Below are 288,358 nucleotides of genomic sequence, written 5' to 3' on the forward strand. Positions count from 1 at the left end.
TCCAGGACTGGTCCTGCTCTGCTGTGTTGTATTTCCAGCAGGTGTCTGGGCAGTTAAAGTCTCTCACAAGAACAAGGGCAAGCAATCGTGAGATTTCTCCTAGGTGCCCTTAGAATAGTTCATCCCCCTCTCTGTCCTGGTTGGGTGGCCTATAGTAGACTCCTACTACAACATAGACACTGTTAATAGGAAAGAGAGTATTTAGGATGTCTCTGTAATTATCTGTCCTAGGTAATACACTTAATGATATTTCCTTTGCGAAAAATGCCTATATATATCTATATCTATATCTATATCTATCTGGCATCTATAACTGAAAATTTATTTACAGCCAGGATGTCTCTGAGTCAGATAATTGTTATCTCTGAGTTTTCTCTCTGTTTCTCCTGGGCAAAGAAAAGATTACATCACCTCCCAAAGTTGCTGTTACTGTGTGATATTAACCAGCTCATATTCCTGCCTGTCTCTGGCTCTCCTGGTCACCAGAGAGGGGATTTTCTTTACTTTGGGGGTGGGGGGTCTAATTGCTCTTGGGCTGCAGTACACTGCAGACTAGCAGGCAATTTCTACAGTGCGCAGATAGCGGTACCCTTGAAATCATATTCTCTGATCACCCTCACCCCTCACCCTTCTGGCAGGCTTCAAGAGGCATCTCAGGAGGACACAACACCCTCCCTGGCATTCCCTGCTGAATTTCTCACATGATGTGCATCCCTATACAAAAGTACTGTATGACAATCTTGCTCAGGGAAGACGAGAGCACTGGCACCTCCATCAGCCCGTCAACAAAGGGATAAACAGTATCTGGAGGCCCCAAGCCCCGTTAACTATGCACGATACTAATACAGAGTAAAAAGACTGCTTCCAAAATAAACAATCAATAAAAAACTTTCAGAGAGGGGATTATTACTAATCCACAGTGAAGTGCAAATGGATATTTGAACAGAATGCTGCATAAGGGAGGCTTGTAACCTGTGATATACCTAAAGGAGATGTCTGAAGAAGAAGGCCTTAACACCATGGCTATAACTAAGAGGTGAATTTTTTCTCTGTTTGGTTAGAAAAGGCTGCAGAACAAGTTCAGGCATGTTTGGGTAACCACAAAATATAAAACTTCAGCTTAAGTTGTGATTTTGTCTATCCAGAAACATGGTGGTGATTACACATTAACTACTTATCTTATTCTGTACTAATTGTTGCATTGCTGATTAGATGGCAGGTTCTTCAGAAAATTTTCCTGGGGTGGATTACTCACACTGTCTTGGCTCTTAGCTTGTCACCAAAACAGGATAAAAGATCTTATCCACAGCAATGGGATGTAGATAAACAGACACTCCTTTTTTAACGGCTGGGTGTGCAGGGCAGTCGTCTCGCCAACAACGCACACCTAACTTGCGTAACGTGCGGATTATATAGGATACAGTAATATATATTAATCAAGTTCTCACACATAAACATGTTAACTCACATAACTCATTTTCTTATTCCCACCTCTTTCCAGTCATGTGTACTGGAGTCCTGAAATGAGTCGGGGGCTGCTTTTGCGACCACCATGGACTGCTGACCTAAAAGAAAGACCCTCCAATGCCCTTGACCCAAGGATTTTTGGCTCACACTGCAATTTTAACATGCTTTGAGGCCCTTTCACAATGTAACTTCTAGAACACCTGGTCTACAGGGCAATAAATCGTCCTTACTGAACAGTCTAACAATTGTATGTCATTATGAGTCTTATTCTTTATATAGATAATCATTAACTAATGATTATCAGTAGTCTACATGGCCTCAGCCTGGGACTTTACAAAGAACTTTGTATCAGCATAACTGGTTGTATAGTTACTCTAAATCATTCCTTATTTACATCCAAATCACCAAAAATCATTAAAATAATCTCAAATTAATGACAATTCAGTAACAAGCTCATGGCTGGGCTTGATGCACTGATGAGTCATGACTCTTGACTGACAGAACCCCAAGTGACTGTCCCTCAGTCCACAGTGTTTAAAGTAAGAATTACATTTGGCATGACTTATAGACTCTAGATCCAAATATCCTTCAGAAAACATTGCACAGAACCTGAAATCTTTAAAACCCTGTGTACAATCATTAACTGCAAAAATATATTCCTCCTCTCTTCAGAATTGTGTAGCACACACATCACATCTTCCCATTTTTTTTTCCCACTTCCTGGGTTTTTTCCCCTTACAGCAGAAGTTACAGTTGGACATATGAGAATTGCTTGCACAGGAACCTATACTCAGATCACCCCACAGGAGCAATTAGCTCTCAGAAGCGTACAGAGCTTAAGGCGGCACAAACTTTAACTTCCACTGGAAGTTCAGAGGCAGTCTGAGGAGAAACTCCACAGAGCTTCAGCAGCTGCACATACAGCAATACAATTTTTGGCTGCCCCATTGTCCAGAGGAGAAGGATCCTGCCGAAGGACTTCAACTCAGGTTAAAGAATGACATTTTGAACTAAAACAATTATTCACAGACAATCTGTTGCCTTTTCCTTTATTGGGGAAGGGGAGACTTTGGGAAGGAAATAATGGATAGAAAAGCTCTTCCCTTTCCTTTCTGGCTCCTGTGTCTTGTCAAGTGGGACTTAGAACGCTTTTGTCAGTCTGTATTTGCTGTGCCACTCTTTCCAGCATATCTTTGTGGAACTCACTGTCAGTGGATATGCAGAACTCACCCCAATAGGCTGCTATCATCCCTCTTTCAGTCTTTGAAAAAGCAGTGTTGTTCAGTCCAATTGACTGAGCACTGGCAACTGGGGAGTGAAGCAAACACAGTGGCAATCAGAGAGAGAACAGAAAAAAAAGGGGAGTTTGTAAGAGATACATGCTTGGCAAAAAAGGAGGCATCTTTTTTCCTTCAAGGGTTTGGCAGTGGATACATTTATCGGTGGGTGGGCTGTTCACATCTTGGGGTTCTGTGGTCCAGTTGCATGTTCCTACGCTGCATTTCTGGGAGCTGTTTTGTTTGAGAATCAGAAGTCTTAGAGCCAAAAGTGAGAAAGACTCCATCTTTGTGATGAAGAATTACTTTACCAGCCCTCACAACTGCTAAGAGAGTAAAAGCCAAAACCCACCCCTGCCCAAAATAAACCGGTCCATGCTGACTTGAGTCCACAACTACCAGACAAAACAGCAGTCAGAAACGCGGGGGATGTAACTCATGTGTAATTTTTTTTTTTAACCCCCTTAAAGTAAGGAATAAAAAGAGGTGAGTAATTATTGAGACAGAAACTAAGGGATCCACTGTGGTGGAGAAGGGTGGGAACCCAAGAGGATGTGGAGGGGGAAGGAGATTGTTGTTAATTTGATTTTTCTACCATTTTACCTTTTCCAGCACTGTGAGGTGGGTGCACATGTGACACCCACAGCTTTAAGTGAATTTGTTTTATCAGCCTGCAATCTCGTGGAAAATAAACTTTGACAGTGCAATGATGAAGTCAACTAAAGAGGAAATAAAAGTAAATACATAAGAGTCTTGATGTATTTGGAAATGAGTCTACGGGAGAACAAAAAAATAAGCTCACTATTAAGCCTTGTCAGAAAAACCCAAGAAAGTAAGTTTTGTGAAGAAGATAAAAATCTTCTAGTAGTTTCTGCTCCAACTCCGAAAAAGTCTTCATTTGTTCAAGGGTTTTTTGCATAATGCAGTTCTGCATGTTTTCAAAGACTGCATGTTTGTCATTGATCTTGCTTGCTCTTCTGCTTTTTTTTCTACTGAGGGCAATAGAGGAAGAGAGGTTTCTCCTTTTCCTCTTTGAGTTTTCTTCTTTTTCTTTCTACTTTTGTCACACACTTTCTGTTCCAGGTTTTGAGAAACTGCTACTTCCACTGGAGGGGAGTGGGGTTGTGTTTTCGGGGAACATAATTTCCCATAAGAAAAACGAAACAAAACACAAAAAATCCCCCCAAGCTGTAGATACTTCCAGACCCAAACTGCTAGGCCCACTCTGTGGCATTCCGCTTTGTTCAGTGGCTTACTTCCTTGGGCATAAAGCACCATGTCAATGAGATAAGCAACACTGAAACCCATTTAGTTTTCAAGCCCAATAGCACTAGGGAAGAGGGTCATTAGAAGCAGGAGCGCCTTTCTTTCTGTGCACTTGAGCGTGTTTATACAGAGATCTTTGCCAGGCTTTTGTGTCAACACATCCCGTCATAGATCACGTTTTGATTTTCCTCGGTGCCATGAAAAGCCCCACTGCCAGCTTTGGTGCTCTGCAGAGAGGATGGGGGGCACTTAGGAGTTCACTGCTGCCTGTATCGCTCCGTGACGCTGTTGAGACACACTCAGACTCATTCTTTGTGTTGTCTTTAGGGCTCTTACGTTTGTCCAAAGGGCTTTTCTGAGACTGTGGGTGCTGAGGAAGATGGGAACGTTTAGTTTGTGATGAATCATTTCATTATATATTAAAAAAAAAAATAATCCAGAAACATAACTAAATATTTAATCAGTAACATATACTAGCAAGATACGCAGAATGAATGTTGTTCAGTGGCAGCATAAATCCACCCTGTTCTAGTCTGTTTTAGCCCCTCTTCCAGTCATTCTTCCCATCCGCGTGCTCCTTCTCCCTTCTCTTGCCAGATGGTGGAAACCGTGGTTCCGGAGGGGAATGCGGCCTTCCCCCTTCCAGCAGCACCAAGCTGCAGGCTGAGCTCCCTGCCACACACGAATTCACACTGTAACGGTGCGATTTGCCAGTAGAGCAGAGCTGATTTCACATCCAACTGCTGCTGGAAACCGAGGTCCTGCTTCTCTTCTCCAAAGCCCAGAATGCAAATTTCAATTGCTCTGCTTCCAGCCTCTGCAGAGCAGCAGCAGAATGAACCATGGGGAAAAAAGCCCGTGGACTTTTGTGCTAGCTTAGTTCTGTGATCTGCCACACCATGAGCTCAGCCAAGCACCCGTGAAAGAGATGCAGCAGGAGGATTTGGCTGGAGCTCGTGCGCAGGCTGCCTGTTCTGGCAGGAGTGAGCTCTCTCCCTTCCCAGCTCCCCGTCTTCTCCAGCAACCCCGTCCCTGACAGAGCAGGGGTCCCTGAAGCATTCTACAGGGGGGGGGGGTCACTGTAACCGTGACCTTGAAAGAAGCTCTGCTGGTCCGAGTTTGCCCCTTGAGGTCATTATGTTTAATGACAGCACCGAGCAGCACCTGCACTGTAGCTCTAAGCACAACTCTGTATTTTCTTTCTCAGGAGTTCTGGTGTATGAAAACTGCCTCATATCGCTGCCTCCTTGGTCCCTCTCAGAAGATTGCACGCAGTGCCCGGCCAGCCTGCCCACACCCAAGGTATATTTGAGATCTACCGCTGGTGAGCTTGCGGGTGTTTCATCTGCTTTCCCCAGTAACCACTACACCTCCGAGTCACTGTTGGGAGCTCTCTCACGTCTGGTGGTAAGGGAGGGAACGCTCTTGTCCGAGGGTGTTTTAGCACGCAGTGACGTCGGGCAATTTCCAGCCTTGGAGATGTTCAGGAGTCTCCTGGGCAAGGCGCTGAGCAGCCCCAGGTAGGTTGAGGATGAGGAGGGGGGTTGGACTCCAGACCTCCAGAGGTGCCTTCCCACCTATTATCTTTCTGTGATGCCACACAGTCGCTCACCTGCTTTCACTGGCAGTGCAGCTCGTTCATTCTTTTGCACAGTTGTTACCATTCATTAGACTGTTGCTTAATTTCAAAAGTCAGAGATGGCTAAGGCCAAATCAGCTTTTAAAGGAAGTCTCTTCTTTTTACTGCTGTGGGTATTTGGATTGCTCTGGAACTAACAAAAGTCCCGTTGTTTTCTCCCACTGTAGCAAAGCTGGCCAGCATGCTAGCCAATTAACATGTCTGAAAATATATTACAGAGCAAACCCGCCATATGAAAATAAGCAAAAATATTGCCACTGCAGCTCTGCCAGAGCCTCCTTGCCCTGCTTTACCAGCTCTGCATCCCTGTGGCTGCTCAAATGGCTACGTAGGTGACAAGGGGCATTTTAAAAGAAGCTACTTAAATGCCACCTTTGTCACCTGGATATCTCACATCGAAACCCTTTGGAAAACTAACATTGTGTATTAGATGTGCTTCACAGGTAAGCAAAAATGTAGACTGCAGCAAGTACAAGAGTTCTACAGCCCATGTGTCTCAAAATACTCCAATGTGGTTTTCTTGCTGTGGTTCAGCTGGCTTCTGGAAAATAAGGACAAAAAGAATCAAAGCTCTAAGCTTTATCAACATACTCACTCTTCAATGGACTTTTGAACCAGAGCAACGAGGTGGCTGGTTGCAGGAAGATCAAAACCAAAATAAAATAATGATCTTTGACCCCTGAGTTTAATACCTGGCACTTCTCAGTTCTGTTGAATGGGGCGTTTCACAAGACTTCAGTGCAAGCTATAAATGTAGGCAATGAGCTGCCTCTCCCAGACAGCAGCACCGGACGGAGGAAGTGCTGTCGGCTCTCCCCATCCAAGAAGCTGACACCCAGGTGAGACGCACACTTTTTACAGGAAAACTTTCAGTGGCTTCCTGGGCAGCTACTGTGAAATGCCATTGAAGAGAAAGAGGTTTAAGTGTTGGGATGAAAGCTGCAACATGTATGTGAGGATCTGATGTCTGTGTTTGCAGAAACTTACCTCATCCTTCAGGTGGTAAGAAGACCTCTGCAGGATAAACATACCTTCCACAGCGAGAGGGTGGAGAGAGCCATTGCTGCACAATTCCAGGAGGTGACAGTGAGACTATTTCACCAATTAATCTTGGGCATAGGATCTTTATGTTGTGTCAGCACAATTAACTGGCTGCTGCTGCTTCTTCTTCTTCCTTTTTCTAGAGGCAGAAGGTCATTATACTAGTGCTCAATCAATCAATAAATTAAAGTTCAGGTAGCCACAGCCTCCATAAAGTAATTAATTATAGCTGTGAAAAAATGCTTAAATATTTTTAATCACATAGTGAGATTTTTTAAAAATGTTGATTATGTTGCTGAGGTCTTGCAATTTGAGTCTGACTTTTAATCTTACTTGGGCAGATCTGATCTCCTCCCATCCCTTCCCAGAATCAACTAGAGTAACTGCTGCTTTCCCTCAGGTATATTTGCCCTGACATCTAAAACTTTGCTTCGATGACTGTTCTGTGATTTAGAAAGGGAGTTGTTCTATTAACTGGCCGCTTGTTTCTGTTCCTGTAGCTGTTACTAATAAATACTGTGGTTCTTTGTCTGATTCCCAACGAGTCTGTGCGGAATTAGATATGTAGCAGTGCTAAAAAAGACTTTTTCTACCTGAAATTTAGTCTGACTCAAAGAGCTGATGCTTTGAACTTGATGGCTTCTCAGCTTATGTCAAGAACAAGAATCTCTTGATTTCAATAGAAGTTCATGTAAAAAGGGAAATAAGGTGTTTCAGTGAGTCTAAAAGTTCAGTTCTGGCCTTAACAGGATAGTTTTCTTCCTATTTACAGTACAAAATGCACTTTCATTTCAATATTAATTGACTGTCTCACTACTTCTTTACTTGTAACACTATGTGGATCACGAAGTCTAGTCCAAACAGCGAATGCCAGTTTCCAAAATAATTCTCAAATGCGGTGTCAATTATCAGCAGAAAGATTTATCACCAGTTATATGGTTTTTTATTATTCAGGATATACCAATAAGATGTTAAACTAAACGCTCAGATGTCCCTCGCACGTATACACATAAACCAAGATACACAACTAAATAAAACTGGACCGTTTAGATGTACATATCTCATTATACTTTTTTCTTCCAAATACAGATTTCTATGTCATGCCCTCAAATATTTATAGTTGCTGCTATATTTATCCTTTGCTAAAGATGTTTTACTTTTCCTTTTTTATCCCCCCCTCTCCAGCATTTTGTGTCTGGTGCAAAAGGCTTCTCAGAGGCATTGATTGTTTTCTGTTTTCCTTCTCTGCAGGCTGTCATCCAGCTCCTACAGCAAGACAAGAAACCCAAACTACTGAAGTCCTACTGAGATGGGAAAAATCATCATTTATGAGCATGCCAACTTCCAGGGTTACTCCAAAGAATTCACCAGGGACATTTCCAATCTAAAAGGTGTAGATTGGAATGATTGCATCTCCTCAGTGAAAGTATTTGGCCAGCCTTGGGTGGCTTATGAGCACCACAACTACACAGGCCGGTTACTGGTATTTGAGGAGGGAGAACATAGCTTTGTTGGTAAAGAGATGAATGATAAGATCACTTCTCTGCAGGTGATCACTGAAAATCTGCACAATCCTCAGATCACTCTCTATGAACATGCCCATTATCAAGGGAGGGCCAGGGTGATAAGAGAAGCAACCAATCTGGCTAGGGGATATGACAATGACACCATATCTTCTCACAAAGTCCAGAGAGGTGTCTGGCTGTTGTGTGAACACAGTGATGGAAGTGGGTTTCGTTACATTGCACGAGAGCATGAACACCTTCCAGCTTACAGTGCAATCAATTTCAATGACAAGCTTTCATTTCTGCGTCCCCTTCTCCCTGGCAAATGCTCTTAGGCTGCAAATCCTGCAACGCTGAGGGAAGATGCAGCCCCAGCACGAAATGTGAGACCTAGATCTCTGTCTATGCTTGTATGTCTTTTTCCCCCTGTGTTTTTTCCACAGAAACACTGGGGAGAGCTCTCTTTCATGCTGCTCTGCAGACCTTGCCTTTCACTGTCCTCCCTCCCCATAATCCCCACGAACGCAAGAACTATCATATTGGGTCTGATGAAAGAGTCTCAAAGATACGAGTGTGTAACCCACTGCACCTGCAGTGGGCATTCGAATATCCTGCACTACGTAACGTAAAAGCATGGCATGTTGCTTCTGTTACTAGATGCATCAACAAAATGTGCGTATAGAAGCAGCACCGCTTACTTTGTAATTTGTTGTACAATGCTCTTGCTTTACCATGGCCTCTGCCATCTTCTGTATTCCATTTTGTGTTATTGCCATTAAAGAAGCTATTGAAAGCAACAATGGGTCTATTTTATGTATTGTTTGTGGTTTAATATAGATAAATATTGCCCTTTCATGATGAGATATCTCTATGCATTCAAAGAATGGTTCACGAAGTCCCTTGCAAACATTTTTCATGGATCTCTCCTGAAAGGTTTTATCTCCTTCCATTCTCCCTTGTCAGTAACATTGGGCTCAGGCTTGGCTCAACCGTACTTAGAGTCTTGGTTACCATGCCAAGTGTTGCTGTGGTCCTGGCCAAACTCTCACCTGGAGACTTTACCTAATTGTCACAAGATTGATTGTATCTCAAGGCATTGATCATACTAATGTCTTCTACTGCCCTAAATTATGTAATCAATCAGAGAGTTTTGATAAACTTGAATTGATTGATTGGTTGATCACAACAGGAAAACCTGTCTGATTTTTTTAAACCTCTGTTATCTTGATAGGAGATGAGGTATCATTTTGAAATCAGTGTGTTTCAATCAGAATGGAAAAAACCCTTCCTCTAGAGTTACCTCCATTGTAATTCTACATTATAACGGTGTTTTACCGTTATAACAGTCTCAAAGAGTCACCACGTGGTATGTTCTACCACAGACCAGACTTAAGTTCTAGCTCAGGCTTCTCAGGGTCCCCCAACACACCGAGCAGTGCCAGGGGTTATCACCACTACAAGCATGTGAGGAATCCCAGCGGACCCTTCTTTGTCCTTTATCAAATCCATGGGCATCACAGGCCACACACTAGATCCTTCATAGGGCGAAGAGGGAAATGGAGGATGAGGATGGAAGCTGCAAGAAGCGGCAAGGGTTGCAGCTTGGGTTGCTGGAGCTTCTGTAGTTCAGTGTTCTGCAAGCCACAGAGCAGCCTGGAGAATGACCCGCTGTTCAGCGTTCCTGCAGGATTGCGACGCTGTATATTTGCTCTTTACCTCCAAAGCAGCGCATCAAAAGCTACACGACAGAGTCAGTTTCAAAATAATAGCTCTTGGAATAGGAGACATGCAAGGCCTCTCACACTTGTGGGATACCTGGCTGTTTCAAGAGCTGTTTTGCCACGTACAAGTTTTCCTGGAGAGTGCAGAGTTGCAGCTCCGCGTTACCGCTCTCTAACGGCACCTGCACTCTCTGAGCCGTGTCACGCAGCCCCACATTGCAACTTTCTCTAGCTCTGTGCTGAGCTCGTGTTTGCCATGATTTTCTTGTATTTATAGCTAAAAATGAAGCCCAGAAGACGCTGCACTCTCCTCTGCTGGGCTTTGTTCCCATTTTGAAACAAACACCGCAGGCTGTGCCGACATGTCAACCGCTTGTGCTTGTCTGCGAGGCTCGTGTGGTCAGATGCAACGGTGACAGCTCAGGCTCCATGTGTTTTGGGACACTTCTTACTGCTTTGCAGCCAATTTCAGGTTTCCTTGCTCTTTTTTTAACTGGATTTCAAAATTCAGTTCAAAGAACACAGAGCATTCTCCCTACTCTAGGCCAAAATAACTTGGAAACGCTGAGTACACTCCCGATAAAGCCAGCTGTGCCCAAAGGGAGGAGACAGCGTATTGGGAGGGGGAAGGCAGACACTGGCATGTTCTAAAGTGGGCTGTAGCTGTGGTGTCAGTGGGTATGTGATACGCATGTTCTCAGCCTTCTCAGGAAGGTTGCAGAGCTCTGTATTGTCACCATTAGAGTTCTTCCAGACGGTCCGAGCACAGTGTTTTGCTCAATATATAACAAAGCTGCAAAACACCAATGCACATTATGTTTTTGTTCTCCATATTAATGCAGCTCTCCAATATGAATACCTTTTGGAGAGGCAAATCAAGGAGCAAATGTTGTCTCCTGCCCACACCAATTTGTGGAAGAAATGATTTGGGAAGTCTTACTGATTTGCCTTGTCACGTCTGAAGGATCCCTTTCAGCATCTCATCATGATAAAGATGTTACATAGAGTCACAGAATCATCTCAGTTGGAAAAGACCTTGATGATCATCCAGTCCAACCATGAACCTCACACTGACCGTTCCCAACTCCACCAGATCCCTCAGCGCTGGGTCAACCTGAATCTTAAACCCCTCCAGGGATGGGGACTCCACCCCTGCGCTGGGCAGCCCATTCCAACGCCCAACAACCCCTTCTGCAAAGAAATACTTCCTAAGAGCCAGTCTGACCCTGCCCTGGCGCAGCTTGAGGCCATTCCCTCTTGTCCTGGTGCTTGTTCCTTGGTTCAAGAGACTCATCCCCCCTCTCTGCACCCTCCTTTCAGGGAGTTGTAGAGGGCGATGAGGTCTCCCCTCAGCCTCCTCTTCTCCAGACTAAACAACCCCATTTCCCTCAGTCGTTCCTTGTACGACATGTTCTCCAGACCCTTCACCAGCTTCGTTGCCCTTCTCTGGACACACTCGAGTCATTCAATGGCCTTTTTGGAGTGAGGGGCCCAAAACTGAACACAGTAATAGAAGTGCGGCCTCACCAGTGCCGAGTACAGGGGTAAGATCCCTTCCCTGTCCCTGCTGGCCATGGTATTTCTGACACAAGCCAGGATGCCATTGGCCTTCTTGGCCACCTGGGCACACTGCTGGCTCCTGTTTAGCCGGCTGTCAGTCAACACCCCCAGGTCCCTCTCTGACTGGCAGCTCTCCAGCCACTCCTCCCCAAGCCTGTAGCGCTGCTGGGGGTTGTTGTGGCCCAAGTGCAGCACCCGGCATTTGGCCTTATTGAAGCTCATGCAGTTGGCCTCAGCCCATCGCTCCAGCCTGCCCAGGTCTCTCTGCAGAGCCTCCCTACCCTCGAGCAGATCAACACTCCCACCCAACTTGGTGTCATCTGCAAACTGACTGAGGGTGCACTCGATCCCCTCGTCTAGATCATCAATAAAGATGTTAAACAGGAGTGGCCCCAAAACCGAGCCCTGGGGGACACCACTCGTGACCGGCCGCCAACTGGATTTAACTCTGTGCACCACAACTCTTTGGGCCCGGCCATCCAGACAGTTTCTTACCCAGCGATGTGTATGACCATCCAAGCCACAAGCAGCCAGTTTTGCCAGGAGAATGCTGTGGGAAATGGTGTCAAAGACCTTACTAAAGTCAAGGTAGACAACATCCACAGCCTTTCCCTCATCTGATAAGCAGGTCACCCTGTCATAGAAGGAGATCAGGTTTGTCAAGCAGGACCTGCCTTTCATAAACCCATGCTGACTGGGCCTGACCATCTGGTTGTCCCGCATGTGTTGTGTGATGGTACTCAGGATGAGCTGCTCCATCAGCTTCCCGGGCACCGGAGTCAAGCTGACAGGCCTGTAATTTCCCGGATCATCCTTCCGACCCTTCTTATAGATGGGCGTCACATTGGCCAGTTTCCAATCTGTCGGGATCCCCCTGGTCAGCCAGGACTGCTGGTAAATGATGGAAAGCAGCTTGGCGAGCACCCCAGCCATCTCCTTCAGCACCCTTGGGTGTATCCCATCCGGTCCCATAGACTTGTGTATGTCTATGTGATGCAGTAGGTCACTGACTATCTCCTCCTGGATTGCGGGGGGGTCGTTCTCCCAGTCTCTGTCCTCTGGCTGAGGAGGCTGGATTCCCTCAATACAACTAGTCTTGTTATTAAAGACTGAGGCAAAGAAGGCATTGAGGACCTCAGCCTTCTCCTCATCACTTGTTACCATGTTTCCTCCTGCATCTAGCAGGGGATGGAGCCTCTCCCTGGTCTTTCTCTTGCTGTTGACATACTTACAGAAACCATTTCTTGTTATCCTTGATGGATGAAGCCAGATTAATTTCCAGCTGGGCTTTAGACCTCCACCCTGCATAGCCTCACAGCCTCTTTGTAATCATTGTGACTAGCCCCTTCTTCCAAAGGCCGTAAACTCTCCTTTTCTCCCTGAGTTCCAGCCAAAGCTCCCTGTTCAGCCAGGGTGGTCTTCTCTGTTGCTGGCTTCTCTTACAGCACCTGGAGACAGCCTGCTCCTGAGCCATTAAGACTTCCTTCTTAAAGAGTGCCCAGCCTTCCTGGACCCCTATACCCTTCAGAACCATCTCCCAAGGGATCTTGTCAAGCAGTTGCCTAAATAAGTCAAAGTCAGCCCTTTGGAAGTCCAGGATGTCAGTTCTGCTGCTCCCTCTCCTGGCCTCTCTAAGAATAGAGAACTCTCTTATTTCATGATCGCTGTGCCCAAGTCGGCATCCAGCTGCCACATCCTCCACCAGTCCTTCTCTGCTCAGAAAGAGGAGGTCCAGCAGGACACCTTCTCTGGTCGGTTCACTCACCAGCTGCGTCGGGAAGTTATCATCTCCCACACATTCCAGGAATCTCCAGGACTGGTCCTGCTCTGCTGTGTTGTATTTCCAGCAGGTGTCTGGGCAGTTAAAGTCTCTCACAAGAACAAGGGCAAGCAATCGTGAGATTTCTCCTAGGTGCCCTTAGAATAGTTCATCCCCCTCTCTGTCCTGGTTGGGTGGCCTATAGTAGACTCCTACTACAACATAGACACTGTTAATAGGAAAGAGAGTATTTAGGATGTCTCTGTAATTATCTGTCCTAGGTAATACACTTAATGATATTTCCTTTGCGAAAAATGCCTATATATATCTATATCTATATCTATATCTATCTGGCATCTATAACTGAAAATTTATTTACAGCCAGGATGTCTCTGAGTCAGATAATTGTTATCTCTGAGTTTTCTCTCTGTTTCTCCTGGGCAAAGAAAAGATTACATCACCTCCCAAAGTTGCTGTTACTGTGTGATATTAACCAGCTCATATTCCTGCCTGTCTCTGGCTCTCCTGGTCACCAGAGAGGGGATTTTCTTTACTTTGGGGGTGGGGGGTCTAATTGCTCTTGGGCTGCAGTACACTGCAGACTAGCAGGCAATTTCTACAGTGCGCAGATAGCGGTACCCTTGAAATCATATTCTCTGATCACCCTCACCCCTCACCCTTCTGGCAGGCTTCAAGAGGCATCTCAGGAGGACACAACACCCTCCCTGGCATTCCCTGCTGAATTTCTCACATGATGTGCATCCCTATACAAAAGTACTGTATGACAATCTTGCTCAGGGAAGACGAGAGCACTGGCACCTCCATCAGCCCGTCAACAAAGGGATAAACAGTATCTGGAGGCCCCAAGCCCCGTTAACTATGCACGATACTAATACAGAGTAAAAAGACTGCTTCCAAAATAAACAATCAATAAAAAACTTTCAGAGAGGGGATTATTACTAATCCACAGTGAAGTGCAAATGGATATTTGAACAGAATGCTGCATAAGGGAGGCTTGTAACCTGTGATATACCTAAAGGAGATGTCTGAAGAAGAAGGCCTTAACACCATGACTATAACTAAGAGGTGAATTTTTTCTCTGTTTGGTTAGAAAAGGCTGCAGAACAAGTTCAGGCATGTTTGGGTAACCACAAAATATAAAACTTCAGCTTAAGTTGTGATGTTGTCTACCCAGAAACAGGGTGGTGATTACAGTTTTGCCACACACATTCTGTTCCAGCTTTTGAGGTACTGCTATATCTACGGGGTGTGTGTGTGTGTATGTGATTTTGGGGAACATAATTTCCCGTAAGAAAAAATGAAACAAATCACAAAAAATCCCCCCAAGCTGTAGATACTTCCAGACCCAAACTGCTAGGCCCACTCTGTGGCATTCCGCTTTGTTCAGTGGCTTACTTCCTTGGGCATAAAGCACCATGTCAATGAGATGAGCAACACTGAAACCCATTTAGTTTTCAAGCCCAATAGCACTAGGGAAGAGGGTCATTAGAAGCAGGAGCGCCTTTCTTTCTGTGCACTTGAGCGTGTTTATACAGAGATCTTTGCCAGGCTTTTGTGTCAACACATCCCGTCATAGATCACGTTTTGATTTTCCTCGGTGCCATGAAAAGCCCCACTGCCAGCTTTGGTGCTCTGCAGAGAGGATGGGGGGCACTTAGGAGTTCACTGCTGCCTGTATCGCTCCGTGACGCTGTTGAGACACACTCAGACTCATTCTTTGTGTTGTCTTTAGGGCTCTTACGTTTGTCCAAAGGGCTTTTCTGAGACTGTGGGTGCTGAGGAAGATGGGAACGTTTAGTTTGTGATGAATCATTTCATTATATATTAAAAAAAAAAAAAATTCCAGAAACATAACTAAATATTTAATCAGTAACATATACTAGCAAGATACGCAGAATGAATGTTGTTCAGTGGCAGCATAAATCCACCCTGTTCTAGTCTGTTTTAGCCCCTCTTCCAGTCATTCTTCCCATCCGCGTGCTCCTTCTCCCTTCTCTTGCCAGATGGTGGAAACCGTGGTTCCGGAGGGGAATGCGGCCTTCCCCCTTCCAGCAGCACCAAGCTGCAGGCTGAGCTCCCTGCCACACACGAATTCACGCTGTAATGGTGCGATTTGCCAGTAGAGCAGAGCTGATTTCACATCCAACTGCTGCTGGAAACCGAGGTCCTGCTTCTCTTCTCAAAGCCCAGAATGCAAATTTCAATTGCTCTGCTTCCAGCCTCTGCAGAGCAGCAGCAGAATGAACCATGGGGAAAAAAGCCCGTGGACTTTTGTGCTAGCTTAGTTCTGTGATCTGCCACACCATGAGCTCAGCCAAGCACCCGTGAAAGAGATGCAGCAGGAGGATTTGGCTGGAGCTCGTGCGCAGGCTGCCTGTTCTGGCAGGAGTGAGCTCTCTCCCTTCCCAGCTCCCCGTCTTCTCCAGCAACCCCGTCCCTGACAGAGCAGGGGTCCCTGAAGCATTCTACAGGGGGGGGGGGTCACTGTAACCGTGACCTTGAAAGAAGCTCTGCTGGTCCGAGTTTGCCCCTTGAGGTCATTATGTTTAATGACAGCACCGAGCAGCACCTGCACTGTAGCTCTAAGCACAACTCTGTATTTTCTTTCTCAGGAGTTCTGGTGTATGAAAACTGCCTCATATCGCTGCCTCCTTGGTCCCTCTCAGAAGATTGCACGCAGTGCCCGGCCAGCCTGCCCACACCCAAGGTATATTTGAGATCTACCGCTGGTGAGCTTGCGGGTGTTTCATCTGCTTTCCCCAGTAACCACTACACCTCCGAGTCACTGTTGGGAGCTCTCTCACGTCTGGTGGTAAGGGAGGGAACGCTCTTGTCCGAGGGTGTTTTAGCACGCAGTGACGTCGGGCAATTTCCAGCCTTGGAGATGTTCAGGAGTCTCCTGGGCAAGGCGCTGAGCAGCCCCAGGTAGGTTGAGGATGAGGAGGGGGGTTGGACTCCAGACCTCCAGAGGTGCCTTCCCACCTATTATCTTTCTGTGACGCCACACAGTCGCTCACCTGCTTTCACTGGCAGTGCAGCTCGTTCATTCTTTTGCACAGTTGTTACCATTCATTAGACTGTTGCTTAATTTCAAAAGTCAGAGATGGCTAAGGCCAAATCAGCTTTTAAAGGAAGTCTCTTCTTTTTACTGCTGTGGGTATTTGGATTGCTCTGGAACTAACAAAAGTCCCGTTGTTTTCTCCCACTGTAGCAAAGCTGGCCAGCATGCTAGCCAATTAACATGTCTGAAAATATATTACAGAGCAAACCCGCCATATGAAAATAAGCAAAAATATTGCCACTGCAGCTCTGCCAGAGCCTCCTTGCCCTGCTTTACCAGCTCTGCATCCCTGTGGCTGCTCAAATGGCTACGTAGGTGACAAGGGGCATTTTAAAAGAAGCTACTTAAATGCCACCTTTGTCACCTGGATATCTCACATCGAAACCCTTTGGAAAACTAACATTGTGTATTAGATGTGCTTCACAGGTAAGCAAAAATGTAGACTGCAGCAAGTACAAGAGTTCTACAGCCCATGTGTCTCAAAATACTCCAATGTGGTTTTCTTGCTGTGGTTCAGCTGGCTTCTGGAAAATAAGGACAAAAAGAATCAAAGCTCTAAGCTTTATCAACATACTCGCTCTTCAATGGACTTTTGAACCAGAGCAACGAGGTGGCTGGTTGCAGGAAGACCAAAACCAAACTAAAATAATGGTTTTTGATCTCTGAGTGTAATATCTGCCACTTCTCAGTTCTGTTGAATGGGGCGTTTCACAAGACTTCAGTGCAAGCTATAAATGTAGGCAATGAGCTGCCTCTCCCAGACAGCAGCACCGGACGGAGGAAGTGCTGTCGGCTCTCCCCATCCAAGAAGCTGACACCCAGGTGAGACGCACACTTTTTACAGGAAAACTTTCAGTGGCTTCCTGGGCAGCTGCTGTGAAATGCCATTGAAGAGAAAGAGGTTTAAGTGTTGGGATGAAAGCTGCAACATGTATGTGAGGATCTGATGTCTGTGTTTGCAGAAACTTACCTCATCCTTCAGGTGATAAGAAGACCTCTGCAGGATAAACATACCTTCCACAGCGAGAGGGTGGAGAGAGCCATTGCTGCACAATTCCAGGAGGTGACAGTGAGACTATTTCACCAATTAATCTTGGGCATAGGATCTTTATGTTGTGTCAGCACAATTAACTGGCTGCTGCTGCTTCTTCTTCTTCCTTTTTCTAGAGGCAGAAGGTCATTATACTAGTGCTCAATCAATCAATAAATTAAAGTTCAGGTAGCCACAGCCTCCATAAAGTAATTAATTATAGCTGTGAAAAAATGCTTAAATATTTTTAATCACATAGTGAGATTTTTTAAAAATGTTGATTATGTTGCTGAGGTCTTGCAATTTGAGTCTGACTTTTAATCTTACTTGGGCAGATCTGATCTCCTCCCATCCCTTCCCAGAATCAACTAGAGTAACTGCTGCTTTCCCTCAGGTATATTTGCCCTGACATCTAAAACTTTGCTTCGATGACTGTTCTGTGATTTAGAAAGGGAGTTGTTCTATTAACTGGCCGCTTGTTTCTGTTCCTGTAGCTGTTACTAATAAATACTGTGGTTCTTTGTCTGATTCCCAACGAGTCTGTGCGGAATTAGATATGTAGCAGTGCTAAAAAAGACTTTTTCTACCTGAAATTTAGTCTGACTCAAAGAGCTGATGCTTTGAACTTGATGGCTTCTCAGCTTATGTCAAGAACAAGAATCTCTTGATTTCAATAGAAGTTCATGTAAAAAGGGAAATAAGGTGTTTCAGTGAGTCTAAAAGTTCAGTTCTGGCCTTAACAGGATAGTTTTTTTTCTATTTACAATACAAAATGCACTTTCATTTCAATATTAATTGACTGTCTCACTACTTCTTTACTTGTAACACTATGTGGATCACGAAGTCTAGTCCAAACAGCGAATGCCAGTTTCCAAAATAATTCTCAAATGCGGTGTCAATTATCAGCAGAAAGATTTATCACCAGTTATATGGTTTTTTATTATTCAGGATATACCAATAAGATGTTAAACTAAACGCTCAGATGTCCCTCGCACGTATACACATAAACCAAGATACACAACTAAATAAAACTGGACCGTTTAGATGTACATATCTCATTATACTTTTTTCTTCCAAATACAGATTTCTATGTCATGCCCTCAACTCTTTTATAGTTGCTGCTATATTTATCCTTTGCTAAAGATGTTTTACTTTTCCTTTTTTATCCCCCCCTCTCCAGCATTTTGTGTCTGGTGCAAAAGGCTTCTCAGAGGCATTGATTGTTTCCTGTTTTCCTTCTCTGCAGGCTGTCATCCAGCTCCTACAGCAAGACAAGAAACCCAAACTACTGAAGTCCTACTGAGATGGGAAAAATCATCATTTATGAGCATGCCAACTTCCAGGGTTACTCCAGAGAATTCACCAGTGACATTGCCAATCTAAAAACTGTAGATTGGAATGATTGCATCTCCTCAGTGAAAGTATTTGGCCAGCCTTGGGTGGCTTATGAGCACCACAACTACACAGGCCAGTTACTGGTATTTGAGGAGGGAGAACATAGCTTTGTTGGTGAAGAGATGAATGATAAGATCACTTCTCTGCAGGTGATCACTGAAAATCTGCACAATCCTCAGATCACTCTCTACGAACACCCCCATTATCAACAGAAGAGCATGGTGATAACAGAACCAACTGAGCTGGCTAGGGGATATGACAATGACGCCATATCTTCTCACAAAGTCCAGAGAGGTGTCTGGCTGTTGTGTGAACACAGTGATGGAAGTGGGTTTCGTTACATTGCACGAGAGCATGAACACCTTCCAGCTTACAGTGCAATCAATTTCAATGACAAGCTTTCATTTCTGCGTCCCCTTCTCCCTGGCAAATGCTCTTAGGCTGCAAATCCTGCAACGCTGAGGGAAGATGCAGCCCCAGCACGAAATGTGAGACCTAGATCTCTGTCTATGCTTGTATGTCTTTTTCCCCCTGTGTTTTTTCCACAGAAACACTGGGGAGAGCTCTCTTTCATGCTGCTCTGCAGACCTTGCCTTTCACTGTCCTCCCTCCCCATAATCCCCACGAACGCAAGAACTATCATATTGGGTCTGATGAAAGAGTCTCAAAGATACGAGTGTGTAACCCACTGCACCTGCAGTGGGCATTCGAATATCCTGCACTACGTAACGTAAAAGCATGGCATGTTGCTTCTGTTACTAGATGCATCAACAAAATGTGCGTATAGAAGCAGCACCGCTTACTTTGTAATTTGTTGTACAATGCTCTTGCTTTACCATGGCCTCTGCCATCTTCTGTATTCCATTTTGTGTTATTGCCATTAAAGAAGCTATTGAAAGCAACAATGGGTCTATTTTATGTATTGTTTGTGGTTTAATATAGATAAATATTGCCCTTTCATGATGAGATATCTCTATGCATTCAAAGAATGGTTCACGAAGTCCCTTGCAAACATTTTTCATGGATCTCTCCTGAAAGGTTTTATCTCCTTCCATTCTCCCTTGTCAGTAACATTGGGCTCAGGCTTGGCTCAACCGTACTTAGAGTCTTGGTTACCATGCCAAGTGTTGCTGTGGTCCTGGCCAAACTCTCACCTGGAGACTTTACCTAATTGTCACAAGATTGATTGTATCTCAAGGCATTGATCATACTAATGTCTTCTACTGCCCTAAATTATGTAATCAATCAGAGAGTTTTGATAAACTTGAATTGATTGATTGGTTGATCACAACAGGAAAACCTGTCTGATTTTTTTAAACCTCTGTTATCTTGATAGGAGATGAGGTATCATTTTGAAATCAGTGTGTTTCAATCAGAATGGAAAAAACCCTTCCTCTAGAGTTACCTCCATTGTAATTCTACATTATAACGGTGTTTTACCGTTATAACAGTCTCAAAGAGTCACCACGTGGTATGTTCTACCACAGACCAGACTTAAGTTCTAGCTCAGGCTTCTCAGGGTCCCCCAACACACCGAGCAGTGCCAGGGGTTATCACCACTACAAGCATGTGAGGAATCCCAGCGGACCCTTCTTTGTCCTTTATCAAATCCATGGGCATCACAGGCCACACACTAGATCCTTCATAGGGCGAAGAGGGAAATGGAGGATGAGGATGGAAGCTGCAAGAAGCGGCAAGGGTTGCAGCTTGGGTTGCTGGAGCTTCTGTAGTTCAGTGTTCTGCAAGCCACAGAGCAGCCTGGAGAATGACCCGCTGTTCAGCGTTCCTGCAGGATTGCGACGCTGTATATTTGCTCTTTACCTCCAAAGCAGCGCATCAAAAGCTACACGACAGAGTCAGTTTCAAAATAATAGCTCTTGGAATAGGAGACATGCAAGGCCTCTCACACTTGTGGGATACCTGGCTGTTTCAAGAGCTGTTTTGCCACGTACAAGTTTTCCTGGAGAGTGCAGAGTTGCAGCTCCGCGTTACCGCTCTCTAACGGCACCTGCACTCTCTGAGCCGTGTCACGCAGCCCCACATTGCAACTTTCTCTAGCTCTGTGCTGAGCTCGTGTTTGCCATGATTTTCTTGTATTTATAGCTAAAAATGAAGCCCAGAAGACGCTGCACTCTCCTCTGCTGGGCTTTGTTCCCATTTTGAAACAAACACCGCAGGCTGTGCCGACATGTCAACCGCTTGTGCTTGTCTGCGAGGCTCGTGTGGTCAGATGCAACGGTGACAGCTCAGGCTCCATGTGTTTTGGGACACTTCTTACTGCTTTGCAGCCAATTTCAGGTTTCCTTGCTCTTTTTTAAACTGGATTTCAAAATTCAGTTCAAAGAACACAGAGCATTCTCCCTACTCTAGGCCAAAATAACTTGGAAACGCTGAGTACACTCCCGATAAAGCCAGCTGTGCCCAAAGGGAGGAGACAGCGTATTGGGAGGGGGAAGGCAGACACTGGCATGTTCTAAAGTGGGCTGTAGCTGTGGTGTCAGTGGGTATGTCAAAATCCTGGTTAAAACTTTTAGAGGCACACAGAACAGTAATACCAGTTAGGAGTCAGTCACCTGTAGCCTGTATCTTATAATGGAAGAAACTACAGGGCCATAACTCCAGCCAGATGATCGACACCCTTTGTTCCACTCTTTCAGGGCTGTGATGCAGCTCCTTTGGATCAGCTGTGCAGATGAGCTGCTCTAACTCTTAACCTGTAGTGGCAGCTCTATCGCCCAGGCAGCCCACAATCAGAGGAGTGGAAGAAAACAAGAAGACAGGATCTTCTGCTGCACATCTTGATCTCTTTTCTTGGATGAATGATTTAACATTCACTTGGGGAAACTCAAGCTTCTTTTTCAGATACATAGTTCTCAAACTTGCTGTTTGCAAACTTGCAAGCTTTCAGTGTTGCTTTCTGTCCTGCTCATTTCATCCAGTGCTGGTACTCTCCCAGCTTGACATTACAGCAGCTTTTACTCTACCTATCCATCACTGAAAACCCATTGTAGGAAGCAGGGCTTTAGCAACTTCTTTTTTTTCACATGCATCTTGAAACACATCTTCTCTTTACGCAGCAACACAGATACCGCACATTCAATTTAGTTTGCTGATCCTTCCTGTAATTTCTTCTTGGTTTTCTTTGTCAGGACATTCCCTCCTCTTGTGCTACTGTGGTTTCTTGGCAGTGCCTTATTTGGCTTTGGTTTAATCATAGCAATTCCATCATTTACCAGCAGTCCTGGCTGACTGGGGAGGTCCCAACAGTATGGAAACTGGCCAATGTGACGCCCATCTATAAGAAGGGTCGGAAGGATGATCCAGGAAATTACAGGCCTGTCAGCTTGACTCCGGTGCCCGGGAAGCTGATGGAGCAGCTCATCCTGAGTACCATCACACAACACATGCGGGACAACCAGATGGTCAGGCCCAGTCAGCATGGGTTTATGAAAGGCAGGTCCTGCTTGACAAACCTGATCTCCTTCTATGACAGGGTGACCTGCTTATTGGATGAGGGAAAGGCTGTGGATGTTGTCTACCTTGACTTCAGTAAGGTCTTTGACACCATTCCCACAGCATTCTCCTGGCAAAACTGGCTGCTTGTGGCTTGGATGGGCACACGCTTCGCTGGGTAAAAACTGTCTGGATGGCCGGGCCCAAAGAGTTGTGGTGAACGGAGTTAAATCCAGTTGGCGGCCGGTCACGAGTGGTGTCCCCCAGGGCTCGGTTTTGGGGCCACTCCCGTTTAACATCTTTATTGATGATCTAGACGAGGGGATCGAGTGCACCCTCAGTAAGTTTGCAGATGACACCAAGTTGGGTGGGAGTGTTGATCTGCTCGAGGGTAGGAAGGCTCTGCAGAGAGACCTGGGCAGGCTGGAGCGATGGGCTAAGGCCAACTGTAGGAGGCCAACAGCACTACAGGATTGGGGAGGAGTGGCTGGAGAGCTGCCAGTCAGAGAGGGACCTGGGGGTGTTGACTGACAGCCAGCTGAACAGGAGCCAGCAGTGTGCCCAGGTGGCCAAGAAGGCCAATGGTAATCTGACTTGTATCAGCACTAGCGTGGCCAGCAGGGACAGGGAAGGGATCTTGCCCCTGTACTTGGCACTGGTGAGGCTGCCCCTCGATTACTGTGTTCAGTTTTGGGCCTCTCACTACAAAAAGGCCATTGAATGACTCGAGCGTGTCCAGAGAAGGGCAACGAAGCTGGTGCAGGGTCTGGAGCACAGGTCTGATGGGGAGCAGCTGAGAGAACTGGGGGGGTTTAGTCTGGAGAAGAGGAGGCTGAGGGGAGACCTCATCGCCCTCTACAACTCCCTGAAAGGAGGGTGCAGAGATGGAGGGATGAGTCTCTTGAACCAAGGAACAAGCGACAGGACAAGAGGGAATGGCCTCAAGCTGTGCCAGGGCAGGGTTAGACTGGCTCTTAGGAAGTATTTCTTTGCAGAAGGGGTTGTTGGGCGTTGGAATGGGCTGCCCAGGGCAGTGGTGGAGTCCCCATCCCTGGAGGTGTTTAAGAGGTGGGTTGACATAGCACTTAGGAATATGGTGTAGTTGGGATGTTTCAGTGCTAGGTTAACAGTTGGACTAGATGATCTTCAAGGTCCTTTCCAACCTAGATGATTCTGTGAAATTCTGTGAAATACTATTGCAAAGCTTAAATGAGATTCTCCATCCTTGTAAATCAAATCTCAAAAAATACAAAGTGTGAAGCTGACAAAAACAGTAGTGAGTGACCTTTCTTCAGAGATCTGTAGAGATCACAATGAGAATAATAGTGACATAGTGAAATGAGCACACCTGCAGCAGGTTATTCCTCTAAGGAATTCTCCTTCTCGGAGCACACTTGTCTTTGTCTTTCGTACAGTCCCAAAGCCCTATTCCTGTTTACACAGTCCCACAGATTCCTTAGTTGCAGTTCACCTAGCTAAACACTGTCAGCCCTGAGCTCAGCACGGACTCATCCTGAACCCCCCAAACTCCTGACATGTGTATGATGTCTGCGCCCCATGGGCAGAGGCACTCACACAGCTAAAGCTGCTAAGTGGTGGCTGCTGGGAGCTGCCCTCCCAGAGCAACGGGATCGGTGGGGAATAAAGCCGCTTACCAATCTAGAGCTGCTGCATGTCAGTTCCCATTGCAGTGATACTCAGGTCCAAGGAGAATGCAGCACAGGGTGTCCTTATGAGCATCATGACATGGAATGAACTGCTGTTTACGTGCACTATCAGACCTCATAAATCGGACAGAGTAATAAATGAGGCAGCAAAACCAAGTCAAATGCCTTTGCAAAGGCTGGGAACAAACTCCCTGTTGGTGTCAGTGAAGGCACAGCCTACCAGCCAGGCTCTTCCCCACAGGGAATCACAACAAACAGATATACCAGAGGAAAATCTCCTGCATGTTTAAGAGATGACCACTGACAGCAAGGCAGATGTCTACTTGTCATTTTATGCTCCCTCTCCTCCTGTAGTGACTCGGGAACTGACAGCAGGAGATGCTAACAGTGTTAGGGACCAACAAGTGTACAGAGCAGACGGGAGGCTGATGAACTTCAGCAGGGAACCCTGTATACAGCACATCTGCTCGTGGAAATGCCCATGATGCATAAGATGGACTCACAGCCTTGCAACCATCCACAGCATCATCTTTCAGGAGGTACAAGTGACAGGAATACACTGGAAATTCACTGTTGCCTGGGAACAAGTGCTGAATGTTGAAGTACCACAGTGGGAGCTGTTTCCTTCGGAGATCAAGACGACTGGAGGACAGAGGCAAGGGTATCGTGGCTAAGTTAGCATGTAATGCACACAAATACAGAAAGACGTAACAAGCAGGAAGTAGTTTGATATCTTTAATTGTTAACACACCCGCCTGCTGAAACACCCTAACTGAACAAGTCATGGTTAAGTACAGTTCTACCATAAAAGATAAGAAATCTTGATAGATCTGTTCTCCCTTGAGGGAACACCTTCTTTTACAACATTAGTGTTATGCTACTGACATGTTAACTCTCTTGCTGCCATGTACATGGTGAATACATGATAGGCCTTATCAGGATCAATGGAAACCAGTAATGAATGGCATCCCTCAAGGATCCATACTGGGGCCAATACTATTTAATATATTCATCAGTAACACAGACAGTCAGGGATCGAGTGCACCCTCATCAAGTTTGCGGATGACACCAAGCTGAGTGGTGCAGCTGATACACTTGAGGGAAGGGACCATCCAGAGGGACTTTGGCAAGCTTCATGGGTGGGTCCATATGAACCTCATCAAGTTCAACAAGGCCAAGTGTAAGGTCCTGCACCTGGGTCGGGACAATCACCAGCATCAATACAGGCTGGGGGATGAATGGGCTGAGAGCAGCCCTGCAGAGAAGGACTTGGGGATACTGGTGGATGAAAAATTGGGCATGAGATGGCACTGTGCGCTTGCAGCTCAGAAAGCCAACTGTACCCTGGGCTGCACAAGGTGTTGTCAACAGGTCTAGGGAAGTGATTCTGCTCGTCCACTCTGCTCTCGTAAGACCCAACCTGGAGTAGTGCATCCATCTCCTGGGTCCACAGTACAAGAAATGGACCTATTAGAGCAGGTCCAGAGGAGGCCACAAAATGGTCACAGGGCTGGAACACCTCTCCTGTGAAGAAAGGCTGAGAGAGTTGGTGTTGTTCAGCCTGGGGAAGAGAAGGTCCCAGGGATACCTTATTGTGGCCTTTCAGTCCATAAAGGGGGCTTACAAGAAAGATGGAGACAGACTTTTTACTAGGGTCTTTTAAACTAAAAGAGGGTAGATTCAGATATGGAATAATTTTTTTAAGATAAGGGTGGTGAGACACTGGAGCAGGTTGCCCTAGAAGTTTTCAAGGCCAGGTTGGATGGGTCTTTGAGCAACCTGATTTATTGAAAGATGTCCCTGCCCATGGCAGTGCGGTTGGACTAGATGATCTTTAAAGGTTCCTTCCAGCCCAAACCATTCTGTGATTCTATGATGTGTAAATTTCGCAATACAGTGAACTTTGCTCTGGTTTCAGGTCAGGTTATCTTAGTTTCATATTGCTCTTTTCACTTCTACAGTAGTTCCATTGTAGCAAGCTAGCAATACACTTAGAAATTCTGTATATCAGCAAGAAGAGTCTCTACAGTTCCAAGTATCAGCAAAATGGACATTTAACATTTTATGCTCTCCATGGGTGACTGAGGAGGAAATCTACCATATACTAAGGTGTAGGGCTGTGTAGACCCAAGTATGCTCTGGTAAAGCATTGTTACAGCTAAAGCTGGACGGCTTATGGTTGTGGTATTAAAGGATACAAGAATAATGCTTTTATAGCTGCTTATTATGCATAGAGTGGACAGCACCTGAGGAAGGAATAGAAGATTATGGAATGGCTTCATATGTACAATAGAAAGAAATAAAGATGCAAGAACATCCTTGTTGATTTAATTTCCTAGTTTCTGACACTATGACCTGAAGTTTCTTGTAATATAGCATTTTAGGGTGTAACATATAAGCATTCAGTCAATCTTTTGGCTTTTAATGGGAATAGAAAGTACTCAGTTTGGTCCTTTGGGCTTATTTCTCCTTTTAGTAGGAGAAGATACAAATGGCCAAATGATTTACGTACTATTAACCTGGCAAAACTCAGTTGAAGGGATTTATTTTTCTTCAGGGATATCAGAAACTGACTATATTTAAGTTCAGAAAGGTTTAATTTACTTGCAAAAACTGCTATAACTACTCTCACCGTGTCTAAGCAAGTGTTGAAAACATTTAGTGAAGGAGGGAGGGGCAGAGGGAGGGTGATAGGGATTTCTGTCACTTGCATTTATTCTATATAATTATCCACTGTATTTATACCTATTGGATAAAGACAGGAGACAGTCACATATATTCAAATTAAAAAAAGTCTGCAAATACCTGTTTGTTGGCTTGTTATGTATAGCTTCAGCTGTTTCTTGTAATCTTGGGCTCTGTTACATGTTTTGTTTCCTTCTCATGCCACTTGTAAACATAACCCTTCTGCCAAGACCAGCAAGGCCCAGGTAAAATTTTGAAGGAGTTACTGCGGGCACAAGACCTTACCCAGAAACCTGGAAAAAGTCAACAAAGCTTTCTGGTAGTCAAGTAGCTTATTTCCTGTGCTTACAGGCATGAAATGTTTGACTTAGTGAACCGTATTATTATCAAAGGAAGAAAAGAGAAGTGCAAAATGGTAGATAAATAAGGTAACACACAATACTTAATTCCCAAATACCTGGGACTGCCCCTGGAGAGGCAGCTGCTAGGCCCCCTGGTTGCACCTCCTCTCTTGCATTACCACATCATGCATCTGAGAATGGTTCTGTCTTCCTGTGGCTGCGGTGCCCAGCTGAAGTTGTGTTATCTGTGGTGAGGCTTGCTGCCTCTGTCAGCTCCCCATGGCTTCCCGCAGCCACTCTTTTCTCACCCACTGACACAGTGGTGGCCACTTTCCCAACACTTCCTGTTACCTCAGTCCCTTGCAGAAAACATTTTCATAGTTCTACAGTAACAAACTTTCCTCTTCAACACTGCTTTCTCTCCCCTAGCTTTATAACCAGCACTTGCACAATCTCTAGTTTTAGGTACTAACTTCTGTATATCAAAGCTTGTGAATTAAGATGGATCATGACTTCTCCCAATCCCATTTAGACATAATTATTCATTCCAGTCTTCTATCAAGCATTTTAGCTTATAAGAAATTTGCTCCCAGACATCACTGGGCTCCCTTTTCAACACAAATGCCTTTCCAACTCATGTAAAAACCCCATGTCCATTGTTCCTCTTAATTTCTTTCCTGTTTAAGCTACCAAATGCCAGTCTAGTGCATCTCCTCTTCCTTTGGGAATTCTTGTTTTCACATTTATTGATGATCTAGACAAGGGGATCGAGTGCACCCTCAGTAAGTTTGCAGATGACACCAAGTTGGGTGGGAGTGTTGATCTGCTCGAGGGTAGGGAGGCTCTGCAGAGAGACCTGGGCAGGCTGGAGCGATGGGCTAAGGCCAACTGGAGGAGTTTCAATAAGGCCAAATGCCGGGTGCTGCACTTGGGCCACAACAACCCCCAGCAGCGCTACAGGCTTGGGGAGGAGTGGCTGGAGAGCTGCCAGTCAGAGAGGGACCTGGGGGTGTTGATTGACAGCCAGCTGAACATGAGCCAGCAGTGTGCCCAGGTGGCCAAGAAGGCCAATGGCATCCTGGCTTGTATCAGCAATAGCGTGGCCAGCAGGGACAGGGAAGGGATCTTACCCCTGTACTCGGCACTGGTGAGGCTGCACCTCGATGACTGTGTTCAGTTTTGGGCCCCTCACTACAAAAAGGCCATTGAATGACTTGAGTGTGTCCAGAGAAGGGCAACGGAGCTGGTGCAGGGTCTGGAGCACAGGTCTGATGGGGAGCGGCTGAAGGAACTGGGGGGCTTTAGTCTGGAGAAGAGGAGGCTGAGGGGAGACCTCATGGCCCTCTACAACTACCGATCAAACTAAACTAAAGGAGGTTGCAGAGAACTGGGGATGAGTCTCTTTAACCAAGTAATAAGCAATAGGACAAGAGGTAATGGCCTCAAGTTGCACCAGGGAAGGTTTAGACTGGATATTAGGAAGCATTTCTTTCCAGAAGGGGTTGTTAAGCATTGGAATGGGCTGCCCAGGGCAGTGGTGGAGTCCCCATCCCTGGAGGTGTTCAAGAGTAGGGTCAACATAGTGCTTAGGGATATGGTGTAGTTGGGAACTGTCAAGGTTAGGTTAATGGTTGGAGTGGATGATCTTCAAGGTCTTTTCCAACCTAGACGATTCTGTGATTCTGTGATTATTTTTGCTTTCTAAAGAGGATGCATATGTCTGAAGAACACCACAGCAAAAATATTGAGGCGTTTTAAAAAATATGAACATGTTTTTAAGGAATGGTTGACCAAGCTAAATCTATTTAGCCTGAAGGAGTTAATAAGAAAATTAATGTGAAAGTGTCAGGTCAAAAAATCTAGCAAAGGATTCTTGAAGGGTTTTTCAGTAATAGGAGGAGAAAGGAAAGGTGGAGATGAACTTTGACCCTTAAATGGAACCTTGTGGATTACATTTGATAAGATAACAAGTGAGAGCCTGTGGAACAACTCGGAGGGAAGACTGACAATGGGGAAATGGACTTTATAAAGGTGAAAACAGTAATCCCCAAGTTACTGTACTTGAAATGGTGGTGAAACTTTTTTATTAAAATTGAACAAAGGATCAAATTTGCCACAGAGTGACTACAGCTTTTTAATCTTTATTAGAATTACTGACAGATAGATTTAGGCTAGAAGGGACCTCTCTAGTCCAAGTCTTTGTTCACGGCAGAGCTACCTCCATACATGATCAGGTTACTCAGAGCCTTCTCCCGGTGATTTCTGAACAACTCTAAGGGTGGATATTCTCCAGCTTCTCTGGCCCCTCTGCCAGGGCTGAACAACCCTTGAGGTGAGATTTTTTTCCTTATTTTCAGTCTGAGTTTCCCTGTTGCCAGTTAAGACCATTGCCAGTTGTCCTTTTGCTGTGCACTTCTGAGAACAATTAGCCTTGTTTTCTCCAGGCAGAACAGAACCAGGTTCCCTCAGCCTCTCCCAGTACATGGCATGTCCCAGTGCCGTGCAGTGGCCTGTGTGGGGCTCTTGCCACTTTGTTCAGATTTCTTTTGTAATGGGGCATCTGAAATAGATGCAGTATTCCAGATGTGGCCTCACCAGTGGAGAGAAGATGGGAATACACTCTTCTCTTACTCTGCTGGCTACTCCTGTCCTCATGCTGTGCAGTATGCAGCTGGCCTTCTCCAATACACAATTGCATGATTAGAGCATGTTCAACTTCTTTTCCACCACCAGGTTGCAGTGAGAAAGACACAACTCAGAGACAACTAGAATTATTTAATTTCTCTGTGGTTGCATATACTAAATGCCATAAGCTTGGGATAGGGTAAAACCTTTACAGCAATAATGAGTGCAACAGCTGATCTTCAAACTGAGTCTAAAAAAGGAGTAAGTTGGGTGGAAAAGAGCTGAAGCAAGAGAATCCTCTGCTCAGAGACTACATAAAAGTTGGAGTTAGGTGGTCAGGATGCTTTTCTGTTTCCTCACAGTACACTCTGAAGAATTTAGATGTGTGACTCAACTCTGCTAGTGTGAGAGGGCAAGTGGTTGAAATCATTATGAAACCGAGGATGGCTGAGCAACCTCAATGTTGAGAGAAGTACATGAGATAACATCACTGAAATACTAGACCCCTCTTGCAATTTCACCTCCTAACAGAACCAATCTGCAATCTTCTTTATGTTTTCCTTTCGTTAGCAGCAGACTGTTCTCCTGACTGGTGACCCTACAGTGAAATTTCACTTAGAAGTTGCAATCATTGATGATAAGGAAAGGGAAACAAAGGAAAGAAACAGTGCACGCCTGTTAGATCTCAAATACTTTAAACAATTAATTGTTCTATGCAGTCAAATATCAATAAAGTTACTGTATGCAAATAAAAATGTGGTAACTTTTCAGGCGAGGCAGAAAAATTTGTTATGAGCTGATGCAACTACTATTTTCTCTGATCTTTTCACAACACTCAGGGTACATTTTCTTTCCCTGATAGACAATTTTTCAGGAATTCTGAAAGTAGGGCTTGACCAGGAATTAAATTGTGGATAGCACCTGTGATATGTCCCAGACATATTTCTTGCCCTAAATGGGTCAGAAATTCAGAAGACATTTGGGGGGTGGGGTGTGACACTTGGATGTTTTTCCTGTGAAGCTATGAAGAAAGGGGGAGGGGGAGAGAGAGATATTTCTGTAACAGAGTAGCCAATAAATCTGCTGTAAGCATGCACATCTGTCAGGTGAGATAAACAGCCAAGAACCTGGTTTGCCCGAGGCAGGTTCAAGTACATGAGTATTCAGCTTCTCCCATTGAGGTGTAGACAATCATGCATTTGACATCAAGTATGTGCTTCCCCAAGGGAAGGTTTTCCTGGACAGTGTGGTATACAATCAGTTCCTGTCGTAGCCTCCTCCCTTAAATCCCAGGAATATGCTCATATTTAATATCAAGCTAAGGAGGTCATTTGGAGCAACTGGCACATTCTACATTTGCCTCTGACCTATTGCATGCTAACTTTTCCATGTAACCAGCTGCCTTTTAGCTGTTCCTCCAGAATCTCTGGATTGAAAATCTCATTGAGAAGATTAAAAAAAAATGTCTGTGGAATGTCTTTTAGCTTTTCTAGTTGTAACTGCAGATGGTGCTCCCCCTCTAAGGAAAAATTTCTACAAAGAACAATCCGGGGAGCTTCTACCCAGGCCATCAGTGTCCCACAAAACTGCCTTAGCTTCTGTGTAACGCTGCCAGTTCACCTAACTGAAGAAATCCTCAGGTTTTGGAAGCATCTGTCATATACATTTTGGGTGCCCCGCTGTTCGGTCCATTAACCAGATCACCATGGCTGCAACTTGCAGTCAGGTGCAAGTCTTTTACAAAGTACTGGGCTTCATTCACATACTTCCCTCAAAGTCTTCGCTTTCTAAAGCTGTGGTTCCCAATCAGGGTTTAGCTGACGACTTCCAGAAGCAGGCTTACATATTCCAGTGCTGGGATCCTTGTGCTGTAATGTCAGTCCACTTCATGTGCAAGCTACAGTGCTTTGCAATAATTTTGGATCAGGAAATAGCAACAACCTTTAAATGCATCTCATGCAAGACTTCTACGCCCCCAGATGGTCCAGACTTCAGATGTTCACAGAAGAGGGGCACTATAGGTATTTTTCCAGCAAGATACCTACTTCATACCAGTATAGCCCCTATACCTCATCCGTAAAGAAATTAACATTGTTAGGGACCGATGACAGGGCAACTCTCTATAGTCCACATGTGATCTGCAGTCTCCTCAAGGAGGGGTCAAAATCATTCCCTGTTTGCTCAAACAATGTGTGATACAGTGATATGGTTCATCTTACAAAAACCTGTTAAACAAAAGAATTGTTTGAACTGGACTATCTTTTGCACAACCTGAGGACCATTCAGATTAATTTACCTAGGGCATCAAAGCTTTGAGAGACCTGAGCTATAAAAAAGATGAAACCACATGCCAAATGCTGACAAAACCCTTCATGAGCTTTCTTTGTTCATTCCTGTACAGACTGTTGCACAAGTCTTCCTCCCTGAGGAAATGGTAGAATGACAGGTACAGTACAGATGTAGCTATCTGTTGATAACTAAATCCATTGAATTTCCAAATTCAGAACTACAGCCTAGTTACAAAAAAACCCTATTATTCCTGGAAAAAAACTGAGGAAAACCTAGCATTTCCTAAGCAAAATGATTGGAAAAATCTTGAAAGATAGGAAACATTATTTTTAGAAGATAATCTTGAACTAGCAGAGGAGCCATTTCAGACTTTCCTGTTGTTAATATCTGTAAAAACAGCTTCTATAAAACAGCTTTTGTAAAATAACCATTTAATAAAAAAGCATGAATGCTTTCTAATCTGTTTCTCTCAGTAACTTTGAGTACTATATAAAACTACAGGCATGTAGTCTTACATGCCTTAAAGACTACAAAAAAAGTACAAAAATACAAATGTACAAAAATTTAACAGAATAATCAAAATTTTTTATATTAAGAAATTAGGACACACTGAGGATTTATCACACATGGAGTGTGGTATGAAGGTTTACACAATGGTATTTCTTTAGGCAGCAGGTAGTGCCCACAAAATTCCATATGGTCTAATTCAAATAGAATTTCTGCTGCTGTGTGGTTAGACTGCTACTGAGAGTAAAGAGAGCTCATTTGAAGTTTGTTTTGATGTCACTACAATGGTGCTGTGCAAAACCCTGAATTGAGGGGAAAGAATTAAAAAGAGAGGAGGAATTATTTTTAACCTCTACCTTTTATATTTGTCACATCCTCCTAGGGACTATTTGTGGATTCAAGATATAATTAGTATAAGTTCATTTATCATTTCTGCATGTTTGCAGGAGGAGATGCAGAGTAATCATTGCTCTGAAAGTATCTGAGCTCTGCTAAGATATGATGAAGGTTTTTGTTATGGTTTGCTGTGACCTTTATAACTGCCATCTCACTTCTGAATCTGTGTGGCTCAGGATGAAGGAAGATGTATCTAGCTGTTTCATCCAGAGATGAAGAGATCCAGTACAGATGAAGATCAGTGAAGATGAAGTCTTATCAAGAACTGGATGGAACTTCTTTAGAGTCTTAATACGTGAATGGTTTGGGGAAAATTTGTATTATAGGTGGCCAGTATAATAGGATAAACTTTAAAGACAACAAAAATGATAATCTATATAGTTCAGTCTAAGTCTTGCCATGGTAAATGACAAAACTATAAATAAAAGTAAAGTTGTGCAAATTCCTCCACTTGCCTATCACCTATTTGTAAGTCTCATTTGTAGAATGAGTACTGACTTATTTTGGTCCTTAATGAGAAAGTAACCTTGAAACAGCAAAAGTAGGATGAGGCTGTGAAAGCAGTTGTAAAGAAAACATCTGCCAAGAGGTCGTCCTTACATTTTGACAATGTTGTTGAGTCATGAATGAAAACTTTCTGTATTATGAGCTGTTCAGCACATTTCTAAGTGTTTCAGGAAAAAAAAAAAAGTAATAAATCTAGTTCCAGGTGATCAAATATACCTTTACAATCCATTGCACAAGCTTTTTATTTCTCTCAACTTTATATTTCTACATGACAACCTACAGAGACAGTAAAGGATTTTACGAAAGGGTTCTAGTTTATTTGTCAAAACCCATTGTGTAATTCACAATGTAATCCACTGTAATTCAAGATGAAATATCTGACTGCCTGAAGATCAGTACAAACATGGAATAACTGAATCCAGTCACCTCTACCTTGCTCATGTCACTTACCACAGGATTCCACATGGAAGGAATTGCAGTTGAGTTTGAGAGCAAAACTAAGGAAAGGCTCTAAGGAAAGGCCAAAAGTTGTTTGGGGAAGGGGACAAAACAGATGTGTATCAAACATTAGTCTACATTCCTCATTTACTATTCCAGTTGCATGCCCATGGGGACCTGTGGAGCCAACTGTCAGTAGGTGTTGGTGAACAACCACCCCCACTTGCTTCAGATTACCTCTTTTGTCCTAACTACAGGCTCCCTTCTTGCTTAACTGTGTTGTAATATAAATACCAAAGACATTTCAGGTTATAGTACATAATGAGAGACGAGGTTTGGCTACCTGTTGGCTCCATCTTAGCTGGAGAACCTGTTCTGCAGGGAACAGGCCTGTGAGACCACTACAGTTCCCATGGGCATGCCAGCAGGACTGAATGTTTTTCAAGCTCTGGCCATCCCCTTCTGTGTTTTCAACAAAAAACACGTAATTTGCTTCTGAAGGCAGATAATTTTGTGAGCACTTAATTTAATCTCAATATGGATGTTCTGCACATTTTTTCCCCATTTTTGCTATCACTTGAACTTGACAGCAACACCTGCCTGCAAATCAAGAGAATAGCTACTGTGCTGGTGTCTGTGGTGTTAACACCTCGGAGAATGAGATCAGAGGTGTCCCCCCAAAAAAGCTGGGGCAAAGAAGGGGTTTCCAGGAGAAATCAGTGCATGGATTTGTGTATTTCTCCCTGTGTGGAAGGATTCGATTACTAGGATATTGTTTGGCCAGCTTGCTGGACACAAATAGAGGCAGGATGTTCTCATGGGCTTCTGTACCATTATATCTGTGCCCTTCTACACTGGGTATACAGGTAATTATGCATTTATTTCTGTCTATATACTCTTACACTACAACTTTTAGATTCAGTATTGTGTCCCAGGCTGTGGTGTCTTCTGTACTCACACTCTGAGCCTTCTCAGGCATCCTGAGCACCACTGGGATGGTCACACTGCCAACAGAAGAGGCCAGAAATGCCACATGTGCCATTAGGCTTTGCCATTAGGCTTTACCATCCATTGGTTCTTCTAGCAACTTCAGCAGAAACAACCTTATGCACCTTGTAAAAATATGGGCCACATGTTGCCTTGTAGAAATACCACATTTCAGTCAGTCTTTCAGCCTGCTTAGTTTCCTATCCATTGTGCAGGGAGAGGCTGGGGGAAGGGAGCCAGCCAAAGCCCATGCTCATCCTTCACCCATTTCTAAGCCAATGGGTCAGTTCTGCTCTGACGTTCACACCTAATACCAACATTTCTGAGGCCCCATTACCACAGTTCACAATAGGCAGTGCACCCTGCTGTGAACGGTTTGAATAATATAATATATAACAGATAATAGATAACATATATCTCATATATCATGATTTATTGTATATACAATATGCAATGTATATACTACACCATATGCAATGTGCAATATGTAATATATCATGTATATATCATATAATATCATATAACATCATATCTTATGATCCTGGTCCTCTGCAATCTTTCTTCCTTCAAGAGAGTGATGCCTGGGAAACCTGAGTTCTTTTAAGATAGAATGAAGCTTTGGTGTGAATGTTGCTCCTCTCAAGACCAGCTCCTCTGTCTTGTGATCCCTCTAGCTTATCAATATTTGTCCAAACCTGTTGTGGAAAAATGTAGTTTCATTCCAACTTCACAACACTCTCGTAACTAACAGGATCATTCAAATTGTCAAATCTGACCTTGTTGCCAAAAATGTATTGGAGATACTATTGCTTCAGTTATCATGCATCATGTATGCACCTGTTCAGCTGGGAACTACTATTGTCTGAGGAACCAGCTCCAGAAAACAAAATATTCCAAAGAAGAGGCTTTTTGACAATATAATTTGTTCAGCAAATGAATAAAAAAAAAAAGGTACAAATATTTCACAAATGAATTTTTCAGCTTAACAAGAAGAAAAGAATCTAAATACTGGAACTAAATTTTAAGGTCCTAGGGAACAGTAACATGTGACCAACCATTTCAGTGCTGTGTTCTGTCCGTGCTTTAGTCATCAAATGGGGAGTGTGTGAAGACCTCATTATGTCTGCAAGTGGAACCTTGGCATTAAAATCAACTCAATGGCAAGGGACCACTGCTTTTGATAAATCCTATCTTTAAGTAGCCAGTTATTAGCATCCTGCACATATATTGCAACATTACATACATTACAAAATAAGGTAAGCAGGTACGCCTACTTGTCATCTGGTCTCCTGGCAGACAAGATCTGACCTTGAGCCTAATTTTTACATTTGGTGGTGAGCTAAACCAGCCTGATCTTGTTCTGTGGTTGGTTCTACCCGTGAAATATTAATTCTTTTTACAACCTTTCTGAGGACAGGTTATCTGCAGGGTGCTTTACAGGCTTTACGGGCCAGACATGTTAAAGCGTTCCCCTGCTAAGATACCAACAGAGACACTTATAACTCACCCAAGGGAGCCCTGCAGGCTAGTGAGCACACACAATTTGGCAATCTGGCCTCAGCGGTTCTGATAAGTTTGCTTCTACATGGCAGTGCAACATGGCGTAAAAAAACTGCTCTGGAGCCTAAATTGATGTAACGTGCCAGCATAAGGCTGCACCCGAGTTCATCAGCCCCTCCTGGCACAGCGACTGTACTGTACTAACACGTACATGCAACTTTGGGACCCAAGCTCATATCTTTAGCACAGTGCCATGCCCTGTAGACACAGCAGCTCATGATGGCCCCTTGCCAGATGAACATAACAGTGGGCACAGAGACTGGCCTTTGAGTGGGCAGGTGAACGGGTCACTGGGGTGTCCAATTCTGGTTGGACTGAGGCAACAGACTGCACCTAAATCTTGTGCTAGACCTCTTAACCTCTTTTGGATGTAGATCAAAGTGGCATGGGACCTTACTTGTACAATGCTGTCACTTTTCAACAGTTGGATTTTTCAAATGCTAGTCTTAGTAAATCTTAGTTTTCATTACCTTTAGTGTTAAAATCTTTGAAAGTTTAACACATATGCTGCATAAGACAGGAACCTTTATCCTAGAAGAAGAAGGTGTTGAGAGAAGGCATCTGAAAAAATTTCCTTCTGAACTTCATGACTGAGATATCTTTCCCCTGGTGGATTATTATTAATGTTTCTGAGAGTTTGAGGAACTCCCTACATGTTCCTGATAACTATGGATGAATGACAGGTTTGAAGAGTATAAAGTGGTGTTCTTCCACCAGGCTAGTATATTGCCACCTGGATCTTCATGTTTGTTACTCCATAGACCAGCAGGATCTCACCTGCTGCTAAAATAGCTCAGATATTTTAATTAAGATTCTTTAGCATAAAAAGGATAGGTCACCCATGGGCCAGAACAACAGAGCGCTGACACTGTTCCTTGCAGATTCTCCCCCCTCTCTTGGTATACAGGATGATTACCCTTTTTCAGCTCCATGGCTATTGCATTTTTGTTGCTTATTCACTAAGACACTTCTCATGACCCTCAGATGGAGACTTGCAGCCCCCATATATTTATGCCTGAAAGACAGCCTGGAGGGGGTGATATTAAGCAAGTTCACCTATGACACCACTCCACAACAGGGCTGCCATCCAAAGGGATCTAGGCAGGCTGGTGGAATGGGCTGACAGAATCCTTATGAAATTTTACATGAACAAATACAGAGTCCTGCACCTGGGAAGGAAGAACCCCTTGCAATGACACATGATAGGGACTGACTCTCTGGAGAGCATCTCTGCTGAAAAAGATGGTGGCCTTTGTAGGCAGCTAGCTGAACATGAACCAAGAGTCTGCCCTGGCAGCAAAGGCGACCAACAGCATCCTGGGCTCTAGTAATGGGAGGCTAGCTAGTAGATTAAGGGAAAGTATTATCCCCCTCTACTCAGTGCTTCTTAAACAGCACCTAGAACGCTGCATCCAGTTTCAGGTCACAAAAAGATGTTGATAAACTGGGGTGAGTTCAACAGAGAGCTATGGAGAAGGTCTGGGGACTGCACTTGCCCTGAGAGGAGATGCTGGGGAACTGGGCTTGTTCAGCCTGGAGAAAAGGATTTTGTGGGACCTAATAGCACCTTTTCAATACCTACAAGGAGGATATCAAGAAGATAGACCCAGGCTCTTCAGAGTGGCGCATGGTAGGAGGATGAGAAAGTGACAGGCATACATAAACTGAAACAAGAGAGTTTCCAGCTGCTATAATGAGAAACTTTTTCATGATGAGGTCAGTAAAAGCTTAGATCACATTACCCAGAGATGTTGGGTAGTCTCCATACGCAGGGAGTTTTCAAGACCTGACTGGATAAAGCCCTGAGCAACCATATCTGACCTCATTATTTGTCCCTGTTTTGAGGAGCAGATTGGACCTGATGGTATCCAGAAGTCACTGCTAACCTCAGTTATCCTATGATCCCATCATCCGTCTGGCTAGCAGGATCATTCAGGCTTATTACTTAAGTCCCAAGACTGGCAAATCCTAATATTTCCTTCCCATATTATTCCTCAGAAATCTCGCTATAAAGAAAGATGATCCGTGTCCCTTATCCATCCCTCCTATTCAGCCATGTCAGTCTGCCGCTGTCCTGATCTGCATTTATGTACACTGACATTGACTCAAGTGGGTCTAGTGAGCCTTGCTGCTTTGTTCCAGCACTCAGCAATTGATTTGGCCCTTCAATTTCTCTCTCCTCAGTTTGGTGTTTTGGGCTTTTTGTTGCTTTTTTTTTTTTTTTTTTTTTGTGAAAGGAATTTTTCAGGTTGCTGTTTTACTGTTTTTGACAGAGCAGAGGTAGAACATCCTACAACAACTGCAAGAAAGAGAACTCAGATAGTATCTGCTGATGTGTAGGATTTCAACATGCAAGGTGCTCTTCTATGAAAGCCCGTGATAGTTTCTGTAAGCAATTAATCAACAACAATGAAGAAAAGGGTAAAAAGTTACCACAGAACAAGGACATAAAGTAAAAGGAAAGAACAATGAAGTTGTACAAGCTAGTTTTTCTGTGGGAAAACACCAGTTCCAGAGTTTCTTTTTGGTCAACTCACTTTTCAAGTTTAGTGTACAAGTATAGTTAAGGGATGTCCAATGGGCTTCAACCCCGGTCACTCCTCCTGCTCGGCTGCTGGAGCCCAGCCGGGGTCTCTCTGTCAAAGGCTGGTGGACACAACTGCTTCTTCCCAGCTTCCAGGTTCAGCCAGTAGTGAGGTTGGACATGGAACCCAGACACACACACACACACATGTCCATGCAAAGGACACTGACATGGCCAACTGGTGCTGCCTTCAACAGCCCCACATATAACACTACAAGGACTCACATAAATCAAGTGTAGACAGCCAAGACCCCTTCCTCTTCTCCAGATGGTCAAGATTGAAGTCCACCAGTGAAAACATACACACTCCCACTCTCTAGATCCACAAGCATATTCACAGGTCCCCCAAATATCACTGTGAGCCCTCAGCCTGTCCAATACCCTGCCTGGATTTTGGCTCTCTGACCAAGAGATATGTGTCTCCTACTCACTGTAGTCCAGCTTGATGCTTGCTAGCCAACCAATGCACACACTCACACACTTGTCTTGTAGGCATCCTCACACTCATGGATGCATTGAATATCAGCAAGACCTTCTGCTTGTCTAATATCCCTGTCCGGATCCTGGGCCTCCTACTCGCTGGCTAGTCCAGCTTGAAGTTTGTTAGCCAATTAAACCATTATGACTCATTTTGAACCCAAAAGTTCTTGGTCTGATAAAGTTAATGAAGCAGACATTCTGATATTCCACATACCCTTTCAAGTATGACTTCCCATACTTTAAAATTCAGAAGTGTTACAAGTCTACAGACAGAGCAAGATGGGTCTTAGCAGGACACTTAGGAGACACTTGTAGAGCTGGTGACTGAAAGAGAAGAGACAGCAAGTCTCAACAGAATAATTCAATTAGATTTAGACCTGTGCAGGATCCATGACTCTTAAATATATCCTAGCAGATCCCATGTCCTGTAGCAGCTATAGGTCAACATCATGTCACTGCCTCTGTTATATCCGAGGTTTTAATGCAAGTCTGGCCATGGCTTCCCTGTCAAAGCACCGCACACCGCTCTGTCCCACATAGTATTCAAAGTTTGATGAAGACAGTCTTAGACAGGTCTCTCTAACTTTTCCCTACCTTATATTTCTGACAGTGGTTGGGCTAGTGCAGAGAGTTTCCTCTGGGTGGACATTAGTAGTGTCTCACATTCTTTCAACAAAAAAGGCAAGCAGAAATTAAAAAACTCTACTATCATTCTTGTTGCTTTTGTGCTGAAAATTCATTTTATGCCAACGCAGATTTTCAAGAAAATGTGGAAACATAAACCAGAAAGATTTTAAACAGCTGATAAAACAATGGAGACTGGAAGCTGACTCTGGGAATGGTAAAAGACAGATAATATTTATGAGGAAAAACAATGTTTGCATAGCTAATTTTGCAATTCACTGTATGATGAATTCAATTAAATAATTCATTAGATGATCCTTCTGGCGCTTGGTATTTGGTCAGGTACACCAGAGAAGAACGAGTGAAGCCAAAGCCCCTGGAAAGATGCTGGCCAGGAGGAACATGGAATGAGTCCTGAGCACCCATACTACAGATTAATCTCCAGCAGAGTTCATGGGACGTTGTTTTCCGCAAAGAAGAGTTCTAGTATGACCCAAACCATGTGATCAAGTAATGACATTCATCACACCCCAATAAACTGCTTTCCCTTGGTGTTCATTGTCAGTTGTTCACCATGTCCAGCAGTTTTTGGAGAAGCACCGTTGAAGATAGCATTCACAGAAGGGTGTAGTTGTTTCACAGTCACAGATTACAGCGATCATGTACAGAGAGTTCTCAAGAGCACACCTAAGGTACAGTCTCTTGTGTGACCACAGAAGAAATACTTTGCTTCAAGACCTCTGTGTCAGTATCAATTTTAATTCTATGGTCATGAGATCTTTCAAAAAGTTCCCTGCTAACAGCTTTTTTTGTTGAGAGCAAAGTCTGGCATTTGGGAGAACCCATAACTTGATGCAGAAGATAATTTGTACCCATGCGTTGTGGTTTAGACCCATGCGGCTGCCAAGCACCAAAACAGCCACTTGCTCACACTCCCCCACCCCGGGGATGGGGGAGTGAATTGGAGAGGTAAGGGTAAGGAGATTCACAGATTGAGATAAAAACTGTTTAATAATTGAAATAAAATAAAATTAAAATGATGATATTGATGATGATAATAATAATAGAAAATACAAACGAGCGATGCACAATGCGATTGCTCACCACCCACCAACTGATGCTCAGCCCGCTTCTGGCCAGCAATCCCAGAGAAGTGAAAATCCCAAAACCAAAATCCGGGAAGTGAGAGTGAGCTTCCTGGTCAACTATATACCCTCATCTATATACTGAGCATGATGTTGTATGATATGGAATATTTCATTGGTCAGTTTGGGTCCGGTGCTCTGGCTGTGCTCCCTCAGAGCTTCTGGTGTACCTGCACATTAGCAGGACACGGAAAGTTGAAAAATCTTTCATTTCTTAGCAACAGCTAAAAACATCAGTGTATTATCAATATTCTTCCCATACCAAATTCCATGCTGAATCCAAAACACAGCACTACTCTAGTTACTAAGAAGAAAAATTAGCTCTATCCCAACTGAAACCAGGACACCATGTAGAGAAGAAAGTAAAGGAGGATGGGGAAATGAGGAGAAACAAGATCTGTAGTTCAGGAATTTAAAAATACACCAGGGAAGGATAATCTCTGTTTTCATGTTCCATTGGACAGAAATGAAAATAGTTGATACAGGAAAAATATTAAAAATAAATACTATATGAAGTATTTACTTCAGAATGAATGGGGAAAATGTTTGGAATCATGTTTAGTGCAATAATATTGCTGCTTGTCAATGGTGTGAAACACCATCTCTAACCAAATTCAATTATTTAATTTCAAAACAGCACAATTTGTAATATTTGCTACTTACTGCAAATTAAAATGTTTGCAAGGATGCATGTTTGTTTTCCCATGTTTCTGCTTTAAAATTTTGACTTTTAATCTGTTTTTACACCATACTAATAGGTTTCTATTTACACACTGTTTCTGGCTTCTACACTGTCACCTTCCTGTTTTAAAAACAAAAATGTTGGTGCTTTTGTTTCTCATCTACAATAGTACCATCTACATCTATTCCTATACATATATATATATGATTACATATGTCGATATAGACATATTTGTTTATACACATAGTCTTTTCATTTTACTCTGGAAATATTTCACTATGTGAGAGAGAGCTTTAAGAAAAACAACCTAGAGGTAGTACAAGGTATGTTCACCGTTACTCAACACTGAAAATTACTTATCTCGCAAATTTGCACAGTCCCTGTTGGACGCTGGCTGAATCATAAAACACTTTTCATTGATTGCTGAAATAAATTTTATTTTCAACAGGCAATCCGGTGCTGTGGTAGGTCAGTCTTTCCCAACCCTTGAAATCCCAGGTTTTTCTGAGAAAAGTGGGGAAGCAGCATTCCTTGCACAGCACTCCCCCTCGGGAGGGACCCCCATCCCCTCGGGAGGGACCCCCACCCCCAGGGCAGCCCCCAGGACCTCTCCGGGCACGGCGGGAGGGGCCGTGTGCCCGGGGGGTGGCTCCTCTCCTCTTACACCACTCACTGTATTTTCTCTTGTCATTACCTGGGACTGCTGGCCAGGTTTTGTTGCTACCGAGCAATAAAGACTTAAAAAAAAAAAAAACAAACAACAAAAACCGAGTTCCTGCTGTGCCTGGAGCCCTTGGAAGGCTTGCTGAGCTCAAGCCTGGAAATCGTGGGAAGCTCAGTGGGGTCTGAAGCAGGGTGGGAGGATCCTTGCTTAACCCGATTGAAGGAGTTGGAACTGTTTAGTTTGAGGAAGAGAAGGCTGAGGGGAGACCTCATCACTCTCTACAACTACCTGAAAGGACATTGTAGAGAGGTTGGTGCTGGTCTCTTCTCACAGGGAATTAGTGACAGAACAAGAGGGAATGGCTTTAAACTGCAACAGGGGAGCTTCAGACTGGACATTAGGAAAAAATTTTTCACAGAAAGAGTGGTCAGAGAGTGGAATAGGCTGCCCAGGGAGGGGGTGGAGTCACCACCCCTGGATGTGTTTAAGGGTCGTTTAGATGAGATGTTGGGGGATATGGTGTAGGGGAGAACTTTGTAGAGTCGGGCTGATGGCTGGACTCGATGATCCCAAGGGTCTTTTCCAACCTGAATGATTCTGTGATTCTGTGACCTCTGCTGCCATCCTCTGGAGAGAGGCAGGATGGAGCTGCAGCCCTCTGGCCCTCAACGGGGGTGTGGGGGGGGTGTCGCTGCGTAGCGACAAAGCTTGGCTTTCATTTCATGTGTGTGTGGAACTTGCTGTGATGGCCCTGATTGGAAAGAGGTGGGCAGTGAATCTGGGACCAATATGCCCTGGGGAACTGGTTGCCATCTTCTGGCTTTGGCCCTGGGGCCAGCAGCTTGCCAGTGGCAAGAGGGTTTTAGAGAGAGGGGAAAGGCTTAATACAGGAAACTCCTTTTTACTCTCTCTCGTAGTCCTTGTTAGAGAAGTTAAAATGTAAACCAAACATTTCAGGAATATCCTTATTCGCATAGTTGATATAATTAATCCATAGCTGGACTATTAATTGCAGACTACAGTAGCCAGTATCAGATGATTGTGGTGACTATAGCCTGAATATCTGCTTCATAAAAAAATAAGTAATAGCAGTCACTACCTATATGTTTGCTTTTGGTTTTGGTTGGTTTTTTTTTTTCACTGCACTTCTGGGCAGCCAAAAAAGAATGGGGAGGAGTGGGGATGATTGTCTCTTTATCAGTATTTTTAATTCATCCATCACTGCAGTATTTGAAGAAAATTCTGCTATACTTGACTGGGATTTCTGCAGAACTCTCTATTGCACTGTCATTACAATTAAAAATATGTCAAGCCTTGATGTTAAGCAAAGATGAGATGGTCTGAATTTCAATATACCATTGGATAAAGCTATCACCTGATGGTGAATGAATATGACAGGAATATAAAATATTGGTAATGGAAACAGCTCTCAGTCAAGCTGGAAAGGGAAGCACATTAAGATCACCCTCTGTGTGAGAAGCTGGAGCTGTCAGCTCAACTAAGAATTCATTTGTCATTTATCAGTTCATGGTTCCATCCCATCAAATCAGTAGAGCATTGTTCAGAAATTCTGCTTTAAGTGGGACTATTCCCAACACCATGTCAGGTCACTGTGACTTTATCTAGACAAGTGTTGAAAATATTGATGAAGAAGTCCACTATCTTGTACCTGGTCCAGTGCTGCACCAACTCCTAGTGAAACAGTTTTTCTTAATGTCCTGTCTAAACCTTCCAAATCACAGCTCGTGTCAAGGCAATTATTATTATGAGTGGATGAAGACTTGTTGCAAACACCAGAAGGGTACGACTGTTGAGTGACACACACTGACATTATGGTTAGTGCAGTCCGTGGAAGCCCATGTGTAAACACTGACTTGGTGTGAGGGTTGTCCACACCACAGCACGGCATTATTTTGGTTAAGGACTTCCCTACACTACTAAAGACTAGGTAGATGTAGCTTTTTCTCTTCCCCAAGGAGAGGTAGCAAAGTGATAAGAGGAGTGTAGTAAAAATATCTTCCTCAGGAACTCGAGGAGACAGAAGTCCTTCCCTGTGTGAGGTACAACTATGCTAAGCAGGGATGGAGGGAGTTTTTTCGTGTTCCTAACTGATGTAACTATGCCCCAAACACAAGGGGATGGGATCAGGAAAGCCAAGGCATAGCTGGAGCTGAATTTGGCAAGAATAATAATAAAGGTTTCTCTGGGTATGTTGGCCAGAAAAGGAATATTTGCCCTGATAATTAAGACAGGAGAATTGGTGACAACTGACATGGAGAAGTCTGAGGTGCTCAACAATTTTTTTGCCTTATTGTCTCTTCCCACATCTCTCAAACCCCTGAAACTCAAGACTGGGGGAATGAAGTCTCTCCCATCATAGGAGAAGATCAGAGTAAAGACCATCTGAGGAAACTGAACATACACAAGTTCAGGACCTGATGAGATACATCCCAGGGTACTGAGGGAATTGGCTCATGTAGTTGCCAAGACACTCTCCATTATATTTGAAAAGTCATGGCATCCAGAGGAAATCACTAGTGACTGGAAAAAGAGAAACATCACTCCCATTTTTAAAAGGGTGAAAAGGACCCTGGGAACTACCAGTCAGCCTCACCTCCACGCCCAGTAAGATCATGGAGCAGATCCTCCTGGAAGACATGTCAAAACATATGGGAGACAAGGATGTGATTAGAGACGGCCAGCATGGCTTCACCAAGGGCAAGTTGTGCCTGACCAATCTAGTGGCCTTCTATGATGGAGTAGCTGCATCAGTAGATGAGGGAAAACTACTGATGTCATCTACCTGGACTTCTGTAAGGCTTTTGACACAACATTCTTACCCCTAAATTGGAGAGCTATGGGTTTGATGGATGGACTGTTAGGTGCATAAGAAACTGGCTGGATGGCTACTTCCAAAGAATTTTAGTCAATGGCTCAATGTCCAAGTGGAAACCAGTAACAAATGGTGTCCCTCAAGGGTCTGTACTGGGACTAGTACTGTTTTATATCTTCATCAATGACACAGACAGGTAGGGATCGAGTGCACCCCTCAGCAAGTTTGCAGATGACACCAAGCTGGGTGGTGCAACTGATACACTTGAGGGAAGGGACCATCTAGAGGGACCTTGAAGGGTTTGAGGAGTGGCCCAGTGTGAACCCTGTGAAGTTCAACAAGGCCAAGTACAAGGTCCTGCGCCTGGGTTGGGGCAATCTGCAGGAACAGTACAGACTGAAGAATGAATGGACTGAGAGCAGATCTGCAGAGAAGGATTTGGGGATACTGGTGGATGAAATGAGCTGGCCATGTGTGCTTGTAGCCCAGACAGCCAACCATACCCTGGGCTGCATAAAAAGAAGTGTGGCCAGCAAGTTGAGGGAGGTGATTCTGTCCCTCTACTCCACCCTGGTGAGACCTCACCTGGAGTAGTGCATCCAGCTCTCGGGTGCTCAGTACAAGAGAGACATGGACCTGTTAGAGCGGGTCCAGAGGAGGGCCATGAAAATGGTCAGAGTGCTCAAACACCTGTGCTAATGAAGGAAGGCTGAGAGAGTTGGGGTTGTTCAGCCTGGAGAAGAGAAGGCTCTGGAGAGATCTTACTGGGGCCTTTCGATATATAAAGAAGGTTTATAAGAAAGACAGAGAGACTTTTTAACCATGGCCTGTAGTGACATGACAACGGGCAATAGTTTTAAACTAAAGAGGGTAGATTTAGATGGGACATACAGAAGACATTTTTTTACGATAGAGGTGTGTGTGAGTGAGACACTGGAACAGGTTGCCCAGAGAAGCTGAGGCTGTCCCCTCCCTGGAAGTGTTCAAGGTCAGATTGGACAAGGCTTTGAGCAACCTGTTTTAGTGGAAGGTGTCCCTGCCCATGGCAGGGGGGTTGTACTAGATGATCTTTAAAGGTCCCTTCCAACCCAAACCATTCTGTGATTCTGTGATTCAATGTTCAGAACTCACCTAGACAAGGCCTTGCAGAACCTCATCTAACTTTGGAGTCAGCCCTGTTGTCAGCAGAAGATTGGATTAGAGGCCTCCAGTGGTCCTTTTCCACCTTATCTTTTTCTGTAAATCTGTGATTCTGGCCTTAGGCCTCAACTTAGTGTTTTACTCCTTTTTGGTGATAATTTTCTTTTTTTTTTTTTTTTGTGAAAGGAATTTTCCAGGATTTTTTTCATTGCTTTTGACAGAGCAGAAGTAGAAGAACATCCTACAACAACTGCAAGAAAAAGAGAATTCGGATAGAATCTGCTGATGTGTAGGATTTCAAAATGCAAGATGTTGTTCTGTGAAAGCCCATGATAGTTCCTATAAGCAGTTAATCAACAATAATGAAGCAAAGGATGAAAAGTTACCACAGAACAAGGACATAAAGTAAAATGAAAGGACAATGAAGTTGTACAAGTTAGTTTTTCTGTGGGAAAACACCAGTTCCAGAGTTTCTTTTTGGTCAACTCACTTTTCAAGTTTAGTATACAAGTATAGTTAAGGGATGTCCAATGGGCTTCAACCCCCGTCACTCCTCCTGCTCGGCTGCTGGAGCCCAGCCGGGGTCTCTCTGTCAAAGGCTGGTGGACACAACTGCTTCTTCCCAGCTTCCAGGTTCAGTCAGTAGCGAGGTTGGACATGGAACCCAGACACACACACACACACATGTCCATGCAAAGGACACTGACATGGACAGCTGGTGCTGCCTTCAACAGCCCCACATATAACACTACAAGGACTCACATAAATCAAGTGTAGACAGCCAAGTCCTCCATCTAAATGCAGTGATATCTGCAACACTGCAAAGTTGTGACATCAAGAACATACCACATATTTTCTACAGTGGTGGCCAAGTTACTCAGCAGTTCTATTGTTGTCGTTCTCAGTTTGGAGAGAAAAAAATTGTGTTTACAGTTTTAAGTATCATACTCTTTTGAGGTCATTCTTGGTCTGAGATGAATCTCAAAAAAATTCAGCCTAACAGGGGAGATTGTTTCTAGGTAGAGTTGTGAATGCCTGCCTAATGCTGCCAACACATCAAACATCACAGACTCCATTGACTGCAGGGAAAGATTTCTATTGCTGCCTTATCATCTGAATTTTCAGACTTTGGGTTTTTGTTCCTCAATGTAGTGGAAAAATGATGTTGGCTCATTTATCTGCCTGGGTGTCAGCACACTATTTTGACTATTCCTCTGCAACAGATTTTTCAAAATTCATGTTTTTCCCTAGGTTTTCTCCTTTAAAGAGATACCCCATGAAAGAAGTAGCAGTGCTCAGGCTTGGTGCGCGTCCAGTTTTATCACTCTTGTTTTGACTAGAGCCTGATGTTGTGAAACATTTACAAATCTCTATTACCAGCAACTTAACTGTTTTCAGGATGGCCTTGTGCCCTTTTTCCAAGGCATGCATAGCTAATTGACAAGTAGAGCCATAATTTGCATCTTGTGTTCTACGCACCATGCAGCTGTTCCATTGCTCCACAGTCCTCAGCTTCTGACACAAAATGTTAAGTCTAATATGAACAACACCTCCTGAAATGAAAAATTTGTAGGAAGGCTGTTCACTGGGAAAGCAATGGTGCTTCTGGGAATAGTCATCAAGCTTCCAAAATCAGACAGGGAAAGTAGTGATTTGAGAAAGTATGGATGTTGTTGCTCCATCTCGGGTAAAAGTTAAAGCCTTGGTTTGGAGCACCTTGAAAAAAAAAATTGTTTAATTGTCAATTATATGCATTACTTAATTCCAATGAAGTTGATCTTCTCATTTGAGTGTCCAGCAGAATTGTTGAGAGCCACAGATCAAGACTCCCATCTCTGTGACCTAACTTCTGTGGCATTAACACTATTCTAAATTTCAGGCAACAAAAGGCTGCTCTATCCATCAAAGCCCATAACAAATAAAATCAGTTTTTAATAACATGCAAACTTTGAAGAGTTTCATCTCTGATATTTGCAGCTGGCGTTTAACAGATTTCTGTAATTTCATATCATTCAAAGCCATGGGCTGCCCATCCTCATCATAACTAAAGTTATATTCAAGTGCGTGACGTGGGTAAGTATGGCTGTATCTGTTACAGTGTAAATTAGGATCATCTTTCCCAGTTGACTACTTACCTCTTGAGACTGTAAGAGCTGTTGTAGGATGATTTTAATTCGTCCAGATCCTCAGCAGAGAGAAAGAGTCTCTACATTAGTGCACTTCTAATGAGAGAAAAAAATAGATTCACAACTTTCATTTATCTCATTGACAAAATTTCATATCTGCAGCCCCTTTGAACTGTCTGCTCTGTTATTCTGAAGACTTAAACCACTGTGAACTGAAAGCAGTGAATGAGAGAGATATGATGATTCATGAGGGGAAAAAAAGCAAACAGAAAAGAAAAATTATAAACAGAGCTTTGCTATCAGTGTGCCCGAGGAGTACAAGATACTTGTCATGCACAGACTCAGTGGCAGTAGGCCCTCCATCCCTCTGTATGGGAATCAAAATGGAAGTGAGGATACACTGGAGGCTGAGCTCAGTTTCGCTACATGGCTACCTACAGTGAGCTCATCTCAAGCCATTACCAATGCAATAGCCAACAGGCTCTGCCTGCCAAGCTCTTACCCCCCACCACAGCAGACAGTAGATTTCATGCTTTTCATTTCAAGTATCAGTTCAAATACAGTTGCTTAGCACAGAAAGACTGCTGGCTAATGAGCACATCAGTTCAAAGGAAGGATTGCATCTACGTGGTGCTTTCTGCAAAGAGGGTCTAGACTTCACTGCCTCTCTGCTCCTTCAACCCTTTCACCTGGTGACTTCATGCAAAAAAGAATAAAAAAGGCTACTCCTTCTTTATGCTGTTCTAACAGGCTGTTTTCCAACATGGTCTTGATGTACTCATCTTATTTTTCCTCCTTCCTGTCCTGTCCCCCTCTTCCACCCACCTTCCAGTCCCAAACAGCACTGGTTTATGACAGCTCCATTAAATCAACAGTAATGGTCAATAGCTGTAAATCACAGATTGGGAGGTTCTGGTTGGACATTAGGAAAAACTTTCACCAAGAAGCAGAACAGCACTGGAACTGGTATCCAGAGCGGTGAAGGAGTTTTTCAACTTTGGAGGCTTTCAAAGCTCAGTTAGACAGGGCCATGAAGATGTGATGTGACGTTAGTGATCACAGAATTGTTCAGGTTGGAAAAGACCCTTGGGATCATCGAGTCCAACCATCAGCCTTACTCTTCAAAGTTCTCCCCTACACCATATCCCCCAACATCTCATCTAAACGACACTTAAACACATCCAGGGATGGTGACTCCACCACCTCCCTGGGCAGCTGATACTTCAGCTCTGAGCAGGAGGCTGGATCTTCCAGTCTAGTTTCTTGTTTCTGTGATTCAGTGAAGAGCTTCCATAGAGCCTGGAGAGCGTTTTGGTATCACATTCACTTGATGCAGTGTCATTACATTTCCCATTCATCAGCCTGAAAGAACATCTGAGTACTTATCTTGGTTCGTTGCTCAGGCTGTCACAAGATTTTCAGCCTATGTCCCCTAATTAGGGAAAATTAGGTTTTGCTAATAAAAGAAAGTTGCTAAAACTGAATGTGGAGGAAGCTTTTCTCAGTGTTTGAATATAAAGGAATAGGCATAGATATGCTTCTCAGCTAGCATGTGTCCTAACAAGCAGTTTATTTCTAAATACAAGTCTGCACCAAATAGATCCATGAAAATATGGCTTCAAAAACATTAGGGGCATCAGAGGTATCAGGCTTTTGGTCACCCATCCAAGGCCTAGCTCTGCTGTACTGGTCAGCAAGCATGTAAACATGAGCATGGTCTCTCGCTAAACGTCAGTGTGCCCACAGGTCCCCTGCCCAGGGCAGGGTTCAGGACTCTGGTAGCTGAAGGCTGTTTGTCAGTGCTCTAATGCAAGGTGACACACAAGGCTCCAAAGACCCCGGCCAAGCACAAGTCCTCTGTTACAGCCACATCTTCACTGAGACTCCCAGAAGGTGATCAGGGCCTAATCTTTTTGTTCTTTGTTTACAGTGAAAGTTCAATGTCACCTCACCTGCCAAGTATTTGTCCTAGGAGAGTCCCAATAACAAAACTGGATAGAAATGGGCAGTGAAGCTGACTGGTATAGCTTGCTTGCTCAGCAGAAGAATAATAGGGCTATTGTCCCCTTCTTCCGCCTGTTCCTCCATACAGCTCATGATTTCATTGTGCCATGCGATGTCTCCTTTCAGATAAGGGCTTTGGTCACCCACAGAGCACAATGAAGAAATTAAATATATGACACATCTGTAGACAAGGATCCCTGCAGGCTGATATGTATTTCCCATATCTCTAACAGGACCTCATGCAGAAAAGCTATTAAAAATCTGTCTCTCATGCATCCACTTATCCTGAAACTATTTCCTTTAAGTCTGTGTTCAGGGACACTTGCACTAGTATCATTTTACTGCCTCTCACCCTGTATTCTGCAGTGGTGCTGCAATGCTTGGCTTTGTATTAAGGATAGTTTGCTGAATTCTCACTGAGTTGTTTTAGTTTTTGCTCTTGTGCTAGGTAAGAGATGTTGTGAACATAATAAACAGAATAATAGAAGTAGATAATTGTGTGAGACAACAAGCAGAAATGATGCTAAAGAATGCTGAAGGCAAGAGCTGGATGGCTCTTCAATTGAGCATCTGCTCCCTTGCTATCCAGTCCAACAAGCAGCTATATATGGTTTCTAAAACACACATTGTGTCCACCATTAGTGACAGATTGCTCTTGTCTTTCACCTCCTACTAACTTGCTTGAAACGTAGCTTGAAACAACCTCAAGAGTTCAGTGCTAGAAGGGATTCTGCAGCCCACCTGCTTTCTCTGACCACACATACAGTGACTGTCTACCACAGTTCCTCTGTCTAATTGAGCTCCAGTTCATGTGGAGTTTGTTCATTCAGTCTGGGATGCTGATTGCCAGAGTTTACTTTCTGCAGTAAGCTTCTTTGGAAAAACATGTTGGTCTAATAGTTACTTGCCTTGCTACCCTGAAAATGAGCCTTGGGTTTCTAAGTGACATAGGTGCAAAACGTTAACCTAGATGGCCAAACATGAGATGGGAGGAGGAGGAAATGAGTGGCAGCCTGGGTACGTTGGGGATGGAGCATGTGCAGCATCAGCTTGGGATGGTGTCTCCTGTGAAAACTTCATACGAGAATGAGCTTTTCTACCATTCCTCCCAGGAGCTGCAGTTGCATCAGATCAAACTAAACAAAAACAAACAATGTCCCCAGGTGGAGTGTCTCAGCCCACTGCCACCCTAAGGAAGAACTCAGGTGGGACAATGCCTCATTTACCATTGCACAGGGAACAAAAGGAGGCAATAAATGCATGATTTTCAGATGTCAACACCAGTGGTTCTCAGCAAGGCCCCACAGTGCTGTGATTCCAGTCCCAAGAGGGGCTGAGCACTGCTGAGCTCCTTCAAGGACTGTGAGAGATGCAGCTACTCCGTTCCTTTCCAGATGAGCCCCTCTGGCTGCAGGTTATAAACTGACAGTTAAAAGACAAACTTTTAATTAGATCCTCAGAGACATCCACAAAGTTGTCCAAATGACTCTGAAACTAACTTCCAATAACATTAAGAGTTTCATTCTCTAGATATCTCCTCTGGCCAGCAGCAGCTCATTTTGAACAACTAGGAAGAGCTTCCAGGGTAAAGGTGAAGGGGATTGCAGCCTCCATTAACATCACCTGGTGTCATGTATGTACTCCTTTCACATGACTGGGGTGGACTTTCTCAGTCTCACAGTGGTCCAGCTCCACCTTTCTCTTCCCCATCCCAATATTTCTAAGGCCCTTATTATTCCACTGGCATTTTTTTCACTCTTGTATGTTTTTAGTTACTGATACGCGACTATGTCATGCTCCTTCTCTTGCGCGACAGCAATATGAGGCCATCTCATTTTGTGTCATCAAGGCCTGCCATTTTAGGCTCATGGGATTATCTTGTTGAGAACTTGACTGATGTTGTGGATAAGGTTAAGGGGTCACAGTGTGAGACCTAATATGATGGGCTGTCACAGGGCGAGAGGAAGAGCTGAAAAGGGCAACGAACAGGCATCTCAGGTTTTTCAGAATTAGTGAAGGGTGATGCCCATAAGGGCTGTTAAGGGCTGAGGACATTTGTACTGATTACTTCACAGAAACAACCAGGTGCCCAGGAAAGGGGAAATCCCAGAATAACTATGAGGGAAGTTCTTAATCAGGTAAGAACACTTAGATCTGTCTTCAGAATGTCAGCCTTCCTTACTACCTTCACCTTCTTTCTTGTCTTAACTACAGGATTTCAAGCTAATCTTTTCCAGAGCCTGTAGCTTAATTTTCAGTTTGTCTGCCTTTTCAATTTTCACCTGCTGTTTTCAGTTTAAATCTTCTCATCCTCTCTTTCATGAGTTCCCTTTTTAGATTCATCCTTTCTCTCTCTCTAGTTCTAAACCAGTTTTCCTTCAGTAACTTCATTTTTTTTCTGAATAGGAAATGCTTGCATGTTTATGATAGTATTAACTGAGGTATGCAACCATTTTCTTAACAGAGATGCAAGACAATGCTTTTGGCTCGGTTAGAGTATAAGTACAATGAGGTGAAAGAAATGCCCCACCTTTAACAAACCATGAGGAGAAATCAGCTGCCAGACTGCCTACCCTTTTCTTACAAAACTCTGTTTTATATGGTTTATGGTTCAGCATCTTTCCCAGAGTGAGTTCCCAGCCAGTGTTCATCAAGCCAAACAACAGAAACTGAATGAGAACAGGGTCATGCTTTTTTCTCACCAAGTCAAACTGAGGCCAGTCATCCTGCTGTTACCACCTCAGCCAGTTTCAGTTCCCGGTTTCCAGAAAGCTCTGAACATTACAGGAATAAGGAAACACTGCTTCTCCTAAAGGCTATGCACAATTTTTTCAGTGTCTTACCTCTCTGGGAGGCAGTACTTCTTGACTCCTGTTGACTCCTAAATGGGAATCCAGTCTCTGTCAAGATGCTGCAATTTCCAGCCTCTGGCCCAGCTACATCCTGATCATAACCAGACTTACTGGAGTCACAAATGCACTTTCTCAAATGATATTAACATTTATTTTCATATTGCCACTGTTACATTTTCATTAGAGTGAATCTTACATTTAATCAATCACCAAAACCAATTCAAGCAATCTACCTTAAAATTGCCTTAATTTCTGTAACTAGATAAGTCACCATAACGTTTCTGAATAATGAAGTATCTTCTGCTTGTGAACATACCTGCAGCAGAACATCCGTGGAACTGCTAAAGCCAAAATCTTTGCTTTCTACAAGAGTATGATACCCCCCGAAGATCAATATTGGCATGCTTTTGCATGCAAAGAAGATCCACAATCTCTTTTATCCCCTTTATTCTCTTTTTACCACTGGCTAGTTACTTCATGTTGCTCGAACATTATTTTTGGCCACAGGTTGAGTGGAGAGACTTGAAATTCGCATAAGCCAGCAACGAGGCACTGTTCTGTGCCCATCTGCACAGGTCAAGGGCACTCATCCTACCTGACCCCCAAGGCAGGATGGTGGGCACTCATCCTAGAGCAAAGGCTGCAGTTCCGGCGGGGGTGTCTGCACCATCTACCCCAGAGGTAGCAGATGCCTCCCCCCGGATGGAGCTGCTGAAGGGAGAGGCTGCGGTGCAGCCTCAAAGTGCGGGAAATGCCTGGACCTTTCTCCCAGGGTGAGCAAAAGGTGTGCCTGGTGGGGGACCTCCTGCAGCAGGTGGCTGAGTTGCAGGAGGTGGTGGGAAGGCTGCATAGCATCAGGGAGGCTGAGAAGGAGTTAGATAGCTGGTTCCAAGTGCAGCCTGCAGTGGACACACAGCCCGTGGACACACAGCCCATGGACACACTGCCAAAAACTCCCCCACTGGCACACAGGGAAGGCAGGGGGGCCAATAAAGCAGAAGAATGGAAGCTTGCAATGGCAAGGACCTGCAGGAGGAAGAGACTTCCCCCGAAGCCTGAAGTGGCCTTGTGGAACTGCTTCACTGCTCTGCAGACTGAAGAGGAAAGACCTGTCACATCAGGAGAGATGCTGGAGCTGAGTAAGGCAGCCCGGTCTGCTCCCCGTGTAACAATCAGCACAACTAGGAAAAGGCGATGAGTGATAGGGGTAGGTGACTCTCTTCTGAGAGGCACAGAGACACCCATCTGCCAACCTGATGCACTCTAGAGACACGTGCTGCTTACTGGGGGCTTGTGTCAGGGATGTCACCAAGAGACTGCCGAGCCTCGTACAGTCCACTATTATCTGCTGCTGTTGTTTCATGTAGGCACCAGTGATACAGCTAGGAGCAGTCTGAGGAGTGACAAGAAGGACTAAAGAGCCCTGAGAGTGGTGGTAAGGGAATCTGGAGTGCAGGTTGTTTTTTCATCAATCCTTCTGGTCCAAAGGAAAGGGTCTGAAAGGACCAGTTGAATCTGGCAAATCAACAATTGGTTACGGGACTGGTGTCACAGACCAGGGTTTGGCTACTTTGGGGTTCACTTTGAGAAACCTGGTCTACTGGGGGCTGATGGGGTCCATCTGTCAGAGAAGGGGAAGAGTATCTTTGGCCATAGGCTTGCCAAGCTGGTGAAGAGGGCTTTAAACTAAAGTTGCCAGGGGAGGGGAACCTCAATCCATCCCACTCCTAACAGCTTGATGCCAGTGGCAGCAATAGATGCCCAGAGCCTGGAGAGGGATCACAGGTCAGCAGGAGAGCATCTGAAGAGCAGCACAAGGAAATTCCATCCAGACAGTCAGCTTCACCGGGGGCCCAACTTAAATGCCTATATGCAAATGCACGTAGCATGGGGAATAAACAAGATGAGCTAGAAAGATGCGCACGCCTGTATGGCTACGATCTTGACATCATGGACACGTGGTGGGATGGTTCCTATGACTGGAGTGTTGGAATGGAAGGACAGACAGGGGAGACAAGGAGGGGGTGTCACCCTTTATGTCAATGACCAGGTGGAGTGCACAAGAAGCTGACCAAGACCTTATGGGACAGGATTAAAGGGAGGGCAGGGACAGGAGACATTATAGTGGGGGTCCGCTACAGGCCACCTGACCAGGTAGACCGAGTGGATGAGGCACTCTATAGAAGTATAGGAGCAGCCTCATGTTCACAAGTCAACATCCTCATGGGGGACTTCAACCACCTGATAGCTGTTGGAGGGACAACACTGCAGCACATAAGCAGTCCTGGAAAACGTTGATAACTTCTTTCTCCAAGTGATAGAGGATCCAACAAGGGGAGGTGCTATGCTGGACCTTGTTCTCACCAACAAGGAGAGGCTGGTGGGGAGTGTGAAGCTCAAGGACAGTCTTGGCTGCAGTGACCATGAAATGGTGGAGTTCAAGATCCTTAGGGCAGTGAGGAGGGAGAACAGCAAGCTCACTGCCCTGGACTTCAGGAGAGCAGACTTTGGCCTCTTCAGGGATCTGCTTTGCAGAGTAACATGGGATAAGGTCTTAGAGGGAAGGGGGACCCAAGGAAGCTTGTTAATATTCAAGGATCACCTACTTCAAGCTCAGGAGCAATGCATCCTGGCAAAGAGGAAGTCAGGTCAGATCATCAGGAGGCCTGCATGGATGAACAATGAGCTCCTGGACAAGCTCAAACATAAAATGAAGCCTACAGAGGGTGGAAGCAAGAAGATAGCCTGGGAGGAATACAGAGAGACTGTCTGGGTAGTCAGGGATCATCTTAGGAAGGCGAAAGCCCTGATAGAATTAAATCTGGCCAGGGACATGAAGGATAATAAAAGCTTTTGCAGATCTGTTGGTGATAAAAGGAAGACCAGGGAAAATGTGGGCCCTCTCCAGAATGAAAGGGGAGACTTGGTTACCTGGGATATGGAGAAGGCTGAGGTACTCAGTGACTTTTTTGCCTCAGGCTTCATCAGCGAGGGCTCCAGCCACACTGTCCAAGATACAGAAAGTAAAGATGGGGACTGGGAGAAGGGAGAACTGCCCATTGTAGGAGAAGATCAGGTTTGAGACCATCTAAGGAACCTGAAGGTGCCCAAGTACATGCACTTTCAGGTCCTGAGGGAACTGGTGGATGAAGTGGCTAAGCCGCTGTCCATCCTATTTGAGAAGTTGTGGCAGCCGATCAAGTTCCCATTGGTTGGAAAAGGGGAAATATAACCCCCATTTTTAAAAAGGGAAATAAAGAAGACCCAGGGAGCCACAGGCCAGTCAGTCTTACCTCTGTGCCAGGCAAGATCATGGGGCGGATCCTCCTGGATCACGGCACATGGAAAATGAGGAAGTGATTTGTGACAGCCAACATGGCTTCACTAACAGCAAATCATGCCTGACAAATTTGGTGGCCTTCTACAATGGGGTTACAGCACTGGTGGATAAGGAAAGAGCAACTGAAGTCATGTACCTGGACTTGTGCAAATCATTTGACACTGTCCCACATGACATCCTTGTCTCTAAATTGGAGAGACATGGATTTGACAGATAGCCCCCTCGGCGGATAAGGAATTGGCTGGATGGTCACACTCAGAGTTGTGGTCAATGGCTCAATGTCCAAGTGGAGAGCAGTGACGAGTGGTGTTCATCAGGGGTTTGTGTTGGGGTCAGTGTTGTTTAACATCTTTGCTGGAGACACGGACAGTGGGATTGAGGCACCCTCAGCAGTTTGCCGATGACACCAAGCTGTGTGGTGCGGTCGACATGCTGGAGGGAAAGGATGTGCCATCCAGAGGGACCTGGACAGGCTGGAGAGGTTGGAACTAGATGATCTTTAAGGTCCCTTCCAACCCAAGCCATTCCAAGAGGAAAAGTTTTGCATCTCTCCGTCATGTCAAAGCCGCAGGGCAGTCTGGGCTGAGAGCACCATTTCCCCAGCTGTTGCTAGGACTGGCCATCCCTGTCCTTCAGCCTTCCTGGTACATGTCTCAGCCATTTCCATTTTTGTCCAGATTGCTCCAGATTATACTGAGCTTCCCAGTAATGCTTCCCGGGCAACATTACTGTTTCTTTTGCCTTCTTTAGAGCAGGGTGGTGATTTATGTGTGTGGATAGGCAAGCACAGTGCTGGTTCTTTTTCTGAAGATCAAGGGGAACATCCTCTGAAGTATGTTGCAATTGCTGATAGAAACTGATATGATGTGATTCATTAACTGCAGCTGAATTCCAAGAAACTCTTTATACAAATTCAGGCTAAGGCAGGCCAGTCCCAAAGCCTTGCAGGTGTGTACTGAAAAAAAATCACACACTTAAGAGTGCGGGGGAGGAGAGCAGAGCTGAACTCTGCAGCAAAGAAAAAGGTACATCTCTCTAACATGCTGCAGACTCAAGACATGCAAACACTAATGCTATTGTGCAGCTTTTATTAATCTATTATGAATTTGGCTGTAAGCTGATGCAATGAAAATGCTGGGAACCTGAAAGGTGTGGGCTAGAGGAGGAAGTATGGAGTCACTTTGACATGCATATTCTCATCCTTTCCTGCTCGCTGTTTGTCTTGTTGCTGTGTGTTCTGGCACTGGGACACATATCTCACTCCAGCTAACACTCCCCTGTTCGGTGAGCCATGTTTTGGAGTTAATGTGTAGGCGTGTGTTGAAACGTTGCGGGGAGGGGTAAGTTGCATGTTAATAAATGACAGCTTATCTACACACACACAAACTGAAACAATAATTTGCCTTACTTATTTCAGTATAAGGCTGGGCACTATGGTAAAAAAAAAATAGTGCATAGTACTGCTGACTGTGTGGTATTGGTTACTGTGTATGTGCTGACTCACCTATGTTCACCTCCAGTCCAGTGGCAGAAAAGGACCATCTGAAGATGAGAAAGTTGGAACAGACTTGTCAAAATAGTTCCTTGTAATTATTTTTGCATTCTTACTGAGGTAGCAGATTTCATCCTGTGGTTTGGATTAGAGAAGAGGATAAATATAAATTAAAGAAAGAAATGGCGCTTAAGCCCCTGAGTTTTACAACACAAAGAGAAACTATACATCAGTTAATCAGCTGGTGTTCTGAATTTCTCACAGAATTTGCTAGAGGGAGCAATCTTACTCTGCAAAGCATTTGACTAAAATAGACTCTTCACTGTAAAGATTTACTTCCACTTATATTCTGCCCAATTTGCTAGGTGGAATTATAAAATAACCAGCTCCTCAATTTTAGTCCTGTTACAGCCGCAGAGACAACATGCCACAGAAAGAGGCATCAGGGTTGTTGTTTTATTCATTTTTATACAACAGTATCTAGAAATTCCAGCCAGATTCAGAATTCAGTTTTGTAAATGCTTTAAGGACATTCTGTGCCCTGAATTGTTTGCAGCATCTCAAACAAAAAAAGTGTAGGGGAAAAAAGTTTAAATAAAAAAAAGTTTTAAAAGTTGAAAGTTAAGGAAGTGAATTGAGAAACTAAAGAGAATAGACTCTACTGTCATAGCTTTAATTCCAAGAAGTTACATGACAGGTTTAAAAAAGAGTAAACCCAGATAAATACAACTTTGATATTTAAATTCTGCCTAATTTCAAAACTGTGTGACAATACAGAATCCCAGTTAGGGGTCCTGGGGCAGCCAAAACTCCACATGTATTTCAGCTTGTGACAGTGAACTCCTCAGGTTCACACAGTTATGGTCCTGTCCATACTGGACATCTGACCAAGGCTGAACAGAATCAAAAACTCAAAGATTTAGATGGGAGGGAACCTATGGAGGTGCCTAGTCCAACACCCTGTCCCTAGCACAGCTAGCTCCAGAGCTAGATCAGGATGCTCACGGCCTTGTCCAGGCAACATGTGAACATCTCCAAGGAGGAAGACCTCCCAGCCTCTCAGAACACCTGTTCCAGTGCTGAACCACCCTTGTGAGAAGAAGCGTTAGGTTATTTTTATGGCCAATCAGAATATTCTTTGATGTAAATGTTGTGACTGTTTCACTGTGCACCTGTGAGAGGACTCTGGCTCTGCTGTCTTGGTAGTCCCCCAATAGCTACCTAAAGTCATCAGTTAGATCCCCTGTTGGCCTCCTCTTCACAGGTTGAACAAACTTAACTCCCTCAGCCTCTCCTTGGACATCATGTGCTCCTCTTGAGCTTGTTGTCATCTCTCATATGGGGGACTGCAACAGTGGACACAGTGTTCCAGATGTGGCTTCATGTATGACAAATAAAGGGGAATAATTGCTTCCCTTCACCTTATGGCCACATTCTTGCTATTGCAGCCCAGTATGTGGTTGGTCTTCGTTGCCTATTCCTGGTTCATGTTCATCTTGCTGTCCACTGGAAGCCCAGGTTCTTTTCTACAGAGCTGCTCCCAACACAATTAGTCCCCAGACTGTACTGATACATGGGGTAGTTTTGTCCCAAAATGACTATGCCATATAGATAAAATATTATAGAAGAATATTTTGAAAGGTAGAATTCCTCTAAACCATGACCTGGGAAAAATCTTAAGGTACCATATTTACATGTTTCTGTCAAGTTCCATTTTAGCGGTCAAAAATCTTTACTGTGCCTCTTTTTTCTACTTACAGATCTCCTTAATGATTTCAGTATAAGTAAGGCCAGAAATGAATGTAACAATGGTAATAAAAATAAATTGTCCCCAAATAATTTCAGTCCTATCCCCTGCTGAACAGCAATTTCATCTGAGTCAGTAAGAAATAATGGATTATCTGATCTGGTGAAAACTCCACATATGGGTTTAAAGTTTTTATATCTGTTTTGTTTTGCCTTTAAGTGAGAGTTTGGTTTAAACTTGCTTAAAGACCACAGATATATTTTTATGTAAGAAGAGCACCAGTGCATTCTGTTAATTAAATTGTTGACATTTCAGGTACAAACCAGCCCAATAAAGAATCAGCTCCTTTCAACTGCTTCAGTGAAAGGAGCAAGAGCCCCCTAGGAGGATGTTACAACACTGCCTTCCTCTGAAGGTGCAATTACATCCTGTTGCTTGATTTACAGAAAAAGTGCAAACCCCCTCTTCTTGGGAGGAATGGAACTGCCTGACATTCATGCAGGGAGGGCAGAGGCAGTGGAGAAGAGGAAAGACCTCTGTGTCATACTGTATATAAGGAACTGGGTCCTGTGGAAGAGAAGAGAGGATGATTATGAAATGCTGAAAGAAAACATTTGCTCTAGGGACACTCACAGCAGAGGGATCCCGGACTGGGCAAGAAACAGAATCTCAGCCCAGACTGAACTGCGGACATCGTCAAGAGGAAGAAGTCTCTATTTCCTTACCTTCTAACCCAGAGACGGTATGTTGTCACTGAAGTGATCAGCTCCAAATGAAAGGAAGGGAAACCCCTGTTTCTTCCCCATTCTAGCTTTGTTATGTTTAGTGGAATCCCCTTAAAGTCTCAGTACTTGGAGAGACGACACCCCCAGCTGGTGCCCAGTGATTGAGTCCGCAGTCTTGAGACCCATTACTCCTGCTTTCTGTGAAGACCTACTACTTACATACAGTGTCAAGAAAGCTTTATAGCCAGACTGTTCAGAATAGATGTCAGGGAGGTCCTGCAGCAGCAAAAGGTGGATGTAGGAGTTAGTCATGGCTTTATAACCACTAGGAACTGTGTCTAGCAGTAGTCCTTGCTGAGTTACTTGCTTTTGCAGGCTTACTGCTCCCTCTACGTTCTCTAAAGAGCTCCTTCTTGGTCTTCACTGACTGTCCATTTTTTTGTCTTGGAGCTTATGGTAAGGTTTCTCCCTAACTTAGTCACTTAGACCTATGCTCTGAAGCACAGAGGTTTAATTCCTAGTTTTGCACCTGAGGTAATATAATTGTGGATATTTTCATTATTCGCCTGAGTCTCCAGATGTTTTGAATCCTGCTGAGATACCGTATCACAAGGAAACCTTGAGGCAGCAAGTTTCAGTGATTACAAAGGAAACGTAAAGGTAAAGGTGTGTAGGCTTATCAGATGCACCTCCTCAACTTTATTGGTTATTTCTTTCTGGAGCTTTTTTGAGATGTCTTCTTTCCAGAAATATCCCTGTCTCCACTAATAATTTTTTCCATCAACTTCCCATTCCTTCTATTTGCTCTTGATGGCATTGGACTATTTAATGTAGTTTTCCAGCTTCTTTCATACTTAAAATATTGCTGGTTTTTTGATGTGAGCAGAAGTCTTTAAGGAATCTCTGCTTTTTTTCCTGGTTTACAGTAAAGTGTAGACAGAGTTGGAATTATTCCCTGTAGTAAATATTGCATTACATGATGAACACACGAGCAATGAGCACTGTTCACCTATGGTGAATATATGTAATTTATTACTGTACATCTCTTTACGTCCTTATCTTTTCTAGATCTTTACAACTTAAACACCTTTGCATCACTCTACATCCCTAGGAACTTTCCATTCTTCCTGTGACAAGAAAGATGTCATTCCCTCCAAGTCCAAGATATTAGCTTTGTATTTTCTTTAAAAAATTGTTATGCAGAGTACATTGCTGTGGACATCATTGGTTTTGAGTTTGGAAATTTGTTTACTTTAACTCTGATGCCATAGGGCTGAGCCAGGCATAAAGATGTCAGCAGCCAAAATGTCAGCTCTGATTTTGGAATTCTCATGTCTAATCACTGACCCCTTCCATTTGAAATCCTGTTTCAATATGAACTTTGAGTCAGATCCATTGTGGGGAGGGGAGAAGCCAGTCAGTGAATACCTCAAATTGCCATTAATTGGAGTCAGATTGTAGCTGGGAAGCTCCAGCTCACTGTGTTGTTGTCCTTGTACATCTCTAGCACAGATGTAGAGAACTGCAGCATTGATGTGAATAGAGAATGAATGGGTCTGCCTGGGAGTAGAAGCACCAGAAGGAGCAGTAGCAGAATGTCTGCAAGATCTAGGTGTTGATGGTCATCAAGATCCTAACACATCCATTTTTAGCTTCTTAGGACACTCAGATCAGGAGGGAAGAGTCCAATATGACTCTCAAAAGCAGGGCAGGACAGAGAGACTAATCAGTGTCAACTCCTAAAGGTTACCTAATGCATTTTCAAAACTCCGCATGGTCACCAACCTAAGAACAACTCAGAAGAAGTGATGAAGACCCAACAGATGAAATTCCTTGTCATCAATGTCATGGCAAAGAATCCTAGGCAGATCATTTGGGCACAAGAACCTTTGTGGCTGTGAGAATATGGGTCTGAGAGTGTGTCGAATGTGACTGAGTGAGATCAGTTTTGTTTTTAAATAAAATCACCTTCCTGCCCCCACAATGAGCTTTACTACACTGGTTCTTACAGTACTGCAACATTATTTCCTATATAGAATAGATTGCCAGGCATCAGGTCAAAGTCAACTGTCTCCCTTCTGTTTCTCTCCCTGTAGATGCCATGTGAAGGCTGCATGGAGAGGGACAATAAGAGCACTGGTGCAACCATGGAGTTCCTCCTGCTCGGCTTCTCTGAGCTTCTCTGTCTGCGGGTCCTCCTCTTCCTTATCTTTCTCATTATCCATTTGGTCACACTGGCAGGGAATGTGATGATCTTCATGGCAGTAGTTATGGAACCTTCCCGTCCTCCCATGCTTTTCTTCCTCTGTCAGCTCTCTGTCATCGAGCTCTGCTATACCTTAGTCATTGTCCCTAAGGCACTCTTCAGCCTGATAGTGGTGGATGGCAGCACCATCTCTTTCATAGGCTGTGCTGCACAGATGCACCTTTTCGTGGCACTCGGTGGGGCTGAATGCTTCCTCCTGGTAGCCATGTCGTATGACCGCTACGTTGCCATCTGTCAGCCACTTCACTACATAGCTGTGATGAGTGAGGAGTTCTGCCTCAGGCTGGCTGTGGCATGCTGTCTGGGAGGCTTTGCTGTTGCCCTGGGGTTGACAGTGGCTGTTTTCCGCTTACCTTTCTGCCAGTCGCGTCATATCAACCATTTCTTCTGTGATGTCCCTGCTGTGCTACACCTGGCCTGTACACAGAGTTACACCCCTGAGCTGCCCTTGCTGGCTGCCTGTGTGCTCCTCCTGCTGCTTCCCTTCCTCCTAATCCTGACCTCATATGTTTGCATTGCTGCTGCTTTGTTACATGTCACCTCCTCCGTGGGAAGGTGCAAGGCCTTTTCCACCTGCATTTCACACTTGGCCATCACCTCACTACACTATGGATGTGCCACCTTCATGTACATTCGTCCTAAGACCAGTTACTCACCAGATCGAGACAAGATGGTGTCTCTGGTCTACACCAACATCACTCCATTACTGTATCCCCTCATTTACAGCTTGAGGAACAAGGAAATCAGAGGGGTCCTCAGGAAAATGTTGAGGAGGAAGAAAACAGCTCAGCTGAACTGGGGTACTACCAGAGCTGTGATGTGTGTGTGTGGTAAATTTTAGTAGAACAAATGTGTGCTTGTTGGAAAATAGCCCCATAACCATGTTAGGACCAGATTCTCTGTAGACTTCACTACAGCAAATATGCAGGCAGAATTCAACATGCATCAATACATTATCACAAAAATAATCTCTGCTAAAACAAACAAACAAACAAACAAAAAGTCTCTAACATAACACTTTACCTAAAGGGAAATGCTTTAATGACTTGTGAGGAAGAAGAGCTTTGATCAATTCGTGGTCTCACTTCTGTGATCACATACACATGCTTACATTCATGGTCACCTCAGCATAACCAAAAGATCAACACAAAATTATTTAAAGCTGCTGTATTGCTTTCATTATTTTTCTAACAAGATAAAAGTAGCAACTGGAAACTGGGAAGTCAATAAAATATTTTAGACTGGTAAGTTTATCCACACAAAAAACCTGAAGAGGGTTATTGGAAGGCCCATGCCTAGAAAGAAATGGAAATTAAGCTGTGGTCTTCTCCAAATTCAGTGGAAGGCTGCGCTCCAGCATCCCATCACAAGTGGAAAGATCATTAGTGTAAACTCATCTTACTTTGAATTATTCTAGATAATGAAAATGAAAATGCCATCAATTTGACAAGAGTAAGACTTTCCTACACCTGTTTTGCAGGAAGCAATCTTTCCTTTTATAGGGAGATGCTTTAGGTTTAGATTGTTCCTATGGCAACATAAAGGCTAAGATACTGGTCTCATCATGTGACTTTTATCAGGGAAGACTGTATCATATAAATAGGGATGCCTGAGGAGTGCTGAAATCTATCATTGTAAGATTAATAATACCACTGCTACAGTTCTTGTAATTTCTTTAGCAAAACCAGTGAGAGTTACAGCACATGCTGGACTGCAGCAGACATAAGAGTCCGAAAGGTGCAAAGCAGTGTTATTCTGTGTGTTTCCTACATGAAGGTGGAACAGGATGATTCAGACAAATTAGGGAAGATCAGTTTTGGACAGGAACAGGGGGGAAAGAAGCAACTTCATTATTTTATTTAATGCTTCCATCCCCCATGGCTCCTTAAAGCTCCAAACAGACCTTATGATTCAGAACCCACCTCTTACATATCAAATTGTTGAGAAAAAATCAAAAGGCTTGCTTCTGTTTCTCTGTCTAATGCAAAGGAATTTCAGCACCCCAGCTGTCCTCAGCTTTCTCCCTTGGCAGATTGAGAGAGCAGAGTGATATTTACTTTCTCTGGGCTACAGTCATTAAAAATTATGCTAAGTGGATTTGACTAATATAAAAAATTGACACTGTCACTAAGGAAGTTAACTTGGAGCCATCTGACAAAAGAGAAATGTGGAATTTAAAACTCACATTAAAAGCTGTCTTCAAGTTGACAGTCTAGCCAGCCTAAAACATTAACGCAGAATATTGGCTCTCATGTCAATGAATACCTAATTACTGCTGTCAGCAAAGGTTTAGCTGCATTATTTAAAATGATCAAAGTTGTAGTGAACATTTTAATCACCTGCCAGGTCTTCCAAAAATGAGGAGGGGAGGGTCTCAATGAAAGCACATTACTTACTAATAGAGAAGTACTTTAGAAGTACAGTAGAGAAGTACTTTGAATCAAATACTATTAAATAACTGTAATGAGCATAGGACAAAACTGAAGCATCAATTCCAAATCCTGTCAAGACAAATCAAGCTTTGAAGTTAATCCTACTGCAAGCAATGGGCTGGACTAGAGACCAACAGATGTCCCTTCTGAGATCAGTAGGATTCTACAGCAGAGGTTTCTAACCTGCCTTCTAGGAGGTATTGATATGCTCAAATACCTTGCAATAAAACTAAGGGACAGAAAGACACTGAGGTTTATAATACTGATCAAAACCTTGGTAGAGGCCCTTACGTGTTTCTGGCAGCTGTGGGCGTGGGATAGCACAGATATAACTATCATCTGCTGCTAGCTGTGAGAAGATAGCAGGGCTGTGTCCTGAACTAAAGACGTTCCTCATGAACAGCTGCTGATCAGAGGCACCTTGGCAGACTTCTCCTCACAGTAGGGATATGGATGATGCCTTTTGGAGGGATAACATGACTGAAACAACAGCCAGGCTAGACTCCTAGCTCTTTAGTCCTGAGATACATGTGGGAAGCACAACAAGCAGTGTAGGCTTTCTGCGAAGACACTGTCTCCACCAATGTCCTTGCAGAGTGAGGAGATATCCCAGAGCCCAAGACTATCTGCCATCCTATCTCCACCAGGATTCCCACATCCATTCACAGCACCCTCAGCCTCTCTCCTATGCCCAGCTGTGTTGAGTGAAGGGCTTTGCTGTATAGATCTGTAGAGCAGACTCAGGGATGAGAATGGCAAGATGGATGCTTATGAGGTAAGAGCAGCAACAATAAGTAAGAGATGTCAGAACCACTTTCTTTTTAAATGTTATCTTTCAAATTACCAGGAGCGGTCTGAGGTCTCTTTTCTACCTACCCCCCCTCAACTTTACAAGTGGCTGTTTCAGACCTGTTGACACAGCAACATCCCTGATGTAGGGCATGAGCATGGGAAAAAAAAAGAGAATTTATAAGTCCTTTTCAGAACTTTACAGGGAACAGCAGGATCCAGACAAGCCATGCTGTTAAACAAGTGCATATTACACCTCCAACAAAAGATGGATAGGGCAAAGTTCTTTTCATGGGCTTCATAACTGTTTGGGTTGGGTAGGGTCTCAAGACCCCTCAGTGTATGAATACAGCTGGGGACCTGCATTCCACAAATGGTCCTGTCCTTTCTTGGAAGAAGAATGCCTTCATTCCCAAATTTCCAGAGGCCTCAGATGTTATGAAGTTTTCCAGTTAAACCAGCTAAGACATCTCTAAGAATCTCTTCATGGTTTACACAGCCACAAAACCAGAGTATTCATCCTTGTAATTACTTTTGTAAAGGCTGCCCTGAGCTAGGCACTAGATAAGAACACAGATCTTATCAGTGGTTGAGCACTAGAGATCAACCTGTAAGATCTCAACCTGTAAGGCCTGTAAGATCACATCAGTGCTGTTCACATGCTCAAAAATGAAGAGGGTTTGGAGCATGATGGCAGAGATGTTGAATAACATTCAGGGTACTTGAGGTCCAGTATCTTGAATGGTACATACTGTTCAAAGAGGTACCTTCACTCAAGGAGATACTTCAAGGCGGTATCTTGAGTGCTACCTACCAGTACCAATTAAGTCTCCTTTACAGTGTAGAGAAACCAATAAAAGCTCCTTTTTTTTTTTTTTTTTTCCCACACTGTCATGCTTTTTCTGTCAATCCAGGTAAGACATTTCCTAAAAATTGTTCCTATAAATAATCAATCTCCTAAAAGAATTAAATGCGCTTGCATTAAAAGTATTTCCTTACTTTTCTAGGAGTCTAAATACAAGGTTACTATGAGGATGTGTTCCTGTTATAGGTTAGGGAAGTGGAAATTCTCCTGGAAGTCCAATTTTAAGAGCATGGAAGATGTTTCAATGTATTCACCTACTCTTAACAAAGTCATGTTATCACAGCCTGTTTTGGCTTACATGGAAAGTGAGTTCACCAGTCTCCTTTCTTTTGGATTCTTTAAAATCTTAGAAAACCTGCAGAAAGTCCTATATTTACCCAAATAGCTTCTTTTGTCCTTTGATCTGAAGCAGAACAAAAGCATCAAGGGGAAATTAATACAGCTGTTTACAACAATGGAGTTGTAGCCAGTGAAAATGGATGTGGGGATAGGATTAAACCTAGAAAGTGGACTTTAATTTCATGAGGGTGAAAAGCTGTCAAAGATGGTGATTTGCTTTATTGAGAAAAGGTGCCTGTTTTCCTTATGTTTATCATTCAACATGCCAAGGGCAATAGCCATATTGACTTTACTATGATAAAAACTAGAATGTTATAGGAGTTTCTCTTGGAGATATTTATAGATAGAAGATTTACAGAAGAAGAGAGATGAGTTCTTTCTGAGATTGTTTTGTGCCATTATATGAAATTACTTATCCAGCATAAAAAATCTGATAGGATCCTATATGATATGAAAACTGAAATCCACACCACTATAAACAGACTAATGGGGAACAAATATGCTTAAATATTCTGCACTTTCCCCCAGAATCAAAAATTTTTAGACTCTATAAGCCTTTTATTTTCCAACTGGGTTGTGCAAAGCCTTAAGTCCCCTTTAATAGACTGCCTCAGGAGGCAACCAGGAACGCAGGACAAGAAATAATCAGGAGACCAAAGTAGAGCTGAGGAATGAGGTGAAGCTTCATGCCAGCTGCTCAGTCTCAGAGTCACTTTCAGTTCACCCTGCAATCATCTCCACATCAAAAAGCTGACTGAAGGCACTATTAATAATTCCAGCATTTTATCCCTAACCTAAAGCGCTTGGCTCTAAAGATCCTGCCATGCTCAGTTATATTCTAGACAAGTCCAGGAAAAAGTGAGAATAGGAAGGTCAATACCCACCCGGTGTGTACCCTTGGTTTTACCTGCATAAGTGCACAGTCTGGTTTTACATTGGTATGTAAATATATAAGACCATCTGGTTCTACAAATTGGTATGTAAAGCTGAGGGAAGACCAGGTGGCTCAGCAGCGTATGTCCTCTAGCCTAGTCACTGCTGAAAATCAGGTCTCCTAAAATCTGTGTCATGTTTTATTGTGGTTTTTGTCTACAGTTGCTCTCAGCATTCACTTTAGTTTTCATGTTTTGATTAATTAAGAGTTCAGGTTTCAAAAATCAAGTGGGAAGTCGAACTGGGAATAGAGTTGACAGTGAGTTGGGAAGATGTTACCACAATCAATGCCCTCTTTCTACCTGCAAGACAGCAAGGTGTCTGTTTCAAACATCCTCTCTTGATGCCAACATTGAAACCACCTAGGATGAACACAGGTTGTTAATGCAGTGACCAGTAGCAACTACTTCATTTCTGCACAGGATAGCAACACTACAACACCACGATTAAGCTACAACAGCAAGAAATAATGGCAAGTTTATTGTGTTTAGGTTGTGGAGGCAACTGGAATTTGTCAATAAGAGGACCATAAAAATAACTGCAGATTTGAAAGAGACATAAAAGCTTTAAAATTTCTATTTAAAAACCCAGAAATTAAAAGATTGACTAACTCACACATTCAAGTGGCAGTGTAGAAAAAAGAAATTTAAAATCACGCTATCAAAGTGACTAGCAATATGGCTGCTTACTGCACGTTATTAATGCTAATGATTTTTTTCATTGTTGGTGAGGTATTTTCACACTTAAGCATAATTAATCCAAGAGTGGGAAAGAACAGCTAGAAAATATGAATGAATTACAAATTACAGAGTATAAATTAATTACAAATTACAGAGAGGTATGTATTTGTCATACAGAGACTACTATTGCTATATTTTGAGATGTGTTTCAATTACTAAAAATATTATAATCCTATTTTTCTACAACCTAGTTGTAGAGCATCTCTACTAGAAATCAAATTTCTCTGGGACAAATTTTATGTTTATCGTACATATGCTGTTGTGTTAGTAATGCTCATGGAGAAATTGAATTCTGCTTTTTTTTTTTTTTTATTTCCTGCAGTCAGTAATAGAAATAAGAAAAAAGTGAAAATAATGCCACCAAGATAAATAAATATGTTCAAATCTCTCTAGGAAGCATGCGCTCTCGAAGAGGAGTGGTAAATGTAGAACTGCACTTTTTGGATTTATAAGTACAAAATGTGCTGTAATAGCTATTCAGAAGTAACTAAATTGTGACCCAAACTTGTACCACTTAGGGTAGTTTTATGAATAGGAATATGAATCAGATTATATTATGGCTGGGTTTGCATTGCTTTCCATTTGTCTATCAAAAATATTGTATTTTAACATAAATAAAGCCCTGTTTTGCTTAGATATTTTTTCTTTTTGCAATCGGTCCTTCAGTGTCTCCATGGCTTCACTGTTGACCAAAAGTGTTAACTTGGAAAGAAACAAAATCCCAGCCATCACCAGACAAAACTGATTGCATCACCCTTAAAATTCGTGTGGTCCTGATGGGTGGGGTGGGCTGCTCTCTGCTCCTGCCACACCACCCTGAGGCAGCAGGGACCTCGGGCTCCACACCCACTGGACCACCACGGGGAGCAGAGCTGGGATATGAAGGCAAGAGAATTTTTCCAGGTAATTTTTGGGGAAAAGAAAGGTCGTCCTCCTCATTTTCAGTTTGGTACAGTAATTTAATTTACTCCTGTCTTGCAAGCACAATAAAAGCATGGCAGACCACATGCAGGATAGATTATCAAGAGACAGAAGCCAGAAAGCCTGCAGTTCAGCCAACAGTAGAAATACTCTTCTGTGCCTAACTAAGTGTCCAGCTAGGGCATTAGTAGGTAGAGAAATACCTATGAGTACATTGCTGATGAACAAGTAAGTGAAGTTTTATGTGGGGATACTGGACTTCTAGTCCGTGTCTGTGTCCTTCCCACTGCTATGCCATCTCTGTTAGGTGGAAAGTACATATGGGAAGCTGCCCTCTTGTTTTGACTGAAGCCTAAGTAAGGAGCTGTCTCTATTCCTGCTGGCAAGACGACATGATTGTTCATCTATTGGTGATGAACAGAATCAGAAAAAGATTAAGGTGGGAAGGGACTACTAGAGGTCTTTAGCCCAAATACCTACTCACTGCAGGGTTAACACCAAAGCTGTGTCAGGTTGCTCAGGGCCTTGTTCAGGCAAATCCTGTACATGTCCAAGGGTGTTTCTCTCTGAATATGTGAGGAAGAGTGATGGAGTGTCTCCTGCTTCTACTGGGAATAAAAATCCAGATCTATACCATCTCTCTATCAGCTTCATCCATGCTCTCGCCTTTGTTATTCTTCTCAGGGGACAAAGATAACCAGCTTAACTACTTGTGCAGTGAAGTCCTCAAGTCCCTAAGCTAGGGGTGAGCACTTTGTGATTAAGAGGAGTCACTTGTGCTCCTTTGTAGGAGTTTAAAATATCTGTTTAAAATAAAGTCTGAGTTTCTGAATGAAAAAAGTCCATGTACAGAACTAATTTAACAGCTTAAACCACTAGATGGTAGGAGTCTATTTTCTGCAGGAAGACTGTCTGAAGTTAGTTGTTTGCAGTACTCTAAGATAATTGCTGGTGGAGTAGAGCCAGGAAACGTTCCAAGATAAAAAAGAAAACACTAGAATATTAGACTGTTGTTGTGGAGGTGAGAATAAGAGAGAGAGCATGAATGCTCTACAGGGAATGAAACATCGAAACACAGCATCCCCTATGCTCTACAGAGCTGCCATAGATTTTGCTTAGATTTGTAGAGATAGTGGATAAAAGGAGTGACTCAGAGGCCACAGAATAAGAGCAAGTTCCTCCTTTAGACTGAAGTGGGTCTTGTTGCACTGGGACTTGTGATTGGAGCCCCTGGGAGCTCTATACATCTATGTTACTATAACACCTTACTGAAAGGCAGTTCAAGATGCACAGATTCAAGTTATCAATACCAAAGGGATGCTTTGATAGTTTGGGAAGTAATAAGAAGTGCAGAACTCCAGAGATTGTTCTAGGTTCAGTTTCATTCAGTTTCATTCATCATCCAGAATGACATTTAACAGTGGTGAAACTTCTAAAACAAACGCAGTAAACAATTTATAAGAAACATATTAAGAGTTCTGTCTGAACTCCAGTTCAAAAGAAGCACAGCCCAAATCAGTCTTGGGAGTGCCTTTTGACTGTCCCAACAGTAGATCAAGACCTGGTGCATACCATTCCTCCTCACTTTCCTTACCACAAGCCCACATATCTGTAGGAGGAATGCCCAGGTGTGTTGTGTAGTGATATTTTCCAGCTAGATACCTAATCTCGGCGATACATAAAACAGGATACTGGGAAATGGAAGGAAAAAATATGCCCTGTGATTCAGAAATACTCAGAGGGATTAGAAACACGGAATGAGATTCAACCCAAAGACATGCTGAGAGTGAATTTAAAAGATGCAATTACCTTATTACCATCAAAATGCATGCCAGAGATGGGAAGCTCACTGGGAAGCCATAACAGTGAAAAGGTTGTTTAGGTGTAAATCATACAATATGATTGTAAAGACAAAGATTTTTTGAAATTAAGTTATTTCCGATTTTTTTTTATTAGATACTCAGGGAATTGGTTTTGTCCAACGGTTTACAAAGACAAAATCCAACCTTATGATGCACAAGCAAAAGGATCCTGTCAATGAAATACTCAGCAGAGTTGTATGAATAATTCACACGTAGCACTCCACTGTACTGGGTACAACATCTGTGTAGATACCCTCTTTTTCCCTTTGGATCTGCATGTCAGTGCAGAGGACACATGGCCAAGCAATGCAGCAGAGCTTTTACAGGTATCAGTAAAGTTCCAGGCATTTGGGGTTTCTACTTTTTTTGCTTCCACTTGCTTATAGATTTGCTGCAGATCTTGATCTTGCTGTAACATTAGATTGTATTTTGTTTGACTACCATTGTACACATTCTGACTGGGAGCTACAGTAGGTGAACTCCAATCTACAAAATAACAAAGCAGAACATACAATTTCTGATTGTATGTCATCTGGAATACCCCAATTTCTGATGGCCATCAGCCAACACTAACAAGGGGGAGAAAAAGAAAGTAAATATTTTGTAGGCCATTTTCTCCAATAAGCCCTAGTAAATCTGTTCCTGCCTATTCCTAATAGCTTAAATCAAATGTCCTGAGTATCTGCCCACTAATGAAACGGAGACAGAGCATCCCCAGGTTCTTCATCCCAGAGCTTTGGCACTTCTGAGATTCTATAGATGCAAACTTGGTGAGTCCTGAGGAACCAAATGTAAGGCTGCAGCACTGATGTTTTTTGCCTCAGGAAGGATGTGAGCTCCCGAGCTGCCCTAGAGCCTTACCCTCCAGTTGCAAATGGTTCTTTCCCATTTCATGTCTATGAAGGCCTTGCCTATGTTTTTCCATCACAAAGGAGAAGTTAGCCGTGGGTCCATATGACTGAAGAAGGCACAGTATTGTACAAATGAAGACTGAAGTGGATACATTCCACTAGTGCAAACTCAAGGTATGGGATGTAGACAAGGAAACCTTATACTGGTGCTCCGGTGGGAGTCATTCAAATGTGTGGGAAAGGTGGGCATGAAAATTTGAGACTTAGCACCATAGACTGAGAAAGAGCACTTTAGATAGGATTAAACTTGAATAAATTTAAGATGCAACTATTCTTAATGACGTTAACATGAATTATTTGTACTGATATTTTACTTCATGGGCTATGTACAAGGTAAAGCTCAGTATTTTAACCATTTGTTCTCAGATTTCTCTTGCCTGTGTTCAAACTTCTTGGGATAGATTTTAGTTTTCCAGGATGTATGGTTAGAGTCTCACAGAACTCACTGGAAGATTTAGGTGCAAGGGAACTCAGGAGGTCTATAGTCCCAACTCCTGCTCACAGCAGGGCTGACTCCAGAGGTAGATAAGTTGCTCACGGCTGTGTTCCGGTGAGCCTGGAACATCTCCAAGGGTGGAGATTCCCCAACTTCTCTAGGCAACCTGACAAAGTCCTTTATTTATTCTTCCTTGGGAAGAAGGAGGAAGAGAGCAGGAGGAATGCAGCCTTACAGCAAGTGGAGGAATAATGCCATCTGTAATTTAGGGAGAGGGGTGTAATAGCTGTGTATGGGTAGGAGTAATGTCCTTGATGAATGGCAGAAGAGATATAACAAAAGCAAGTTCTTTCATATTTATGTCCCTCAAGGAGACTAAAAGTCCTGTGAGTTCTTCCTACACAGAGAGAGACTCCTCCAGGCTCAGTTCCTCTCCCATGATTTTTTAATTGAAAAGCAGGCACATTTCATCGATGCTGAGGAGCTTGCTAAAAGAAAAACAGCAATTCTGCCAGATAAAGTGGCATGGCTATTGCTCTGTGACACGCTATCAAGCTTGGGGAACAAAATGGGCCGCTGCCACTGTGTACGGATGGATTTGCTAAATACCTACTGCAAGGACGGCTCAGCCACATTATCACAGGGAGAAGCGGACCGAGCATCCTCTTAACGCAGTGTCTGGGCTGTTTTAATCTCTAAAAGTTACAAGTGCACCTCGGGGGGACGCGGGGGGGGTGGGTCGGGGGTCTGGGGCAGAAATCGGGAGCCGGTACGGTGGCGAGGGCTGCCCGGGAGGTGGCAATGGGGAGCGGGGACGGTGGCGAGGGCTGCCCAGGAGGTGGCAACCGGGAGCCTCTTCCAGGAGTGGAGCAAAGGTGGAGGGAGGCTCCCAGGAAAAAGGTGTCTGCCTTTAAGGTGGGTTTATTTGCCTGCCAGATGGGAAGTCTGTGACCAGCCCCTTTAAAACAGGTAAAGGCAGTAAGGCTTCTCCACCCACTCGCCTTCCTTGATCTTTCATCATAAGTGTGGGCCAGGCAGGGAGGTTGTGCAATGTGTGCGCTCCAGCCAGGAGGCTGCGGGAGAGGTTCATGCACTGCGAGCCTGAGCCTGAGCCTGAGCCTGAGCCTGAGCCGAGGCGCGGAGGCCTGAGCCCGGGCGCGGAGGCCCGAGCTGGGAGCCGGCCCCGCTCTCCGGCCAGCATGGAGCTGAGGACCCGGGGCACCAGCGGGATGGATCTCTCGCTCGGGCTCCTTCTCTTTTGGGCTCTTCTTCCTCCCGAGGTGCCTGGGAAAGAAGGTAAGCGTGACCCGCTGGTCCCTCTGCTTGGAGGGTTGGGCTCGGGGGGGGGGGGGGGCAGGCCGAGGAGGACCTCTTCAAGGGGCTGGGAACCGGGCCAGCCCAACACACGTGGGGCCCCGGGGACACACCACAGCCCGCCCCCAGGGAGCTGGAGAGGGACTGGGGTGTCTGGGGAGGGCAGGTGGCTGTGGGGGGATGAAGGCCAGGAGCAAATCCCATCCAGATCTTGGTGGCTCAATGAACTGAGTCCAGGTATGTTCTCTCCCTCCCTCTCCACCTGATACAGGGAACAGTTCCCTGTATCACACCCCCTCTCAGTTGAAGCGCAAATGCCTCGACATATCCAGTGATCCAAGAGAATTCTGCCTCTGTTTCCCTTAAACACAAGCCTTGCAGATAACAAGTTTAAACAAACTCAGAAAGTTCCCCCCCCCCCCCCCCCCCCCCCCCCCCCCCCGCCTACACACCTGCAGTTTCCTCGGGGAGTCCTCTTGGGGGTTAACCCTTGTGAGCAAGAGGACAGTCAGTTTTTTTAGAGGCTTGGAAGGTGAGAGTCTCCTTCACCTGCCACAGTGTTGGAAGGTCGAGCTGGGCTTTACAGCTTCCTCTTCCACCTCTTCTCTTAAGACTTCCTTGCTTGCCTTCTCTGTTCCACTTAGTCCCTTTTATTAGATGTAGTGAACTTTTTTTCTTCCATCTTGGCAGTTTCACAGGAGTTATGAAACATCTGGGGAATGGGAACTTTATTAATAGAGAGGTGAGGAAGAGTGTTCTGTGTTCTGTTCCCTACTTCCTCCTGCAGTTAATTCCTGCCAGAGACTTCTAGTCTCAGTTTTGCACAGTGAGAGGTGTTGGGGCTTTTCCATCCTAAGGACAGCCCTCTCCTTTGCTGCTCCAGGCTTTCGATCAAGAGGACTTAGTCATAACTGGCAGTTCAGCCATGGGCTTCTCTTGGACTCTGCGAGTTCTGAGTGCTCTTCTAGAGCATTCTTGACAGGCACATTTGTATTAAGGATCCAGCTGCATGGATGCAGCTAGCAGACCTTGTGGAGAAGGCCAGCCTAGGTGAGAAGTAATTTAAGGTAGTGCCACACAGGCTCTGATTTCCGTAAGTGTGTGACCAGTAGTTGGCAGTAACACGCAGGGACTTCTCTGCCAGCTTCTCCCCTATCTCAACCATCTCATTTGAGCTGCGTCTGTGATCTGACTCTTTCTTACCGTGTCTATCTGGGAACAGCTCATTTCCCTGTTGTCCTCTCTTATCTGAAGTCTTTCTTCTTTTTGGGGAGACCTCCTCCCCTGTGGCTTGACAGCCATGTGAGATTCCTAGCAGTGAGGCTGTGGACCAAAGAGCTAGTAGCCTCTGAGTACTTGTATTCCCTGTGCTCTTGTAGCCTTGCAGACTCATTCTTCCTTTCCTTGGAGAATCCCTGTTCTGGGTTTCACTTTGAGAGGTACTTCTTGAGAACGGACTTTGCCCCTCCAGTGGGCAGTCAGCGGCTGAAGGAGCCGCGGCCGATAGTTCAGTGGCACAGCACATGGGCTTTGGAAGGTTCCCATCCCAGCCACTTCTGAGTTCCTTTTCCCTTGCTCTGCTAGAACTTGCCATGCAGCCTTTCTCACTTCCACATCACTGCTTCAGGCCTGAAGTGTGTGGGATAGATATTATCTGGGCGATGGTTCTGGAAGGACAGGCTACCTCACCCTGGGAGTTTTTGGAGCCAATAACAAAATAGTATCTCAAATAGAGAGATTGAGAACAGAAGGGAAGCGAGTGAGGAGCCTTGTCTGGACAGGGAGTCTGTGGCTAGGAAGGTTTTGCCATATGACCACGCTGTGAACGTTGCGAACTTGCAAAACCTGGATTCCTGCTTTTCCCTTCTCCCAATCCTGAAAGGATGTTTCAGAGGTGAGAACACAGTGCAATCCCTCTTATCTCTGTTTCTGGGCCCACAGCCTGCTTCCTCATTCCACAGGACTCTTGCTGATCTGCACTTTACACTCTATTACTTATAGTTGGCAGACTATTTCTAAAGCAGTCAGATGAGGGGGAGGAAATCTGGTTATTTAAATGTTATTTAAATATTTCCCCCCTCCTATCTTTCACCCCCAAATTCTTTTCTGAGATGTTTAGAAATGATCCCTCTGAATACACCCACAGGAATCTAAAAGAGAATCCAAGGAATTTTTCCTGTTTCCTATGTTCCCAAGCTGGGGCTGTGATAGGTGTACCGAAACCAGTAGTATAGTCTGGCAGCACTGGCAGACCCAAAGGCAGGCACGAAGCTGCACATCCAGCAGTACAGTTATTCCAACTCCTCTTTCTTCTCCCTGTTTGTCTATGAAGTGATACATTTTTAACTTCTCTTCAGATCAAGATGTGATGGCAAACTCTGATCACACTTTCAAATTTCTTTGAGGGCTAAAAATGAACATACTGCTGAATTTCTCCTTTGTCATGTGACTCCAGGAGCCAAAGCTTAACACAGTCATGCAGGGCAGTTCTGCAAGAGGTGGCAATGCTGTGCCCGGGATCCATTATTCTCTTGCTGTCGTGGCTAAAACAATCGTGGGGGGGAGAAAGTGAAACGATTTCTAGGCCACCATCAGATCGTGGGCAGCCTGGGTCAGAGGTAGAGGGTTGAAGCCGTTTGAGCAACTGATGCATGGCTTTTGGGAACTGTGACAGTGGAAAGTCCCTTCTGCAACTTCACACTGCCTCTGTACTTTCCTCCTGTGTTTCAAGCACTATATAGTACCTCTAGGCGACACTGATTGGTCTTTTGTGTTAGTAATTTATTTGATTGCCTGCCTTTTCATCCATTTTGTCTGCTGCCTTCCTGTTTCAAGGAAAGATATGTTCAGCTGCTGATGCTGGGTTCCCCTTTCAATAGGCTTCAGCCTCCTGTTTTCATTTTGGGGCAGCTTTAGGAAGTGGAAAAATTTGTCAGGGTTGCATTTTTCGGATGTGTGTCGGTATTACTTGAGAGGAGGGTGAAAGGGAAGGGGGTCTCATATATGAGGAAAACCTTCTGACTAGCTGAACTGTCTTATATCTTCCCATCCTTACTCTGGCCATGCTTTGCGAAGGTAAAAGCTCACAAAGGATGTGGGGTTGAGAGAGGAAGCACAGGCTTTGTCTTCTGTGACAAAATGAGAGGATGAAGCCATTCCATGTGCCATATGAATTGAGTCACTGATTATTTTCTCTCCCTTCTGATTTTCAGTGGATCTACTTGACACAAGCACTGCACAGGGTGAACTGGGCTGGCTTCCAGACCCTCCAGAAGTAGGGGTGAGTACACACATTCAAGGAAGGGAAGCCACTGGAAGTACTAAATGATGGAAAAGCATTATCCAAGTTGAAATTTCACCCTGCTTCCCAAAATCGGGCTTCTGCAGCTCCACCCTCTCCTGGACATTGTATGCTTTGCAAGTCTCTGTCCCTTGCAGCCCCTTCAACTCTGCAGCCTCATCTGCTAGCCAGCTGTTTGGGGACTGACACGTCATTGACTTCCAGTAGCTCTCAGTGATTAAACAGGTCCTTGAAATATATTGTTTCCATGAAGTAATAAAATCTAATGGAGAAAAAGGAAAAAATCAAATCATCCCCCAGTTTTTCATTCTAACATGTTGCAAATACATCTGTGTGTCGTTTTGGGGGCAAATAGCCATGGCAGAAGCGTTTTTGTGTCCAAGTCTCTCAAGAATTTAGAATCTTTGTCTAAGATTGTTCTGTCTTTTTTCCTCTTGAGTACTAAACTAAATGATTCAGTTACACATTTTTTAACTCAGCAGCTGACAGAAGAAATAACTGTTAACTCATGAGTCAGCAGTCTCGCTTACTGGGTGGGCTACAAGGTTCTAGGGCTTTACGCCCAGCCCTAATGCTGTGTTTGGCCCACACACCTGATAATGAGAGAGATGTTTTCCTTTGTTTCATGACTGTAAAATTAAATCGATGGAAGTGCTTCAGAATCTCCTCCTGAAACTACTGCAAAATTGGACCCAAAAAGACAGCTGGGCTCTCAGCTACTTTTGTACTAGCACAGCTGTTTTGTATGAAGTACAGTTGAGCAGTCCCTCTAGCATCACAACCTACGTTATCAAAGATGGTTTCCTTTGTAACAGCAGGACTGTGGAAGTGGTGGAAGGAAGGCGCAAAGAAAAGGGAATTCAGGCACTATGTTGCAGTAGTTAGAAGGATGTATGTTAATGCATAGTTCCAGTTCCTCATCCATGCTCTGTCTTTCCAGCAAGCCCCAAGCTCTCCTGTGGAGAATGAATCTTCTCCCTTGCTGCTTATAGACTAGACCTGGGTTCAGCCTGTTCCTAATTCAGTTTCATAACTTTCCTCTGTAATGTGCTGTGGCTGGTTTGAATTCACCCCAGCCTCCTCCTCCTCCTCCTGGTAGTCTTGCTGGGTGAACTAGAGTCAGACAGTGAGGTTCTCCTGTACTGGCATAACTGCATTTGTTTCATTAGTACAGCTGGTTTGGTTATTATTATTATTATTATTATACCTTACTCAAAACAGGTGCCCTAGTGAGACATACATGTAGATCATGTTTTGCCCATTGTTCCCTTTGTTGTCCCTATCAACTGTGTGGTAATTTTAACCCAATACTAGGCTCTAGGCATGTTCAGGATGAAGTCTGCCTCTTGGAGAGATTGGAAAAAAACACTGAAAAGTGCATTGTGAAAATAATCTGATAGAAAGAAGACAAAACCTTTGTTACAGAACACCTGATTTTTGCACAATAGGTTCACAGAGCTGCTAGGAGTTGACATACCCTTCTGCTTGTGCTACATCTGCTTTTAAAAATATGTATATTTAAAATATAGTAGTTGTAACTGGGAATTGTAGAAGATGCTGGAATACATGGCCTGAGAGCCATAGATCAGGATACTGATGACTGATACAACAGAGGATGAAGAATAGATTCGTTGACTTCTGATGAGCAACTCTTTTGCAGCGATTTGTCTAATTATGTCATTTCCCAATAACTGTTAGGTGGAAGGCTGGCAGATTGCCACAAGCAGAAACGGAACAATGGGCAATATCTTGGAATCAGAACTTTGAACAGCTGTTTCTGAAACCATTCTTCCAAAATGAAGAAGTAAATATGTTCAAAAGAGAACTGAGATTAATTCAGAACATTTTTTGACACAAAAGAGCTAAGATTAATACTGAATCATCTGACTAACTTGATAGTAACAGACTGAAACATCTGAGCTGTATTACATAGAGTTGAAGGGTATTTTTCATGTCGCACTGCTACTTGCACCTAACTTCAGATGCCAGACATCTCTCACCTGTGAGCTGGATTTGTGTCAATATGCTCATCATAGAATCATAGAATGGTTTGGGTTGGAAGGGACCTTAGAGGTCATCTAGTTCCATCCCCCCTGCCACGGGCAGGGACACCTTCCACTAGACCAGGTTGCCCAAAGCCCCGTCCAACCTGACCTTGAACACTTCCAGGGAGGGGGCAGCCACAGCTTCTCTGGGAAACCTATTCCAGTGCTTCACTATCCTCACAGGGAAGAATTTCTTCCTTATGTCTAATCTAAACCTCCCCTCTTTCAGTTTAAAACTGACACCCCTCATCCTAGCACTACCGTCCCTGATCAAGAGTCCCTCCCCACCTTTCCTGTAGTCCTTTAAGTATTGGGAGGCCGCTCTAAGGTCTCCCCGGAGCCTTCTCTTCTCCAGCTGAACACCCCCAACTCTCTCAGCCTGTCCTCACAGGGGAGGTGCTCCAGCCCCCTGATCATCTTTGTGGCCTCCTCTGGACCTGCTTGAGCAGGTCCGTGTCCTGATGTTGGTGCCCCCAGAGCTGGACACAGCACTGCAGGGAGGGTCTCCCAAGAGCAGAGCAGAGGGGGAGAATCCCCTCCCTCGCCCTGCTGGCCACACTTCTCTTGATGCAGTCCAGGACACGGTTGGCTTTCTGGGCTACGAGCACACGTTGCTGGCTCATGGTCAGTTTTCCATCCAATAATACCCCCAAGTCCTTCTCCTCAGGGCTGCTCTCAATCCACTCCTCACCCAGTCTGTATTTGTGCTTGGGATTGCTCTGACCCACGTGCAGGACCTTGCACTTGGCCTTGTTGAACTCCATGAGGTTTGCATGTCCCACCACTCCAGCCTGTCCAGGTCCCTCTGGATGGCACGTCCCTTCCCTCCAGCGTGTGACTGCACCACACAGCTTGGTGTCGTTGGTGAACTTGCTGTTTTGTCCTTACTTTTAGCCAGTGACAGTGGATAAAGTGGCTTGTCATGTGTGATTGTTTCATGGTCAGACTTGGTCTGTATCTACAGATGATGCTTCTGTTAACACATTCTCAGCCTAAGAACACCGAGCTGAATACCAGTCAGTTTTGGACAGCATGGGTCATTTTACTGGTCCTCTAGAGTACATTAACTGGGAGTGAAATCTTGCCTAAGCTTAAAGGTAGTCTTAAAGTGTGTGTATTTTAAGTAAAGTGTCTGTAGAGGTTTGATGAAATGTTTGTGCTAGCTTGCTTTGTAGTAGCTGTTTAGAAAGGGTTTCACTCATTTTAGGCTACTATTGGAAACTAAGCCCTTAAAAAGGCAGACTGTAGTTCCTGTAATCACTTTCTTATCTACTTTACCAACCCCACCACCCATCATCTAACAAATTTCTTGATAAATTTTTTGTCTTTGAAGTTTTGAGACAGCAATACAAGTTGGGCATGGGGAGATGTATTACAGTACTAGTGGTAGATTCCCATCTTTTAACATATAGTGGAGAGCTAATGATGATGACTTCGAAGGTGTCAGGAGTCCAGAATTTACCTGCTCTGACATTTCTTTTAAGGCTCCCCATGCTGCACAAACAGCCTGGCTACTTGAACTGATTTCAAAAATCACCAAAACTGTCCAAAAAGGACTTCTCGTATCCTATCATGAACAGTTACTGGGCATAGTAGCATTGCTTCTTGGCAGCTTGTAAAAGAACTGTATAAAAAGTTATTTATCTCTATTTTGCTTTCAAGTATAATTGCATCAACTTTGAACAGGTGGTGATGAGGAATCATGTTATCCTCTTGCATTTTGCTTTTAATAGACAAGGCCCTGAGCAACCCAACCTCGCTTTGAAGTTAGCCTCACTGTGAGCAAGGGATTGGAGTAGAGACCCAAAGGTCCCTTCCTACCTAAATCTTTCTGTGTGTACGTGATAAGTTTTGCATTGTTTGTTCATTAACATTCTGAGCTTGAATTTTTAGCCCAGACCCAAAAGGTCCTTCCAGTTTTACTTGATTCAGTGTTTTGAACTCTGTAATATTTATTCCTATGGATCTGCTGTATCAGTTTATGTAATCCTATGATACAACGTATTGGGCAATCCAATATTTGTCTTTAGTTGCTATGATTGTTTCACCCCCAGCTTGTGGGCCTATCTTGAAGTTTTCCTTTTATCCACTGTTTCCAATTTCCTTTTTGTGTATGTGAATAGTATTTGCATAATCCAGTCATACTTTCATGAATATATATGACTACATAAGTTCCTAGGCATTTGTATTGTAGGATGCTGCATACAGGGCTGCTCAGTATGACTTTCTGTCTCCATGCTGTCGTAACTTAAACACACTTTATTCTTTTTCAGCTGGTATGTTTTCTTAGGAGGCATGCTTTCACCAATTCTACAGCTGTCTTTGCTTGTAGAAGTGTCCTTTCTCACAGTTACTATGTTTTTAAATTGAATATCTGTTATTTCAGAAATCAGTTGAGTTCTGCGGCTGTCACTAATTGCCAAATCGTGTCATATTTATTACTATTAAAGGTTCAGCAATGCTCAGTTCTCACCTGATAGCTGGTTTGTGGAGCTTGTTTTTCCCAAATTATATTCCTGCATGAATCATAGTATTCTTAAAGCATCCAGATGATTTTCTTAGTCTCTTTTCTAGGCTGCCATTGTTCTCAATCTCCTATGTCTGGAGGGGTGGAGGACATAATTTTTTTCCTACCCATACTCTTGCTTGCTTCCTTCCACACATACTTCAAAGGGTTGCTATCAGTGTTAAACTTTATACTAGGTCTCCCAGTGTGCATGGCACCTGATCTGCTCAACTTTTCTGAAGTCTACCTTCACACAGGACTGAGGCTGTGCATTTAATCCCAGTGATTTAATGTATCCCAGAGGCTATTCATAAATAGCCACTAACTGCCACTATTGTGGCTCCAAAGGCACCTGAAAAACTTTGGAAATGATGCAGTTCTTGTGCAGTTCTGCACCCCATGTTTTGCAGGAGGTCTGATTACGAACATAGCAGCTGCCAAAGCTGTGTGAAGTGCAATTTGAGTAAGGTATTGCTCAGTTTTTTGATGCTGTTATTTTCCTCTTAAATCCCAGTCACAGTACAAATTCTACACTGCTCAATTATTTCTTTTAGCTAATAGACTAGATCAAGTACCTGTGACCTGTCAAGCAACTTTTATATCACTGACCACATGATAATGTTTACATGCCTTCAGGTTCTAGCAAGATGAGGTTGGGTTCCACCAGACTAAGAGCGTCCCGGATGTTATTAACAGCTGATGACTGGTTTCTGTTTCCACCACTTCTGCTCAGACAGATAGGCCTGTTTGTGAAGGAAATAGTGTTGAGGGCCACACAGCCCTGCAAGTGATTCCAGCACAGCACTCCTATTTCATTAAACCTGGCCAGTCCACTTAATCAGACTTCTTGGTATCTTACTCGGATAGTCTTACCCAGAATGAGTCTTGGCCAGTCTGCTTTTTGTAGCATCCAAAGGTGGTGTGAAAAATAACCATCAGAAATGCTATTATGTGCATCTATTCCAACTGTTGGCAATGCATGTCCTTTAAGAACTAACTCAAAGGGATGTCATCACCTCTGAACCTAGAATAGAGTAGCAGTATGTACCTCAGGCTGCTCTCAGCTTAAGTATCAGGCACAGGGGATTAGCTCTTCCAAGTGAACAGGATCTGTATAGAAATATGGGACAAATGCTTAGTAAAGTCAACAACTACTGGAAATGGGAACAGCTCTGCCTTCAGGGTCATATCCTGACATGCCCTGCTGCTGTTGATATGCAGGCTGGTGGAGATATATCTTTATGGTTGTCTGTTAAGTGAAAATTAGTTATTTTGTGTGCATTTGGGAGAGAAGGAAAAAAAATAAGCTATGCATATCCACATACTTTACTGAGAAGGGGGAGAAAAAAAGTGAGATGAGAGGAAGTAAAGTGTAAATTAATATCTGCACCTTAGGCCTGACTGCATGAGCCACCAACTAGGTGGCTTAGGATGCAATCACTGCCACAGACCCAAGTAGCAATCTCAACTAGTGCACTCAGTGTTGTGGCCTGAAGGGCAGAAAAGACCATGTTCTGAGCCAAAGCAAAGGTGCTTTACAACCATGACATTCATCACCATGGCTGCTCAGGCACTACAGTGATGACAGTGCTGTTGCCTAGCAGCTTCAGGAAGCTGATTCACCCTTTTATAGCTGTTGAATGAAAGTGGACAAGCTTCACTCAACTTCCTCATGTCAACACAAAAGTCAGCTGGAGCTTTGAAATGAATCTGACTATAGCATGATCCTCCAAGAAGACTTAACAGACTATTTAAAATTAAAAAAACCCCCAACTTTTATTATAATACCAACCAAAATACTGGTGAGTTTGCAGGCAGTCAGATTAGAAGGGAAAGGCTTTATATTGTTTGCTGCCTGCTGTGTCCTTGCTGGATGGACCTATGCTTTGAAATCTGATTCTTACCATCTCAGAGGCAGAGTTGCAGAAAAATGTGCCCATTCTCTCTGATTTCTTTGAAAGTTATTTCCATTGCTTCTAAGACCTAGTTTCTGGCTTCTCTATGCTTGACCTGGAGCCTGGCAGCTCTGCACTGTGACTTTCATGCTGCCATCTCCAGGCAGCTTTGATCATCTCAAAGAAAAGGCACAATTACTCTGTCTCTGTGTGGGATTCCACCTGATCCATCTTTAAAAGGAACCTATGCCAACAGAGCAAGTATTGCCCATCACCATCAGACTCATTTCCCATGCTCTCTGTAAATACTGGGAGTATACTTGACACACCATACAAACCCCTTTGCCTCGAAGACATTAGGAAAAAATTTTTCACAGAAAGAGTGGTTAGACAGTGGAATAGGCTGCCCAGGGAGGTGGTGGAGTCACCACCCCTGGATGTGTTTAAGGGTCGTTTAGATGAGGTGCTGGGGGATATGGTGTAGGGGAGAACTTTGTAGAGTAGGGCTGATGGCTGGACTCGATGATCCCAAGGGTCTTTTCCAACCTGAATGATTCTATGAAGAGAAAAAAATCACTTCCATTTACAATGGATCCTATGCAATGTACAATGTAGTGCAAAACTAACATGAGAGCTAACATTTGCTTTATTGGTAATATGATTTTAGCCATGAATTATGAGCTCTTAAGATGCACCATCTGATTTTCCACTCCTGTCCTTTTTGTAGTTATTGATATTGTTAGTGGGTGTTAGCAAAATATGTATATACAAAACAAGTGTTCCAAAACAGCTAGGTAAAATGTTGGACTAGAGTATCATCATCCCTTACCTAGCAGCATCTGTTGTGACCAGAAATGTTTTCATGCAAGACCTTAATGTGGCCAGACAGTTCAGAGAATGAGCAGGCAGCAGAACCTGGGTTTGATAAACAGGTTCTGTAATCAATGCACTGGAGCTCTGTGGCTCACATTAGCACCTTATCTTCTTGTAAGAACCTGTGTACCAGTTAAATTGGAAGGAGATGGGTGGGATGGAGACCTATGTGCTAGTGCCCTAAAGGTCAAGTAATTACATAATGCAGTTGCTCCTCCCTGAAAATAATCAATGGATCATTGTGGGGAAAAAATATATCATCCCACCCAGAAAGATTCTGGGTTAAGTTAACCAAGTTACTGGTTTTTGGTGTATGAACTCCTAACTTTTCCATGGAGACATGCATCTTAGTTTAGTAACTTTAAGCCTATTGGCAAGATGCTTGCCTTGTTGTTGCCTTCTGTAAGTCTCTTAAAAGTATCACTGTGCCTTTCCCCAGGAGTCTGCAGGCCACAGACTGGAAGCCACTGTGCTAGGCTAATGTGAAAGCAAATGAAGTACAGGTCACAGCAGGCAGGCTCTTACCTGAGAGGAGACAGGGCAAGTCCCTGGCAAGCTGGAACTGGAGATGGCATTACTGTTGCGAGCCACAAGCTCTTTTGATGACCATCTGAGCCTAAGCATTTGCAATACTGTCACAGTCTGCTGCCTCTCTCACTGGTAGCCTACCTCTTTAGTAGCAGGGATGAAATTTGTATTTGTCATCATCAAAAGTTTGTTGGTTTTTTTTTCCACATAAAAACCAAGAGACCACTTCACTGATGCCTGCAGAGCCTGAGACAGTAGATCCGAGAAGATAAATGAACTGTCTCTGTTTCCATCTTATACCTTATGGCAGATCCTAGGAAGAGTAGCCCACAGATGGATGGAGGAATCACAGATTGTCCTAGATGGGCTCCTTGACACAGACCTTACCTAGAGAAGTCTCACTTATAGAAAAAGCAGAGTAAGCCTTCCTTAGGCTTCGGAGCTTCAAACTGTATAATCAATTCAGAGTCGATCCAGGCAGATATTAAAAGGTTCCTTATTTTATCTTTAGATTTTTATTCATATGGCAGACCAAACCCATACTGTTTACTAAAATATCTACAGGTGCCCTTCCAGATTGTCATTCACTAATTCTGAACTGCCTTCATAAAGATAGCTCATTTCCACAACTGCTTTCTTTATATTGAATCCAACCTAGTAATGGGAGGAAGGTTGCCTTCCTTTTTCCTAAACTCGCAGTGATTTGAGGTTATTGAGATAGTACTTCTGCTTTGAGGTTGTCATTCACTTAACACCAATTGCTGTGCTGGAATTATTTTGCTCTGTATTATACCACCACACCAAGACTAGCAAGAACAAATCTCTGGAACTAAGTGCCTGTGTTAGTGTATGGGTTCCTGATAAGTACAGAACGCCCTTTTGTTCTCAAATCTGATGGCTACATCCTTACACTTTTTTAGAAAAATTTACTAATTTATGGCCCTCTCCTTAATGCATTGGCTTTTGTTTTCTTAGCAACATTTTAAGAATTCTAAAAGGTTTTAAAAGTTTGACTAGTTTAAAGACAGTTTAAACTTAAAAAAAGAATTTAAATTTAAAAGAGTTGAAAAGGAGTTTTAAAAAATAAAATCTAAAGAGTTTACAAACTCTTTCGCTTGCTTGGAGTGGGGAATTGGACTAGATGATCTCCGAGGGTCCTTTCCAACCTGTCTTTCTATGATTCTGAATCTCATGAGAAAGTTTTTTGTAGCATTGTAAAACCACAGTTCACTCACTGCTGAAATGAAGAAGTCTGACTTGCACTGTCCTTCACTTCTCCTAGAAGAATGATCCCCATCCTGTGGCCAAACTGATGACTGGAGTATGGATACAGTGTCTGGAATGAAATAGGTAGAAAGTTATGTTATCGAGGGAAGTTGATTCAATGTTATTGGCAGACAAACTGGAGAGCCAAGTAATTAATATTGATTGAGCCAGACTTTACCACACATGTTTATTAAGAACATTATATTAAAAATCAGAGGCATACATTTTGATTTTGCAGCAGATTCTTTGAGGATGTGAGACAGTTGCCTAGCAACGTCTGGACTACTCACCCTTTCATTAAGTGTTGCATGTTAACAGTTTTCCTCTACTACTTTGAATTTAAAAGCTTCACTGAATAATGAAAAGAAGGCACAAGCATATTTAACAATAGTTCTGTATTGTTAGCATAAATAATATCCTCATTTTACTTCCTTTACCCATCAGCAGTAGAGTCTAGAAAAAACAAATCTGACTCCCTTCTTGTTTCTTTGCACCACACTGCATGTTGCCCTGAAGAGCTCAGTCTGGAAGAAGCTGGGCTGAGATGAGCTAAGAAATACACGAGTTAGCAGTTGGATTTTTTTCTAGCAGTAGAGTTTAAGGGAAATTTTTCTGCTAGAGTTGTCACTATTGAAAATAAAACTTTGGTCCTGTATCACTTAGGTTTTGAAAATAGTATATTCAGGACAGCTCATATCTTTTGGCGAGACATCTGAAAATCGCTTTCTAGTGACACTTGTCTGTGGTACTGCCTTAGGATAAACTGCTAATGGAAACTTGTCTAACTCTGGGCCTTCAAATACAATTATGCCTTTCCCATCAGCTTGGTGGAGGCAGACACCCATGGAAAAACACTTCTAAAAGCCAGTCCTAACACTGTCAGTTTCTTGCAAAAGCTACTTTGCTCTTATTCTCCTTTCTAACTTCTTTTCTTCTATTCCTATATACTTCACGATGTGTTGTAAATTCAGTTCTGTAGCATTTTCCAGAAGATTTTCAATGAAATAGTGCAAGAGGTGATTAAGTGATTGCCTCTTCTGGTTGATCAATTGAGATTGATCAGTCTGTTTCTCTCTCTTGCTATCCCAAGTCCTTTGATCTCCAGTAAGTGAAATAAGTGCAAATCCTGTGTGGTGCAGGTATATGCCAGCTGGATCAGATTAAGAGGGCGGGGTAACACTGGATATTAATTACATAGGGAAAAAGGAAACAAGAAGGGACACATAGATACCATCCGCAGAACTTCCTGGGAGGAGACTGCTAGCATGCATTTAAGTAGATTGCTGAAATCAGCCAGAGAGGAGGTTGTACTATCAGCAGGGCTTGGAGGAAGCACTCGGGCAGTTTTCAGAATGGGGCTGCATAGGAGGTATGCTCTAAGTCGTGGCATAAAAGCAGAGCCTCCTTTGGCACTCCGTGGGTCCATCTCTTGTGTTCCACTAGCAGAGTGACCTGGTCTGTGGGATCAGAACCTAGGAGAGAGGCTGCAGGATTGTGCTGTGAATCCAGGAGGTGGTGGTGCTGGAGAAGTGTGTGATCTCATGCTCAGCCCATGAGACTTGAGAAGTCTAGAGTAACATAGAGACTGAGGCCTTGTTTAAATTGTGTCTTAACCTGAGGTGTGATTTAAAACCAAGATGCTTAAACTTGTGCCAGTACCTATGTGGGCACTTGTTTCAATTTAATTTGATTAAACATTTAAAGCATAATGAGAAAGGCAGTCTTAGCATGGGGGGAAGAAGGATCTAAGTTATTTTCCCTGTGGACAAATCCTTGCTTTCCAAGTTTTCAGTTCTTATGTGTGACTTACTCCAAAGTGAATATTCTTTGCATTTTATATCTGACCTGTGGTGAGGAAACAAAACTAGAACCACATAAAATTCAGCAAAAGTGTACGTTAAAATACGTATCAAACCCTACTGGATTCATACGACTAGTATCAACGAGGTCATATAACCGGCTGGGCCCATGTCCTCCTCTCTGTCATTATTTGCCTAGGGAAGAAGCAGAACCTAGTATGAAGTCAGGAAAATCAACTGAGTTTTAATAGTTAAATTAAGGTTTGCAAAATATCACACTTAAAGAAGTGTGAACTCCAAATTAATGAGTGCTTGCTCTAGCACAGTCCTTCTGCAATTGACCTTCCCATTGTGTTGGGCCATCTTTTCTCTTATCCCAGAGTGCTGTGCATTATTTTCAGGGGCAGATAATAGTCCTGATCTGGTGTGCCCTACTGTACACTTTGAATATAAATGGTGGCAGAGAGAAGTGGCCAGTACATGGGAGTAGTGGGTCTTTTTCTCAATCTAATGTAAGGCAGTGTATGAAAGAAAGAAATTGGAACCAAGCTAGGATGAAGGGGCTGTGCAGGGGTCCATGCACAGTGGTTCCCTTCAGTTTGGCGTTAAGTCAGATCCTAATTACAGTGTCCTCTCTGCTCCCTGTGTAAAGAGTTGACACAGATATGGGGCTCTAGACCCATAGATGCAGGATGCTCAGTGTAAGAGACCTTTGAGCTAGCCAGGCTTTGAGCCCTGAATGCTTTATAGAAATTGATCTTTTAGGCAAGATTTTGTCATATTTGAAACGAAACTTGTTTCTCACATCTTTCTAACAATGTGTGTTTTCTTCTACCCTGGGAGCAGTGGAGTGAAGTGCAGCAGATGATCAATGGCACCCCGGTCTATATGTACCAGGACTGCAGTGTGCTTTCTGAGGGTGACACTGATCACTGGCTTCGTACCAACTGGATTTACCGAGGTGACGCAGCCTCCCGCATTTATGTGGAGCTAAAGTTTACTGTGAGGGACTGCAAGAGCTTCAGAGGTGAAGTGGTGACCTGCAAAGAGACCTTCAATCTCTATTACATGGAGTCTGAACAAGATGTTGGGATCCAGTTCCGCCGCCCGTTGTTCATCAAGGTCCGTAGTTCTGGGGGTGAAGACTGAGTCATATCTTTCAGGTTAAACTACTCATATCTTTCAGCTTAAACTAGGTGTGTCTTGCTGTCTGGGGGAGGCCAGGAGAACCAGCATCTGGGGAGGGACATGGATAGTAGGCGTTGTCCTTAGAATAAACTTTGCCCCCAATGCCCTCAGTGATGCTCTGAGCAGTCTTTGCCACAGGAGGCATTGGAGTTTTCATATGAGATCAGACCTCCATTCTGCGTAACCGCTTATTTAACTGGGCACCATGTAGGTAAGGATTCTGAAGGGCTGTAACTGTGCTGGGTGGTTACACCAATTTTTAGAAAGAGTAAAGCAGAGACCAAAGGAATTTGACTCACCTTAGGTAATAAAGCAAGATTAGTCCAAGCGAAGAACAAAATTCAGTTCAGGTCTCTGTGCTCCTGATTATTTACCCTGATTGTTATGAGATATAGGGTCTTATTTTCTAAAACTGGAGGTGATGGCTTGCAATAATGACATTCTCCTTTGTGTGAAAGTATTTAGCACCTCTGTATTTTAACTGTTATTTTCCCCAGCGTAGTGTCCTCTTGCCATAGAAAGATTTGAATTGCAGAACAGGGAACCTCAGTGTTTTTGTAGAGGAAATTCGATAACCCAGTTCTGTCCTAAAAGAAGCCACAGACCTAAATTATTTGACTGCCCTTTTCTCTGCAGTTTAAATGGCATGTGATGAAAACAGAGAGCATTATAGGCCACCATGGGCAGAGCAGGACTCTGGTAACTGATTCCCTTCCCTCCCCAGTGCTCCTCCACCTCCCCTGAAGTCTACTACCTGAATTTGTGCGATACCTCCACAACTCCTAAACCTGCCTTATGATCCCACTGCCAGATGCAGCTCCTGTGCAGATCCTTTCATGTCATCCAACTAGACGGAGCGGGTGGTGTCATGCAATGGGGAGGGGCCTGTGGTGGAGATCAGTTATCAGGCTCTCCGTCTGAGAAGAAGGGCCACCCCACCTGCAGTCCAGCTTTTCCATTTCACACCATGTCACAGAGGCCTTTCCTGTATGTCCAAGCACTGAAAGCATCTCTCAGTCACCCTCATCCTATGTTTGCTGAGAGCAGTGGGAATGTAAGAGCGTGGGAGCATTTTTCACCAAAGTATCTACAGTGCTGAAATATGTTGAGTGCTGCATGACAAGCACCTTGCAGTAGATTACAGCCTAGAAACAGGTAGCTGTAATTCACTGGTCAATTAAAAAACCAACTCTAAGCGGTGTTGTGATTTTACTGCATACAATTTGCAAACAAAGAAAAACAGCACAGAAGAGAGATTTGCTCCTTTAGGGGCAGTTCCTAAAGACCTCTGAGATCAGAGACCCAGAACATAGGGTACTGTGTAAGACTAGTGAATGACTGCAAAGGAGTTGAAAGGAGATGATGGAAAGTATGGAGGCAAGAAAGGATGTGGACCCCATTGTTAACACCTCTTCCAAGTGCAAAGAAAGCATTCAGTGCACTGGCATTAGAAGTCATACAGCCTCTAAAAGGCCTTAGTGTAAAAGAAATTTGAGAGGCATGGGTATCTCATCTGCTGCTGCTTGCTCAGATGTTAAAGCTGTTGTCTTTTTCTCTTTCACTTAGCTCAACACTGTGGCAGCAGACCGAAGTTTCACAAGCAGAGACATCGAGTCGGGTGCCATGCAGCTGAACACAGAAGTATGCCCCATTGGGAAGCTGTCTCGCCGGGGCTTCTACTTGGCTTTCCAGAACTCCGGGGCTTGCGTAGCGATGGTGTCTGTCCGAGTGTATTACAAGACTTGCCCGGAGGCAGTGCGGGGCCTGGCCCGCTTTCCAGAGACGATAGCCAGTTCAGAGGGGCTGACAGAAGTGCCCGGGGTCTGTGTGGAGTATGCAGCTGAAGAAGTGGGCTCTCCCCCGAGGATGCATTGCAGCACTGACGGCGAGTGGCTGGTACCCGTGGGCCGATGCCTTTGTGCTGTGGGGTTTGAGGAAGCCGATGGGAGCTGCGTAGGTGAGTATGCAGACAGACACTGGCTGTAGGCCATGGGAGAGGTTCCAGGGAGCTAGAGATCAGAGCATCTGTAAGCATAAAGTAGGATCAGGGGTGTTAGTGTGGTCTACCTCTCTCTTGCCTGCCTCTGTGCCTGCCAGGTGTGTCTTATACCTTCCCTCCCCCCTTAGCTTCTCTTTTTCAATGGTGATCTTTTTCCTCATGTGTCAGGTGTAAGACCTGCACACACCTCTCCACTCCCTCTTGGGCTTCATCCAGGAGCCTTCAGCTCTGGAGCTAGTTTCTGCGATCTGTAACTGTGTGATTGACACTGACTCAACAACTGGTTCCCAACCCTTAAATGGCAGCCTTGTTCTCTCAGGGCAGACAGGATAGATGCATAGAACAGTGTATTTGCCCCATGAGTAGAAAGCTGAGAGCCAGAGGGGGGCAAGTTTCTCCTCTGTCCCCTTCTACTTGGACTGGGATGGCTCTTCTGCCATGGGAAGCCATGTAAAGCACATTGCACAACACCATCGGTGCCTGGCTCATTGCTGAGAAAGAGCAATTAGCAAGCATAGGAGTCACCGGGGTACTGGAGACAGAGCAAGCCAGGGTTGTTGGAGCAAGCAGTGCAGGCCTCTCCCTTTGCCACTGAGGGGACAAGATTCACCTTCTTAGGGCAACTTTATCAGGGGAGAGGATATGTGTCGTGTTTTGGGGGATAGGTATTACTGCAGAGAGGGAGGTAAAAGACAGCACCTCTCTGCGCTTGTTGTCAGAGCCACATGGTACAAGGCTAGAGCATATAGAAAAAGGAATCCATGCACTGCTGTCAGGGTCTGCAGATGCCCTGTCTCTCTGCTTTGTTCTGCCTTTGCTCTGCTACAAGGATCTGGTGCCTCTGTGAATCCTCACCGCTTGCTGCTTCTTTCATCTGGGGAGCTAGTGAAGGTTGAAGCACAAGATCCTTGCCCTCCTCCAGCAATCCCCTCTCCTTGCACAGCCCAGCCAGTTTTTCCACTTAGGTGCTACAGAGCTCTCCCCGCCCTCCTGAGAGCACTCCCCTGGGAAGGGGCAGGGAAGCTGTCCTGTCTGGACAAGCCCTGACTGCTATCACAGCATAGGTTCATTCTACATCTGTGCTTTTATCCCACTCCGCCCAAGTACAGCGGCAGCCAAAAGTGTGTTTTTTAGGATCAGTAGGGACTAGGGAGGTCTCACAGGAGAGGAAGGGAAGAGAGGAGAACGTAGCAGGGGTAGGGAGAGGTCCAGAGCAGTGTCTTACTGGAGGATCAGAGAAGGTGAATGTAGGTTGCCTACTGGGGGATATCTTGGGGTCCTCTCCCTCGATGGAAGAGACCAGGCATTGTGCACGGGACAGGGAACAATCCAGGTCAGGGTAAATACTGAGGGTCACAGCTTTTACTTTGTCCTCAGAAGATGGAAGGACTTATCCTTCAAACGTGTAAAGGGGGACAGGATGGAGGAAGACCTTCTGGCATGTTCTGAGTTTTGCCCTAAGTAGGAACAGGAAAAAAAAAAGGAAAGCTGAACCCTTGCCTCATAGCAGGAAGGAGAACCTGACCTCTGTTACAGGACAGGAGGCAACAGAAAGCCAGAAGTCGAGGTTCTTAACTAGTTCACTCAACCTCCTGGTGAATTCCCAGCCGTATAAACCTCTGCTGGGTACATAGTGGCTCTGCCATCCCCCGATCCCAGAGAAACCGTGCCTGCCCACAGCATTACATCTCAGCCTCTCACAGCGTGGGAGACTTTGCTGCCGATAAACCCAGAGCTCTGTGATTAAGCCCCTCACGTATGTGCGGAGAACACGAAGGCTGGCTGGTGGCCCTGGCCTGTGCTCCGGTTCGTTGAAGGGCTCTGCAGCGTGGCAGGCGAGCCCAGCTCCCAGTCAGCTCAGGTCTGGCGTCCGCAGGCTGCCCGGTGCTTGCTGGCGCTCTCCCGCTGAGGAATAAGGAGTGAAGGGAGCGCCCCAGCCATCCTCTGTGCCCGCCGGTGCCTGAGGAGCAGAGACCAGCAGGCCCTTTCCCAGACCTGATTCCCCCATCGCGTCGCCGGGAGCCGGTGCCCAGAGGCCAGAGGGGCTGGGCGGGAGCTGAGGCTGCAGGCGGTCGCTCGTCTGCTCCTGCCCAGGGAGCCCCAGGCCCGCAGGGGAGGGAGGGAGGCAGCCCCAGGAACCGGGCTCCCCCACCCCGGGACCCGCCGGCCGCTCCTGGGGGGAGGCTTCGCACCACCTCCGGGGCGCGCCCGGGCACCGCGGGGCCGCTGCCGCCGCCGCCCCGCCCCGAACGGGGCCTGCGGGGCCGCGGGGCGCCTCCTCGCCGGTGCTGGGCAGCCACCTGCCGGCTGCTGCCGGCACGGCACAGCGGGGACGCGGAACGAGCCCGGGCGGGGGAGCCGAGGCAAGGCGCCGGGCCCCGCCACCGCAACGCTGCCTGCGGTCAGGCGCCGGCTGGGCCCCGGGGGCGGCGGCTCCTCCTTGAGGCGCCGGGGCAGGTCCCTCTCGGGCCGCGGAGGCTCTCCCCGACTGCGGGGCTGGCCCGGCTGGCCGGGGCCTGCGTGGCCTGCTGGCCCCAGCCTGGGTGGCCTCAAGCCTGCTGCCCGCGGGAGCTGCCCCCACGCCGCGCCCCGGCCCTCCTAATAGAGCACACTTCACGTTGGCTAGTAGCCGTGGCTAGTAACTGTGCTAGTAGCCACAGGTACCGCACATATGGGGGGAATCACGAGGTTTTTGAAGCTTGGCCAAATGAGACTTTGAAGTGTGGTCAAGATGACCTTGATTACTGATAAGAAATTCATAAAGGATAGATTTTGATGTCCAAACCCTAGAAAACAAGTAGAATGTCCTGGACCTTAAACAGAATGTCTGGGACTGTGTTGAGGATGAGTTATTTGACAACCTGGCAAAGTGACTCTTCAATTAATGAACTTGGCAATGAAACTAACTTCTGAGTGTCCTGAAAGTGAACTACCTGCATTATCATACTGAGAAACACACCCACAGGTCGAGAAGACCCCAGCCCAGGTTAAGACCCTTCCCCTGAGCATGTGTAGTAGTAGGAGCATTATGTGAGCTGGATTGTAACTGTATGTTAATCTCTAACCAACCAGTATCTATCTATCTATATATATTTTATATATATATATATATAACCAACCAGGCATGTTTGGAAAAGTGCTAACCCCTGATTTTTGTGTATAAAAGGAGATGGAAACCTGCTGTTGTGGTGCTTGATTTGTGGAAAAGTCCACCAAGCACCCAGGCCTGAATAAATACAGTATCTCTCCTGAGTGTGTTAAGATTGGGTTATTGCATGACAGTCACGAATCCACTTTTTGGGTAACACCCCCAGCATGCCCGGACCCAGGGCTGGGGCTGTGCTGGGCAGCTGGGTGCTTCTGTCCTGCCTGCACCTCTGGCTCCCTGTTAGTTTACTGATCTAGACACAGCCTCAGGTGATGTGACCCGGTCTGGCCGGCCAGTGCCTGCCCAGTTACCTCCTGGGTTTGTCCATTCGCCCAGATGTCCCCCGTGCAGTTCCCTCCCTGTGCTCCTTCTTCCTACGAGGCGTGCTGTTTCCCTGCAAGGCAGCTGTCCTGCTTGAAGGGCCCCAGCAGCACTTGTGGACTGGGGGCTGAAGCAGCACCAGAGCTTAGGCCTAGAGGTACAGAGGCCTAAGAGAGGCTCTCTTGGGGTTGGAGCTAACTTCTTCTTGCAAAGGTCCACAAACCCAAATTTCCCTAATTTACGTGTTGACTGTCTCAGCCTGATAATAAGAGGATGTGTAAGTCATCCCATCTTTACGGCAGGTAGTATTATCCAGGGCAAATCAGAACCTCTGTGTTATACAAGTCTGTGGCCCCGTGCTTCGTTTGTTTTTCATGTTGCTGCCAAAGCTCTCCTGACCCAAACTGATCCAGTGTCAGGAATTTCGAAATCTTACGCTGGAGCAAAGTGGCAGGAGGCCACAAAGCTTTCGTCTTCACTCCAGCACCTAGAAGTGTTCTCAGTCATGAGCAACTAGAGGTTAAATTAACTTTTCTTCTTGTGTCTTTCTCAAGGAGATGATTTGATCTGGAATATAAATGGAATGTCTTTGGTCTGGTGACAATCAATGTTTGAGCCTTTTAATTCTTTCAACAGCCTTTGCTATCATTGACCACACAGTTGCATGATTGTAGCTCAGAATGATAGACTTTCATAAGTGGTTCTGTTATTCCCAAAGGTGCTGGTTTCTCCTACTCCTTGTGATTATTTCTCCTTTCTGTGCTCTTTAGGCTTCACTGCTGCAAATCCTTTTGGCCCATGTACTGTCACAGTATTGCCAAATGGTTGTGTGATGATATTACTATGCAGCTGGTAGGCCAGCTGTCATCATCCAGTGTTAATGGGACAGTGCCTGCCATCCTAGGGCAAGAAGAGGGACCAGTAGGAATGAGATGAAGCCACTTCTCTGATGACAATCTAGAGAGAGATATGAAGTTACAGTGAGGATAATGACTCTTCCTGAGACTGATGGTGAGGAGTCTTGTTTGGCCTTTTTTAGTGGAAATTTTTTTAGGTCCCTCAGGTGTTCTTCTGTGTCACATAGTAGGAATGGCTGGATTGGTTTTTGTCTTCTGGATAAAGGATCATTTCCTATGCTATGCTCCACCACAGTATGCCATTTGTGTCAGGCTTCTGAGCAAATGGCTTTCTCCATTGGGATCTCCTGAGGGATTACACGGGAGATTGTTGCTTTTATAGTGCAATATGAAAAGGGTTGTTCCGGTCGTTCCCTTGGTGCTCAAGTTACATGCAAGGTGGTAGCTGTGGCAGAAAATTAGCGTACGCGTTCCTCAACCATCTGATTAGTGATAGGTTGTTTGTTTCTTTAGTTTAAGAACATTTGATAGATTCATTTAGCACAGGCTGGTAGCCATTAAATTCACAGGTTACTTCAACCTCCCTCACTCATTTTCTTCTTGCTAAACACCTATAGAGGTGAAGCATTGACCTTGAGATAACTGGTAGACAGACCAGTGCTGCTGTAGATCAAGTTAATAGTAATGCAGCAAAAACAATGTCAGATGTTATACTTGGAGAAAGATGTGGCTGATTATTTTTGTAGGACTGGAAGTAGAAAGCACGTGACACCTGTTCTCTTGTAGACTGTGTTGGCTCCATAGCCAGTTACACTCAATGCTGTTAGGCAAACTGATAAGTTATTTCCCCAGGGCCCTTCTAGGTGATGCTCTGGTACGACACTTGAAATCAGAAAAGATGCTTCTGCTAAAAAGCCCACTGGCTATCCTCTGTGAAATCAGCAAGCAGGGGACCCTAAAGAGTACAAAGACTTGGAGCTAGTATTTACAGCTTATTTATGGTGTGGAAAGCTTGAAGTGCATGGTGGGGACCACTCTGGGTTTATGTTGAAAGAAGTCTCTGAGGTTGACCAGCTTCTGTTTTCATACAGCATCCATGAAGAATGAGATCCCCCTTCTTCAGTCTACAAGTCCTGTCATAACATTGAACCTACCTTGAGTTTGCATCTCCTCTCTGTCTGCTTTCAGAAGATGGTTGGTCTAAGTGACCTCCAGGAGTCCCTTCCAACCTAAATATTTCTGTGAGCTAAGAAAATGGAAGAAAAGCAAGCAGACGAGTGTTGAAGAAGCTGAACAAAACTGGCAGGTGGTTTCTTGTTAATCTTGGCTTATTGTTGATCTTATGTTGACTTGTTTTTCTCTTCACAGCCTGCCAGCGAGGATTCTACCGTCACTCCCTGGAGACTAAACACTGCCTGAAGTGCCCCCCCAACAGCTTGTCCAACGAGTCAGGGGCTACGTCTTGTTCCTGCAATGCAGGCTTCTACCGAGCACCTTCGGAGGGCCAGAACATTGCCTGCACTCGTGAGTCACAAATAGAAAGAAAGAACAATATCTATACTGACTGGGGGATGAACTTATTAAGAGCAGCCCTACAGAGAACTTAAGGATACTGGTGGGTGAAAACTGGACATGAGCTGGCCATGTGCGCTTACAGCCCAGAAAGCCAACTGTATCCTAGGCTGCGTAAAAAGAAGCATGGCCAGCAGGTTGAGGGAGGTGATGCTCCCCCTGTGCTCTCGTGAGACCCCACTTGGAGCACTGCATCCAGCTCTGGGGTCCCCAGTACAAGAGACACGGTCCTGTTAAAATGAGTCCAGAAGAGGGCCACAAAAATGGTCACAGGGCTGGAACACCTCTCCTAACGAAGGAAGGCTGAGAGAGTTCGGGTTGTTCAGGCTGGAGAAGAGAAGGCTCTGAAGAGATCTTACTGCAGCCTTTCAGTTCTTAAAGAGGGCATGTAAGAAAGGTGGAAAAAGACTTTTTGCCAGGGCCTGTAGTGACAGGACAAGGGGCAACGGTTTTAAACTGAAAGATGGTAGATTTAGATGGGACATATGGAAGAATTTTTTTATGATGAAGGTGGTGAGACACTGGAGCAGGTTGCCCAGAGAAGTTGTGGATGCCCTGTGTTTGGAAATGGTCAAGGCCAGGTTGGACGGGGCTTTGAGCAACCAGATCTAGTGGAAGGTGTCCCTGCCCATGGCAGGGGGGTTGCATTAGATGATCTTTAAAGGTCCCTTCCAACCCAAACCATTCTGTGTTTCTACGAACAAGGAGATAGGAGGAAACAAAATGTTGGGAAATGGGGATGAGAGATCAGAGAGGGAGAGGCTGGGGGGACAGAGGGCTCCATTCAAAATGCATCAGCAGATGGGAAACTGCCACAGTGCTTTGGGTATTAACAGCTGGATCTAATACTTTCTTTCATGCTTCTTGTAGGCCCCCCCTCAGCTCCCCGCAATGTCAGCTTCTCCCTTATTGGCACGCAGTTGAGTCTGTGGTGGCAGCCACCCAGCGACCACGGTGGGCGGAAGGACCTGACTTACACAGTCTTCTGTCAGCGCTGCCATTTCCTGTCGTGTGAGCCCTGTGAGGCTGGTGTAGTATTCTCCCCCGGTGCTTCTGGTCTCACTAAACCTGCTGTGGACGTGGATGGCCTAGAAGCTTACACCAACTACACCTTTGCTGTGGAAGCCCATAATGGTGTCTCGGGAATGGGACCTGCTCCACAGAGAACTGCTCCAGCTGTCTGGGTCGCAGTTGGACATGCAGGTTAGCAGAAGTAGAGAGAAGTTCTTCCTGCTCATCAGGAAAAGGATCTTTGTGAATGTTTAAGGTTTCTCCATCTTCTCCTTCTGTCTGCTACATGTATTGGTATGGTATGATAAGGACTCTAAGGTACCTCTGCCTCTGGCATGTAAAGTCCATCAGTCATCTTCTTTTCAAGTCAAAGCAGCAGTAATCATTACCCACCAAGTGCTGTGAATCCACCAAGGACTTAACAGAGATAAAGCCCTCCCTGTCATACACTAGCATACTTCAGCCTAAGTATTGTTACCTGTGTGACAGGAAGAACAGGAAATGTGGCGTGAAATATTTCCCATGACTCGGATATTGAAAAAAATTCAACCAAACACAACAGAAACCCTGCTGTAACTGAAAAAAAGAAAAAAGCTTTGAAAGCATGGAGAAATGAAGGTATCAAAAACATGCAAGTTCTTACACATTTCTGTAGTTTAGCTTCAAGCTGGCTAGTTTGACTGTCCTGTGAATACTTTCCAGAGTGCTGTGAAACTTGATTATAGAAAAGTGATATCACAGTGCTCAGCAGCCCTCGGTGCTTTCCCCAAGTTCTGACTGAGTGACAAAATACTACTTCTCTTGATGATGCTATGCGGGGGCAGCACAACTCTGAACTAGAAAAGCAGAGCTACTTTTGGCTCACCTTATCACTTCCTCATGATGATGAAGGACGAGAGAACCAGGCTTGACTCTTCAGTTGTTGCAGACTGTTGAGAATTATCTTTTTATTCATGAACAGTTTTGCACTTGCAGTCAGCTGAGAGATTTTAAGCACTGTATTTCACTGCACCCTTATGAAATGAAGCTGCATTCGTAAATCACATGGGATAGTGGTGTTACTGCTGCTGTAACAGCATAAAATTCCAATGTTTTTATTTCAAATTGAGCACTTTCAGTGCAGTACTGGATTAAATGTAATTCTTTGGAACACTGATTTTGTTTTGATGGCCAAACAGAGTTATGCTTCCACTGTTGGGTAGAAGCCTACATGGAAAGCAATTAATTACAGACGGAGACCTCATTTCCCTTTCACCACAGAAGAGCAAGATGAGGGAGTGGCAGTGGCAATGAGAGTCAGTTCCAGTTGCATGGTATGACTAGAGAAGGAAAGAGAGAGCTTCTGGTGGAGAGAGGGCCTAGTCTGCATTATATTTGTATTTCTTCCTGATATTCTCTGTTCTCTCCCCTGCAGCTCCGGTGACAGTATCCCAGTTTATCCTGACACAAAGAGATGACAGTAGTCTTTCTGTTTCTTGGCTTGCCCCACGGCAGCGCAGCCGGGCCTCTGTGGAGTATGAGGTCATGTTCTTTGAGAAGGTGAGACCTGCCTTATTAGTTCTTCGCCTTCCACCCAAATGGTTGGAAGCGTCCTCTTTGTCAGTATGTGTTTGTGACTTGAACCTGTTTGATTTCTGCAGGGAGAGGAGGCACGTTACACCGTGAAGCACCTTGTTGAGCCAAATGTCACTCTGAGAGACCTGCAGCCCGACACAGCCTACCTGCTTCGTGTGAGATCCATCACACCCCTCGGGCCTGGGCCCTACTCCCCAGAGCAGGAATTCCGCACCCTTCCACCAGGTAAAGGACAACCACTGGAATCTCATTTGGGAGAAACTCACTTCTCCATCAGATTGTATATTCACATGGTATGTGGATCTTTTCTTGCATTCTGCTAGCTGTAAGGCAGAGACACCACACTCCTGAGTTCCTTGTCACAAGGGCCAAGCCTCTTGGTTTGTAAAAAGGGGACATTTATCCTGTTTCCTTGCTGTCGTATAAAATCCACTTGTACTTTCCCATTCAGAACTGATCAGAACCAGCTCTTCATCTAGTTCTCCTGAAATACATTTTTTTTCTGGCTAATGTTTCTAAGTTTGAAAGTTAGCAAAATGACTACCATATGCCTGCTTTTGTGTGAAAGTCAGTAGTGAAAAGGAGAACTCAGAGGACCTCACCACTACTTTTTTCCAGCTTTATAATTTCCACTATTTGTAGTCCAGCCCCTGAATGTAACTCTGCCCAAAAAGATGGTATGTGCCACTGAAAAAAGTTCTCACCAAAGCACAAAGTGTAGAAGGCCAAGCCGTTGAGATCACAAAGAAGACCTTTCTCCTGTGTCAAAGAACATCTCATACAGGCCTCACATCCAACCTCCTGTTTCCCTGGGTTACCCAGAGCCTTCCCCTTTATCAAAAGTTTTCTGTAATGGAGATTGCTCTCTCCTCATCCCACACATTCACAGATCCTCCTATTGACCCTATGGATAATTTTAGAAATACATCTGTTGAAATGATGCCTTTGAAAGGCTAGTTTTATTGTAATGAAATAAGGACATGGAAGAAAGCAAAGGCATACCTTAATGTAACTAAATAGTTAAGTTAACTGTATAAAAGCTGATAAGGAGTTGTGATACCATGATTGGAATAGTTTAAAGATTGGGGTTTTTTTGGCACCAGGAGCTTTTGGTAAAATTGTCATGAAGTCACAAGTGCCAAATGTGATAATATAAACGATCTTTAACCATTAGAATAATGTACCACAAAGAAAAATATGTAAGTTAACATGTGCCTTAGATCGTTTTGATAATAAAAGAATATGTTACAAAATACTTTTGTCAAGGTTATGCTTTTTTTAAAATAGAAGTTCATCACTTCATCATGCCAAGACAAAGGTATTTTGAATATGAAAGGGATTAAGAAGAAGTGCCAGCGAGATTTCATTTGGTGAGAGTTCTTTGGTAATACTAGAAGCACTGTTTAGCTGTAATGGTCTAGGGATATTGGTGGAACAAGATTTGCAGGAGAAGGCAATTTTTTTTCATCTAAATTTGAGAATTTAGATCCCTTAATTTTCTGCAGAAATACTATGTACCTAAAATCTTGTCCATTTTGCTAGAGATACTATTTCACCTTCCAAATCTTGCCTTTGTGATTTTCAAAAATAACGTTAGATCTGCCTCTTGATTTCTGCTTAACTAAGCTGGTGATTTTTAATAATTTTAGTGGGATGAGTCAGCATTAAATTGAGCAAGAATAACAAGTGCTAATTAGGCTTTATGGATGCTGACCATTGCGCTGGATGTTAGGAAACACTTCCAGACACAGTTGTCTGTGTCACACAAACTGTTCCTTGCTTTAAAATCTATTAATTTATTGAAACAATTTCTTTAGGAAATTCTCTTTCTTCTGGATATTTTCCTAAATCTCTTTAGGGAAGATACTAAAAAATGTAGATTCTCATTAGGTATATATGAACACTTCACATTAATATATTTTAAAGTTTTTAAAATAGGTTTTTAAGTTATGGGAAATAATAAAGTTTCAAAACACGTATTTCACCAACAGATGTCATTTATCATTTCCTGTGATGAATTCAAATGTACTGAATGGGGATGGATGGTTTTAGCTTTTAAATGTAAGAAGACAACCTGTGTTACATGAATGCTATCTGAATGCTATTCAATTACAAAATGAAACCACCTGATGCTTAGTTTTGAGAAAGCAGGAATTATGATGTTAGACTGCAAGTTCTTAAGCCAGCACTTGCTTGTTTCAAAAGTCCTAAGCAAACAGTGGCGTCTGTCCATGTAATTGGGCAAAGGAACAACCCCAGATATTGATAGAAGGGGAGGGGGAAATTAATTTCATAAGCAAGAAGAGAGTCAAGTTAGACTGCTGGGGAAAATCATGTCCTTGCTGTGCCATAGTCTGTATCAGCTACTGAGCAGGAAGAAGGGTCTGATCTGAAAGAGTGGTTGGAGAGGAGTGGAAGGAAAGGAAAGGAACAGCTGTTCTTCATTTTTGAAAGTGTCATGGAATTTATGTGGGAAATTGGGCATAGGTATAAATTGCTCAACTAGAAGACCAAGACTGAAAATAAGAGTTAACAACATACCCACCAGAAGGTGCTCCATGCACGTGAATAACAGCATGATAGGACTCAAATCTGGTGGCTCTGCTATCTGGAGGACAAAATGGCTGTAGCTTACCTAATACCATTGGCTGGTGGCAGCTGGTTGCTACATTCCAGACAAATAGTTCTCGGTCTTTTAAATGATATGGCCTTTCTCTTTGTTTCTGCAGACACAGGAGCTCTGTCTGGTGGAGTCATAGTCTCTATTATCTTCGGAGTTCTACTATTTATTGGGCTGCTTCTGGGACTTCTCATCTTTCGGCGAAAGTAAGTGTTGGGTTTTGGTATTGAAAAAAGTGTATATGTAGGAATAGCTGAGCTATGGGAGCTTGAGAAAGGGAGGGAAGCCCTGATTTTTCACAGGATATTGGATAGGTAGAGAATAGTTAGAGAATAAAGAGTTAAGACTGGTGTGCTGTGGCAAAGTGGAATGAGTCTCAGTAAGTAATTTCGATTAGCAGGATTGGAGGTATTGATATGTCTGTAAGATACTGCTTGCTGCTGAGGACAGACGAAAATGTGGTGATTCCTCAGTTTTGTTATAATCCAGCACTAACATACTGTTATCATGACAGATGAATAAAAATATTGTTGCGGTACAATCATTTCTATAGCCACTGATCATTTAAGTGGGCAATACATGTATCCAGTCATTTCAAACCATTTTCCGTATACCATTACTTTAGTGGTCCTCTACCCAGATACAAAATTATTCTCTTTCTAAATGTCTATAAGGCTGCTATTTGGTTTTAAGAAGATCTGGTATTGTACTGAAAGTGTACAGAAAACATAAAATAAATTGGAATTCATCTATAATTCAGCAAGCAGAAGGATGAACAGAACTACCTGCATGGAAACAAAGCTCCATTTCTAAATGTCAATGAAGCATCTCATTTTCTTGCTAGCCGTACTCTACCAAGTAGGTGCAATGTCTGGTTCCACTTTGCTCTGCGCTACTCTGAACTCTGTCCTTCACCAACTAGGGCAGACACCCTGGAAGTCTTGCTTTTCTCTTTGCTATCTGCTGACCATTTTATTTTCATGACTGCTTCTTATGTTCCAGGCAGGCTCGTCGGAGACAAGCACGGCCAGATTACAATACCTCAGGCTTTGATCGAGGTGAGCTTCAAAGAGGTAGTAGAACCAGGGAGAAGCCTGAAATGGGTTGGGAGGAGTGAAAAGAAACAGTAGTTTCAAACCAGAAGCTGACATGGATTTTCTGATGTAATTTGCCTCTTCCCATAACAGCTCTAGTCTTCCACGTATGTTTGGTAGATTTGCTTACCGCCATTGTCAGAATCCCATGGATTCACCTCTGTGTCTGTACCTTTGTCCTACAAAGCTTGTCCAAAGAGTTGACAGGTTAGTTTTCTGTTTTGTTTCCCTTTACCATAGAGAAGGTCTGGTTGAAGCCCTATGTAGACTTGCAACCATATGATGACCCCAGCAGAGGGGTACTGGAATTCACTAAGGAACTGGACGTCTCTTGTGTCACTATGGAGAATGTGATTGGAGAGGGTGAGTTACTTGTTGCTCCCCCCATCTTACAGTTCCCCTACACTGTTATTTTGCTGCCTATTCCTGAGTTCATCTGTGACCTTTTGCCTCTGGTTGTCCTCAGGGGAGTTTGGGGAGGTCTATCGTGGGTCCTTGCGGCTCCCAGGGAAAGAACGTATCGTGGTGGCCATCAAGACCCTAAAGTCAACATATTCAGACTCACAGTGGTGGAACTTTCTGCGTGAGGCAACAATTATGGGGCAATTCAATCACCCAAACATTGTACGTCTGGAAGGAGTTGTCACCAAAAGTAAGTGTGTGGGAGAGAGTCCTGGAATGAGAGCAGAAACTGGCACATTTCTCGGTCCTTTCTTAGAGAGGGTGCTGTCAGAGAGGCCGTGCTGGGAGAAGACAGGCGTTGTCATGCTATGGCAGAGAAGGAGGAAGGGAGGAGCGGTATGGATTTCCAACAGTCATGAGGCAGTGTTAGGAGAGGTCTTCTTGAGTTGGTGAGTGGATGAGAAGTTGGGATAGTGTAAGGAATGCTGTGAAGTTGTATATGTGACATAAGGAGGAATACAAAATCATTGAGGGAGGCCTAAGGAGAAGAGTGAGCCCGTTGTGCCAGCAGAGCAGGGATGTTGGCTGGGGTTGGATATGGTTCTCTGCGTTGGGGCAGTGTGGAGAACATTGAAAGGTAAGAGTGGGAGAATTGCAAAAAGGCTGACACCTTCTTGTCTTCCTCAAGGGAGGCCAATGATGATCATCACTGAGTATATGGAGAATGGAGCGCTGGATACCTTCCTCCGGGTGAGAGACTCCAATCTGTAATAGGCTTGTATACTGCCGGAACTTGCACTTGACCTGGATTTAGGACCCTAAGAGAAGACTAGATATAAGATCCAGACATCCACTTACTTTCTGCTCACTAACGTTTCCAGTCTCAGCAGTTGAAGCTTGATGCCATCCGGTTTGCTCAGTGTCCAGAGTGCTGTAGTTGAAGTGCAGGTGCCTAATGATGACTCTGGAGACCACCACCAGTCCCTTAATGAGAAGCTGTTGGGTCCTTTGGGCTGCAGCATTGCCTTTTCGCTTGTTCGCCAATGCCCACTTTGGCCAGTAACTAGAAACCAAGCAGATTGATGTCACTTGACCAGGATCTTCTCTCACTTCTTCCATGCAGGAGAATGAGGAAAAATTTAGCCCTGTGCAGCTTGTGAGCATGCTGCAGGGAATAGCCTCTGGCATGACCTACCTTTCAGAACACAACTACGTGCACCGGGATCTGGCTGCTCGCAACATCCTGGTGACACGCAGTCTTCAGTGCAAGGTGTCTGACTTCGGACTCTCTCGAATATTGGAGAACGATGCAGAGGGGACCTATGAAACCAAGGTAATGCAAAAACAATCTCTCAGTCTTGTAAATGAACTGTAGTCTCAAGGGGATTGGGATTCTGCCAGATAAGAATGGCAGAATTTCTTCCCAGTAGGAAATGCCAGGCCGGGGGAAGATTTGGATGGAAAATCTCTGAGGAAAACCCATAGTAAAACTGCAACTCACAGTGTGGATAATTCAGAAGGTGGTACTTTTCTGTCTGGAGTCCCTGTTGATTTTTTTGCCAAGAGATTCAGAGAGATTGTGGTTTTGAAATGAGAAGCAAAGTAAGAGGTCTGATCTTTTGGACTCCCTTAACTAAATCTAGCTTTGAAGATAGCCCTGCTGTGATCAAGGATTTCGACTACAGACATCTACAGGTCTCTTTCAATGAAAGTTCCAGTGATTCTAATGCCTGGTGTCATTCAAAGTAGGGCTATGATTGGTGTCAGGCTCTTATGCCCACAGCAGTGGTTTTGGGTAGCATTCAACTGAACAGAGGACTTGAACTCATTCACTTTTCAAGAATGTTTCTGTCCTTTTGAGAAATTTCCCCAGGGCTGGTTATATATCTCTTCAAGTGAAGTGGGTCTGATCTTTGATCAACTTTATAAGCTCCTTGCATGAAAGCACTGGAGAAATACAACTCAATGATACATGCTGGATACACTATGTCTCTGCTCTTCCACAGGGTGGTAAGATTCCCATCCGATGGACAGCCCCAGAAGCCATTGCTCATCGGATTTTCACATCAGCCAGTGATGTCTGGAGCTTTGGAATTGTCATGTGGGAAGTGCTGTCATTTGGTGACAAGCCATATGGGAACATGAGCAATCAAGAGGTAATAGACAATAAGCTCAAGCTTTTAAAAAATCATAGAATCATAGAATCATTGGAAGAGACCTTAAAGATCATCTAGTTCCAACCCCCCTCCCGTGGGCAGGGACACCTTCCACTAGACCAGGTTGCCCAAAGCCCTGTCCAACCTGACCTTGAACACTTCCAGGGAGGGGGCAGCCACAGCTTCTCTGGGAAACCTTCTCCAGTGTCTCACCACCCTCACAGTAAAGAATTTCTTCCTTGTGTCTAATCTAAATATACCCTCTTTCAGTTTAAAACTGCTACCCCTCATCCTATCCCTACACTCCCTGATCAAGAGTCCCTCCCACCTTTCCTGTAGCCCTTTAAGTACTGGGAGGCCGCTCTGAGGTCTCCCCAGAGCCTTCTCTTCTCCAGGCTGAACAATCCCAACTCTCTCAGCCTTATCCTCACAGGGGAGGTGCTCCAGCCCCCCGATCATCTTTGTGGCCTCCTCTGGACCCACTCGAGCAGGACCATGTCCTTCTGATGTTGGTGCCCCAGAGCCGGACACAGCACTGCAGGGGGGGTCTCCCGAGAGCGGAGTAGAGGGGGAGCATCCCTTCCCTTGCCCTGCTGGCCACACTTCTCTTGATGCAGCCCAGGGCACGGTTGGCTTTCTGGGCTACGAGCGCACGTTGCTGGCTCATAGTCAGTTTTCCATCCACTAATACCCTTCTCCTCAGGGCTGCTCTCAGTCCACTCCTCACCCAGTCTGTATTTGTGCTTGGGATTGCTCTGACCCACGTGCAGGACCCTGCACTTGGCCTTGTTGAACTCCATGAGGTTTGCACGGTCCCACCTCTCCAGCCTGTCCAGGTTCCTCTGGATGGCACGTCCCTTCCCTCCAGCGTGTGACTGCACCACACAGCTTGGTGTTGTCAGCTAACTGCTGAGGGTGCCTCGATCCCACTGTCCATTTCACCAACAGATGTTAAACAGCACCGGTCCCAACACCCACCCCTGAGAACGCCACTTGTCACTGCTCTCCACTTGGACATTGAGCCCTTGACCACAACTCTTGAGTGTGACCATCCAGCCAATTCCTTACCCATTGAGTGGTCCATCTGTCAAATCCATGTCTCTCCAATTTAGAGACAAGGATGTTGTGTGGGACAGTGTCAAATGCTTTGCCCAAGTCCAGGTAGATGACATCAGTTGCTCAAAAAAACCCACCGCAAGGCATGTAGGCCCAACTTTTGTAGACCTCTTTCAGCCTCCAGTCTTGACATTATTTTGAGCACATAACTACTGTCTCCCTCCCTGCTAAAAATCAGTGCAACTAAGTGTCATGATTTGAGCCCAGAGGGAAACTGAGCACCATGCAGCTGCTCACTCACCCCTTCCCGCTCAGGACTGGGAAGGTGTAAAATAAAGCAAAAGGCTCCCGAATCGAGATAAGGACAGAGAGGGATGACTCACCCATTACGGCCACGGGCAAAAGACAGACTCATTAGGGGAAGAAAAAGAACATAAACTTAATTCAGACACTAACAACAACACCACTTAACAGACAGAGCAGGACAGTGAGGAGCATTACCACATCTTAAAAACACCTTCCCCCCACCCCTCCCTTCTTCCTGGTCTCAGCTTTGCTCCTGATTTCTCTACCTCCTCCCTCAGTGGCAGCACAGGAGCAGAGAATGAGGGATGCTGTCAGTCCTGCCGCTTCTTCCTCCTCAGGGTGGGGGGGAACTCCTCGCATTCTTCCATTGCTCCAGCGTGGTTCCCCTCTCATAGGACACAGTCTTCCACAAACTTTCTCCGACATGAGTCCTTCCCATGGGCCACAGCCATTCCCGTGCTGCTTTGGTGTGGGTCTCCCCTGCATGTTGCCGTCCTTCCAGCACCAAACTACAACAGCAGAGGCGTCTTCCCTCAGAGTCCCAGCCTCCTTTAAGCATAGCCCCCTGCTCTGGTGTGGGGTCCTTCATGGGCTACAGGTGGGCATCTGCTCCACCAGTGACCTCCACAGGCAAGGGCACAGCCAGCCCCTCTCCCCACAGGCTGCAGGAGGGTCTCTGCTCCAGCACACCTCCATTCCTCTTCCTCTCTTCAGCTGACCTTGGTGTTCTTAGAGGTATTTCCCTCACAACTCTTCCTCCTCCCAGGTTCCCTTTCTTAAACAGGTTATCACAGGGGTGCAGCCACCATTGCAAGTTGGCTTGGCCTTGGCCAGCATAGTGCTGAGGGATCTGGTGGAGTTGAGAACGGTCAGTGTGAGGTTAATGGTTGGACTGGATGATCTTCAAGGTCTTTTCCAACCGACATGATTCTGTGGCCAGAGGTGGGTCTGACTTGGAGCCGGGGGAGTTTCAAGAAGCTTCTCACAGGAGCCACCTCTGTAGCCCCCTCCTCTGCTACCAAAACCCCGCCGCACACAAACCCACCACGCTTCTCACGAACACGTGCCCTGAATGGCAAATGGGAGCTAAGCTAGTAAACAACTGAAAGTACATGCATATGCCACTTCACTTTTTGACATCCCTTCGGTGTCCTGAGCCTTTGCTGTGCTGCCCAAATCCTACTTCAGACACGTGTAATCTGTTTCAACCCCTTCCTGACTGCACACTGCAAAGTGGTGAACTGCCTGCTCCCAGCCCCGCAGAGGTCTCTTGCTCCTCTTTCACACTCTCTGTTCTTGGCCAGTTTTCTCTCTGTCCTCTGTTCAGGTGATGAAAAGCTTAGAGGAGGGATACCGGCTCCCCCCGCCTGTGGACTGCCCATCTATCCTCTACGAGCTCATGAAGAGCTGTTGGTCACATGATCGAATAAGGAGACCTCATTTTCAGGAAATCCGGGCACAGCTGCAGCATTTCATCTCGAGTCCCCAGCTCCTCCGGCCTGTTGCAGACTTTGATCCCAGGTAAGCAGTCTGTCGCTGGAGGAGGAGAGGATAACTGAGAGGTTTTCACTTCCCTGCCTCCAGCAGGAGGAGAGGCAGTGCTAGCAAGGCAGGCTGGCAAGAGGCACCTTGAATACTCTGTGCAGAAGATAGTAGTCATCTCATGGCAACAGAAGGCATAGCCATTGGCCTGGGCACTCTGACTTCACTGTACAGAAAGCAGATAAATTGGCCTAGCCTGGGCAGAGGGTGCTTGCTTTTTAGCTACTATCTCATAGTACTGGCCATTTAAGGTAGTTGCCTGGCTAACGAGGGTTTTATCTGTCTTTAGGGTAACACTCCGGCTCCCCAGCTGCAGTGGATCTGATGGGATCCCCTATCGATCCATCCCTGAGTGGCTGGAATCCATTCGCATGAAGCGCTACATCTCCAACTTCCGCACTGCCGGCCTGGACACCATGGAGTCCATTCTGGAGCTCACTGCTGAGTAAGGGCAGGCCAAGCTCCCACCAGGCACCCCCGGCTATGCTGCAAATGTCTGCCTGTCTGCCCCTGTGCTCTCTGAACTTATGCTTACTTGGAAGACTTCTCTCCATCCTTTATATAGTTAAATGGAAGTGGACTGCTTTCTTGCCCTATAAGGGAAGAATCAGCCCAGAAGAATTGTGATCAACCCAAACTGTGAGACTAATTCCCTGACTGTCCATGCTTGAGCCTCTTCAGGGGCCTGAGCTGCTCTGAGCTCACATCAGACACAAACAGCAAGGGGAAACTATAGATGGCAGACAGTTGTCTAACCTGACCATCTCCACGCCCTTGTAGGACTTTATAAGATAATTTTCTTGCCTTGAATCCTACATGGGCTAGTGGTGTTTCCCCCCCCTGTCAGCTAGGCACTGTTCTATCATAGAGCAAATTCCTTCTTAGAAAGACTCAGGTCAGATGCTTCACCAACGCAGCCATGCTCCGTTGTAGGATCAGGGACGTACAGCCAGCTCCAACGAAGGCGGTTTCGTTACACAAATTAGCAGGCATGGCGCAGGGACGGACCTGCTAAAGGGCTGAGACATGGCCCCTATCACAATCGGACACGGACACAGTCCCGATTGAATGGGAGCACAGGCCTAGTCACGAGGTGGGAGAAGCCAGTTGACAGGTTGGGCAGAGGTGGCCAGGGAAGGGCAGGATCATGTAGAAGTTTCTTCCCTCTAGAGGAGGTGTAGTAGGAGACACTGACGGAAAGGAAGCTTTCTGAACTAACATGTGGTAACTGTTCCTGCACTTACCCATATCCCAGTCCCCAAGGAACAAGAACAGCAATTAATTTATTCCTTTCTTTCCCCATTTTCTTCAGGGACTTGAAACAGATGGGAGTGTCACTTCCAGGCCACCAGAAGAGGATCCTGTGCAGCATCCAAGGCTTTAAGGAGTGATCAGTCATTGCTCTCTTAAGCTTGCTAAATGCCCATTCTTACCAGATATCACTTGGAATCATTCCTATGGCAATTGCTTCCAAATGAGTGACTGGGACAAGCAAAGCAAACCAACCAGAACTGGAAAGGCTCACGAGGCAGCACCACCTGCTGTCATTTCTGTTCCCCCTTGCTTTAGCTCTGTAGCAGCCATCAGTATGTTTCAGAGCACTGGTCTTAGAAACTGTTCTCAACTCTGTCTTCTGTAGTTCGTTCTGTGCAGCACTAAGGAATCCCTGTAGTCCACACACTGGAGTTTCAGACCCTCAGTGTATCACATGGAAACATAAGGATATATACAAAGCAGGTTGGGGGCAGTGAATAATGTTTTAAGATTGGAAATGAGGGTTCAAATAGGGACATTTGGGAACATGCACAGGGATACAGACATGTAGAGTTTGAGCCCATTCACTTCCTGGCATACATCCCTTCTCACTTCAGTAGCCTTCTGTCTTCCCTATTTTACAACAGGAACAAACTATTCAGTCTTTCACCAGGCTGCTGATAAGGGATGTACTTTTTAATTCAGCTACACTTGCCTTAAACACCAGCTCATGGTGTACTTCTTTTCTTTGGGGGAGAAGTTGGGAGTAGCAGCACGCCCGGCTGTAACTTGTGTGATCACACATGTAACTTCAGCATGTTGCTGTTTTGCACGTTCACACTTCAGCAGGGAGATTTACATCTCTCCATCCTGCTTAATACCTTTACTTGTGCCATGGACAGAAAACCCTTTAGGTACTAATTTTTCTCTGCCCCTTTTTAAAAGGGAGAATAGTCTTGTTTGGCTGGATAGGGTATTTGTAACAGAAAAATATGTGGGTGGTCTGTCTTATTCCTTCTCTGTGGAGGAAATGTTATTATTTATCAGAGCTCAAGACAGTTACAGATTGTAAATACTATTTTGTAAATAAACCTGTGGCAGAGCAGGCTGTGTTGGAGTTCTCTGGCTTATTTCAAATATGTTTGGGACCTTTTACTTGAATATATACATTAGAAATTCCAGCAGGGTCCTTATATCCATGTTTAGTTGTTTCAGCCAGTGGTCTTTGTCCTTTTAACTGCAGATTTAATGTGGAAATGCAGGTGTGTTAGGATTAAAGGATACATATGCAGCTGCTTACTTCAGACTTTTTTCTCTAAACCCAGTTACAGCTGTATCCACCCATTAGCCAAGTCCATTGTTTTACAGGTCCTGTGTTTATTCCTAAACCATGACAAGTATTAGAAGCCACTGCTGTAGTTTGATGAAATACATGTGAGTAGTACTTCCTTCTGCAGAATAGACTGTCCAGGAGCAGAAAAAAAAAAAAATCTCACTCTGATGTTCCTAAGACTTTCTCCTACCTGGGAAGAGTAGTCGCCTCAAGATTTATTTTTCAGTGCTTGAGCCAAGTCTGGGTTGGTGAAGAAGGTGAGTGCTAACCATTCAGCAATCAGTTACTTGCTGTAGGGAGCTCTCAGTATTTCCATAACTGCACAATGCTTCAAATTCTTAAGGCTATAAATTAACACTCCTGCTTCTGGGGAGGTCTTGCTTAGCCATAAATGACAGAAGGGTTAAGCAGCAGAGATGTAAATAACTACAACTTAAAACAAGAAGGCTGTTTTTTATTCAGTGTGAGAAGGAGCAGTGTGTACAAGGAACCATAGTATGTGCGTACCTCAGCCACTTGGGTCACTGCAGCTGTAGGAAGAGATAACAGCTGACAATATAAGCTCTTGCTGTGAGGCTTGCTAGTGTATCAGGAAGTTCAGTCTTAGTAACAGGTGCCTGTAGCATGAAGTATAGGTAATAAAGTTGCTGCATGGCAGATATCCAGGTGTGGTGGTTTAGTCCCTGCCGGGGCCTGAGACCACGCGGCCGCTACCCCTCCCCCACAAAGGGAGTGAAATACCAAGCTCCGGGGCTGAGATAAGGAGAGGTTTGATACAACAGTGCAACAGCAACAAAACAAACAACAACAATAACAGTAACAGTAACAACAATGAACAGAGCAAGATATGTACCGATACAGCAGTGAGAGCAGAGAGATTGCATAACACACGGGCTCACCGGTTCTCCCTCGCTTGGGCGCCAGGAGGTGACATCAGCATGGTATTGAATAACCCAGCTAGAGCTTCCCCCCCACTGCTGGGGAAACTTAACCCTATCCTAGCTAAACCAGGACACCAGGCTAGAAGATAAGCCCTGATGAGGCTGACACAAGATTATGAGCTTGGGTCATGCATCTGTAAACATCAAGCTACCCTTGCGGATGATAGAAAATTGGGAGTGGTTGATGTGTCAGATAGTTGTGCTGCCATTCAGAGGGACCTTAATAGACAGAAGAGATGGAAAGAGAAGGGTGTGTTGATTGACAGCCAGCTGAACAGGAGCCAGCAGCGTGCCCAGGTGGCCAAGAAAGCCAATGGTATCCTGGCTTGTATCAGCACTAGCGTGGCCAGCAGGGACAGGGAAGGGCTCTTACCCCTGGACTCGGCACTGGTGAGGCCACACCTCGATTACTGGGTTCAGTTTTGGGCCCCTCACTACAAAAAGGCCATTGAATGACTCGAGCGTGTCCAGAGAAGGGCAACGGAGCTGGTGCAGGGTCTGGAGCACAGGTCTGATGGGGAGCGGCTGAGGGAACTGGGGGGGTTTAGTCTGGAGAAGAGGAGGCTGAGGGGAGACCTCATCGCCCTCTACAACTCCCTGAAAGGAGGGTGCAGAGAGGGGGGGATGAGTCTCTTGAACCAAGGAACAAGTGACAGGACAAGAGGGAATGGCCTCAAGCTGCACCAGGGCAGGGTCAGACTGGCTCTTAGGAAGTATTTCTTTCCAGAAGGGGTTGTTGGGCGTTGGAATGGGCTGCCCAGGGCAGGGGTGGAGTCCCCATCCCTGGAGGGGTTGAAGAGTCGGGTTGACCCAGCGCTGAGGGATCTGGTGGAGTTGGGAACGGTCAGTGTGAGGTTAATGGTTGAACTGGATGATCTTCAAGGTCTTTTCCAACCGAGATGATTCTGTGATTCTGAGAGGAGACTCATGAAGCTGAACAAAGGGAAATGCAGAGCCCTGCAACTGGGAAGGAACAGCCCCATGCACCAGTACATGCTGGGGACTGACTGGCTGGAAAGCAGCTTTGCAGGAAGGAACCTGCAGGCAATAGTGAACAGCAAGTTGCACTTGAGCCAGCAATGCACCCTTAGAGCAAAGGAGGCCAACAGTATCTGGGCTGTGTTAGCAAATGCATCACCAGTAGCAAGAGAGAGGCAATTCTTCCCCTCTGTTTCACGTGGTTCAGACATCCAGAGCATTGTGTCCAGTTTTTGGCTCCCTGGTATGAAGAAGGACATGGACTTTACTGGAGCAAGTCCAGTGAAAGGCCATGATAATTCTGAAGGGATTAGAGCATCTGATGTGCAAGGAGAGGCTGAGAGAACTTGGGAGTGTTCGGGGGAGCCTCGAGATGAGGAGGTTTGGGTGGCTCTTACCATTGTGTATAAATACGTGATGGGAAGGAGTGAAGAAGAGGGAGCCAGACTCTCCTCAGTGGTATCCAGTGAAAGGAGAAGCAGTGGGAACACATCAAAACACAATAAATTGAATCTGAAGGTAAGAAAAAACTTACTGTGAGAGTTGTTAAACACCGGACGAGGATATCCGGGGAGCTTGTGGAGCTCTCATCCTTGGAGGTATTAAAAAACTGACGGGGTACATTCCTGAGCAACCTGCTCTGGTTGACCCTGCTCTGAGCAGGGACGTCCCTTCCAACTTCAACTGTTAGAAGCTTCTGAATCAGCTGACCTGACAGAGAAGAGGTGGCTCAGTTCCATGCCCTCAGGTACAGCCAGTAGCAAGCCTGAGCATGTATTCCCAATAGGCACTCACACACACAAAATATATGTATATAATATGTGCATGTATCTATATGCACACACACTGTACATGACTGGCCTGGGGCAGAAAACACAGCAATCATGCAAGCACAGCACAGCCTGATCCAATTCCCTTCTCTGGCTGAGCAGGATGAACCTGCTAGTGGGAAATACATACAAATATACTACGGATTCCTCTATCCAGTAGCTGGCTCCGTGGTGCCTGAGCTGGTCTCCTCAGCTGCTGGCACCAGGACATTGGAGTCCTCGAGCCTGTAGCCCCCCTCCAGCGGTGGGCCCTTGGGCCCCTCGCACACACATGGGAGCCCTCCAGTAAGGCTGGGTAGAGCCTTAGACATTGGCTCTACGCAGCAGCTGCCCCCAGGATTCCCTGGTCTCCCAGACACCTCATGCACAGATACCAACTGTTCTCTGGTGGCTGGTCCAGGCTTACCACCAGTAGCTGACTCCCAGACCCAAGGGTGGCTGGCTCGGATCTCCTGAGAGCTCTAGCAGCTGACTCAGACTGGTCTTTCCTGCATCTGGCCAGACTCGCAGACATGTCAGCTCATGGCTCTGAAGTCTCTTACCCTACTCACTAACCAGCTACTCTGACTTGATTTTTGCTCGTGATTACGCATGACATACACACCTACACAACATGCACGCGTTCATGTATTTCCAGTTGCTGGCACTTACATCTCCACATGCACTGAACAGTCCTTTCACAAAGGAAAAAAAAAAAAGTTTAGTAAGAAAACAGGACAGATTGCACTGATGACATGCAGGACACGGCCAGACAAGTGTACTGTGTACATGCAGCCAGACCCTTCTGTGCCCTTCTCCCGTTTTCCCATGCTTCTTCCTCTCCTTGATCACTCCCCTTTTCCTGCCTTTGATCTTGCCCTTACACATCCCGTAACAAGTGTTGTATGGCCCCCAAATGCTCCTCCCCTGCACCCCATGCCCCTTGGAGAGACTAAACTCCCCTTCATCTGTGAGGTGATCCAGAGAGCCCTTCCCACTGACTCTGCTGGACAGGTTTCACACCCAGACACCAGTGCTAGGCTTCTGATAGCTCTGGGAGGAACTGGGTTAGAGTCCTTCTCTCTCCCATCATTTTTCTCCTCCGTGCTCCTTGGTGTTTGTGGGCATGAGCTTTTAATCACACAATCTATTAACAACCACTCAAAACAATGCCTACAAACCAGCAAGAATTCAGGTAAGAAAAGAAAGCAAATGTACAATTTGTTTATTCTTTGCTCATCCTATAGGAAACCTCAAAGAATTTACTAGATCAATTTGCAAGGAGTCATTAAAGGTTTCCCCCAAACTGGCAAGAGAACAAGGTTTCATGCCTTTGAAGTGTTGAAGCATTGATGCTTACCACAAAGAGGAGTTTCACCTGCAGTGACCAAGACAGTACCATGCTTAAAACCATAAACATCAAGCACAAATGCTTTCTGAAAAGCAATAGTTAAGGCAAAGCAAGCAAATTGACCACTTTATTCCAGTCTGATTCAAGTGAATTTTAATAACTCACCTCCTAGTGACACATCAAGCAAATTACAATCTTGCTGTACTGCCACTGCTTTAAATGAGAGATACTCTTCAGGCACAGAAAAGTAAGAGTTTGAAAAGGAGAGAAAGGCCATTCTCAGACTCCTCATCTCTGGAGCCCAGGTGGAATAGCAACTATACAGTCTCTACTGCCTAAGACAGCAATTCTCATGGGTGGTTGAACAAATACAGCAGACACATGTTAATGGCAAAGAACCCCACTTTTTATTGAATGCAAACAGTGGTTGGACAGTGTAGTTATTCAAAGGGTTTGTTCAGTTTGAGAGTTTCTAGTCCAGGAAACAGGGCTCAGTGCAGTAACACTTACAGCCAGACAGTACATTGCAATTACACTGCAGCTTTCACTGACAGCAGCAAAAGAATCCCTACTGGCATGCAGAAACGTTCCTCAGTCTGCTGAATCCTCATCAACACACCGAGATGCCTCCTAACTACATGCTGCCTGTCCTTATGACGGTCTTTATTTGTAAACATGCATTCTTTGGACTGCTTTGCTACTCTGGTGCCCAGCCTGGCTGTCCAGAAACCACACTGGGAAACACTTCATTTTGGGGAGGAAAAAAAGATTTTTTAAAAAAAAAGTTTCCAAACTCAGGAACAGAGTAGGATTCCAAACATTGCCCGTTCAATCTGGCTAAGGAAAAAAAAGTGACAAGACAGTTAGCCAGTAAAATCCATTAGACACAGAAAAGCTATAGCAGGTTAGCTTTTTCTAGCAACAGTAACAGAGATTCCCAATACGTTCTGCCTCCACACTTTAACCCAGGAGTGAGGGAAGCTTGGGCAGGGGAAGACATCTTGATAATGAGGTGGCACAAGAAAAAAAAATAAAATCAAAGACAGAAGTGGTGTTGAGATGGAGGTTTCCACCTTGTAAGGTCAAATCATGGTTCTTGGCTCCGTGGAACAGAACACTCAGCCTTCCCAGCACCTGCCACCAGGTCGTTCTTGCTGCTTCCACCAGGCGGTGGTGGAGGTCTGGTCTTTCTCCTCCAGAGTCTTGAGGGAACACAGATTGTGCGCTCGCCTTGATCACAGCCACCAGCCTGGAATATGCCGTGGCCAGGAAGTGGCGACAGAAGAGGTCCTTGCTTGGTGGGTGTGCAGAGGGAAGTCTAGGAGCAGTGAATCCTACATGAGTAAAGAACTGTGCTGGCATAGTCTCCATTGGTAGCAGCCTGCCTTGTCAGGCAGAGGGACAGGACAACGGCGGGGAGGGGAAGAGCATTGAGTGCAGGGGGTCTCGAGTATGCCCCCTCCAAGCTCCTCAGTGTGCCGTTTTGGCACGAACAGTGTGACATTTGATACACAGCACGTGCCCATCCAGTGGAAAGCACCCATTCTCATCTGCTTCAATGGACAAAGGCTTCCCACAGTCCTAAACAGGGAAAGAAAAGAGGGAGAGAGCTCAGTGACAGCCAGTGGCAGGGTGAATGCATTCAAGGACGTAAGCAATGCCCCCCCGCATCAGGATAATGGCTCACAGCCCACTGCTCTGTCTCTGATGGTGCTAACTGGAGATACTATTTTGAGGGAAAAGCAAGCGCCTTCTGTGATCCCCACACGTTCCCCCAGTATCCACAGCTGCTGTATTAGGGATGTTAAGAGACTACAACCCTGCGCAGTCCTTGCTCACGGACCTGCGGTCTGTCAATGTCTAATCTTTTCCTGAATCTGCTTCAGAAATGCTCCAGATTCATTCAAAACAACCTTAGTGTTTGGTCAGGATAGACAACAAAGGTCCCAGGTGGGCATGGGAGAGGCAGGAGGAGCAGGGCCACCAGGCTTACCTCACACTTGTAACATTTCATGTGGAAATTCTTCTCCAATGCCACCACACGCACCGTCTCATCCTTTCCAGGCTCTGGCATGATGGGTTCACTACAGACTGAGCAGCGTGGAGCATACTTCCTGCAACACACAAAAACATGGAGGAGACCATGACCACTGTGGTGACGTTCAATGCAAATTTCTCCTTACTGCCATACAATAGTATTAGCAGCAGAAGAATAATAAATCACAAAGAAGTTTAGGTGGGAAAAGACCTTAACTACTACAAGGTACATTGCCAACTCAATTTTAACTTCATGCCTAACAGATCACATGGGCAACACAACCTCGTATTGCAGCAAAATTTAGCAGGTGTGAGGGAATCGGGCACCTTTCAGGCACCACACGCGCATGCGCTCTCCGTACCTGTGGTAGTCATCCACGCAGTGAGGCTGGTTGGCCTGGTCCACAATAAAAGAGGCCCCCTCCAGAGGGGTATGGCACATCACGCAGGTGAAGCACTGAGGATGGTAGGAGTTACCAGTGGCCTTCAGCATCCGGTCCGTGATGGTCTGTTTGCAGACACTGCACTTTTCCAAGGTCCCCTGAGCCCAAAGAAAACAAGTAAGACACATTAATCCCCCACCCCTGGGAGGCTACACCACAGACAGGCAAGATGGAAGGAGGAAGGGAAAGCAAGAGAGAGCAACCACAGCAAGCTCAGCTCTCTCCAGTAGCTGTTATTCCAGCGACTCACAGCATAGCAGTCCTCACAGAAGGGCTTCTCGTCCACATTGTAGAACTGCTGCCCCTGCAGCTGCTTCTCGCATTTGAAGCAGGTGAAGCATTCCACGTGGAAGAGGCAGTCCAGGGCCCTCACAGCTGGCTGGGTTCGCGATAGGGGCTTCCGGCAGAAGCCGCAGAGCTCTGTCGATGGAAGAAGAAAGGGATTAGGAGAGATGAAAACCCACCGGTCTTAGTCCTGCTGCTGTCCACTGAGGGAACGCACCAGAAGTAGCAGCCTCTGTTGGGGGTGGATGCTCCATATCCTTCATTAGTTTCTGGGTCAACATCTCCAGCTCTTCTACCTCCTTCATGGTCAGACAGGAATTTCCCCTAGGTGGATCTGCACTGGAGCCTGTGGGTTTATGCTGCAGGAAGAGGAAACATTCAATCACAAAGGACAAATATAGACAGACTCCTTCCCACCCCATCCCTAATAAACAAACTTCTCTCCCCTTTACTTTTCCCCTCTCTCTCTCAGAGCAATCTGCCACCTACTGTGCTTGTTTTTTTCCACCTTTACATGGAGTCCTACCCTCACCACCACTGGCTCTAGTTACATCTCTCTCTCAGATTGGTAACAGCCTCCCTTAGCCTGGGACAGACTCTCCCTCCTCATCCTCCAACTTCACTCCAATGATGCTGTGCCTGTCCAAAGACACTGGTGCCATGGTCCTATCCCTTACCGTGTCTTTTGCAGCAGCAGGTTGTTCTGTGGGACGTGGCTTCACCTGCACTTGGGGTTTTTCCCTCTGCTGGGCGTAGGTGAAATTGGGAGGCTGTGGCCGAGAGGAGGGACCTGAAGGTGAAGGGGCAGTGAACTGAGTCTGAAGGGAGGTAGGATATCTTGTAGAGTTTGAGGGAGCCATGGGAACACTGCCACCTGATTTAGACCCAGACTTAGGAGAGCCAGCAACAGGGGGTGGGGTGAATTTAGGGGTAGGCTGAGCAGGAGGGACAGCGGGGGAGGGAGGAACTGGTGCTTGGGGCTCCTTGCGTTGCTGTGGGGCTGCCCACGGGGTTGGCGAGGGGGTGAAATCCACTCCAGGGGGCTTGAAAGGTAAGCTTCCACTTGGCTTTGGAGTGAACTTGGAAGGAAAGGAATGAGGAGTATCTCTGGGTGCAGATGGGACTTCCACATGGGCTTTTGAGGCCAATGGTTTCTCCAGAGAACCTGTGGATCCTGGAGATACCTGTAAAGTGAAGTCACAGAGAGAAACAAGCAGTTATCAGCAAGGTGGAAGAGAAAATATGCTGTCTACAGCAGTAAGTCAGCAGCTATCCCAGACCCACAATGCTAAGAGTTCCCACAGTGTTACATATTTAGCAGTCTTGACAGGTTGCAAGATCTATGCTTTCTGGTCCTTCGTGTACACTTTTGTGCTATGATTTATACAGACATTTTCAGTAGCACCCTTCTTGCTACCTGCATTCAGCAAACCAGTCACCTCTCCTTCCACCTGTGACATTCTGGAGAGCTCACCCGCGATTTGAAGGGGTCATTCTTCTCCATGTCATCCAACATTACGGACAGTGAGTCAATCTCAAGATCAATGCTGCTCATCTTGCCACGTACCTATACCACCGTCCATGAGGAAAGAGGGAGCAGAGCACATTACAGGAACAGCCAGAGAAGCGGGTGTATCCCCTTACAATAGCAGATTTTGACACTTTGGACTGTAGTACAGATCTGCTGCTTGGAGTGGGTAGCAAGTTGCTGAGGATGAACAGGGCACAGTCTCCAAGGTCTACAAACAGTGGGAAAATGCACAGCCCAAAGAAACTCAGACAGATTTAGGTGGGAAAAGCCATCTGGAAGTCTCTAATCCGACACCCTGCTGACAGCAGGGCTATCTCCCAAGCTAGACCAGGTTGCTCAGCGCCTTGTCCAAGTGATTTCTGACCATCCCCAAGGATGCAGATTCCCCAGCCTCTCTGGGCACCTGTGCCAGCGCTGAGCCACCCTTGGAGGGGAACAGGTTTTTTTCTTCTGTCCAACAGGAATTTCCCTTGCCACAACCTGCATCCATGGTCTCTTGTTCTCTTGTTGTGCCCCAGTAAGAAGAATCTGTCTTCTCTCCAGCCCTCCTTTATGTATGGCAGACTGCAGTTAGATCCCTGCCTTGGCCTCCTCTTCTGCACGCTGAAAAAACCCAGCTCTCATACCATGTGCTCCAACCCCCAACGATTGCTACGACCCTTGGCTGGATTGCACCTAGTTCAGTATTCCTCTGGGGGTATTTTACTGGGGAGCCCAACTGGAAACAGCTCTCCAAGATGCAGCCTTACTGAAGAGAGGAGTAACCACTGTCCTTGTGCTGCTGAGCACCCTTGCACACACGCAGCCCAGCATGTGGTTGGCCTTTATTACCACAAGGGTGCATTGCTGGCTCACATTCAACTCACTGCTCACCAGAAACCCCAGGTCCTTTGTCTGCAGAGCTGTAGCCCGGCCAGTTGACCCTAACCTATGCTGGTCCGTGGGGTGGTAGCATTTTCTGCTTTCCCAGATCTCAGGGCTTCCTGCTGCTGAGTTCAGAGAGGAGTGAGAGGCTGTCCCAACTCACAGAGCATCACAAGAAACTACACTTCCCTTGACCTTACTCACCTGCGGGGCAGGTACCTTGGTCACAGGCCCTTCATCAAACATCGGTGGCGGAGGAGGAGGAGGAGAAGGAAAAACTTCTTCTGGGGCTGGTGGAAAAGGCTCTTCAAAGGGTGGTGGGGGTGGAGGAAAAGCACAGTTTGAGGAAAAACTTGCCTCCTCTCCAGGTGGGGGAGGAGGTGGCAGCGGCAGCTCTATGGGGAAGAATGAGAATAAAGCAAGTTTGGGTCATTTCTTACTCTTAGCCAGTACAAACCCCAGGAAGGGGTTTGAAGCAAGTACCCAGGGAACCCCAGCACCCATCAAGGACAACTGAACTCCGCAGACTGGCTTTTACCTTGTCCAAAGCCACTTGCCATCATATAAACTTTCTTCAGTAGCTACTGCAATTAGTCACTGGGAATAGTTATTGTATAATTGTGAAACATGTCTTACTATGCCATATCCCACTCCTCTCATTCTTCCATCCCTAACATATGCTGCTCTTCCCAGTAACTGGCTCAGATTGCTGAATACAGAGCGAATACAGAGCAGCATTAGAAGGAACGCCAGCAGACAACCCAGGACCCCAAAGAGCCTGCATTATTACATGAAAATAAGCTGGCACCTTGCAGCTGGCTAGTAAGCACTACAAGAAACAAGCTGGGGGTGGGGGTAAATGTGGGGTGGGGCAGCAAGTCAGACCAACTACCCCTTATGCTTATGAGGAATCTTTGGAACTGCTTTATTTTTCTGGGAGATGAAAACAGCTTTCCTTTTGGAGGCTAAAATGTCCCCATACACAACACAGATTAGGACATGAGAAATTTTCCAGAACCCTTTTAAGGAGGCTGAAAAGCATCGGAGTGCCTCAATCTCCTAGAAGAAAACCCCATTGCTTCCACCTATTCATATTTACTGAAGGTGTGGAACAGGCAAAAAGAGACATTTTCTACTGCAACACAGTCAAACAAATGTCAATCTTCTTCCCTGCACCATGTATGGGAGAAGTTGTCTTCTCATCATACAAGCAGCAAAGAACACTGAACACAAGGAGGCTTAACTTCCACATCCCTTCTTCTGGAGACCCACCTTTCTTCCTAGCTAGCCCCAACCAGCAGTAGGGTGAAAGACCATGTTTTTCACTCCTGATACTCCATTTGCAACTTTTAACAGTAGTAATCGAATTGTCTCATCTTTATACCCAGTTGTTGTCAACAGACTTTATAAGGACTTCTTATCTGTAACCTAAGGGAAACAATACTGCCCTTTCAGAAAATGGAAGCCAAAATCTTATTAGCCAGTGGAATGCATAACCTCTTTCAAGCCTTCTTGTGCCACAGAAATTCTGCTTGAGGGTGGGAAGTAATACTACGCTGTTATTTTTTCTTTGAAACAACAGTTTGGGATCAAGTTTGTATACACTTGCCTTTCAGTTTATTGAAATGATAAAGAATATTGCAGAAATGAAGCCCTGATCTGCTGTCACATTGTTTCAGATGCACTAAAAGCCTGTTTTATTAATTATTCATACAAACAAAAAAGTTCCTCACAAAGTTACTGTGCCAGATTTGTAGAATGATCGATACTAAATATAACATTCCTACAGCAGTATTAACTTAGCCATCCTGCCTTTTAACACAAAGCAACCAATTGCTACGGATTTATGTTATACTACTATTTGTTTGGGGAGTGTATAAGAAAGGGAGAGAAGGACTGAAAAGATACATCAGGTAAGGATCAAATCAGATGCATTTCTCTCATGGCTGAGTTTTGGTGGTTCATCTGTACTTCAGACGTCTTGCTGGCAGCCCTCACCTGATGGTGACACGGCAGCTTAAGCCAAATGGTTCTTTTGCTAATCCTTCTGTCAAGTTAGTTCCTCCACAATAAGCTTTATAAGGAAGGGAGAAGTGGAGCAAACATCACCCAATCCTCCACTCGCACTATATCTTGAAAAATATTTTTTAACATCCTTCTGCTTTTATACTTCTGGTAATGTATTTGTGTCCGTTTGAGACCTTCTGACAGACACATCCCTAATCCGCACAACTATAGCAGAAAATCATAAAGCCTAATATGGGACCTTGGAGTACAGTCACGAGATTCCTGACAACAATGTATGACAAAAAGGTCACCAGATTTACCTGGTACAATTCTAGGAGACAGAACCAGCAACATGCTGAGGCCCTTATGACTTGAGAAATGGAAGAAATGGCTTAATATTTTGTCTCCTCTGAGCACAGAACCAGCCTTCCTACCATCAGGTCAGTTGCCCACTAACTCAGCATGCTAACCTGGAAAACATCAGTGCTGCAGCCTGTGCTAGACAGCGAAAGGAATTTAAAACAGCAGTTCGCATTAACTGAACATGTGTGTCCCAACTGAGATGCACCCCTGATAAGAGTCTTGGGGTAATATGCATTAGCAAGAGGTCCTTAAGGAAATTTCTAGTGACCCCATGCTGATCAGTTCCAACTAGGGAGCCACAGAACCAGGAACCATCTGCTTCTTCGAGGGCACAAAACCAACCACCCAACAACAACAACAAAAAAATGACACCACCACCACAGGAAATAAAAAACAACTTTAAAAAAAAAAAGAAAGAAAAAGAAAACCACACTGAAGCAAGTTGTTACTCTACACAGGAAAACACACTCAACCCAAACCACTAGGAAAAAGTACAAAACTCTACAAGCCATACAAACTCTAAGTCTCACTTCCTGTTTATGATAGCTTCCACCATTTTTTCATGCAATTATTTCTTCCTCCTCATCTCCAGCAGCAAAGATGGCAATTGCAGAGCCCACAAGGAGGATCTCTACAGTCAGAGACAACCAACTTGACCTGAGATGAATCAAGAAGGGGAACAGCATGATTCATCACCACCAGGGTAAACTTCCCTGCACCGTATTTGCTCTCAGACATGCTGGCCAGAAACTAACTGCAGTTACACAATTATGCACTCAGGAAATACTATGAAAAAATGCATCACATTCCTCCAGCATCAGCGTAATGCAGGATTGCCTTCTCGCTTCCTTTCCTAATGGAGATACTACGTACTTTGAGATCCCTTTACAATCATTTTATCTCACTCTGGAACCTGCCAGCCTGTACAGTAAGAGTATCCGTCACTTACAGCAGTTATGCCCGTTCTCATGTTTAGCCCAGTTACAGACCTCACACCCTGAGAATTTAGAAATGCATATTCACATCTGCCACACCAACCCTCACCTACCTTCTACCAGCATGGACGCTGATGGAATCTCCCCCACCCTCCCCATCTGAGCACGCTGGGTGCCAGCTCCAGGAGGCGGGGGCAGCGATGACTCTGATGCACCACCAGCCTTGAAGGGGTTCACCTTGGGTTTAGGGGCGACCACAGGAGCAAACTTCTTCTGCGGGTTGTAGAAGGAAGGGGTAGAAATGTTGATACTGACTGTGGATGTCATGCGGGTCCCTGGGGCACCAGGGGAGGCCATCTTCTCAGCACCTGGCAGAAGGGAAGAGGGAAGAAACCTATATGAAGTCAGCCTTGGGCCAGAGTGGAAATTAATAGAGAGGAAGATGTAAAACAGGGGGATACAGGAGTTTGAGTCTGGCCAGAGGCTGAGGTGCCTGAGCAAGCACAGAGCACTTCCAGGTCAGCACAGGATAAAGGAGACACAGAAACAGCAGACAGCTCGAATGACACTTCACCACTTCAACTCATTATGGCATTAACCGCAAAGGGGTTCTTGCCACGGAGAAAACCCAGCTCTTCGCTGTGCAAGAACCCTGCATGCACGCATGCTGGAGAGGAGCTGTGGGCTGCCAGAATGAGTGATATCCACCACGCACACCAAGCCCCCCACACCCTAAGGAGGGTGCCCCCACACACCGGGGCCTTCCCAGAACTGGAATCAGCATCTCCTCTCCCCCACTTACTCAATAACACCAGCCTGTTCCTCTTGACCTCAGTGAAGTCCCCCTTCACCCCCTGCACCCTCCACCCCCAGCATGCTGGGGGGGCACAGGCAGCTGCAGCAGAGGCAGAGCAGGGCGGGTGAGGACTCTCTGGTGTCACATCCCCAGCAGAGCCCCCCTGCTCTACCGGAGCTCACCTTCACTTTTCCCCCTCCCTGTCCCTAGTGAGGGTGACAGCAGCTCCCGCCACCCCCGGGATGCCAGGCACCCCCCGGGGCTGCAGCGGGGGCTCCCGGCGTGCATACAGACCCTCTCCACTCACTCCTTTCCGCCAGCAGCCTCACACAACCAGAGAACAGCCTCTCCAAGTCAGGAACCGTAGGTCTCATGAGGAGAGCCACATTGCCAGAATTCCCTCAGCCCCGCAATCCAGGCCTCAAATCTCATCTGTGCTAGAAATCTCCACAAAGCCAGATGCTTTGTTGTAAAGTCTGGCGTGCCTATAGTCCCCCTAACACCCCAGCACAATAGAGCTTCCGCCAGCACGGGGACTCCATGCCAGCACTTCAAGTTGGCATGTTCAAATCGGTGCCCCTCCACACTGCCGGCCTCTCTCGCCCTGACAAGGGCAGACAGCCCTGGTGCCACAAACATCCGCCCGCCGCTAACACACCCATGGCTGCTGATAAGACCCATGGTGCCCCATCCTAAGAGCTCCCACAACTCAGTGGCTATTAGTAACCCGTAACAGCTTCTCCAGGTCACAACAGTGTGACAATACAGACAAATGTTAAGTCCACACTTCTGCACTTTTTGTTCCCGCTGTGCAGGGCTGATGAGTTGCGTGCGCTTTGACAAACCCTTCTGGGCTTTTCAAAAGGAGGAAGAGGCTGCAACAGTAAGCGTCAGCATCTCCCACGTGATCCAGCATGGGAAAGGGCTAAGGCAGAAGAATAATTAGCAAGGTCTGCCCTCAATATCTCAGACTTGTAGGGGTCAACAGACCTGCAAGTCAGAAGGGACTGACCAACCCCCTCTAGTCTGCAGCCTCCCACCGAGCTACAGAAGCTATGAAAAGGACCTCCAGCCTTCTTTAGGGACTACTGCCTCATGCTCCGCTGTTCCACTATGGTGTAACAAACCACCTGGTAGTAGTTCTACCAGAATGGACAGCATTATGAGCAGAACACCACAGCGACCACATCACTTCTGATCATGACCCATCTCAACACAGAGACAGTCTTGGGACATCATTTGCTTTGCAAAAAAAGCGCTGGCTGTGCTACCAGCAGCTGTTATCCTCCTTAACCCAAAGCAGCCCACTTCCCAGTATGTGATGTCACGCTTAAGGCCCTTTCTGTTCGGGGCTGTCTCCATCCAGCAGCTGCCCCTGCTCGTCCTCACTTCTGTTTATTGGTCCACCCCCACGCCGACCAAACTTGCAGAGAGTCACCCCCCAGCCCGGCAGTGTTGCCAGTGCCATCTAAGCCTTACCGAAACCACACAGCTAATGTGAGGTCCTGCGGCGCTGTTTGTAAAAGCTATTGGAGAGGGAGTGTCACACCAGCAGCCCTAATCTCAAATCCTTCTCGTCCTCACATTTACCCCGAGGGGAGAGATTTTTCTGCATGCTGTAACAGCATTTAAGATGACTCAAGTGGAACTATGAAGAAACCTGTCCCCAAAGGAGACAGTCAGGATACTCAGTTGCCTCATACACTGTTTCTGTCTAACAGAGAGCAAGAAGTAGGAGGACAGAACCAAGTGACACCTCTCTCAGCAGCACAGTCACCTCCCAGAAGGTCCCTTGGTGGGTCTGCCACCTCTTATGCACCCAACTTTCACTTCTTTGACCCCAAGCCACGACTTTCAAAACCTCATCTCCTTTCCTGGGGTAGCAAAACGAGGAGGAACCTGAGGAAGCAGAGCGCCAAGCGTTATTTTTCACCTTTGCTAGTGGAAAGCAGTTTGGCTCCAGCCCCCCTAAAAGCTAGCCAGCACTGCAGAGTGACACGCCACATCTGTACTTCCCCAATTTGCCAACTTCCTCCCAACTGAGAGGAGTCAGAAGCAAAAAGTACAGAATATGAGGTGAACAGATTAAACAGATTTAGGAGTTATGCTTATTTTCATCCTCTCATACAGTCTATTTCCAGAAAGTTCTCCCAGCCTGGCCCAAAGTTTAAAAGCTTCAGAGAGCAAAGTCCTATCAGCTATGCAAGCTGGAAGGTAGAGCCTTAAAACAACCGGGCTGGGGGACGGAGGCATTCAGACCTACAAACTTCTCACACATATGCTGGGTTTGCCTCCTTCCTGTGCAGGGGGAGGGGAAGAAAAAAAAAATAACTAAGAAAACCACCAAAATTATATGCAAACATATTTAAAACTTTAGGAAGTTCTACGACTTTACAAGCAGTTGTGTCTTCACTTCCTCAGGGCGCTCCCAGAGAGACAGAAACTCGTAAATTAAAGAAATTTCATGCACAAAGAGCTCCAGATTCCTCTCTCTCAAGCACATCTGGAAAAAGGCTCCATAGGTGTCTCACTCATCCCTACGCACACAAAAGGCAGCTTGTCCCGAGCAAACCCAGCAACACCCCCTCCCTCTTCCCCACCGCTGGAGCTACACGGGAGCGCTTGGCTGCCTCCATTTCACCGAGAGGGAAGAAAACTCACCAGACCCCCGCACACGCGAAGGGAAAAAAAAAACAAAAAAACAAAAAAACAAAAAACCCCAAACCAAACACCCCAACGAGCTACGACCGTCAATCGAGCCCAAATCGCCCGAGAGACCTTGCAGGAGAGGAGGAGCCCCTCCCGGCGGGAGCGGCACCCCCGACGCCGCGGTGCTCGCCCAACGCCAGCCCCAGGGCCGCAGACAAAAGCTTTTTCGTTAAACCGTAGAGCAGAGACTCACCTCTGGGGCCGGGGGAGCGGGAAATGCCCCCCCCCACTCCCCGCCGGGGCTGCTGACGGCGGGGCTGGGGCTCGGCCTGTCCTACCGAGAAAGGCAGCAGGAATGAAAGGTGGGGGAGCTGCTGAGCCCAAGCGCTGCCTACCAACTCGCGAAAAAAGCCTCGCCCAGGCAAAGTTGTTTGACCATAAAAGGAGAGAGGCTGCGCGAACAGCTGAGCTCACTCGCTGGGGAATGTGGCGATGAGGTAAGGGGGGATGGCGCGGCGCGCCCCGCCGGGAGCCCCGCGCTGGCAGCTTCTCCGCGCCCCCTCCGGCTTTACCGGCAAGGAGCGGCGGGGGGTGGGGTGGGGTGGGGTGGTATTTCTCTGGCTACCAGCGGTCACAATGAAGAAATGTTTGTGGGGGCTCTCCTCCCGCCGCCTCGCAGCGCGGTCCCCGCCTCCCGCGCCAGAGCAGGGCCCTGCTGCTCCCGTCTCCCCTAACTCCAGTGCTGCCCCCCAGCCCGGCCAGTCGCTGAGCTGGATTTTCGGAAGAAATTCAGCAGCTCTGGTGAGTCAGGGTCCCCACTGGCCTCTTCCCCGCACGATCCAGCTGCGAGAGCATCTGACTCGTCCCGCCCCGCCTGAGTCGTCCAGAAATTAAAGCAAATGTCAGATGACTCCACCGTGTAGAAAAGCGACTTGTTCTTGTACCGGCTGCAAGGCAAACATTGAACCGTTCTATGTCAAACAGTAGCTGCTTGAATTGCTTTGCTGTATAGCCTGTGCTGCCCATCGGGTTTATTTTTATCTCAGTTGGGGCTGGGGGTTCAGTCCTGCTCTAGAGCAGGGACTGCCTAACACAGCACAGCAGAGCGTGGAATTTTCAACCCCAGTCTTTTCTTCTTGCTCCTAAACCTCTTACGGAGGAGGGATACCAATAAAGACAATTCCTGTGCTTTGCTGTACTTTGGAATTGGGCCTTCATATTGGGGTTAATACCCCTGCTATTGCAACTTCCCTGGAGTTACTGTATTTGGTAATGCTTGGGAGATCTGGGGCTTGTCTGCTCCTAAAACTTATCTATCAACATAGGTACCTTTCAGTACTGGTATTTACTCACAGGTGGGTGAGTTAAACCACAAACCTCACCAGTTAGACTCCCACTGTACACCACTGCAAAATCTTCATATTGGAGAGCTATGCAAAGAGGTTCATCAAGGCTCAGGAAATCCACTGTAAACAAATCTTTAATTTTACAGGCAAGGTTTGTAAAAAGAGGTAAAATCTTTTATTTAACCAGCTAATACATTTGGAAAAATTGGGCCCTCTGTGGGGTGTTTTACATACCATATGAAGATGTCACCCATAGCAATGTGTAGCACGGAGCATCTCCTTTCATAGCTGCAACCATTGATCTATGGCTGGGAATTGCTTAGGGATCTATAGCTCTTGTATGGGTGCTAAATAATTCTGAAGTTACTGACACTTTTGTTGGCATGGCATCAGCCCCGTTACCTCCCACGAGTAATGCACAAAGTAATTATACAGGATAAGGAAGGTATCTCTGTGCTGGGTCTTCTAACACTGTCACTTTCCTAGTGCAGACATTCTTTTTCCTTCTTGGTCAGGTAGTCAGTGCAGAGCTAACCAAATGCTGGAACATCACAGCACACCTTACACAATCAGCGTGACCTCAGAGTACTCTGCCACTGTTCCCTGGACTAGCCCCGACTACAGAGAAAACAAAGAATGTCTCAGACTGAGATTAAAAAAGTGCTGAGAGAATATGAAAAAAATCTGCGCTCTCATACTTTCTGGTCACATCCCCATAAATCCAGAAGCTTGCATGTTTGATTGTCTCACCGATGTGGTGATGAAGGCAGATCAAGTGAAGTGGGAATAAGAACAAGAAAAGCACACCCTCTTAGACCTTTTGTACTATCTCCTCACTACGAGGAAACAAATATGAAACAGAGAAGTGTTTAGCAGGTTGGACATGTGAAAGCTAGAATTCTCAAAGTGGAATACATCATAATACACAGAGGGAAACTTTAATCTGATTTCATGCTTGCCATATAGTGGATTTAAAGTTTGTGCTTGTGTAATCAGAGATGAAGATGAACTAACTTCCCTATGTAAGTTCTGATTCCTCTAGAAAGAAAGTAAGAATCTCCTTATGCTAGCAACCTTCCTTCACGCAATTCTTCGGAAGAGTAGATATTTTTCTGCTGCAGACTGAAATTAGTGCCTCGAGATGTACACAGCTGTAGTCAGTCTCCTTAGTTGAAGCAAAGTATTAGTCCTCAATAGGCATTTAGCTGTCTGGGTACAGAGATGGATCAGCAGGTGTACTCAGCTTGTTCTGCCAGACCTTGTTGTTTCTGGAATTAGCAGCAGTCCTCTGCGTAAATCACTTTGGCTGTTCCATGCCATGAAAAAAGTGATCTGGTGTTTTGGAGTATATTGTGGTGTGAATGCTACTCTGCACCACGGGTGAAATGACAGCCCACTACAAAGCAGAGGTTGGAGGGATTTAGAATATGCAGTTCTAGCTGGATGCTTCTTTGAGATGAGTGACAGGAAGCAAGCCCCAGTACTGGCTGTCAAATCAAAGCTTAGAAATTCTTAGAGTTCAAGGAACCCACCTTAGAGAGACTAAGTTTTCATGGAGACAGACATAAAGAATCTTCACTGGTAATTCAGCCATGTAATGCAGTGAGTAAATAAAGAATCATGCCATGCAGAAGTGATGTGGCAAATTCATGTACTGCACTGAGTATGCTAGCAGTGATTAGATGCCTATAAAATGAAAAAAAATAGACATAAGAGAAGAAAAAATAAGTCCTTAAATGCAAAAGGAAGTATTATTTACAAGAACACTATCAGGGAATTAAACTTGTCAGGCAGAAAGTCTTACCTAGATTCAGGAGGGTTCAGGTAGCTGCAGATGGGAATCTTTGTGTTACAATAGGTTTAAGGTCAGAGGAAAGCAATCTAGATGCTGGACAGGGTGCTTTAGTTGTGTTAATAATGTAAAACATCTGCATCTGTGTAATCTCCATCCATATCAACAGATCAATTAGTGTTATTTTATCTCAGCGTGAGTTAATAGTTAGTGATGACGTCGGAGTCCATGTTTTTCCTAACCAATGAAAAGTTCTCTTATCTGTGTTGTATCTCTAATACTTCTTTAGTCCTATAACTTCTGTTTAGCCTAACCACACTTCAGTGATTAATGCTAAGCTTGTACCTTGTAAGCTTTCCCTGTGCTGTATTAAATGCTATGTCTGGGCCTACTGGAAGAGTTGGGAATATATAATTGGCCCGCTTTGGTCCTCGGTCCGAGAGGTACAGAAGAGGTTAGGCCCACACTGTCCAGGGCAGAGCCACCTGTGGCAAACTGTCTGCATCCGTACAGACCAATGGGTGTAATGCATCCTGGTAAGAGCTCTCTTGGGATCTGTTGTGCTCCCACAGCTCAGCCCTCTCTGGGTGTGCTCCTCCCTCCCTCATACTGCGTGTCCACCATGTGAAGGGCTACATCTGGCATAAGCTGACACCTCCCATGGCTGTTGCTCCCACTCTCTGTGGAGGCCGTGATGCATGCAGAGCTGCCTTTCTCCTGGCTGAACAGCAGTTTCAAGTTGGAGTGCCTCAGCCCTGCTGTGGGATGCGTGTCAACAGCTGGGTGCCAAACACACAGAGATGCACTGGGGATGGCAGAGCCTCCAGTCCTGATGAGCCTCGTCATCCTCCTGCATCTGTGAAACTGGCACACAGTCAGGAATGCTAGCTGCAAAGGTCATGAATTCTGGAGAAGTCCCTGAACAACCAGCTACCCAGGACAAATAACTAGTATCTCTGCTGTTTCCCTTCAAAACTGAGTCTGCAGTGCAAAGCACACTTTGGAAGTGTCCCTCCCCAAGAATGGGAGCTGTTTAGCAGCCACAGAGCCTCCATGATCTCTGAAAAGTGTCACTGCACGTTTTCAAATCTCACTATGAAAGTATTGTATGGCACGCACACACATATGTACATACTTCAAAAGGCCATTCTGGCCGTACACGTACAATTAGATTACCCTGCCTAAAACACTAGAATAAGCCATAAGCTGTAAACAAAAAAGCCCAAACCTTTGCTGTGCCAGGAAACACTTTTTAGTGAGGCAAATTGGTCACATACAAATAAGGGGGAGGAAAGTATTTAGGGCAGTGGTGGAGTCCCCATCCCTGGAGGGGTTGAAGAGTCAGGTTGACCCAGCGCTGAGGGATCTGGTGGAGTTGAGAACGGTCAGTGTGAGGTTAATGGTTGGACTGGAGGATCTTCAAGGTCTTTTCCAACCTAGATGATTCTGTGATCTCTGTGGTGTGACCTTGGTCATGCCAGCACATGACAGGCCATCAGAGTCACCAGGCAGCCAGGGGTCTGGGGTGGTGTCTGTACAGGGAAGAAGCTCCATTTCAGCAGGGCTGTCAAGTCTTTCCTAGACAGAGCCATGGCAGAGGCTCCTGGGCAGGAGGTGCAGCTCCCAGATGAATTACCACTGCTGTTTCCTTGTCTCCTGCCAGCCAGATTTCCTGCTGAGCTGCTGCCTCTGTCCGCTTCTCGGCAGGGCGGCATGCCTGCAGCTCTATGGCTCCTGGGGCTTGTTCTCTGGCAGGCTTCCTTCCCCTCACACCGCTCTCCCACACCTTCTGTTCACTGCTTCTGCTGGGCTCTGTGCCTGAGGGATGAGGGAAGCAAGCAGGCTGTCCCAGCAGGTATCTCTTTTCCCAGGTGGAGTATGAACTGTTCTGCATCTCTGGAAACCAGTGAGCAGTCAGCCAAGGCCTGGAGAAGGCAGTGGGATGCAGCTGAAGCACTGCTGGGTGACTGGAGCATGCCTGTGTATGCAGCTGAGTGTGGATGGCCACCAGAGCCCATTCTGCTTGGAAATCAGCCATTTCCACATTCCAAGAATACCCTTGCCATTTCCTCAACCGTATGCCCCACCCCTTGCCACCAGCAAGACAAGCGGTGACAGTGACGTACTTGGCTGTTCTCTGGCAAATACTGCTTGTCAGAACTGACTGTCAAAGAAACAGACCTGTCAGCCTGCTAATTAAAGAGTTCCTGTGTGTGGTGCAAGCCTCTTGCCACCGGAGTGCCATGCTCTTGTGGTACAAGTCTCCTTTCTTCACTTCGTTATGTAGTCTTGTAAGCATGGCACAAACAAGCCACGCTCCTTCCTGCAAACGAGTGTAATCAGATCGATGTATGAACTCCACAGAGCTGGGTCCACACCTTGTTTCATCCTGGGAGATTTTGACCAAAAGTTCCAGGGATAATTTTAGTGTGTGTATCTGTTGGGGGGAGGGTGTTGTGTCCTTGGAAAAGGGTTCTTCACCCATGTCCTCCCTGTGACAAAGCTGAGAGGCAAAAGCAGGTTCTCAACTCCCTTGGTCTCATACTGAGACTCCTCCTATGTCATATAACAGAAGTTCTGTGGTGGCTTCCCAGAGAAGCATCTGGTGCAGCTGCTCAGTACTGGAGGGACAGAGATGCTGAGCTACAGTCTCAGTAACATTAACCTGGGATAGGATCCTGGTCACTCCAGTCCCCATGTGGCCCCCTTCTATCCCAGTGCTATTATTCTCTTGCATAAGTGAGATGATAGCCAAATAAGCAGGGATAGGCCTTGGAGGCTGCTCATTATCTATTTTGTAGTGTGCCTACAAAGATGAGATGCATATGTCAGGGCACATTGGACTTGTGAGTACATTAGGAATACCTAAGATTGTTCTGGTCAGGAAGAATGAAGCCTGGTGTAGTCCACACTTGCATTATCTGTAGGGTGTAGACCCTGAAGCAAACTACCCTCTCTTTTGGGCCTCACGAAACCAAATAATTGGTTAACTCCAGACTGGAGTCCTGGCAAAACCTAGTTTGTGCACAGCGTAGATGATCAAGGAACCAAGGCCCTGAAACAAAGTAACAGACAAACCAAATAGACAATATAGGCATACGGTCCAATAGTCTGCTTGCAAAAAATATCAGGCCAAATGTTATCTACAAACTGCACAGTAAACCACAATCTGAGTACAGCTTTAAGAGGTGCAGCCCCTCAAGCCCTTGCTTTCCAAAAGCAAGAGGTGCGGAGCTATATGAAGTTTTCTGCAGTTCCCAGATTTAGTACATGTGGCTGCTAGTATGTTTGCTAGTTAATTGTCAGGGCTAATGCAGGTCCTTGCAGTGGAGCCACTGTCTTTTCAGTGGCAGCTAGGAGTCTGTGACAAGTGACAACTTATGGGAGAAAGCTCATCTTCAAGCAGAGTATGATTTTCAGTCGGTTGAAAATACAAGGGTGTGACAGGCCTTACTGAAGATTTGTGCAAAGTTCATTCCATACCTAGCAAAGTGATCAAGCACTGCAGGACAGCCACTGGCTGTGGAGGATAGGGTGGTAGCAGTTACAGGCCACCACTGCAAGTGCTTTATAGCTAGTCTAAGTGATACTGAGAGATCAGTAGCCACTGCTATTGTTCAAAACTCAGGAGAGGTCCTCAAAATGTGTTCCATCTCGTATTATGAAGCATTGACAATTTTCAGATTGGGTTCTCCAGAGGTGTGCTGGGATGACAGAGGCATAGCCTAATTTCTGGATCAACTGACTACCACTTTTCCTCTCTTAACTGTGAACCATCCCTGCCTGTCAGTAGTAGATGCTTGGGCAAGGGCTCAAGACATAGCATTGCTCAGCTGTGGATGTACATTTCTGGAGATTCATTTTCTCCAACCAAGGCATTCTCCAGTTGCCTTGGTGAAGGTCAATATGATGACCATGTCTCCTACGTACTTGGTAAAAAACCTCCTGACCCTTTGCTTCCATGATGTCACTGCAGACAGATATCAGCCCTTCGGTGCCAAAAGACTAAATTCAACTTAATGACCTTAGCTTGTGGTCAAGATTAGAGGGATGCTAAATTGTAGACTCTTTTTGACTCTTCTATATTCCATATTCTCAGGCTCTTGGCTTGGTTTTGAGGCTGGAATGACTCTCGTTAGACTCAGAATTTCTTTTGTCTTTCAGCCCATACTGATGAGAAGCCTACAGTATGCTGCATCCTATCTGCTTTGCTCTCTTACCAGATTATACTAGAGTCCTAGAGTCTCCATTTTTGTTTGCTTTTGATTCGAAAACTGTTGTTCTCCAAATTCCTGCATCTCCAAGCAAGAAATGGATTTTCAAGTTACATAGTTGTTGCCTGAAGAATTCCACTCTCCTAAACATAGCAATTATTTATGTGATTTGAGGGACCATGAGACCAGAACTTTTCTCATCTACAGCTGTTTCAATTTTTTCTCCCAGCTGACTGGGAGTAGTAAACTACTCTGACCAGCAGTAAACTGAGGAAGAAGTAGTAAATATGAAAGTATGATAAATGTTCTCTTACCTACTGCAGATTAAAACCAACTTTGGGGAGACAGAAAGGAGAGCAGCCTCCTGTGAGAGCATAGAAGAGCTAAGATCCCCCTAAATGCAGAAGACATGCTCTTGTATTAACTGCACCTTATGTTTCAGGGCCTTACTATGTAAGAATGGGCCTACTACACATGAGAATGTGAGAAGTAGGCAACTTTTTGAAACATTGTGATGGCTGATTATAGTATTACACTGTGAAAAGACCCCACATATTGAACCAGTGCATGTCTTGTTTCCATTTAAAATTGCTTTTCTGTCAAAAACATGGACAGAACAGGGTTGGCTGAAGACTAAAGATGCTGGGCAAGGACAAACCACTGCCCTTCAGGTTGGACAGGGCTCTGAGCAACCTGATCTAGCAAAAGATGTCCCTGCACATGGCAGGTGGGTGTTGGACTGGGTGACATTTAAAGGTCCCTTCCAACCCAAACAATTCTGTGAAAAAGTACTTGCAGGCATTATAAACACTAGTGATTCATGGCAGGGGTACCTAGCTGTGGTTGATGGTCAGACACAAACTCAACCAGGTTTAATTAAAACCAGCATGACTGTCTGCCAGCACAAAAGCACAGCAATGTCACACAAGGCCCTCCTCAGTCGTGGTCAGCAGGCGTTCTCACCCCACGGCTGCTCGGTTCCAAGGCACTCCATCATATGTCTGGGAAGTGACAGGGTTACCAGTTGCTGGACATAATGCTGCCCAGACTGATGGCTATTGTCTTTCCTGTACTTTCCTGAACTTTTGTTGCTTTTGACTTAGCCCAGTACTGATATATATGCCTCCATATGCTGTGTAGTGCAACAATAAAAATTATTATTCCAGGAGTTTCTAGTGGCCATCTCTTGAATTGCATTGATGCCACAAAACCCATGAAGTCAGGGGATTTCTTTTAAGGATCAGTGAGTTTGAGGACAGGATCCTTTTCTTTCCTGGCCTGCTTCTGGTAGGGGATGCCTTCTAGCCAGAAGCACCTGAGGCTTCTGGATGCACCTGAGCATCAGGATGTCAAGGGCTGCAAGTCAATAAGAAGAAATGGTAGCAAGGCAGCCTTTTCTGAGATCCTGTTCCTTAAATTTCAGTAGTGAACACAGAAAGAAGCAAGGCCCAATAGTGCCTATTAAGGAGGTTGCCAGCAGGTGAAAACGTCTGACCTCAGAAGACTTGTAAACACAAATGGGAAAGGAAAGGTCACCTCCAGACAAGCACAGAGGCAAGCATTCTGGATCCCACCATATTCCTTATAGAGTGCAGCAGCATAGCAGAGCAGGTAGATGTATTCACATCTCCAGAAACAGCAGCAGGCCTGACTCCATTCCAAAAATAATTTGAGTCAATGTTTATTTGCCAGAGCCTACTCACAGCAGCTGTGTGTTCTGTGTTATATGGCAGAGGGTACCTTCTGGAGATTTTTTAAATATGAGGGGCATTCTGTCAGTGCATGAGTGAACAGTTTAAGTTGTTATTTTGCTTCTGGATACATTATGCTATCATTATTCCAGACATAAGAATTTGGCCGTGAGGACAGAATCACAAGCTTTTTAAGTAAGAACTACTTTCTTGGTTCAGACTCAATGTTAAGGTTTTGGGTATTTTCACATCTTTATTAAGATCTGTGTAACTCCAAAACCACATTGCAGAAAAAAACACTTATTTTTGAAAGAGTTAGTATCTAGAGTTTCTCTGAGCTTCTAGTCCCCCATCTCCAATATATCAAAGGGAGAGAGTGAGGAGATGACAACTGATATTTTGTAAGGCTAAAAATATTGTGCCTTTTTACATAACACTGGGAATTTAAAAAGCACATTAACTGCTTGCAGATTATTTTTTAAAATGCAGTTTGAGCAACACCACTAATATAGGTTCAACTGACATTTAGAAGAAGTATCTGCTGTATGGAAACGAGACATTCAGTAGAGAATGAAGTAAATGTTTTTAAAAAGGCAAAATAAGACTCAGACTGCATCAGAGATGTCTGCACCCTAATATACACCTCACATTTATGTCATTGGTGGTGTCTGTTTTCCTAGTGCATACCATATACCCCTTTTTGACCCTCCAAAGCCATCTCCTCAGACCTCCACTCTCGGCACTACCTACCTGATGGTGAGGAACCTGCGCACTCTCAGCGTGACTGTCAGAGATTCACCAAGTTCCATTTCTCTCACATTCCTGGAATCTCCTTTCTTCTTTCCTCCTTATTTGTTAGCATCTGCTGAACCCTTCCTGACAGGGAGGGGCGTGGGAAAGAGTCCCTTATCTGTGAACTCACTCATCTTCCCATTTCATGTGCCACTGGAAAAGCCCTGGCCCATGGCGGAAGAAACTGGAATTTCGGAGCATGACCCAGCCTACTTCCAGTCTCATTCCATGTGAGCAGGCATTTAGCTGGTTCAGACATGCGAGGATGCAGAATAGATTTATGAAAGATACTTGCCAGAATGGTGCTGCTGAGTGGGTGAAGTTTGTGACAGATGAAGCAGGCTAGACTCGCTAATTCTTTGATACTGAGCTGCAGTTCCAGAGAGTGACGGTTCTCCATGCTCAAATAGAAGGTGATGCATGATCACATGCAGTAGGTCAGTGTGCTACAAAGGCATTGGTGAAATGCTAACAGAACGAGCCAGCCACACTACCACAGCTCCAGATGGTAAATTCCTTTTCTATGTCTTCTGTAAAGTCTAGAAATGGGAACTGTATGAAAGATGAGAACTTACTTAATATATATAGAACAGAACATGACACTTCTGCATGACTCTGGATAAAAATCAACCACAGATGAAGATAATGAGAGAACATCCCACTTGCTAAAAATCTACAAAACAGCAAGGTTGTTCTGAAAAACTGTGAAGCTACAAATCCTTAAGAAAAACTAGTGGAAGGAAAATATCAAGATAAGGTGAGAAAAGAATGGTGAATTTATGTGTGTACCAATACGCCAAACCTACGTCTTATAAAGAAAGGTGATTGTATTTTAATAGAATACTGCCAAATAAGTGAGGTCATACAACAGGGATCTTGCAGCAAAGCAGGTATGGGTGTACTGTCTGTTGTTAGATTACAGGTAGCCCACTGCTTGCCTGCTCTTTATGTGCTTGGATGACATACCTCTCCACTGTAGAAATTCTTAAAATTTGTTTCAGAAATGTATTTTTTTTTAAATTCAACCTGCATTGAAATGAGTGTGTTTTTAAGGTACCTGGCTAACATCAAAGTATTTCATTCCTCTGACTGAGACTGTCCTTAATTTGGGACACACTGTCAATGGTAAGTTTCCAATAGATGATGCCAGGATATCCAAAGCGCGTGCCTCTACTTTGGCAGCATAGGCTAAATTGAGAACTCACCATGCAGGGGAAGGGGAAAAATAATGTTTTGGTGCTCACCATTACTCTCTTCAGCAATATGGGACAAAATACCCAAGAGGATTTTTTGATAAATACACTATTGAGGGTATGGATTGATTAGTCCTGTCTCAGCACTGAACTAATATGCTTTCAAAGTTTTTTATGACCTCTGGGTGCAGGCAGAACAAGGTGACATTTGCTCGGACGTGAGCGTAGGTAAGCATGAGCTTATATCACAACATATAATGCAAACATAGCCTACATCTATACCTCTACCTATTTTCCTTTCTAATCTTCAGTTGATTCACACAGCCTCAAATATTTTCCCAGCATGAAAGGACCCAGCCTTCTACTTAAGTCAGATAAGTTACACCACTTTCAGGATCTGAACTACATTGGCACTACTTTTTTCACACTTTGAACCTCATAAAAAGCCTTTCTGTTTGTCTCCTGCACCAAAGTAGCTCTGAACAAAAAAGAACTGTATGAGTCATTTTGCTCTCTCATTTCCTTTTCAGTCCACATGAAAATCCTATCAGTAGCTAATATGGCTTGATGTAGAATTAAATCTCGTGGCATCAACTCCATTACTTCTATGAAGCAATTACAGAGATCTCTGCCAGAAGCAGCATTTACTGGGGAATCCATACTGCCAGTGGCAGGAGGCCAACAGAGAATCATACATCCCCAGAGGATGATTCCTGCCTCTGTAGATCTGATACAGATACTATTTTTGTAAACATCTCCTACTCATGAACTTAATAGGACTCAGTGTATTTTCCACAGCTGAAGACACATCTTGCAAGAAGCATGTAGGAAGTTTCTCCACATCTTTCTGTGATAGTAGTTAGTCAGGCCACAGGATTTTAAATAAGGATTTTAAAAAGGATCAGAGAAGAAGGTGGTGAACATTTTTCAGAGCCTTTTCATGGGAGGATAGACATGGTTGCCAATGAGACCTCTGAGGACAGGAACTAATGTTAGGGTGAATGACAAACAGAAGACATTTTAAATTATTTGGGTGTTGGCAATGTTTACTTGAAAGTGGAACATTAGGTGGCAAGATTTATATTGGTAGTTTTTTTCATTTTAACTGGTTTAAATGGCAGCTAAGGGAGATGATAGGAGCACGTTACCTACTGTGATATAATCTGCATCCCTGATAATTAATTGATGAAAAGAATAAATTTACTCAGCAGGTATGACAGTGACAATAGCTCTGTATTTTATAAGCAGTGTTTCTTAGGAAGAAGCTGTTCAAGATATATAAGATCTTTATATTTATATAGAGTTATAGGAGCTATATTTATATTTTATATTTATATAGAGCTATATATAGAGCTCTAGAAAAATAACGTCAATAGATTCACCAATGGCTTACAGAAAAGATAAACAATGCTGAACAGACATGTCTTAAAAAGCAAACAGTTAATAATTACAGCATAAGCGTGTCTTCAGGGTTACAATGGAGTTGCCTCAATGTGGATTTGGAACAAGCTGCTAAAAATCAGAGCTTGTTCTGAAATTGCTTTGCTTTGTGCCGTTACCAGCCCCTCTACCAGGCACAAAGTCCTTATCTTTAGCTTTACTGGAAGTATGTTTTCCTGCTCAGACCTAGAGTGACCACTCTGCCTGTGTGCAGGGGGTGGGGTGAAGAGACCGCTGGAGGCGTGGATCCTCGTCTGTTCCCAACTCACCTTGGCATTCAATCCCCAAACCAGGTAATACTCACCTAGGAGCATGTGCTTAGTGAGTTGATTATAGCATCTTAGTCAATATGTCTGCTGCATTATTGGCAAAGGTGCAGGAGTGGGGGAAGAAAAAGGTCAAGGGAGCTTTATGCTGCCCTTCCACCAGCAGCATCCTTGACCTAGTTTGGGCAGCCTGGAAGCTCTGCTCTGCAAACAGGAGTTTCTAACGGCAGTGACCTACAGCCCATGACAGCTCGAACACAGCCACGCTCTTCCTTCTTTCTTACCCAGCGTGCCTCTCAGAACATGGTCTGTGGAGGGGGAGGTCTACGGCTCTACAATAAACAGAGGGGCACATAATTTCACCCATCATACAAATAATTTAAGAAGTTGCAAGTGGCTGTTCTTACTGCTCCTTCCTTCTGAGATACCCAGCTATGTAAAGAATCTATGCGTGTTTCTCTCTCTAGATAGTTAAATGTCTCCATCTCCTCACCCTGTATGGAAACTTACATTTACAAAAATCCTTCAGACCAGCATTTAAACCAGCACTTACAAAATGTATTTTGTACACAATTTCCTACATGAAATTATATTAAGAAAATACCCGCAATGCTTAGAGAAAATATTCAGCGCCTGTCAGAAAGTGTGTTTCAAAGAAAACAAAACAATTTCTGTTTTGTCATTTACCTCCTGTTCCTTGCAGCAGCAGTGAGAATCATGTTGCTCAGGTAGAGCAAGGACAGAAACTGTGGGGGACAGCTAGATTTATGCTCTGTTTTAGTCCCTTGTTCCAAGATTCAGTCCTGTCACTTCCCTCCTACATGGTAATTCTCATGAAATCATATTTCTTCAGAATATAAAATAGCTAGTTTTCTTATGCTACTGTATAATGAACATATTTTAACTGAATTTAGGAAGTAAAAGGTAGGTATTGGCTTATTAAAAACTAGAAACTGTTCACTGATGATGAGCTCCCTATTTGCATGGAACCTACTGTATGGAAGAGCCAAGCAACTGCGTCAAAACTGATAGCTGATAGTCCAACAATGTCTTCACAACTTCTAATGAGAATGATATTTACTTTAAATATGGAGATTTATGTACAAGGTCCATAATGAGCAAATGTATGATTTACCAACCAAAAGATGGTGAAGTTGACTATGTTACAAATGGCAGACAAAGCATGGCTGTAGGTGTCAAAACAGGTAGTGCTTCCAGCAGCTAAGTGATATTGGCTCCAAATAAAAAAAAAAAGGAGAGCACTTGAGGCATCACAACATGCAAGACAGTCATGAGACAGGTCAATACTTCTGTGGAGTGAATTAATGGACACTTGGGTATAATCCTCCTCCTTTCCAATTCTCCTCTGCTGTACATGCCTGATGCTCGCCTCACAGCAGCATTGGTGCTTGCCAGATCCCTGCGTAAACTACCACCTCACTAAAGCAGCAGAAGACAAACCCATCAAGACCTGGAAAGCTGCTTTTCAGGTGGGGTAAGTGCTAGGACTTGCTCACCTGTCTGTGGAATCACACCCTGAGGCAGAAGTCAGAGCAGACTGATGTAAATGATATTTTAGCTTAATGAAAAGAAAGCCAAATGTGCACTTGCTAGGACCTGGGGTATGACTTTCAGCTTGAGACAAGCTAAAGCATCACACAGGTGGAATAAAGGAGTCAATTACCTGAAATCTTCACTGGAAAGGAAACCACAGCAGAGATCACTCACAGTGTAGAAAGGAGGTTCACAGAGGAACAGATTTAGATTGGGTGGGTGAGTGAGGGGGAGAAGGGGATTAACATGAAACCAGAATCTCTCTGAACAGAGGAAAAGAAATTGCCCACAGCTGTGTCAGTAATACATCTTCTGAGGCTAGGATGAGCTGCAAATGCTGTTTGGTGGGGTTTGCAGTGAAACTCCTGAGGACAGCTGTCCTGATCAATCTGTCTACAGGAGACTGTGGATGACAGTTGGCTGGGCAGCCACTAACTTACAAAACATTTATCTGAGACAGGCCTTGTGTCTTAATATCCCCATTCCAATTTGCTTTTGTTTCCCCTTCCCTCGCATTTAGCCCTGGAAGTCAAGATTGATCCGCTGAAAACACCTCTCATTAACATAAAGTTCCACCAGATCTGTGGTTTCCCAGCATTTGTACAATGTCGGTTTCAAGAGTACAGATACATTGGGAATAGTATCTTTAGTGAGTCATTTAGAAAGACTAGATGAAAACCAATAGGTTTGGAAATATGTGGGGGAGGTGGAAGGAGGAGTGCAATAGGGGAAGAATTCTAGCTGTGGAAAAACTTCATCCTCAGCTGAGATCTAATGTGCTGTACCCAGCGATAAGCGTTATAGCACCAGAGCATACTCTCATTGGCCTCAGGCAAGGAGGAGAATATGGTCTCTTACACTGCAGCTGTGTCATGTTCACCATACTTAGTAAGTCTTCAATACCATGAAGAAGGGGAAAAAAATACAATAGCTGCATATATTCAGACATTGTGATCTTTTTTTCTGCCCATGTCCTTCCTACATAAATTTTGTAAACTAACTTTGTGTGAGCAGACTTCCTGCTTATTGTTCTTACTGTTTCAGAGGGTCAGGCAAAACACGTTCTATGTGAAGTCTTTTTTTTTTTTAAATCTTTTTTTCCTTCCTTAGGCTGACTCTAAGTTGTGAATGGGAAAATGAATGAACTTACCTATTCCCATTACTGCTGTTAATCAGAGCTGTTCAGCTGCCTTGAGTGACTTCTCAGCAATGCAGACAAAAGCTGAATTTTCCAGGCCCAAGGATGAGAACAAAATGGCTCATTTGGGATCAGCAAAATTCAATTTGCTGTTACTACAGACTGGTGGAAGGAAGGTGGCGAGATCAGTGAAGCTTTTGGGGTGAAGGAAGCACGAAGGGATAGGGAGAAATCATGAGCATTTCAGAGGGAGGGTGGAAGGAGCAGACTGGGGAGAGCCCGTGGTGCTGGGGAAGCAGACCAGGAGGAGGCTGCCTGTTGCTGCTGCCATCAGGCGAGGAAGAATTTGGGAAGCGAAGGGAGCAGATCTCAGGGCACCTTCTCCATCTGCAGAGATCCTTCCCCACTGCCATGGCAGCGGGGAGGGCGCGGGAAAGGCCTCAACGACCTTCCACAGGCTTGAGCTCGCTTCTTTCACCGCTCTACAAGGCGACGGGGAGACGGAGGGCAGGGCCGCCCCTCTGCTCCCGGAGCCCTGCAGCAAGCCCCGGCTCCCCGGCGGGGATCAGAGGCGGGGGGGCGGGGGGAGCGGGCAGATCAGAGAGGGGCCGCCGGGGCCACTCCACGGGCCGCAACCGCCCGCGCAGGGCTGCGGCGGGGCCTGGCCGCTTCGCTTCTCCCCGGGGGCTGCCGCTGCGCGGGGGCCGGGCCGTCCGCCCCAGCTTCGCCGGCAGCGAGAGCGAGATCGCGCCGGGCCCGGCCCCGGGGAAGCGGCCGCCAGGGAGCCGCCTGTAATCGAGTCGGGCCGGCAACTGTAGTTACCGGGAAACCGCGCCAGCCCCCGCCGCCTCTGGCCGCAGCGCTGCCACGGCCCTCGCTGCTGCTGCTGCTTCTTCTTCCGGGGACGCTCCCGCTCCCCTCCGGCCTCCCGCGGTCCCCGTCTGCTCGTACCCCCGCCCCCGGCCTGCGGCACCGCCCGCCGCTCACCTGTGCCGGCCCCCGCCCCTCTGCGCTGCGCTGGGCTCCGCGGCGGGCGGGAGGGGCCCCGCGCCGCCCGCACCTGCCCGCCCGACCGGGCTGGCCCCGGCCCGCGCTCCCTGAGGGCGGCCCGGCCCGGCCCGGCCTCCCGGTGCGGCGGAGACCGGCAGCCAATCGCGGCGGCGCTGCCGGGCCGGGGCTGTTTACCCCATCTCAGCCCGCCTCCCCGTCGAGGAGCCGCCGAGGGGGGAGCGGGCGGAGGGGGGGGGGGGTGTGGGGTGTGTGTGAGCGCGGCGGCGGCGGCGGCGGAGCCGCAAGGGGAGCGGAACAAAGCGCGGAGGCGCGGCGGGGGGGGCGGATGACAGCCTGCCCCGCCGGCTGACCCCCCTGCTGCGGCGGGGGCGCCCCGCGCTCCTCTCTGACCATGACCCCGCGCTGGTCCCCGCTGGGCCACCCCGGCGTTTCCCGCTGAAGGGACCGGCTCCTTCCCGAGCTTCCTCCGCTCCCTCCCTCCCTCCTCCCCCTCCCCGCTGCTGAGGCTGCCGCCTCTCCGCGGAGCCCCGCCGGAGTGATGGGCTGCATCGGATCCCGCACTGTGGGTAAGGCGTTGGCGGGGACGGCGCTGGGGGATGCTCGGGCCGCCCGGGTGAATAAACGACTGGCACGACGGCCCCCGGCACGGCGGGTGTCGGTCGGGTCTCCCCTCGCAGCCCCGCTCCCGGCTGCCCAGGGCCCGCCCAGCGCCATTAGCTGTGCGCGGCCGTTCCCCGCCGCCCCCTGCCCCGCTACCCCGCGGCGGGGGGTGTCGCGGAGCCCCCCCAGCGGGGACGGGGGGAAGCGGGGCATGCCCGGGGCTGGAGGGGGGGGACGGACACACGTCTCTCCCGGTCACCCGTGTCGGAAGGTCGCGGAACATGTGGGTCAGTGCGGTGGCTCCGTTGAAGGGGGTGGGTGCAGGGCGTGTCTCCCGGAGCGGGATCGGGCGGCCGGCGGCTGCCGCCTTTGCTCGGTAGCGGTTTATTGTTATCCGAGGGTACGTAGCGTTGCATGATCTGCACGTCGTCTTCTCTCCCCCTTCCCCCTGCGTAGACTTCAGTGGAGACCAGCAAACAAAACTGAATCCCCTTTTACAGAGCCATTGCGAGGGGACACAGTGGGAGGAATCGCATTTTTCCGCTGGGCCACGCATTCTCTAGCAGAGGATCCCAAGCCTTCAGGCTATGTAACCTAGCTCTCCCCTCCTACACTCATGCGGATACCAAGAGATCCCTTGATCCCTAAGCGCAGGTCTCTACAGGTAAAAACAGCATCCTGTGGCACACTTTCCTCCCCACAGGAAAATTTCTTTCTGTGCAAACCACGTGTGCAGACATCAGTTACATGGGGATGTGTCATTCAAGCCACCAAAACAATCTCTGAGAGAAAAACACAGCTCATTTGGTAGTACATCTCTCTCTCTCAAGCCTTTCCACAACGCACACGGGCATTGTGATGTCTGTGGGAAAAGGAAACCTCCGAGGGCAAGGGAGCTGAACCACCTCCCCAGAATAAATCTGAGGGACTGTGTCAAAGCCTGGTGCTGTGACACTTCTTGGCTCAATGGTAAAGTCCTCTGTGAGCACTTCCATCTACTCCTGCAGCAGCAAACTTTAAACAACAGACTCCAGTTTCTACTTTGGGATTTAATTCCCACATCTATCGTATGTCTCTTACCAGTCTCAAATGTCCTCATGACCTAAAGAAATCTCTTATGTCTTCTGTAATGTCCATGTGGCAAAGATCATTGCAATATTTCCCTTAAGACTCTTCGTGCTCAGCTGGATCTGTGTCTTTATAGCATATCAAAACACATATTGCTTCCATCTCCTGCCTTTCCCATATTCTCCACACATACGCACTGCCAAGGGCATTATTATCCTGTTAACTGCCACATTATCTATACCCATTTGATCAGTGTGTGTCTCAACTAGCAGTGTTAATTCTTGGTCCCTCTCCCCACAACATTGTTCAAATAAAGGACAAACATGCATCTAGTAACATGCACTCTCCACTCCAAAGTGTGGTTAAGCTGTTATACTTAACCACGCAGGTATTTACTCCTATGCATAGCAGCATTTTTATGATCTGTGACCAGGAATCTGTTACAAAAAAGGAATCTGTTACAAAAAAGCCTTGTATAACTAAGCTATTGCAAGTATCATTCTCATATATATACATATGTGAATATATATATATATTTATAAATGTCATACGGATATGTGGGCATAGATGAAAATATAAAAGCATCTATGCATTAAAATGATGATGGGATAATGGTAATTGAAAATTCACTTTGCCTGCAAGTTTCACTCCTTAAATATAGACCTTAATGGTACAGATATTGGACTTCCCATAGCATAGTGACTTTTGGTTTATGCAGTATATGCTCATTCTAGATGGTGAGAGCACAGTGGACATTAGGGACCTATTTATACAGCTGACTGAGGAACTCTCCTTGACCTCGTGTTATGGAGGTGGTGGTAAGACGTATTGCACAGATGTGATTCTAATCTCTATGGGAGTCAGATATGAATGTAGTAATAGTGCCTGCTGCACTGTTTCACTTCACGTGAAACTTTGACACTTTTGCTTCAGCAAGGGCTTCATCTGTTTTGAGTCCTAGAGGTTGGACTGGGTGAAGGTGGGATCCTTGAGTTTTACTTGGACTTCCCCACATAAGGAGTTTATTCAGAACAATTCTTATTTGGCAGCCCAGGTTTTTCACTCCAGCCTTCCTGGAGTTATTGAGAAGATTCTTCAGACCTATTTTGGGAAATCAGTGCTTTTAAGTGCTAGGTGCCTTAGGATGTGGTTGGAAACTAACACCCTAGCATGAGTAGAGCTCTGTGTTCTTGCTGTGTAGTGTATCTGGTTAGATTTTTGCAGAATTAGTTCAATATACAGGCTCTCTATTACTTTTCCAAGACCAGGTAGGTCTGAGAGATAGAAGGGTAGTACACTTGTATTGGTTTTAGCTTGGAATTTTCATGTACCAGATTTTGAACTCAGAATTTGGGAGGTTTTAATTAGTGATAGAAAGCTTGTAATCAGTCACATTTAGTTTATTCACCACACAAGGGCCACTGCAGGATTATGCCCTGAGCTTGCTCCGGGCCTTTTTCCATTCCAGTTTTAAGCAAGCCACGTGATTTCTCCATCTCCCGCAGGGATGTTTTACTATGATCTAGTTAGATGTCATAGTTTGCACATGTTTAGTGATGTGCAACTTTACATTTTCTTTCCTAAATACAAGTTTTCTGGTTATTTCTCCCTGGGGAAAAGTAATTGAGAGGGTCATAACAGAGCAGCTCTGTATGCATAAAATTGAAATGGAGTCATATAACATCTTTCAGTTTTATAGAGGACACCAGAAATCACAATGGCAATGATGAGATTAGGATTTCCTAGGGCATGAAAAAAGCTGAAAAGTGATCTTAAAAGGCTAAACTGATACTAAATCACCCTCTCCACAGGTGCACCCACTCACACCACAGTGTCACACATGTGCTTTGTGTACATTTCATGATACAATTACACAATGAGCACTGCAGCTGGCTTCTGCCTCTGATAATAGCTACAAGTCAGGTCTGTATATTGGTGATAATTACCCCGTCATAGTTCCCAGAGAGCTGCCCAGTGACTCTCATCGTAGCTGGCACTTGATTCCAGTGAATTTAAAGGAGGTTTTCACTGAGGTTGCTGGACGGTTAAGGCTGCAAAATCCAGCTGGGAACTTGTAGATATTTGAGCGCCAACTAAATGCAAAGATCAGCTTGATTACTGTCAGTAACTAAATTAGCAAAATTTAAGATTTCAGACCTGCATATATGTCTGAATGCATTGCAAGTGTACCTTTGACCACAGCTTAGACATCTAATACTGACTGTTCTGACTAGTGTGACAAGATCTCTCTTAATTCCGTGAATGGATTTAAATTAATAGAAAGCTCAAGGCTATTAAGCTCAAGATTGCTCTGCTTTTTCCGGTGGTGTCTCTGATTTCTCTCATGTCTTTGCACAGAAGCCTGCAGCAAACATGTTTCATGAAGTGACATAAAATGGTGGAAAAATATTCCAAGAAATTAAAAACTAATAGTACTTTTGAAGTGTGGAGGAAGAGAAACTAGAGATGCTTACACTGCATATGGGGAGGAACTTTCTGACCATGAGGAGTGTCAAGCATTGGGAGAGGATTCCCAGAGAGGTTGTGCAGTGTCCATTCTTTGAGGTTCTCAAGACCAGATTGGGTCAAGTCCTGAGTAACCTGGTCTAACCTTATTGCTGACCCTGCTTTGAGCTGGAGTTTGGACTTCAAGAGGTGCCTTCCAACCTGAATTATCCTGTGATCCTGTGCTTAGGATCTAAAGCCTGGAGTGGTTGCCTTTTTGAGACAGGTTAGATCAGTTCCTTTAGTCCTGTTCTGCCAGAGGACCCCAGGTCTTCTATGTGTTGATAGTACACTCCTGTACCTTCCCCCCAGCACCACTTTCCTTTAACTACTGATGGTACCATGTGCCACAAACTCCTTCACCGTAATAACCCCAGCTGACAGCTGAAGTCCTCCCCATGTATTTTTGGTCTGGCAGTTTTGCAATAAACAACTCAAGTGATAACTGGTTTAGGCTCACGCACAGAGCAGCAGTCACTGGCCACAGAATGGCAAAGACAGTGCTCTTTGTTTATAAATCTCAGGGTCAAATGTGTCCAGCCAAAGCCACTTCTAATGCAGCCACCTTAGATTCATCAGAGTGGGAGCAGGATAGGAGACTAGCAGGAGAGGGGGTAAGCAGCTGGAGCAGTCACTGAACATCCCTGAACTTTGTTTTTTTCCTTACTCATCCCCCTGCAGATCTGAAGGTGTGTGGAGTGAGATCTGGTATGGCAAGTGTATGCCTACATACGTCATATCAAGGGGCCCAGTGTCCAGTTCCTCCCTTCTTCACCTTCAACGTATGAGTGAGTCAGTAAAAAGAAAGAGAGGGAAAAGCCTAGGAGAGGAAATGGTAATGCAGAAGGAAACTGAGTCATGGCATTTGGGATATATTCATTTACTTGCATGCATACCAGTGGAAGGGGAAGGAGCACAGAGCTCTGTGTAGGAACCTCCACTTTATAGCCAATGTGGGTAAAAGAGTGGAGAATACATGAGGAAGGGCATCCAGGTATCTTGTTCCTCTCTTACCTGGGGGAGAGACAAGCAGAACAGAGGGACAAAGGGACACCTTTCCTTCCACAGCAGACTGCTTTGTGCTTGGTCTCACTTCATTACTCCCACTTCTTCCCTTTATTCTTTTGAGAGGTTCTCAATCTGATCCCTTTAAAAACTCAACTAAAGAGCTCTGGCATAAGAACTTATTTCTACCAGTGATGATATGATGTCTCCCAGACATAGCAGCCAATTGTCATGAAGTGTGTACAAACTGATGATCTCCCAGACCCCTCTCTCTCTTGTCAGGGTTACTGAAATAGGCTAGTGGTTTTGACGTTGTTGTGTGGAGAGGACTAACAAATAGCATGATTGCATAAACCTAGCTTTATAAGGAAACTATACTAAAAAATGTGCAAAATAAGCTTATCACCAATGGTAATTAGTATAAGAAAAAGGTCTGTGACATGTTGCTGATTGACCTAAGACTTTTTTTTTTTTTTTTTTTTTTGCTGGACAGCAGAACAGATGTGATTTTGAGAAACAGAACAGAACTGAAGGACAACATACTGAGTTTGTGAACTCTTATGGGCAGTAATATGAGAGAATTGTGAGAGAAATTACAAAGGAGCTGAAGGGAAAATGGAAGTAATGAATAGTATTTCCTTGGCATGACAGAGCTGGGAGTCTGACTTCTGTATACTGATACGTACTGAAGCAGAAAAAGTGAACTAATCAGTAAATACTTTGGGCCTGCTTTCTTGAGGGGAAGTAGGAGAAAAATAGTTTTCAGCTCATTTAATAAGGATATCCTCTCCACAGTAAACAACCATGATTTTAGACTAATACTTAGAGCAGCCAATTCAAGATAACTTGCACTCAGGAGTTTCTAAGTGGTTGGATAAAAAGTCAAAGCTTTGTTTTTCACTAAGTCTTGAAATAGTGAGAAGGATCTGGAAGTGAAGAGCTGGGGTTTTACCACAACTTTAAAAGTTCTGTGAGATGGCTTAGGTGCTTAATTTTGTCAATCTGATAAAATTCCCAGTAAAATATTAGAAGGACAATATGCCAGTCAGAATGGGTTTATGCAAAACAGATCCTGTCAAGCTAACTTCATTTCATGACTTTTATGAGACTCCCTGCAGCCAAGTACTTCTGTGATAGAAGTACCTTTACCTACAATCATGGTAATGGATCTAAAATAGATTGCTAAAAGATAAAAACACTAATCAACCAACCTAGTATCACATGATTCTTTGACTAATAATATATGAATACTGTACCTTTTAAGTGCATCAAAATTCAATAGATAGCAAGATAGTTACAAAGAAAGAATCACTGTTGAAAAGCTTGTGTTTCTTATGTGATCCCACATGTCTCAATACAGTTGTCAGTACCATGTGATTTTAACATATTGCTCAAAATCCTGAGGGAAATCTAAAATACGATAAACTTGGTAGAATCTACAAAGACTGGAAGAACTCCTAAAAATGAAAATACAAATGAAAAGGATAAATCACTGATACGGAACCATTTGATTTGTTCGGAGTACTGAATCTTGACAGTCTGTGTTTCAGTCTAAGCAAACAGGAGCTCATATATCTAATGACAGAGTGTGAACACTATGTTAGGAAGCAGTCACACTGAAAAATCTTATAGATATCTGAACAGCTAATCAGTAGATCAGCGGCTACTACTGTGATGCTGCAGTCGAAGAAGCTAATGTGGTTCTTTGATCTATTAAGAGCTGAGTATTGAACAGGAGGAGAGAAGGTTATATTTTCTCTGCATTTGGCACTTGTGAAAAAATTATTTTTCATCTACTTTGTCTAATTCAATTATTATCACTTTGAGAAGTACTGCAAAGCTGAAGAATGGCCAGAAAATAAACATGGAACTGTGAATGAAAACTTACAGAAGTGACTTGATGACAGTTTCTAAGTGTTTGAGTGAAGAAACAAAACCCTCCAAACCATCTGACTCTTCAACTTAGAAGAAAACGGTTAAGATGTGATAGAAGGATGGCAGATACATTCAGATTGTACATGAGGCAAAAAAATCAAATGGTAAAAATGCTTAACTATTGGAATAATTTACTAAGAGATGTACTGAGTCCTCTGTCACCTGAACACATAAAAATCAAGATTTTTTAAAAAAAATAATGCTCTAGTTCAAGCATAGCAACAGAAAGTATAATTAACAAAGGGAATACCTTTAGCCTCTCTTATTTTAAGGAGGCCAGATTAGATGATCAGGATGTTTCTCTGTGAGTTTAAGCCACACGTCTAAGGACTCAAGTCCCAGAGTATACTAGACTTTTAAAGGAAATGTAGTTTCTATGTCCTGGGAAGATGTGGTTGTATCCACAGATGCTGATCAGACGTGTTTTATGGGGAGTTTCAGTGCAAAACTTCTTAACTAAATCGGAGGAAATAGTTCGGTGATCCAAATGGCTACCATGTGGATTGACATTCCACATGGAAAAAATAGTTTTAGGGATTATACTACTGACCATTTACAATTACTGTCCAGGATGGTGACAGGGAGTTGTGACGGCCAGGGGAAGATCAAAGAGGATGTGAAGGCAGGAAACTCAGTAGTAACAGGGACTTCAGTTAATCCTACATGTAGGCTGGCAGATGTTTACTTCAGGAGCCATTCAAAGAGCCTGTAAAAGACAAAGCCTTGTGCAATGATTTAGTGCATGATGTTACTACTAAAGAGGCTTCAGGTGATTCAAGAGAGATTAAGACCATAGCAGAACCCCACCAACACCCTGTCCCCAACCTCAAAAGAACAAAGAGCAATTTTGTATCTGTTCATTGTGGAGGAAGTTGTGGAATTTTATCCTGTGGAACTTCTTGTTGGGGATGCATCAGAAGATCAGCTTCAAATCAAAGCCTCAGTAAATGAGGTTGTAGAGCAGGTAGACAAAAGAGCAACAAGTCATCAGACGGTATTCATGCAAGACTTCATGGAGAAATTTGCGGCTGAAAGCTGAACTGATTAGTGATTATGATTTGTAATGCCTTCCAATTACTTTGGTACAAGAAGATTGGAAGGTAGCTAATGTGATGCCAGTTTTTAAAATTAGTTGAGATCTGGGAAACTATAGGCTAGTAAACGAGATATGCCTAGCAGGCAAGCTAATAAAGTTTACTCTAAAGAACAGAATTAGTGCACGCATGGACAAATATGATATACTGAGGCAGCGTTAACACTGCTGTTGTTAAAGGTTATCACACCTTGGAAGTCTTAAAACGGGTCAACAGGCATATTGACAAAGGAGATACAATGGCTATAGTCTACTTGGATTTGCAAAGAACATTTGTAAAGGTCACTCACCCCAGGCTGTTAAAGACCTGAATCTGCTGTTGAATCAAAAGGAAGTTCCTGAAATTATTAAGTAGCTGGGTGAAGACAGAAAACAAGGATAAGCATGAAATGGCCGGTTTTCACAAGGATATTTTTTCAGATTTGTGCATATTTATGAATGATATGAAAAAGGAGGGTAAATAATGAGATAACAAAGTATGATAATGATAGTAATCATTTGGGGGAGCAAACAGAAAACTGTATGCAGAGGTTTGCAAAAGGATTTCACAATAGCGAATGACTAGTTGTTAAAATTGTGGGTGAAATGTAGGTAAATGTGAAATGATGCACACAGGCAAAGCAATTCTAGTGTTACGTTTGCAATGATGGAGGCTTTGAGTTTACAATTTCCATGCAAGAATGAGATCTTAGGGTTATAATAAGTAGCTTAATTCTCAGTACCAGTAAAAATGCCAATCAAATGTTAGTAATTAGGAAAAGAATAAAGAAAAAAATGAGAAACAGCATTATACTATGTGTAAATCCATACTACACTCTTATTTTGAATATACTGTGTTGTCCTTGATTGTGCATTCCCATTTCAGAAAGGACATGATTGAACTGGAAAAGATTCAGAAAAGGGCAGCAAAGACAATCAAAGGCATGGTGTGGCTTATATGTGAGGAAATAGGGTTTTCTTAAGTGTGGAAAAGAGGTGATTAGGAAAAATTACAATGGATATCTATGAAATCATGAATTTTCTTTGTGATATGAGCAGTATGGAGAAAATGAAGAGGGGATAATATTTCATTATCTATTTCAAAACAATCTAGACATCAAATGAAACTAGCAAGTTTGAAACAAACAAAAGCCAGCACTTCTTCATATAACAGAGTTAAATTGTGGAACTCCTTGAAATAGGATGCTATGGGTCCTAAAAGTTTTCTTTGCTTTAAAAAGTGAACAGATGGATAGAAGAAAACTCCTTTAAAGGTGACTAAATACAGAGGCAACATCTCTGTCTCAGGAACTACTTGAGGTGTACATTACAGCTGTCTAGGACAAGTATTCTGGGAAAATATCACTAGTTTCCCCTCTTCTTATACTCTTTCTTACACATCTACTCCCACTGATATCCAACCCAAACAAATGCCTACTTTTCCACCAGCCCCCAAAAGAAGAAGAGACTGAAGGAACCAAGGACAGAAAAAGGCAATCACTGAGGTGGGCTTGGGGGTGGAGGAGAAGAAAAGAAATAAAAAAAGAGAATGGGGTAACAACTAACAAGCTAAAACCAGGAAAATAGGGAACCAGAAAGGAACAGTGAGCAGGGCACCCCTGTATTTCCATGGTATTGAGGGACTGGTAGATGCTGCCTAGCGATACCCTGCCCAGAACAAGGGAATAGAAATAGCAACTGCTAGTTGCTGGGAGCTTGGGTTTTCCTCCTGTTGGAGCTGCTGATAGCCAGCTTGGTGAGAAATGGGGAAGTTGAAAAGAGGGCCCAGAACTTAGCAGGCCTTGGGATGGGAACTGTACAAGTAAAGATGTGAGAAGTGCAGCCAAAATCTTGATAACAAGTTCTGGAGGAGTCAAAAGACTGGTATGCTTGAAGTACAGAGGTGCCAGTCTCCGTCTAATTGCATAAGAGACATGAGTCAGGGGATCCTGTGAACAAATTTGTGCCTTCTGCTTGATGGAGGATTTTTCCAGCTGATGTTCCCAGTAGTCCATGGAATTAGTTCAGAGTAGAAACTGGCCATCAGAGTTCCTCATCCTCTCCTGATAATGAGTGGTCCTACAACCATGTATCATGATTGGGTGTAAGGGGGAGGAGGTTGAGCCATTGATGCATGAACATGTAGAGGTGTTCTCAAAGGAGGTCATCTGGTTGCTCAAAGCTTAGTGAAGTGGTGTGTGAGTTGAACAGGGTGTCACAGGTCAAGGCCTCAGAGGTATCTCCATGGTCCTAGGTGTTGGAGGGAACTACCCTCCTGGGGGACTTGCCTGAGGTAGGAGATGGTGGTATAATATGGGTGTTCTATGCTGTATACTAGACAAGCAGTGTTGGGTTGACCACAGACACAGTGGTCCCCAGTTTTAGTGATGCTGCAGGGACAATCATTTCATGCAGTGATGAGGTTTCTGCCTGAACTTGGAGGTGAATTTTGTTCAGCTGGGGCTCAACAGGGTGATTCCCCCTTGTTGGTGATCATGAGGGACTTTGATTGCTCCAGAGAGCTTCCAGGTTGTGAGGAGGGCTTGTAAAACACCTGTAGTTCAAGAATATCTTGCAAGAGGCCTCTTGGGTCACTGGTGTAGAATGACAGACATCTCAGAGAAGATGGGGGAAGACAGATGCCAGCATAATCCAGGCTGGACTGTCTGAACTGTAAAAGACCATCCAGAAGTCCAGTACTTTCTTCTAGAGGCTGGTCAGTGTTGCAGGGGTAGGGCACAGAGTGTTGATGCAGTATTGAAGCACAGTCAGCGCTCTTGGGTTGCATTTCCAAGGTGAACAGGATTGCTGTTCCATCAGACGTAGTGGCATGAGCCTTTATCCGTGAGGCAGCTAAAGTAGACCATGCTTTTCTACCACTGTAGTAACTAAGCTTCACAGTTAGATTGGTGAAGATCTGCAGGAACACAATGGAGAACCCTCCTGCCCAAAGCAAGGAGAGTACCCCGCCCCTACAGAGACCTTACCTCCATCCCATGGGGTTTAATGGTTGGATTTTGAGCTGTTTGACTTGGAGGGAGAGAAAAGGGGGATGAGGAACCTTCTGGCCAGCAGTGGTGGTGCCAGTGGTACCTGCGGTGCTGTATACCAGCAAGTTCTGTATCCAGAGCTGTGGTCTCCGTGGTACAGGGAAGCACTCTGCCTCCTGGGTCCACTTCCCTCCTTGAATAGGGCACTCACTGATGAAGATGAGGTTGTAATCTGCCATGGCAAGGGTCAGTTGCATCTTTTTTTCCAGAGCAATGAGTCTTCAGCAGGTGGCACAGCTTGTCCCTCAGCATGATGGGTCTGAGGAGCTTGCAGACTTGTGTGAGCCTACGGTCCTTGTAGTGCCCAGAAGCCTGTGGACTGGGACATTTCTGTCCTTCTGCTAAGTAGAGGTCCCCCGCCCAACCCAGCCAGTGCACCTGGCAGAGAGCAACAGCTCTGCCACTGACACAAGGATAAGCAACAGAGGGAGTGGGGTAGCCCTTTGGGGATCAGAGGGACCTCATGAACAGCAAGTACTCCCTGAAGGTTGCTCCATGTAGGTGCAGATGCCCTCAGGGGCAGCAGAGAAAATCGTGGGGTGGGAAGTCAGAGTAGGGCTGGGCGCCTGGTGCCAGCAGCTGTGGCTGGTGAGCTCAGCCTCTGCAGTCTCAGTGCCAGCAGGTTTTTGTCATTTTCCCCACTTGCTTAGGGAGCTGTGGCACTCTGTCTGATGAGGACATCTGAAGCCTTGCTGGTGACTTTCTAAGATTGGGAACAGTTTCTCCGTCGTTACTCTGTACATCTGTAGGGAGCCAAGGTATTCTTGGCAGCTGCACTGGGTCACTGGCATGGGAAAGAATGGATTGGTAAGGGAGTAGTCACTCAGGTGGAACCTGTCTCATCAGAGATAGTGGCCTGTTCCCTCACTGGCCAAGGATCTTGAATTCAGTGCTGACTGGAGAGACCAAAGGTGCAAAGATGGGTGAACCATTCTGAGATCCCATAGCTTGAGCCTTCGTAGAGGAATTACAGCAACTGCCTCATTCTTCCTCACTAGCTGTGGCTAGCCCTGCCCTCCTGGCTGTCTTTGAGGGTCCAGCCATGGCTTGAAGTGGACTCTTCTGAGGATGTGGAGGAGGTTGTGTTCTCTCAAGGGATGGGAGATGTTGGGCCCACAGGTGTGCTCTCCATATCTGTCCACAAGACAAGGGCTGTCAGTGGAGAGGATTTGGGTCTCCAGGTAACAGTGCAGAGAGGAAGGAGGCATGAGAGGTAACAGTTTTTCCCTGTAAGCAACCCTCTTCCTCCTTGTGTGGGGTTCCCCCAGGTGGGGTGGGTATCTGCTTATGTTGTGACCACTTCCGTCCTTCATTGTTTGGAGGGCTAATGACCCTTTCCTGGGTCAGAAAGCAGTCAATTCAGAAGTGTCAAGGTAAGCCCTGAATGTCCCTTGAGGAGCTGTGGATGTACGAGAAGATTCCTGATGTTACATGATAAAGGACTCTGCAGCTCTACATGCCATGTCCTGCCCCTGCTGTCTGACTGTCTGGATGGGGACTCGCTGGCAGAGGCAGTTGTCCTTTGCAGCCTTGCAGGAGAGGGCTCATGGGATATACCAGGGGCAAACAAGGGGAGGATTGTGAGGAGAGCAGCATTGGGAAGAGGGATGAGACAGAAGTGGGTGTCACCTTTACACCCAGCACCTGGAGGGGCTTGCGGGGAATGAAGAGCCCCTCACTGAGAGCCCTTTACCCATTGCCTCCCACAGAGTGGCTTGTGTTGCCAGAAAGAAAACCTACTATGGCTTGTAGGCCATTGTCATGGCCTAGGGCATCACTGCCTCTGGAAACTCCCACACTGTTTTGAGGGGAGGGTGGTGAGAGGAAGGCAGCAGTCTCGGTGTCTCCTGGCTGGCTCTAACCATTGCTGCTGTTCCAAAACCAGATGCTTGATGGGAACTGTGGCCGAGCATGTGTTGGCTGTGGTGGAGAAGGATGTTGCCACCTGGTTGGATACTCTGGGGCTGCCAGAGTGATACCCCACAGCTGAGGAGGGTTCAGGTGAGGAGAGTGGAGCCTGGAACTGACGGGCTGCCGCAGCCCCCACGTGCTGGTGTTTTGAGCAGGCTCTTGTTCTGCTTCTTCCTCCAGCTTGACCTGCTGGCTGGCAAATGGTAGTGGGCCCAAAAGTGCAGTTTCGCCTTGGCCTGTTGACATCACCTTGGCAGTGGTGCTGCCCACCCCACAGAGAGGGACCAAGAGTGTCCCTGGGGTGAGAAAGGTGCATTGTGATCTGCCAGTTGATTCCTGAGGGGTATTTGGGGTGGTCCTTGTTCCCCACTGGTAGAGATGAAACTATGGGACGTAGATGTCACAAGTAATGGTATTCTTACACTCTAGGACAGTGCCCATGTGATATGCTGGCCACAGAGATTGAAATTTAAACACATGGAGAGCAACATATGAAATTGCCTGCTGCATATTACTTTTGTAATGTTGGCTATAGGCCAGCAAAAAAGGGCTGCTACCTTGGTTCATATTGATGTTTTTATACTTACGGTGCTGAATGAGGCCCCTGGGGACACATTCTTTGCACTTCAGAGAAGCAGTGACGAATGAGGAATGAACTGCTGTTCATGCTGGCTGATACTTGATCTGTAAATGAGGCAGAGCTTTGAGATTTTTTTTAAAAAAAATTGTGTTAATTGGGTGTTTCATTTTGCAGTACCTCCTTAGTTTAGATTACATCACTGCTTTTCAGAACAGAACTGCCTGTGTCTAACATTAGGCTCTCTGCTCATCTCTTTTTAGTTGCAAGGACACGGTATGCAGTAGCCTTTAGTATTGGTTTGAAAGTGTTTCCAGTCAAGAAGAAAAACGTTGATGTTGGAGCTTTGTTCATTAATTCTATTTCCTAAACAGCTCTAAAAACATACCTGCAGAAAGAGGCAGAATGGTCTGGAAAAAAATATAGATTACCCAAAGGCAAAGCAAAGATCCTGAGAACTGCCCATCTGATTCCTAATCTTACAGACATCTCAGAGCTGTAGGTGTTTTCATTTTTGATTAAAAACTTCAAAGACAGACAGCTGTTTTATGGAGACCAAGACATTTCTCTGCCTTGATGAGCATCAGACTGTTCAGCCCTATCTCATCCATGAAAACAGACCTTTTTCTGTTCATCTTCCACAAGTGATTCTGTTGGTAGGTGCCAACAACAACTAACTAATCTCTATGTTTCCTCATGCAGTACAAGCTAGAATACTCACACAGTTATGTGAATAACTCTGGTTCATTGAATTCTCAGCTTTACCTGGGAGAATTTGAACGCTTCCATCTGAGGTTTATTCCTTTCCTTGATGTTGACCTTTTGGCTAGCTTTGAATGGCTCTCTGTAAACCATGCAGGGAACGAAAAGGTTTCTATGATTATGCTATCCATCCATCTGTCAGTCCTTCCCAGTAGCTTCAGCTGGTTTTATTTTGTCCATATTTGACAGGACATGATGATGTTGTGTTTGACAAAGATACTACACTCCCACGAGTATCATGAAAACTGATATCAGAGAAAGAGCAATTTAAAGACTGATCATAATCACTGCAATTACATTTGTTGTTTTCTTAGTTGTTCAGGGAAAAGAAGGGAATGGAAAAGAATAATTGAACCATATACTCTAAATATTATACTCTTTACCAGCATTAACATTGGCTACCAATATCGAATGATAATGTTTCTACTCTCTGCTGGGAAGTAAAACCTGAGAAACAGAAGCAAGTTTGTTAACAGTGGATAATAGCAGTGCTGGAAATTCACTGTTTAATTAATATGTTTCTTCTTACGTTAATTGGCATGACACATCAGAAAGCAATTGACACAAATACATGTTTGGTATATGGTGTTCATCTTCACCAGCATCATGTCAGGAAGGAAAAAACAGAATTTAAGACTCTAAAACTGTATTTGTCTACTTAATGTGGAACAAAATAGAGAAGACAGAGAAGATGCTTAGCATCCAACACAGAATTTATAACAAAAGAGATTATTAAAGTCTTCTGCATAGATGCAGATACCTGACTCAAGCATGTACCTTGATAAATGAACAAAAGACAGGCACAGGTACCAAATATAGCATCAATGAATACACAGTGGTAACAGGAATTGAGAATATGTCAAGAGGAAACCCAAGGAGAATGGACTTGTTTAGATTAAGTATTTCGAAACAAGGTGGATTTCCTATGATCACAGAAATGCAAAGAAACTCAAAAGATGTCCAACTAAAAAATTCTGTGTCTCCATGATAAATTGAAGTATGTGGCAAAATGAGCTACTGAAATAGGAAAAAAGTAGTAATATTAGATCAGCAAGGTGGGATACAGTCATCCAGATGGCTTCTTGGATTTTTCTAATGCATTCATCAAAATGGTCGTTATTTCATATTGCTTGAGAATGCTTAGTGCACATATCTTCTAATTTCTGAGAGTCCAAAATTATGATGCTCAAAAAAAAGAGAGTGGGGAAAAGGGTATTCTCTTTTCCCTCATCTTTTTTCTTGTTTAAATGTTTTTCATCTTTATGATTTAGAAAGGCCCGACTTAAAAATAAACCTTGATTTTTACCTTAACAGTAGTGTAACAGAAAGAAGGATGATATTTTTCTCCCAAAGGCTTAGGGGACTTGAGTTGGAACATTACTTCAGTTGTGATGGAGACATCTTTTTCTGATGAGTGTTTGTCAGAGTTTTTTAATCAGATCTATGTTAAAAATACAAAGCAACCATGATCTGCAAACAATGTGACTTAATGTATTTATTTCAACTGCTTCATGTAATTAACTTCCTACTTGTTCAGTCATCTACTGAGTCTTCCAGAGCAAGGATGGACTTTACGATGTTAAACCCAAACAAATAATACTTTTTTTTTTTTAAATCAAGAAATTTTTCAAAAATTCAATGAAAACGAAAGCCCGTTATATCCTTTCTATACACACCATACAGAAACAATGACAAGGAAATCAGAAACCCAGTTATCTTTCAACTTTTATAATCTCATTTTACAGCATTTCAATGAGATATTCACTAGCATGTGTTTGTAAAAATCCCACTTTAAAATTAGCTTTATGACCCACTCATGTTTTAAAATGCTTATCAGCTGTACATGGAGAGAAGCAAATACCATTCTGTAAGAGGTGATCGATGATAGAATTACAAATGGAATAGTCATGATGATTAGCAGAAGCTGGAATGGAAGATGGGTAAGAGAAAAGAAATTATATTGGAGAAGAAATGTACCATTACAAAAGAAAAAAACCATACTAAGTGGAGGGAGAAAGAGGTTGACAAAAGTCTGGATAAAAACAATACTAAAATGTAATGTATTGCTTTCAGTTTCTTTTTTGACACTTCACTGTCCATACTTATTTCTGATTTTCCATGTTTCTTTCCTTCCATCTGTCAGAGCAGATCTTGATCTTTCGTGTCTGTGGATTAATGCTGATCTTGCTATTTCTAGCAGAAGAGAAGAAAACCCGCTAACCTTCATCCAACTTCCAGTAAGAGGAAGTAACATTGCCCCAGGCCCAATGCCAATTAGAATCCAGAGATTTTCCTTTCAACCAATGTGTGATGTTGTAACTCTTCAGTTGATATTCCTTCATTTAAAAGCATTTAACAGATATTAGAGTTATTTTCTCCCAATGTATTTCTTTCTTAGTACCTGTGAAACTGTTTAGACCAAACATTTTCAATAATTATTCAGTCTTTATGACTATAGTGCATGCAAGATCACATTCTCTTCCCTTGTCTAGATAGATGAGATATTTAAACTGGAGAAAAACAGTAATAAATAAATTTTATAGGCCTTTAGTGCTACTATTATGGGACAGGTGTGGACTTTGAGACAAATAGTTGTTTGATGTTGATGTTATTCAACCATTTGATGTCACCATCTGCCAGAATAATATTAATATTTTCCACAGTCTGACACTTCATGGAAACCATCACTGGGCTAGCAGAATTGACAGCAAAGGTTGAATGTCATTTGCCAGACTTGGGGGCTGTCAGGTTGTTGATCACCAGATTCCCTGAGGTTGGTCTCTCTCTTTGTCTGGGGGGTCTTTGCAGTGCATTCACAGAGCAGTGCTGCAACCTGTTTTGCACTGTGTGCCAGGACGTCTAGCTAGAAGGGCCACAGCACTGTGCTCAGAAACAGCTGAGAGTACAAGAAAAAGACCTAGAGTAAATGGAGATAAACAGGCATGACACTGCTACCTGCACTGAAGGCGTCTGTACAGCTGCCTTCTGCTCTGGAGAGGTGGCATCTCTCCTGCCTCTCCAGCATCACTGGATCAGCTCTGTGGCAGCTTCTGATGTGAAGGGTTGCAGATGGAGGGAAGGAGCAGGGACTGCTTCTGTGGGAAGAGGCAACTGGATCCCAGTGTGCAGGGGCAGGGTCCCGCTCTGCTCTTAACTCCAGTTTCATCCTCCCACTGACATCTGTTGATCCCTCAGCTCACCCTGACCATAGTCAACCCCTCCACTCCTTCCCGTACCTGCCCTCTCTAGATTTGCACATCCTTGCAGTGCCCCTTTCTTCTCCCCTTTGCCCCTTCCCTGTTCAAGGAAGACCAAATACAAAAGTATTTGATTCTAAGCCACAAGCAAACCTTATAGCTGATGCACCTGGGGCTGACAGTTGGGCTTTCCACAGCTCTATCCAGCACTCCCCTTTGCCAGAGATATTTTTAGCCCTAGGAGGTTTGCTTGCACCCCAGATCTCCAGCCACGCTAGGAACGGGCAACCCATGAGTGGGCCCACTAAGGCCTTGCTCCTCTCCCTTGAATCCAGGCACACCCCAAACCTCCCTCTTGCTTTGCCAGACTCAAGATTGCCAGTCTGATAGGTGGTAGTGCAGTCAGACACAGTTTTTTGAAGCAAAATAGAAAGAAAAGAAACTCTTGTCAAATGGGGAGTCCAAAATCTAATCAAAGGTTGGGTAGAAGGTAGCAATGACATGTCTAGGCTTTATGCAGTGATAAAAGAAGTGTTTGCTCAGAGTGGGCTAGTCGTGGTTGTACTCCCCAGCCAGAGGGAGCAAGGGGCCTGTTCCATCCAGGCTGGCCATGACAGAATTAAGAGAAAGATTTGGCAGCCCAGCTCTGGGAGCCTGCCGAGGCCTGGGAGTGGTGATGTTTTCAGACCTGCTGGGAAGCTCTATGCACACCTTCGAGTGCCCTTATGTGCTAGCAGGGGTGAATCCGGCAGCCCAACAGAGGCAAGGTGGCTGCAGCTCCCTGCCCCTGGGTGCAGCCAGTATTCCCGGTATGCGTACACATAAGCATCATGCACAACACGTATGTCACCGAAATCGGGAATAAAGAAACTCCTTAACACTAAGGCAGTATTAAGAAGCAGGCGTTCTTTATTAATGGCTGGGCACATACGGGAGTTGTCTCACCAACAACACACACCTAACTCATGTAAGACACAGATTACGTAGGATACAGTAATACATAATAAACAAGTTCTCATACATAAACATGCTAATTCCCATAACTCATTTTCTTATTCCCACCTCTTTCTGGTCATGCGCACTTGAGTCCTGAAATGAGTTGGGAGGTGCTTGTGCGACCACCACACACCACCGACTCGAAAGACCCCTAAATGTCCTTCTCTCAAGGACTTTGGCTTGAATTGCACTTTTAACATGCTTCAAGGCTTCTTTACAATGTGTCCTCAAAAACATTCTGATCAGTGTGGTAATAAATTGTTTTCTAGCAGGCACCTACACAATGGTGTTTGTTACAGAATCATTCTACAAATAGATCACCAGTTAATGATTACTTTAGTTTAAGATTATACAGAAGTTGCTAACATATAGCAACTTTAAAATTTGATTTTACCTAAACATTTCTTATCCAGCACTCATTCCCCCCTTTTTATTGTAAATAATCTACTTTTTATAGATTCCTTTACATAATTTTTAAAAGCATTCATTTTACCCAACTAATAGCTATACATACAATCATAATTACTATTATGATGACAATAAGAGTTTCCAAAAGGCTTGCTAGCCACCCTGTTAGGGAGAATCCTAGTCCATGGAGGATTTTGCTTAACCATGAATTTTCTAATCCAGTTCATAATTCTTTACTACTTTGTGCGACATTTTTGATCCTATACAATTGTAGATTTAAATTCTTTGTCACATTTGATATATGGATGCAGCAGGGGTCATTTATTAATCCTAAGTATTGACATACCCCGTGTTCCTTAAGTAACAATAAATCCAAGGCCAATCTGTTCCATAATGCCATCTTACTGCTTGCCTGAACCTGAGTATTCAATTCAGCCAATCCTGTGTGAGTAGCATTTGCCAATATTGCTACTTGTATTGAAAGATTATGCAACATAAATTTGTTTTGTAGTGCTGATATTCCTGGTAAAAAGCTTGATTCTAACACCCATCCTACTGTGGTTCCAGTACTTGGGGATTGCCAGGTGTCCTCTTCTCTTTTTACTCGAGTCCACTCTGAAGGTCTCAGTGGTGACCTTCTCCAAAGAGGGCATAATGTTAATAATTGTAAAGTCCATTGTTTGTTTTGACTTTTCACTGGCATATGGGTATTCCATCTTCCATCACTGCTTACCCATACTGTCATTCCTAAACTTTTATTTGTCCCCTGACACAGTCGATCCCTGGCCATGTTCTCCTATCATTATTCAAATGCGACCAAGTATCATTTAGAGAATTTCTATAATTTCTACAGGTACATCCCCATCTTAGAGCCTTGACTGCTGGGTAGAGACGTTGAATTTCTGCATCTGATGAATTGCAGTTATATTTTTTTGTACAGTTCCATTTAGGGTGTATCGTTCTATCTTTTTGCTGAGCTTGTTCCAAATTGTCATAAATTGCACTTACTCGAGGAGGGTCTGTTAAAGGCCTAAGTGTTCCTTCAAACTCTGAACACCATCCTACATTTTGAATATGATCCCAAGTTTCTTTTGGGGGTTTTTGCCAAACCTTGGGAGTTGGCAGCCCCATGGGGTATTAGTACAGGCCTCTCCAGATGGATGGTATATAAGTTCCTTTATCCAAGAGGTGTCAGGTTTTGTAATGTTACACCCAAAGGCAGTTTCATTTCTTCTATTAACATTTAAGGAATAATTTCCTTCTGTCCCTATCCAGGTTAATTTGCTTAAGTTTCCTTTTCACATCTTCTCCCATGCTATCGTTAAATCCATGGTGAGGATTCTCCATGGAACAGGATCATTGGCTGATTTTGGTATCGGAAAACAAGCTGTAACGGAGGTCAAATTTTGTACCTTTGCAAACCCTTGTATTAACTGCAAGATCAAATTATTTTCTAACAAATTCATTAATGCACAAAAAAATCAATATATAGTCTAAGGTTATTTTCCTCATGTTGTGGCTCACAATTTTACATTATTTTATACAACAGTCTCATAAGATTTTTAATTCTTGCTTCCTTGGTCTCTTCCTCTGAAATGTTAATTTTTTATTAAACAATTTAAAGCATATGATAAACAATAGAATAATTATTCCATACAGAATACCCAATAATAATCCTAAAACTATAAGTTTCCCGTAGTTATTTCCCCAAGTACAGTATATTCAACTTAAGTCTTTTCCTTATAAATTTTCAGTTTCAACAGTCCAGTTTTATCAGACTTCCAAACTTCTGAAGGTGCCTTTTTCACTCTGGTATAATGTATCCAAGGTTCCAATCCTTGCACCTTGACAGCAGTATATGTAGTCAACAGCACCTGATATGGACCTTTCAACTTCTCTTGCAAGGGTTCTGAGGTCTAGTTTCAATGTAGACCTAATTTCCCAGTTGAAATTAGTGCACTGGAGTGTCTAATGCTAAAGGTCCAGTCAAAACTATATATCACCGAAGAGCTGCAAGGGTTTTCCGTAAAGAAATTAAATACAATTTAAAATCCGCATTTCCCTCTGTGTCCATTTGTCCTGGGATTACTGGTGTCTGGTATGGTTTTTCATACAATATTTCATAAGGACTAACTTTGGTTTGGTTGTATTTGGTTGCAGATTTTGGTTGTATTCTAATTCTCAATAAAGCTAATGGGAGGGCTTGAACCCACTTTAGGGAGGTTTCTTGGCATATTTTACTAGTTTGTCACTTTAGAGTTTGATTCATTCTCTCTACCTTCCTACTTGACTGAGGCCTCCATGGAGTATGTAAATCCCATTTGATGCCAAGGATTTTACTTAACTGCTGGGCGATATCTGCCACAAAATGTGGGCCTCAGTCAGAAGATATTCCAATGGGTATTCCAAACCTTTGCATTATTTCCTTAAGCAATAGTTTGGTCGCTTCCCTAGCCTTGTTGCTGCGACAGGGAAAAGCCTCCAGCCATCCTGAAAAAGTATCAACTAGGACCAAAAGATATTTATAACCGTTTTGCCTTGGCAATTCAGAAAAATCAATTTGCCAATAATCACCGGGAGAATTTCCATGTTTAATAGTTCCTTGGAGAAGTTCTCTCTTATTTAAAGGATTGTTTTTCAAGCAAATACAGCATTTCACCATTATAGACTTTATTATTCCTGTCATTCCTACCCATATAATTAAATTTTGAAGACTGGAAATCATAGCTTCACTACCCAATGAGTTTCCTCGTGTTTTTGTTTTACAATTTCAGTCATAATCTGTGGTGTAACAACAGGGAGTTATCAGCCAACCTGCCTCATTTGGAGGTGCTTTCAACAATGACGCCCATTGTTGATCTCTCTCACTATACTTAGGTATCAGATTCAGGAGTTTGATCTGCTTTACTGGTACTAATGCAAAGATGCTTTGTTCAGCCACCTCTTTAGCAGCTTTATCAGCTAACCTGTTGCCTACATTTATTGTGGTTTGTCCAAATTGATGTGCTTTACAGTGCATTATAGCCACCTCCTTAGGTCTCTGAATATCTTGGAGCAGCTGAAGAATTTCTTCCTTGTATTTAGTGGGAGATCCTTGGGCTGACAATAATCCCCTTTCTTTCCAGATAGCCCCATGGGCATGAACTATTCCACGTGCATACTTTGAATCAGTCCATATGTTGACTCTCTTCTCTTCAGCTGTTTTCAAAACTTGTCTTAATGCCACCAACTCCACTTTTTGGGCCGATGTCTTATCAGGCAAGGCCTTCACTTCCATTACTGTTTTGCTGATCAGGGATATCAATTAAACTCAGACACCAGAGTGAAAAGAGCAGGCATATTTTACTAGAAATAACTAAATAATGTAACAGAGTAATACAGAAAACATACAGTAAGAAAAGACAGAACAGTGCACTTAAACAAATAGGAAAATACAGGGTAATGCATCAAATCATTACTGCTTGAGAGAGAGAGAGAATAGTGATTAAGAAAGATACATCACCACTTGCATACTTTACCATCATCCAGATCCGCAGTCGCTGGGGAGCCCCGGTTACAGCGAGGATTTGGAGAACCTTTCCCTGCAAGTGGGAAGTCCTACGCGGTGCGTCCACCCGTAGGTGAGGCTTCCAAAGTCGCTGTGAGCGGGCCCAGCCTTATATACCTAAAAATCAGTAAGCCAGAATAGCTGACACCTTTGTTTTAAGCGGAAATATCTGGTTTTCATCTCAGTTAGGTTCCCCCCAGAGCCTGGCCAGGGCTTAAGGGAGAAGCTAAGGGAGTTTCCCTGCTTATCTAGTTAATTTATGAGCAAGGTCACAAATCCAGACAACTGTTTCCGTGGCCTTGTTATCTTGCTCACACATAAAGAAATATAAGGATACATTCAGGATAGACATGTTTTATGCTGTTTAAACTACATCTTCTATGCATATTTCACTAATGACTACATACAGAGTTAGCAGTTTCAGTTCAGGGCCTGTTGCTCAGGCTTCAGTATTCCCACCTTTTACATCAGAACAGTTGGTTTGCTATAACTTAGTATAATACCTAATAGCACAATGGTTATCAGTTATAAAATGTACAGGATTCATCTATAGGTCAACTCTGGCTTGGGCTTATTGTCCAAGCCTTAGCACTTCAATTACCTGGGTAGTTGTAACCACTGCATATCCAGCTATTCATTTCCCATCTCGAACAAGGCTACTTCCATCTGTGAACAATTCCAAGTCAGAGTTGGTTAATGGTCCATCCTTTTAATCTTGTCTGCTCAAGTACACATGTTCAATTGTTTGCAGGCAGTCATGGTATAAGGGCTCAAGATCTTTTGCTTCTGAATTTAAAAACATTGCTGGGTTGATTGCCATAGTGGTCTTGAGATCACCATCATCTTGTTCCAACCAGATAACTTGATATTTGAGCATACGACTTGGCGACAACCAGGGTCCCCCCTTTTGCTCCAAAACAGAAATCACCATATGCGGAACATAGACAGTGATCTTTTGTCCTATTGTCAACTTTCTGGCTTCTTGGATCAAAAGGACAGTTGCAGCCACAGCACGCAGGCATCCTGGCCATCCCTTACTTACATTGCCTAGTTGTTTGGAGAAATATCCAACAGCCCTTCTCCAAGTTCCCAGTCTTTGAGCCAATACACCCAGGGCAAGATGTTGCCGTTCATGTACAAAAAGTTCAAAGCATTTCGACAAATCAGGCAATCCTAGCGCAGGTGCTGACATCAGTGCTTTCTTTAAATTTTTGAAAGCCACCCAACATTTGGGAGTCCATAATAGATGATTCTCCTTTGATTCTTTCAGAACTTCATAAAGGGGTTTCACCAGAAATCCATAGTTGAGGATCCACAGTCTGCACCACCCAACCATACCCAAAAATGGTCTTAGCTCCCGTATGGTTCTGGGCTCTGGAGTTTGGCAAATTGTATCCTTCCTGTCAGCCCCCCAATCTCCATCGTCCTTGTGAAATTTCAAATCCTAAATAAGTCACAGTCTGTTTCTTTATCTGAGCTTTGTTCTTTGATACACGGTATCCTTCTTGTCCTAGAAAGTTCAGTAGACTTATAGTCATTTGTAAACATTCCCCTTGCATCTCTGCCTCTAATAGGACATCATCTACATATTGCAGTATTATTCCTTCAGGATTTCTCTTCCTCCATAATTCCAATTCCTTTGCCAACTGATTGCCAAATGTCGTTGGACTGTTTTTAAACCCTTGAGGTAACACCGTCCAAGTAAGTTGTGTCTTTCATCCTGAGGTAGGACTTTCCCACTCAAAGGCAAATATTGCCTGGCTGTCTATATCTAGAGGTATGGAGAAGAAAGCATCCTTAAGATCAAGTACAGTAAACCACTTATGCCTTTCCTTTAAAGATGTTACCATACTACTGGGTGAATATCTTGAACAATTTGATTTATAGCCCTTAAATCTTGAACTAATCTATGTTCTTTATTGTTTTGGTTTTTTACTGGTAGTATCAGAGTGTTATATTCTGGTTCGCACTTTCTTAGCAATCCATAATTTAAGAATTTTGTAATCAATTCCTCCAATCCCTTCCTTGCCTCCCATTTAATAGGGTATTGTTTTTGTCTTACCGGTTTAGCTCTATATTTTAAAGTCAGCCTGTAAGCTCTGCAATTTTGGATCATCCTGGAATTCCACTTGCCCATACCAGTGGTATCACTGCATTCTCTACTTCCTTGGGAATCTCTTCTGTTTTCTTGTCCTGCAATATAGAAGTTCTTGTTTCTGGAATTAGTAATTGTATTTTGATTCTGGAATTAGTAATTGTATTTCTCCATCTTTAAATGTAATCTGAGCTTCCAAAAAAAGATCTCTCCCCATTAAGGGAATCGGTCAATCTGGCATATATAAAAATTGATAGGTTACCCATTGTTTGCCAACTTTAAATTTTAATGGTTGGAGGAAAAGCCGCTTTTCCACTTTACATGTTGCACCAACAATGTTTACTGATGTTTGGCTAAAATTTCCTTTACAAGTATTAAGAACTGAATATGTGGCTCCTGTATCTACTAAAAATTCAGTTTCATCATTCCCCAGCTTTAATGTAGCCCGGGGCTCAGCTGAGGATGATGCCCCCAGTCTCCTTCATGATTCTTCATCTAAGGTCATCAGTTTAACAGCTTGCAAGGTCGGATCTAAATTCCCTGCTTGAAGGCAGTCCTTTTTCCAAGGTCCTCTTTCCTTACAAATTGCACAATTATCTTCTGCAAGCCGAGACTGTACAAAAGGGGGTAATCTTCCTATTGCCCTACCTCTTCCAGTTCCTCTGTACTCCCTTCCTCTTCCTCGAAATCCTCCTCCAGAAACCCCAGTGAGGGCTGCAATCAGTCTCACATCTGTTATTTTCCCTTCTAATCTGCCTTGTTTCTTTCTCCTTTTCTCTATTATTAAAACTTTCCATGCTACATCCATCATTTTTTCCAAATTTCTAGAATCTGCCTCTTCCAATTTTTGAAGTTTCTTTCTTATATCTGGTGTGGATTGACCCATAAAAATGGAGGCTAACTGAACCGCCTCCTCAGGATTCTCAGGATCCAAACTGGTATATTTTCTAGCTGTTAATTTTAACCTTTCCATAAAGGCAGTTGGGGATTCATTTGAATCTTGTTTCACTTCGTACAATTTAGACCAATTTATTGCTTTGGTCATAGCATGTCTTATTCCAAATAATATCCACCTTTGATACCTTCTTAATAATTCCCAGGGTCCCTCCCGGTTTGGATCCCAATTTCTGTCCACAGTGGGCAAGTTCTGGTCTACAGGTCCCTGCAGGTCTCCATTAGCATGTGCCCCTTCTTGTTTTCTGGCAGTATTTAACACCATTCTTTTCTCTGTACTAACAACATATCTAATATTACTTGTAAGTAATTCCAATCAGGATTTTGAGTTCTGATTATAGTCTTGAACATGTTTGCCACCTTATCTGAATCCTCCCTATAAATCCCTGCCATCTCCTTCCATGATCTTAAATCCGTCATGGAAAATGGAATTTTAGCCATTACCAGTTCCCTGCCGGAGCGGAGCCTGTATTATTTCCCCCTGTCTGCCCTGCGTCCTTCCCACTACTGGGCTAAATTCCTCCTGTCCTTCGTCATTCTGCTCCTCCCAAGCTCTCCTGACTCCTGCTTCTTCTAACTGTTCGTTATCATTCAGGCCATTCCCAAACCTCTGTCTTGGCATTGTTACCAATTCTAAATCATCATCTTCTTCTTTCTCACACTTTAAACATCTCTTTCCAATACTACATGCAGAACAACACCTCTGTAAATGTCCTTTCCTGTTTACTTTTTCTTGTGCTAACGCCATGGGGTCAGGTGATTTTAACCCACACTGTCTTTGCCACTCCAGCTGATTTCATAAAGAGAAAAAAAGATCAACATATAGTACCTCATCCCATTTTTCTTCTCTCCTACAAAACAACATCAATTGCAACGTGGTATTATATTTTAAAGTTCCATTTTTTGGCCATTTTTCCCCATCATCGAGAATGTACATAGGTCACCAATGATTACAATATTCCTTAAGCTGCCTATGACTAAGTAGATTCCCTCCCACCTTTTTTCAGTGCTTTAAAATACATCCTAAGGGATATTGTTTGGGAATTCCTTCTTCCTCTGATGTTGAGTTTTTCCCCCCTCCTATAGAAGCCTTATTCTCCGTACCTCACCAACCTGTTTACCAAACCCTAGGTATCCCACAGGCTTTCGCCTAGCAGGTTCAAAACCTCCTTATGTAAGGCACCTTATTCTTAGCCCAATCCTGCAGGGTTTTCACCGTGTCTTATGGACAGGCCTTTACCATCATAAATGATAAAATGCCTTTACCTTTTCCCAGGGAACTTACTTGAGCTCTGTGGTCTGAGGATTGGAGGTTCTCCCTGAGAATCCCTCAGTGCCAGCTGGGAGTCCCACAATCCCAAGTATCATGAGGTTCACGAGCAGTGTCCCACCTGAGTCACCAAAACTGTCACCCAATTTTGGTGACACATCTGCATACATATATGCACATAGATGCCAGCCACGCAGATCAACACAGACAGACACACTCAGCCCTCACACAAACAGCGCCAACAGCCTCATCCTGCTCCCATCTCCATCTGAGCATGATGGAGATCCACTATGAGCAGCATGGATCCCTCCTGTCGCAGGACTGCTCAGTCTGCCCAGTAGCTGCCCCTGGATCCCGGCGTCCCCAGTTCCTGGCACCTGGCAGCCCCTGAGACCACAGCCACGCTGCAGTTGCTGGTGCAGACTCCTCGCTCACAGATGCACACACACAGAGCTCTGTCACAAGTGGCTGGGACTCCCCTGATCCTTCTAGTAGCCCACTAACCCTGTGGCCTCACCCTCAGGGGCACATAAGGGCACACAGCTGGCACTCAGATCACTTCACCTTCATTTTGTCTAGTGGCCACGTGCTCATTCACATGCCCTCACTCACTCCAGCTGATTTCACTCACTCTGGTCTCTCCGATCCCTGGCACTTAGACTTCCATCATGAAACACATGCACCCAGAATAGAGCATCCTTCATGCTAGAAAATAGTTAGAAATTGATTTTAACAAGAACACAGGACAGACTGCACAAAATAATCACAGAATCACAGAATCATCTCAGTTGGAAAAGACCTTGAAGATCCTCCACTCCAACCATTAACCTCACACTGACCGTTCTCAACTCCACCAGATCCCTCAGCGCTGGGTCAACCCAACTCTTCAACCCCTCCAGGGATGGGGACTCCACCACTGCCCTGGGCAGCCCATTCCAACGCCCAACAACCCCTTCTGCAAAGAAATACTTCCTAAGAGCCAGTCTGACCCTGCCCTGGCGCAGCTTGAGGCCATTCCCTCTTGTCCTATTGCTTGTTCCTTGGTTCAAGAGACTCATCCCCCCTCTCTGCACCCTCCTTTCAGGGAGTTGTAGAGGGCGATGAGGTCTCCCCTCAGCCTCCTCTTCTCCAGACTAAACCCCCCCAGTTCCCTCAGCCGCTCCCCATCAGACCTGTGCTCCAGACCCTGCACCAGCTTCGTTGCCCTTCTCTGGACACGCTCGAGTCATTCAGTGTTCTTCTTGGAGTGAGGGGCCCAAAACTGAACCCGGTCATCGAGGTGTGGCCTCACCAGTGCCGAGTCCAGGGGTAAGATCCCTTCCCTGTCCCTGCTGGCCACGCTATTGCTGATACAAGCCAAGATGCCATTGGCCTTCTTGGCCACCTGGGCACGCTGCTGGCTCATGTTCAGCCAGCTGTCAGTCAACACCCCCAGGTCCCTCTCCGACTGGCAGAGCATGCCAGACAACCATACTGATCAGCAACCTGTTTACATGCTTCCCGTCCCTTTTATCCCTTTATCTGTTTTCTCACATTTGTTTCTTCCCAAACTACCTAGATCCCCCCCTTTCCCTGCTGTTGGTTCTTCCCCTACACATCAGATAAATCTAGTGCAATCCTCAAATGCTCTTCTCCTGCATCCCATCATGGGTCCCATACCCCTGGGCAGTAACTGCCCCCCTCAGTTACGAAACTGCTTCTGAAAGCCTCTCCCCTTGACTGATCTTGATGGGCTTTCCCCTGAACCCTGGGACTGAGGCTGTCCTTGGAGCAGCCCTGGGAGGGACCCGGACAGGGTGTCCCTTCTTGTGAGTCCATAATTTGGGTCCCCACCTGCCATCGTGCCCTGTGCTCCTCTGGGCTTGTGGAGATGGGCCTTGGGTGGGCTGATGGCTCCTGGGATGGGCCTGGGAGCAGCCCGGCAGGGTGCTGGCTGGGATCCCCCTCCTGCCATCGTCTCCCTGTGCTCCTCTGTGGGTGCGCAGGTGAACTTCTGCCACACAATCTAACATTATCCCCTGCAAAGTGGGGTGCCTGCAGATGGGAGCCAAGTGATCTGATCAGAATTTAACACAAATTCAGCTCTACCACTCATAGCTCATGAATTGATCGTGGTTAATAGTAATCACAATTATAAATAAATAACTGAGCTCAGTAAGGCCAAATGCATGCATGTGCTGGTCAAGAAAATCAGTCAAGAGGATCACAACCTTGAAAGGTGGTCTTTGTCATGCTCCTCATAGCCATGTTGTGCCTTCTCCTGAAGTCTGGCTGTGTCTGACCTCTGTGCTCACCTTTGTAGCATACAGTACAGGAATGTCCTTTTTCCTTTCTTTACTCAGCCTAGTCAGAGGCATATGGGGAATGCTATTAAAGCACTTGATTTTAATTATCCTCATGAACTGAAACATAACCTCAGGTGTGAAGGGCAAAATATGCCTTGGTTCTTTCAGAAAGGGAGATCTTCTTGCACAGTAGAAAATTATGAGATGTGAAGGTGTAGTGGACACCAACTCAAATAGCATTTGCTTTCTGCTGTTTTTCATCTCTCCATGTTTAGCCTTTTTAAGGGACCAAATTATTTTTTTTCATTTTGAATTCTAGCTGATGAGTGCCTCAGGTTTCCCACTCATGAGTGCCTACATGCCTCCTTGCAGGCCTGTGTAGGGTGAGCACAGCATCTCTTGCCTATCAGAAGATTTCTATCTGGGAAGAGCAGTGACGAGCCAGTGTAAATATGCCAGAGCTGCTAGAATGAGAAAGGGGGTTTGCATATGTCTGTGGAGGAGAAATTTGCTATAAAGAGTAAATAAAAAGCTAAAAGCTAATGAAAATGGAACCATTCACATGAGTGGCATGTACTCCAAATAGACTAGATATTGCTGAATTGATCCCAGGAATAGATGATCATTTTGGGAGCTATATTTCTTACCAGGTTCCAAAAGGCTCAGGTTTAAACACAGTACAACCTTTCCTCCATGACGTGGGAGCAAATAACTTTTAACAGGGTTTGAAGATGGCACAGAAGCTGAAGGCAGAGTAAATCACTAACTGGACAGAGCAGTCACACAGAGCAGTTCTGGTTACTTGGCTGGCTCTTTAAAATGTGCTACTTTGCATTTAGTTTCACTTTTATTGCAATTCGATCTTATTGAATAATCTTAATTTTAATCTTTATTAATTAAATTTTATAATTTCTGTTTTATGTTATTAATATTTAATTTTACCTGATCCTTTAAGTTGTATTAAATTGCATCTAAAATCAAATGGCACAGACTCTGCTTTTGAATGGGTGACAATTCCAGAAAGCTGTGCGAAGTACATAGGGATCTGAGTGAACAAACACCTGAATGTGAGAACTGTGAGGTTATGGCACAATGGGTTAATGTAAAGAGGGGCAGTAAGTAGCTATTTTTAGTTTTACTTACATTACTGTGTATACTGTTGTGTCCACATTTCAAAGAACTGAAAAATTTGAGATGTCCTTTAAAAAGAGACACAGATTTATTAAGGGGACTGGAAAAATGATCTACAGTAAGAAAACTAAAGATCTCAGTCTGTTTAGTTTGTCAAGAAGAAAAGCAAGTGTATGAATAACTTTCCTGAAATGTAATGGCAGGTATTAGAAAGGTCTTTAATCTTGCTGTGAATGGCAGAGTAAGGGCACCAGCAGCTCTAAGTTGATGTCAGACCAATTCAAATTATAAAGGAGAAATGCCTTTTTAAGTGATGATGGTTTAATATTGGAACAGAATATTTAAAGAATTGGTTCTTTCTCAGTCACACATCATGACTGGATGCGTTTTTCCTGGGGAGCTGTACTTTAGCCAAGCATACATTATACTTGAGAAAAACCCAAATGACTGGTCTTACAGAGATAACTGTGTGGAATATTGCAATAGTTGGTGATGTACAGGTTGTCTGACAAAAATCGGGGGGGTCTGATTTAAGGCTGTTGTGTACGCTGAGCTGAGTTGGCTTAAGACTGCTAGAACAAATTGTAGTGGCATTCAGAAGCCTGACTAGATGTGTTCCCACAGGAAATGAGGTGATTGCGGTAGACTGGAAGGGACTGAAAGATGTGGACCAAATCAATATGGACAGCACCAGTTCACTGCATGGCAGCAGTTTCCATCGACCTTCCACTGAGGTGAGTGCCTGTCCCAGACCCACTTACCCAGGGGGATCAGAAAGTTTCAGTTCTGTCTGAGTTCAGAAATGGGTGTTGTGCATCATTGAGGTGTCATCTGGGAGAGGACCAGAATACCAGTGTGCACCTGAGGATCAGACTTTCATATCTGCAGTTTGGCTTGCCTTGAATAGAGTGGAGTCACTCTGTTCACGATATCCATAGTGAGTAAGAATTTGCAAATGAAAGTGCTTTTAACCACTCATGAGTGGAACAGAACATGGAAAATACTGTGGCAGTTCTGACAAGCCTGTAAGTCTGCATTCCTTGAATAATGGATTCACTGAAATGTCCAGCACTATGTCTGTCCCAGATTCTGCAGCACAGCCATAAAATCTTTTGAAGAAACACATTTGTCTCCATTTTGATTTTTAGGGATGCATTCACTAGTAACTCACTGCCAGTTGATTCACCATGCAGTATCTCAAGGGCTGATTAATTTGCTGTTCTGAATTATTGCAGCTTCTGCAATCTTAGGTACCTGAATTTTCAGCTCTGTAAGGTTCAGTGTGTGCAGTCATGATTAATAAAAAGATCAAAGCTATGTTAAACACGTAATATTTGAGGAATCACAAATAATGTTCACAAATAACATTGAAAAATAACATACAATTTGCAAAACCTTACAAAAGGCTAATGTATAGCTATTTTTATTTCCTTGTTATACCTTGATGGCCTGGAATGTAAGTTCAAGAAACTTGGAGTTTCATGGAATGCTGGCAGAAATTGTGGGGCCCAACCTTGTATGGAAAATTCAGTTAAAGACAGATCTAAAAGTCAATGGGCATAAACTATACCTCAGTAAACATTTTGATTTATGTGAATAGGTACCATAGGTGTAATTGATTAATCTAAATTTTCCTGAGTGTCCACATCCCCAAAACCAAGATGTTGAGCTGTGACTCCTTACAGCTGAAGGAAATCACTATGAATTAGAACTGTAATGGCTGAGATGGATCTAGTTTGCAAGGGGAAGGTGAGTCAGACTGGACAAACTGAAATACTACAAGAGAAAATAATTTCAGCAGAAAATTATTCTGTAACTGGCTGTATTATATTCAAAATAGATAGGTAGTGTAGCTCCTCCTTGTGTTAGCCTCAAAGTGGTGCAACTCCCACGCAGGGGTGCCAGCATTGCAACATTTAGCAAAGAGCTGTTAGAAAGGGAGCCTTATGAAAAAGGGGTTGTTTTTCCCTCTCCTACTCTCCGTATGATCCTCTTCACTATTGTATCTTTAAACACCATGATACCTACAGACACCCTAATCAACAGCAGGGAATGAAACCAGCTTGAAAGACACAAGTTCTTTTAATATATCAGATAAAGTAGTGGCTGTTGATTATGGCAAACTACTAGATAGATGCATGGCTGTTTGCAACTTGTTTGTTACACTAATATGATGTCCTTCTTTGCTTTCTTTAGCAAACACGGACAGATTTCTCCTGGGATGGTATCAATGTGAGTATGATACCAGGATTAGAAGCTCCAGTTTTGGTAGTATAATAATTTTAAAATTGCAGATACTTTCAAAACTTTTAAATGGCCGTCATTTTCTCGTTCTCTGTGGTTTGAAAGCACTTGGGACACTGCATATCAGTGGGATGTATTTTTAACTAACCCTCACCCTACTGACATCCCTTTCATTGTGGCACTTGTGGCTTGGGATCTGTTGCCTAGGGTCAATTAGAGAAACAAATTGTGCAGGAAAATAATGGTGCATGCAGCAACTGTCTAGAAGAAATTTGTCAGTTTTTTCCTCACTGCACCTCTGTCTAGCTGAAAGCAAGGTATGCAAAGTCATGTTTCCTTAAAGATAGTAGAAGACAGTTTCCTAACTTGCAGCTTCCCATTTTCCAACCCATTCTGAATCCATGGAGCTCTTTCATAATGCATCTCTTTCTCTTTCTCGGTGTAATTCCATAGATTTTCTTTGTTATCAAATCTGGCTCATGAATTTCCTTCCCTTCCCTTCATTCCTGCCTTCATGTCATAGCTTTCCAACCTCATAGCTCTTCAACGTCATAGCAATAGAGACCTGCAGTTCACTTTCTTTTCTGGACTGAATGCATGGGGTGGCTCACAGCACAGCAGCAAATGGGTGGATACTGCACAGCAGCACCCAGGCAGGAATGACCAGTGGGGGCACAGATGGACAGTCTTCACCCGGCTTCATCACCAAAGGAAATGCCTCATGGAACAAGGGCTGTGTTCTCATTTTTTATTGTTTTTCCCCTGCTTTCTGATTTCTTCAGCTCACATGTTACACACAAACATTCCTGGATCCAAAGTTACAGGTTGCTTTAGCTGCTTCATTTGCACTCACTTTCCAGAGAAACTCACCTCTCCCATTTTGGCCGTTGACTGGAATTATATGCAGTTCAACATCTTTACAATGCCTGCCTTTGCCTCCAACTGTTTGACTGCCACTCACCTTTTGTGAGGTTTGTGCCTATGACCAAATGCTTGCTTCATGTCAGAATTTAAAATTTCCAGTATCATGGCCACTACTTTTGAGTATCTTTGTGTTTGAAACATGCTGGACTTGATTTTCAGAGAGGTTGAAATGAAGAGCAGAAGCAATGCTTGTTTAGCCCTTGTGAAAATTATGCCTTGTATAAAATGCCTGGGATCTCTGAAGAAGGCTGGTGAATTCATCTTGAGGGGCTGTGTTTTAGGTTGATGTTTGTGACTGCTGCCTATCCCAATAGTTTCTTGTCCTTGTTATTCAGGGACTGAGGACTAACATAGAGAAGAGAGTAAAGGGAATTAAGCAGAACTATAGATGTCATTTCTTTACGGGTAGTTGTAGGTGCTTGAAACAGGATACATCACTGATACGGTCACGTTCATTTTATTAAGACCATATGAGAAGAAATAAAAAACAAAAGTAACATATAAAAATTAATATCTGTAGTATGATGCATATGTGATGTGTTACTAGGTCTTGCCTATCACATTGTCAACTCCCCATAGTAAACTCCCCGAATTGTCCATCAGCCATGTCTTGCATCTCTAACAAAGAGTTGGGAACAGTGCAGCATGTCCATGGAGGACTGGCAGCAACCAAAGGGGAGCCTCTCACAGCCTGCTTCTGCCTCTCCCTCTGACCTTGCCTCACTCAGTCCCAACGCTATGCAATATCCAGTCCTGGTTAAACAGCCTCTAATTTTTGCTTCCCTTCTTTTGTTCTTTTTCTTGTTGCTTGCTTCTGCTCCTCATCTTCCCCCTACCTTCTGGCATCCTTACACTGACTTCTCACTTCAATTCACTTCCTTTTCTCCTTCCTGTATATAATTTCTACATATTGTCTCTCTTTTCAGCTCTCCATGGAAGATACGACCTCCATCCTCCCCAAGCTGAAACGCAACTCCAATGCTTATGGGATTGGGGCTTTGGCTAAATCATCTTTCTCTGGTGAGGTCCTCAAAATTTGGCTTTGTCCTTGGCAGCTTCTCTCCGCAGGCCTTTGTGCCTCTTTCCTCTCTGTTGCTGTCCCAACTGCTCCTTTCTGACTCTTGCCTTTTCAAGGCCTTAGAGGAGTCTCTACTACCACGATTCAAGATACAGAAATCTCTTAGTTGTTGCCCTTTCAAAGAACAAATTTTCTTACTCCTGTTGACCTCTAACCCCAGCTCAGACATCTTTAATTGCTTCCCCTCAAACAGTCTTGGGTTTAAACCCATTTTCTGTATCTTAGTTTGTTCACTTCCAGTCTCCATCCTTCATGCCCAACTGTGTCCTAAATGGATTCTAGGCAAGGAAGGAAATAGTCTTTCATATTTGGAGTTTTCCTTTTTCCCCCTTCTGAGACCCAGTCAAAAGAAAGATGGGGAAACTCTCCTAGGGAGTGATACAGTGAAAGGTGGGAGACACCCAACCCCAGGCCTGAACCCTGTCAGGAAGGGAGGGGAGAAGAGAAGCTTCACTTCCAAGAGAGATAAACAGCATGGCAGACAACCCTGGAGCTGTGTAATAGCCCCTCCTTGTTTTCTAATGTCTGGCCCCTTAGGGATATCTCGCAGCATGAAGGACCATGTCACAAAGCCAACGGCTATGGGCCAAGGCCGTGTGGCTCACATGATTGAATGGCAAGGCTGGGGCAAAGGTAACAGCCAGCAGCAGCAGCACACGCATGAGACAGCACGCAAAGACGCTGATGCCTACTCAGACCTGAGTGATGGTGAAAAGGAAGCCCGGTTCCTTGCAGGTAGTGCTAACTTTTTGGCATGTGGATTGGATTGGTTGGGATGTCCCAGAACAGAATCCCTGTAAGACCAAAGTGCAGGAATTTGAAAAACACACTGTGGGTGGTTCAGATGGCTGAAGGAGAGAGAGACTGTGGTTGGAGTATTGCCAATGGAATGCAAAGTGGAGAGGTTGAGGGCCAATTTTTGGTGATGGGTGTTGCTGAGATGGGACAAGGTGTGACCAAGAGATGAGGTTAAAGAGGGCGGTGAGAAGTGGGGACTTACACATCCCTGCTTCCCCTCCCTGTCTCCTTTGCACAGGAGTGATGGAGCAATTTGCTATTTCTGAGGCAACTCTCATGGCCTGGTCTTCCATGGATGGTGAGGATGTGAGTGTAAACTCAAATCAGGAGAACCCAGCAGGCAACTACTCTGAGAACTATCAGGAGCTAATGGAGAGCCAAGGTGAGCTCCACTGCCTCTTTCTAATATTGAAACACAACGCTTGTCATGTTGCTCTCTTTACCTCTACCCTGTTTTATTCTGTGGCCTCAAATTTTGAGGTTGGGATCTAGCAGAGGCATCACCTGTTTGTGGAGTTGTCTAAGGAGTCTGATCTTAACAGGGAGGCTCTAAAGCCCAGTTCCTTTGCCTTTTTTGGTCACAGCTCTTGCAGTCAATTGTGCGTATAATCAAATTCATCTGCCTCTGTCTAGAACTGCTTTTTCTCTTCACCCTTCTCCCCTCTAAAGGATTTATCTACCCTGTACAGTACAGTGCCATGCACAGGCACACAAGCTATCTGAATGGGCCAGCTTGGCTTAGAGAGAATGTCTAACTGTGCATTGTTTCCCTGCTTTTCTTGCAGAGCATATGGCCCAGACACAGTATGATAGCTGGCCTCATTCCTACGTCTCGCAGGGCATGTATTGCTTAGGTTCATCCGATGCCTGGGAGACCAGCGACCAGTCCCTCATTGCTTCCCCAGCAACTGGCTCCTACTTAGGCCAGAATTTTGATGAGTCCCAAACAAACCTTCAGGAAAGCATTTTGATTCAGAGCAGCCTTCTCCAGCAGCAACAGCTGCAGCAACAGCGGCAGGAGCAGAACTTCATCCAGAGCACGGGGCTGGTCCACGTGTGGCCCCTGCAGACTGCACAGGGCGGGGGTGGGGCTGAGTCTAGCACGTACATGGAGGACCACATTGAGGATGAAGGGAACCCACGGCTGGAGAAGGCTCCTCTCCTAAACAAGAAGCCCTCTCCAGAGGAGGATGATGCAGTGTGCCGGGACCTGGAATCACTGTCTCCTCGAGAGGAGATGGAACATGCTGCACTGAGCCGCAAAGTCTCAGATGTCACCTCGTCTGGGGTGCAATCCTTTGATGAGGAAGAGGGAGAAACAAACAACTGATGCTTTCTGTGAAGTTGTCATCACTGCTGAACAAAGAGAGGGGTGGCAAGGAATGAAATTACAGGGATTCTTCTTCCCAGCTCCCCATACTTCTGAGCAGACACACCTTCCATTCCTGACATTTAATTATTTTTTTAAACAAGAGGAAAACCTGAAAGTGCTTGACACATGAAGACCTCTTCTTCCCCTCCACCATGGACACATATTTTTGATTTTCATTGCTCTGGGCAACATATGTGAGGTGCTTGGAGAGATCTGGATTGGTAAATCATTTCTAAATCTTTTTAATACAAAGTCTTGGCTGTGGATACAAACTTTTCTGGTACTGGGGATGTGGCTGATGAGACGGGCTTGGTATAGGGAGCAGCTGTGTGGCTAGAATCCATCTTGGCAGAATGGATGTTGCTCTGTGGACATGGTCCCCTTTGATAGAATATATGAATATAAACTGGTATAAAATGAAGATATGGCTTTACAAATATAGATAGCACTAGTATTGTGATTGTGGCTGATACAGAGGATAAGGCTGTATTTGATACAGACTGTACTGAGATGAAAGATTCACTGTGTAACCAGGTCCTCAGCATCACCTTGATATGAAATTGTAGGCTCGATGGATACGAGCTCGGCTCCGTGGGCACGGGCTGTGCTGCAGTATAGATGGTGTGGCTCTGTGGGCATGGCTCTGCTGTGGCATGGAAGAATGGATGCAGATACGAATCTAACCCTGCTCACAGATACTCATGCTTTGGTCTCTTTCTAATCTTTCATTTATTTGTTTATCTTTTTGACATTTCTACCTCCCCAGGAGCTGGCAAGAGTGGTGTGTCCTTTTGGCATTGGCACTGCATGCTGGTGGAAAAGACATTTTCAGCTATGGAGACAGTCATAAAAAGCTGACTCTTGCAGGGGGCTTGAGATTTGGTGCTGCTGCTGTATCCTTCTGTCTTTTCCCTTGCCAGCAGTATGGGGAGACCCAGAGAGTAGGCAGCAGATCCAGGAACAGGGTGTACAGCTACGAGATCACAGATACCCAGTTTACGTTGGAGTTTTCAGTTTTTGCTTTTTTTAACCTTTTTATATTGCTGGGTGAGTGTTCCTAACAAAGCAGTTAATAGTGGGAAAGGCCTGTACTCCAGTCACCACTTAACAGAAATATTGCATCTTTCCCATTTCTGCCACTCCTTCTTCAGTGCCAAATGTAGCTGGAGAAAAAAGGGTGAGAGGAAGTTTTGTCCTCCTATTTATTTCTTCTTCCTGCCTATATTTTCTTCTTTTGTTTTCCTACCCCCAAGCAATATAAATAATGCTCAGTACTTGGTCTGTTTGTTTTTACCTCCCATCTCTTTTTTTAGGCACTCCTAAAAAGCTGATTTCAGGAGTTTTCCCCATTTGTATGGGTTCTGTACTTCTTTTGTTAAAAAATTATGGTTTATTGACCAGGGGGAGTTTGGTCTCTTGCAATTCCTCGCCATGTTTCTACAGACCTCCTTTTGGGGGGGAGGGGTTTTGAAAGGAACAAACACTTCCTTTCGAGATCTTACCAGAAAATAAAAGAGCAAAAGCAAAAGAAAAAATTGTACAAGGCTATCAATTTTGCTGGAGGACTGAACAGAACCAGCAGAGATTACCCAAGTGCTGGGTTTTAATTGCGATACCTCTTGCAAGGAAGCATCAGCAAAGCATGGGTTTAGATCAGATGATAGATCTGATGAGCTGGAGAAAGGAATTTGCCTGGACACTGCCATACTGTCCCAGGGGCAACTCTTTCTCACTCTGACTCATATCTACTCTGTTTCACTCATGATACATTTGTCTCTTCTTTGCCTCCTCTTCAGGCTTGGTGTATTTTTTGGATGACAGGAGAGTGATGCATGCTCCTTTCCTGATTCAAGTTTAGTCCTAGCATATTTGCAGGGAAGAATGTCTGAAGAGAATAAAATGTGACTGAAGTAATACCATCAAGTGTCAGAGTTCAGACAGCTCCTGGCAAGCAAAGCAGATGATGTCCAGAAATTATGAAAAGTACAAATGGGACTCTCAGGTAGAACTTTACCCCACTCAGCTTTCTCCCACTTACACAGGCAGCTGCATGAAGAGGCTCTATGAAAACCCAACTCTTTCCAGCCAAGTCCACTTCAAGCGGATCTGTCTTCCCTCACCATTGCACCTCTAAAGGAAAGACCTTTGGGATATTTAAGTAAGACTGGTAATTTGGTGTAGGTAAGAGATGATACAAGTTTTTGTGACCATCTTTTTTTTACCCATTTGCTTGGGCTTGCTTACATCTCTCTGAGGAGGTAGCTCTTCTCCTGAATGATGACCTTTCAATATCTCTTTAAAGATGTTTACACATTCAGGTGCTAACCTCCCCTGGGCAGGATGATCTCCTACAAAGATGATCTCCTACAGTTCTTGCGGGGCCAGTGCAAGCTCACTGTCCTGAATTGGTTTGGGTCTAGCCATGGAGCAGGGCCTAGGAAATCACACTAGCCAGAACAGGGAGACAGGGCAAGTGCCAAGAGCACCTCAGCAGATGACAAATGATTAAGTGTTAACCTTTTCTTATTGCTTTTTTAAAAAGCCTTCAGGGAAACAAAAATGGTCAGGTATGTTCCTCTGTGGGAGAAGATTTGGGTGGCTTGTTGCTTTTTTCTCCAAACCATTTTGTTCCCATGTGCCTCTCCCGGACCAATCTGGATGTTTACGGTAACTTTCAGAGTAGCTTCTCATGATCCTTCTGTGTGGTTTACAGGACTGGGACAAGTGGGTCAACTTGTCCAGGGCTTCTTTTTCTTTTAATGTGGACATGTGCTACATTTACTAAGATGTCTGATTGATGTCTAAAAGATGTACATTATCTCCATGCAGGGCAGTGACAGGTAAAAAGTGTGAAAAAAGTTGACCTTCTAGAAAATTCTGAGGGGTTCAGTAGAAAGAGAAAGCCTATCTGTAGAACTTTCTAACCTCTGTGGAATGGGATAGAGGAATTATACCCTCCTGTATAATTCCATAACTTGATCTTTAGAAACTTGTAGACGCTTTCTGTGAATTCAGACTGGTTTGAACACTACTCTCTACAAAAACTTTCAAGCTACTAAATTCTATAAAATTTTTTCATAAACGTGTTGACTTTCTGTGAATAATAAAAGTTCAGCCTTTTTCTGAAAAAAAGAAAAAGGCTGTGTTTCATGACCTCTCCACAATCCAAAAGAGAAATTGTATCTACATTTGCCAGGAGCTTGACTGCAGAGAGCAGGTCTGCCCATCCACACTTGCTATCTGAATGAGCATCCTGAGCTGAACTGGAAAGGCAGTTTGAATCTCTTGGAAAATGGTTTGTATAACCTGGCCTTTTCTTATGTAACAGGCCTGCTGCTTGTGTGTATCCAATACCATAGAAAGGGACCTGGAACCTACTGTACATTTCCCAGAAAAGCTGTTATTCTATAGCTGCACCTATTGAAGCATATGGGAGGCACAGGTGCTCTGTGAGCAAAATTTGGCCTGCAGTTCCTTTATCCTGGTGAGAAGGGATGAGTTGGATAGAGTCCAGCCAAATACTCAGAGCCCAAATGGAATTTATGAGGCTGAAAATAAGAAGGAAAGGTAAGCTCAGTATCCCTGATCTACAGTTATTAAGAAACTGAGCCCAGCTGTTCATTTACACAAACCCTTTGTAAATCAGACCTGCACTACATAAAAATTTTGGATTTTCTTGAAGCAGTGGAGGTAGAAGATTCCCATCTTTCTCCCCAAGCCTTTGTCCTCAACAGGAACTTGTTGAAATTATTGTGCTGAACATGAAGAAAGGCTTAAACACAAGTGACCCTAATTGAAAAAGATCTCAGATTCCACTGCAAGAAAATTCTTGTTCCTTTTCCTGTGATTGCTCATATCTGATCAGTTACACTATTTCATAAGTTTTTCTTTTATATAAATCTTAAGCTTTCTTTACAAGCCTTGTGAGTTCTCTTCAACTCTATTATCTCAGGCTCTGGGATGGAGAAGTCAATCTGCTTCTTTCAGTTTCTGTGCCTCTAAATCACCATCTTCTGGGAAGGTGCTGACAAGTCACCCACTTGCTTTTCCCCCTTAAAAATTTTAACATCACCTTTTGTGATAGGTTTGCAGCAGAGAACAGAACCATACCTCTAAGGTGATCAAAAAGTGAGCTGCTGTGAAGGAGGAAGCCCTCTGCCCTGACTGCTCAACTCCCACAGTGCTTGTGCAGATGCTGATGCACAGTTGACCCCACAGCTAGCCACTGCACTTTACCCCCTGCACCCTACTATAAAAGCGAAGAGGGACCAGCTGTGAGCAGAGGGAGAGAGAAAACTATTCTCAGCAACTGGCCTTTGTATCAGGTTAGGGAAACTGGGAAAGCGCACATCGAAATGGCATCTTCATGATGAGACTAAGCTGCTAAAAGGAGCTGTCATGCCTCCTCCCTTCCGTCACCACCAGTTGTCTATTCCTACTGCCCAAGAAGCACTAGTGCTAACACTCATTTGGGTGCTCAGGAATTGGTCCCATTGAAAACTAACCCAGTCCCCTATCAGAATAAGGGTTTCAGTGGGATCAGCTCCTTGTATTGTTTCACTTGGTGAGGCACGCATCACTGAGGTAGTGAAATGTGCAGATGGTCATGTTGAAGAATATTTCTTTGGTTGCAGATGTAACTTAAAGGTGTAACTTAAGCTGATCATGAAATATCTGTTTGAGAAGAATAAACCCAGCTGGGGTACCAGGGAGGACATATTCCCCTCTTCCTTCCATACCGTTTTTCTTAGAATTTCTAGTATGCTTTTATCTGATTTGGTCTCTCTTGTTATTTAATGCCTTGTTATTTCCCTCACTATTCCCTCCCATTCCACAGGCTCCTTTGAGAGAAACCCTTGCAATAGGGCAGGAGGAGATGAGTAACTTGATATATGCATGGAATTAATAAAATTAACATGCACAAATCTCGTATGCACTCAGTGATTACACTCCATGACAGCTAAAGATGCTGATAAGTCTTCTCCTGTAATTGCAAGAGGCAGAGCCTTGTGCAGGAGTGAAGCCCAGTTGTTGGAGGTGAGATTTGTCCCTATCTTTAAGCCAGTTCCAATCTAGTGTGAGATCCAGAATGGTGCTTCACACCTAAACAGAGTCTGTGCATGAGGTACTGTGTACAGCAAGAACTGAAGATATTAGTTGTAGGCCCAGAGAAGGGAACTGGAGAGAAGGGAATGTTTTCTTCATTTGACAGAGATATGAGGTATGGTGGTGAGGCAAGGTAGTGTGCAACAGTACAGGCTTGTGGACAACTGTGTGTGCTCTGTGCAACAACAAGTCTAGCCACAGAGGGAAAGACTTTGAGAGAAAGGCTTGGGAAAAGGATCAAGAAAAGCTTGATGACTTATGTTCACGCAGCACAGGTAGGAAGCTTCATGGCAGACTCCAAACTGAATGGGTTCAGGTACAGAATTGCTACACAAGCTGTAGCTCCAGGATTGCTGCAGTTTATGGTACACCTTAGTCCAAGCCACACTTCTTTCTGTAAGGCTGGGTGATAGGAAGGAAACCTCTCTGAATTTGGGCACCTGCTGGCTTCTTTTTCACCATCGTTGAAAAACAGTTCACAATATGCTTAATTCTTCAGGAGAATCATATAAGAAATACACCAAATAAGAACTTAGTCATTGTCAAAATGAAGTTAATAGGAGTTCTGTTCTCACTGGAAAGCCAAAATATCTAAATTTAACTCAGTTTGCCTTAACTGTTATATTGGTAATTGCCTAGAAGGAGAAACGAACTAAAATAAATCCACCTCTAAATGTTGTAGAGAGCAGAGCAATGTTGGCATAGTCTAAGCTCTTCCTTTTAATTTCTCCCAGATGGAATTTCCCATGTTCCTTGTTCAGGCAACTCTAAACAATCTGGCATTTCCCTTAAACTAACTGACTTTTTCCAAAAGAAAAAGGAAAAGAAAGGAAAGAAGAAAGAAATCCATCCAGTACAGAGATTATCAGCAGTCCCCTTATGTGTAGAAAAATATAAATAAGTAACAGTTTCATCATTCTCCTTCCCTATAGCAATCTGACAGGGAAGGAGACTCTATGCCATGGCTCAGGGAAAGGAAAAATAAACAGGGAAAATGTGAGTAAAGTAGTGCCTATTAGAACTAAACGTATGTGTAGGACAGCCTACAGTCTCATTAAAGCACAGTCTCAAATATGAATGCAAGCTATAAAGTCAACATCAGGTGCCTCTTTTGTTTCATAGGCTTTTCCCAGGCTAAGTAGTAGTGAACCTGCACAGGAGCCGAAGAGAAGAGCTGGACATCTGTGCCAGATCAATGTCTCTCTTTGTCTCAGAACATGCCATGGAGCCTGGGCCAGACTGTTGAGGACACAATGCTCTCTCAGTAGCATAGCCAGCTTCTTGAATTGACTGGGATAGGGATGAAGACAAATGGTTATTATGTTAAGAAATGGGCATGGAAAACCTGTGCTTAGAACATTAGGGTCTGTTTACATCCTTATACTGACATTTTTCCTCAGCATGGGCAGATCAAAGTATTATCTTTTCCTTGGAAATCAAGAGAAGCTCTATTTGTCAGTGTTGGTCTGTGAAAAAAAAAACCAAAACAGCGGTGTATTTTTTCAATTGAGATACACATTGTTGAAAGAGGAAAAATTTAGTCAGGCTGTGACTCTCTGAGAAAGTGTATGCTTACTAAAACTATGAAGACTTGCTCAAGAATGTTCTCAGTGCAGATATTGTAGAATCATAGAATGGTTTGGGTGGGAAGGGACCTTAAAGATCATCTAGTTCCAACTCCCCTGCCATGGGCGGAACTTACCTACTGATGAGTAGTAGCTGCTATCTTCTAGGAAGAGAGGGGTTGCAGTGTTCTGTGGAAAGAATGCTACTGAGGATCTTCCTCATCTTCCTTTGACTGGGGACATTTTAAATGCCCTCTGAAACCTAGTCTTGTTTTTGCTTTCCCATAAGGGATCAAATGTCCATGCTAGCAAGACAAAAAACATCTAAAAAGGCTCTTTTCCATTATGGAGACAAGACTGTGCACCAAGATTTACTTCTAATAAGCTAAAGGCATCTAGTCCACATTCACTGGCCTTCTGGGTTCATTTTCGTTGGCCATGAAATCCAGCTCTACCAGGGCTCTGCCAAGTTCCTATGAGGCAAATACAGGTGGACTTCCCATCTTTTCAGATACTGCATGTGTGAGCAATGTAGCAAGCCAAAAGCTCTTTTGCAGTTATATATTCTTGTTTGGCTTCAATTTTTCTTCTCTTATTTGTGGATGTTGTGCATGATTGCAGGTCTCTGGGAATTCCTACACTATAAAATTTTGACTCAAAAGTAATTTTACAGAGAACAGGATTTCTGTTGTTTCAGCTCTTTTCAAATATGGGAGGGTACAGACTGAGGATTTGGGAGGTATAAGGGGATGGGAGTCTGAGGGGTGGCATGTGGAATGGATTCTTGAAGCATGTTTAAAAGTAAGTAAAGGCTTGGGTCTTTAAATGTTGTATTCTCAGTGTGTGAAACTGCTTTAGCATAAGCGTATGGGACAACAGAGGTTGCTGCAAAGCAATTTTAAAGAGCTTCCCCCAAGCCTGTACACAATTTCTGTAGGGGGGAGGCTGCATGGTGATTATATGTATTCTTTCAAGCTAGTGTTTACAGAGGAGCATTGATGTTTGGGGCGGGGGGAATGTACTGAATGGAAGTAAAAACAAAAAGGGAAAGTGACCCACTATTGAAAGCTTTCATCCTTACCTTGTCCCACACTAGCCCTTAATAACTAAAATGAGTCTGATTTGCCTTTGGTCTTCCAGCTCCAAAACATGTTTGCCTGAAAATTTTTGTTGGATATACTTCGCATGTTTTGATAATGTGACTTATAGCACTTCTACAAAGATATATATAAATACATACATATACAACCACATACATACATGTACACACACTACATATAGACTTAGGAAACTATATGGCACTATACACCTCCATGCCTGTATGTGGCAGCAACCACAGTAAAGGAGGGGAGGTAGCTCAAAATAGCATGTACAGTCCTTTATGGAGTTGTTATTAAACAGAATGTGGTCTTGCCGTCCTGGCTGGTGGAAGTGTTTTATTTCTGTGGGACTGGTTCCAGGGGAGTTGCGTCTGAGGAAGGAAGATCCTAGGAAGACGGGGTGGGTCTCAATGAGATAGTCTGACGGAGGGCATTGAAAAGCATCCATGGTGGCTTGGAGAAGCATCCCAGAGTAGGAAGTATATGACACACTATTTCTCATTAGGAGGATAAGAACATCACATGTTTAACTATACAGGGCTAAAATCTCATGTGTGCCGGTGGCTACCATGACACAAATCCCAGGCCATTGTGGCAGATTTGATGAGACACAGCATCACATCAACACGATCCTCTAGTTTAGCATAGAGTGAGTTTTCCTGTTACACTGAAACAGCATTTTCCAGATGATATATAAGTTTTGTCCCGATACTGGTGACATGCAGACACATCTGGTACGGAGTTGGACAAAAGTTTCACAACAGCAGATTAGGACAGGACACAAAGAGGAGCCTGATGCTGGGGTTGTAAAAGGCACTGACACTGGGTAGCAAGACTCTGAGTTCACATTTCACTTTTAAATCGGCGCTTCTCAGCCTGCTGTCTTCATAGCAGGTTGGGGAATTGGTTGACCCAGAGGGAAAGGAACATCTCTGCACTTCCAACATTGTTGTATCATCTGCTTCTGGTTTAAGACATCAGGCCAGATCCAGTAGCACTTTGTCTACCATATGAGAATTTTAAGTTCTAGCCATAAAAGATACCTATTGCCTTGTGAAGATACTTGTACTTTTCTGCCAGTTCTTAGAGGGGCTAAGCAGTGTCACTTGCCCTGCTTAAGGCACAGTATATTTCACAATTGGGGCTATTTAGCTGATCATTGCTTTCTGTGTTCTGTTTGAAGTTAGTTTACTTTCTGCCAGTTTAGCTGCCTTTGCTACTGAATAGATTCCCACCTACCCCTTGGTATGTATGTCTGCATAATTATGTTCAATATAATTAATTGTGATTTACATACGACACACATACTTACCTCCTTTAGGTTTTTGGGGTTTTTTTTTGTCAATCCTGTAAGTCCCCTAAAGTCCTCTTAAGTTTGTTGGTTTTTTTTTCCAAATGGCCTCCAAATTGTCACCTTTTTTTTTTTTTTTTTTTTTTAAATGTCGTGTGTCAGATGAAATCAGTTATTCCACATATGTTTAAGACTTGAGTCCCTGGGAAAATAACATGTCTCTGGGCCTGGAAGTCATACCTCTGCATAGGAAAAATGTCTTTTTTTCTTAATTTCACATTACACTACAAAGATGGTGTCCAACTGCTGAGTGCTTCACCCAACAGAACTCTTTTACCATCATACTAATCTAGATTTATCCCTTAGTTAAATACATCTCCTCTAGATTTAGCTGCTTAGCCCCAACGGGAACCTCATTCTGTGGTATCTGCCCCAGTCTCTCATCTCTCTTTTCTGCTTATTTCTCTGTTTAGACTAGATGGCAAATCTACCATATGTTTCTCTCATGTTACTGTCTTACAAGCTCTCCTATGTTACTTCCATGTCATTAATGAAAACAGTAAATAAAAAGGGCATAGGACCATTCTTATGCTGCACACCTCACTGGCTCTGCACTTTGCCAGCTGGAAGGGTATTTTCTGTACAGTCCCTCAGACAGTTCATATCTTCTGTGCCAGAGAAACTGCAAATTTGATTTAAGCATAAGATTCTGTGACATGTTTGGTCATAATCCAACCATCTCACAGCTCCCATTTCTTTTCACAGCCCATTTCCTTAAGTGCACTATAGAAGTTTGAGGGGGGAAAAAAGCAGATTAATTTTTTTTGGCAAATGTATTCCTCATAAACTTTCCATTACTGTCTTTTGCACTTGTTTCTGTGTGGAAAAACTGGAAGTTTCCAACTTGAGTGAGTTTGTGTGAATTTAATTCTGAACATATCTTAGTAGGTCTTGTATTTTTACCTTCTGTTCTTCAAACTAAGTAAGTAGCTATTCAGTAAATAGCCAGATATTAGCAGCTTTTAGATTGTCGCATATAAAGCAGGCACTTCACATTTTAATTTCTCTACATCTTTCCTTTATAAATTTGCTACTGGACTTTTTCTCAACATACTTTGTCCTCCATATCAGGTGCAATCCTTCGAGTTGACTAGATCTGTTTCGGTAACTGGTTTTACTATGGAGCACAAGCTGTTTGCACAAGCAGCACACCAAAGCCGCTGGGATGTGAGCAAATGCTCATTAGAAAGGCCAGTGCTTGAACTAGTAATAGATTTGACTGAGACTGGCTTCATTTAGCTAGCACACTAATTCCAGCAGTGTCCACAGTTCAGTCTTTAGTACTGTGTGGCTGCATCAGGACTTACTCACTTTCAGCAAGCTGAAATGTGGCTCAAAGCACAGGCACCCCCAATTGCAGAGCTATCTACTATTGCACACCTGGGATTTGAAAAAGGTGGTGTTTGTGTGTGTGTGTGTGAATACACATGCACAGGGTTGTCTGTCCAGTATGGCAGGGGCACACAATGAGAGCCTGTGGTTTATGGTCAGGGCCAGTTTAAGCTTATCTCCCACAAATAAAGCCTTAAAAAGTTTTGCATCACATGGCTTAAGATAAAAAATGTTTTTCTCTATTTGAGAACACTAATGCTCAGGGATGGCTTTTGTGTGGAAATATTAATTATTGGTCTCCACTGTTGATTAAATTGTTATGGGAGCTGGGCCCAGATCCTTGCTTATGTGGCCATGAACAACTTAGTACTTGCTGTAACAGTGTTTTTAATAGTGTGTTTTTAATTATACCCTTCCTGGGGTTGAACTAATTTGGCAATGAGGACTCTTTACTTGCTCAGCTGGTTATTGCCCTGTCTTGTACTCTTTGGCCACAAACCACACACTTTTACAAAGTGTTTGTATAACTGGGGAGAAAGGGGGAGTTATGTTTTTATGAACTCTTGATTCTGTCTCTATTTCTGCTTGTACTAACTGGTTTTGTCCATAGGGTTAGCAAACTAGAGGTTTTTTTAATCTGAAATAATTTTCCAACAAAAAAAAGTTGCATTGTTCAGGAAAATTTTTCTTGTTGTCCAGTAGTCCATCTCCACGTGTTTTCTCCTTCATCTTGATCATGACCAAGTCTCTTAGCCTTGTCATAACTACCCAAAGTAGCCAGTTGTCTTGACTAGCTGTTGTCTTGTCTAGCTGTTGTCTTGTCAACCTTAAGTCTTCCTTTTTTTTTTCCAATTCTTTATATTGATTTTAAAACCAAGACTTCTTTCACATTTAAATGCCAGGTAAAAGGAAGAGTTCAACTTTTTCTAGACTAAAATTTAATAGATAACTTCTTGCCTTCATTAACTGAATATCAGTAAACCGACAATTAGTTGAGATTAATGCTACATTTATCTCAAAGATACAAGGTCAAAGGATTTTTTTCTTTTAGTTTTTTTGTTATTGGTGGTTATGTTGTTGTTTGTGTTTTCTGCTCTGACGGAGCTTTTTCACTATCGTGTTCTTCTCAGACTATTATTTGTTGGGTACCAAATGTAGTTCAGCAGGTGCTTGGAGTTGAAAAGGCTGAACAAGATCAGCTCTATTTTAGTGCTTTGAGTGGTAGTGGCAAGCTTGGTGTAACATGAATCTCTGCCCAGAACGATGATTCTAAGCAACTGCACATGTTATTTAGGAGAAAAGCAAGCTTCTGTGGCAAAACAGCCTGAGAGCTTCTTGTTTTTCAAGGCTTGTGCTTGGTCTTTTGGGGGCAGATCTGAGATTTGACTTTCTAGCTGAATGGGAAGGCCTCAGTGCTGATACATATTCTGGGGATATTTTGGGTTGGGGAAAAAATTATTTTTGTGTATAGGTAGCTAAGTCTGTGCTACTTGGATAGGATGAGAGATGCAGGTTTTAGAGTGACAGATCAGCGTGACTTAGTTTGCTGGACAAAGGTTTCAAGTCTGAACTTTGAGGGAGCCTACTGGGATTGCCCGAGAGGGTGCATGCTTAGAGTTCCCTTGACAAAGGTTCAGTGTCGGTTTACTGCACATTTCACACCTATTAAAGTACTTGGCATCAGCTCAGTGGAAACATCTTCAGTCACTGAAAACCATCTTTACAGTATGTGTTTTGTCCCCTCCTGGCTCCCTATACACATTCATGTATGCATACTTCTTCCCAGGTGAGAAAATGGTGCAGATGAATGATGCTTCTGCTCCAAGGATGGTGGAATACCTGGAATGGATTTTCAGTAGTGCCTCCAAAGATCAGCAGTAACACCCATCTTTCAGCTTCCCCACAGAGAGCAGTCCAGCTCCTCATGGTAACTCTGGGACAGCTAGAGGCAATAGGAGTGGAGGGATGTGTGTGTGTGCATGTGTGGGCACCTGTGTGTGCTTTTGTACACAAACCTCAGGATACTTTCCAGGTTAGCTTGTGTCTTACTCTGAGCTCCCCAAGCCTCTTCATGTGCATTGTTGTTGTTCCAGCTTCATCTCCCCCAGCTCACAATCTGTCTGTCATGACTCACATGCTCTCTGGCTTTGATTTAGACTCCATCTGCTTTCTCAGCCAGTCAGATCCCAGTTCTTCTGCGACACACCATAGGAGAAGTGTGGGACTGAAGCAGAACATATATCTGTATTCAGGAGAGAGGAGGGGGAGGTGTATTGACTCCAGCCTCAAAGTTTCTCCTTTTTTCCTCATCTGTCTCAGTGAAAGTGTTTGGCTAAGCTGCAAAATGTAAGTCTGTACTTACTAGTGATAAAGCTGGGGCTGAATTGGAGAAGCTTGTCCTTCCTGAGGGTGTGTGGACCTGCTGATCAGATTTGGTCTCAGAGTGTTGCCACTCACCGCACATTTACAGTTTTTTAAAAGGAACATCCTTTCTCCCCTGCTTATTTAAAAGACTATCACAGTTCCCTGAGACAAAAATAGCAGTTGTTTGACCTCTTCTCTGCAGGCAGGGGAAGGTGACATAAAGGTATCAGGGAGGCTGTGTGCTAATGCCTGACAGCCAGAAATGTGCCACAGCCCTGTCCTGGTGGAAGCAAGCAGCTGGTGTGCACAAGAGACTTGCCCCCAGATCACCACTGTCTTCTCATGAGGACAAGGTGACCCTTGGGGGACTGAAGATCACTTAGGCAGGGACAGGCTGTCCCCAATTAGCTTATAGAGGGGGATCATGTGTCAAAGACAATACAGAGCTGGTGGGCTCTGAATTCCAGACAGCAAAAATAAATCTCTCCCCCTTCAAGAGGCTAGCTGTGGAGATTTCCCTCTGTTATAAGCTTGTCACAGAGTCTACCACCCATGAGCATCATCAGAGAGGAATTGGTGCAAGGTCAATCCTTGGAATTAAAGCCAGGAGGGAATTTTCCTAGGGATACTGGATTAGAGGTAATGATATTTTTTACTTGCTCCTGGGACAGCTTATGAAAAATAACCTGTTAAGGTGAAACTGGTCACTCTAAGTTAGGTAATGCTTTACTAATACAGGGAGAGGGGATGAGGTGCAACATCTGGGAGAATACGCCCAAGAACGTATTCTCAGAGCCTGGATTTCTTTGTTGCTGATAAGTGGAAGCACATCCCATAGGCTGCTTGGGACTGCATCTAAGTGCCATGACACACTAAAAATGTGACAGAGATGTAGAATATTAAGAGGAAAGCTGCAGAATACACAGAATTTGATTTTGCCTATTTACTGAGAAAATCTCACAAGGACAGCATTAAACAAAGCAGCATCTTATCTTCAGATGCTAAGGTTTTGCATGCATGACACAAACTGACAAGACATCTTTTTGTAAGATACAAACCAAGATCTGCTCCAGATTTAGAACTGGAACAGAGAGGGATGCTGCAGACAAGGGTTGAGGGCTCTGCTGTTAATCACAATGGAGACAAGCTGGCAAAAGTGAGAGCTGGAATTCTCAGATCTGAGGTATGCAGTAATATGTGGAAAGTAGGCAGGGTAGAATTACCAGGAAAGATAGCAGGAATTTTCAGAGAGAAACCTGTTTTCAAAGTGTAGAAAATGTGGTTTCTCTCTGCTGTATTTCTTGGCAGCCTGCTAACACTCCATAATTGTTTTTTTGAGTTCCTGTATTTTAAGACTGTAACTTTGTAAAAATTGTGAACAGTGACTCAGAGAGACAAACACAGGTATTTGAAATGTAGGTGATACATGCTGTTTTACTCCTCTTTGTCCAACACTGAGGATGCCCCCTCTTAAGATTTTCCCTTTCTATTTAAAAATTCCAGAGGTGAAGGGCAACAGAGAGGCTTTCCTCCCTTCCAGTGCTTTTCTTAGAGCCCTGACTGAATTCAAGACATGAAATGTAAACCAAATATTTTCCCTCCATCTGTTTTCAGGGCATGGCTCAGCTAAAGGACAGAGGAGAAGCTCCTAACTGCACCCCCATCCAGGAAAATCCCAGAGTAAAAATTGAGAAAGAGGAAAAATGTTCTACATGGGAATGTTTGGGGGGGATGCAAGATAAGAGCTAGTGAAAAGGAACTGCAGCAACATGGACAGGATTGCAGTCAGAAGTAGCAATATGCTTCCAGGCTGAGGCCTAGCTGTGTTTACGCTGGTGCATGCAGGTCAGGTGTGACTGGAAGGATGATACCAGTGGAGAATGAGAGGAGCTGCTCCTCTTCCACCTTCCACGTGGCAGATTGACCCAGAGCATCCTGACTGTGTCCAGCGGTATTCATGTGCTGTTACAATCCCTTCTGCAATGTTATGTAGAGATGGCAGAAGCCTAAGCATTACCAGCCTGCCCTTAGCCACCTTGCAGTCCACATCTGACTCCTGCACACACCCGTATAGTCCAGCAGCCTTTGCACAGAAAGAAAGCAGCAGAAGAAAGGGTCAGCCTGATGCCCCTTCTCCCAGCTGAATCAGTTCTCTGTGGGATTGCAAAGACCATCCAAAAGCTTCTCTTTGAGGAGCAAACACAAGAAGACTGGCTCAACTGAAGAGTGTGATGGACTATTCCCATCACACCAGCTATAAAGGGACATCCTCATCTTCTTCATCCTCATCCAGGTCAGTGGAGTGTATGCTTATGTCCTTGAGGATGTCTGAGATGTTTTCAGCTACTGGCCCTGTTAGCTCCATCTCTTCCAACTCAGTATCAGTGGCATAAGGGGAGCACAGGACTTCCCCCTCTTCATGCACATATGAGGGCTGAGGGAGGTGCATGCAGGGAGGCAGTGGGCTCTCTGTGCCCAAGTCTGCTGCTTGCTGTGCTGCCACCATGCAGTTGTCCTGCCGGCTCCACACCTGAGTGGCCTGACCAACCTTCTCACTGCTGATAGAAGTCCGGTTCGTATCGCGGAAACTGGCAAGGGGTGGGCGGAGGCGAACCCCGGAGCGTGTGGAGCCCTCTATTGCCTTCTGGAGCTATGAGAAGACAGAAAGTTCAGAAAAAATGGATGAAAAGGGGGCTGATCCAGCCCTACCCAGCAGAAGTTCATCTGCTCTCCAGGGTAAAATCATCACAAACAGAGAGAGTCACAGCTCTACCTCAAGGGGCCTGTGGAGAGCATATTTTATGCTGATGGTGTTATTTTTTATTCCATGGTAAATAACAAATTCCACACCACTTTCAGAGATAGTCATAGCCACTCAGTTAAAAGCCCTGTGTTCATGAGAAGGATGAACCATCTAACATCCCTGTAAACAACACCTGCCTCCTCTGAAATACAGTCATCCATTCCTCTACATGGTTTCCAAAGGGTTGGCTCAGAATTCAACACTGGATTGAAAATGTAGCAATTGCAGTTATATATATTCCCAGCTGGATCCTCCAGCACCTGTAAGTTATTGCAGTGATCCACAAGACATTTGCAGTTGATTAGGAGGAGATGAAAGGATCTGTACTTACCTCTTCCAAAGCCAACACTCCCCTCAGCTTCCCCATACTTGTTACATAGGCATGGCTGAGGCCCAGTAATGAGAACAATGTATGCGTCTATGAGCAAAACCACAAAAAAACATTTCAGGGACTTTGATACAGGGACATGATACTTGGTACTAGAGCTGGGACTTGGGATTTAGAAATGGGAATCACAAAGGAGCACAAGTCTGCAGCTATCCCAGTGAGAAACTACCTCTTCCCCTTTTGTACCCTTTGGGCCTTCTGCTGTGCAGCCATAGTTGGGATTGGTTTGATGATGGAGAGCACATTCTTAAGGTCACTCCCATCCTGCATCTTGCAAACAGAAATTCACATGCAATACCCTCTGTATCTGGGGACTTACACAGATCCTATTTCATTCTGGGGCTGGAAATTAAACTATCATATAGTAATATGCAAAGTCAGAACCTGCTTGGATTATTTATTCCGGTGTTTCCCTTAACACTACAAGATTTCTTTTTTCCTGTTCCAGAATATTTCCTGTCAAAACTTAAGCTTGTTGCTGCTTACCCAGTGCAGTGGGAACACTGAGAACAAGTTATTCCCAAAGCTGCCTTAAAAGGACAGATACCACACTGCTACCAGCCTCCTTTTCTTCAGCCTAAATATACCCCATTATTCTGCTGTTCTTTGTAGATCAGGCTTTCCAAAACTTTCAGCATTCTCAGTGCTCATCTGTGGCATATTTCCAACCTCCAAGTTCTTTAAGCTGAGCTCTAGCTGGACTTTACCTGTGGCCTTAGATTAAGTCATTTTTCACAGCTGGAGTTTGCCTTTTTTTTAACATCACATGAGATACTGAATGTCACGTTCAAGTGTAAACTAAGGAAAATCTCATTTCTCAGGAACAGGACATTTTACCCTAATCAGACTGGTTAAATACGATTTGATCATGATAAGCTGTGATATTCTTGCCATCATCAGTAGTCTCACGTTTAGCTCTAACTATGCATACCCCAGATATTTGGTTATTTATTCTCGCACTTTTTGTGCATCCAAGCTAAGTTGACTTGTCTGTTTGTCAGAGTTTCTCATTTGCTCTTTTTTTACAAGAGGTATTTACAGCCTTCAGGTATAATTTCTTGTAACCCCTGTATTCTCAACGATAAATGCTAGTGGTTTTCAGATCACTTCAGCCAGCCCTTTAGAAAGCACCAAACTTATCTTAAGTATATGCTAACCTGTTCTTATTTTGCTCAAAGCTATCTTATTGCTTTGATAACAGTAATTAATTAATTTTATGCAAGGCATATGCTGACTGTTCACATTAATTGAATATTGATAAAAACATGCACTGTGCACTTCTACTTCAGTAGACTGCTTCCCCTTTCCGTGAAAGCCCAGTCCTCTCTTACTCCTGATACACAATGATTGCGTTTATCTCCAGTCATCCTGTACTAACTCTAGAAGTTGTGTGATCCAGCTTCCTCTTTCCTTGTGCTTCAGTTCAATGAAAAGCCTATGATATAGGGTGGTTTCAAGCAACTCTTCTCATGCACTGAGACAGACTCTACACCCTGACAGAAACACCCTGAGAAATCCAGGAGTACTCATTTCAGTGCCACACACTGACAAAGCAGAGTGTAAATCTCGGTGTAATGCCCCCAGCAGCAAGGCATACAATGCTTCTGTTAATGTAGTAGCTGGAAAATCCTATCTGGTGTCCAAAAGCTATTTTAATAAATGCACTCAGACCTATTATCATGTAGCCTTCCATTTTGCAGGAGATTAAAGGTACATGCAGCTTATAGGAACAAACTGACTTTCTGTAGCTGGATGTGGGAATAGCTGGTAATAGTAGTTGTAGGTGAAGACAAGGAGAAGAAATAAGTCTTAGACTAGACTTGCAATGATAGATAGAGTGGAGAAAAATTGTGTATGCCTCAGAGAGACATCTGCACCCACCTTGTGCAGGGAAGTTCTCTCCACCAGTTGGAAAGGGGAAGGGTCTATGCAGCAGCTGTCAAAGCACACGTTCTTGTTCAGCTCCTCCTGTTCCCAAGCATCTATCTGACACAGGAAAGAAGGGGAATCACTTACAGTAATCAGCAGTGTTGCTGTTTTATGTACCCGAACTAGTCCCATTCTACTGTTAATGCTTCTTCCTTCCTATGTAGATCATTCATCTTACCCATTATATCACACCCCTCAGGTCTCCCATCCCTTCCTTGCCAGATGTCAAGTCCCTATGGAAACAGAGCAATTCCAGTACCTCAGAGGTTTTCTGGGAGAGCGAGCTTTTGCTCCTTCCTACTTAAGAGGGAGTGAACATGTCAGCTTTCCTTTCTGAGTGCATCTTCCCTTTGTCTAAAAACTAAAGGAACAACATAGACCCACAGAAAGATTTAGGTGAGTGGGGACCTGTGGAGGTCTCTAGTCCAAAACCCTGCTCACAGCAGGACTGACTTCAAAGTTAGATCAGATGAGTCAGAGCCTTACTCAGCACACCTAGCAGAACAATCTCTTCTCTTACTGGGTGAGACTTGTCCACTGTGCAACTCTAAGAAGAAAATGGCTTTAGCTATGGCTTTATGTGGCAATCACTGAGGTTGTTGGAGCTCAGGAAGTATTGCAAGTGATAGGCAATAGGCAAAAGAAGCACTCGATTGACCTCACTTCCTTTCTGCACCCAGTCTTACCTCTTCTGGCCTCATTGTCTCAATGACTTCCTCCGGCTCCTGTGGGAGAAGACACTGTTCAAGGACAAAGAACGCACAGTTTCACAGGGCACAGAAAGGAAAAATTTGCACAGCCTCCTCACCCTATGCAGTCCCCTTTTTGTTCCAAATAGTGTATTGCTGAGTGTTTAGATATTCTTTATACTTATACATTATAAGGTGTACTCTGTACTTGCTGTGCTTCCCTGGCCAGTAAAGATTGACTATGGAATACTGGTGGAGCAATTCAGGTGCCTAAACATGGTCATCTAGTACTGCTTTAGATGCTCTCAGATATCCCACTTGGAGTCCAACCACTGTCCTAGAGTGGATGGGTTTCCCATAGGCTCTGTATGATGTCCACCAGCCATGTGCAGATATGTCAGATACCCAAGGGCATCTAACATGGCACAAGGCAAAAGCATTTTTTCATTTTTATCTGGCCAAAACTGTTTGCCAAATGGAATAGAACTGCATTTTATTCCAAGTTAGCCAAAATAGCAATAAGTTATTCACTGAGAAAGATGCCCACATTCAGTCATGATGGTAGCCTTGACACCTAAGAACAGATGGCTCTTTAGGAAGATGCACACTGCTTTACAGTAATCACACCCTTTCTCCTTGGAGAGAGTTCCTCACTGATGCCGTCAGAGTTCAGGACCATAAATATGTCCACACTTTGGCGAAATGCTGAATGGCTCTCAGTAGTAAGCTCTATTTCCATGGCATTCCCTTCCCTCTTCAGGGTGCTACTAGGCTCTCTGTATCACTAACCTGGACGGCACTCTCTGTTTCAAGTGGACGGTTGTAATGGCACAAGAGCTGCTGGATCAGTTGCCTCAAACGCCTGAAATTATCTGAAGGATGAAAACAAACACATATATAAGAGAGAAGAACAAGTGAGAAACAAAAATACAAAACCCCATGCCCACTCCCTTGTTCTTCCTTGTTCTAGGCAGTCTGGGAAATAATATGAGGGACATAGTAGATGGTATATGACAGGGCTGAGCAAGTCACAATCTAGCATTCAATTTGTAAGATGGTGTCTGGGACATGCCGGAATAAATACTCCCATGCAGTATCTTTTCCTCAAGCAGAGGAAACAAACCATTTCAAAGTAAACCTTGCAGACAATAGTCATAGATCAGTGTTCCTGAAGAAAAGAGAAAAACAGTCCACAAGCAAGACTACTAACATAGCAAACAATCTGATACAAGGGATAAACTGCTGTTATGAGAGGTTTCTGCGGTCCACAAAGAGAATGTGGTTTGGAGGATGCGTATGGAAAGGGGTGATGAGAATTTGGAAATTATTTCAAAGTCAAAATGTATCCCCACCATCCTGCATCAAATGTACGTGATATATGAATCAGAAATGAGCTATGAGTACAGTCTTGGAAGCAAAGCTAATATAGGCTGGGGTGGCACACAAAAGAACACAATACATCAGTATTTGTCCATCATATTAATGTAGCTGAATCGGAGATGTGTGTCCAAGGGAGGAGCTCTTCGGTTTTAGAGATGGCTGAGCAACAGCCTAAGCTACTCAAAAAACAAGTGCAGATGTTTAGCTCTCAGGCTCCTTTCCCCAGGGAAATTCATTCATGGGCTGAAGGACGCAAGACACAGGACCCTTCCAGACACACTCTCCAGAGTAAGTCCAAGGAGATATTATTGCAAAGGATGGAGTGGGGAGTACTGAGAGAGAGGGAGCAGCCTGAGTGGGCCTACTTCTGCCGTGCTCTCTGAGGCATCACAGACAGAAGATATTTCCAAGTACATTACACTGCTGTTGAGGTGCATTAACAAAGTACCTTTAATACAGGAACAGCAGAGAAAGCTCCTTCTCTGAGTCTCTGGGAAATCAGCATCTTGCACAGGCATGTACACACAGCATGAAAGCTTCCACAAGCTGGCTAGGATGCGGCTGAGGCATGCCAGAAGTTACCATACCTGGGAATCGCCGTGGCTCCAAAGTTTCAGGCGTTTGTTTAAGAGGACTTGTTGGGCCATTGGGCTCCTCTGGGTAACTGGGAGTGGGACTTGGGGGCTGTTATGGAAAGGAGAGAAAATAAAAGTCCACCCTGTGTCATTTCTTTCTCAGCCTCTCCAAATGCCTTATTGCTTCTTATGCAGTCTTTGTGTTGCAATCTGTCCACTTCTCTCCCTCACCTCTCCCTTCTCATCTGTATCCTCATCCTCATCAACATAAGCAAAAGATTCGTGCTTCAGCTTTGGCAGGGTTGTCCACGGTCCCTTGCTGTGCCCATCGTAGGCTGCCTCAGACAGCTTCTGCTGCATTTCTTTGTTGAGGAGCCGCCGCCGTTCTGGGCTTATATGTCTCTGGAGGAGAGCTTGCAGTTCAGATCGCTCTACGGACCCCAGAAGGATCATGGTCTCTGCATAACACAGAGCGGAGAAACCATTAAGCCGCTTCAAGGTTTTGAATGTCCCCTGCCCCTTCCTCCCCCCAACCTCTTCAAAGTGCCAGACTTGTACTATCTAGAGCTATACAAGAGTCATTGACCAGCCCTGCTAGTTGCTCCTAATACACCGTGGGGCTGTGGGATGTTCACCATCCCCGAGTTGTGCCCCGCCTCAGCACCACATCAGAAGCAGGCTCTTTACTCATGCAAGATCCATGCCTGTTGTCACAGTTCAGTCCACAAACTCCCCCCACACCTCCCTTACCTGCTCTGTCTGCTCCTCAGCCCACACTCCAGCTTACCTGTCTGACCAGCTGAAACAGCCTTCTGCCATACATCACTCACAGCGGAAGATTTTTAGGATGATTTTTTTAGGTAGTGGGTCACACTGTCTCCTTCACAGCATGTAATTTGAAAACTAGTTTCTTTGGCTCTTTAAGCTGAGACAGTCTTCAGGACCAGTTTCTCCACATTGCTTACCTGCTGAGTCCACCAAAGGCAAAGTCTTAACAGTGGTGCTTTGGAGTAGAGTTTGCAAGTCTCGGTATTTACAGTTGGAGGAGACGAATTTCACATCTTGGACCATGATATCCTCAACAAAGATATTGTATTTGCTGTGAATTTATGGACAGTAAGCGGAAGAGTTAGCGTATTAAAATGTCTAGCAGATAAATTCCTTGAAGAAATATATAAATGACCACTTCTTTAAAAAGTGTTCTCAATAAAGTTGCTAGATATTCTTCTGTGGGAGTAACCAAAGAGGACTTTCCAACAGGATCAACACAGATTAACTGGATTTTCATTACAGGTGTATTCCACTCCATTACCCCTCACCATACAAATGCACACATATATATACATATACATATAGATGTTCTATACATACATATCTATGTACACTAGAGAGAGGAAGACAATGTATATGAATAACTGAATTTTGTTTTAAGCAAAATATCAAAATAAAATGATATTTCAAACATTTGCTGGAGAAAAAAATCCAAACCCCACTATACTCAGAAAAACATGGAAATGAGACATTTGATTTTTAAATTTTTAAACTGAAACAATTTGGCAATATTAATACAAATTCAGTACTGTTGCAGATTATTCAAACCTGTGCTTTAAGTGAAAAAAAGAGGACTTTTCTCCACTTCTTTGTACAAACCCTAATTCTACTCCACCACTTGTTTCTTCTCACTGCAGGCCTATTCTTTGTAGTACTATCCCTTTTTCATGACCTTTTATTCTCCTGTGGTCTCATGTTCTGCTTTATTTCTTTGCCACTCCCCACCTCCACCTCTGTTTTAGTACTATACCTTATGTGATTCCAGCCCAGGTCTGGCAGGTAGGGCAACTTCTTCACCTGGATGATGCTATCATAGAGGCTGGGCTGCAGACTCTGGGCCACCATGTTGGCAAGAATGACAGCCACCATCATGGGGAGGATGTGAGAGATCTGACCTGTCAGCTCGAAGCAGATCACAGCAGTGGAGACAGTGTGGCTCACCGCTCCTGTCAGAGCTGCTGCACCTTTCCCAGGTAGGGTGGAAAAGGAATAGGGAGAGAAGGCGGCTGTCATACAGAAACAACATGTCATGTCAACCAGGAAAGTCATGGGGATGGGACCAGGCAAAGAAAAAGAAAGACATGGAGACTCACCAATGACAGCATACCCTCCAGGTAAGATCTGATAAACTATACCATCGAAGATGATCCCGTTGGGAAAAAGTGATGCCATGATTTCCCCAATAAGGCGCCCAAATGCAGCACCTGGAAAATATCGCTGACAATTACAGAATTAACATCTAAAGAACACCCAGTCTGTGCTGGGCAATTACTTGGGTATTTTCTAAGAGAAACAAAATCAAAACTTACATTAAAATGACACCAAGGACTTAAGAGTAGTTCTCAGTTACAAAATATAGAAGTTAGACTCCAAGAGGAGAAAAATGTACTACAATATGTAAATACACTTGATCCCTCATTCTTCCACTTAAGCACACCAGGCACAGTGGTATTTGTGATTTCCAGGTAGGAGAAAGTATTTTCAGAATATGTACAATGTCAATCCAGATCACAGTTGAGGCCTTTCAAACACTCATTCTATGAATGTCCAAACACTGGAATTACAGCTTATGGAAGAGTTTAGGTGGGAAGAGGCTTTTGGAGGTCTTGTTCTGACCGCTTCTCACAACAGGACTAATTTCAAAGTGAGATCAAGTCACCCAGGGCCTTGTCCAGACAAGCTTTATAAATCTGCAAGGATTGAGATTCTCCAGCCTTTGTGAGGCACGTTAACCAAGGAAACAATTTTTTTCTTATGTCCCATCAGATTTTCCCCTGTTGCAACTTGTGCCTTTACCCCCTATTTACTGTGTGTTTCTTTCTATCCTCTCTATCCCTTGCTGCATTAGGTGATGAAGGCTGCAGTTAGAACCCGTCTTGGCCTTCTCTTCTGCAGGATGAACATGCCCAACTTCATCAAGCTCTCCCTTGTTTGTTTTGTGCTCCAGTTCCCCAGCAATCTCAGTGGCCTCCACTGGACTCATTGCACTTTATCAAAATCGCTTATATTGGTGGACACAAAATGGCACAATATTCCAGAATTGTGTCCAAAACAGTGCATGCAGGGAAATAACTAATTTATTTACTTCGCTGGCTAGGCTTTTCCTAATACAGCCTTGTTTGTGGTTAGCCTTCATCACTGCTAGGGCATGCTACTGACTCACATTCAGTTGCTGCCTGCCAGAACCCAGAGGTCCTTAGCTCACACCATTTCATTTAAGAGCTGTGGGTTAAATGCTGAACTTCGTGAGCCTTTATACTTTAGTCTAACATAGTCTCTCTTTCTTAACATTAGAATCATATTATTTTTATTTTTTGGTCTTGGAATTAAAACCAATTAAAAACCAGAACTCCTGTATGTTACCATATTTCAGTCAGAAGAAATGAGTAAGTTGTGGATTACATTGCAGGTACTAGTTTTGAGGTTATCTCTTCTAGCTGGATTTTAGGGGTGAAAGGAGCAACTACTACTAATTGTAAGATGAAAGTTTCTCTGTAGGTGAAGAGGCAGAGAAATTAGAAGGCCATGGCTCAGCATGCCTCCCCACAGTGTGGCTTTCCTTATGTAAAAGGACAGGGATTTCCTCTTCAGCATTTGGATTTGACAGATGAGAAAGTGACAAAAGCAGAGACTCAGGCTGCTATACGGACTGTTAACCAAGTTCATTATAGACATACAACTCATCATCCACTGGAAGAAACCTTCTGGATACGTGCGCAATGTCTCTTCTATCCTCTCCACCCGTCAGACCTATATGCTGCAACACAAAGTTGAAACTCACCTAGAACAAAAACAGGCATGAAGCCTCCACAGGGGATTGGCATTGTGGTAGCAATGACGGACATCCAGAACTAGAACAGAGGCAGAGGGTGCGGTTGTTACTGAGCAGCAATAGCATTTCCTGCAGCCCCACTCTACTGCCCAGCCTGTGAATCCCTAAGGAGACATGTTCTGAGGGATCTGGCAGTTCAGACAGAAAGTGAAGGGTAAAGGGGCTGGTGGAGTGTGAAGGGGAGCTGGAGGGACTCTGGCAACACAGCATCACTGACACAGAGGACCTCTGGGTGACTGCTGGTGGCAGAGAAGCCGAATCACTAAGGGGATGGATGAACATGAGAACTACTTTGCATTGAACTTCAGAAGTTGAGATTTCCTACTGCTCCAAACAGCTTGGCTTTTCATGGAACAAGGCTGTCAAAATTATACAGACTCAGAAAGATTTCAGTGTGAAGGGAACTCTGGAGGTCTCTTCCCCAACTCCCTGCTCCCAGGAGGGCTAATTCCTAAGTTAGACCAGGTTACTCAGGGCCTTATCCAGCTGAGGTCTGAACATCTTGAAGGGTGGAGATCCCCCAGCTTTTCCAGGCATTTGTGCCACTGCTGACACACACTCAGGTGAGAATTTTTCCTTGAAGTCCAACTGTCATAAATTTCTTTTATTCTAACCTGTGTCTATCTGTCCTATCACTGCTCTTGTCCTATCACTGTGCTGGGCAAAATAATGAAATCTGTCCTGGTACTGCTAAGACCAATTCAAATGCTGACTTAGCCCAGCACATACAGACTTCATCTTGAGGCAACAGCCTAATCTTACACCTCAAAGGCCAGTATGCTCAGACTTTCTCAGGCAATATGACAAGAGATTTCCACAGTTGAGGGAAACACAGAGAACGCTGCTGTTTCAAAAGCTTGTACAAAGTGTACTGGCAAGATGTTCCTTGCTGCAGCAGTGTCATCCATAGGAGAGAGACAGCTATGGTCCAGCACATCAAGAGCAATACTTTCAGGTGTTTCAGGACCATAATCTCAAAGTGGACAAATCCTTCCTGTTCAAGGTCCACCTTTGAGGAGGTGATGCCTCTGCAGACATTGTTGTAGCTGTAGACAGATGAGATACTAATCTGTAGACAGTTTGGTGAGACAAAATCAAACCCAAGACAGCTCTTCTGCTGTAACTCTCACAGGATGGTTGGCATAAAAGGGAAAATGAAGCCAAGATATAGCCTGACATTTAGGAAAGCCCTCTACAAAGGTAACAAAGAGCCAGCAGAACAGCAAATCTCAGTCTATGGTAGAGGAACATGCTGTGAGGATGGGTTGGAACATCAATTTGATACTGGCTGTTGCTCTTCCTTCCATAAGCTGTTTGAATGTTCCTGACTAGCTACAGAGGCCAGCAAGCTGCAGAAGTGGAGTACTGCTAACTAAGCTGTCTTTGCAGTACCAAACCCAGGCCAAATAGAGCTGAGAACTGGGACTACAGTGCAGTGGGGAATCAGGCCAAGTCTTTGTCCAGTGTCGAAACAGCAGTTTCTTTATTATGTGGTCTGTTCCAACTCTGAATATATCCAGATGAAAATAAACTGTTTGGAGCAGTTACCTAGTGAGATGAGAAAGCCTTTAGTTGATGGGACAAAGCCAATGAATCTAGTGTCTGAGGATACAGCTCCTCCAAAGGAGAACAGATGGACTCAGGACAGATACACTATGTAGTCCATCCCTCTTTTATTTAAGTAAATGAGACCTTATCTGCTTGATCCACTATAATCAGAGTTATCACAGAAGCAGAACCCTTGAGTGCCTGTCAAAAATTTGATACAGTATTTTACTTTAGGTGGAATCAGCTGTGTCAATCAATCATTGACGTCCATTCCTGATGTACTGGAATATTCAACTGATATTGCAAGGTGGCCTCAGCTCTTTTGCTCCTTCGCAACAAAAAGACCTCACCATTTTACCCTCTTATCTCTTTTTTCCCCCTCTTAGGAAAACCTCTTTCTTGTTGGAAAGAGGAATATAACTGGAATATAATCTTTTCTTCTTTCAAATCTCTTCTCTTGCTCTGTCATGTATCAGCTTCAGAAGCTGAACAGTTGTGACTTCCACAGACCATGTCATCTCGGAATATTTATCTGCTGTTGCTTTATGAGAAGTGAGCAAAACTGTTTTCAGCTGCATTTCTCCATCAAGTTATGGTACTGCTAACAAATCCTTCAGCCTCATGCAACTAGAGATTGTGCTTGCATATTCTTATTTGTCACTTATCTGTAGTCAGGAATATCAAGTAGACTGTATCAGATTTTATTTGGACCAAATATAAATTATCTGAGAGCTTTTTACTCAATTATTTGTTTTTGTGGAACTTGAGAAATCTTTCCCTACCAACTACTACACAGTGGGTACCAAAGGTCATTCAGCAGGATGCATGAGGAAGACGACCTAGGGAGCAGTGAAGGAGGTCACTATATTAAGGCCAGGAAACTATTCCCTAATAATTTTGGTAATCTTCCATTCAAGGTGGGCAAACATCACATCAAAATATGTAAGAACCCGTTGCAGTTGTTCTTCATTCAATACCCAGCAACTACCCATTGGCAATTCAAAAACTATTTTACAAAGGATCAAGAACATTCACTCTGAGTAGAGAAGGGTTATTGGTGAGCTGGGTTTCCTACCTTCATGAGGAAGAAGAGCAGGATGATGATGAAGACGCTGACTTTAGGATGGATCCAAGCAGCGGATTTCCCTAGGATCTGAGGGTCCCCTGTGTATTTTACCCAGGTATAGTTGTCAAAGAGAGAGCTGATGGCTTCCCGTGGCATCAACTAAACAGCAAAAAAACATGCATGAGCCATGAGATTAGACAGAGTAAATGTTCTACCTCTGTTCCAAGAAAGTGGAGGAGATTTTTACTTCAGTAATTTGTGATTATGAGACTTAATTCACATTTTTAATCTTCAGGAAGAGAGGTGGGACTTTATCTGAACTGATGAAAGGATAACTACTTTTACACACAGGGTAACATCTTCATTATTACTTGCTTAGGAGAGTCGACCTTTTTCAAGTTTTATATGAAGGACATAGCAAAGATCAAGAGTTTCAAAATATAGTCCCTCCTCAGTCCAAACTCCTCCCATTTCTTTCTTCCCCTTTCCATGACATAAGGTTATTGGGACACAGGATTAAGAGGAGACTGTTCTGCAGAATTGCACAGAATTGCAAATACACATCCCACTCTCACCTCTCCTGCCATGAACTGCCCAAATCCAGGAGGAAAGGTCACAGTTGCTATAAGGAAGGTTATAACCCCAGGGTATATGAGACGGCTGAAAATAAAGAAAAGTTTATTAAAATATAAACCCACATTCTTTTCTTGTAGCACTATCACTTCAGGACTATGAATGCTATGTCTGTGAAAGATCTCTGCCACCTCTGTATCCATTGCTTTGGAGTTCTGTTACTGGCAATTTAATGCCCTGCTCCACTGATCATCATGATTCATAGAGACTTCAACTGTCAGCAAAGCCATTTTTCCCATCAGAATTGATGTAATGGAAGGGATGGAAGGAGAGAGGGATTTACAAAATACACAAACTTGAATACATGAGGTGTGGGATGTGTATTTACAATGATGTGTTGACCTGTTGCCAAAAGTCAGCACCTCCTCCGTTTGTCCTGATTATGCCAGTCTTGTTTCTTCATCCCTCATGCAATGTGTCCTGTCTTAGTGTATTTAAATGTACATTTTTTTCATACAATTTTGCATCCCCCATTGCATTAATTCTAATGAGAAAAACTGCTTTCCTTTCCATGGAATTGCTGACCATCACAATTTTTGTGAAGGAGCTATTTGAAACTATTGGGGATGATCAAAAAGAAAATCCAGTGCAGAACAAATTCTCTTGATGCTTGTAGATATCTTACTCTCATATAATTTCAGTTTCTCATAGTTTTACTATATTACATGTGAAATAGTTCTACTAGCTTCCAGAAAACATTTGTTACTGTCCAATACTGGTAGGGTATAAAAATCTGATCCCTAAAGAGAATATCTTAAGAGGCACTCACTATTTGGTGAGAAACTGGCTCAGAGCTGTGTGACGCCGGATGCATAGGACCACTTGGCGATTGAGATAAACAAAAAATGCTCCAAGAAATCCAGAACATATCCTAAAGTGGAGAAAAAATAAATAAAATTGTATCAAACAACAGATAATAAACAAACTATCAGTCAAGAAAATGAGTTTAAGTGTTTTTCATAAAGTCTTTTAAATGTCACCTAGAGGGTTACTCCTACAGCAACTCACTTAAAGACGTTGACTCCCTGATGAAAGGGAAGAGATTATTTTGGACCTCTGTCACACACACTGCCATTTCACCACTTAAATTATCTGTTACATAGAGGGGGAAATCTCCTCTATAAAAACCTATAAAATAATCTATAGAAAAAAATCTATAAAAAGGGACTGACAGATCTCAGTGGGGGCTGACAAAGAGCAACAGGGCAAAGACCAGTATTGTCAGAACTTAGACATCAAGCTGGAAGAGGAGATAGTAAAAATGAAGGGCGTTTAACTCTGATTTAGCAAAATTATACACCTACATCAAATATTAAAAGTAATAGCAACTCTCGTGCCTAAAGCAAAGTATGTCATCTCTATGATCCTAATCACTTGGGCCTATGTTCCTGATACTAATAAAGCCAAAAAAACTATAGCTGTCTGAGGACTAGCCTTGATCCTTATGCTCTGTAGCTTAATGAGACCCAGATAAATAGGGCCTAATACTCAAAGGTGAAGTGAAAAAAATAAGAGTGAAAAAAGAGTGCATTTAGAATCGGTAAGGGGAAGTATTATTTTATGTGGTAAATAATTAACTCACAGAATACTGAGAGTAAATAGATAACATTTTCATTCTATTAATCTTTAAAATTAAGGGAATTTTCCTTTGTTATATGGTATTCAGACTTTTGCCAAATCTTATTCAAAGATTAATTTAGCTTACTTAAAAAGTTGTATGTTGAAAAAGTCCTGCTTGATCATTTAAAAATTGCACAGAAACAAGTTTAAACTAAGTATGAAGCTGTTCACAAACATGCCCAATGAGCTTTTCTTAAATATTTTAAGCCAGCACTGTTTAGCACTATTGTTAAAATAGACCAATCCCTTAGGCAATATAAGCCTAAGGGCTGCACAGTGAACTGAATTTCTTTGTATTAATTTATATTAAAAAATACATCCATCTCTGCCTATCAATTTGCCAATAAAATAGAAGTGCTCCTCCCGTATATATTTTGCAAATTAACATTTGCTGACACAGAAGAACAAGATCTACCTGTTGATAGTGCTTGGGCTGGCTCAGTTTTTTTGTCCTACCTGAAAGTGAAGAAATATGTTGGATAGAAAGAGTCCAACTTTGAGACTCAATGTTAAGAGAATTCAGAGCATTCTAAGTTGGCATCAGGACTTTATCCAAGACTATCTAAGTCTTCAGCTTTTTTTAAAAAAAAGATGCCATGTTGAACACCCAGGCATTTGAAAGCATTTTGCAGTTGTCATACTCCTTTTGTAGCCTATGTGCAGTACTGAAAAAACCCAGGTCTGCCAACTCTGTTCAAAACACAATAATAAGTTTTGCATTCTATCAGCTGTAAATCATAAGGATTACCTTCTTCCTTGTCAATCTAAACAAATGGATTCCCCTGAGTTCAGCATGCAAGTTTATTTAAGGAGAAGAACAAAGTGGATACATGTCACTAGCAAAAGCTCCTGTGTATTATGGATTTTCAACATATCTGATGTCTTCAAAAGATCCCACTTTAGTTCATATTCAGGTAAATGAATATGAGGTCAGCCTACTAAAGGGAGCTGGGAAACCTCAAATATATTTCTGGTCTTGGATCCAGGTCTTGCAACAGAATACGTTCACAACACCAGCACAAGTATTTGTTCCTACACAGTGTATTCCCTTCACTACTACTCTGCAGTGATTTCCCTGGAGCCTCTCTCAAACTCTAACCCAAGACTTTTCCTCACAGCAATTCCAAACTCAGTTTTTCTCTAGTATTTCTCAATTCTCTTCTCATTTTTCTTAAGTTTATTCTTTCATTTTGCAAAATTTCCTCCACAAATGAAACCAACTCAGATATCTCCATAAATTAAATAAAACTGACACTCATCTTAATAAATTAACTGTTTTCTCACTGGTTGGGACCAGTTATGGTTCAGTTACCCTTGCCACCATGTCGAGTACCAACCTCTCTTGAAACGGATAACCATTCTGACCTTGTAAAAGGGAAACTTCTTGGTTAAATCTTTTGTCCCATTTTTGTCAGGTGAAAAGGCCATACTTGTTGGGTCAGTTCATTTGGGGATGCCATCAAAAAGGTTAAAGAGCCATTCAGTAAAACTATGCCCAGAACTTAGACCAAGTTAGAATTAGGGTTTTTTTTTCAGAACTTAATTTCTGAAAAAGATCTATGGAAAGGAAATAACAAACAGCTTGATAATACCCACATTTCCTTCCTTACCCATTGTGCTACATGGGCACAATTTCTGAAGGAGGAATGCAGAGGCCTTATTTGTAACAATCAAAATGTCTAAATGGGATGTATGTAACTGTTTTGCAAAAGAATTCCTAACAGAACTCACATGATAACCTTTGTAGAGCAAGAAGCCAGGTTCCTGGGAACTTACCCTATTACAGCAAATGCTGGCAGCTCTTGCAGATCAAAGGGGAAATCCATACGAAAGTTCGTTCTGAACAGGGCTGTGATGGTAACTGTGAGAGAAGAAAGAGGTAGAGGAGGAAAGGGAATAGTGAGGTGAGAAGTTAAATGTCATAAAAGCTAAGGGTAGAGATGGGACAGGGGAACTATTGTACATGCTCCTCTGTGGTTTCATGACATTATATACAATATTACAGATTGGCAGACTGCTCTGATTTTAGTAGTGCCTATTTCTGAGCATTTGCCACCCTAGCACTCTAGTTAGTATAGGTTTGTTTTCAGAGAATGTATATATTTTTTTAGCTACAATCCCAGATTTTTAAAGGGTTTTATTTTCTTTCTTTTCTTCTACCATCCATTCTCTAGGAAATAAGAACTCTTCCTACTATACTCACTGACTCTGAAAACTCTCTTTGCCAAGGCAGGCAGTGCTTACATATCTGGAGAAGCTGTGTCATGCACAGTTGTAATTGCCTTCTAGAAACAAAATTCAGATCATCTCTGAAGTTATATCTGCAAAATTTTTGGCTGATACCAAAAGAATGAAAGCCTTAGAAATCAGAGATGGAAAATATCAGCTAAACCTCATTTTCTCTAACTCACCTCTCCTGGTAGTGTTGCACTGCTAAAATGACGCAGATGTTGAAACCTGTCCTGCTTTACATGCCTGGAGGTACCTAATTGTGTGGAAACGGTAAATATTTGTATGCCAACAGGTGAAGTACAAATTAATAATCTAGTGCAGAGTAGAAATGCAGCTGAATGAGGATGGATATAAATCCAAATTTTCCCTGGATGAAGGAATTATTCACACACAATGAGGACAGAAAAGAAGCAGTGAAAATCTGGCATTATATGATAATTACAGGAGGCATTAATTACTTGTTAACTGGTCAGACAGGACTAGGTTTAGAGCAATGATTTAATCAGATCTCTGTGGGTTACATTACCAAAGATATCTAAGCCTATCTAACTTCATGTTACTATCCAAAATGGGAAGATCTTACTTGCTGTTTCTTCACCCCATTCCTTCCCTCCCAGCCGCACTCTTCTCCCCTCCAGTTGGGCCCACTCTGACACATGTTAAAGCCTTCATTGAGTTCTTTTCACCTCATTAAAACCTACCAGAAAACCTATCTGCTCTTTTCCTGGATTAGTCCTCTTCCAGGAAAGTGAGTTGAATGGAGGGGTCCAACAAACACAGAGATGGTACAAGGGAGGGGGTAGAACAGTCAGGGATGGAAGATGGTGAAAAGCAGGACGTCCTCTTCTTTGTTAGATCAGCCCAAGAAAGGGATCATCTCAATTTAGTTTTAGGAAACAGATAGTCCATGTCATTAAATGACACTGCATTAAATAGTATAGTAGGGCTCAGTGAGTTTATCATGTCAGATAAATAATGATACATGTCATAGTACGCATGTGGCAGGAGTTGCTAATTGTTGTCTTGGGGCCCTGTGGGGTTGAATGGATTTCTTCAGAGGTCAATATTAGAGCTGATTCTGTTTAACATCTGCATCAAGGTCCTAGATGATAGGATGGAACTCACTCACCAGTGACCATACTGAAATGGGGAGGGAAAGAAGGGGGTGGTTTGTCACCTGGAGGGCTTCACTCAGAGTGGCCTCCACAAACTGGAGGAGTTGACCAGTAGGAACATCATAAATTCAACAAAGACAAATATTTAGTCCTGCACCTGGAATGGCAGGTGTGTCAGTACAGCCTGGGGGGCCTAGTGAACAGGAAAATCTCTTATGCCAGTGTGTCCTGGTGGATACGATGCTTAATGTGCACCCTTGTGGCAATGGAAGTTAACTGCATACTGAGCCACATCAGCAAAAGCACAACCAGCTGGTTGAGGGTGGTGATCATTTCCTTCTATATAGCACTGATGAAGCCACATCTAGAAAATCCAGTACAAATGAAATGTTACAAAACTGGGGAGAGTCCAGTGGTGAGCCTCAAGATGGTCCAGGGCATGGGCACAAGGAGAGGCTGTAGGAACTAGATCTACTCAGCCTGGAAATGAGAAGGCCCAAGGGGGTTCTATCAGCAGTCTCCCCTACCTCATGGGGAAGTTCTAAAGACACAGTGAAAGGAAAAGAGGCAATGGGCACAACTTCCAACAGGGACATTTTGTCTACATATAATGAACAAATGCTTCTTTTTAGGGAGGTGGTTCAGCACTGGAACAGATGCCCAGAGAGGCAGTGGAAAGTTGTCCCTGCTGTAAGCAGGAGTTTGGAGTAGAGAGCTCCAGGGGTCTCATCCAAACTAAATATTTCCATAATTCTATGATTCAGAGTTTTCTGTGGAAGACAGCAAATTCTGCATGTGATTCTAAATCAGTTTACCCTGGCTGGAGGCCAAGAGGACTGCATAAGAAAGGCAATGTTCTGTTGATGAATGCAAAGTAATACAGTTGTGGAAGACTACTGATACATTAGAATGGAATCTAATTTAACAACAGTATTTCAAGAAAGAGAGTTGGATCAGTGTAGACAGCTCTAAGAAAATGGTCTTTTTACCTTTTTCCTAACTGCAGCTGCTAGAAATGTGCAAAAGCTGCATAAAAATGATATCATAATGCACAGTATTGCATTGCAATATTGTAAGGGCTTCCAGTAGATCCATGCGATAGCCACACCTGCTTGGAAATCTAATCATTTTATCCCAAAAATGTTCTGGAAGACAGCAAATGCTTGCCTAAGCAGAAAAAGTAGTTCATATATTATATATGAATTTGCAATAGTTTACATGCTCCACATGAACATTACAGGTAGGTGCACATAGTGCACATTAAGGGAAGCAGTTTCTTCCACTTTCAAGTACATTAATCTACCTCATACAAAGGCTTTATTACTGTGTGATAGTAGTAGCCATACAGAAAACTAGCACAAAGACTTCTGCTCATCTACCAAGTGTGTAACTTCTGGGAGTAGATGAGATTTCAGCGACTGTGACCATATCAGAGGGGGGTGGCTAAGAAAAACCCTTGCATGAACAAAGACTGAAAAGACCAGGCTTGTAACATTCAGAGGGAAATGAGCAAGGAAAGACATGAAAGATAAGTTAGAGCAGGCATGATAAAAGATCATAAAATAATGAATGACTTAGCTAGAACAAAGTTTCTAGTTCCTTAATACAAGGACAAGGCAACACAGACAAAAAACCATCAGGACTATGAAAAGGAACTGTTTTTCATAGACAATTGGATCATGGAACTTTTTAACCCAGACAGTCAATGAAACAGAATGTAAGGAGCCATGGATGTGGGTATTAAAGCTGTCTGGATGATTTTGAAGAAGGGACAGTAATTAAGATCTTTCAGGATTAAGCTAATTTCTAATGATTTGGGAAATCAGCAAGAGAGCTAGAGTAGATAAAGTGAAGGATGGGAGATTATGTCCTGTCATCTGTCTTCAAATTTCTTATATTTTCCTTCGGAAAGAACAGAAAGATGTGGGGGGGTTTTGTGACAGAGCTGATGGTTGAATACCCCTCAATATGAGGCAGTGCTTCACAAACAAATATGTAATCACTTTCTACATTCAAGTAGAAAGTGTCATCACTTTCTATATTCAAGAGAATATTCAAGCCAAATAATGATTTAGCACAAACAAAAAATGCAACCCTGTGAATTCAAGAGACATAAGTTATAGCAGTTTTAAGTAAAGGAACTGCCCACATGGAGCTCAGATCAATAAAATAGATACAACTGTAAGAATAAAAGATGAAGACATTATAAACAAGAAGTTTACAAAGAAATGGTAGCCTTCTGCATCAGCTGGAACTCCATTCCCACAGTATCTAAAATACTCTCCTGAACAAGCTTGTCCTGTGCTATTTCTGTCTGCACAAATGTTGTGCTCACGCTTTTCAGTTACTTGAGACAGTTATTTTTTCAGGACCTCCAGTCAGACTCTACCAATCCTGTAGCCTCCTAATCATTTTATCATCTCAGTTTTCTAGACTATTTTCTTTTTATGCTTCTAGTCAAGAGATGACCAAAGCAGACCATGGTATTTCCAGCAGATAGCAGCAGCATACACTACAGTACATATTACATCCTCTGTGATGGGATACCTCTATGTTTGCAGCCTTGACATTATGCTGAGTGGAGGCAAAAATACCACCTCAGGGGCCCTCTTGTTTGCCAAGGACTCATATTCAGTCATTTTTCAGTCATAACCTAGGAATAGGTTGGGTTATACAATTGATGACACTTCCCCTTCTCTTTCTGTCTGTACTGCTGGAAGTCACACATCATGGCAGAAGTTTCAAGCATCATACAAGGTTGTAGTTTTGAGGAAGATAGAAAATAATAAATTAATAGAGCAACTTTTTTACAAAGAGAGTAGGAATGGCTCTTAGCTTACCTGCATCCTTGTTCCAAACAGCAAGGACTCGGAAAATGAAGGCACTAAAGGTAGCTGCAAAGAAACCTCTCCAATAATTGCGCACAGCAAAGTAAGTAGAAGTGACCTCAATGCTGAAAAGAACCCCTGGAAAGAGGTGGAAAGGGAGCAAAGTTAAAATCAGAAGTGTAATGTTAGAAGCATGAGAGAGGCTTCTAAGTAGTCTTCTAGAGCAGTGGTATCCACACTTCTTTGATCACTCACCCCTACCAATAAAAGATTTTTGAGCATGTACCCCCCAATATATGTGTATTTATTTAAAAATTATATACATGTACTACTGTACTACTATATTATGTACAATATAAAACATACACAAAAAATAGAAATTTTAAAAGGATGAGATAAAAGAGGAAATAAAATTTTTAAAAAGAATGTTTTATTTAACGGAACAAACAAATTTTGTCCTCACTAAAAATATCGATATTGATAATAATATTGATATTCTTCTTTGGTTTTGAAAATCTTGGTTTAACACTTTGTTACATGCTGACAGATGCTTGTCATCATGGAATAGATCATCAGATTTTTCGTAGAAGAAAAGGTCTTTAAATTCAACAACTCTTTTAATGAGCACATGTCTGTATGGTACAAAGGATTGTCATGGTCACTCCCCATCTCATTATGAAGTATTGTAAAGATTCTACTGTTTCAAGGTCTTGTTTTTATGAAATTAACCACATCGATGACATTCTGTAGCACTTTGTGCATGTCTGGCTCCCATTTCTTTGCTGCAATAGCTTGCCTATGAACAATGCAGTGAATGAATTTCAGGTGTGGTGCTATCTATGTAACCTTACCATGTAATCCTTTTCTTATGCCAGTCAAAGCAGCTGCTCCACTTGCACAGCTTTTCATTAAAACATTTTTATTAAAGAAGTAATTTACTGTTGAGAGTATAGCTTCTCTCGTAGATCTTTCCTTTAGTGGCTCACAGAAAAGTAGTTCTTCATGTATTTCACTATTGAAACAGAATCTAGCAAATACCATAAGCTGAGACATGTTAGAAACATCTGTACTTTCATTCAGCTGCGTAGCAAGCCTCTCACACTGTGTAATTTGTACTGATACTTGTTGCTTCAAACCTTCAGCAATGTTTTCTATGCATCTTCCAACAGTGTTTGCTGACAAAGGAATGCATTTATTTTGACACTGTATTGTCTTCTGTGTATTATTTCAGCCATTTTTACTGTGGCAGAACGAACAAGTGTTTCCCCAGTGGTATGTGGCTTTTTGTCTTTTGTTACAAAGCAAGAAATCTCAAAGGAGGCTTCTATACATGTATCATTAAGGTCAGTGGAATTTTGTAAGGTACTGGATTTTTTTGTAAGGTACTGAATGTCACATAGCTTAAAACATTGATGAAGAAATTGTAGAGATTTGTCTTCATGTTCTGGATGCTTAGTTTTTAAATGTCTTGCTAATTCCGATGGCTTCATAGTGCCATTAGCTAACTTCCCAAAGCACAATATACAGTTAGGGTGAGGTTCGTCATTAACAATAGTGCATGTAAATCCATATTTAAATGTCCTTTGATAATTTTTTTTTCCCAACTTCTTGTCAGACCTGATTAGCTGGTCATTGTTTGTACGTCATAATGTGGCTGAGCCTGTACAAGGAGTAGGAGAAGTGTCAGCTCTGCTATTTTCTTGTCAATCATCTGTGCTTGCATTATTAGTATTATCTTCAATCTGCAGTTTCTTTGAAGGAATCTTTTTAATCCACTTGTCCATTTTGTGAGGGTTAGTTTAGTTAACATTAGATAATATAATCCATAAATCACTTAAGTGGGCACACACTGATGGCAATACATTGCAATATGCCGAAAGTGAGCAAATGAGTGAGCCTCCGCATTGTGACATCTCATGCACTGTATGTGACAAGTGGCCATCTGACATACGGACTGAGTGAGGACACCACCGCCAATATGCATACTGAATATTAGTAAATCTTAATTTATTTTTAATTTTTTTAAGATTCAATAAAAAAATAAAAATTCCAATATTTCCTTCCCACACCCCAGTGGATCATCTTGCGCAGTCCCTGGGGTAGGCACATCCCAATTTGGAGACCACTGTTCTAGAGAGCCTTCCCTTCTTGCCTCCAGAAGGCTGACAACATGGAAGAAAGACTGTGTCAGAGAAGCTGGGAGGTTGGTAACGCTAACAGCAAGCTTCTTTGTTCAAAGTAGACGACAGATCAAAATTACAGTGCAGGAAAGGGGAGAGGAGAACAGGACTAGGCAGGATAGGATTTAGGTACCTGAGAAAAAGGAAACAGAACAGCCACTTGCCTCCAAGTGGTGTCCCAAAGCAGCAGCCGACCCCCACAGCACAACCCACAGTCAGGACATCTGTGTAATAATATGGCTGCTACTGGTGAAAGAGACAAAGAGAGACAGACAAACAGAAGAAAGAAGGAAAGAAAGCAGAGAGTGAGTAACAGAATTGGCAGGTATGCTGTCACACAGCTTTGTCACCAGTGTCAGAGTTACAGCTATATTTATCTTCTCCCTTCTGGATGGTTTCAAAATACTCAAAAGACAAGACCTGGCACAAGACAGGCATATACCTGGAATCACATCTTCAAGACATGTGGAGAAGGCAGCATCTACTCTTTCACTGAAACATGCACATTTCTATCACTGTAGGAGAAATGTCTCCTGAAAAATCCTCCAGAGGGTGGAGGGTGCATAAGTATGTTTTACTCCATCTCTTTTACTTTGTCAAGCAATCTCAGGATACACATGTTCCAGAGAGTGCCTCAAAAAAGCCACCCTGTGAGTTTGTGTGCACAAGGAGCATGCATGTCCAGAACTGAGTGTGGACAGATACCGAAGGTCCTGTCACCTCAGGTGGGTGAGCGGGTAGTAGATCACCTAGTAAAGCATTGTGCTGTCCTGGTGAAAACAAACATGATAATAAAAGGAAATGTAAGGTATAAAAGGTAGAGTCTATCCTGAGACAGTTTTGGAAGACATAGAGCTGTTGAAAGGGAAAAAATACTCTTCCACTCTTTCTCCAAGATTTGTCCCTGAAGTGCCTAAGAAGGGTGAAATGTGAGCAGGTAGATTTTATTTTATTTTGTCTAAATTCTAGGTGCTGTGTAATGCACCAGTGTTAAAGCCTGTGTATTTGGTACTTTCTACTATCATATGTTCCCAAAGTAGCCTGTTAGATTTCCCACGAGAGTTCTGAGAAAGGTTGGTCCTGTGTTATGGTGGGAATCTCAGTGGCCACACTAAATTCTAATGCCACAACACCATGAATTCCTGTTTACCTGAGCAGGTGTTTGATAGAGCTTCAACCAAAAGGTATCTGAAGGCTACCTCTGCACAACCCAGCATAAAAGGGCCATGGACCATTCCCTGTCCTTATCCACAGCTTTGTCCTAGGTAACTTGTGGGCCCTAGCAGTTCCTCTGTGGCCTTAAGACATAATCATGTCCAGAATAGGGGTGGCATTCAGTTCAAAGTGTCTGGAATAGTGGGAGGGTTGTGTTATAGCCCACCAGCATAGTGATTAACAGCTTGAAACTGAGGGTGCATGCAACGTGGCCTGCAGTATGGCAAGAAGTTGAAGGTGCAAATCCTGATGGGACAGTGTTGATGAACAGCATGAGATAGAGAGACCTATAGCAACCACTGAGAACAGCCTGTGGCATATGGCATCTTCCAGGACCCAGCACTGTGTCAGAGTGATGGTGCTGTGTGGCAGTATAGGAGTAGCCAGACAGACCAAAACAAACACAAAGAGTACCAGAGTGCACTCAGAAAAAGTAAGCTGGGCACCTTTTGTTTGTCAAGGGCTAAATTGGCTTTTCAAATCTGTTTTGAGGGCTCTTCATTAATACACAGGGTGGTGTTCACACCAAGAAGTTATACACCATGGGCAATACGATGTGAAGTTGCAAGCTATATCCTGGACTAATGTCAGCAAAAGATTACATGACTGCCAGGTAATGGAAATCACATTCGGCAATTTGGTGTGAATCCATAAGAGGAACCCAACTAGGGCTGCAAAAGCTGTGATAATTTTCAGTTTGTTCCCATACTACAATGTTATCACAGACTCACAGCAAGTTTCAGTCTGGAAGATATGTCTGAATGCTTCTTCTCCAACTCTGCTCAGAGCTGGGCTAACTTCAAGGCTAGATCAGGGTGCTCAGGATCAGGGTGCTAGGTGAGCCTAGGTGTGGAGATTCCTCAGTCTCTCTTGACACCTATGCCACCCTGAACCACCTTTGGGGAAAGGGGAGAAATTTTTTTTATGCATAGATAGAATTTCCCTTGTTGCAAGTTGTGCCTGTTGTCTCTTGTCCTTTCAGTGTTCTCTGAGAAGAGTTTGACTATTTTGTCTCTCTAATATCTCCTTTAGCTACAGAAGACAGCAATTAGACTACTTCCCTTTATCCTTCTCTTTTCTTCTCTAGCCTCTCCTAGTGAACTATGTATAATGTGTCCTGCGGTCTTGGTGACTATATTCATTCCAGGTACAGAGAAAGAAACAAGAACTGTAGGCTGTTATGCAAGGTTTTGGGGGGTTGGGGTTTTTTTTGCATTCTTTTTTCACCATTAAGAGAGATACCATTCTCCTGCATACTACCAATGGTTCCACCTGACTGTGGTCTAATCCTTGGTTCTGAACCTGGTTTCTCTCAAGGTTTTTGGCAGACTTAACAAATTTTGCCTTGAAGCCTCAGGCTTCGGCTCAGGCTGTCCCCAACTTGCCATATTGCCCACATATACACAGCTCTCAGCCTCTCTCTTGCTGAACCTGATTTTCTTCCTGGCACATCTTTTCTCAAGTATTCAACTGAGGAACCTCCGATTTGTAGCTTACAAACAATGTTCCTTTTTTTTTTTAATAACAAACCAGAGTAAATATCATTATTATTGTTTATGCAAGACCATGTTGCTTTGTCAGCTAACTTATCCATTTGAAGACTAACAGGAAAATAGTGCAAGGAAGAAATAAAAACAACCTAGAAAAAGCATCACGTTTCAAAAACTTCTTAAACTTCTGGGCACAATAACTGTGGAGAGAGGTTTGGTACAGTGCATGGGGGGAGAGTGAAATGAAGGCACAACAAAGAATGGAGAACATTTTAAGACAAACTATTTATGCATATATTTCCACTGTTTTAGGAAGTTCCTATGTGCCTCTGGCACATATGCTGATTAAGGAAATTTCATGAATGAGAAGACTAGTACAAATGTGAGGGGAGGTAGGCAAATTTCCACATTTCTCTTTACAGCAGGATCATAGAAAGGTGGGAAGGGACCACTGGATGTGTCTCCTCCAACTGGCTGCTCAGAGTTGTGCTAATTCCAAGGCTATATCAGGTTCTTGGCCCGGTGAGTCCTGAACATCTCCAAAGATGGAGATTCCCTGGACCCTCTGGGCATCTGTGCCAGTGCTGAACCACCCTTGGGGGAGGGGAACATATTTTCTTTATACACAGTCAGAATTTCCCTGGTTGCAAGTTGCGCTCATCGCCTCTTGCACTCTGCTGCTCTGAAAAAAGCCTGGATCAGTCTTCACTAAAATCCCCTTTTAGGTGGTTGATGACATCAGTTAGACCATCCCCCTTTAGCCTTTTCTCCTTTAGGCTGAGCAAACCCAGCTTCTTCAGCTTGTCCTCATATACTGTTACTTCAACCTCCCAGCCATCTTACTGGCCCTTCACACCTCTCTTATATGGGGAGCCCAAAACTTTACACAGTGATATTTCTGTTCTCCAGTCCACTGATAAACTATTAATACAGTAGTTTCCTGTTCACATTGTCACTTCTTGTCATACTTGCCATCATCTCCTGCCCTTAGATGTTGCTACTCCTTACATGAATTTTTTTTTAAATTTCTGTCCCCTAGTAGATCCCTGTTGATTTTCTGTACAGCCCTTGGTGCTCTCCAGGTTGAACAATGTCCATGGCAGGCAGGACTGAACAAGCTGTATCATTAGAAATCAGCACATTAATAGGTGTCACTTTTCCTATAACCTTCCCTTTCTTTCACTGCCACCAGTTACACGTGAAAAGACAGAACTCATGTTGCTAGAGTGGAGAGGTATCTGCGGAGAACCTTTCCTGAGACCAGGAAATCTCACAGCAAGAGGCTAAATAAGCTGTACATTAAATGTCACATATAGGAAGACACTTGCCTCCAAGAGGAGCCCCGAAGCAACATCCAACTCCAACTGCACAAGCCGCCACCAGGAAGTCGAACTGCCTATGCACATTCTGGAACAGAGAGTGCAGCCAGAGAAGAGCATGCTGGGGTTAGAGGAAGCAAAGCCAGGGGGTTAGGATCCAGAACAATGAAACAAAGCAACAGCCAGCAGCAGATTCAGCCATTGCTATTACAAATAGCAGACTCTACACACTTTAGTGCGGTCTTTAGTACTGTCAGCTGGTTTTCAGCAGTGACACTGGTTCTTATGCACATACAGGATCTACTCAACTAGAACAGCGCCTCCCATTGTTGTATTACACAGCCAGTTTCTGCTAAAAAAATGTATGTAAAGCAGTTCCTACGTTTATCTATATATGAAGTTAATAAATTTTTTTTATACAACTAGTCAGTGATCAGCCTGCAGAGGCTGTTCTGCGACAGCAAAAGCCTAGAGACAGTGTCAGTGTCTATAATTACCAATGCCGTATAAATTTGGCTTAAAGACAAATTGATCTTTGTCTGCAGCTACTTTTTTATACAATGATCACAGCTCAAAGGTATCGGCATCATGAGATTGAAAAATGCATATTCCTAACCAGCCTCTGTGTAATTGGTAGGTACCATTGGTGGTCCTGTACAGTTATTTGACTGTATATCTGGCCTCCCACTACCACTTTCTTTGGCTTGTATTTTACTGCTCTAAAGCAGCACAGTGAACTTCAATCCATATGTTTCTTCTGTATTTTGTGGCCTACCAATACTCTCCTATGTGTCTTAGGAGTTCAACCTGTGGAAAAGCTGTATGCAGAGACATGTGCCTTACCTCATACACACCACAGAAGATTGACATGAACTTGCTGAGTACTGCTGCACAGATGCTGGCAATATGCACAAAAGGACCCTGCAAGAGAAGGGGAGGAGGAAATCAGAGAGGGTTACCCTCTGGTTACTGACAACCATTTAGCCATTGAAGATCTCATAATTTCTCTTTGGTCATCTCAGCCAGTACTCCAATCTTCTTTTTTTCCCCTCTCAAAGATTACCTGACTTGAGTTCTTTGATGTTTTCTATATCAAGCCTTTCAAAGTGGAAGGAAAATGGCCAATGGAAGATAAGCATTGCTGGAAAGAGCAGAACTTTGAGATGAGAAATGGTGGCAAAAGAAAGAAAACATTTATAGACTATTCTTCCACAGACAACTCCTCCCACCTCCCAGACCATGGCCACTACTGCACATGAAAACATCAATATTTACCTCTTTCCCCACAGGCATGCCACTTCCAAGCCCAGCTGTGAGGCCCACAACTTTGGCCAAAAAAGCTTTGAGAGTGAGATACTCCTTGAGGACCACTCCCCTCATAATGGTCTTGAGCTCTGGGATCCCAGACCCTGAAAACAACAGCAGAGCAGGGGATGAACAAAACCTGCAGGCAAATGGAATAAGAAAAACGAGACAGACAGAAACAGATCTTGCCATGCCTTCTGCCCTCACCAACAGCCTGTGGAGAGACGAGGTGGCAGAAAATGGCCGCAAACAGAATAAGAACAAGTGGGTACGTGACCCACGCCAGATACTGCATAGGAACATTCGGGTGCAGCGCTCTGTACATCCACTTGTAGGCTGTAGACAGACAAACAAAGAAGTTGTCAGTAATCACAGCTGCTCCAAACAGGTTGGTAGACATCAAAGAATCACACACTTGCTAAATCTGCCCATGCTAAATCTCCCTGAGAAATGCTATCCTAAAGTCCTCATTTTCTAAGACAAGCCTTGTTACATTTTGAGTATGAGTTCTCAAATAAAGCAGGCATTTTGCAGGAATGGATAGAAGTGGCTCCCTGTTCTGAAATACTATTAATACCTGTGCCCAAATGTGGTGTAAGAGGGGTGTTACATGCAGTTGTGAGAATGAATCACTGCACAGCATCTTTTCATTTGGCAGCCTGAGGGCCTTATGTGGGTCCTGAAGGACAGTAAAGTGGTCCACCAATAGCTAGTGCCCTCTGCTCCATCTCAATCACATGAAAAATCATTCCTTCATAAAAAACTATCTTAAAAGGCTGAATTTCATGAAGGGAGCTATGCCAACTGTTAAAACAGCAGTGATACCATTGTTTAGCTAGGCACAACAGCATGAGCTGCCAAGAATCCAAACTGAACTGCAGCTCCTGTGCAGTTCATCTTCTTTGTCTGAGCCGGCTCCACACACAACAGGAGGCTGAGACTTGGTGGAGGGAAAGGAAAAAAACCACAAAGGACTCTGCTGCAGTGAGTATAAAGGACAGGGGCTCTCTGAAACTGGTAGGGTAAGCCAGATGCCTGGTAGATGGGGAAGCTCTAGAGGGAGGAACACGGGACTGAAGGAATATTGGGAGCTTTGAGGAACCGCAGTGTCTGGTGGACATGAGCAGCCAAGAGTGCTGAGAGGAAAGGGTTTGTGAGCATATGCAGATGAGGACTGGGACACTGAGGTTAAGGACAAAGAAAGAGTGCACTTAACAAGATGGGGGCAATGTGTGCACACTGAGATAGGGTCAAGGGTACTAAAAAATCTTGTTATAGCTGGCAAAGGGGAAAGAGACCACAGCAAAAATGCAGGGAAGGGATATAAGACAGTGAGTAGGAGATCTTTGTGAAAACAGCCAAAGGAGGGAGCATTGTGTGGCCAGGTAGCAGGAAACTGCAGGGCAAAATTGGAAAGAACAATAATGAGGTAAAGGCAGAAACAGTGTCAGGAGGGCATCTAGGAGCCCCTTCCCCTCCCCATCCCCTGTGTGCTCAATATTCCTGGGGACAATGGGAACCAGTATAATAGGAAGGACCACAGTACCACTTCCCTGTGCCCTACATATTTAAGGGAGCAGGGGGGAAACGGAGTCAAAATAATGGTTTGACTCATCATACATATATCCTTTGGTTCTGCCTGCTTATTTCCAAATTTTTTCCCGCCATCCCTTTAAAGAACATTTTCTTTACTATATTGCAAGTACTTCAAACTTCCCAGGCAGGGAGGGGTGAGAATGGGACACTGATATTAAAGGAGGAGGAACATTGGTCACTGGGCTTTGTAAAACATTTGTATCATCTACAGTGTGCTTTTGCAACATCTGAACGGGACCCACCCTGTAGGCTCTTTGCACTGGCATAGTCCATTCCCCAGCTCACCAACGCCATGACCAGACCCAACAGAATCAAGAAAATCCAGTCTTCTCCAAGCTTCTTGGTAACATATTTCTGGATGCGTCTAGCACAGTCTGTGGAGGGGAGAGTGAACCAGAAAAACTGAGGAAACATAGATGAAGCCTCTCTGTCTCTCCTCTCCTATGCTGAGAGTTGACTACAATAAAGATTTATTTGGAAACATTATGTGCTTTGTGTTGAAGGACTGGTACCCATCCCTCTCTTATACAGTCCTGCAAAATCTTATGCTGCTTAAAAAAAAAAAAAAAGGTGGGGGGGAGCAGGGCAGAATTCAACATCTTAGGCACTAGCAGCAAAAATTTGACACAAGTCCTTTTCCTCCTGTTACAGAGATCTGTTGTAGAATAAATTATTAACTTGGGACTGGTCTTTTTTTCCAACCAGATTTTGGCTTTTCCTACAATGAAACCTTCTATGAAAAAAACTTTTCAATCCACTGTGATTCCTTTTCCTTCCTTCCCTGCTTCTCCCCAGTCACAATTTTCTTGTCTTTTTGGCCTTGCTTAAATTCCATCTCTATGGCTGGCCTACCCAATAGCTGGTCATAGGGCAATGAAAGATTAATTGTCCCTACCTTGACATTTGGAATATTGCTCTTCTTTGATCTCTACTTGACTCTCATGTTTCAGGGGTCTTTCATTGTTCTTTTGGACCTGCTTCTTATTCAGTAGTTTTGCTGCTTCCTTCTCTGCAAAGTCGGTTATCTGGTCTGTGTATTGGCCATAAAGCTAGAGGAGCAGAATGCAAGAGAGATCAAAAGGCAAGGCAAGGCAAGTGCTCCTTCACAAATAGCATTAAAGATGAAAAGGTAGATCTACTAAAAGTCCGAGGTGCAGACCCAAATGTACCCAAGCAGGGAGACAGAGACACAGAAGCTCTCAGACAGATGCAGCTCATCTATTATTATTTTTTTTTAATTTTATTTTTCCTTTCTGGTTCTCTCTTCCTTATCTCTCCAAAATCTTTTCATCACCTTTTTGGGAGTACAAGTTATGATCACAGAAAATTAATTGCTTTCAAACATTCTGAGAAAGAGCTGGGTGTGGTATGAAGAGATCGAGCAGGCTTTCTGAAGGTACAAAAGAAGGTCAAAACTGTTCACATTAAGGCTGCCACCCCCAGGGCTGTCTCACAGATTTCAGCAGCACTGTAAAACATCTCTAAAGGTTTTGAGAGGTATTACACTATCAAACAGGCTGCAGAAATGTCCTGCATCTGTTCCTCCTGCTGCCAAGGAATGCTTAACAGGACACCCAGCCACTGATGGCGCCCGCAGAGGAAAAGAAGCAGCATCAGCTCAGAAATATTACAGGGTACTGCACACATCCTCCCATTATTTACCCAAATCTTCATGGTAAGTCCTCACATATCTCCAGTTTCTCAGAATTTCTAACTACTTAATCTAGTCTTTGTCTTCATATACTAATCTTGACATGCAATTGGTTACATGCATTCACAACTAGCTACATGCATTTACCAATGACATTTCATACACGGATCTGTAGTGCACTTGGCAGTTGTGCCGTCTTGTCAACAAGATCTCCAGGGAGCTTGAAGGATCCTGACTGTGTCCCCGTGTTTGTTTATCAGATTCCCTGAAGAGAAGCTATCTTACCTCATTCTTTCAAAGTATAGGTGGGGAAGGTTGGCATTTGACAAGCAGAGAATAAGCCTCTTTACCTCACATCTCCTTCAATGAACCAGGTTTGGCTTTACTTGAGATCAGGCTGTCACCTGATGCATGGCACTTCCCACCTGCAAGAAGGTGACTCTTTGCTTCCTGCCCAGCACAACATCTGCTTCTCTAAGATTTTCTGAGTGGCAGCAGGAGTGTGAGAAATGCCTTGATCAGCAAAACCAGACACTTCAGCTGGAGAATTACAAGACATATGAGCAGTGCCATGCACTTAGGAGACATTTCTATTTGACAACTTTGTGTCTCCTCCTTTCAAACTGACACAGGAGATGTTGCTGCTGTTACCTTGAGATCAAATAGATTTAGAGACTCAAAGAAAGATTTACACTGGAAGGCACCTCTGGAGGTTTCTAGTCCAAGCCTCTGCTCATAGCTTGTAAACTGCAAAGCCATATCAGGCTGCTCATGACCTTGTCCAGGCAACTCCTAAACATCTCCAAGGGTAGAAATTCCCCAGATTCTCAGCACCTGTTTCAGTGCTCTACCAATTCATGTTTCCACGTAACAAATATGACCAAAGGTCCTAAGTAGTTTATTTGCATATATTCCTCAAGAGACACTTGAATCATGTGAAATAGCTCCTTTCAAAAAGTGTTTTTCACAGAACACACACCTAGGCTTTTTAAATCATCCTGTTCTTAAGGTGGCTTATCTGCTGTCTCTTAAAGAAATTGATCCTATATGAACATCTGAAAGTATTCTTCCCTTCATCACTGATTGGAAGCTGACAAATTTAATTTAACCACATGATTATCAACACACTCTAGGCAAACTAAGCAATGCATACTCTGCAGTGAGGCATGGCCATGGTCTGACCCCCAATAATACAGACAGGACAGTGAAACATCAGGTTGAAGAACTTCATATACAAGGTAAGCTGTCATATACAGAATCCAGTCCTAAACAGCAGACTGCTCCTTTTTTTCTCTCACTGTGTCTGTTTCAGCCAGAAATGCCAATTACTAGCAGATTTTAGACAAATGCATCTTCACATCACCTCAGCTAATGTTTCATTGCCTTTACACGGTCATGAGGGGTGGATTTATATCAAATACAGATTAATCCAAACTATGAACTCAAACCCATGCCAAGTATGATGTTCAAATTAGAGTCTTCCATCTGCCCAGATGGAACAGCATGGCAGTATAATAGTATGACTGGTAAAAATCCTCATACTGTATCCTAGTTCACTGCTTCTATCTGGCTGGAAAACGGTGCACTCAGGATGTTGGAAAAAAGGAGTTAGTCTCCAGACATAAAAATGAAGGTTCTGTCCTGGAGAACAAGTTAGTCTCAACTCACTTAAAGAATGCTTCATACATGTGCTTTGCTCCTCCAGGACTTTGGCACTATTTAAAAGGGTAGGAGATTTTGGGACAGAGAAAGAATTTGGAAATCGGAGGATGACCTTAAAGCAAAATTAGGTTAGGCAATAAATATGCACTCCATTAGAAGACATGTAAAACTAAAAATATAACACAGTAGGACTTAGACTGTTCCTTCTTCTGATGCTCCTTCTCTAACACAAGGAACACAGGGTTTATGAGCACCAGAGAAACTGGAGTGAATTTTAAAATGTATCAATTACCACTTAAAGGGTTGAGCCAGAAAAGGTACTACCATGCCTAGCTTAGCTAAATGCTGAGTGATACCATGATAACAGTGCAAAACCAGCTGAACCACTAAAGGGGGGGGGGGGGGAACCCCAAAAGCATCCAGGGAGAAAGCACAACCAGAGTAAAGTTCATTTTGAGGGAGGAAGCATTTAATAATTTTTAAATGTAAACCAGCAGGGTTTGTCTTTCCAAAAAGATGGGGAAGTTTCATTTCTTGAGTAATGGGGGAAACACCACACAGAATCTGAGGGGGAAAGTATGTACAGCACCACAATCTCAAGACTTTTCTGGGAGCTATTTTCTGAGAACTCAGCACCTGCATAAAACTGCCCTCTCCTCACAGGCCAAAGCCTAAGCTATTTCCCATGCCATTCAGATTGAACAGTATGTTCTCCACAGCATACTCCGGTCCTGAAATTCCTTCCCCCAGCACTGTCAGTGCATACTGTTTTTAATCTGCTGCTCCTGGCCATTGAGGCAGCCTTGGGCTCTACTGCTCATCTCTTGCCCACCTTGCAGCCATCCTGCTATTCCTGAAACGATCCTCCTTATTTTTTTTTCTGATGGATCACAAAATAGTTGCCATATTTGGTCTCAGAGGTGAAACTTCTCAAAACTCACTTCGTAAGTAAATTTAAATGTCGGTTAAAAGTCTAGGCTCAACTGCTTGGACATAGAGCCAATGAGGCACATATGAGGGGTGGGGACAGGAACAAAATAATTGTTCTTACTGAAGAGCAGGAGGCAAAGGGGAGATCTAACAGCAGTCCCACCACCTAAGGGTGAGGTGAGTTGGAGAGTAACATCAGAGAGAGAGTTCTCGGAGGGGCACAGTGAAGGACAAAAGGAAAAAGGTATCATTTGCAAGAAAGGAAAGTCCGTGCAAAAGGAAAACATGTCCCCATCCACTTGGGGGTGGTTCAACACAGGAACAAGTGCCCAGGGCAGCTGGGTAAACTTCAGTCTTGGAGATGTTCAGAACGTTTGTGGACCACTGACTGGAAAACCTGACCTAGCTTTGGAGGCAGCTCTGCTGTGAGCAGGGGCTTGGGCTAGCGACCTCCAGAGGCCCTTCCAACTTACATCTTTCTGTGAGTCTGTTATTCTGCATTACTGCATTGCCTAATTACTTATTACATATCCCCCCCTACACCCCATCTGTGTATTGCTGAGTGAGCTCTTGGCCATGAACACCTTTTCTATAGTCACGAATAACACAGATTCTAAATACTTCACCAGCTGTAGCTGCTTTCTCATGCAGAAAGAAAACAATATAAAATCCTACAGTGTGTGAAAATTATATTTTTATCAATGTATATTACATCATCTATCACATATCTGTCATCTTAATTGTCTAAAATTATGTATATATTACTATTATCCTAATTATTATCTATTAACCACTATTTGATTTTTGACCATCAGTTATCTGAAGGTCCCAGGCCAAAGACCAAGATTTCACTGTCCTGTGGCCTGTGTAAACCCAATCAAATCAGAGAGCCAGTCTGAAATAGCTTGCAACCTACATATAAAACAGAAGGCAACAGCTAGCAAAAGAAAAGGCCACAACAGAATCAAAATCTCTCTCACCAACTGTTTTTTCACAGGACAGTGGGGAAAGAAATCTTGATGGTTACTCTGCATAGAAATGGATGAAAACATGCGCAGCAGGTTGTTTTTCATGCTAATAATGTAAGTGTGCATGTCTGTACAAGGTGTACCTTTGCATGCATATTTATACTTTATCTGCATGTGCATGAATGGCTAGCAAAATATACATATGCACAGCAAGCCTGGTTTTGCCAGAGTATGTCTGCATACAGAGTTTCATACATAAATGTACATCCACATGTGTACGTGATTATGTAAAAGTATTTCTAGAGCATATTTTGCAGTAAATCTATAAATACGGCTGTCTGGTTTTTAGATTGCACATTGTGTTCGCAAATGCATGCTTGCTTGGGGACATTACTGCCTGAAGATACGCATGGGAATGCACTTGATGGTATGCTTGTTTGTGCATGAGGGTGTCTATCTACATGCATTGACCAGGTTCCTCGGTAGCTGTGAACAAAACACTCCAGTGCCAGATAGCAAGAGCACAGAGGTGGGTTGTATTGCCTCACTGTGTCACCTGCACCTGCTTGTGAGAGTGGCTTTAGAAGTGTGGCACTAGCATTTCAGGTGGATTCATGTGAACCGAGATGTTTTTGTGCATGGATGCGCTTTACTGGAGAAACAGTTTGTATCCCACAGCTCTCCCCCCCGCTCCTAATTTAACAACAGTTCGTGTAGTACAAGGTGCATTTCCTTAACCCACCTCAGCTCTCCAGCCCTAGGCATTGCTCCACTCACACCCCACATCTCCTTCCCACTGCCTGCCCCTGCCTCCGGCCTTGCGCAGCAATAGATGGGGATTCAAAGGCTGAATCCCGGTGGAGCTCAGCTCCAGCTGGGTGCACACACCCCTCCATCCCATCCCGCCCCACAAGCACCCTGTGAGTGTGGCTGTTGCAGCCAAACCATTGCCTTGCGTTAGTGTAAATAAAGCATAAACTGTTCCAGTCAGACCTCTGTCACGACACCTTCCCATTTGGTGCTTCCAAATCAGCCAGGGAGTGGTTTTGGAAGGGTTTAGCATAGGAGACATTTGCAAACTCTCAGATGTTTTAGACAGTTTCCAAAGAGAAATTCCTGAATATGGCCACGGAACTGATTTGTAATCTTTTGCAATGTAGCACATATAATCCTCACTGGGATGCTTATCTACTGGAAAATACTTTATTGGTGGCAAATGTGACTTTTTCCCTATCAGCAAATCACAAAAGTCTTCAGGAGATGATGAATGCATTCCCTCCCTCATCCCCCTATCATTCACCTAAGTATTCATGTAAGGGGATTTTTATTCATGTAAGGAGAAATATCCATTCTGTATGAATTTCACTTTCACACGGTCTCTCCCTCATCATTTGACTGGATTCTTCATTGCTCTAAAGCCCTCTTACATCAGCTTAGTCTGAGCAAAGTGGTAGGAAATAAGACACCAGGACTTTCCTGTAAAACCTTCCCTTTGCAGGAAGCCGTCCCAAAAGGAGAGGTAGAGGAGATACAGAGGGTAATGGAACAAGAAGGCATAACCAGAGTACATCTATGTCCCAGATTTTTTCTGAACCGCTGATTGTATGAACCAGAGCAAGTGTCAGGTCAAATTTAAGGGCTAGAAAATCCCTCACTTACAGCTCCCCTAAGAGCTACCAAAACTATCAATATACACATATGGATCTGTGACCATGAATTGCTTTTTGGTCAGAGAAAAGTCAGAACAGAGCTCTGCATGACTTTGTCTATCCAACTGTGCAGATAGATACCCATCTATATACACCACTGCTCTCTTTGGTTTTATTCACTCTTCTGCTCTACTTAATATCACTGTGTAGCTGAAGGTAGCTGCAGTTTCTCTCTGTTGTTAGAAATACATCAATGGTCTGGCTGATTTTCCCCATCCCAGCTTGCCCATTCTAACTCTCTTTGTGCCCATGGCAGGTGAAAATGGCCCCTGACTGGAAACGCTCATAGCACTCCTGATGTAAGTACAACCATGAAAGTCAATGCTTGACCTGGGACCCAGCAGGCAAAGGGGAGAGTTGCAATGGACAGGGATGTGTGCTCTACCAGTACCATTCTGGGAGCCCCAAGAGACTGTGTGATCCCAGGAAAACCTGTGCTGCCACAAACGTCCCAGTTGTCCAGCCCTACCTGTGGGTAGCTGAGAGAGTTCTCCAGGTAGTGCAGGTCGTCCCCTGTCCCCCCGGCCTTGCGTCCTGCCTCCAAAGGTATCCCGTAACGGGTGCATTTCTCAAAGCAGACATAGTCGTATTGCGGTGTGCCCCCCCCCAAAGCTGACTTCGATCTGGGGTCCTGCGTCATGGTCTCTGAGCTCTCCATGCCTCTACTCTTCCACACGCTTGGTTGTAACGGAGCTGCTGCTCTGGGCCTTACCTAGAACCACCTCATGTTCTGGCCAAGAGCATGGCCTCCGCACTTTCTTCTGCTCCCTCCTTTCTTTCTCTCCTCAGACCACTCTGACTTGTCCTGTTCCTGCCTCACTTTCTCTCTGCCCCTCCTCCTCCTTGTGCCTGTCTCACTTTCCCCCTCCCTGCCCAAAGGCAGTGATTGCAGGGTTTAACTATATTAATAGCAACCTTCCTCTGCCACATGATTCCCCAGTGCTGTGTCTGATCTCAGCAAAAGGCACTGACTCTGCTGGGATTGAATATCAGGTGTGGGCAAGAGGGGAACTCCTGAAGGAGAGAGAAGGGGGAGGGGGGAAGGGAGGAAAGAAGGCGGTAAGACAGAGCAAGCTAGAAGGACAGAGACAGAAAGCAGTCAGGAGGAAGCAGAAATGGTTATCCGGGAGATCTCTTCTTTCCCACCTCCCCATCCTGAGCAAGCCATATTCACAATGAGAACAAAATTCAGTGGACTTCCTCTTTGCCTCTCCAGATACCAGATGTCCAAAGGACTGAGTGACAATCATAAAGATGCCATCAACTGTGGTGAGATAGAACAAGATGGGTGTACACTCAGTGTCCCAATACAATTTTTCTAAGTCCATGGTCCACAAGAGAAACAGCAAGCCCCAACGGAGAAGTCAGGCATCCCTGTAAACTGCTGACCATTACAGCCTTCCCATGTGCCCTTATGAGGAACACTTTACACTTTTGAAGAATGTCACCAAACTTCTCCGTGGGTATTCAATTATCGGTATATGCAGAAATTTATTCTTCTTGATGTTCACTTTTCCACAGGCTGTAGCATTCAACAGGTTTTCCTCTCCACTCTGCCACTTGTTTCTCAGCCAGGCAAAAAACCAGTGAGCTCAGCCAACACCAATGAGCTACCAACCAGTGACAGAAATGAGAAGCATGTTCCAGCAACATGGTCTGGAGACACCTCCCAGTACTGTCAGTGTGCTGCTTGTAACCATGTTTTTGGTGGCTATCAATCAATGAAGACCAGTGAGTTCAAGCTCCTAGAAATTGTGTACAAGAAAAGAAGACCCCACATGCCTCAAACACAGTCACTAAAGAGCTCCTATTAACTCCTTCTTTCTCCTCTTGTGCACTATCACCTCCCCAGAATAATCGTTTCCAACCTCCTCCCACTGCAGGATCAGAGTTTTGCAGGCAGGATGAGGGACAGAGAGAGGCAAAACACCCTTCTTTTGGGTCAGAACAGTAGTGTCATTATTTCAATTTGAAGACCCCTGTAAAACATGTTTCCTGGAGGCTCACTGTGCTTTTTCTCAGTCTGCATAGTCCTTGAGAGTGGGGTACAAAGAAAGTCTCCAAGAGGAACACACACTTAATTTCCTCCATAAACCACCTCCCCACCTCCTCCAATGTTTCTGCTAACAATATCCATATGGATATCCATTAGCAATAGAATCCATGTGGGTATTTTTAGTCTGTACAACCCACACCTGGCGACAGGTCAGGCAAGCTCTGAATATTTACAAAAGCAGTGTCAGTACTGCCTCAAAACATATAGGCATAGTCTCATTCTCACCAGCACTCACTTTACTTTCAATAAGCAATGTTTCCTGGAAGAAGACTGTGGCCCATCAGTAGGACAAACCTGGTAATGAACCACCTTAAAGAAGACTTTCTAAGTGACCGTTTCTAGGAAATCAGAGAACATTTGGGTATCCTTAGATTTCAATCATAAAGGCATTAACTGCTCCCAACCGACTGAGATGCTTTTGGAAGACTGGTGTCACTATGGCTTACATAAAAAATTATGTATAGAATATACTATATAGTGTATAAAATATAAAAAACTCTATAGAATATAAATGTACATCATATGTAGAAAACCTAAAGATCAATCACAGTAAGCCCCAGCAAACATCAAAGCTGTAATACAGCACCAGATCTTCAGTTACTGTTACATTTACGGGAGGAGAACACTCATCACAGCCTCTGGAGAAAACTAATAGGAACAAGGTGCACACTTCTAGCTCTTGTTTTTCAAAATGCACAAGAATAGCACATCAGAAATTTCTTCAGTATAAAAAGAACCCCTACTGCCAGCTAATCAAACTCTACTGTCTGTCTTGTATGATACTGTCATAGAATTTCCATGGAAAATAATTATATAATTATAGCCTAAAATAAGATGATCCTATCCTACAAGGTTTTTTCCAAGAACTGTCCCTCTCAGCCTCCAAATGGCTCCAGCCTCACTCACCTCATCAATAAAAGCATGAAGGACACCAAGGCCAACATTCACAGAATGGCACTAGATGCTACTCGAACAAGAAACCTTTACTATCCTCATGAGGAAGACAATCCACAAAAACCCTGCGTCTTCACTCGTACTTTTCACAATGTAATACACCTCAGCCAGTGTACCAGGTGGTAGACTGATGAATATACAGATGAAATGGAGCAGTCATTGTGCACACAGTGGTACATGTGTACACTCTAAGGACCTAACTCTAAGGACATCTGCAGCTAAGGACCTAGCATTTATCTAATTCCCAGTGGGAGAGAACTTCTCATCAAACGATCTCTCTACCTCTCATCTCTGTACCCAGATACTGTCTACCAAGGAAAAGACTGAGAACTGACATTCACCATTCCCGTGCATGACAAAATATATCTGTACAGATACTGGATTTATGTCACATTATTTCGACATTCACCATTCCCGTGCATGACAAAATATATCTGTACAGATACTGGATTTATGTCACATTATTTCCTGTGTCCTGAACACTAATCTTATCATGCTCCACAGCTTATAAATCACCCCTCTCCCTCTTTCCCCTGGGAGGAAAGCACTTTGTCAGCTCTCTGAGCGCTATTAACATCCTCTCTATTCCACAAGGCACCAATAATATTTTGTCACAGCCTCACCGACACTAGTCAAGTTAAATTCAAAACGGCTACTCTCAACTTGTATTTACTTTGAGATCTGCTGTTTCTATTTCAGACTCATAGAACTTGTAGACTCAACAGCTTGTCAACTTTTTTCCAGCTGGCACAGGTGACCTAATGAAAGGTATTGTTCCAGCTCTACCCATTGTCTTGTCCACGTTTTCAGATCAGCAGAATCCCAAAAGTACAGAATACCGAGCACATTCTGAGAAGCCTTTCTGCACTGCCTAGCTACTGCTGTCACCCAGCAACTGCTGTCAAATATCCCTTATCACTTTTCCTGTAATTTCCTGCCACAGTTCTTTATGCATTTTCTTTTCTGCTCATCTGTCCTGCTTTCTACTACCAAGGCCTAGCTCTGCCCTTCTACCGGGACACAGCAATGTAGTACTGCTGTTGCTTGAGAGGTTAACAACAGACTCAGGAGACCAGCACAGAAATTGAGGAAGATTTTAAAAAAGAGGAAGATTTAATAACCATCTTACACTAGTCACAAACACAGATGACCTGTACATGTGGCTTGACTCCTTGGGTGCACCTAAGACTCTTGAAAGGGCTCACAAAAGTTTCTAGATTGCCCCACAGCACACAAGAGGAAAGGTATACAACCTGCTCACACACCAGGTTCTTTGCGTATTACAGGTCCTAGAGGGACTCCAAAGTTTGGTTTTGTGGTACTTCCTTCAAGAAGGACATCTTCATGACAGATGAAACTACAGCTACAGCCCAAATTAGGGTCTTAGGTGAGGAAAAAGAAAGGAATAGAAGTTAGAAGAACTCTCACCCAAGATGGGTCTCTTCTCCAGTCAGCCATCTATCTTTCTCTCTCCTCTTCCCAGTTTTCTCTCAGGTCTCCCTTTCTCTGCCTTTATTTTTTTCTCCTGAATGGTTTTCAGGACACAGAAATATAATTCCTAGTCTTCCCATCATACTGCCTTTATAGTGAAAACTCTGATAGTATAGGGGGAGGGATGATTGAAGACTCGCACTTCTCTCATGGAGATTTATCACCTGAAATCCCATTGCTATTAACCAACAGTGACAAGCTTAATGTTGTTCCCTGTGCCCTGCCCACAAAATTATCAGACATCATACTGAGTCTTCTGCTTATATTAGAGCTTTTTTGTTTGCTTGTTTCTCTAGCAGATTTTTCCCAAAAGATCTAGACCACTTCATGACCTCACTGTATACAAACCTTATGGCCCACCACAAGACTGCAGCTTCCTCTGGAATGAAACATAATGCCTATTTTTCAGCTGCCACCAATACTGCATACACAGACATTATAGCAGATAGTGACACAGAGCCCTGAAAGAAGTTGAATTTGTGGAGGCAGTTATTGTTACTCAGAACCATGCATGCAGAATAGAAAAGCAGTCATTTAAGAATAAAGAAAAATAATATTCTGTGCTTAAGATAGCTCAGTCCAAGAGGTCCATAAGACTGTGAAGGAGATAATATAAAAGATGAGCTATGAGACAAAAGAAACTGTAAAGGTGAGAGGGGAAAAGGGAGTTTTGAAGGAGGAAGAGGAGAAAGGTGACAAAAGGAGGACTACTTAGCAGTAACAAAGGCTCCAAGAGACAAACACAGAGGCAATAAGAGACAAAGAAAGCACAGAAGGACATGAGGGGATGAGATGCAGGACAGCAAGAAGTCACAGCACATGTACTTTGCCTCAAGCAATAGCTTCAGATGGAGCAAAAAAGAGTAAAAAGGCAGGAAAAAGACTTCAGTAGACATAAGATAAGGAAATGTCTTGTAGATGAGAACAAGGTCCTTGAATGGGACACTTTATTAGACAAGATACCCATGGAGGCTTCAAAGAGCCACAGGAGATAACTGGATCTTTGGGAGAGAAAGAATGCTGTGAAAAGGGTTAGGAAGAGGGAGGGAGACTGGGAGAAAAGACAGCTTTTATAGTGAAAGAAAGAAATAGACCATGGACTGAGGCTTGAATGGTAGCAAAAGATAGAAATTTAAGCTGTGCAGGAGCACATTGTAAGCAAGGCTGAATATGGAGAGATGATGACAGAGAACTCTCACTTGAAAGAAGGATTGAGTTCACAGTAAAAAGTAGAATGAAAAAGTCCAGAAAGTTTAAGAGGCGAAATAACAAGATAATATGATGATATTCAAGAGGACATGTACTGACTAATACTAGACTGGATAGAGCAGAATTGACAGAAACAGGGCAGATTTTGAGAATCATCAGCTTCTGGTAACTCAAGTAAGGGGATGATGATGTTACCAGGAGAGAGGCAGGATGGAAAAAATAAAATAGATCTCACTATTGAAAGCAAATAAATACTCATAGGAACACGGGGACATGGAGGATCCATTGAAGTAGATGTTGGAATAGATGAACTTGGAAGGAAACTTGAACAGATCATGATGTGACATGATGACACTGTGATATGACATGATATGACAGTATAATATGCCATGACTTGGCAAAAACTAAATGAGCTTTAAAGGGGCAGGGTTATGTCCCAGTTACAGAAACAACCGCACTGTGACAATTTTCACAGAGCACATTGTGAATTCACCCCAAAATTAAATGAAGCAAAGCCATATCTATGTTGATGCTGGTACCTAAGGTAAATTACTTGCTAATTTGAGGTTGTCTTATCTTACATCTCAGTGTGGTCACAGTTTAGAACTGAGAGCAAAAAGAACAAGCAGAGAGAACTTAAACAAACACAACAGCAAGACACAGAAAATCAGATGGAAGAGAATATATCAACATTAGGTTTTATAAATGGATCCCAATTCATCCAGAACTTTAAAGTGAATCTCACTAGATGTCCTGGTGAGGTCTCCGGTTAAGAACAGCAGGCTTCAAAACTCAAAATAGAACAGTCTTTGCTAGAATAAAAATAAGATTATTTGATTTTTTTAAACAGGGAAAACTTCAGGCGTGTAACTCAGGAAGCGCAGAAGTAAATATATAGTTTATACACAACTCTTCGCCACCCACTGCAACCTTGGTTGCAATTAACTCCGTGACCTTCTGAGCTGCTAAAATTTTGTGCTCAGACTCGATTGCCTAGGAGATTGTTTCCGCACCTTCACAGCTTGGATGGCTCCTCCCCTACAGCTGCCCCTCTTCTTAAATTGCAACCCTCAATTCCCTCAGTGACTCTTTACCCTATAGCACCCTGTAGCCTCTACTAAATAATTTCTTCCTTGCACATGCTCAACAGCTTTCCAAAGGAAGAGGTGTCTTACTGGTGGGATAGAGATCCGATTGTCTTGTCTTAGAAAAAACTAAGAGCAAATCAAATAGGCACAGTGCTTATACAAGTATCAAAAAATTAAAGAAAAAAAAGGAGATAAAAAGTAAAATCAGACTTCTGAGAGTCAGAAAACTTTTTATAACTGGATTATGCATCCAAAAGCAGCTAAAGTCAATAAGAACTAGCAAACACTGAATGAACTGTTTGAAGTGGGTTCAGTGGATTTCTTATTTTCTAGGAGAATAATGTTGCATCACAAACATTCTCTGAAGTAATCAACTTGAAGACATTTTTAGCAGAAGAGACTACAGAACATCTAGGAAATACAGATTCATCCCTAGTGATCAAAACATATTATGGATGCTTCTAAGCTTGCGAATTTATTATTATTCCAGTACAGAGAATCTACAGACTCTCTGGGAAATTGCTCTTTACCTGTGTATTTATCTAGATGATGATCTCTGATTACAAATGGTGAATATTCCCTAATAAGTCACCTGCACCATGACCTGTATTTTGCTGTCAGCTAAAACCATCCTTGAGAGATGGTAGGCAGTGCATGGCAGATAACAAGTGCCTTTCTTCCCTTCCTCTCTGTACATTGCTTGTTGCACAGATAAAATACATAATTGCACATTCAATCTGTCAGTCGTGCAATTACACAGCAGCATGACTGACATCATGAGGGTGGGAAGAAAATGCAGTGATGAGCTGTGTAGAACTGGGCTGGCACAGGCTGTGCTAGGGCTCCTGGTTTTGTATTGGACTTAGCCAATTTCAAGAGAAGAATGCTGCCTCTTATGTATGCCATGGCCAACTAGGAAAAATGTGGTCGTAGCTGAAAAGTTTAGGAGGAGGACTGGCTTATGAAGCAAAATTATTTGCACTGGGATGAAAAGGGAAGATTTCAAGGACATGTTAGGGGTATGCTTGATCTGAGGTTGGGCAAGAAGAAGGGACCTTGAGTATGGACAGACATCTCCAGGAGGCCATGGCTAGGATTAGACATATGTAAGAAAAGAAATAATTTATTTCATTTTCCTGATACATGTTCAACTTTCAAATGCTTGAAAAGTCACTTCTTTGAGGCCCTAGAATCTATTGATCTCTCTGAGAGGGTGATCACACTACTGATTTAGGGGACTTAAGGAGCAGACTGGTTGAAAAGGACAGTCCTAATTTGTTATGTACTGGAACTAGTGATCAAGATGCAACAAAAAATCAATTTTCAGCTAGGTCAGCTCTCCGTTCCAGCTGATGCATGGCCACGTGAATGTTAGAAAAGAAGGGGTCAGGAACACACCTAGAAATGAGGAAAGGGACCGTCTTTTCTGATTGCAGCAGAGACATAAGCAACCATAAATCTTTTCTCAGTAACACTTGGGTCTTGCTTACATTTCAGACTTTCACCATTATTAGAACAAATGGTATAAACTCCACGATATAAACTCCAAATATGAACTCCATGGTTGCTATTTAGTAGTTGCTGACTGTACTAGTTTGTCCTGTCCTGTCTCAGCTAACTGAGATAAATGATATCAATATAGAAGTTGTAGAACAGACATTGCTACCATTAAAGATTTTTTAAATACCTTATTTACTATCAAAGTTATACTAGTAAATCTTGTAGAGATTTGACTAAGCTTCCTGTTTTTCTTCTCGTTCCCCCATCCAAATGCAGATACCCATACAAAAGCACTTTAACCCTCCTGTACAGCAGGGGTCTTGCCTGTTTCCCACAAAAAAACCCTGGTAGTAGTATGAGATAAAGACAAAGGTAAACAGAGGGAAGATAGTAGTTCTCTTGGCAGTCAGAATAATAAATCCATCACAAACGAGGGCAAAGCAATTCCCCCGTGACAATAACCTTTGCTGTTATCACTGGCTGCTGATACAGGGATGATAGTGAGAGTCTGCATGGCATTCACTGGACTCCCTCCCTCTTTTATCAGTCCCCTGCCTTGACTTGTAGGAAAGTGTTGGGGGAAGGGAAGAACTGCATCGAGCAAGCGCATCCAAGTTGAATTACTGGGTCACACTTTGGCATGAAGGCTGCAGAAAGTCTTTTCTCTGTGGAACTCATTAAACTGAAGCTGCTGTATACTTACCAGCAAGAGCCAATTTTGACTGTCACAAAGGGAAAAAGGTGCAAAAAGTACCCTGGGGCCGTGAGGGAGCAACAATTTCCAGATGTCAAAAAGACAGTATTTCAAGCCCAGGACAAGATAAGTCAGAAGAAAGTACACTAAGTGCCCCACAAATGGCATTGTGTCCCAGGACTGCCACTTAATGTCCATGCCATCTAGAAATATTAAACCTGGAACAGGAATCCAGGGAGTGACTGTAGATCAACATTAGAAGCTATTGACCAAAGTCAGGAGTGGTGGAGGGATGAAAATGAAAAAAGAAGGTGCAGAGGATAAATGATGGGAACTATTCCAACTTTCATTCAACTTGAAAAATGAAATGAATTCTAGAAGCTGCTAACTCACATTGTTTATGAAAAATTACTGACTGGATGCCACGTTTGTATGTTTAATAACATCATTCACAGTCTTGCTCATGTGCATTATTTGGTGTTCAGAGTCAGCAAAAATCACTGAGAGTATTTGTGGTATCTTGTTCAGACACTGCCCTTGGTCTGGGATGTAACTCAAATTTTGCCTATCTGTATCAGAGTCATATTCTATCCCACAAATAGCATTATGTCTATAGCATATTTTGATAGGGATTAGTCAGAAAATGAAAAAAACAGAGATAGTCCTTATGAAATTTTTCAAATCCCACTCCCTCTGTTGCTTATCCTTGTGTCAGTGGCAGAGCTGTTGCTCTCTGCCAGGTGCACTGGCTGGGTTGGGCGGGGGACCTCTACTTAGCAGAAGGACAGAAATGTCCCAGTCCACAGGCTTCTGGGCACTACAAGGACCGTAGGCTCACACAAGTCTGCAAGCTCCTCAGACCCATCATGCTGAGGGACAAGCTGTGCCACCTGCTGAAGACTCATTGCTCTGGAAAAAAAGATGCAACTGACCCTTGCCATGGCAGATTACAACCTCATCTTCATCAGTGAGTGCCCTATTCAAGGAGGGAAGTGGACCCAGGAGGCAGAGTGCTTCCCTGTACCACGGAGACCACAGCTCTGGATACAGAACTTGCTGGTATACAGCACCGCAGGTACCACTGGCACCACCACTGCTGGCCAGAAGGTTCCTCATCCCCCTTTTCTCTCCCTCCAAGTCAAACAGCTCAAAATCCAACCATTAAACCCCATGGGATGGAGGTAAGGTCTCTGTAGGGGCGGGGTACTCTCCTTGCTTTGGGCAGGAGGGCCCCTCTCCATTGTGTTCCTGCAGGAGACCTTCACCTTGGCGATCCAACTGACTTTGTTGCAGGACACTTGGACAGACATGTCTTTCTATACAACTTCATACTGAGTTTTGCCACACTGATCATTACAACCCTGTCCTCTCTTGACCTATAGTCTTGAATGCTGAGGAACACGATCGTTGTACTAAATCAGCTGCTGCACATTCAGATCTGCTTGGAAGTGCATTAACAACTTTATTATCTGTGTTCTGATACCAGGTCTGCAATGTCATTTTTATCAGGATGCCTTCCTCATCAGTATCAGTCCACACGAGTGTCTAGTCCTGGCTGTGAATTTTGCTTCTGCCCCACTCACAGAGCTGCAGTAAGAGGCAGATATCATCAGGAAAGCAGGAAGTCAGCACTCCCTAAAGGATGCCTGGTATCACCTCCAAGCAGATAATAGTGTTTGTTTCACCTATATTCGAGTGGAAGAGATCAGGACGAGCCACTCCTGACTAGACAGAACCTGCATCTTGCACTGGAAGATCTCACAGACAGCCTCTGACACTGAACTGTTGTCCTTCCCAGACAACCATCCACTCTCTGTGAGGGTTGTTGTCACTTCTTGCGGCCTACTGGCCATTTGAACATGGGCATTGTAGGACCTGTGGGAAGACAGGGGCAAAGGCTTTGGGAAATGGTGAGTGCCTGGCTATTTTGCCACAGCTACACATAGAGGTGGCTGCCAGCAGAAGGATGTGGCAACAGGGCAGCTTAACAGAAGGTTTTGGAACTGGATGGGTGTTTGCCTGTCTTGTGATCCATTTTTCTATAGTGAGTGTTGGGAGAAGTGGGATAAGCTGTAGGATTTGGAAGTTTGCTTGTCCTGGCGTATTTTTTTTTCTGGTCATTCGTGTAGCTCCTTTGGGACATGGATCATACCACACATTTCCTCTACACCTTGGAGAAAAAGAGGGTTCTAGGAAGCATCCTGGCAGATGACAACACTTCTTTTAAGGATCTGAAGCAGATGAAAGGACTGAGGGTTTTCTGTGTGGACCTGTTCTCTTTAGATACCAATATGTGTCCTTCAGTAACCCCTGTGTCTCTGGAAATGTTTAATTTTTTTAGTCATGTCTCTTAGTTGATTAAAAGACTTCTTAATTTTTATGTGGTTTTCTGTTTGATCCATTCCAGTTGATTTTCTGATCCTTGTTGCTTCCACAGGGGTATTGTGGTCAAGCACATTGTGGTCACTATGAAGTAGTGGTTTCAACTGTGAAATTGTTTTGCGTGGTTATCTGGTCACAACCTTTTGTGGACTTCCTAGCTGACTATTCCACAATCACCATTTGCATCTACTTCACATCCCAGTGTGACATTTGCCCAACCTATATGGGGGTCATTGCAGTTTTTTGTTACTACTGTAGATTCTGCCCTAGCTGATTCTCTGATCTCAATCAACACATCACAGCGTTGCAAGCTAGGTTCAGAAAGTGGTGATGAAGATCCAACACCACACACTTCCTATTTAGGTCTGAAATTTCAACCTATTCAGATGCTGAGTTCAGTAGTTTGATACAGGTTCTCATCAGCATATAGTACTACTCTATCTCTAGTATGGTTTACCTTATCTTTCTGCATATTTTTTATTCTGGTATTACCTGTTAATTGTCTGCCACAAAGTTTTTAAAATGACTGATGTATCTCCTGTTAGGACAAGAGACTGGTCCTGCCTGTTATTTTTCATAATTCTAGCATTTGCATAGAAGTAGGTATACTACTACTTTGGTTCTTGTTTTGGCACTCTATTTAAATTGAGTCATACTTGTTTTCTGTGTCTAATTTGATTCTGATCTGCCCTGCACTTGAGGATACGGAATTTTTGTAACTTTGCTATCCTTCATAGAAACTATCTGAAGAAAATATGCTTTTGCACCTGTTATCTTCTCCTCAATCTTCAGTCTGAAAGTGTGCTGACAATCTTAATGTTCAGCATCAGAAGCCTGATTCTTGCAGCTGGTCTGTCCCTCCTGTACAAGGTCACTTTTACAACAGTCCATAGCAAGAAGCTGTATTAACAAACAATTTTCTCTTCCTTTCATGGGGTCTGAGCAATCCTGTGACTGAGAGGTGACCAAGATGGGTTGATGGACAACTAATTGTTTTGATGGGTTAGATTTCTGTTCAATCAATGGACTGAGCTAATTTAACATTGCAGTCATGGACGTTAGAAACATTATGACAGGGACAGTAGGAAAGCATGTCCAAGAACAGAGGAAAGAAAATAGGTCTGTCCCTTTCCACAGCTACCTGCCATTAGATCATATATTATATTGTAAAACTTCACCCTGAAAAGCGTAGTCAGCTGATACACTGTTATGGAATCAGCTGTGTCAGTCCCACAGTCCTCCACATTCAGTAGCAAAATGTCATCAGCTGATGATTGCTCATTCTCTTTAGACAAGATCCAATTAATACAAACCCAAACATAATGATCTAGGAAAGTGGGGAGAAGGGGAAAGAAGCCTGCACTCATAAAAAGGGGTTGTGTGGAAAGTGGAAACAACTAAACGTTCGGAAGAGTCAAAAATCCTTGCAGAAAGATTTGAAAAGGGTGTGCCAGAGTATCTTAGAGTTTTGTTAATACATTATACTAACATTATACTATGTACTTGCTATAAGGGTATCAGGTTCTGTAAGGTATCAAGAGTTAGGTGGCTGAACAGAATATAGAATGAACAAGACTGACAGAAACAGCACGTTAAGAAATAATAAGCAAGCTATACTCAGTGAACCTCTTGATGCCAACTGAGGATATATAGATTCCCTCCATTTCTTTCCCAGGACTGGCACTTTCAAAGGAAAAGGTCAACTCAGTGCTTGTCCAGCCGCTGGGGTTCTTTCCCTAAGATGCTGCTGAGATGAAGGAGTGGGGCAGAGCTCACAAGGGTTGACCCAGTAGGACAATTTGGGCAGTTGTTGGAGCTGCCTCATAAGTTTGAACTGTTGTGATTCATGCTTCAGGGGTGGTGTTTCTTTAATATAGTTATGCCTATAGATAGTCCACGTAGCATTTGAGCAATTTCCTACTGTGATGGAACAGTAAAAGTAAAGAGTAAGGGTGACATGGGGTAGCTCAGAGCTAGAACTGAATAGAGAGTGAAAGGTACTATGGGGAGAGTCTGCTTCCTGCAGATATTCTGACTCTCTCTTTCTGTGGGCTTGTGGTGAAGGGCTACTAGTCAAGCTGGAAGAGCCCACGCTACTCAAGCCCTACGCAGAACACACCTGTCACACTGTGCACCTGCCTGATCAAAAACCAGTTATGCATCAGACCTTGAACTTCTTAGTCTCCCTCATTCCATATTTGTAGATAAAGTGTTAAATCTGGTCTTTTATTGGAACTCTTTAGGGGTCATGGGGTTAAGTAGTTCAGGCTACTTTTGAAAGATAGACAAGAGGCTGGGTTAAAGAAGAGAGAACACATAGCAATTCAGTGTTGGCCTGAACCTTCACAGCTGCCTCAAAATTGTGAGTGGTATAAAGGACAGTCATATTCCCTTCCTTGCACCACCTCTGATATGTCTGCCCTTAGCATTGTGAAAGGTAAACTGATGGAAAAAGATTCATGTCTTTATGCAGTTAACTGCTCAGTGTTGTGCTCGGAATGGGTTCACCACAGGTCAGGGAAGCAGCATTTAAGTAAGAAGCTGTAACACGTGGCAGTCAATAGATCATCTCAGATACAGCGTACACCCTCACATGAAGCATTAAAACACATGCTTAGGCAAGAAGAGAACTTTACTTAGCCCTTGCTTAATCCTCCCTACAGAAAGATTTCCATGTACCTCTGGAGTAAAGTTCCTACAGCACACTGTCTGTTTCTTCTGTCACTACTATGTTACACGGCTTTGATGCATTTAATCTTGCATTTGCTTTGATCATTCCTAGAAAGCTTAGGTGAACCTGCCTTTTCTTTTACCCTATGGGCCTGGAGCATTATGGACTTCCAATTAATGGAAATGGGATTCCCAACATGTCCTATTTCTATATGGAATTGGAACTAAAAGCAGTGTACACTCAGTGCCTCGTCCTCTACCACTGATAATAAACTTGACGCCAAGCAGTGTAATAACAAATACCTATCTGGTCTGGAAAAGGGCTCACAGTCTGTTGGCAAGATATTCAGAGGAGTAAAAACAAAGGCTGACTGAAGAATTGTATAAGGACCTTAACAGGATGACTGAGTGATGACAAATTAAACAGTCACAATATATATAAAGTGATGACTGTGAGGAGGAACAGATGTTCTAGCTTTGCATACACAAGAATTGTCCAGCCGACTTTTACTGTTTAAGAATAAGATCTTGGGGTTAAACAGAGTGGTCATGATGATGAATCCCTCAGTATTTTTTTAGAACCATAGGTTAAGAAGTAGGAAAATAAAGCAAAATTAAATGCAATGTGCAACTACATCTTGAATAATATTTGCAATTCTATTTCCCCCAGACTCAAAAAGAAGAGTAGAAATGGAAGAGTTTCAGAGGATGGTCAAAATTATGGAATAGCTTCTGTGTAAGGAACAGCTAAACAGACTTGAACCTCCTAGGCTGGAAAGGGCAATGAGGGCTGGACATGAATAAAATCATGAATGATACAGAGAAAGTGAACTGAAAAGGTTTGTTTTGCTATATCTCAGGAGGTAGGCTGACCAAAATAACTCGTTGGTCAGACAATATGGACCTTGTTCTATTAAAGTCACAACCTGGAATTTAGATGCAGTTTTAATTTGTTTTTCCATAATAGAAGTAAATGCCAGGTTTTTTGTGAGTCCTTTAAAAATAAGGGTAGATAAGAGAGTTTGTTACAGATGAGGAATTAAAAATAAATTCTTCGCTGTGATTTTGTGGTGATTCATAGCAGTAGCTGAATTTACCCTGAGTATTTGTATTTGCTGTACACTTCTGCATTGATGCATTATTTCTCATGTACTGTACTTTGTATGCCACCTGCTGTACAGCTTGGGCAGTAACCACTGTATTCCAGTTGCCCCTCTACTACTGTTGCTGACAATTTTATTAGCAATAGGTCTTTCTGAAACATCAGGAATGCTAGTACATTGTCTTTCTGTCCTCATCCCTCCCACCCCAAACTTGTCTGAGATAACTTAATCTGCTATACTTCCAAATTAGCATGCAAGTATCAGCTGACAAAAGAATAATGTACTTTCTTTGTCCATGAAAAAAAGCTTATAGCATGCAGCTACCCTATCAGGTTTCAGACAAATGTGGGATGTCCCCTTATGCCATTTGCACACAAGCAGGTTGTTTTACTTTTTACAGCACCAGATCAATGGCAAGGGTTAGATCGATCAACATGCTGCCAGCCCTTGTCATGTATTTGCTTGGACAGGAGGTCTATACAATTTATGGAAAAGCTTAGATTTTATAACATCATAAGTAAGGGACACACAGCTGGACAAACTCACTGAAGTATAAAGATATTCTTACTGCTACTGTGCTATAGTTGCGACAGCTTTCTCAGGAAAAGACAACTGCAGTGCTGAGAGAAAACGCCACTGCTATTGAGCTAGCTCCTGGTATGTGAGATCTCCACTTTGTGCCTGGACACCTTGGATTGTTTGGAAATAACATATTAAAACATACAGTTCTGGACACCGTCATGACAGAACCTGAATAATGTTGAAAATGGGTGAAAATTTTTTTTTCTGCCAATAGCAGAAAAGGCCCCTTGTAGCACCCTGCCAGGATGGTGCCATCTGGGGTAAGGTGCCTTCAGGCAACCTGCACCTCTGAGGCTGCAACTGCTCCGGTTCAGGACAAGAACAACATGGGCAACAGTCAGGCCAGGTAGTACTGAGTGGCAGGCAAAGTCTTCAGGGCTGTTTCTGCTGCACATCTTACTGTTAAATCAAACTTTCTCCGTGGGAAAAGCATTTAGGTCAGTGGTAAACAACACCAGCATGCAGCTGTGGGTGTCACCTTGGGAAGTCTTGCTTTGGTTGTTGACTGAAGAGGCTGAAGGAGCTGGGTTTATTCATGTGGAGAAGAGGAGGCTGAGGGGGATCTATTTGCTGTCTGCCACTACCCAGAGGGAGAGTATAGACAAGACAGAGCCAGGCTCTTCTCAGAGAGGCACGAGGAAAGTGCAAGAGGTAACAGCCATGACTTACAACAAGGGAAATTCATGAGCGACCAGGGTGTTGGACTGGATACTACCAGAGGTCCTTTCCCATCTAAATCTTTCTGTGACTCTCTTTTTTTCACTTTGATAGAGACAAAACCAAAATACTGGCAGACAAACTTTGATTATTAACAGAACTATGAAGACCGGGTCTGCTAGCAATACAAACTGGAAATGAGATAATTTCTTCAAGAAGCTGCTAGGTCTCACAGTGGAGCTTATGGCCACAGCAAAATATATTGAAATTTCTTATCCCCATGTTTTAAAGAGGTAGGGCAGCTCTGAACATCTCTCCCATGCCGTGATGGACAGAGCACTACTTTGTTGTTTGGGGAAGAGGTTCTTACATAAATTATTTGCCAACAGGGTGAATAGGACAGACATGAACAGTGCCTCATGATTTGTCACTAGGCCCTGGCAGTCTGGAGAAGTAGATCTATACTCAAACCACCCTTCAACCTGCTCCTAATCCAGAAATTAATGCCATGCGTATTCTACCTCACTAAAATCTTAAAAATAAAATCCATGTTACTTTAGAAAAATAGTTGTTAGTAGGCCTGTTCTCTTTTTCTTTTCCTCAGCCTTCCTTCTGGCATGCCGGGTGGCATGGGAAACATGCGGTTACTCACTGGAATTCTGAAACTGGCCCATCCCTCAGCTAGGAAAGTCCAGGCACAGTCCCACAGCACAAAACCAGGAGGTCTGTTTGCCCAGTGACTGGCTGATGGTTACAGAAGAGGAGCACTACAATTTCAGGGAAAAGCCTTTTAACTCCCCAGGCATTTGTACCATGCAGCCAGGTTTCTTCAGCGAATTTCTGACAAGGCAAGTTATTAGTTCTGTGATCCCTCTAATGGGAAGTTGGGAGAGAAATCAATGCAGATCTTCAAATATGCCCATTGAACTGATGCCAAAGCAAGGGGAAGTAGATAGCAAGGTGGATATGGTGGATAAGTGAATAGGAAGCCATTAGCTTCAGTAGATACTAAATTCCAGTTGACTTATGGGAAGATGGGCAATGAACCTTTTCTCTTTTCCTCTGTTAGCTTCAGCAGAGGCCAGCCTGCGAGCCAACAAATACTGCCGGTATACAAGAAGTGATTCTCTCCCCTCAAAGACTGAATATGAGAAGCTAAAAATTGTTCCCTAATAGGTGATGCTCCTAAATGCCTGCACTTTTAATCAGACAGCAAGAAGCTGATAGAAAGAATTCCTTTCTTTCTTTTCTGTTCTCATTGTCAGCAGCTCGCATCTTGTCCTGTAGAGCTTGGCCCTGTATTCGTCTGCATCTTTTGTCCTCTCCAACTTTGGAATTAGCAATAGAAATCTGCACAAGTGATCTTTCTCATGACCTCAGTTCTCCAGGTCTCTTCTGCCTTCTAACATTACTTTCTGTATGATTGACAGCATCTTCAGGAAGAAAAAGAAGAGAAGGGGGCAGTGGAGAATCCCCCTGCTGCCTTGGGACAGCACAGGGAAAGGGTCACATGGGATATTTTTAGAACAGAATCCAATGGCAGTGATGTGAGGAAGGCACAGGGAAAAACACAGCTGTGAAACCTAACACTTGGCTTCATATATACTGAGAGCAGGAACAGCAGAGAAACAAACTGAGGAGACGCAGCAGAAGACAAGAGTGAGAAAAAGGTATGTGAGGATAACACAAGAATGGTAAAAGAGTAAATAACAAAGAGGCAATGAACACCTGGGAAAGAAATGGCTAAAAGAGAATATGGGAGAGAAATGGCAAAAGACTGAGCCGGGACGAGAAAAATTGAATAAAGTGGCCATGTTATATAAATAAGCAGAGATACTTCAATCACAGAAGGGATTGAAGGACAAGAAATGGTCAGCTATGAGTCAGCACTCTTATGGAGATGATTTGTGACCTGCAACTGACCAGCAACTACCCAGTCTGCCATCTTTCCTCATCCCAAGGTATAAGGGCTTCATAAGTGACTTAGGTTTTGCATTGTGACACGGCAATAGATTTTCTAAATCAGAGGAAAACAGAAGTCATTCCCACAGTCTTTGAAATGAGGTGATGACCTGCCATCTGTCTTTTACTACAGACCAGCATGCCCAGAGAGCAGTGATTGCTTTATGTATGAAAACTGATGTATATTAGTTTGGAAGTGCTCTCTGCTACTGTTTGCTCACTAAAGAAGAAAGAACTAACATGACTGACTACATGGAGTGGTTGGTGGTAATGTTGATACTTGATAGGAGTATGTGCCTAAAGATAGCATTTTAAGGTATAAATTGCTAAGACACTCAAATCCCAAAAGTGTCTGGGATCCACTTGAGGCACCTACATCCAGAATTACAGTCCCTTGTTCTCTTGCTAACTAATCCTTATAACTGTTCTTCATTCTCCTTGTTTTGATAAATAATTCATCCTTCATCAAGATTAGTGATTCAGCACACCAAGATTGGTGATTCAGCACATCAAGATTGGTGATTCAGCATGTATTTAGCACTAATGCCTGGATTAGATCCAGGAACTAGCTGCTCTCAGTAACTAGCTGCTACTCTGCCTGTGATCCCTAAGGACCCAAGTATATATGGTCATTCTCAAAGAATTCCTAAATTTATAGCCACCTCTTCAATGAAATAGGTTGTAGCATAATTGCCTTCTTATCATAAAGCTCATCAGGGATGTGGGTGACTTGAATTCAGTTAAAGAAGTAAGCATTTTTGGTTTATCCAAGCAGACACTTGACTTGATCAAAGAGCTACCACTTATTACACAGTTCTCTCCTGTCCAGTAGCCAAAAAATCTCTCAATGGCAAATATTTCGGACAAATTTATGAATAAATGAAAATCATGCAGTCCATTGTCTTCCTTCCTCTCCTGAATAGCTATTTAGTAATGTGTAAATATTTTGTCAAAGACTTGCCTTGACTCAAGAAATCTGATACTAGTTGTGTCTTCCCACAAGCATTCAAGAAAACTGTCAATAGTCTAAATTCTCTGACTAGTCTAGTTCTAAACTAAATAACATAAAATGGAAAATTCTAGAGATTCATGAGTTTGTTACAGTTACAGAAGAAATATAGTCATTTTCCCCAAGTAGCATACTCTCTATTTCTGCAACTTTTGCTGTCTCATCCTCTCTTCCTCACCACTGCTTTTATTCAGGTTTGCAGTATTTTCTTACAGTTCAGCACTTCGTGCAATTTGATCAGCTCAGAAACCAACTCAGTTTGAATATTTGATCTAAGAACCCAACTCTTGTTCTCCCTCCACAAATCTTACATGTTTGCATACTGTGCAAACAGGTCACTGTAATCCCATTATGTTGTGTATTAGGCCCAGTCTCCATTGTCTAACGTCGGTGCTACTCGATCCTGACACTGAGGATGCTACTTTTTTTGTATTGGACTACAGAAAGCCAGGACAACAGAAATTAAATATTTAATAATCTAGCCTTTCTACTGTAATGATTGGCTTCTTCAGCAATGTTAATACTTGACGAGTGATAAATAGCATTCTTAGTAAAACACTGTTGAGCTGAGGGCATGTGCTTGTGATGTGCCTATGTGGAGCACTAAGAAATTTACATTAATTACATAAGTCTGGATTTGAAATCAAGCTTTCAGTCATAAAGGATTATATGGTCACACTAAAGATCATACAATTCTTCATTCATCTCTAAGGCACTATGCCATACACGTAGGGCTCAGCAACAGAAAATGTTGGACTGAAAGCTACTCTCCTGGTCTTCACCTCAGTTTTCTGTTCCCAAAGGCAACCATACCTTCCCCTTGATAAACTAGGTGTTCTAGCTTCTAGAAACAGTCTCTCCATATTTCTTTGCAGTAGCTCAAAGAAGATGAGATTTCACGTTTCCCTCAGCCCCAACACAGTCTTATTTGTCTCCAAACACTACCACCAACACTTTACATGCTCAGGTACAAACAGGCCACCATTCATTTTTAGAGGCTGGGATTCTATTCATGCTGTTCCTTAGGCAATCTGGAGTGTATGATGCTAATTCTCACTTCAGGGACTGAAGGAAGTGGCTTTTTAGATACAGTACAAACTGCTACCTCAGCTTGTCCAGAAAAGCATAAGGACTCATGAGGTGCAATAAATCGTAGTTCTCCCAGTTGGCAGTAATCTCTTAAAGTACTTAAACCAGAAGGTGAGGCAGCAGCCTGCATTCAAATACCTCTAAAACAAAGCAGTGCAAGACCCCACTGGGATGTGCCCAAAAGATGCCACAGACAAAATGCTCTGTGCTCTCACAGCACCTTCTAACATCCAGCATGGTAGAATCCTAACCACATCTTCTTAGAGCTGTAACGAAAGGCAGGGAAATGTTTCAGTGCCTTATCTGTGGTTCTCTGGAAAAAAGGAAAGCCGTTCACAACCAGCAGTTGCATTTCTATACATCTCTGCAGACTAGGTGTCCCTACAGACTCAGCCCTAAGTCTCTCCAGAACTTTCATCCTTGTCTGGTGAATTCAGTGATGTAAATTTTTTGCCCATGGGGATCAGGAACAATTCCCATTTTCATAGTGAGAAAAGGAGAATATGGCTTCTTTTTCTTTTGGAGGAAGACACTACTGGAGCCTGTGGTCAGTCAGAACTCTCACAGATTCTTCCTAACACAAACAGGGAAGGATATTTATAGGCAAAGAAAGTCTTTAGCCCCTTAAGCAGAAAAGGGAAGAGCTATTGTGTAGGAAACATTCTGTCCTCCTGCAGGTATTGTACTCACCAGGGTTTGTTGGTATCGGAAGGCTTTAGTTGGAGAGCCATCCACAGTCATATCCTCAGAGACAATGTCCTGTGGAGTAGGGGTCGTTCAGGGCAACGTCTTCCCGTCTGCTCTCCACAGCAAAATCATGGAGTTGAAACAGACACAAGGTTTCAGCAAAAATCCCACAGAGCACCCTGAGAGAGAAGGTTACTGGTGAAGGAAAGACGGAGAGGGAGCGTGTAATCAGAGACTCCCTGCCCCCTCCTGTTCAGTCTGTGCTTGGACACAGCAGCCGCTTCCCTGCTTTAATATCTCTCTGCTGCTCTGGCACCAGGACAGCTCAGTAAATTAACAGGAGGTAAGGTTTCCCTCTCCTCTCTCAGGCAGTATCATTCTCCACTGCATTTGGAAGGGGTCAGAAGTGGGACCATAGAAAGAATGGGGCTGATGACAGAGAGAGACTAGGGAAGAAGAGGATGGAAATAAAAAATTACCACAATTAAAGAAAAGAGAACCATCCTGCAATTTAAGCAGGATTACTCCTACAACCTGTTTCAGGGACAACTTTGTGAAGTATCAGAGTCTGAGAGGGCAAATTCTCCTAGCAGGCCTTGGAAGACTATTCCTTACATAAATTACATGGCGTTCTCACATTTAACTTAATTTTTCTTAAAGCATACCCATTATTGATGATTCCCTAGCCACAACACCTCACCACAGATAAACAGCCTTCCTCACAGTCTTTGTACCTTCATGAACCTTCATCCACTGGCATAGCCAACACTCAGTATCTTTTTCATAGAGAATCACAGAATGGTTGAGGTTGAAGAGACCTCTGGAGGTCATCTGGTCCAACTCCCCTGCTCAAGCAGGGCCACCTAGAACCAGTTGTCTAAGACCAGGTCCAGACAGCTTTTGAGTATCTCCAAGAATGGAGACTCCACAACCTCTCTGGTTGTGTTTCCTGATGTTCAGATGGAGACTCCTGTGTTTCAGCTGTGCCCGTGGCCTCTAGTCCTGTCACTGGGCACCACTGAAAAGAGCCTGGTTCTGTCCTCTTTGCACCCTCTCTTCAGGTGTTTATAGGCATTGATAACAGCCCACTGAGCCTTCTTTGCTCCAGGCTGAACAGTCCCAGCTCTCTCAGCTTTTCCTCATATGTGAGGTGCTCCAGTCCCTTCATCATCTTTGTGGCCTGTTGTTGGCCTCTCTCCAGTATGTTGATGTCTGTCTTCTACTGGGGAGCCCAGAACTGGACACAGGACTGCAGATGCAGCCTTGCCAGAGCTGAGCAGAGGAGAAGGGTCACCTCCCTTGACCTGATAGCAACGTTCCTCCTAATGCAGCCCAGGATACCATTAGCCTTCTTTGCAACAAACGCACATTGCTGTCTCCTGTTCAACTCGGTGTCCACCAGGTCCCCCAGGACATTTTCTGCCAAGCTGTTTCCCAGCTGGTTGACCCTCAGCATATATTGGTGCATGGAGTTGCTCCTCCCCAGGTGCAGCACTCTGCACTTCCCCTTATTGAACTTCATGAGGTTGACTTCATGAGGTTTCAATTTCCTTTCTAATTTTTTTTCCCATCATCCTCAGAAGTGAATTTCAAATTTTGAAACATTTTGTGATAGACAGATACACTAAAAGAATGCATATTCTAACATCTAAATATATGTAACTGCAGTCCTGAGAACTACCTTGAAAAGATCACATGTTTTCCTCTTGTGATAATGTTGGGGTTTTTTTCTTAATGTCTGACTAGAAATGATGTGGGAATGTAGAAGACAACAAAAAAGCTACGTGTAACCAAATTTGTTATACCTAAAACCAGCCAAAGCTGCTCAACAGCACAGTCAGGAAGAGTTTGTGGGATGTTGAGGATTCTAGAACATCAGTAGGGGTGCAAAGTAAGGAAGTCCTGCCTCCTGCCCTTCTGTGTGTTCTGGGCCTTTGCCACAAGGAAAGCAAGGAGGAACTAACAGGGTAGAAAGGGCAAAATCAGGGTGCTGCTCTCAGCTACTGCCTTGAGAAACAGAGCAGCCATGGTAACTGCTATGTCCTCAGCTGAGTCGTAGAAACTGTCTACTGTATCCTGAGGCAGCAGCAAGCCTGAAGTTCTGTGGGGAATGGAGCAGATAATACAGGAGACAGCTCTTTTCACAGACACCTGCTGTTTTTTTTCCTCTGTTATCTGTAAAGCTTTTCAATCAGGGAAATTAATAAATTTGTATCTAGGCAAAGCAGACAGTTACTTAGGGTAACATCATGAGACTAACTGGATGAGGCCCTCTGTAGAGAGATAGGAGCAGTCTCATGTTCACAAGCCCTGGCCCTCATGAGGGACTTCAACCACCCCGATATCTGTTGGAGGGACAACACAGCAGTACATAAGCAATCCAGGAGGTTCCTGGAAAACGTTGATGTTAACTTCTTTCTCCAAGTGATAGAGGATCCAACAAGGGGAGGTGCTATGCTGGACCTTGTTCTCACCAACAAGGAGGGGCTGGAGCGGAGTGTGAAGCTCAAGGACAGCCTTGGCTGCAGTGACCATGAAATGGTGGAGTTCAAGATCCTTAGGGCAGTGAGGAGGGAGAACAGCAAGCTCACTACCCTGGACTTCAGGAGAGCAGACTTTGGCCTCTTCAGGATCTGCTTGGCAGGGTAACATGGGATGAAGCCCTGGAGGGAAGGGGGGTCCAAGGAAGCTTGTTAATATTCAAGGATCACCTCCTCCAAGCTCAGGAGCAATGCATCCTGGCAAAGAGGAAGTTGAGTAAGACCATCAGGAGGCCTGCATGGATGAACAGGGAGCTCTTGGATAAACTCAAACATAAAAAGGAAGAGGGTGGAAGCAAGGACAGGTAGCCTGGGAGGAATACAGAGAAACTGTCTGGGTAGCCAAGGATCATCTTAGGAAGGCCAAAGCCCTGATAGAATTAAATCTGGCCAGGGACATGAAGGGTAACAAAAAAAGCTTCTACAGGTACATCGTTGATAAAAGAAAGACCAGGTAAAATGTGGGCCCTCTCCAGAATGAAAGAGGAGACTTGGTTACCTGGGATATGGAGAAGGCTGAGGTACCCAGTGACTTTTTTGCCTCAGGCTTCATCAGCGAGGGCTCCAGCCACACTGTCCAAGATACGGAAAGTAAAGATGGGGACTGGGAGAAGGGAGAACTGCCCATTGTAGGAGAAGATCAGGTTTGAGACCATCTAAGGAACCTGAAGGTGCCCAAGTCCATGGGACCTGAGGACATGCATCTGCAGGTCCTGAGGGAACTGGTGGATGAAGTGGCTGTCCATCCTATTTGAGAAGTCGTGGCAGTCTGATGAAGTTCCCACTAATTGGAAAAGGGGAAACATAACCCCCATTTTTAAAAAGGGAAGTAAAGAAGACCCAGGGAACCACAGGCCAGTCAGTCTCACCTCTGTGCCTTGCAAGATCATGGAGCAGATCTTCCTGGAAACTATGCCAGGGCACATGGAAAATGAGGAAGTGATTTGTGACAGCCAACACGGCTTCACAAGGGGTGAATCATGCCTGACAAAATTGGTGGCCTTCAATGATGGGGTTACAGCGCTGGTGGATAAGGGAAGAACAACTGACATAATCTACCTGAACTTGTGCAAAGCATTTGACACTGTCCCACACAACATCCTTGTCTCTAAATTAGACATGGATTTGACGGATGGACCACTCAGTGGGTAAGGGATTGGCTTGATGGTCACATCAAAGAGTTGTGCTCAACAGCTCCATGTCCAAGTGGAGAGCAGTGACGAGTGCTGTTCATCAGGGGTGGCTGTTGGGACCGGTGCTGTTTAACATCTTTGTTGGTGACATGGACAGTGGGATTGAGGCACCCTCAGCAGTTTGCCAATGACACCAAGCTGTGTGGTGCAGTCACACGCTGGAGGGAAGGCATGTGCCATCCAGAGGGACCTGGACAGGCTGGAGAGGTGGGACTGTGCAAACCTCATGGAGTTCAACAAGGCCAAGTGCAAGGTCCTGCAGATGGGTTGGGGCAGTCCCCAGCACAAATACAGGCTGGGTGATGAGTGGACTGAGAGCAGCCCTGTGGAGAAGGACATGGGGTATTAGTGGATGGAAAACTGACTATGAGCCAGCAATGTGTGCTCCTCACAGCCCAGAAAGCCAACCGTGTCCTGGCCTGCATCTAGAGAAGTGTGGCCAGCAGGTCGAGGGAGGGGATTCTGTCCCTCTACTCTGCTCTCCTGAGACCCCACCTGGAGTCCTGTGTCCAGCTCTGGGGCCCCCAATGTAAGAAGGACATGGACCTGCTCGAGCAGGTCCAGAGGAGGCCACAAAGATGCTCGGGGGGGCTGGAGCACCTCCCCTGTGAGGACAGGTTGAGAGAGTTGGGGGTGTTCAGCCTGGAGAAGAGAAGGCTCTCGGGAGACCTTAGAGCAGCCTCCCAGGACTTAAATGGGGCTACAGGAAAGGTGGGGAGGGACTCTTGATCAGGGATGGTAGTGTTAGGATGAGGGGTGTCAGTTTTAAACTGAAAGAGTGTAGATCTAGATTAGACATAAGGAAGAAATTCTTCCCTGTGAGGGTAGTGAGGCCCTGGCACAGGTTGCCCAGAGAAGCTGTAGCTGCCCCCTCCCTGGAAGGGTTCGAGGCCAGGTTGGACGAGGCTCTGAGCAACCTGGTCTAGTGGAAGGTGTCCCTGCCCATGGCAGGGGGTTTGGAACTAGATGGTCTTTAAGGTCCCTTCCAACTCAAACCATGCTATGATTGTATGATTTCCTAAGCTGTTTCTCCCATTAAATAAAGATGGGTTATGCAAGGGTATGTGAAAGATGAAAGCATTTCCTTTATTAAGGTTATCTAGCCAAGGACCTTTTCAATGCAGAAGATGACAATAAAGAAAATAGGGAAGCCACAAACAAAACCACACAGAGACCCAGACCTGAGAGACAAGTGTTAACAGAGATCATGCAAAAGACCAATTGTCTCCAGCCACTATTTGATGAGCCATTAGAAAGTACAGGCACAGCTTTGGAGACCAGCCTAGACTTTGTAACTAGTAAGAAGGGGGAAACAAGAGCAACATAAGGATTTGAGGTATTTTAACTCGGTCTATGGGACTATGCAAAACTTAAGGAAAAGGGTTGGGGAGGAACAAAGCAGGGAATAGATGGAAAGGGTCCGGTTTTGTAAAAACCAAGGCTGGTCAGTGTACTTGTCTGAGTGCTGCTCCTGATCATCAGCAGTCTGCCCTATCTTCTTATTAAATCCTTCCTTAACTATCTTTCTATGAAATCTCACTACCCCATGTACGTGTGCTATAAGGTTGAGGTGCCAGCAACTGGTGAGATTGGAGTGAGGGAATTTGGGGTTCGAAACTGCAGTGAGACTGGGGATATAGGGGCTCTGGGGCCAGCAACTGGAGCAAGTGGGGTCTCAGCATAAGTAGCTGGAGCAGCCATAGGTCTCTGGATCATCTCACTGGGTGCCCACAGTGAGACCTATAGGTCAGACCTATGTGAGGGGACTTGGTGCCAGCAACTGGAGTCAGACCAAGGGTGAAGGCACCGCAGGCCTGTGGTGTCAGCAGCAGGAACGCGTGAGTGTCTGCTCCAGCCTCTAGGACGGGAGTAGTGCGTGTCCTAGGCACAGCATGAGCAAGGTAAGGTGCGGGGGGGCTCAGCACCAGGAGCAGGACTGTGGTTCACAGCCCTTGTGCTGGGTGCCAGCTTCCGGGGGGGAGTATTTGTATCTTCCCCAAACCTGGGATGTGTGGATGTAATTTGACAGCAAACTTCAGCCTGGATTCAAAAGCAAGCAGGAGGCCCTGGGTCCCATCAGGGGTATTAGATATTACAGAATCATCTTGGTTGGAAAAGACCTTGAAGATCCTCCACTCCAACCATTAACCTCACACTGACCATTCTCAACTCCACCAGATCCCTCAGCGCTGGGTCAATCCGATTCTTCAACACCTCCAGGGATGGGGACTCCACCCCTGCCCTGGGCAGCCCATTCCAACGCCCAACAACCCCTTCTGGAAAGAAATACTTCCTAAGAGCCAGTCTGACCCTGCCCTGGCGCAGCTTGAGGCCATTCCCTCTTGTCCTGGTGCTGGTTCCTTGGCTCAAGAGACTCATCCCCCCTCTCTGCACCCTCCTTTCAGGGAGTTGTAGAGGGCCAGGAGGTCTCCCCTCAGCCTCCTCTTCTCCAGACTAAACCCCCCCAGTTCCCTCAGCCGCTCCCCATCAGACCTGTGCTCCAGACCCTGCACCAGCTTCGTTGCCCTTCTCTGGACACGCTCGAGTCATTCAATGTCCTTTTTGTAGCAAGAGACCCGAAACTGAACCCAGTCATCGAGGTGCAGCCTCACCCGTGCCGAGTCCAGGGGTAAGATCCCTTCCCTGTCCCTGCTGGCCATGCTATTGCTGATACAAGCCAGGATACCATTGGTCTTCTTGGCCACCTGGGCTCACTGCTGGCTCATGTTCAGTAGGACCCATGAGTGTGGGGTACCTGTGGGATGAATGTGCTAGCAAGCATCAAGCTGGACTAACCAGCAGGTAGCAGACTCACAGCGAAAATAAGAAGGTCCAAGATCTGGGCAGGATTATAGGATAGACAGAGGAGCCAGGCTCTCTAGCTAATCAATGGATCCATGATAATGAATAGACTGCAGCTTAAAATGAGAACTTTTAGGAGTAACAAAGGAAAAAAATCAGTGTAAACCACAGCAATTCCAGTTGTTTTTCTTAGAGAAGTCTGAATACAACCCTGAACTCTTTCAAAGATGTAGTGATTTATACAGATGTCTTCGTAAGAATTTGTGCACACAGGTGTAACAGTTTATGCAAAAATACAGTCTGGAGACTAAGTTACACATAACAGTGACCATAACCAAGGTACCAAATGGGGATGAATGGAAACAAAATAACACCAAACTTTCACATGCGAGAATTCTACAAATAGTATTGGCAAAAGCAGAAACACTAAGCCCAATTGCACTGTGTAGGACTTAGTACTCATTCCTCAGGAAAACAGCCTCACCAAGGCAGCTGATCCTGTGACAATAGTTGATTATAACTTCTCTGGAGATCATTTCATTCCCTTCATTTTAAAGAAACTGTTTTCTGTATGCATATGCTGATGACATCATCACAACGTAATGAACATGATCAATTACATAACAATATCCTCTTTTCTTGCATTTCCTTTTCCTAACTTAATAACTTAGTGTTGTGATGTTGCAAAGAATTCTCACACCCTGAAGACAAGGGCAAGAACACATTGCACAACACAGTGTATGTTAGGAGTCTCAGCCTGGCATAAATTTTATTTTATAAGACATTTTATAGATGTTTAGCCAAATCTTTTGCTGTTTTGAAAAGCTTTCCCTCTTCCAATGCCATTCTGTTCCTCCCAATTTTTAAGGAGATTAATGACTATTTTTACATAGTCAAATTCTTTGAGTATCTATCCATTTTCATAATGGCAAATGGGGAAACAAAACCAGTTTAGAATTACTACAATTGTATTCATTTACCAAACTGTTCTATTAATAAGTACAATGAGTTTAATTCTGCTCAAGATTTGTAAAATACCCTGTCTACATCACATTCACTGTTTTCACTCCCTGTACCACAAAACAAAACTTTTGACCTTATTATTCTTTTGGTTTCATGCCAAAAAGTGCCTTGGTTAGCACTTTCCTACTATATCAGCTATTCTAGCTATTAGTCATTCCTTAAACTACAGTAGTAGCTCAAAACTTACTTCCCTGAAAATACAAACATCTGTAGACTTCATCTTCTGGCCTGCTTCATCATCTGGACTACTAGAAACACTTTCTGTACCGGTAGACCTTGGTAATTCCACTGCTAATATTACTACTAGATTTCCTGTGCCAGAATTTGGTATTATGGAAAAAACAGTGTACTCTTTCAATAAAAAGAGACTTTAGAAGACAGAAAACACCCTTCTAAGTGTCACAGATGAGACAGAATAAATGGTAACCTCTAGTGGGTCTGGACACTGGGGATTATTTACCTTCTTATTTCACACTCACTCACTGGCTTTCTCCCACGTGCATTCACACTGAGATTGTTGCTGGTCTGTGAAGGTTGGGGGAAAAGTCATGCTGGTTCTGTGCTGTACAGCTGGGGCCCAGTTACCAGTCTTGAGCATTACAGGTCAAAGCCTCTGGGCAGCCCCTGGCATTCATTCCCATGCAGCCCTTTGATCACCTGGATTTTCCTGCACTTCCAGGATCTCTTCTCTAGCTGGTATCTTCACTTTCTTTCTGGGCCCTTCCTGGTTTTTTTCAGGAACCCTTCATTTTGGCACCAACTCTTCCTTCAAGAACACCAAGCCCACAATTTTCCCAGTCTAAATATTTTATGTGCTGAAACACAACGCAATCAGAATGGTTTGAGTTGGAAGGGACCTTAAAGATCATCTAGTTCCAACTCCCCTGCCATGGGCAGGGACACCTTCCACTAGCCCAGGTTGCCCAAAGCCCTGTCCAACCTGGCCTCCTACTTGGTGGTTCTGCCTCATATCTCTTTACTGATGTATTAAATTTTGTGTATTTCAGGTGCTACCAAAATTTACAAGCAGCCCATACTGGTTGCAGCTAGCAAGTAGCAGGCTTCTGCCCGAGAGTTCAAAAGCACCTCGGAAGGTACTATCTCAAAAAATTATGCAAAATTCTCTTTATATAGAATCTCCATTTCTGTACAAAGGCATAACTCCACAAGTGGAAGATACTGCACATATTAATCAAACAAGAATTCTTTATTTTGACATTGCAAGGCAGTAAAATACAAGTATACAAAAAATATAAGAAAGTGGCAGTGATGATGCAACTTGATGTAATCCTACAGAAATCTAATCCAGAGTGGACTGCTTCATCAATATATGGATCTTAAAATATTGCACCTTTTCAAATAGGGAGCACTCAAGAAGAAAGTGTTTATACTCCCGGGAGGTACAACAGCCCCTAAACTGGTATCTTAAACTTCAGAGTAAGGCACCAATTGGCAAGTGTGATCCTTGTTCTGTTTAATCACCTTGTGTGTAAGATAAGTGCAAGATGCATGTTAATGCTGCATCTTTGTCAGCTGGAGGAAACAGCCTTCATTTTCCTAGGCAGGACAATAAAAAAAAAAAGAAAAAGCACATGCCTAATTTTCCAGCCTCCCTCCATATCCCTCTGTGGTTCCTATTCATAAGTCTATCTTGAAAAAATATTTTAAAATATTAAAACATATAAAAAGTCACATTTACATTAAAAAGCCAGGAACTATGCCAACTTACTATGCGAGGACTGAGACTGAACAGTGAACAGACTGTAGTCCATATGTAACCCAGTTTATCAGGATTTAGGCTCTACCACAAAAAGAGAACAATGCCCATCTCCCATATCACATCAAACGGGAGTAACTGCATCTGGACACAAGCAAGAGAAATCAGAACATGAAGAGACTGTGTAGGAAATTTCCAAAATAACTGATTGATTATGCCACAACTTTTCTTATTGATCAGTTAAAACAAAACTTTGCAAATATTAGCTAAATAAAGAACTTTAAATGATCATGGCTGAAGACAGAAAACTCACAGAACAGGGTAGTAATGTGAAAATCTTCCCTTTCATTTAAAAGGGAAACAAATGGCAGTGATAAATAAACCAAGCAAAAAACGCTTAGACTGTAAAGAGCTGCCCTGAATATTTTTGTTAATTAAAAAAAGACAAAAGATCCTTTTGTACAAGGCTGTAGGGTTTTGGGGATTCAGTTTTACAGTGCAGTTTATAGACTCCTGAGAAGTTGGTGGATTGAATGCTATGCCTGTGACACACAGGTACTATGCCAAACAAATTCCTCAAAAGTAATATTCCATACAGTTGTTCACTCTTGGGACTAAGGGGAGCTAATCTAGAAATTCTAGATTCAAAACTGTATCTGGGGCAGTTTATGGAGGCTTACCTGTCTGTATGAGAAATCCTGGATCTCTACTTGCTTTGTTGATAACCTTGGATATTTTGTAGTTCTCTTGATAATTTGGCTACAGAAGAAACGTGCAAAAATAGACTTTTAAGGGATCAAGATGGATAGGAAAGTGTCAAGTACTGAAAACAATAACCTTCCATTTTAGAGACGGTAAGGATTCTCTTTCACAAGGGAGCTCTTTTCTAATGCAAACAGGAGCTGATTGTCCTGCATGAAGAACCAGACAGAAAGTATTTAAAAAATTTAAGATACAAGCATAAGTAGCATTTTATAATTTTCCTTTCAGAAAGGCTTAACCTTTTTAAAAGTTATATGAATAGTCTGTTTCCCTTTCCACATTCACTTTGCTGACAAATGTCCTTATGTCTCCTTCCAAAGGATGTTCCCACTTCTTCCCATTTCCAGTGCTGATCCTCTGTTCATCAATTTCTGACCGTATGGAATAAGTCAGGATATTAGAATTTTAAACCCTGAACTGAATCAGATTACAAAGAGAGTTGCCAGATTATTTTAGAAGACGACATCAAGAATTAGACTGGCTGGATATAAACAAGCATTCCTTGCTTGTGCATGTGATGTCACAGTCCATAAACGTAGACATCCATACTCAAAGTTGAGCTTTGGCAGTATCTGTCTTCCAACAGAGCTGGCAGGGTTATTTTCCTGGCAGATAGCCAGGAAACAGGTAAAGGTCCCGACAGAGCGTGCTACAATACTCTGACATTTCCTTGCAGCGGTGAAATTCTGTGCCTGGGGCATAACCTTCTCGTTGTTTGATTTGCCTGTTCACCTGGATGTGAAATTAAAAAAAATAAAATGACTGGAAGGATTAAGACGACAGAATAAAAACGTCATTGCTTTCTGTACTCATAGTTTATCTTATTAAGTAGTCCCCTATGTATTGTCTTTCTATATTATAAGGAGGATAAAGAACTGGGGTGCAGTTCCACAGCAGCTTGTTGCCGTGGTCACACTGCTGTCTTCACTCCCTCTTCCCCCATTTTCTTAATCTTTACCTTACGTGAGTGCAAGTGCTTGTGCAGCTATGTGGTAAGCAGTTCAGGGAATGAATCCACCTGAAAGAAAAGCTATTTCTATAGAAAAAAAGTAATTCTTGACAAGCCAGATTAATTCTTCTCGTAAGTTCACCATGAGCCTGCACAAGTGAAATGGAAGGAGTCAAAGAAACAACATTTTTACTTTGGTTAAACTGCTGTGAAACTGTGTGTGTATATATATGTATACACACGTACACACAAAAATGGGGAAAGTAGTAATAATTTTGCTATGAAAAAGGCAAGAACAATCACTTTGATAGAGATTAATCCTAACAATTTTAAGCACTGGAAGGCTCTTCAGAAACCAGGTAAGTCGCACCTCAATGACTGGGTTCAGTTTCAGGCCTCTCGCTACAAAAAGGACATTGAATGACTCGAGCGTGTCCAGAGAAGGGCAACGAAGCTGGTGCAGGGTCTGGAGCACAGGTCTGATGGGGAGTGGCTGAGGGAACTGGGGGGGTTTAGTCTGGAGAAGAGGAGGCTGAGGGGAGACCTCATCGCCCTCTACAACTCCCTGAAAGGAGGGTGCAGAGAGGGGGGATGAGTCTCTTGAACCAAGGAACAAGCCATAGGACAAGAGGGAATGGCCTCAAGCTGCACCAGGGCAGGGTTAGACTGGCTCTTAGGAAGTATTTCTTTCCAGAAGGGGTTGTTGGGCGTTGGAATGGGCTGCTCAGGGAGGTGGTGGAGTCCCCATCCCTGGAGGGGTTGAAGAGTTGGGTTGACCCAGCGCTGAAGGATCTGGTGGAGTTGAGAACGGTCAGTGTGAGGTTAATGGTTGGAGTGGAGGATCTTCAAGGTCTTTTCCAACCGAGATGATTCTGTGGTTCTGTGAAGTGTGGGAGAAGAAAGACACTCCAGCTCACCTTCACCAACATGTCAGCCACATGAGTGTCTCGGGAGTCCTCTGCAAACACAGCGGTGAGAGCCTCGATATACCAGGATCCACGCTTGGTGTTCCGCATGGCCGCAGTGCCTGAGAAGAAAGTGTGTAAGATGAAGTTTCTGGGGAACACAGACAAATAAAACCTCCTTATGCCCCAACACTTAGGGCCTCCCCTCCATACCTTTCAGACAAGCATATCCACAGATCATATCAGAGCATGTAGGGAGACGCAGCTTGAGATTTTCTTCCTTGTTTGCATCACTTTCCTCACAGCCTGGGGAATCTGACCATTCTTTCCCATCTCTTTGATCCACTCCCCGGTCTGTCTCATCTGGGTGGGGGGAGGAAAAAGAAGAAATTATCATGAATTACTGGATATAGTTTTCCTGTACTTCTTTAGCTTTGGGCTTTGGTCAGCAATGCCACGCCTTCTGTCAAGCAGAAAGCTTTTGCACGAACTTTAAGCTTTGTCAGCTGTTTTTAAAACTCATCTGAAAGTTCTTCTGCACAAACTAATGCATATACCAATAAGTGCTGAACCTACTCAACCTAATATGACTGTTAGTCCGCATGCCAACTGATTTTCCCCCCCCCCCTCTTCTTTCCTATGCAATCATGGGATATTTGGAAAGCAAAGAACTTTCTGACAGTTCTTCACCATGCACAGTAGGATCTGATGCCTAGCTCTAAAAGTTTCTATTTTCCACTTTTACCTACCTTAGAAATGTCCAAAAATGTCTAGTCTAGTTTGCAATGCTAACTACCTACTTTTTGCAGAACTCAAAATGAGAGTTATAATTTTAGTGGCTAAGGTCTGCCTCCAAGACATCCAGAAAACATGGGCCAAATATCTCCCCCAGTTCTAAATCCTGACTATAATATCACTTGTTTCAATTAAAAGCATAAATTGTGCAATAGTAAAATGCAAAATAATTTGACCCCAAAGACAAGAGAAAGAACTTGAGTACATGAAGATTAGTTTATAACCTGGAGAACATTTAATGCCCTTTCCAGGACTCATTAGTATGTATTATGACAAGTGTACATATTCTCAATTGCTTGTTTACATGATGCAGAGTTTTCACTGTAATATAGACTAACTGCTTAGTGGCAGTAACTTTAATAGTCCAGCTATGCTGTAGGAAAAGTAAAACTACATTTTACAGGTTTTCTATATAATTTTGCCCTTTTGTTGTAAAATGAGAATCTACTATTCTACTTACTTCCTAGTAAGTAGACGCTAGTCTTAGGAGGCACAAGTGTCCACTTCAGAGGCCCTCCTGTTATGACAGCTCTAGGTTTTTGTTGCCAGGTCATGCCTAAGAAATGCATTTGGATTTCTAACACTTTTACAGGCAGTGGCACTGAAGGCATCTCATAATTATGCATAGGTAATGGTCAGTTCATAAGTCAGCAACGTTGTTGTTTTCCTCCAAGCAGCAGTGGGAAGGGTGTGATTGTCTGACAGGATAGATATACCCTATAATTAAGGCTCCATAGCTCAAAATTTCATGTTTATTTCCATCAAGTTCCTTCATCATCTCTTTAAGGTAGCAATGCAAATTTTTCCACTTTTAACCGCATTTTTTCATGTCTTATCACACTTCTCCAAATCCTTTTAATTCTGTATCTTCTTAAAAATTTAGTGTACTGTTCACAGTGTATGCTATTTCAGATAAGACGGGTTGTCACCCCATAATACATAAAGTCAAAACCTTTTTGATTAAAGCTTCAGAATTAGATGTCTTCCTCATGCATTTGTCTTCAAACACCATCCCAGTCAACTTACCAACAGAACTAAAAAGTGTAAAGCACTAACCCTATCAGGATATTCCTCTGCATACTTAACCTCTAATTTACATCACCAATCACTGCCACCCAGCTTGATTAAGTCTGTTTAAATTTTACTGAAGCTCCCAGATAGCAATTTTCCCATCTGATTTAAATAACTGCTAGCTACCTATTTGTCATTATTTACCACAGTTCTTCACTCTTCTGGATCAACTACTATATTAAACACAGATGTTACGCAGCTTCAAAGTGTGATTTTATGTCATACTGAAATCTATTTGTCTTTTCCCATTGGTTTCTGTTGCCACTGGTTTTTAATCCGTGACTGTAGGTGGACTATTTCAATTCTTTAGTAGACTTCTGCCAAAGACCCTTTGGAAATTAAGACGACAGTACCAACTCCTCTTTATCTACATTTTTTAGTGTGTCATTAATAGAAGATAGATAAGGCCTATTACATAAATGTAGGGAAAAAGAATAACCTATTCATTTCTCATTTTGTTTCAACAGAGAGATTGACTACTAATCTAAAGTTGTCCACACTATTTATACAGTCTTTTAAATGCTGCTTTTGAAAAAAATTTGTATTGGCTAGTCTAATCTTTGAATGCTAACATGAAAAGGTACACCTATTTGTTGACAGCTCAATTACTCTGTAACTAGCTTTCCCCTCCAGCTAATAATAAAGATTTAAAAGAGAGGTTAAAAAAAAGTAGATTTTGGCTTTTTTTTTAAATTGAGAAAAGATTTTTTTACTTTTCATTTGCTCAAGTCTCAATCCTTTGCCTATTGCAGTATCCCAGTTCTACAGCATTTTGCATAATGAGCCTACCACTCCTTCTTAACTGATACCTTTTTGGGAATAGGAAGGCCAAGCCTGATTCATTGATGTGAACAGACCCATTATGGTAACCTTACAGTCAAATAAACCTAATTACCTAATAAAGTCAGCTGCAAAGCTTTGGCTTATTACACTTATTTCCACAGTGTTATGAGTCTGCATTTTCATGTTTGTTCAAGAGTATCTAAAGATTCAATAACATAAGAAAAGCAATCACATTCAATTCATATTGTAAACACACACATTACAATATTTCCAAATGCTTAGAAGGATCATATATTTCTGATCACCAAAATACTTCATGTGACTAAGTTTTTCTCCTCACTGGGATTGAACACAAGTAGGTAACAGGTGAATGAAACATCCTCTTGGCTAGAGGACAAACTATAAAGCTCTGCTAAAAATGAAAAAGAAGGGAGACAATTGCAAGGAACGAGGGAAAAGAAGGGAGAAAAGCATACACACTAGAACATCTCTATCACAACAGAGAAAACAAAGCTTTCTAAGACAGAACTTTGCGTTAGAGTATCCACAGTTTCACAGTGATATCAAAAAGTCCAAATACTTTAGTGAAAAACTTGGTGATTAGCAGATCTGAAAGGTATGTACTTACAGATGTGTGTTTAGTTACAAAAGGAGAGAAAATGAATAGCACAATTTCAAAAAAAAGGAACAGAAAGAGTGGAAAAAAACAAGTCTATGAGAATCAAGAAAAGAATTCTGTACAATAGTATGTAAAAATTCTACAGTAGTATGTGGAAGAGGGTGTAAGGAAAGGTCATTTGGAGGTTGAAAACAGGATAGGGTAAAGGGGAAAAAGAAAAAAGACAAAGACAAAAAAAGACTTTGATCCAACTTTGATAGCTCAAGAGACAACAGCACAAGAGACATAACACATCCAGGATCAAGAGAAAGACAGGACCTCAGACAGGACTCCATTGCTAGTGTACCACTCCATGCTGTGCTGCAATTTGATGCACCATATGCCCCACTCCCCCTACTGCAGGCAAAGCGAGAAAGCCTCAACATACGAGTGGGATGTGATAAAAGTTTGGTATCATTAAGGTGCTCTGGGGTCTGCAAGTCAATGCACACACCCCATGCAGAGCAAAAGACACTTACAGAGCAACAGATGCAGTGGCAGCAGCAGGGCAGAGGGAGGTGAATATGGGTTCCACTTACACCTGAGAGAAGCAAAGACGAGAGTTGACAGCAAGTTGAATGTGAGGGTGTGTCTGTGAGTAAGATGAGCCTTAATGGCATGCCCAATACATGGCTTTCAGTATTTGGGCACTCACCTCCCCGGCAGGCCTGAATAAAGAACATTTTGGGCTTATTCTGGAGATTTGGACAGTTTGCATTATCAAAGAGCCGGAAAGCCTCCTGCAACTGAGAGAAGAAAGAAGATAAATATTCTTCTTTGCAGCCTTCTGTGAGCCAAACCCAGTCTTGCCTTGTTTCCCTGTATTTTGGTCATTACCTCACCAGTCTTGATATTTTCTCCTTTAGCTCCAAACTCACCACGTGACAAACACATACCTTTCCTACCCTCTCCCTCAGCTCCTACTAGTCAGAGTTCATGCACTCTACCTAGTACTTGTACAGGAAGAGAGAATGAAATAACTTTCCCTACTTGCCCTATTTCTATGCCATTCTTTATCCTACAGACCTCCCATAGACAGCCCCCTGCCCTTTTCTTCCCACAAGAACTTAGTTTTTCCTTTTTAAAAAATGTGAATTTTCAGTCTCCCATCACTTCTTTTTATTTTTTTTTAAATTCTTTTCCCTCTTTCCATTGATACTTTCCAAGAGATAACCTACAACACCACATCAGGACACAGCAATATACCTGTAGTAGTTTGCCATCACTGCCGTAAACCCCACCCTCCACACCGTGAGAAAGCAAAGCGACAATGCAGGAATCCACATCCCGATGACCTGGCAGCTTAGAGAACCTCTCCAATGCATTCTGCATCTCCTGGAAGAGAGAATAAATAAAGAAATGTTTAATGCTTTCCAGACTTGCACAGGGGAAATGGCCCAATATACTGGGAAAAATACAAATGATCCTCCTGTTGTGAAATAAACCTTACATACGTCAAATTTACAAGACAAAAGACATGTCCATAAAAGAACAGCAAAATGTTATGTAATATTCAGTCCTAAGTATAACATTGTGAAGTAGGAATCACTTAGGCCAACAGGGGGGTGCAGCAAGTATCTTGAGTTGGTCCACATGGATTTAACGTAGGAGAAACCAACTGATATTTTATTGGGTTTTACACTGACACTTGAATCTGGCTGGGATATTGGAGCAATTTAACAGATACATACTCTGGTACTTCAGGCATTCAAACCTAAAGATCAAAACACGGTAACAGTTTACAAACTTTAGGAACTCTGACAACATGGCAGGTGCAAAAGCCTTACTTTGATGTTGCAAAAAGTTGTCTTCTTTAATAAAACACACTAACACATTCTGTATCACTTGGTTTCATTAAAAGGAATAAGAAGAAATGAGGCTGGAGAAGGCAGCAACTGCATTCCCAGGGAAAAGAGAGTGGCTTGATTTAGTTGTGGAACATTACCAATTTTCTCAAGTCAAGCACGGCCACTTCTCTAGCAAAGCAAAGAGTGAAAGAGTGGAACTTAACTACAAAGACACTAGAAGACTGATAAATAGGATGGCAATTGACTCCATCAGTGAAAGGACATGAAAACATCACTTAAAATTGCAAGACTAGGTCAAATATTTGTAAAATTTAACTTCTAGGATAGCAGAACACTGGAAAAGTCTAGATAAATTGCAGACTTTACTAATTTGTGGTTTTAACACACATGCCAGGTGTGGTCTAGAAATTCTTGCCCCTTTCACTAGAGTCAGGCTAGAATAGTACCTCTTGTAGTCCCTTTGTGATCCTACTTTCTGTCGTAAGTCCTCTGCCTTCCAAGCTTCTTCAAATTTATCAGTATGTGAGCAGACATCATCCCATTTAGCCTTATTTTCTATTCATAAGTGACCGTTCGCATCTTCCTGTTCCAGCTTAGTTACAACAAAGGGAACCTCTTAAGACGTTTATATAACACTTACAAACTCTCATCCATACTGGATATGAAGTACTGGGATCCATCCCCCTTACCCGTGCAGTTTGATCATGACAGACAGTCACTTGATACCCAAGATGCTTGAAAAGCATCTCCAGGGAAGTACAGTCCACATCTCCCCCTGCGCGGTATTCCAAGTCCTTCTCACTGCTGAAATGGACATTGCTGAGAATAAGTGCTAAGCCTCGGGGCTCTGATATCAGTTTATATGCCTGAAAAGAAGATTTAAAATTGGTAAATTTAGACTACACAAGGAAATAGAGTAGAAAAGCAATCTCAACCTGCCAACTTGATACAATATGCAGGATTTCTTGATTGAGAGCAAAAAAACAGTAGAGGTCAAATTTTTGAAGGGGTTGTGGGCTTTTTTAAATAAATAAAACAAATGTTTGTATTGCAGTGGGTCCCAAAAATAACTGTATTTGCAAGTCTCCACAACTGATGATCCTACAACATTTATTAAGATGTTATACTAGCTTGCCTTATTCCTCATTTTAAAAGAAACACAGCTTACCCATTTCAAACTGTGAATTAGGCCTTGCTGGCTTTTTTCCCTTTCCCCACCCTCATCCCAGCACGGCCCCATATATTTCTGTCATCTCCATCAAAGGCCTTAGAACAACACTATGTAAAATCTCACTAACATTTCTTAATTGCTGTTGGAAGCAGACAGAGATGTAAAATAGCATGTGAGTGCAACTGTAACAGGAAGGGGCTGTCAGTCACGGATCCTGAAAGTTATGCGGCCAAAGGTCAACAGGGAAAGAACTAATTTAAAAGGGGTGTCTTCAAATTAAGTTCCCTCTCTGACCCTCCCACTCTAACAACAACAAATCAACAGTAAATCAGTTACTAACACTCCTGTAAATTGGAAGTAAAATTTAATACCAAAGGAGCATATCAAATTAGGTGTATCAAGGCACAGCTGTAAAAGGAACCAAGTCAGGGTCACACTGACGCTACCTAATTAGGTCTCCCCAATAGACAGTTTAAAATAAAAATAAATCTGTTTTGCTGTACACAGAGCCTGTGACAGTGTTAAGTGTTAGCACACTGTGTAACTACTAAAGCGTCTGCCCCACCACAATCTATGCTTTACAAATAGAATAAACAAAAAGTAATTAGACTGCCTACTTCAAATGCTGCAGATTAGAAATTCAGGTTGTCCTACACAATACTATCAGCACAGAATCATGATCTGGTTCTTGAGCCAAAGAAGGCTGTACTTCTGGGTACAGTTGGCAATTAAAGCAGCCATTAACACAGTTCTAGTATTTTACAGTCATTTGCAGGGTGTGCCATCACACAGGAGATGAGGATGCAGACAAATAAACAGGAGGCAATAATACTGACAGCTTACACAGAGCAACAAAACAGAAGGCATTTCACGAAGATCATCGTGACCAAAAACCAGAGGCAGAGATTTGTAGTTACAGAACTAGCCATAATTTTTTCACTTGTAAATAAGAACTACATCAAATTGAACATGACTGGTAACACCTTTCAGTTACACAAATAGCACAACTCTGATCCACATCCCAATGAAGAATGTGTTTCAACTCAGTTTTAAGTAGCACGTGTTCAGTTGATATATCCAAACACCTCACCTCTTTCACATCTTAAGGAGATTTTCTCTGTCAACTACTTACCAAGTGCTGATGATCACGATAAAATTCAGGAGAGCAGTACTTCACTGGAGGAATTGGCAGACCATCTCCATTATCCAAGGAATGTTCCACTGGTTCTGTGCAAAACAAACAATAAAAAAAATCCCCACTACAAAGCCTCTGCACTAAGGTAGTAGCTTACAAATTCTGAACTATGTTGTCTTAGTCATATTCCTGTACTATGCTATTCATACCTCTAAAAATCTTCCTTGATCAGGGACTTCAGACATAATCAAACATAGGAGAAGAAAGAAAAAGTACTGGAATGGTATTCTTATTTCTTTATAATTTTAATTAGCAACTTTTTTGTCTTGTATGTGGATGATACTTTCCTAAGGTCTAGTAAATTTGGTTCTACAGAGATGAAAACAGAATTCTTACCTAAAATTAGAGCTGTGTGCTTTCTGTCTTTTTGTACAGTATGTTCACAGTTAGGCTGACAAAATAGCTAGAAATATTCAAATAGAATAGTGCTTTTCCTTTCATAAAAGGCCTCCCATGCTCACTGGATACAATTATTTATTTTTTGCTGAACACATGCATAAGTGATCAAACTAGACATTTCTAACTTCCATAAAGTACAATGCCCTCTTACTTATCTGCCTCTGAACAACCCCTTCCTCTAGATAACAGCAGATGGGGTGAATCATAATCAATTATTTGTCATTCGCAGACAAACACTCACTCCCCTATCCTGAAGAAACAGAGCTAATGACATTCATGATGTCCTTTGAAATCCTTTTTCAGCCTTTTGAGGCATGGCTTCCCTAGTTGAAGGAACATATGCTCTAAAAAACCAAGACAACCCAACCCTAAAACCTTTCCACCTAAATGAAAAAATCCTTCAAAATCACTTGTTCTTTAACACCAGAGAGAGCTCCCAGTAACCAGTACACAGTTCAAGCTGCAGTTAGGGAACATGAGTACTCCAGGCATTACCAGAGGCAACATAAAAACTACCAAGAAGATTCATCCCAACTAGTTCCCTGATCTAAGTCACAAATGCTTGCTATAGAAAAGATGATTTGCTGCACTCGACAGAAGCTACAGAAATCTGTTGGGCCCATGTAACATATATAAGGCCTTGTACTTAAATTTATTTGCTAAGAAGGAAGTCTAAGTTAAAGAATACTGTCCAAAAATCAGTATCTTCTCAGTTTTAGTTCAACTAAACTCTATTACAAACCTTAAAGAAGAAAATCTTTGCAGAATCTAACATTTTACTGACATGTACTGTTTAAGCAACCAAAATTCCTGTAAGAATAACTGAAGCTGACTAGGAACTGATTGAGTTCTCTCTTCCAGTATGCTATTTCACTGTCATTTTCTAGCCTAATTCTGCCTCCTGCATCTGATCATAATTTAGTCGGTTCACTGTCAAGTTTGTATTCCTTGAATGATCAAAGTGGTGGTGAGCTTATTTCTAGAACTGAATTAAGAGAATATTAAGAAATTAGAAGCAACCAACCAGATAGCAAATGAAGTATTTACAACGTCATGTGTGACTCACCAGTCCAGCGTGGTCTCTTTGAATTACACAACTCACTGGCAGGGAATGGAAGATTTGATCCATAACAGTGTTCAAGCTACAAGACATACAATAAAACCATGAAAAAGTAGCATAAACTAGCTATTTTTTAATCTACAAGCCTGTACTGTAGAGAATCATGGAACAAAGATACATGCGTTTACATACACATATATATGACTTAAAAATTGTTCACATCCAAATGAAACATCCTGACAAGATGGCAGCATTTTCTCTCAATGCAAAATTCCTTCCCTTCTTTGCTCATCTCCACTTCTACCAAAATTCCCAGTTTGGAAACCTTACAGCAGTCATCTTGTCCTCCTTGTTTTTGCCAAAAATTGATTTGTCCAGTGATTCCTATCTTTTTCTTTGCTTTCAAGATTTCATTGTTTGTATAGCAAAGCACAACTGAAAACAAAAAAATAGAAAGGGTAGTCTAATAAATTCTACATTTTAATAAGGGAACATCTCTCTTCAAAAATATCTGGTCTTCCTTCCTTTGTATGAAATATGTTTACTGCAAGTTTCTGTCCTTGTCAATACACTAAGACTATTGAATCTTTGCTAAATTCTTCCTTTAATCCAATGCTAACAAATGTAGATAGAATGAAGTAAAAATAACAAAATAAAGAAAAGTCCCTCTCTCCTCAACAGACAAGTCTAGCTTTTAGTAGCTTTCTACTCAGAATCATCGAACGCTAAAAGATTTCAGAGAAAAATATTTTCTTTGCAGCTTTTGGGTTCTTGAGACACATCCATGAAGAACATGTTGGATATAAGAACATCCAGGAACCTTGTGAAGTTCAACAAGGGGAAGTGCAGAGTGCTGCACCTGGGGAGGAGCAACTCCATGCACCAATATATGCTGAGGGTCAACCAGCTGGGAAACAGCTTGGCAGAAAATGTCCTGGGGGACCTGGTGGACACCAAGTTGAACAGGAGACAGCAACGTGCCTTTATTGCAAACAAGGCTAATGGTATCCTGGGCTGCATTAGGAGGAATGTTGCCATCAGGTCAAGGGAGGTGACCCTTCTCCTCTGCTCAGCTCTGGCAAGGCTGCATCTGCAGTCCTGTGTCCAGTTCTGGGCTCCCCAGTAGAAGACAGACATCAACATACTGGAGAGAGGCCAACAACAGGCCACAAAGATGATGAAGGGACTGGAGCACCTCACATATGAGGAAAAGCTGAGAGAGCTGGGACTGTTCAGCCTGGAGCAAAGAAGGCTCAGTGGGCTGTTATCAATGCCTATAAACACCTGAAGAGAGGGTGCAAAGAGGACAGAACCAGGCTCTTCAGTGGTGCCCAGTGACAGGACTAGAGGCCACGGGCACAGCTGAAACAGAGAAGGCTCCATCTGAACATCAGGAAACACCTTTTTACTGTGAGGGTGACTGAGCACTGGGAGAAGGCTGCCCAGAGAGGCCACAGAACCTCCATCTTTGGAGATATTAAAAAGTCACCTAGATGTGGCCCTGGGCAACCTGCTCAAGGTGACACTGCTTGAGCAGAGGCTTTGGACCAGATGACCTCCAGAGGTCCCTTCCAACCTCTGTCATCTTGCAATTCTGTCTGTAAATTCTGTTCTTCCCAAATTCCTTTTCCTCCGCTTTTACTAAGGCTACTACAAGTTTCAATTTGCAACAAAAACCCATCCTATCCTTCATAAACAATTTTTGGGGTTTTTTCGCCATTTGAAAAAGATCACTTTGTGCCTAAAGTCAATCTGAAATCCAGTCCATCCATCCCTCTTTTTTTTTTTTTAAAAAAACCTGTTGTACCCTTGCAGTCCCATGACTCAGGTTGGATGTTGTCTTCAAGATCATTGTCTCCAGATGCTGCTGTTTGGTTTCTCGTAGAGCTTCACAGAAGGCTGAGAAGGCATTAGGGCCTCTCTTGGGCAGCAAATCAAGGAATTCCACATTTTGGCTGAAGCTCCCAGACTTGGCCTAGATTCAGAGAAAAAACAAAATCCACACTCAAAGTAACACCCCAACACAATTCATTTTCAATGAAACTTCAGAACAACTAATTTTTTTTTACTTCATCTAAATGTTTCATCACCATGCTTAGCTGTGCTAGATCCATTTTTATAGTCTTTCCTAGCTGATTTCACTCCTACTACTCTATTCCTACTAGCTCAAGGGGGAGAGTATATGACAACACAGCAAGCCAACAATTCATATGTTACTACACACACAGTAATATGCCCTCTTCTCATTAAACTTTACTCCAGTTACTGTTGGAATAGTATCTATTTCCCCCCATTGAATACATGAAGTCCAGAACATGCTTCCATTACTGCCCAATAGTTTATGGTCTCATGCGCAGATATGCAAATCCCTCAGAAAGCATTAAGTAAAATACTTATTATATGCAGTCAATTCCAAAAAGACACTACATATGTATAGACTGTAACATATAGACCAACAAAGCAATATATAGTAGTATATGAGAAAAAGTAACAATCAAATATTAAACGTATGTATCTGTAAGACATTCTCAAGAAGTTCTAAGTGTTAGAATATTAACAGGGAATTTGCTGACAAACTTCTTATTTTCTACAATAATAGCCTTCCCTGTGTAATGTAAAACACACCAAAACATCACATACTAAAATACTGGGTATCAAAAATAAATTTTATCAATTGTATGGAACTGATCTTATATTTTTTGAATTACCACTTAGATCCAAGATCTCTTCTTTTGGAGGAAGCCTTGAGTCACATGTGTAAATCCTCTGCTACAAAAGATTTCACATCATCTGGCTTCTTTCATAAACTTTTTCAAGCTTGGTGTTAAAAGCTGTTTGGCTTTTGTCCTATCACATTGTTTGGAAGGTTATTGCAAAATCTTGTTGATCCAATGCTTATGAACCTGTTCTGAAATTTCAGATCTATGTTCATTCATGACTGACTAATAGCATTTATTTTTGTATCAACAATGTCCCTTGACTTCAGTGTTCTCCTGTCCTTCCCCTTACTTATCAAACTTCTTTCTATAAATCAGTCTAGATTTGCTACAGTAAACAAGCTACTTTCTTTCAGGCTCCTCACCAATGGCCTCTTCCCCTTGATAATGCAGCACCCTTTCCTATTCCCATGGAAACCTCAGCTTTCAGAGCACTGTTGACTAGAAGTGCATATAGTAATATCTCACCTGTGTCCTTCCACAAGTATGAAAATACTTGCCCCTTTCTCCTGGTAAGACTTCTCCATTAGTCCATAGAAGATAACCAGCTCCATATACTCATATCTTGCTGTAAGCCCACTGCATTTTATTTTACCTGATAAAGTAAATTGACAGCTGATATTCTACAGTACCTATTAATTGTTTCTTCCTTTCTACTAGACCTGCAGCTGTTTATGACAAGCTCTTCTTCACTTAGTCTTCATAGTCTCTGACTAAACCATGAATCATAATTAAGAATACAAGCTGACCTCAAGAATTGGATCATAAGTTTTACTGAAAAGTTCAGAAATTTCCATAATGTTCATATTCTGCACTTTGTATGTGCAGTAGTCAGCTTCTGGCAGACTTCTTCCTTAATGCTTCCTTAAATACCCAAAGTGCTGCACCTCCTCATGTGACTTCCACATCAACAGCACATTTAGGTTATACTAAATAATGTTCAGCAATCATTCAGAAGTAAAACTTTCATAAGACAGACTTCTTTCATTTTATTTTCTAATACATCCTTAATTTATTTTTGTACCCTCACAGATGAGTTTGATAATCTGCATAACAGTAACTGGTTGCACGATAAACTCTGAATTCCTGGCAAAATCCCATAGTATTAGTCTTCTTATTGAGCCTGAATGTACAAGCAGAATCTGTGGAGAGAGCATATATATTTGACAAACATCCTCGTCAAATTTATTTCACTTTGTCAAAGCCAGTGATCCCTTCATTACTGTCTAGTGATCAAAACAGAGCATTTAAATCCCTGTATCTACACAATCTGATAGTCTTTGATTACAATACAGAGTATTGAACTTGTTTAAAAAGCAAGAGAAAGCTCTTGCTATCATATCTGCAGTTTTGAAGGTCCATCCCAGAGCTCTGGGAGAACATCAGATCCTCTGACAAGATGGCATTAATGAAGTGGATTTCGGACTTCATCTTAAAAACAGCTGTTTTCACTGCCCCACTTTATTTCCACTATCTTTTTTGTTCTGTGTTTGAAATCCCTCTCTTCTGGGCCTTCATCTAGATAATTTACATCATATTTGCTACACAGTAAACACAAGGGCTTTCTTCCTTATTCTTTCTTTAAAATATATATGTATCATTGAGAAAAATCTCAAATTGTTTAGTATCTTTCTTGAGTGACCCAATTTAAATTCATTCCAGTCAGTTCCTACTCTCTTTCCCCACTTTGGACATCAAAGGAAGCTGCTCCTACTTATTAATTTTTCTCTAGTGTACACCTACAAACTCTTTACTTACTCTTCATATTCCTTGTGAGGTCTTCATCCAGCTCAACCACCTCTGTCTTCAGTGGCTCTTCCTCCAATGTCCTCCTCTCCACCTTTTTCTTACATGTAGTAAAGTTTCAGTACTGGTTTAGCACCTCATACCTGAAGAAATTTCATGCTTCCTTTATCTCCCTGAGCTCCTTGGTTTATTTCACTTTCCTTAGATGCAAAAGTTTACTTAAGTAAAGCGCCCTGTTTCCAGAACCATTTTCTATATTCTTCTGTTTAGTTTAAATGAAACCAACAGGACCAGTATCACTGTTGTGATTTTAAGACAAGAACATTTAAAACATAACTATTTATCCAAATTTCTTGATTTCCCGACTTTTTGGGGGAGCAGGGGGATATACAGAATCAGTCAGTTACAGCATCCAGGAAAATCTACGCTCTATCATCAGACGCAGCGGCATTTGTCTCCTCCTATTTCCACTAAAGTACCTGATGCATCACAATACATTTTCAAGAATAGGCTACCTAACAGCTCTTCTAAAACCTTTGTTCATATTTGAACCAGAGTGGAAGACAACTACAAATTCACAGACTTATTATAGAAAAATGAAAGGTAAGACAAAGTGGTTTTGACTCAGGTGATTTTTTTCTTTTTTTACCCATGTTACTTTTTGTTTATCTATAGCACTGTTATTAGTACTGTACTGCAAATGTTCCCTTCATTTCTATCCTTCCAGTACAATGCATATTTTTGCAGTATTACTGTTCCAGTTGTGAATGGTTTCCTCCTACCCCTGCCATATTTCTCTTTTGCTGCGATTTCCAGATTCATACCCTGCAACAGTAGTTCAAGTCACTCTGTTCTCTTGCTCAAGCTGCTACTGCTATTTATATACATTTAAGCTCTTAGTTATGTGTGTATGTTGGACTAGGCACAATTTTTTCCACTACGCTATTACTGGCTTATCTATCATACACCTCTGTCCTTACTGATAATCCATTACTAAGTATTGTTGCATCTCCTTTTATCCAGTTACACCTGAAGGGGAAGATTCCCTTAGTCTTCTTTCCCTCTGTCTGTTTAATGCTTCTTAAATACAGCTGCATTTTGCCAAAAAGACTATTTTCTCTGACATTATCCTACCTTTGAGAGGGCTGCCTTTCCCCCCCCCCGCCCCTTTTCTTCCCCTTCCCTTCCTTCCCCTTCAGTGACTAACTGCAGGCCAGCAACTAAACATCCCTACTAACCACCCATACTTCAGCAGTGTCATTGTTTAACTCCCAGTTGGCTGCTAAGCACCACACAGCCATTCAGTCACTCCCTCCTCAGCAGGATGGTGGGGAGAATCGAAAGGGTAAAAGTGAAAAAACTTGTGGGTTGAGACAAAGTAAGTTTAACAGGTAAAGCAAAAGCCGTGCACACAAGTAAGCAAAATAAGGAATTAATTCACTACTTCCCATCGGCAGGCAGATGCTAAGCCATCTCCAGGACAGCAGGGCTCCATCATGCCTAAGTTACTTGGGAAGACAAACGGCCTAACTTCAAACGTTCCACCCTTTCTTCTTCTTCCCCCAGCTTTTATTGCTGAGCATGATGTCGTATGGTACAGAATATCCCTTGGGTCAGCTGTCCCAGCTGTGTCCCCTCCCAACTTCTTGTGCACCCCCAGCCTCCTCACTGGAGGGGCTGTGTGAGAATCAGAAAAGACCTTGACTCTGTGTAAGCACTCCTCAGTAGTAACTAAAACACCCCTGTGTTACCAACACCGTTTTCATTACAAATCCAAAACACAGCCCCATACAAGCTGCTATTCAGAAATTAACTCTATCCCAGCCAAAACCAGTACAATCAGTACTTGATTCATTCTCTGACTTTCACTGTCCTCTTTCATTAGGGACTGGAGCTATTTCAGGTAAGACTGCCTGCATCTCCCACAACTTCACACAGGTATCCATGACAGGTCCCATGAGGAATTTCACATTATCTTTGACACATAATGAGTCAAAATTCATCAGGAAGTTAGTTCTTCACTGCTTTCAAAAACCTTATCAGTCTCAGGTTCATACCTTCTGCACTGGTGCCCAGCAAAGAGCTCATAATTCTATTTTTCAGCACCTGTTCTTATGACAGGACCATCAACCTTACTAACAGACTAAAAAGTCCCTCAATTGCTTATTTGCATCCCAAGATGCACTTGATGTGCACCTTCAGTTCTTTTCTTTGCAGTTTGCTTTCTCTTTGAAGACCTGTATCTCCATCCTGCAGAGTCTTCAGTGCATTACCATACCTCTGGGAGCAATCCCGAACTATTTCCAAAGACTTCTCTTCACAGTACCCACTGCTCAGATTAAGTATCAAAAACCCATGAACGGCATTCATCAGCTGAGAGTAAGTCTTGGCTCACATAGTAAGGTTCTTCACACAATTTACAAAGACACATATGACATACAAATTCTTTAAGTGAAAGGTGCCACAACAAGCTGGTTCATAATACATTCATTTACTTACTTTCACGGTATTCTCGTGGAAATAGGTATTATTCCTACTTCTACAAACGAAAAAAAAGGCACAAAATGATAACAAAGGACTGGAAGATACCACCTGACTCACAAAGCACAGCCTGCCACAACTACATACCAGCATGCAAGCCAACACTTTTGTACATCTCAGACAAAATCCGTATTGCCAAAAGCAGCTTACATTCTGTGTGTTGCAAGCAAACCCTACACTGCTTTGCATGTTCTCCAAACGTAATCACATTAAAATATGCAGGTAAAACACAGATGAGTTCTATCGTGCTGCGACTGCCAAGAACGACACTGAGCTTAACTAGAACTAAAGCTCACAGTGCAGAGGAGTACAACCTGCATACCTGTATAATTTCCATCATCTCCGTGGTGATGATATCCTTCTCTATCATATGCTCCGCCAATTCTTTCAAAATCAGCTGTTTTGCCAGCATCACCCGGTTCTTCTTTAGCGCTTCCTGGTGACATCGCTGCATGCCGCACGCCACCAGCATCCTGGCAGGAGAGGGGAGACCAAAGCCAAACTCAGGAGCAGGAGCCACGCTTCACCCTCCCAACTTTCTGCTCGGGGGGGAAGCAGACCGACCCCGCGGGCACCCGCCACCTGACAACGGGCGGAAGAGGCCTCCACCGCCCACCCCACCGGGGATGGGCAGAGAAGGGGGCGCTCCGTGCCACCCCCGAGCCCCGAGGCGGCACGGGCCAGGCGGCGGCAGGCCGCGGGCCAGTGCAGGCCGCGGGGCGCTCCCCTGAGACCAGCTCCCGCCAAACAGCGCGCGCCCCTCCCGCCACTCACCCCTCGCTCCGCCGAACGCGCACGCGCGCACACTCACGCACACCCCTTCCCGGCGGCCCCGACGAGTCAAATCGCGAGACCCGCTGCCTCCGGTCACGTGGCCGAGGAAAGGCCCCCGCCCCGCAGCCCCTCCCCTTGCGAAAGCCAAACAAAACATGGTGCCGCCGCCACCCGTTTCGCGCATGCGCAGTTAGGTCACGTATCTTCCGCCGGGGCTCGGGAGCGGGGGGCGGGCGGCGGGCCTTGCTCGGGGCCTGTCACGGTTGTGGTGATATTCTGCGCGCGCACCCGGCGGGCAGAGGGAAAGCACAGGGGTTGAGGTTATGACTGAGGGCGTTGCAGTCCTGCATGTCACAATAACGGGAGGGCTTCTGCCTTTAACCAGAATTAATAGGTACGCAGCTTTCCTTGCAAACATACCGGTTCTGGTTTTGTTTTTTTTTTAATTTTCAGAGCTTTTGTTACGTGTGTTTTGTTGCCATACGTTTCAGCTGAAGTCAAAAAAGGGCTCAACGTTCTGTAATTAGAAGGGAGAAAGGGAGCGCACAGGATATGCAGAGCACACCTGAAATAGGAGGGGGAGAGCAAGTGAGCATCCTTTCAGCGGAAGCAAATTTACAGCTCCTGTCATGTAAAGCTTCAGACAGTTGTTCCTTTTCCTGAGGGGTTTCACATACTAAAACTTAACACAAGTCCCAAGGCTTGAGGGTTATCCCTTACAGATGCTGAAGACAAAATCCTAGTGATCATAACTGGTGGCATTCTTGGTCTTTGTTTTGGCTAGCTTCTGTCTGTGCTGGTCACCTGAATTTCTGACTCCTGGCAATTCAGTGCACACAGAAAGGTCCTGGGTTGCCCAGTTTAGATGCAAAGTTTCTATTCCTATGTGGTATACCTGTCTGCTTTTTACTGTGGTTTGTTCTTTCATGCTTGCAGATACAGGAGGGAAATGCAAGAACTGATTGGCTTTAAAGAAATGTCATTGCCTCTATCAGCAAATACGTCTCTCATAATACTTTTATGATAGAGGTGTTATAGCTGCTTCATAATGATGTTAAAGTGATTCAGCTGTGGATTTAGAAGTGGAACTCCTTTTTCTAAGCCAGGATTATCAGATAAGCAGAATGCAAGCAAAAGCATGGAGTGTTTCAGAAGGAAAGACTAATGATGCCACCAGGTATTTTTAATGTAGTCCCATTTATTTATAAACAGCATAAAAGGTCATTTTTTCCTTTGAACTATAAAGAACAATAAGAAATAATTTATTTGCTTCTAGCCTATGGATTGATGGTAGCTCATATGAATTAAAGATGATGCAGTTGTATGAGACAAGGCTGTGATGATTGCTGCTCTCCTTCATAAGGAGATTCAGACCACCATATTTCTTTTTTTTTTTTTTTTATTTGAACATTCACCAGACACGAATGTCTCTTTGCATACTGCAGACCACTTTAGCGCTGCAGAGCCTATCAGTTTAACTCGCCCATTTTCAAAGACTGCACAGCATCACTGATCAATGAGAGCTAGAATCTGGCTCCAGCCTAGAGTCATCATGATGAAGACCGCACATGCTTTGGGACTGTTATCCTCGGGTGCTCCCCACTGCAGCTGTGCCCTTGGCAGACAGACTGGCCCTTTCCCTTCTCTGGGGAGAAGCCTCCGTGCGTGGCATCATTACGAAGAACTGGAGGAACGCTGACCTTTCTGTGCGAATGCTTGCCATGATGACAATAAAGTATCTCAAGCCATCTGTTTGGGGCTGTAGTACAGCGGAGAAATACACCTTCCTGCAGAGCTGCGAAGACTGGTGGTCCAGGCAGAGGATATGTATATATGTATGTGTCCCACTGCCGGCCTCTCTTATTGGAGAAAAACTGCTATTATCTCCCTCTTGTCCACCACTGCAGGCTGTGTGGGATGAGAACCTTGTGAACAAAAGTCATTTCATGGTGCCATTCTTGCTGTCAGCTTTTCAACCCCAAGTGACAGGTATCAAGGTGGTGCCAGCTTCCAAATGAAGACACACACCCTCCCCTCAGTCACGCTCCAGTACAGCACAGCTGAGGACATGGAGCAAGAGTGGCAGAGGGGTAGCAACAAACAGCACAGACCATACATTTGCATTGCTGTAAAACAGTAGCTCGGGGAACTGCAGCCTCAGTCTCTCAGTAGGGATTTCAGGGTGGCTGATGATTGCACAGCTCTCAGCAATACTGCTGTTTGTAACACACAGGCAGAACCTACTTAGTGCTGTTTCTATTCCTCCCCTTTCCCAGGCACCTTCTCCTGGCTGCACCCTACAGTCCTTCTTCAGAGGTCCTTTGGCAACCTTGTCTCTTCTCATGATTCACTCTCCTGCCCCACAAAGGTGTATCTCCAGTTGGAGAATTGTTGCCATATATAACACAACTTTCCTTACAGTGCTTCTATGCATCTGCCAAGACAAAGCATTATGGTATTGCATTGATTTATATTTTGTGCAAAAAGATTCTAGTGACATCAGAAGCTGAGTCTGTAGTTCAGCTCTGGTTCAAAGAATGGTGAGACAAACTTTCACACTTTCAGGCATGAAAAAGCTCTTTCACCTTCCCTCTTGGAGTGCCCTGTATTCGGGTAAGGGTGTGGTTCTGCATTCATGGAAAGTGAAATTAATCATAATACGGAGGGCTGGAAAGCATCTTCAAAGACCTCATCGTTGATGGCACTCTCATAAGCAGGTGGTGGAGTGAGTGGCTCTAGTGGCTCAAACCTCTCTTCAATACCTTTCACTTCATGGATGTCCGAAACAAACCGCTGCAGCCTCGGGGGCAGCACCAGCTGCAATGGCATCCTGGAGCCTGTGTTTGTCTCAGAGGTGCGTGTTGTGTCTGATGCCCTGAGAGCCTCCACCATAATCTCTTCTTGGGCAGATGATTCAATAACTGCGTTGTAAGGAGGAGGCTCGTTCAGTGGTGAGGGCACTAAGCCTGGATTGGATGCAATCGTCCATATGGCTGGAACTGACATGGTCATCACCTCCTCGTAGGTGGGTGCTTCGTAGGCAGTGTTCACCCTGTGCACAGAGAGGAATGGCAGTTACACTGGTTATTTTACTGTTTAGTTTACACAGAGGCAAGTAGTCTGGATGATGTCCTATAGGGACCATGCTACAATCAATAGATGGGACTGAGACAGGATCTCTCAAGTAGTATTACTGTATGTGATATTCTGTCACTGCATCAGCTCACTTGTCCAGCCAACTTAATGTCTTGCTTTTTGGTCTAGAGAGTGGCTCATCTGACTATTTTCCCACACTCCTCAGAATAAGTGAAGAAACTCACAGTGTTCAGTTCAGTATCCTAGGCTTAGCTTGATGTCCGTCATTTAAAATCTCCTACCAGTTAAAATTTATTACTAAGAATTACTAACTACTGATTATTTCTTGGAATAAAACAGGACCTTGCATTTTTAATATATTAGCTCAATGTTCATCTATTTTTAAGAAGTGGGGAAAAGTGTTTGCATTTAGTTTAAACAAGGACTAACTATTCTGTATTAGAAAGAGTATCTGCAGAGAAAAATGTTCCTTTAGAAACATCTTCCTTTGTAGGTCATATTTTTAAATAAACAGATACTAATTTTCTTCTAGCATGCCCCTGAGCTAGCAAAGCCCAATGTAGACTGCTTTTATGTACTCTTTCTAAAAATAAACACCCTGCAAACCTACCCTCCTACAAACTGTGTTTGAGAATGTCAAGTCATGTATGGATGTGGATAATGATTACCTGGATTATACAGACAAGGAAGCAAAGAGACAAGTTAAACTCTTCAACTACACTAGGCAAATTAGGGTTAAATTAGGTGATGCTGAGAACCTGCAAACATATATGAAGCCAAAAAGATGTGGGAGTATTCAGAGCCTCTCAGAATCAGGGTTTATTAGTGTGTCAAGTTGGGTTTTTAAGACTGAAAACACACCCAGTTACAGGTTCCTTTTTAAAAGTTTACTGGGGAACAGTTGCTCTGGAGATAAGGTTTATAGAGCTAAGCCCGGCTAAGATTCAGTATTGCTTCAGCATTTTTCCTTTTTCCTTGTCTGACTCATTGTTTGGCAAGACTCGATTACTCAAAGAAAAATAAAACTGGGCCTGGATCTGTTTAACCTTGGGAACTGTTAGTGTATCAGTTCACAGGGGGAAGAAAATATATATTGGACAAGATACAGGACATACATGGTATAGACGTTTGCAATCTCCACCTGAAGAATGAAAGAAAACAAGCTAAAAAGAACTTTTGTCTCTGGAATGGAGCCTTAGGGGAAGGGCAGCAAAACAGTATGTAAAATGGCCATGACTGAGAAGAGAGGGTTAAAGTAAGAGGAGTAACCAGGTTGCTGCCTACCCTGCTTGGCTTTGCCTGTTTGTAGGTATCTCATTTGCATCATGTCGCTGATTCCGCAGGTAACACTCGACAAACACACTCAGCAAATAGCCGATCAGGCACACTCCCCCTACCCCTAGGAAGAAATAGCCTACTGGATTGATGTTAGATGAAATGGCCAGCATGGTGACCCCAATGAGAAGAGCAGCAGTGAAAAGAAGCAACAAGGTTTGGCGGATGTTCTTCCAGTGTGTCTCTAACCACATGGTAGTATAGATGGTTGTAGCAGACAGCTGAGAACAGATGAGCAGTTAGGGGGACAGACATCTGTGGGAGACACAATAGTTTTTTCAACGTGAAGCATGAGCATATAAGCACATTATCAGGACCAAAATAAGAACATACACACTCAAGTACATGCCATCATGAGAACATGCAGCTATGCATATGTGTAATAAGCCTGGGAAATCTATGCATAAATGCATGTCAGTGTAAATGTACTAGACTTTCCTATGTGAATGCATATTGAATAATGGAAATGCTCGGACGCACAGTTGCAAGACAAAATGCATAAATACACCATCAGCACTTAATTGTCAGGCTTATGTAAAAAGGTCTAGCTTCTTAATAGAACTTAGACCAGTCTAGGATGCAGATTTGAGGTTACTGTGAAAGTGAAATGCCAAATGATTTTAAAGGTTAATTCTAGGGCATTTGTACATTGCATAATGAATATTCAGATACTAGTTCAGATCAGGGAAGAAAAGTAGCCTTATTAATGGGGCTGTCTGCCCCAGTAAATTGAGTGTCTAACTTCAGTGTAGCATTATAGCAATAACGTGACTTTAGGTTCTAGATACAGCTGGTGTATGTTTTTGCAAAATGTAGGCGTGTGTTTGAATATTTTTCTACATCCTCATTGTTTTTCTGTTGATGTGCTTTTTTGCACCATTCTCACACACGAGAGCCCCTCCTGTCCCCCATTCCAAAGCTCATCTCTGTGAAAGAGACAGCAGTTGTCACTGTGTGCAGTCAATATGCAATGGGTAACGGGCATCTGTGGTATTCAAGAATACCATAATTAAGGAGTCATCTTGCATGTGTTATAGAAACCTACATATATCCCGCTGTTTTGATGAAGAAGCCTTTGAAGGAAAAAAGCATGACAATGGGCATATTTTTTATGACTATGCATCTCCAAAAAATATACAGTTTTATATAGTTCCATGTTACATTGTGTGCTTTTGCACACTAAATGCGTTCCCTTGTTACAGCAAAAATAGATAAATGTATAGATACAAATGCCAGAAAAAGAAACACATTGTTTTTCAGCTATACTTACCAGAGAGAGGTTTCGGTAGGTAGGAGCAGTCATGTTTTAACTTCTGTCTTCATCACAAGGTAAAATGTGCAAGCTCTTTTGTT

The 288,358-nt window shown here is 43.8% G+C and overlaps 7 protein-coding genes and 3 long non-coding RNA genes across 27 annotated transcripts in view; 6 read left to right on the forward strand and 4 right to left on the reverse strand.

Moving 5' to 3' along the window:
• The first annotated feature begins 2,502 nt into the window (after window positions 1–2,502).
• LOC141917537 (uncharacterized) lies at window positions 2,503–7,085 on the forward strand. 2 transcript variants are annotated; one of them, XR_012621312.1, is made up of 4 exons: window positions 2,503–3,576; window positions 5,218–6,488; window positions 6,629–6,729; window positions 7,032–7,085. It is a non-coding gene; the product is annotated as an uncharacterized LOC141917537 (long non-coding RNA). The 2 variants fall into 2 exon arrangements; XR_012621306.1 differs by lacking the exon at window positions 2,503–3,576 and having other exon boundaries at window positions 4,190–6,488.
• Window positions 7,086–14,787: 7,702 nt separating this feature from the next.
• On the forward strand, window positions 14,788–19,647 carry LOC141917529 (uncharacterized). Of its 3 annotated transcripts, none has more exons than XR_012621298.1 (4): window positions 14,788–17,139; window positions 17,280–17,380; window positions 17,683–17,741; window positions 18,594–19,647. It is a non-coding gene; the product is annotated as an uncharacterized LOC141917529 (long non-coding RNA). The 3 variants fall into 3 exon arrangements; XR_012621300.1 differs by lacking the exon at window positions 17,683–17,741 and having other exon boundaries at window positions 14,792–15,963; window positions 17,007–17,139; XR_012621297.1 differs by lacking the exon at window positions 17,683–17,741 and having other exon boundaries at window positions 14,810–17,139.
• A 43,084-nt stretch (window positions 19,648–62,731) lies between these two features.
• On the forward strand, window positions 62,732–64,951 carry LOC141920009 (olfactory receptor 10AC1-like). Its single transcript, XM_074816696.1, has 3 exons — window positions 62,732–63,731; window positions 64,319–64,353; window positions 64,934–64,951. The coding sequence occupies exons 1-3, from the start codon at window positions 62,732–62,734 to the stop codon at window positions 64,949–64,951; spliced, it is 1,053 nt and encodes a 350-aa protein (XP_074672797.1).
• A 9,231-nt stretch (window positions 64,952–74,182) lies between these two features.
• On the forward strand, window positions 74,183–111,862 carry EPHA1 (EPH receptor A1). Its single transcript, XM_074810443.1, has 18 exons — window positions 74,183–74,425; window positions 77,656–77,723; window positions 89,503–89,778; window positions 91,411–91,801; window positions 97,538–97,693; window positions 98,612–98,944; window positions 100,167–100,291; window positions 100,393–100,552; window positions 103,057–103,153; window positions 103,950–104,005; window positions 104,282–104,404; window positions 104,508–104,693; window positions 105,132–105,193; window positions 105,567–105,776; window positions 106,450–106,599; window positions 109,289–109,482; window positions 109,793–109,948; window positions 110,816–111,862. The coding sequence occupies exons 1-18, from the start codon at window positions 74,218–74,220 to the stop codon at window positions 110,892–110,894; spliced, it is 3,030 nt and encodes a 1,009-aa protein (XP_074666544.1). The 5' UTR covers window positions 74,183–74,217; the 3' UTR covers window positions 110,895–111,862.
• Window positions 111,863–116,553: 4,691 nt separating this feature from the next.
• On the reverse strand, window positions 116,554–128,518 carry ZYX (zyxin). Its single transcript, XM_074810518.1, is given in 11 exon segments — window positions 116,554–117,750; window positions 118,163–118,283; window positions 118,569–118,747; window positions 118,900–119,069; window positions 119,152–119,293; window positions 119,612–120,118; window positions 120,409–120,501; window positions 121,534–121,724; window positions 124,748–125,002; window positions 128,333–128,491; window positions 128,494–128,518. Coding segments are annotated over 11 exon segments (1,953 nt in total). The 3' UTR covers window positions 116,554–117,639.
• Window positions 128,519–128,557: 39 nt separating this feature from the next.
• FAM131B (family with sequence similarity 131 member B) lies at window positions 128,558–188,636 on the forward strand. Of its 8 annotated transcripts, none has more exons than XR_012621282.1 (8): window positions 144,780–145,082; window positions 175,509–175,618; window positions 177,081–177,116; window positions 178,979–179,068; window positions 179,655–179,865; window positions 180,167–180,310; window positions 180,714–183,481; window positions 187,529–188,636. XR_012621282.1 is itself a non-coding variant. In XM_074810646.1 (7 exons), the coding sequence occupies exons 2-7, from the start codon at window positions 175,565–175,567 to the stop codon at window positions 181,256–181,258; spliced, it is 1,080 nt and encodes a 359-aa protein (XP_074666747.1). In that variant the 5' UTR covers window positions 128,558–128,576; window positions 175,509–175,564; the 3' UTR covers window positions 181,259–188,636. The 8 variants fall into 8 exon arrangements, 5 of the variants coding, with proteins under 5 accessions (XP_074666747.1, XP_074666736.1, XP_074666715.1 ...); XR_012621280.1 differs by having other exon boundaries at window positions 180,714–181,521; window positions 183,097–188,636; XR_012621283.1 differs by having other exon boundaries at window positions 180,714–181,521; window positions 183,343–188,636.
• A 6,410-nt stretch (window positions 188,637–195,046) lies between these two features.
• Window positions 195,047–263,355, reverse strand: CLCN1 (chloride voltage-gated channel 1). Its single transcript, XM_074810781.1, has 24 exons — window positions 263,253–263,355; window positions 253,969–254,144; window positions 226,808–226,961; window positions 226,155–226,286; window positions 224,524–224,652; window positions 224,287–224,420; window positions 223,855–223,932; window positions 219,152–219,230; window positions 216,820–216,945; window positions 212,409–212,493; window positions 209,782–209,883; window positions 208,955–209,039; window positions 208,389–208,538; window positions 205,715–205,784; window positions 204,027–204,137; window positions 203,684–203,897; window positions 202,848–202,981; window positions 202,114–202,340; window positions 201,895–201,991; window positions 200,717–200,799; window positions 199,925–199,963; window positions 199,191–199,295; window positions 197,253–197,339; window positions 195,047–196,768 (listed from the first exon to the last, which is right to left on the reverse strand). Exons 2-24 carry the CDS (start codon window positions 254,017–254,019, stop codon window positions 196,373–196,375), a joined length of 2,868 nt encoding a protein of 955 aa, XP_074666882.1. The 5' UTR covers window positions 254,020–254,144; window positions 263,253–263,355; the 3' UTR covers window positions 195,047–196,372.
• LOC141917550 (uncharacterized) lies at window positions 203,982–205,276 on the forward strand. The gene is made up of 2 exons (XR_012621315.1): window positions 203,982–204,047; window positions 204,782–205,276. It is a non-coding gene; the product is annotated as an uncharacterized LOC141917550 (long non-coding RNA).
• CASP2 (caspase 2) lies at window positions 262,712–282,676 on the reverse strand. 6 transcript variants are annotated; one of them, XR_012621278.1, is made up of 11 exons: window positions 281,759–282,083; window positions 276,604–276,771; window positions 274,803–274,878; window positions 273,275–273,369; window positions 271,661–271,837; window positions 270,370–270,498; window positions 269,819–269,909; window positions 266,070–266,219; window positions 265,869–265,978; window positions 263,921–264,734; window positions 262,712–263,384 (listed from the first exon to the last, which is right to left on the reverse strand). XR_012621278.1 is itself a non-coding variant. In XM_074810584.1 (11 exons), exons 2-11 carry the CDS (start codon window positions 282,270–282,272, stop codon window positions 264,600–264,602), a joined length of 1,281 nt encoding a protein of 426 aa, XP_074666685.1. In that variant the 5' UTR covers window position 282,273; window positions 282,575–282,676; the 3' UTR covers window positions 262,712–264,599. The 6 variants fall into 6 exon arrangements, 4 of the variants coding, with proteins under 4 accessions (XP_074666685.1, XP_074666686.1, XP_074666674.1 ...); XM_074810584.1 differs by lacking the exon at window positions 281,759–282,083 and adding exons at window positions 282,123–282,273; window positions 282,575–282,676 and having other exon boundaries at window positions 262,712–264,734; XM_074810585.1 differs by adding an exon at window positions 264,961–265,020 and having other exon boundaries at window positions 262,712–264,734.
• Window positions 282,677–283,752: 1,076 nt separating this feature from the next.
• TMEM139 (transmembrane protein 139) overlaps window positions 283,753–288,358 on the reverse strand; it is a 4,975-nt gene continuing 369 nt past the window's right edge. For 2 of the 3 annotated variants that reach the window (XM_074816808.1, XM_074816809.1), the window contains exons 2-4: window positions 288,276–288,358; window positions 286,955–287,260; window positions 283,753–285,626 (exon numbers count right to left, since the gene is read on the reverse strand). The exon at window positions 288,276–288,358 is cut by the window's right edge and continues 68 nt beyond it. In XM_074816808.1, coding sequence (XP_074672909.1) covers window positions 285,227–285,626; window positions 286,955–287,199 — 645 coding nt within the window. In that variant the 5' untranslated portion in view covers window positions 287,200–287,260; window positions 288,276–288,358 and the 3' untranslated portion in view covers window positions 283,753–285,226. Of the gene's footprint in view, window positions 285,627–286,954; window positions 287,388–288,275 lie in introns of those variants that run through there. The other variant, XM_074816810.1, reaches the window with a different exon arrangement.

The sequence above is a fragment of the Strix aluco genome, chromosome 2 (genome assembly GCF_031877795.1).
Source record: "Strix aluco isolate bStrAlu1 chromosome 2, bStrAlu1.hap1, whole genome shotgun sequence".
Lineage (NCBI taxonomy): Eukaryota > Metazoa > Chordata > Aves > Strigiformes > Strigidae > Strix > Strix aluco.

What these genes read in the sequence shown, in the direction of transcription:
- LOC141920009 (XM_074816696.1), top strand. Translation starts at nt 62,732, where the DNA reads ATGCCATGTGAAGGCTGCATGGAGAGGGACAATAAGAGCACTGGTGCA. An exon ending in AGCTGTGATGTGTGTGTGTG is followed by an intron (nt 63,732 to 64,318) that starts GTAAATTTTAGT and finishes GAATTATTCTAG; the next exon opens with ATAATGAAAATGAAAATGCC.
- EPHA1 (XM_074810443.1), top strand. Translation starts at nt 74,218, where the DNA reads ATGCACTGCGAGCCTGAGCCTGAGCCTGAGCCTGAGCCTGAGCCGAGG. An exon ending in AGCCGATGGGAGCTGCGTAG is followed by an intron (nt 91,802 to 97,537) that starts GTGAGTATGCAG and finishes TTCTCTTCACAG; the next exon opens with CCTGCCAGCGAGGATTCTAC. An exon ending in CGCTGGATACCTTCCTCCGG is followed by an intron (nt 105,194 to 105,566) that starts GTGAGAGACTCC and finishes TCTTCCATGCAG; the next exon opens with GAGAATGAGGAAAAATTTAG.
- FAM131B (XM_074810614.1), top strand. Translation starts at nt 145,055, where the DNA reads ATGGGCTGCATCGGATCCCGCACTGTGG. An exon ending in CATCGGATCCCGCACTGTGG is followed by an intron (nt 145,083 to 175,508) that starts GTAAGGCGTTGG and finishes GTGTTCCCACAG; the next exon opens with GAAATGAGGTGATTGCGGTA. An exon ending in GGAGCTAATGGAGAGCCAAG is followed by an intron (nt 180,311 to 180,713) that starts GTGAGCTCCACT and finishes CTTTTCTTGCAG; the next exon opens with AGCATATGGCCCAGACACAG.
- CLCN1 (XM_074810781.1), bottom strand. Translation starts at nt 254,019, where the DNA reads ATGACTGTGGATGGCTCTCCAACTAAAGCCTTCCGATACCAACAAACC. An exon ending in GGAGCCACGGCGATTCCCAG is followed by an intron (nt 200,800 to 201,894) that starts GTATGGTAACTT and finishes TTCATCCTTCAG; the next exon opens with ATAATTTCAGGCGTTTGAGG. An exon ending in AGACAATGAGGCCAGAAGAG is followed by an intron (nt 199,296 to 199,924) that starts GTAAGACTGGGT and finishes TTCCTGTGTCAG; the next exon opens with ATAGATGCTTGGGAACAGGA.
- CASP2 (XM_074810573.1), bottom strand. Translation starts at nt 281,989, where the DNA reads ATGCAAAGCAGTGTAGGGTTTGCTTGCAACACACAGAATGTAAGCTGC. An exon ending in TCCACGAGAATACCGTGAAA is followed by an intron (nt 276,772 to 281,758) that starts GTAAGTAAATGA and finishes CTCTGAATCTAG; the next exon opens with GCCAAGTCTGGGAGCTTCAG. An exon ending in TGGATATGCTTGTCTGAAAG is followed by an intron (nt 265,979 to 266,069) that starts GTATGGAGGGGA and finishes CTTTCTTCTCAG; the next exon opens with GCACTGCGGCCATGCGGAAC.